The following is a 281,183-nucleotide window of genomic DNA, read 5'->3' on the forward strand; positions in this document are numbered from 1 at the left end:
GCGCTTCTGTCAGCGCACTTTAGGGCTAATTAGTCGCTCATTCGTCGCGCGGTTTTGTCACCACGCTTTAGTCACCGCGGTTTAGTCAGGCGCGCTTTTGTTGTGCACGCATTTGTGGTGGAACCAGTTACGTTTGCCTCTAGGATGGCATATTTTACACCTCTGTTTTATGAGCTGCATTGATTGCTACTTGGCTTCCAGGTGCAATTCAAAATGCTAATTTTGACTTTTATAGCCTTACATGGCATGGGATCAAGTTGTTTGAAGGACTGTCTCTTCCTGGTTATATCTGCCCATTCCACCAAGTCCAGCAGAAGAGGTATGCTCCAAATCTCATCTGGAGTTCCATCTGGCTGGATCCAGGAGAGGCATCTTTTCTGATGTAGCCTCCGCCCTCTGGAACATCATTTCCCCTGAGGTGAGGTTAGCCCTATTTCTTTTAGCCTTCTGGAAAGCCTTGGAAATGTAATTCTTTCATCAAGACTAGTGAGTCTGTAGAATGGTTGAAAGAAGCTAAATGATGCTTGTCCTGTTACTCTCTTGGGGTTCCTTTTGTTTTTATTTATTATTTTTGCAGTTATTTATGTCTGCTTTTTTAAAATATTGTGATATGGTTATTTTGCTTGTAAATTGACTTTTTGTGAGATAGCAATAGCAATAGCAGTTAGACTTATATACCGCTTCATAGGGCTTTCAGCCGTCTCTAAGCGGTTTACAGAGTCAGCATATTGCCCCCAACAACAATCCGGGTCCTCATTTCACCCACCTCGGAAGGCTGAGTCAACCCTGAGCCAGTGAGATTTGAACAGCCGAACTGCTGAACTGCAGTCAGCTGAAGTAGCCTGCAGTGCTGCATTTAACCACTGCACCACCTTGGCTAGATAGATGGCCATATCAATTTGCTAATAGAAAAAACATGATATTGAAAATTATTAGAGAATGTTATCAATGCTATAATAATAGAATGACTTAGAATAGGATATAAAAATTCTTTATTATTGGATATATTGAAGATGATACAATGAAATTATAATATAAATGGATACATATTTAGAATACCTTGCTTAAAATGAAGAAACAATAGTGATAATCAAACAAATGAAGTATAATAATAATCTATACAAAGATATTTGATTGACAATATGTGAATTTTGATAAAGCTCAAGTGATGACTATGGAAAGGACGCAGAAAGACCTTGTAACCAATCGACACACTGTATGCAGTTGAAGAGGTTTTTTTTTTTTTTTTTTTTTTTTTATAGCAATAGCAGTAGACTTATATACCGCTTCATAGGCCTTTCAGGCCTCTCTAAGCGGTTTACAGAGAGTCAGCATATTGCCCCCAACAATCTGGGTCCTCATTTTACCCACCTCGGAAGGATGGAAGGCTGAGTCAACCCTGAGCCGGTGAGATTTGAACCGCTGACCTGCTGATCTAGCAGTAGCCTGCAGTGCTGCATTTAACCACTGCGCCACCTTGGCTCTGGTTTTTATGTTATATGTTTTGTGTGTTTGTCTGTTTGAAAAAAAAATTAAAAAAAGAATATTGAACTTGTTAAGAGGACAAATGCAAGTAGTGTGGAAAGTTATCATACAGCCCTCTCCCAGGAAAATGAAATATCCTAGGAAATATTGAAAAGGCAGAATATTTCTCTGGATGTGAAAAGAAAGAAACATGCTTTAAAAGACAGAATAGTTGCCTGTAGCTTCCTGCTCACCCCCACTTTGTCAATAGGCCATTGAGAAGGCCAGGCTAGCCCACTTTACATAATAAAGACTTCTCCACTGCAACTGCAGGGGGAAGGGATATTACTCAACTCTCCACATGGCATCTGAGAACTCATCTATACCTGGATTCAAAACAGCCTAGAGAGTAGCCCCCTGCATGGCCCCATGGGAGTCTGACAACCAATCAGAATACATTTCTTACACAGGAACAGGAAACAGAGAGGTGGGACTGAACAGGTTATAAAAAGCCTAGCAAGCCCCTCCTTCAGCCCTTCTCTTCTTCTCCACCAACATTGAAGCATGTGATCACCTTTTCTGTTCAGGGCTCAAGCCATATGGCCCTGTCCAACAATAAACCATCTTTCCAAGCAGCCTCCATGTCTCCAGTGTCTTTTCCCCCACTTGAAGCTGAACCCAGAAGGACATTTTTTCAACAGTAGCATAAAGAGGTTGAGGAACAACATTGCCTAAGAGAATCTTACAGGCTACAGGGATACAATGAGCCCCCTTTTAAATGAAAAGATATCATAATAGCTGTCCCGTTAGATTAATCAATACCTGCTTAATAGGAAAGAAGTGCCCTACAAGATAAAGAGATCTGGAACAGCACACCAGGGCTGCACAGTTGAAGTGCTATTAATTGATCACTTCTGAAAATTACCATAGTATTGAATAAATAACTAGAACTTTGTTTTTTCTATGACATTTAATTAATAATCTTTCTTTTAAACCAAAAAGGCCAAAGACCTTCTCATTTCTAGTTGGGAAATGGACATAATAATTACATTAACTGCATGTAAAGTGTCTTATTATTGAATTTGTATAGAAATTAAAAATTAAGGAAATTAATTTCAACAGTACAAAATAAATAAATTGACATGTTTGACATCAGGACTCAAAAAAGGACAAGGCATGTCAGGGGATTTTAACCTCTCAAAACGATCCATTACAGATTTTAAAGTGGTTACTTTGAAAAAAAAACTTTTTAACAGGACAATTGAGCAAGATATCGATGAACTCATATACATCAAAAGGCTTCAGGCTACCTCAGCAATATGATGGAATTTTAACACATTACAATTGTTGTTTGACCTAGTGCTTGTTATCTATTTCACATTTTACTTGCACTTTTTCTCCCCCTCCATGGATTGCTATTATCTAGGTTATGTGTTCTTGATTTTGATCAGGAAAATGCTATGCAGAAAAGTAAACACTTTCGTGATATTCATTTTGCAGTTGCCTTTTTTTGTATAGCTTTTACATATTGTTATTGGTTACTTAGGTTCTATATATGGAGAGATGGTAAATACATCAATTAAAAATACGGTAAATAGCATTCTTTCATTACTGCTGAAAATGTATTTATAGCCTTATTAAAAACAGTGCACCTGGTTTAACATTCTTCTCCAGATGCTTTTATTTTACAGTCTTTTGAATGAAGTTTAATATTTTCAAAAGAAATGTTTGGAGAAGTTTTCATAAATTACTTGCCATGGAGTGTATATTTTGGTTCTGAAGGTTTAGAATATATTAATTATAAGCAAAGAAACTCAAAGCAAATTGTTCTAAGATTTAATGTTGCCTGCTTAACCTTCAAACATTTATTTGTGTGCATCCCATTCTGGAAAATATTTGATTTACTGGTCTTGAATAAACTTTTTCCAAAGAGCTGGAAATGTTTAGTTGGTGTTACCTTTCAATAGAATCTGCCTTTCTTTTTCAGCCTGCTTTTATCTCTTATCATTTGTTCAGCTGTCACCAAAGACTTTAGGCATTGATAAAAGGAATTGGAAACTTAGGGCCCATAAGAAAGATAGTTCCTAGAAGCTATTTAGTGAGGACACTTTTGTATTACTAGGAATTAACTGGTGCTATAGTTCCACTGCTCTTTGCGGCCTTTCAGTGATCCACTTATTGCCTGGAAGTTACTAATTTTATACACCCACATTGAAATTTAGGTCAGCTCAACTCAAGGATCATCCTAGTTTTGCTGGGGGAAAAGGAAACAAATAAACTGAATTCCTTATTTTTAGAAATATAATATCTAGTTCTTATACTCACGCCTCTTTCCAGACATAGATAAGAATATTGTTTCCTCAAACTTTGCAATATTAGTACTACCATTAATAACACTAATTATGTCAAGGGAGGTGAAATAAAAATGCCACTTATTTATTTATTTATTAGAGTTATATACCGCTTCATAGGGCTTTCAGCCCTCTCTAAGCGGTTTACAAATTTTTTAGCAAATTGAGTCAGCAACTTGCCCCCACAGTCCGGGTCCTCATTTCACCCACCTCGGAAGGATGGAAGGCTGAGTCGACCTTGAGCCGGTGAGATTTGAACCTCTGAACTGCAAATCACAGTCAGCTAAAGTGGCCTGCAGTACTGCACCCTAACCACTGCGCCACCTTTTAATCATTTTTGTCTATACTTCCAATCAAACAATGGTAGAAGTTTCAAACTTTATACATTAAAACCGTGTTCTTTAGAATCCAACATATTTAATGGGGGAAAAGGATCCGTTTGCTTCCTGTTGCATAATTTCTGAAAACTGATCGTGAGATATTCACTCTCATTTGATTTTCCTCTCTTGTTCATTCAAAGACCCAGACAAAACAGAATGTAATTGGTGAGTAGTATCCCTATGCTACAGAAGTAATGTATTTAAGTGGTAGTTAAAAGTAACTCAGCACAGAGAAGCCTATACATTTTCCAGATAGATAAATGCACAGGTACAATATAGGTGGTACCTTGCTCAATAGTAGTAACTGTGAGAGGGATCTTGGAATCCTAGTGGACAACCATTTAAATATGAGCCAGCAGTGTGTAGCAAAAAAGCCAACACAGTTCTAGGCTACATAAACAGAGGGATAGACTCAAGATCACGTGAAGTGTTAATACCACTTTATAATGCTTTGGTAAGGCCACACTTGGAATATTGCATTCAGTTTTGGTCGCCACAATGTAAATAAGATGTGGAGACTCTAGAAAGAGTAAATAAGATGTGGAGAAGAGCAACAAAGATGATTAGGGGATTGGAGGCTAAAACATATGAAGAACGGTTGCAGGAACTGGGTATGTCTAGTTTAATGAAAAGAAGGACTAGGGGAGACATGATAGCAGTGTTCCAATATCTCAGGAGTTGCCACAAAGAAGAGGGAGTCAAACTATTCTCCAAATTACCTGAGGGTAGAACAAGATGGGTGGAAATTAATCAAGGAGAGAAGCAATTTAGAACTGAGAAAAAATTTCCTGACAGTTAAAACAATTAATCAGTGGAACAGAAGTTGCCTCCAGAAGTTGTTAATGCTCCAACAATGGAAGTCTTTAAGAAGATGTTGGATAGCCATTTGTCTGAAACGATCTAAGGTTTCCTGCCTAGGCAGAAGGTTGGACTAGAACAGTGGTTCCCAAACTTGGCAACTTTAAGACTTGTGGACTTCAACTCCCAGAATTCTGGAAGTTGAAGTCCACAAGTCTTAAAGTTGCCAAGTTTGGGAACCACTGGACTAGAAGACCTCCAAGGTCCCTTCCAACTCTGCTATTGTATTGTATTGTAAATGTAGACATTATTTCCTATGATTAATTATGTTTTGCTATCATTTATACACATGCCAAGGAAAGCTTCACTGTTTTTAAACTTTTGAATATGGTCTGCTGTCAGTCATGGAAATAATCTCAGAGCAGGCACAATGGTAACCTATCATTGTGTGGTATATACATATTTTCACATAAAAAAGCATCCTTTTAAGAAAATGTAAATGTTGCATCTAAGCTTCTGCTGGCATTTGCAAAAAGGCCATGATTTCTCCATACAGTCTTCAAATCTGTGTCATGAGATCAATGGCTTTTATGATGCTTTGCTTGCAGTGCAACTGAACCGAATGGTGTTTCAGATTGGAAGGATTATTCCTTCATACAAATGAAAGGTTTGCTATAGGGCTTGGGGTGCTGCATGGCTTACATGCCATTACTTTAATTTTTCCATCTCAAATTCTTAGCAATCCAAGTTGAATTACCTCTCAATTTGCATATGTAAATATTTTCCATTTACTATTTTCTCCAGTATTGGAATATGATCTATTGAAGCATTTTTCTTCAATAAATATTAAACATCCAGATTAATGTTAATTTTGCACATTCAACTTTTATGCAACTGACATCTTAAAAGCCTTGAAATACAGACTGCACCACTATTCAGACTGTATTTGGAATAAAAATAATAAGTACTATCATTTATGGATACTATCAAATATAATTGTGTTAAAGATGCAATTTAGTCAATAGTTGGCAAGTTTAGGCATGTGGGTTATGGTGCCACTTTTTTAAAATCACAGACAGTAACTGTAACGTTCCCGTGGTTCGTCCATGAGGCCAATGTTGAGAAAAGACAGGAGACAACCTTTCTCGGGATGGAGCGACCCAGATTGGGGGTCTGAGAGCCCCTTTTATTGAGATAGGACAAAGGCAGGAGGAGCAATAGCATGTGCTTAAAAACAGCCTGTAAAAGTACAATGTCTAATCTACTGCTCAGGGAAGTTCTGTCTATATATGGTCAAATCCTGGACGTCATTGCTAGGGCACATCTCAGAATGTTATGTTATGCACTATCAGGATGTTATGGCGTTTTAGGAGTTTGTTTTCTCCTGTGTGATTCAGCGTGGCTCTGCAACTATATTACAACAAGTAACTATTCTATATGTGGGACAAAGAATAAATTGTGCACATCAGAACTAGAATGAATGAAAGTAGAATGAATGAATGAAGCTAGGTTTAGTAAATTGAATGGAGCTAGGTTTAGTAAATTGTAATGGCAATTTGGAAGTAAAAATAAAACCCCAAAGCATCCATAGCAGAGGCATATTTGAGTTCAACCATTGTGCTAAACCATGGCTTGATCAACCATGGCTTAATGAATTGACTACAAATAATTTACTGAGTACAGTACACTAAATCAAAAATCAAGCTAACCACATTATAGTTTAGCTCAGACTTCAGGCAGAAAGAGTAGGAAGGAGATATCACTGAAATATCAGTGTTTCCAAAGCCTTGACACTGTCACTAAAGATACAAGCCCTTTTTATTATGGTTAAGTTAATCACAATGTAGGTATCCCATTCACTATTCTGCAATATATCTTCTCATGTCCATTATTTTTTCAGAAATACACGCTGAATACAACTTAACCAAACTTTAAAAAAATAAAGTATTAAACATCTTTGAACAATCATTCCGTGCTTTTGCTGATCTTTAATAGGATCGGTGAACTTTATTTTTTACAGTAGAGCCTTCGTTTTATTCTAATTTATGTATTACATTATTTATATTCTATCTTTCTGCTTATTTTGCAGCCAAGGCAAACTTACAATAAAAAAATATAGACCACTGTATAAAATGCAAAATGAATGAAATTAAAATCAAAGGTAAAATTCAAGCCAATAATTAACAGCTTGGCAGGAGAGATACTTTTTTCCATTTTCCTAAATACTAGGGGTCTGGGAGTCAAACCCACCTCCTTATATTCCATAGCCAGATAACTAGAGAAGAACGCCCCTTGCTGTGTGTAACCATTGTTGGGTTGGGAATGAAGCAACTCTTGCTTGTCATTGCAGCCATATTATTTTGTTCTGCTCCAACTTGATTGCTTAGAAAGATTTAATAAAGTCATTGCCAGACTCCCCATTTAATAACATTACATTAAGCTGGGGGGGCAAATGCCCGATTTCAGGAAAGAGCAAGCAAAACTTACTCAACAGCTTACGCGTGCAATTTGCAAGCTGCAGATGGAATATAAATAGCTTATTCAGATAAGGTTGTAAAATATTCAACTTTAGCTTCTAAAAAATCTCATTCCATTCTTAATAGCACTTGTAAGACTTAGGCAGAGAGAGAGAGAGAGAACAATGAGGGTTGCATTTTGCATTAACTAATAATGTGGTTTGTTTTTTACTTCGTATGTGAACTTAACCATTGGGATATATAAAGCTGAATTCCTATCTTAGCATATTGTTTGAACCTAGCAAACTATCTCGGCAGTAGGGAGAGGAATCACTGCAATTTCACACCAGCAAAATCTTGCAAAAAAAGTGGCCAATTTGTGGCAGTGCCATTTTGCCCCATTTGTCAGGTTCTGGAAGAAGCGATGACAAAGACATATCCATGAGATCATCAGGACTTTTCTTTTGTGCCTTTCAGTCAGTGTTGACACCTGGGGACTACCTGGACAAGTCCTTGGACTTTTCTTAGCAGTGTTTGCCTGTACCTGCTTCCTAGGGCTGAGAAAGTGACTGTCTTAAAGTCACCCAAGTGAGTTTGTGCATAAGGCAGAACTAGAATTCGTGTCTTTGTTTCTACCCTAGTGCCTTGATCACTACACCAAAATGGCTCTCAAGCTTTATGGTGACTTTATTATCTTCAATGTAACAGAAATTCTGCTTTTATACATAGAATTCCTTACTTGAAGGGTGGATGGAGTTGGCTGGTTGCAGAACATATCCTAGTGGAAAGATTATTTTTATTACTTACATACAGTAACACTCCAGATACAGGTAGCTGAAACAGTCTGTTCATGTTATACTGTTGATTAGTTGAACATCAGATGCGTCTATGAGACATAGGAACCACATTGCAGACTTGGAAATAACGTCTGAATCAGTATGTTCTTTACCATTGAATTATCTATCAGACTACATCGGTTCTCTTACAGAACAGATGGCAGTATCTTATTTGAATGTATTTGTGTAATCCGTATTTGGTTCGCTGAAAGAATTCACACACAAGCACACACATCAATTAAAAACAGCTTAAGAGATTTAATCCAGGAAGCTTAACTTTCTGGCAATACCATTTTCATATGGATTCCAGGATAGAAGGGAAGGGAATCTGCTTTGCAACAAAAATAGGTTATTCTTTTGCACTTTCACCCCATTAGCAGAAAATATTGAAGAACTGTGTCCCCCCCCCTTGTGCGTTAGCTTCTTTTTATACTGAAGTTCCATCCTTAATGTCCAGGCATAAGGTTGTCCTATCTTGATTTGAATTCTTTAATTTAACCATATTATGCTTCTTGTGAGTCACCCAGAATTTTTTAAGATGTACAGCCATTTAAATAAAATATTTCAACATAGACAAAATAGCATACATGGATCCTGTCAAGGATAATATATGTTGTTTATATTCTAAAGTTTTTATTCAGAACATGGATTGATAAATGCAGTCCAGATAGAAGTGGTCTGTTTATACAGACACAAAAACATTGACATCTGATTAGTATTAATATATTTCTGTGGGGATTTTAGTCTTATAATATTGAGGTGCATGTATACTTAAAACTATGTTTATGTCTTTTAGATATGCTCAGAAGTGTATTAAAAGGCACTGGAGAAACCACTCCTCTTATACACAATATTCCTACTTGCCTTATAACAATTCTTACCATGCAAATGAAGTGGCTTTATAGCACATAGGTTCAAGTGTCTACAACAAACCATGATGGTGTCAAAATAACAAGCATGTCATTACATAAAAGCTGTGATTATTGATCCCTATGTCTGAGAGAAGAAAGCTGTGGCTTTTGTGCAATATCATCATACATTTTATCACTTGCCCCTTTTGCCTTCTGCTCCCCCCCTCCCCCAAAGCACCTTCATTTTCTGGAATTAAACAATGCAGTAATATGGCAGTTTGAAAAGACAGACAGTGATTAAAGCCCTACATGGCCTAGACCCGGATATCTACGAGACCGTCTTCTGCCACATACCTCCTTAAGATTGATAAGATCACACAGGGTGGGCCTTCTCCAGGTGCCAGCAGCCGGGCAATGTCGGTTGGCGACGCCTCGGAGTAGGGCCTTCTCTGTTGCCGCTCCGGCCCTATGGAATGAGCTACCCACCCACCCCCCCCGAGATCCGGACCCTACCCACCCCCATGGCCTTCCAAAAAGCTATTAAGACCTGGCTATTCCGGCAGGCCTGGGGCTGTTGACCTCTTGATTAAGGTCCAGCCCCGCTTAGACTGGGTGCATGATGTGTTTCTTTTAATCTGCCTTTTCTCTGTTTGCTTTTAATCTCTTTCTAATATTTTTATTTCTGTAAGCCGCCCGGAGTCCTTCGGGATTGGCGGACTACAAATTTAATAAATAGAATAGAATAGAATATGGCTTACTCTGTGTTTCTCAATGTGGTTTTTATTCTACAAGTGGAACAAAGTATTCTGGAGGTCCTGCCATTGACTGGATTCATATATAGTGCATTTGATCTTGGTTTATGAAATGCGCCACTGTTTAATTAAGTTGAGCCACAGCGCACCACACTGTGGAAAAAGATCCTCAATCTTTCTAGGCTGGTGGGCACATTTGGAAAGGTTGAGAACATCGGCTGCTGGAATTGCTAGGTCATTAATAAAATGACTGCTGTGGGGGGAACAGAAGCTATTACAGTGCAATGAATTTAGCAGAACCTGCTTGACATCCTCTCTAAGAGATAAGGCGGCTGTACCTCCCTGGGGAGTTTTGCAGAGATATCTAGGAGCGAATGCTGGAGGGCAAAGAGGGCAACTAAAGGCTCTAGTCACCCTCCTTGCCCCCCAGCACTTACTCCTAGATACCTTTGCAGAAATCAAGACAATGTTGGAAGTTCATGTTTTACTTGGCAAAGTGCTAGCTAGGAAACCTGGTGGGGCAGGAGAGTGGGCACCCGTGGAAATGCCCGCGGGTACAACTGGCCCTTTTGCGCTATCACATTCAGCACCCCAGCCTTAACCTCTTAAAGAGCCGAGGTGGCGCAGTGGTTAGGGTGCAGTACTGCAGGCCACTTCAGCTGACTGTTATCTACAGTTCAGCGGTTCTAATCTCACCGGCTCAAGGTTGACTCAGCCTTCCATCCTTCTGAGGTGGGTGAAATGAGGACCCGGATTGTTGGGGGCAATACGCTGACTCTGTAAACCGCTTAGAGAGGGCTGAAAGCCCTATGAAGCGGTATATAAGTCTAACTGCTATTGCTATTGCTATAACCTTCATTTTACAAGTCGCAACCCCGTGCTAAATTACAAACCACCAATCCCCCCCCCCCCAACCCTTTCCGGTTGAACGTGGGCTCGATGAGTCCAGCTACCAGCGCCTTTTATTTCAGGAGGCTCGGCAGCAAAACACGCGCGGAAGAGGGAAGGGCGGAAGAGTCCGACTCCGCCGACAGAGAAGCAGCGAGCGGGTTCTTCGATGCCCGGGAAGGTTTTCCGAAGAGGGGCGCGGCTCGGGCGCTCGCGAGGTTGGGCCGGGGAAGGAAGGGTCCCGCGGCTAGGGAGGCGCAGCTGGTATTACCCACAATTCTGTCTCCAGCCCCTGCAAAGAGGTGGAGGTTAGGGTTAGTTTTACACACGCACACACACACGCACAAACCTGCAAGCGGGGGGAGAGGGAAAAAGAGGAGGGAGAGGAGGCGCGGGTGGAAAACGCACGCGCGCTTTATCGCCGCCCAAAGGGAACCCGTCCCCTTTCCCATTTGAACCCCACGCTCCGTGCAACGTCGCCCGTCGTTTTGACAGTCAAGCGACCCTCTTGCTCTCCGCGCTGCAAAGACCGCCCTTAAGCTCTCCCTCCCCCCGTCGCCCCCGAGAGAAAACGCCGCGCGGCGCCGCCTTCTCCTCCTCCTCCTCCTCCATTGCCCCCGCCTCCTTTTTCCCGGGCGCTGGCTTTGACTCCGCGATGGCAACTCCCCGCGTTTGCCTTTCCCTGCTGACTCGAGCCCGCGAGAGACACGGGAGCAGGAGGCGTCGAGGAGGATTGAAGGGACGCCGTCCCTCCGCCTCTTGAGCAGGCTTCCTTCCCTCCTTCCCTCCCCTCCCTCTCTCTCCCTCCGGGGGGAAGAAAAAGTGCCCGCGCCCAGCAGCCGCAGCGAGCCAAGTGGGCGCTTTGCGAGGAGCGGGTCGAAACGGAAGGGGGTCGCGGGCGGATGAAGCAGCCCCCCGCCGCTTAGGAGCAGCCGGATTCTGCAAGGACTCGAGCCAGCGGCTCCGCCTCTCCCTCTCTCGCCAACTCCGGTCCTCCTCCAGCATCCTCCAGAGGCGCCGCTGGAGGGAGGGAGGTGCTGCAGAGGCAGCGTGGTGCATGGAGGAGCGCGCCGAGGCCAGGAAGCCTCGCCTACCCGGAGCGCGGACCCTGGAGGAAAAAACCCCTCCCGCACCTGTGCTTTTTCCCCCCTTTTTCCCCTGCTGCTTTCAAGCCTCCCGGGGCAGCCGCGGACTGCGTGGCTTCTGGTAAGTCGGAGGGGAGTCGACGCCTTTTAGGGCTGGGGGGGAACGGGAGAGGCTCTTGTTATGCTGGCATTTTGCGCCGCGGGTGGGTAGGTGGGTGGGTGGAAAACAGGGAGGGAGACGTTGCTTTGTTTGCGTGGGCTGATGGGTGGTTGGGGGTGGCGGGGGCGGTCGCTCCCGTCCTTTCTCCCTCTACATCCCAGCATCTTGGGGGGGGGGGGGGCGAGAAGCAGCAGAAGCGAATGAGTCAGTCGTTATGCGTGCGTGCGGCTCTCCTGGCTATGGGAACGTTTATTATGTCATTTCCTAGGCTTAGCATCCTTTTCGTGTCAAAACCTTTTGGGGGGCCGAGGTCGTTTGCGATCCGAGAAGGCTGCAGCCTTATCTGTTTACATTTCCCCTGCGGGGGTGTTCATGGCAGATGTATCAAGAGACCTCGGCTCGGCTGTAGCTCTGCTGACCAATTCATTTGGGGTGCTGATGATGTGTCGATGTACGCACGACAGAGGGCATTGCGAAAGGATTTCCGTATGAAAGGCTGGTCATTTTCCCCAAATTCCCTCAGGGTTTATAACGACCATGCAACAAACTAATACGATTATTCTTTGGACGTGAAGTTTCAGTAATCAGGCGGAGTCAGTGGAAACCTTGGCTTGAAAGATTTCCTTTGGCAAAGAATTAGATTGGGGTGGGGGGGAATTGTAAGAAAAGCCAGAAACTGTTTAAGTAAATGTGGTGCCAACAGTTCTCAGAAAGTATTTGAACATTATATTGGATAGGAATTGTCACATATAATCATTTGTTTATAGCAATTTAGTTCAGTGGTGGTTTACCTGACATCAGTCTTTGTTATTGATTATATTGATCATTCATTATGAGGGCTAGATTTTTAAATAGCTTGCATTGTAAACAGGGAAGGGTTCCTTTTTGGTTAATTTAAACTGCCAATGATGCTAGTAATATTTGATGGCTAATTTGATATTGTGGATCATTGTTATTCATATTAGGATATTTTTCCTGTGCTGTATAAACCTCTTTTTAAGAAACTGCAACGTTTAATTCTTGTGAAGAAATTGCATTAAAACCAGGAGATATAGGAGTCTTTGATTAAAATAAATAATTTTTCCTATGCTTTAAAAAGTAGGAATGTCGCTGCTTAGTTTTGAATATATCACATGCAGATGTGCACACACACACACATGCATGCACATGGACACACACTCACTGAATACCATACTTATTGTTTTGGTTGATTTAAAAAAAACCTTTTTTTTTACATTTATCAACCTTTTAACTAATTTCAGGGGATTTTGAGTGTTTTATATAGTTGGCTGTTGTCTTCAAATGCTTATAAAATCTGTAATACAGTAAATGCTTTTGCTACTTGTTTTTAAAGATGATAATTACCAATTAAATTTTGGGAAATAAAATGTTAACCGAAAAGTTTCAGATTTGCTTCGTTTATTCAATATTTTATTTTTAAAAAAAACAAAAAACAAAAATAAAATGCCAAGTTTAGGGGTGATTCTTATATCCTACTAAACTCTTAAGCTAAATGGAAGAACACGACTTAAATGTACATTTGTTTAGAATTTATGTGATTCATTTTTCATGATAATTATGTTACGTTTTTTATTCAGTGCAGTTTTGTCCCAGATTGTCTTAGGTTTGCCTTACTTGTATTATTAATGGGAAAAAGATTTTCCTTGCTGGCCTAGCAATGTGATTCAGGCTTTTTAATATCAGTAACAAAATTGTGTACCATGTATGGTTCTCCCAAGAATGTAGTTTTTTTTAAAAAGTGTAATGATTTTGTCTGAGAAAAGAAAATCAATATTGAGTCAATACTTTTATTAAGTTAACTCAAGCTTTTCCAAATAGAATACAAGCTTCTGAGTTTCCAAGAATGTTTTATCTGGCAAGTTGATATGATATTGTAGATACTATAATACTAAATTCTTAAGTGTAGTTAAAAACGATGAAATAGTTTATGTAACATGTCAGTTTCACCATTGCTGTTGGGTCAAATATAGTCCAAGGTCATTGGCATACATGGATTTACAATGGGAAAGGAAGTTCTGAGATATACAGTTGAATTGTGTCATAAAAGCTTCATTGGTGAGGATAAATATGAAATACATGCAGTAGAGCATCTACCTTAAATAGAAGAATGTAATCATCAAAGGAAAATTGAAGGGATGGAAGCAATGAGTAAAGAAGCAGCTGTATTCAAGAAACTACTGTTACTATTGAGAATAAAATCCACATAGCAAAACAACAATACATTTTCCCCCAAATGGCCATACAGGACAAAAATTGTATCTCTTGTAATACGTACTGTTTAGTATAGGTAGCTTTATCAGATATCAAGACTTGAAATCCTCTGATAAGATATTCATGTTCAACCAATAGTTTATTGACCAATTTCAGTGGTATCAATTTGTGTGTGAACTTTGCTCAGAAACCTTTTAAATAGTAGGACAAAAATGCAATCTTGCATTGTATGTAAAAGATTGTAAGCAAAATTTCCTCAAAAGGATTAAATAACCTTTCAATATAGTGAAACTTAACTAAGCCAAAATTGAGCTTCGAATTTGCTACGATTGATGGTGTCTCACCTTGTAAAACATAAATTTCTATATATTTGTTCAAAAACATGGAATAGTTATGGCCTATTAAATAGATTTGTTAAGGTACTGAACTATTAATTGTTATTGCAACTCACTAACAATAAATCATATACATACATTTGGAAATAAACCCTACTAAATTCAGTCAGATTTTTAGTCAGGTATGTGTATATAAGGCAACAGCTTTTGTTACACTCAAAACATATACTTTAAAAACATTAGAATTATTAGTTTGCATTATATTCTGCAAGTATAGTAGAAGCATTTAGATATTACTTGGGTAAATAATAATGTACCTGAGTGAGTGAACAGTGATGACTTTAGAAATAAACATTTCTTAACTTATTTTTTAATGGAAATTAGTCAGAAGGCTAAGTATTACAGATACATTTTCTTAATACAATATTATGCCCTATATGTACTGGTACGTAGAGAGTCTTTCTGGATTGGGCTGTACAACAGTTTTGGAGCTAAATGTTGCATTTAGCCTTTGAGAGGCTTTGCTTCAAAAAGTCACTATTCTAAAGAAATAAATAGTGGATTAAATATATTTTATATTTAAACTTAATTGACATTTCATCAGTCAAATAGATACAATTAACATGGCTATTCTCTATGGATTCCCTATTTTTCCTTTGGTCATATTAAAACTTAGAATTTGGTAGCTAAAATTGAAAGGTTTCTGGAGGTTGAAATAAAATATTTTGGGTGCCATATATGCCCTTCACCCCTACGTTAAATACCAAGCCTGTTCCAAATGGGCTTCTGAAAATGTGTAATAAGGCTAAGGTGGGATTTGCGGAGAATTTAGGAAATTTCTGCAGTAAAGATTCATGGCATCTCCATTGCATTGCCTGGGTATTATTGTAGTGATATAAAATTCGTCTGTGCCACTTTTCTTTTGGCACAACAACGATTGGGAGGATCCTGGAAGTTATTATAGCAATAGCAATAGCAATAGCAGTTAGACTTATATACCGCTTCATAGGGCTTTCAGCCCTCTCTAAGTGGTTTACAGAGTCAGCATATTGCCCCCACAGTCTGAGTCCTCATTTTACCCACCTCGGAAGGATGGAAGCCTGAGTCAACCTTGAGCCGGTGAGATTAGAACCGCTGAACTGCAGATAACAGTCAGCTGAAGTGGCCTGCAGTACTGCACCCTAACCACTGCGCCACCTCGGCTCTTATAAATTGCTAGTGTGGAAACAGCCTTTGTGAAAGGGCTTGTTGTTCTTGGTTTTGGTGCCACTCTAAAAACACCTTACGTCTTCAACATCAACAGTATTGAAGATCTGAAATCGGATGGAAGTGCTCTGAAGCAATTTTGGGGGCTTTTTTGAGATGCTGTGACTTCATTTCATTTTTGGATGGAATTCTTCCTCAAACCTTCCCACTGCTTCGGACCCTTCAACGGACGTCCTAGTGAAACCTTTGTACTTAGGTTTTGGCAGAGTCCAGGGAAAAGCAAGAGGCACGAATCTGACAAGTATTTTGTCGCTCTCTTCTTTCTGTCAGCACTGAATCTTTTATTTTGTTTGCCTTTCCTGTGAGTGGAAGATGAAGGTATTTTTCTCTTTGCAGCACCCACAGGGGGTCAGTGACTTTCAAATCTTGTCAGATTGGCAGAAGAAGAGACTGTAATGGGGCTGATGTCCCCTCTGGAGAAATAAGACGATGAAAACAGCTGAAATGCATCCTTTAAGGGAGGTTATGTTAAAATATGCTGTCTTGTCTTGGATAACAAAAAAATTAAGATTCAAAGGAGTGTATTCTAGAATCTGTTACCACTGTATCATTAAAAAAATAATGCCGGATATGATACAAATAGCCATGTGTGATAATTGCCCCAGTTTCTAGAATTGTGCAAAATATTTTAAGAGCTACTTTGTAAAGTATGTTGACAAGAGTGAAGCACCCTCTGGGAAGCCCTAAGACACACCTGGACTCTGGAAAGCTCGGCCCAGTTGGTCTGAGATCTTTCCCAGGTGATCTTCACTTGGACATATTGATGCTTCTCTTTGCTGGTAACCCCAGTGCAGTGGTGGGTTTCAAAAATTGTTCGAACCTACTCTGTGGGTGTGGCCTCCTTTGTGGGAGTGGCTTGCTGCCCATGTGACCGGATGGGAGTTGCTTGCCGCCCATGTGACCGGATATGAAGATGCCGACGACACTTGTCAGAACCACCTTAAATTACCTCACACACAGCACTGGCATGCATAAGAATATGATGTAAACTTGTTTTTTAAAAGGCATCTTTGGTTTGCGTTAAAACAACTTCAACACATGCAATGTTCTGATTGCACCACAAACGCAGTAGTCATCCTTACCTTTCACAGAAGCACTGAGTTTTATAAATATGAGCATGATAGTGTAGAATAATCATATCCAAGGACCAGTGGTGGGTTTCAAAAAAGTTTGGAACCTCTTCTGTAGGTGTGGCCTGTTTTCCGGGTCCACTGGTGGAACCTCTTCTAACCGGTTCGGTAGATTTGACGAACCGGTTCTACCGAATAGATGCAAACTGGTAGGAACCCACCTCTGACCCAGTGGAAGCATTGCCTGTGCATGCACATGCAGAGAATCTAGAAATCTCCTATGGCAGCGGTGGCAAACCTTCCAGAAGATACAGCCACTTCAGTGTTTAAAGAAACTATGTTCTACTCCTGCTAGTTCCCTTTGCAAAGCACTTAATTGTGTAGATCCTATGATTTACCTTACTTTGTAAGATAAAACTAGGACCCCTTGGAGAAAGTACAGTAAAGCATCCAAACCATGGATGCTATAGAATACTTCCCTATTTTTATATGGTGATTTTAATTTCTGAACACATCCAGTTTCAAATTAATCCCATTTGTTTACTTGGAACCTTTACAATATTCCTGTATGGAATCTCTGCCACCATCAATACAAGGTTTTCTCTGACATTATTGATTTCTTATCCAAAAAATAGGCACTCTGGATCAGTGGTCAATTGGCAAAAGACAGGAAATCTAAAACACTTAGATATATTTCCTCAATTGCTTTGATGAGCCATAATGTGCTTTTAATTTCTCCATTTGATTTATCCTTATAATATAAGTTGGATTTATCATTCGCTTTCTGTGTAGTTTTTCTTGACAAGATATTGGAAATTGTTTGTCTTTGTCTACTTCCAGGACTGAGAGTGACAGCTCCAAGGTGACCCAACTGGCTTCATGCCTAAAATGGAACTAGCATTCACAGTCTGGTCCCTTAACCACTACACCATACTGTCTTTCTAGGATGCTGCATAGCATATAGGTTGCAGCTGACCATTTTCCTGGATCCCTGTTTCATGCTAAGCCATAATTTAGCTTGTTTTGTCATAGCGTATCAGTAAAATGTATTAATCTAGCTACTGGGAATTGGAAACGAGTTATTACTTAGCTTGTATGATAAATAGTGATTTATTTAATGAACTATAGTTAAGCATACTTAGTGCAATACAGAAATTAAATTGATAGGGGTTTAATAATGAATACATACGAAAAATATGTATAGAATCTAAGTATCTGATGCAAGAAGTAATGAATGGAAACTTATCAAGAAGAGATCTAGAATTAAAGATAAATTCCGTGACAGTGAGGACGATTAATCAGAGGAACGGCTTCCCTCCAGAAGTTGTGGATGCTTCATCACTAGAGGGCTTCTTTTTTTTCCTCTGTAAATGTGTTTTTTATTTTCCATTTTCATTTTCGTACAGTCACATATATACTGTGCATAACCGGGGTCATATAACATTAAACAATAAACACAGCCATTCCTCTTGTCAACAGAACCCCCCCAAATAAAGACCCAATGTACCTCTTCGACCCTCCATACACCCTTTCTTTCGCCCCCCTCCAACTTTCCATCTTCCCTCCATCCTTCCCCTCTATCCTACTTCCCCTCCCCCTCTACGACTCCCCTCTCCCGGTACACTCCCTCCCTTCCTTCTCACCCTCCCTCCAGTCCTCTCTCCCACCCTCTCTAGCCCTCTTTCTTCTATCCCTCTACTCCTCCCTTCGGTGTATTTCTACTATCTATTAATATATTCAGCTTATCCTATTTTTACAGTGAAATTATAGACCAACAGTATACAAGTGCAGTCACGTTACTTTAAAATCTAACACATACTATATATCCCCCCTCCCCCCCTAACACCTCACCTCCCTCCCCCCCCGACTTCCCAGAGCCCGTACATGGTATAGATTTTTAACAAACACAGTATAAAATATATTAAGACAAAGGAAATTTAAAAAAAAAGGAAATTAATAACATCTCTGCATTGAACTCAGCTTCTTCCTTCACTAGAGGGTTTTAAGAAGAGAATGGACAGCCTTTTTCTGGAATGGTATAGGGTCTATTGCTTGAGCAGAGGGCTGGACTAGAAGATCTCCAAGGTACCTTACAACTCTGTTATTCCGTATTCTGCAAGTTAACCATTTTTTTTAACCTGGTTATGGTTTGGAGCCTGCTAAATGGTTATACTGATGATGACTTGCACTTGCCTGCTTTACATTATTCTGGTTTTAATTTTGATTTTAATTAGGTTTTTTTCCCCATTTGGTTTTAATGGTTATTGCATTTTTATTATTTTCCTGCAGTTTATTGTTTGTGTTGTTTCTTTGTTTTAACTATGTGAGCTACCCAGAATCACAAATGAGTTACTTTACAAGGCGGATAAATAAATACCGTACATATATTTTTCAATAGGAATATGTGAGAGAAAAGGCAAGTGTTAAAACATTTGTTTGAGTGCAGAGTGTGCGTCCTTACTCATGCTGATGAATTCAGATGAACAGCTATGATAGCATAACTGCTGAAACATGTACTATGTGTATGTGACTTTGTAGAAGCAGCTGTATACATATCCTCTGGATTATGCATCCCTCCGTCTTCCTGTCTCTATCACTATCTCTATCTCTGTAGGTGGCCACACTATTTTTGTGATTTAATGTACTTACATAAGTGATCAAGCAATACTACGTATAAAATGACAATTGTGTAGCTCTGAGCAATAATCCATAGTGAAATTGCAAACTCTGTGACTCTTATCTGAGGTATCCTTTGCTTGGTTTCAGCATCTTTTAAATACTGTGATTTAGCTATTTGAGAAGTATCTATTCTATAACATTCAATAGTATTGTTGCATTAGGGGTCTTTCCCCTGCTGCTTAATAATACATTTCTTAGAGATGCTATAGAAACACATTTTAGTTTCCTTGAAATGAATTGCATGTATGTATGTATGTATGTATGTATGTATGTATGCATGTATTTAAGGTCCTATATAACAAAGAGGAGAGCCTTCTCTATGGCTGCTCCGACCCTGTGGAACAGCTACTCCCAGAGGTCCGGACCTCACCCACCTTCATGGCCTTCAGAAAAGCTGTTAAGACCTTGCTGTTCCAGCAGGCCTGGGGCTGTTGACCATATCATGTAGGGTCCAGCCCCAATCAGCACGTATGTGTGTTGGAGAATTTTTAAATTCTCAGCTACTGAGCTTTATTATTGCAAGAAAACCCTTGGTATCTTCCCTGAATCTCAGACACTCATATCTGCTCCTGGATTTTAGTAAGGGTATCTTACATTATTCAAAGCTGAGAAATGACATAAATCTTAATTGGCATGTGCTTGGAGATCATTTCAAAGAAACTGTAGTTAAAATGAACAGTGGATTGTCAGCTGTGATGACATAGCAAGCTGTGGTTAATCAAAAATTAAGTATAATTCTTGCAAGGTCTTTTTCACAAATTAGACGCAGAAGGGAGAAAGAGAGTAAGGAGCCAGCTAGAATGATTCTCATCAGAATATCCATGACACAGTCCCTGTGAGTTGGGTTTTTAAAAGGGCTGTTTTGACATCTCTATAAATAGCATTTTTTTTTTTCATAAGCAAATAAAAGAAGCAGAAGTAGGTCTGGACTTTTGCCTACTTTGTATTGAAGTTTGCGTAGACCAATGTGATCTTTGGAACGCCAAGATATTTTTATCTTCACAAAGATAAGCCATCTTAATTGTGTTTAGCATAGTGGAAGATGATTTTAAGCCACTTAAAAATAGGTTTGGATGAACTAAGCTGTGAGGAATTTGCTGGAGAAGGAAACTCTTGAAAGAAATGAGGATTACAACTCTCAGATTCCATCTAAGAGTTTCCCTAGTTGTTCTCCGTCCATTCAGTGTGATGGAGGATCTTATCTATGTTGGCTGAAAGAATTAGTCCCCAAAGATATTTGATTCCTTCTGAGCCCAGTGGCTTCTGCAGATCCAGAGCTGGCTTATTCGTATTCTTTGTGGCATCTGAGGTATTCCTTGGTGGCAAGAAAGTGCATGTGCAACTCCCACCCAATCCAGTTCCTAGGTGAAGAGGTGTTATTCCTGTATATGTTCATGGCAAGAGTAGAGGGTTTCATTTTAATCACTTGTAGATAATCGTTCCTATATTGCTTTCCCTTCATATATCTACGTGAGAAATTCAAGCTACAGGGCAGACTCAAACTTTTCGAAGAGGTAAGTAACATACAAAGCAGTGGTGGGTTCTTACCGGTTCGGACCAGTATAACCAAACTGGTAGTGGTTTGGTGGCCTGAGTTACCAGAACCAGACTTCTGTGCATGCGCAGAACCATTTTTATAGTACTGCGCATGTGTGTGCATCAAGCACACATGCGTGTATGACAGTGGTGGGATTCAAATAATTTAACAACCGGTTCTCTGCCATAATGACCAGCAGGGTAAGTGGGGCTTGGTGGTTATGTGACTGGGTGGAGCCGAGGTGGCACAATGGTTAAATGCAGCACTACAGGCTACTTCAGCTGACTGCAGTTCTGCAGTTCGGCTGTTCAAATCTCACCGACTCAGGGTTGACTCAGCCTTCCATCCTTCCGAGGTTGGTAAAATGAGAACCCAGATTGTTGTTGGGGGCAATATGCTGACTCTGTAAACCGCTTAGAGAGGGCTGAAAGCCCTATGAAGCGGTATGTAAGTTTTAACTGCTATTGATATTGCTAACTCAACATCACTCACGTGTATGGGCGCTTCACCTTAGCTGTTACAATGTAATAAGGGTTAACCAGAGGGGCAGTTTCTGTAAGCAGGGCAATAAAGATTAGGCTAGAAACAACACCAGAATGTTTCCTTCCTGCCTTCCTCATAGGATTAGCCCTGTAAAGTGGAAAAAAACAAAATGAGATTTCTTCCAACAACCGGTTCTCTGAGCTGCTTGGAAAGTTACCAACCGGTTCTCCCGAATAGGTGCGAACTGGCTGAATCCCACCACTGGCGTATGACCACGAATGAACCGGCAATAGCAGCTACTGGAACCCACCCCTGAAACACAGTAATATTATATTGCATAGCCTCCTGTTAACAGAACATTTACCCTGTTCCATTTTTTCTTTTGATTTTTCCCCCCCAACCAAGTGGAATGTTGGAAAGAAATTATGTGAAGGGGATCAGGGTTCTTTCTGTCTTTCTATCCATTAGTCTGCTTCTCTGTCAAGAGGATAATTCTTCAAAAGCGGAACAGAATGAGTGTGGGGGCAGACCCGTCAGATCTCACAGGGTCGGCCTCCTCCGGGTTCCATCCACCAGCCAATGCCATCTGGCTACTACCCGGGGGAGGGCCTTCTCTGTAGCAGCTCCGGCCCTTTGGAATGAACTCCCCGCGGAGATCCGGACCCTCACCTCTCTCCAGGCCTTCCGGAAAGCCGTCAAAACCTGGCTGTGCCGGCAGGCCTGGGGTTGATGAGTTCCCCTCCCCTCTCGACTGGTATGGCTGTATGATTTTCATGTATTTTAATTATGTGTACTGTTGTTTATGTTCCCTTTCCCCCCTGACTTGTTCGCCGCCCTGAGTCCCTCCTGGAGAAGGGCGGCATACAAATAAACCAAATACAATACAATACAATACAGAAGCAGACAGACAGTGAGCTCTAGTCTCATTTTTAGCCACGAAAATCAGATGACTGACTTTGAGCCGGTCATTTTCTCTCAGCCCAATTCACCTCACAGGGTTGTTGTTGTTGGGGGGAAAATAGGAAGAGGAAGACCTATTGGCTGTGTTCACTGTCTTGAGTTATTTGTAAAAAGAATAATGGCGGGATACAAATAAATAAATGAAAAACGAAAGTGGTCTACTAATAAATGTTTAACCACAGGTTTTGCTGTCTGGATTGCCACCACTGTGCTGTGCTGTTAGCCTCTGAACAAGTGATTGATGCCCTAGATGACATGGCTCAGCTGTGCTTTCAACTGGCTCACCAATTTCCAGAAAATGTAACAATAGAGTCTCATGAACCACTTATAAGCTGGTTGCAGCACACCACTGGGCACATCCAATTAAAGGCTGTGGAGGGGGGGGGGGAGGAATGGAAAATGTCCAAGGTGCATCACTAATAGGAGAGGCAAGCGGCAATGGCTTGGACTGATACCATCTATTCCATTCTAAGTCACTTCCTTCCTCGTCACATGAACTAGATTGGAAAGTATGCAGTCCACTTTATAGTTCCAGGGCACACGTACACATAAACACAGACAGAGGTAAAGCAGGGGAGAGCAGAGTACAAACACGCACATATGCACACTTGAGAGACCGCCTGCTGCCAATTACCTCCTACAGACCCATTAGATCTCACAGGGTTGGCCTCCTCCGGGTACCAGCCAATGCCACCTGGCTATTACCCGGGGGAGGGCCTTCTCTGTGGCAGCTCCGGCCCTCTGGAATGAACTCCCCGCAGGGATTCGGACCCTCACCTCTCTCCAGGCCTTCCAAAAAGCTGTCAAAACCTGGCTTTGCTGGCAGGCCTGGGGGTGATGAGTTCCCTCCCCTCTCGACATGTATGGCTGTGCGACTGTTGTCTACTTTTATTATTTGTATTTTGTCTTTTTATGTTTCCCTTTCCCCCCCTTGAATTGTTCGCCGCCCTGAGTCCTCCCGGAGAAGGGCAGCATACAAATAATAAAATACAAATACAAATACAAACTCAACACATTCACATCTATCCTGAATTGTGACCCGACAAATGCGCGCACGACAAAAGTGCGCCGACAAAACTGTGGGGAGAAAACTGAGACATCATAAACATGCCCACAACAGCGCGCCGACAAAACCGCGCCCACAAAAGCGCAATTTAAGTTAAGGTAAGGGTTAGGTTCAGGGTTAGGTTTAGGGTTGGGTTTAGGGTTAGGGTTAGGATTATTAGGTTGTTATTACTTGTTTGTGGTCGGCGCGTTGTCGGCGCGCTTCTGCGCTCATTCATCAGCGCGATTTCAAACTCGTGGTTTTCTCGCCGCTGTTTCGTCGCTCGCGCTTTTGTCGAGCGCACATTTGTCGGTGAACCACCCTGAATGAAGGAATGGTTTCTATAGGCCAGCATAAGCAGATTCCAAATAGAAATACAATTATTGAATCCAAATAGGTTAATAAAAATAAATGCAATGCATGATACATAAACATAGTCAACTGAATAAACAACTACAATTAAGATGGGTAATCAGCAAAACCAAAGAAGAAATATCTAAGAGCTATTTACACAAAGACTGTGGCACAGTGTACAGTTAGCAACATTTGGCAAAGAAGAGTCAGATTGTTTTGAGACTTAACAACTGGAGGTGAAAAGCATCAGAATGACCAGGATGCTTGACTAAAAATGGAGATAACAACTGCCATGTGTTAGGATAAAATGAGCAATATGATACAACGTGATCCAGCATTTCAATTCCTCCTACACCACCAGAGCACAATCTCCACTCAAATGAGATATTCCCATATCTCCCCTTAGTAACAGTTGTTGGGAAGGCTTTAAATCTAGCCAGAAATAACACCCTTCTGAATTTGGGGACTTCTGTACAGCTAAAGTACTTAGCAGAATGGAATAGATGAATAGTACAACTCAAAAACATAGTTCCTGGTAAAACTAACAGATCCATTTGGATCTCCATTCCATAGCCTATTGCTTAAGGGTGGCTAATACATGTTTATAGTCTATTTGGAAGATTGTGGCCCATGAAAAGCCAAGAGATTTTAATTTCTCATGAAGTGCCTGGACCCAGGAAGAATTAAAATTGTTAATCAAGATCAGAACAGCCAAATCATTTGGGAGAAATAATAGCTTAAATCAGTAGGAAAATATATGAATCCGGTCAGGCACAATACTGCATTAGAAAATTGGTGGGGCGCTTGGAAGATGGATCCCCAAAATTGGGATTGTACTTTTACAAAGAGAAGGAATCCACCCACCCATCCAAATTCAATTCCAAACATCAAGTGCTTCAGGTACAAACTGCACTCTTTTAGAGGAATGGAATAATTGTAGAACTGAGTTTAATTTTCATAGTATTTAGGATACCGCACTCAGCATGTGCTTTACGATTAACATTGATGTGACAGTAAAATGCTTGTAAAATTGGGTCATGTGATGACTTGCTTAATGACTGCATCACTTAATGATTGAAATTGTGTCATAAGTTGAGGACATATACATTGAGGACATATAAGTAGAGGTCATACACAGAAGTCAATATTGGTGACTCCTATGGTTAGTGCTCGTAAACAAAATTTGAAACAATTCCAGAAACCATTCTCTGCATTCTTTCTTAACTTCCTTTTCTTTTCCAACTTTTTCACTCCTGACTGCTGAGAATGCTGGGTCCATTAGTCAATGTTTGTTTCTTTAAATTTTTGTTCAAAACAGTGGGGAAATTTCTGTCAATGTTGGGGTAGCCCTAATTATGCAGTTGGCTACATTCCTACGAATATGTCAATAGGATTTGCTTTTAGAAAGGATTTAATGAAATTCCGTGCTTCAGATACATCAATGCAGTAGGGTGGAATTAGAGATCAGGGGGAGGGGGAAATTGTGCCATCCCCTTCATGTATAAAAGAAGCAGAGCTTCTGGCACAAAACTGATTTTGTAATTTCTAGATCCTGCAGGGGTTTCTGGTTTGCTTATTTACTAAAAACCAGAGTCTCAAGTAAACAATAGCCTCTTCCAGTCTGATATGTGATGGAATAATGAGATTTGTCTTTTTTATCATGCCTATTTAATATGTCAAGAATATCTAGCATAACCTAAAGATGCATGGTTTTAAATGAAACCATACATACATAAAATTCCACATGCATAGTTTTAGAAAGGAAAACTACCATCCCATTAAGAGCCGAGGTGGCGCAGTGGTTAGAGTGCAGCACTGCAGGCTACTTCAGCTGACTGCAGTTCTGCAGTTTCGGCTGTTCAAATCTCACCGGCTCAAGGTTGACTCAGCCTTCCATCCTTCCGAGGTGGGTAAAATGAGGACCCGGATTGTTGGGGGCAATATGCTGACTCTGTAAACCGCTTAGAGAGTGCTGAAAGCCCTATAAAGCAGTATATAAGTCTAACTGCTATTGCTATTGCTATAAAGCTTAGGTTAGCTGAAAAAGTTATAGATTCTGGCAGGAGAGGCAGATGAAGGTATATGCAGGTAGCCTAAGGACTTTTTGCTGAATAGATTCCTTGTGGAATATTTAAACCTCCTTTACAGGTACCAGACTACTGGAAATAAGTCTTTTGCTGTGCTTGCTTGCTTTGACATAGTTATGGTATTCCTGTTGATTAATGGTCTATTGTTTGATTGTGTTTCTGAACTTCCCCACTAGTTTGATCTTTAGGGTCATCTTGCTGTGATTTCTGCTGCAGTGTATGATTGCCTAATGTATATAAAAACTATCACTGTGTTTTCAGTTGCTTACTGCTGCTTGATCTTGGAATCTCGGCTTCTGACCTTACACGTTATCCAAGAACAGATAGATGGGATGACAAAATGGGATCTGCAGCTTTCCGCCATACTAGTTGGGTAACTTGTTGGCTTAATTTTTGTTAGAAAAATTCTAACGCTTTTCCATGAACAGTAAATTTGAATAATACTTTCATAATTCTAACATTAAATACAGTAGAAACTTAATTTAATAGGCCCTCCCGTTTATTGGATTTCCAGATTCAATATATCACATTTCTTGCTAGCGAAATCGTGGGTGATACCACTTGCATGAGCATTTAAAATTTTGCAGTCAAACTCTATTTTCTCTGAAACACAAACATAATCAAATGGATAATTCTGGTTGATTCTAACAGGGTGACAGTAAATTTGCATATTTTCATGAGTTATCTAATAATGACAACAGGGTGATTTGTGGATAGTATGCTATTGCAAAGCATTTCAATAACTATTACTCTCTTCACATGGCCCATTCTGTTTTATAGCTGCTACAATATTATGGTTGAAGAAATGCAATGGTTAACAATGGTATTTTATATGTAGGCTTGGCAGAATTGGAAGATGGTTTTTAAAGAGTGTTCATTTCAGAGGCTAATTTTAGCTGTCATGCTCTGTGAATGAAGTACGGACACTTAAACTGACTCATGAACCAGGAAATATTAAGGTTCGAGAATGCATAAAGAATACCCAATCATCTCCAGTTTTTCCTACTGAAGCTAAAAATAAAAACATCACTTCATTGCTAACCTTAAAATATCCATATGTATCTTATTGAATGCATAGGCAACACTTAAGTTACCGCTCTCTCCTAAATAAAGTTTGGGAGGCTGTTTCCATTGCAAAACTTTTAAGGTTCTGTAAGAACCAAGTTAAAAATATGCTGTTTATGGTAGAACTCATGCTGATGATGGAGACTAAGATAAAAATAATTGGCATCCATTTTCTGGTTGAGTTATTAAATGCTTAATTATATTTGGAAGTAGAATATTAGTTCTTGGATTTTATCCAAAAACACTTCCTTAAAAGACTTAATTTGTTCACTTTGTTTATCGTTTATGCAGCTCGGTAAACATGAATGAGAAGCCTGTGTTCGATACCCTTTTCTTTTCAGTTATACTTTTCTTGGAAAAAAAATATTACGTAATCTTGCAGTCATTTTTTCTCTCCTTCATATAGTTTTTAAAAATATAATATATTATAATTTTAGACTGCTTAATGCGTTCTGGAACACGATTGAACAAACATTTAATTTTAGATAAACTTTATTTCCTTCTTTTTAAAATTTTCAAACAATAAAAGTTTTCAAAAGAGAAAAACTAGTTTTATTAGGAGACAAATATTTTTGCGCTAAGCGATAAATGATTGGATAATTATTTTAGGCAAGTTCTATGGATGCATAGAAAATTCCAGTTTGAGGGATTGATTAATGTGTCACACTAGAAACTAAGAGTTCTAGTTCTGCCTTAGGCATGAAACCAGCTGGAAGACTTTAAGCCAATCATTTCTCTGTCAGCCCCAGGAAAAAATCTTGCAAGAAAACTGCAGGATTAGTCCAGGGAGTCATGAGGAGTCAAACACTGACTGGAAGGCATAAATAAATGATCATATACTGTATAGAAGATTAACCTTTCACAATTTTTTGAGGAAAATAATACTTAATTAGCTTAAACAGTAAAAAAAAACATTGTCCAGTTTAGTTATCCTAGAATGTGTTGTCTGAATTGCTATAGACATTCTATCCTTAGTATTTATTCTGAATTAAAATACTGCATTAGCAAATCTTTGAAGCAAATTTTGAAAGGAGAACTTACCATGTTTCCCTGATAATAAGACAGGGTCTTATTTTCTTTTGATCTCTGAAATAAGTGCTTGGCCTTTTCAGGGAGGTCTTATCATTTTTGAGGTGCAGGAGGCAGTGAGTGTGGTCACCTCATGGCTGCTGCTGTGTTGCAATATTTTGGGGGAGGGCTTATTTTCAGGGGAGGGCTTATTTTAGCGCATGCTCTCAAAAGCCCAATTGGTCTTATTATCCAGGGAGCTCTTATTTTCGGGGAAACAGGGTAGAAGTGTTGTGCAATAGTCATTCATCGTATGTATGTATGTATGTATGTATGTATGTATGTATGCATGTATGTATGGTTACATGCCATCCCAAATCATTCCATAGACATTCCACAGACATATCATCACAAATCATTCCAGACAACATCTTTTGGAAGATTATGCACCTTCCAGCATGCCTTAGGTCTACCATGATGTCCCAGAGAGATGTTTTTTCGACTTCCCAGTGTAGGACTGGAATGCATAACTAGTTCAAAATCATCAAGCCAGCTTCTCCGTTTATGGGAAGACTGGAATCCTGGCTCTTCCCACTTCTAGTCCCACATCTTAACCACTGCACCACAATAGCTTTTATGCACCTGCACACATTATAAGTGATTATACATTTTTTTGTACAATACATATTAAATAAAATCTTCCAAGGGCACGATTAAAAATACGTTTAACAGAGGGCTGTAACCCAAAATAAAATTCTGTATTAATCTTTCCACGTGTCTTTTAGGTATTATTATATTTCTTCTTTTCATCTTGTAGTGATTATGGAACTAGGTAGCGATATAATAGCATTTTTTACATATAGGATTATTTTTTTCTCCTTTAAATGCAATGCCATTATGCATACAAAGATTAACTTCTTTGTATTTCCTTAGTAGAAGAAGATATTAAAAGAATCAAGTTAAAATATTAGATGTTAGAAAATATTTTAATATTCAAAGTATTAACAGATAAATTTAAGAGATGTGAAACTTTTAAATAGAAAATAATATAGTTATTTCAGAGTCCTTTTTCATGTTTTTCATTTTATCTTTTGAATTTCATTCTCTTATGTGATCATTTCTCTGGTTAAGAATACTTTGGCACAAGAGGCAATTTTTACATTTTAATCCTCTGAAAAAAGAATGTTGTCAGTAATAGGGAGGTATGAACAGCAAAGAGCAGGAGAGCTAGAGAAGATCTGAATCCTGGATCTGAAATAAAAGATCCCAACTTGAATATAATTAACTATCCATCCAATACTATCCAGATTCAAATAAGGCAGACCAATCAGACTGGAACTAGCACCATTCCCAGACACCAATCAATGGATATTTCCCAAGAAGCATCCAATCACTGATCAACCCCAGAGAATTCAAATTCCTTATAGACTATAAATACCATAAGGCAATCCCTATTTCTGGACTATCATGCTGGGGAAATCCCTACCAAGATGCAGAGTAAAACATATGAAGAAAATGTGATCTGCACATCACTACTTTCGAACCTGGAGAACCCCATTTATTTTTTTAAAGCAAGTATTTGAAGTGGCATAGGAAAGGTGGTTCCACCACAAAACCGCGCTCGACTAAACCGCGCTCGACTAAACCGCGCCGCTGACGTCATCAACAGGGCAACAACAGCGCGGAGACAGAAGCACGCTGTAAACCCTAAACCTAAAATTAACCCCTAAACCTAAACCTAACCCCCCTAAACCTAACCCTAAACCTAACCCTAAACCTAACCCTAAACCTAACCCTAAACCTAACCCTAAACCTAACCCTAAACCTAACCCTAACCCTAAACCTAACCCTAAACCTAACCCTAAACCTAACCCTAACCCTAACCCTAAACCTAACCCTAAACCTAACCCTAAACCTAATCCTAACCCTTAATAGCAATAGCAATAGCAGATTTTTATATACCGCTTCATAGGGCTTTCAGCCCTCTCTAAGCGGTTTACAGAGTCAGCATATCGCCCCCAACAACAATCCGGGTCCTCATTTTACCCACCTCGGAAGGATGGAAGGCTGAGTCAACCCTGAGCCGGTGAGATTTGAACCGCTGAACTGCTGATCTAGCAGTCAGCTGAAGTGGCCTGCAGTACTGCACTCTACCCACTGCGCCACCTCGGCTTAACCTAACCCTAACCCTTAACCTAACCCTAAAGCTAACCCTAAAGTTAACCCTAAACCTAACCTTTACCTTAAGTTGAATCGGCTTGCTTTCAAAGCGCTATTTAAAGCACCCTTCTTTCTCCGCGCTGGCTGTTGTCGCCCTGTTGATGATGTCAGCTACGCGGTTTAATCGGGCACGGTTTAGTCGAGCGCGGTTTTGACAGGTCATGAGAAAAGGTTATGTAGCCTTTTGCAGTACTCATGATTCTGTGCGTTTGATATTTCCAGTTGCATGCTGTTATACTTCTGTTGTTTCACACCCTAAACCTTATTGGTTTATTTGTTATTCTACACAGCAGAGGTGGTATTCAGCAGGTTCTGATCAGTTCTGGAGAACTGGTAGCGGAAATTTTGAGTAGTTTGTAGAACTGGTAAATGCCACCTCTCACTGGCCCCGCCCCCAACTATTCTCTGCCTCCCGAGTCCCAGCTGATCAGGGGGCAATGGGGATTTTGCAGTATCCTTCCCCTGGAATCAGGTGGAAATGGAGATTTTACAGTATCCTTCCCCTGCCACACCCACCAAGCCCTGCCAACAGAACCGGTAGTAAACATTTTTGAATCCCGCCACTGCTACACACCGCTGTACACACAAGATGAATACAAGATGCCACCAAGTTGTACAAAACCCACACTTTATAGTAATAACTGTACAATAGGCTGAGAGCTCACTGGCTTTTAGAAAGTGAACCTTGATTAAATAGCTGTATAAACTTTTCTAAAGAAAATGCACTGAATTTTTGGCAGTCCACAAATGTATCAATACAGTAATTTATGCCCAATTCATAGTCTCTGCATTTATTGGATAATATAAATTAAGAGTCTTGTCTTGTTGTCTTGCTGCCAGTTTGAAGGGTGAGATAACAAAAGATACTGTTGAAAGAAATGTCCTTTTGGGTTCAGCTCCAAGTGGGGGAAAAGACACTGGAGACATGGAGGCTGCTTGGAAATATGGTTTATTGTTGGACAGGGCCACATGGCTTGAGCCCTGTACAGAAAAGGTGATCACATGTTTCAATGTTGATGGAGAAGAAGAGAGAAAAGAAGGGGAAGGGGCTTGCTAGGCTTTTTATACCCTGTTCAGTCCCACCTCTCTGTTTCTTGTTCCTGTGTAAGAAATGTATTCTGACTGGTTGTCAGACTCCCATGGTGCCATGCAGGGGGCTACTCTCTAGGCTGTGATGAGTTCTCAGTTGCCTTGTGGTCAGTTGAGTAATATCCCTTCCCCCTACAGCTGCAGTGAGGAGAAGTCTTTATTATGTAAAGTGGGCTAGCCTGGCCATCTTAATGGCCCATTAGCTGGGGATGGGCAGAAAGCTATAGGCAACTATTCTGTCTTTTGAAACATGTTTCTTTTCACATCCAGAGAAATATTCTGCCTTTTCAATATTTCCTAGGATATTTCATTTTTCTGGGAGAGGGCTGGATGATAACTTCCCACAATACAATACATATAGTCTTATTGCAACAAACTAGTCATGACTGAATATTAAAGTCTGATACTTTGGAAATGCTATTTCATAGATGCTCACTACTTGAATCACAATCTTTCTGTACTGTCTATAACCTAATGTGGGATTTTGAATAGGATTTTTTGGAGGAGGGAATAAATTTCATGGAATAAAATTTTGCCCAATACCAGAAATAGTTGCCCAGTCCTAATGGTTAATAGAATCAGAATCTTTCCACTGGGATTTGTACTAAATACTGAATTTAACACAAGAACATTCGATCATTTTTTTGTTCTTCTGCTTATCCTTCCTTGTGCATTATGTGTTATTGAGCTGTGGTCAGGATATCTTTGCTTTTTCTCCCAGTTATCATTTTAAGAAAACCAGCATTTTTTTTTTCATTTATATGTTATTTATTTGTCTTGTAACTCCCCATAATCTGCCAGGATTCCTGGCAGTTGCCGATTAAATATATGTTGCATAAAATGTCCACCGTAATTCAAATAAGGTACATAAATAAATAATATCCAAAGCTAAATAAAACCATCAAGAGAACAGAAACCCAGATGGCTGCTGCTTATGTCATAAAAGCTTCCAAAATGTGCAGACGGAAGGAGGCAGCCTGATCTCTACCAGAAGGCTATTCCAAAGAGCCAGCCTGCTGCACAAAAGCAGTGCCTCAAATCGCCTTACTTTGCAGAAATGAGACACCTTCAGCACCTTCTCAAGGGGACAACCGAGACAGTTGAGTTAATCCTGGAGAACGCAGTCCTAAATGTTGAATGTTGAATGTTGATTTTATTTATATTTTGCCCTTTTCCCCCCGAAGGGGACTCAGGGCGGCTCACAACTCAAACCAGGGAAGGGGGGATACAGACAAAATTAAAAACGACACAAAACAATACATGGTTTAAAACACACAGCAGTCATACCATTCGAGACGGGGGCAACGGTTCTTTAGCCCCAGGCCTGTCGGAACAGCCAGGTTTTAAGGGCTTTGCGGAAGGCCTGGAGGGTGGTGAGGGTTCGAATCTCCACGGGGAGTTCGTTCCAGAGGGTCGGAGCAGCCACAGAGAAGGCTCTCCTCCGGGTAGTCGCCAGTCGACACTGGCTGGCGGATGGAATTCGGAGGAGGCCTAATCTGTGGGATCTAATTGGTCTAGTGGAGGTAATTGGCAGCAGGCGGTCTCTCAAGTACCCAGGTCCAATATAAAGATATCTAGGTGCCAAGGATTTAATGGCACTATACTGCAGTGGTTCCCAAACTTGGCAACTTTAAGACTTGTGGACTTCAACTCCCAGAATTCTCCAGCCAGCTCTGCTCTGCTGGCTGGAGAATTCTGGGAGTTGAAGTCCACAAGTCTTAAAGTTGCCAAGTTTGGGAACCACTGCACTATAGGATAAAACCAACACTTTGAATTGCATCTGAGAGCTTGTTGGAAGCCAATGCGGCATTCTCAGCACAGAGGTAATGTGCCCTTGGCAACATGTAATATTAGCAGGCTGCTGCATTTTGAACCAACTGCAACTTTCATTATAGTAATCCAGGTGATGAGGTCATTAGCTACTTCTAACTCCAGGCACTGTAAGGATTCAAGTGGTTTACTAACTGAAGGTGGGCTTAAGTTCCTTTGATTTACCAGATGCAATCTGAGTTGGTCACTCTGGTTCTAGTGACCAGTCTAGATTGGATTCTGAACATTATCCTGGGATATGTAATATTTATCTTCATTCGTAACAGCCTTTACCCATCCAATGAGTAAGAACCATGAATGAATCCAGGAGGATCCCCAATTCAGAAACCTGCTCCTACAGAGTTAGTGTTTACCTATCTAGAGGCAACAGAAAGCCCAAACATGCAAACAGCAGGTGCATCTTTCTTGCAACTTTAGCCAATCTCAGTACAGTATCTTGGTGCATTGATGTTAGCACATTTGAAATTAGCAAGAGCAATAGCAATAGCAGTTAGACTTATATACCGCTTCATAGGGCTTTCAGCCCTCTCTAAGCGGTTTACAGAGTCAGCATATCGCCCCCACAGTCTGGGTCCTCACTTCACCCACCTAGGAAGGATGGAAGGCTGAGTCAACCCTGAGCCGGTGAGATTTGAACCGCCGAACTGCAGCTAACAGTCAGCTGAAGTAGCCTGCAGTGCTGCACTCTAACCACTGCGCCACCTGGGCTGATTGATGGCTGATCTTTCCCTCTGACTTCATCTAAACATTAAATAAGGAAGAAGAGCTGTATCCTCAGTTTAATATGCAATTGTTCCTAAAATATTCTAAATTAGGGCTGCTTAACCTTGAACCCTTTGATATATCAAACAGTTAAAACTTGGATGATGCTTTAATTGGTATTACTATAAAGTGAAGCATACTTTTATAGGCTATTTCTGAACTTTACTATGATATCTATTGTAGAAAATGAGTGGGCACTATCACCTCTCAAAGTAGAGTACAATAACTTTCTGTCTCTGAAATAAAAAGAGAACAGGGCTACTAACTAGATCATAAATGTGATCAATCAGGCCTTATGTACAATATGTTAAAATCCACCATTAACCATGTCAGATCCTTAGATTTTAATGTTGACTTTTACTTGTGTTTTAATTGTGTATGTATAGACACATAAGGTGGATGACTAATAAATATTGTAAATAAACAAATAAATAAAATAACAGTGCTTCCACTTTCCATATCCCAAAAAATCTCATCAAGCAATGGCTTAATCCATATTCAAGCATTGCACAGTTGTATATAAGGCTTGCTATCCTCACATTAATGATTACTGCCTGAGGATCTCTTGCCATGCACACTGTAATTATAAATCTATACTTGGTGATCATTTTGTTCTATTCTTATACCAAGGATCAAATATTTTCCATAGGTTAAATCTGGAAAGTAAACATAAAGGTTAAATTGATCACACTGAATGTTGCCTAAAATCTTGCATCTCACACCACAGGGAGGATGTTAACATGTCTATAGGTATCATTAAGAATTTGTCACATCCTGAAACTCTCAAGAGAAATTTCTAAAGGTCAGACAACTCATAGATTCTTTTTGGTCCTTTTTAAAGGATTTGTTTCTTAGCAAAAGGAACTTGACATTTTAACATAATCTCCCCATACCACACTGTGAGGTCTATTTGTTTTGTTCCACATTGTCATCCTGGGAGAATAATTAAACTGATCTCTCAGCTAAATGTAGCCTATATTTACAGTACTGAGCAGTAAATGGTAAGCAATCCAGGCAATATTTTTTAAACTTAAGAAAAACCTGATTAGCATTATGTTGATTAAAACATTGGTCTATTTTCAAGAAAAAAGCGCTGGGTGCGTTAAAAATTGCATGCCTTCTCCTGAAGTTGTTTATATAAATTAATCCGTATAGAAATTTATTTCTTAAACCAACAAATGGGCTGCTCCAAATATTATTTTGTTTGCTGATACTGACTGCCAATTAAGTGTGTGTGTGTGTGTGTGTGCACGTGTGTGCGCGCGCATGTGGGTGTGGATGCGTGGATGGTGGCGGCATCTTTTTCTGCTTTGTTCTGAAATCATGCAGCTTTCACCTGCTGTAGTAAATCATTCATAAGTCTGCATTAGTGAATAAGAAATACATTATTAGTAACAAGCTTTAGTGCAGTGGATATGAAACATTTTGAAGAACGGTGGTTAAAGTCACATATATATTTTTTTCAGATTTAATACTCTATACATAGTGTATAGTAGGAAACAAAATTGCCCTGATTCCTGAAGAAGGAATTTGCATTCAGAGACAGAAAACAGACATAATTAATGACTTCTGAATTAAACATAGGGTCCCCTCCCCCTTTTCCTTCCTAGTGTTTTTCCACAAGTGCAGAATCTCCCCCCCCCCCCCCAGATTAACTGTGTGATCCATTCGTTGCGTAGGAGTTGGCTGATTGGCTTGTCATTCGAGCCTGATGCGGTGGATTGAGAAATAGATTAGTTCAAATCACCCAGTCAGCTTTCATGCTTAACTATAACCTACAACTCACTATCTCACTATGGTTTCTAGCTTGGTGCCTTGATCATTAGACCAAACTGACTCTTCTTCCTAAACATAAAATAAATGTACACACTAAATCTGTTTTAATGCAAAAAGATATTAATTTTGTAATATCTATATCTTAAAACGTGTATAATTTTGTAAGTTATGATGAAAGAAATGTCCTTCTGGGTTGGGGAAAAAGAGACTGGAGACATGGAGGCTGCGTGGAAAGATGGTTTATTGGTGGACAGGACCGCATGGCTTGAGCCCTGAACAGAAAAGGTGATCACATGCTTCAGTGTTGGTGGAGAAGAAGAGAAGGGCTGAGGGAGGGGCTTGCTAGGCTTTTTATAACCTGTTCAGTCCCACCTCTCTGTTTCCTGTTCCTGTGTAAGAAATGTATTCTGATTGGTTGTCAGACTCCCATGGGGCCATGCAAGGGCAACTCTTTAGGCTGTGTTTTGAATCCAGGTTTGGTTGAGTTCTCAGATGCCATGTGATCAGTTGGGGCCAATATTATCATGCTTTAATCCCATCCCCCTGGAGCTGAAGTGGAGAAGCCTTTATTATGTAAAGTGGACTAGCTTGGCCTTCTTAATGGCCCATTGACAAAGTGGGGATGGGCAGGAAGCTTACAGGCAGCTATTCTGTCTTTTAAAACATGTTTCTTTCTTTTCACATCCAGAGAAATATTCTGCCTTTTCAATATTTCCTAGGATAGTTCATTTTTCTGGGAGAGGGCTGGGTGATAACTTCCTACAGTTAAATAATTTTTCTTGCTGAACTTGACCTTGGGATTTTGGTTCAGACGTAACACTAAGATTCAGACAAACAGCCTGAGCTGCTTAGGTGTGACACTACAGGTAGTCCTCAATTTACAACAGTTCATTTAGTAACTGTTCAAAATTACAATAGCACTGGAAAAAAAAGTGACTTATGGCTGTTTTTCACAGTCACAACCTTTGCAGCACCCCCATGATCCCATGATCAAAATTCAGATGGTGGGAAACTGGTTCATACTTATGACCGTTGCAACCAGGGTCATGCGATCCCTTTTTGCAATCTTCTGAGAAGCAGACTCAATGGGGAAGCCAAATTCATTTAACAACCAGATCATTCATTTATCAATTACAGCAGTGTTTCTCAACCTTGGCGACTTTAAGTCCTGTGGACTTCAACTTCCAGAATCCCCCAGCCAGCTCTGCTCTGCTGGCTGGGGGATTCTGGGAGTTGAAGTCCACAGGACTTAAAGTCGCCAAGGTTGATAAACAACACTGAACTACAGTGATTCACTTAACAACTGTGGCAAGCAAGGTCGTAAAATGAGGCAGAACTCACAACAACATAAATTTTGGGCTTAGATGTGGTAAGACGAGGACTATCTGAATAGGAATGAAATGAAACATATAATGAAGAAAATAATATGAAATGGAATGAAACATAACGGAGAAAATAATAAAACGTAGGCTAATGCTCAGCATGCATAGGCTAATTAGAATTTGAGGTTCCTTCTCCAGTTGGCTCCTTATTCACCTTTTTAAAAGAACTCCCATACATGACTGTTCTGACCCCCCCCTTCTCCATCCAGGAACGAAAGCCAAAACCAAACGTAAATAAGAATACTTTCAATCAGTCCAGACTCTCGTTGGCTGCAAGCCCAAAATAAACAAAGAAATAAGCACTCTGGCAGCAAGTCCTAAAAAACTAGGCAGCAAATACAAACAAATTCTCACAGCAAACCACTTCTCCAAGTTGGCTTCTCCTAATCGTGAATGTTGACTTCTGCAAAAGGGCGTGGCACAAGCAGTCTCTTTTATAATCAGGAGAGGATCTTAATAAGCATCAGCTGAGCGTAATCATCTCATATAATTATGCAGTTGTTCAGTAGCCCTTCGATGGCGTGCATCCCGAAACAACTCACAAGTGTTCTTCGGATCACTCCCTCTGATCCAAGGCTCCCGTGCCACCTGGTGGCCAACCAGTCTCTCCTCGCCCTGCTCAGAGTCAGCACCCTGTCCAGAGTCCTCCACCTCCTCCAGGGCCGACTCATAAGACCCCTCGCTGTTGAAGTCTGGCGGCAGCTCCAACGGCTCCTGCCGGGCCACAACACATGACATTCCAGAACTACCTGTTGGGGTTCTCATTGGAAGTGTAACCTGTCTTGAAGTGCAGCTGCTGGAAGGACCCTTTCCCCACTTTCTCTTTGAAACTGAGTGAATGCGTACCAAGTCTGACATTGATTTAAAATTATGATGACATTCCTTTCCCAAGACCATGCTTTAAGGCATTTCATGCCAGCTCTCCTGCCTGAGGGAAGCAGCGCTCCGCGATTCCATTATTTCAATTAACTGTGGAAATGATTTTCTCTCTCTCTTCTTTTTTTTTTTCCCCAGTAGGGAAATTGTAGTTTAATACTCATGCATATGTATCTTTTAAATTTACAGGAATGATATCTTTTGTTTGCTCTGCCATAATAATTGAGACTTAGAAATGGAGGAGGGAGAAGTGAATGGGGTAAATTCAAGGAGGTGAAGGCTGTTTTAATGTTGTCTTTTATTGAGAAGATGGTTTTGAAAATACTATCAAATATACTCCTTCCTTAATGCTTGTTTAAATTTATACAGTGTGCTTTATTTTAGTAAATTAATTCTGAGGCCTTCTAAGGATGCACATTTATGGAACATGAAATATTTCATAGGTCACTATAATCGGTACATAAGCACATTTCATGATCAAAACTTATACACAGGAGAAATGGTGCTTTTGCATAGAAATATGTGAAATGCTGTAAATCACCTGAATTAATGAAGTAATGGAGCAGCAAAGAAGACCAATCGTCCTCCATAGTTCAGATGGGGAAGAATTTTCTAAACTCTTGCAAAGATGCTAAATGCAGAACTGAATTAGTGCTTCATAATATGAAAATGTTTGGGGAAGAAACGAACTGTAGCATAATACTTTTTGTTAAAATGAGAAGGAAATGTCACTGGTAAATTTAGCTGCACTGTAAACCCGGGAAATCCAGTAGCATAACTTGCACATATAAATCTATTATTATTAATGGCTATTTTTTTGTGGGTCAAATCTAGACCTAAATGACAAAATACATTATACTGAATTTCAGTTTTGCTGAGTTCAGTAGCCTATTAGACTGATTTTTTCATCTATAAAATTATATGTTTGTATGAATTATTTCTTGTTTCTAAAAGGAAACTATAATAAGTACAAGGAAAAAAGAGAAGAAAAGTAAAAATATAAAGAAAAATATGCAAATAAGTTACTTCCAAATTTCAATATAATTATAAACAAATTTAGTGACTACAGCACTACAGGCTACTTCAGCTGACTGCAGTTCGGCTGTTCAAATCCCACCAGGCTCAAGGTTGACTCAGCCTTCCATCCTTCCGAGGTGGGTGAAATGAGGACCCAGACTGTGAGGGTGATATGCTGACTCTGTAAACCGCTTAAGAGAGGGCTGAAAGCCCTATGAAGCGGTATATAAGTTTTAACTGCTATTGCTATTGCTACATACAATTGCAAGGGGGCCATGGAAAGAGGGAGTGAGATGTGTGCATAATTCCCTGCTATGATAGATTCTTTGGGCAATCTAAACTTATTAAGATCCTCAGTTTTAAATTTTATGAAGTTGGCCACCTTGGTAGGTGTGCTGAAATTAGCAGAAAACCACATTTCCTTTGAATTATAATTAAAAATAGTAGCAGAAGATGGTGACCTAGGCTAGAATAAGAATTTCATTTCCTCTCTTTAATTGATGTCACATTTCTGGTAAGATACTGATGTGGAAAAGATGCTCTTTTCTTTTGTCCTTGATAATTTAGCAGTGGCAGTGCAATTAGCAAAAGACAAATGATACTTAGTGCCCAAATGCAGTGTTTTTCCTGACCCCTGCAGTGAGCTTGCCTCTAGAGGACGGGAAACCTTATATAAATGTGTAACCATAGACATACTGCCCCTTTTATATTTTCTGCTGTTTAAATTAGAGGAACCTGAAATTTGAGGGTTTAAAGGAATTAGATATTATCATAAGGGCTATCTAATAAACAACATTCTTATAACTGGATTCGGTAATCTATAGACAAATGTGGATCAAAACCTTCAGAAAGTTAATACTTTTGCAGCTGACTAATAAAGGTCTGGCATGGGGGAATTTCATATTTTCTGGCTGTTATAATTTGCCCGTAATATATGCTTTATTGTTGGGATTTTTGGTATACAATGTATAGATTATGTGTACATAATCTATACATTCTATGCCATGTCAATGGGATATATCTTAAAACTGAGTTATAACCACCCACTATTCTTTTAACAAAGCTCTGGGATATTGGGTAGTATTGCAAGCTGATGCTGCATGACAATATTGCAGATAAATACTGTAGATAGATAGATAGATAGATAGATAGATAGATAGATAGATAGATAGATAGATAGATAGATAGATAGATAGATACAGTGGTGGGTTTCAAAAATTGTTGGAACCTACTCTGTGGGTGTTGCCTCCTTTGTGGGAGTGGCTTGCCATCCATGTGACCGGATGGGAGTGGCTTGCCGCCCATGTGACTGGATATGAAATTATGGATTAGTACTTAGGTTGGTCCAAGTAGCTATTCAGAAGTTAGTGGTTAGAAGCAAATCGTAAAGCATGGAATTAAAACCAGAAATATTTTGTTGGCTATTTGAAAGGGAGTATAATATATATTTAATTTTACACATGTTAGCAGCTGCTGGAATTGTGTTTGCACAATGGTGGAAAAACAGAGATGTGTAAATGAATAAATATTACAATGTGCAGGAATAAATAAATCGACAATTAAAATCAAGAAGGCTTTGAATACTTTTTCACATGGGATTGGTTTTAGCAATTGCCAACTAATGGAAACAGAAAATAGAAATCCAAAAGTATGAAAGAAAACACCAATTATGTAAGGAAAGGTCCCTAAAATGTATAAGGAAATATTACTAAATCATTATTAATGCGTAGATAACTGTGGGACATTACACACAGATAGATAGATAGATAGATAGATAGATAGATAGATAGATAGATAGATAGATAGATAGATAGATAGATAGATAGAAAGATAAAGACAGAGAGAGACAGAGAGACATACACAGACACAGACGAGGAAAATTTTTGATGGATACCAAAAGGACTTTCTCTGGAGAGATTCGTGTCCATAGAAACCACAGACTATGAGGATGCAAAATAAAATTAGTACAACATTGCTGAAGTGTTGGTATTACATTTTAAATCTGATTTCCATGACTCTGTCTTCAACTCTGAAAGGATCATATTCTTCATCTGTCCTGGGAGACTCCTCATACTGACAGTTTTGCTACCAGAATATATATATCTGCATTTGTTTTTAAACAATCAGTTTTAAGACTGGATTGGATTTTTTTCCTTCTTCAGAATGGGCCTTTTAGCCTCATGCAATCTCTAAATAACAAGTCATTGCTGAATAATGAGTGCCATGCTTTGATGAATTATTCTGGCTCACCAGTTTGATTCTAGAACAGTGTTACATGCTCCAAGGTATCTATAGTTAGTCCAACTAAGTGCCATAACTACCCTTATGAAAAGGGCTAACTATCATCAAGATGCACAGAGAGCAGGAGAAACTGTCTTCTAAAGAACAATGTAACTAGACTGTAAGTTTGGCAGGTTGGAGAGACTGTTATCTGTGAGTGACATAAATCTTGGCTGGAGGAAAACCATGAGTTCATTATTGCAAAGTGAAATAATTTCTATAGCTCGTTGATACAGATGACACAAAGAATAATTATCTGTCATTTTTATTATTGTGTGGGAACCTGCTAAGAAAAACAACTTTTGAAACCTGAATTTTACTATTTTCTTTGGAGACTTTGACCTATTTTACTATTTTCTTTGGAGAAACAGATACAACAATGCTTAGAAGTTTTCAAGCCTTTTAAATTTTCAATATTGACCTAAAATTTGACCTAAAATATGGTTTGTTCGCCACACGTCCTAACTAGATAAAGAGAAACTATTAAGCAAATAAGTCAAAACCATGATAAGTGTTCATTGATTTTTTTTAAAGAAAATGATCCAGAACTGCATATTTGTGTGTGGCAATGTTTGTGAACCTCTAGGATTATCAGTTCATTTGAAGGGAAATTAAAGTCAGGTGTTTCAATCAATGGAATGATGATCAAGTATGAGTGTGGGTGGTCTTGCCTTATTTAAAAGATAAAGGTAAAGATTCCGCTCGCACATATGTGCTAGTCGTTCCCGACTCTAGGGGGTAGTGCTCATCTCCATTTCAAAGCCGAAGAGCCAGCTCTCTCCGAAGAAGTCTCCGTGGTCATGTGGCTGGCAAGACTAAACACCGAAGGTGCACGGAACGCTGTTACCTTCCCACCAAAGGTGATTCCTATTTTGCTTCTTGCATTTTTATATGCTTTCAAATTGCTTGGTTGTCAGAAGCTGGGACAAGTAACGGGGGCTCACTCCATTACGCGGCGCTAGGGATTTGAACCGCTGATTTGCCAACCTTTCTGATCGACAAGCTCAGCGTCTTAGCCACTGAGCCACCGTGTCCCTTTTATTTAAAAGAATTCTGCATATTCATTATCTAAGTCTGAAACAGATGTGTGGAAGTGTGCCATGGCTTCAAATAAAGGAGATTTCTGAGGACATCCCAAAACAGTTATTGATGCTCACCAGGCTGAAAAGGGTTTCAAAACTATTTCCAAAGAGTTTGGACTCCACTAGTTAGGTAATTCTCGTGAATCGGGGAGGTGTCTGCCCGAGCTGCTTCACAATATTAACTTGTTTCTCAGAGCTTAAAAATACATCAGCCCTTTTGCCTTAGGCTTAGGCAACAGTTCTTGTAAATTTCCATCAAGGTTATCCTCCTTGCTCTCTAGATATGGGTGTCTTCTGAACCAACCTTGTCCAATTTATCGGTGTTTTTTTCCCCCTCATGGATCTATTATTTGCAGTTTTCAGGATTCAAAACCCATGTGTAATTTTGGGTATATCTGAAGTCTATTAGAAAGCCCACCAGTATCTTCAGTTCTCAAAGGTAAAATTAATATGCTTGAATAGTTGGTTATTGAGTCCCACACTATATCTCAAGAGCCATTTACCAAAGCATTTTATCCTTCAGTGGGAATTTGGTATGTCTGTGCAGGCCAGTGGTGGGTTTCCAAAATTGTTCGAACCTACTCTGTGGGTTTGGCCTCCTTTGTGGGAGTGGCTTGCCGCCCATGTGACCTGATGGGAGTGGCTTGCCGCCCATGTGACCGGATATGAAGATGCCGACGACACTTGTCAGAACCCCCTTAAATTGCCTCACACACAGCACTGGCATGTATAAGAATATGATGTAAACTTGTTTTTTAAAAGGCATCTTTGGTTTGCGTTAAAACAACTGCAACACACGCAATGTTCTGATTGCACCACAAACGCAGTAGTCATCCTTGCCTTTCACAGAGGCGCTGAGTTTTATAAATAGGAGCATGATAGCGTAGAATAATCATATCCAAGGACCAGTGGTGGGTTTCAAAAAATTTGGAACCTCTTCTGTAGGTGTGGCCTGCTTTCCGGGTCCACTGGTGGAACCTCTTCTAACCGGTTCGGTAGATTTGACGAACCGGTTCTACCGAATAGGTGCGAACTGGTAGGAACCCATCTCTGGTGCAGGCAGTAGTAGATCTGAGGTTTGATAGATAAAATGGGCCAGCTAATCGTGCAAATAGTATTGCACTCACTACCTAAATGAAACATAACCAAATTCACCGGATTGTTCAAGAAGGTTAATCAGGCAGTGTAAGATAAAGAAAACGAATACATGAGCTATTAACTGTCTTACTGGCAAATGTGATATTCATTCCAAGATAAAATTGGCAGGGGTTTCTTTCCGATGCTTACAGTATGAAAGGTAATATTAAAGTTACCTTTGCAATCTTTAATGGATTATTAGACAGTTTAGAAGACAGCCAGTAAATCTTATTAGGAGACTCTTAATTAGGATGTGCTGGGAAACTTAAATTATTGAGTTACCAGATATTACATATGTAATTTAGACTTTAAAATCTGTGATAATACTTGTAAATCACATTTTAACCAGCCTGTTTTTATTGTGTCATACTTCTCCATCTAAAGGCTTTAAAACATTGTGTCTAATCTTCTTGAAGAAAAAAGACATCAGCATCAACCCAGACAATTTTTGCATGCATATTCTCATTATCTACTATGTTGTTCTTGAATGTAAATTAGGTTGCCATGCATAGCAAACTAATGCAAAGATTCTACGAAGCAGGTCTGGAATGTATTAAGTTAAAAATAGGACTCCTGTATCTGGGCTACAAAAATTCAGATTGGCAGAGATAGCAAAACATGAAAATTAAATCTTTGCTCCCATCAACTGGCTCTCTGGAGTTTTGCCACTGTACTATAGTAGCCTTGGAAAAAAACAAGTTTGATTTGCAGGAAAAACAAAATATGCCAAATGCTAATATAAAACATACTGGAAAACAGCAACTGTTCGATCTGAACAACATGTATTGTGCATGATAATCTGTCTCGATTCCTTAACTTTGAGGGAGGAAAGACAGGGGCAATGTTTAATCACAAGTACTCAAATCCAGTTCTGTATGAGTAGATCATCTGTTTTCCTCTCTTTTCCTCCTCAGTTTTTTTGTGAATGCGATTAACTACTGAAACCAAATGCTCAAATAAAGATTCAAGTCATTCTTCAGAAGTATATTTTATTGACGCAAGGAGAATGTACTTTCAAGTTAAAAAAAAAAGGATGACAATCCAACTTCAATTTTTCGTTTGATTTCATTTGTTTGGCTTGGGGGGAAAGTGCTTTCAGCTCCTTAAAATCCTTAAAAAGGGATTCAAATAACTGACAGCGGTTTTTTTTTAAAAAAAAAAGTCTAGGCCAATATCATGCCATGAACATTTGAAAGAAATTTGAGATGGGAAATGCTTTTCATTCCCAGCAACTAATTGCATATATTGGGTGAGTCAGAACGTCTGGGATGTTAAAACATTGATTATATCCAACATATGATTTAAAAAAGTTTTTTCCGTGTGAGTCTCAGAAGCCCTTGTGCTTGGTTCAGTTTATGCTGTTATTGCAAATGGATCTTATCTAGAATAAGTGTTCATTTCCACAATGCCATAATGGATTGATGACATTTACAAAGGATTCAAATTGCTTCTCTTATTTGCCTTTGCTTTCTTCAGTTTTGTTTGTATGTATTTTATGGGACCACAGATGGTGTGGTGTGCGTGCGTATGAGTGTGAGTGTGTGTGTGTGTGTGTGTATCTCCAAATAATAAGTCAGTCAGCTTCATAGTCTGGCTTGTTCTAAAGTTGTTACACATAACTTCCCAATTCGGATAGTCCTTGACTTACAACTAGTCCCACAGCAACTGTTCAAAGTTAAAAAAGAGCCTGCCCAAAAGCTTCTTATGATCCAGTTCCAAATTCTGATGGTTCTGTCCTCCCCCCGCCCCCCGCCGCCTGCAGTTACATGATTCTACCCACATCTACATTTAAAAACAGATCAATAACACTTGGCAAAATATTTATAAGATAAAAGTCTCATTTGTGCTGAGCTACGCTACCCATTAACCCAGTGGTAGGTTTCAAAAATTGTTCGAACCTACTCTGTGGGTGTGGCCTCCTTTGTGGGAGTGGCTTGCCACCCATGTGACCGGATGGGAGTGGCTTGCTGCCCATGTGACCGGATATGAAGATGCCGACGACACTTGTCAGAACCACCTTAAATTACCTCACACACAGCCCTGGCATGCATAAGAATATGATGTAAACTTGTTTTTTTAAAAGGCATCCTTGGTTTGCGTTAAAACAACTTCAACACACGCAATGTTCTGATTGCACCACAAACGCAGTAGTCATCCTTACCTTTCACAGAGGCACTGAGTTTTATAAATATGAGCATGATACTGTAGAATAATCATATCCCAGGACCAGTGGTGGGTTTCAAAAACTTTGGAACCTCTTCTGTAGGTGTGGCCTGCTTTCCGGGTCCACTGGTGGAACCTCTTCTAACCGGTTCGGTAGATTTGACGGAGCGGTTCTACCGAATAGGTGCGAACTGGTAGGAACCCACTTCTGCATTGACCACATCTTAGATACTCTATGTAGTGTTTTGGCATCAGCGTGGAAATAGTCTGCCACTTCCTTCTTCTATGATGTTTTTTTTTTTCATTCTCCCTGTCCAGCTTACAGCCCTGGCATTGCCAAGTGGTCTCCCATTGAAGCTTAGCTTCTGAGCCCAAAGAAGGCTTCTCAGGTGATGCACTGCTGAGGTACTTTGCTTTGTTGTATGAAAGTGAAAACTGAAGGTAAGCAAGATGATTGTGTTCATCATTTGCCTAATAAAACTGAGGATGCCGTTATCTGAATATGGCCAGTGAGTTGTGGGCAAATGATGTGTGGGAAAAGGTTGGCATTTCTGACTTTTAAAAACCTATTTATGGTGACATTTATTACATCGTAAGAAAGTTTAGTTGCCTCATAAATAGAGCCATTATGTTCAGCTCTCAGGTTGTGGGATCATTAAGGGTTTTCTCTGAGTTGCTAAATTTGAGACACACATACAGAACTGTATCCTCAGTGTACAGCTTTTCCAAATACTAGAATTACCAAGTTTAACCATCTGATCTAGTAAATGGAGTGGAATAATATAATTGTGCAGGCTCTGAGCTATAAGGCGCCGTGGTGAATTTTCTAAGTATTTACCAGCATTTCAAAGCAAGACTTTTAATACAGTTGAATACAGTTGAAACTCATTTCTGAGCAAAATATTTATCATTTGGGCAAAATCGAGGAGGTGTTCAATACCACCAAAAATCTTAGTTTTAATGCAAGTTTAATGAAAACTTAATTAAGATTTAAATGTATGGTGATTCTCTTATGTGAGAGAATGAACAACAGTGGAAATATTAATAGCCAGTTATCTGTCTTTTACATTTTTATATGTTAACCTAGACCTACATACTGCTTATGTTGACAAACTTTTGGTGTTTACTGTGGATGGAATAATGAGAAGGAAACTGGCTTCAGACTGGCAAGTTGTGGGACAAGGTTTTATATTCCCTCTTTATTTATTCAACTAATATACTGAATAGATATTGAGGGAAGCTGTATTGGAAGATGATGAACATGATTTTGAAACCAATGACCTGTGTGCTATGCTGATGGTGCTACTCTGATAAATGATTAGCAATGAAAATCAAGGAGCATATGAAAATACAAGATTGCAACTAAATATAAAGAAGATCAGATTAATGACTAATGAGATTGAGTTTGGTGTAGTGGTTATGGTGCTGGCTGGGATAGAAACTAGGAGGCTGTGACTTCTAGTCCTCTTAGGTATGAAAGCTGGCTGCGTGACTTTAGGCTAGCTGCTCTCTCTTAACCCAATCTACCTTACAGTGTTGTTGTTGTTGTTGTTGTTGTTGTGGAGAAAACAGGAGGTGAAAGGTGTACTAGATATGTTTGCTGCCTTGAGTTACTTATAAAGCAAAAAGCAGGGTGAAACTCTAATCAAACAATCATCAAATGCAGTGTAGTAACCAGCCTTAGAATGAACATATTCTGAAGTGATAGATAGCTTCTGCTTTTTAAGATTAATGTTTAACAACAAAGAAACAAGCAGTAAAAATACACCACTGACTGACTGTCACTTAGTAAAATAGCAACAAAGTATTTGGAAAATAATTCAGTATCTGAGATGTGTCTAGGCATACAAAAATCAGAGCCGAGGTGGCGCAGTGGTTAGGGTGCAGCACTGCAGGCCACTTCAGCTGACTGTTATCTGCAGTTCAGCGGTTCTAATCTCACCGGCTCAAGGTTGACTCAGCCTTCCATCCTTCCGAGGTGGGTGAAATGAGGACCCAGACTGTGGGGGCAATATGCTGACTCTGTAAACCGCTTAGAGAGGGCTGAAAGCCCTATGAAGCGGTATATAAGTCTAACTGCTATTGCTATTGCTATTGCTAATCAGAACCGTGCATGTAGTGATTTTTTTATGTGGCACTCTTATCGAAGCGAAAGTTAGATTTTGAAAAAGGATAGGAAGAGTATTGACACTCTTAAACTTTGTTATTGGAGAAGACCCATGAGAATGACATTAATAATAACCAAAAAACCCCCCACAAATAAATGGATCTTCAGCTCAACCTAGAGTGCTCACTGGAGGCACAAATCACCTGGCTCAAATCATTGTATTTTAGACACATTAGGCAAACCTCTAACTCACTGGAGAAGCCTCTGATGCTTCTTGCTGGGAAAAATGGAAGGAAAGAGAAGAAAAGGACCATTAGTGAGTGGACTGGATTATGACTTCAATGCACACATGTTGACAGAAGACCTGAAGGGTCAAGTTGGGGATATTCCCTCCCAGAGAAGGTGTGGTTGCTAAGATCTGGCAAGGAATTTTCATCAGTCAGATGTGCTAATTAGGATTTATCAGGATTTTACTTGATTTCTAAATTGTGAAAATTTGGCTAAAGAAATAAAAGTGCACTTTAAAATGTATGCATATTACAGGGAAAAAATAGAAATGTATTATTAAGGATAAAATATGCTTTAGGGATATATGAATATTTATGCATATTCATGCAGATGTCTATGTGAAAACAGAGCAGAAAACATTATAGAAAAATATTCAACAGTAGTAGATTGAAAATAGTCTGATTCATCCTCACCAAATTGAATTACATTATAGAATTAGTTGTTAATGATCATTTTAAGTGGGACAAAGTTCAGTTTGTTGGGCAGTTCTGTTGGCATTTTATTTTGGGCTGCCTTAAGAATAAAAAGTTTGTACAGTGATTTATAGTATTCATTTAAATATTAATATGTGGAGCTGGAAGCAGATCCTACCCATTCTGTAATGGGCATAAAAAGATGTACTTTGGCCAATTGTTATGATCAGAGCAACAGCAATGCTTATCTTTTAATGTTTTATAACAGCAATGGGAATAATAAAATATTCTGAAATTTTTAGATATGATATTCTTAAACTGTATAAATGAGCGGTTTTCAGTTGCTACATTTGGTACTTTTTAATTCATGCAGCATTTTAAAAGCATTTATTAAAAAAAACAATTCTAAATAATGGAATCTGACTTTTTACCAGTATGATTGTTAATTCTCAGGACTTGTAATTGTCTGGGGAAAACAAATGGGGGATATTGTATAATTGAGGGCAACTTAGGGTGGCGGAAGGGCAGAATTGGCAATTTAAGTTTTTGCAAAATAGTTGCTTCTCATTTATATTATTTAGTAAGTATCTTTGCTTGGGGGGGGGATAAAATAATATATTTATGTTTTTGGGCTAAATTAATTCCTATTGCTATTAATATTTTATAGTTTCAATCCCATTGCATAATTTTATTTTGGAATATTTTACAGCAACAGTGATGTTCCTGAAATGAATGTTGCATATTTTTTTCTGATTTTATAATCAGTATAAAAAAACTCAGTCTTTTTTTTTTTTAAAGCTTGACCTAGTTCCTTTCTTGAAACCAGAAATAAAGTAGTAAGCAAGATCTGTTGCAGAATGGAGATGGGTGACTTTCCTCTTGCTCTTCTCTATTCTCTAGAGTCTGAGATGATTTGACAATCATAAACAGTGGTGCTGGCAAGATTGAGTATAAACCTATCTGTACGTCCTTCTGGCCCACATCACCATGTATCCATCCCACTCACTGTTCTGTCTTAGAGATGTAAACATGGCATCTGTGTTCTCTTCCCTCCTCAGCTGTTTCCCATCAGATTCTCTCTCTCTTTCCTCCAGTGAAGAAACACAATCCTGTTTTTCTCACTTGTAGCCACTCTGTGTTATTTTATTTTCATAAAAGGCCTGGGGGTGATGAGTTCCCTCCCCTCTCGACATGGATGGTTGTGCGACTGTTGTTTACTTTTATTATTTGTATTTTGTTTTTTATGTTCCCCTTTCCCCCCCTTGAATTGTTTGCCGCTCTGAGTCCTCCCGGAGAAGGGCGGCATACAAATAATAAAAATTCTATTCTATTCTATTCTATTCTATTCTATTCTATTCTATTCTATTCTATTCTATTCTATTCTATTCATTTGTCCGATTGCAAAGCTGAGGCTGAAAAATAAGATATAGGATATGGGAGTACTGCATGGATTAGCATGCTATGCAACTTTAAGCAATGAGGCTACGTTTATTACTATGGTTTTTTTTTCCTTATCAAATTCTAAGGTTTAGTTTTTAATATCAAAAATGTATTATAGACAAACATTTTCTAAGCATGGCTCCTAAATTGCCAAGCATTATTCTGGCTTGATGCATTTTAATCAGAATGGTTAGGGGGGGCTACAACTCCTTAATTCTTGGGTGAAATTATCCAAGGAAAAAAAATCAGTGTCTTGCTCCTGATGGATGATTAACCAGTGTTTTCAAAACGACTGTTCTCTAGGCAATCGCTCCTCACACTAGTGGCAATAGAAGGGGTTCCTCCAATGCACTGCCACCCTGCTCCTCTCTTGCTAGGCCCAGTGAGCTCCCGTTAGTGGACTCACTAAGCTTTCCCCAGGACTGTGCTCTCGCCCAGTGTGTAACTCCCAGGCCAGGAGTGTGTGGAAAATGATTGTGAAGATCAGCTGGGGTTGATGGTGGAGAGTGGCAGGAATAGGTGGTGTAGTTGCTGTATTAGATTCATAGGTGGTGTATTCTAAAGGGCAGAGATGGGGGAGACAGGCAGGTGGGAGAAATGGATGCAGAGGGAGTTCGTGCAGGGCAGGAGAAGGTGACCATGGGATGTTGCCCCAGTCATAAATGTGGGCCAATTGCCAAGTGCCTAAATTTTGATTACCGTATATACTCGAGTATAGGCCGGCCCAAATATAAGCCGAGGCACCTAATTTTACCACAAAAAACTGGAAAAGTTATTGACTCGAGTATAAGCCTAGGATGGGAAATGCAGCAGCTACCGGTAAATTTCAAAAATAAAAATAGATACCAATAATGTTTTTGAATATTTATTTCAAAGGAAAACAGTAAACTAGCTCTGGGACATCGTTATGTGGCTGCTTGCCATAACAAGGAGGAGGTGGGACATCATTGCAGAACGGCAGGAGGGGGAGGAAGGGGAATCGTAAGACAGCCCTGCATTACATTAGAACGTGAGGAAGGGGGATGGTGCGGTGCGCGCTGCGCGGCAAACTGACACAGAGTGAGGGGAAACTCACAGGGGCGCCGGGCCATTCACGAGCGTCACCCAGCAGCATGGCCCCGCCCCTTTTTCTCCTCCATTTCGGGCAAATTTTTCACTGACTCGAGTATAAGCCGAGGCGGCTTTTTTCAGCCCAAAAAGTGGGCTGAAAAACTCGGCTTATACTTGAGTATATACGGTATGTAACTTACAGGACTCCTCAACAATGAGAAAGTCTAAGAATGGTCATAATCGCCATTCATTCAGTGCAGTTGTTATTTTTGAATGGTTCCTGAATGAATGGTAGCAATGGGGTAGTAGGCTACCTGTAAAATGTAAATTGAATTCACTAGAGATGAGTTTTTTTAAAGAAATATATATATGATACAAGAAGTAATAGAGTCAAGAATGAAGGGATGATGATTGAATAGGGATGATTGAATGAGTGGTCATATATGGACCACTATTGGAAGAGCCGAGGTGGCACAGTGGTTAGGGTGCAGTACTGCAGGCCACTTCAGCTGACTGTTATCTGCAGTTCAGCGGTTCTAATCTCACCGGCTCAAGGTTGACTCAGCCTTCCATCCTTCCGAGGTGGGTGAAATGAGGACCCAGACTGTGGGGGGCGATATGCTGACTCTGTAAACCGCTTAGAGAGGGCTGAAAGCCTTATGAAGCGGTATATAAGTCTAACTGCTATTGCTATTGCTATATACAGGAAATGGATATGAATTAAATCACAACAAAAATACATGAAGAACTAGTGAATTTGGGAAAAACGGTAAGACTGGTTGTATGAAATTGATAACCAATATGAAGTTTCAGTTCAGTTTCAGTTTAATAAATTTATATGCCGCCCAATCCCGAAGGACTCCGGGCGGCTTACATAAAAAACAATTTAAAAAACACTAAAAAGTTTAAAAAGTAGAAGACAAGCAAGTTAAAAAGACACAACATGCGCTCAACCTCAGTGGGGGCTGGACCTCATTCAAGAGGTCAACAGCCCCAGGCCTGCTGGAAAAGCCAGGTCTTAATAGACTTTTGGAAGGCCGCGAGAGTGGGGAGGGTCCGGATCTCTGGGGGTAGATCGTTCCATAGGGCCGGGGCAGCTACAGAGAAGGCCCTCCCCCGAGGAGCCGCCAAATGACATTGTCTAGTTGACGGCACCCGGAGAAGGCCCATCCTGTGAGATCTTATTGGACGCTGGGAGGTATGTGGCAGGAGACGGGGTGTACAAATATGATAGGACTGCAAGGATAGAAAAATATGGAGAAGTACCATGAATATTGCTAATACACAGAACATTTCCTTAGATTTTCTTTTGTCTCCTGCCTTTTATTTCTTTTGCTCATTACATGTCACTGTTTTCTGTGTTTTGTATAATTTATGCCAGAAGTGCATAGAATGATGGATAACCTGCCCCTTGCCTGGGTGTTGCTGGATTGCAGTTTCCACTTTCCTAGCATGACTAAATTGAAATATAGTCAAGTAACACAATAGCTGTCATAAAGGTGTAAGGTGAAAATAGTTTCAGATGACATGTAAGACAACAAGAGCTGTCCCCTTCCCATTTGACAAGATGCTTCCTTTTATACAGATTAATATACTCTTTGTAATCAGCTGGGAAGACTTCCAAACCAAACAAACTGCAGTAGGCACTTAATACTTTCATTTTCCAAGTTTTTGTAGCCCAGGGGCAATTTCTGGAAATATAGATGAGGGAAATTTGCTCCTTGTTTCCTATTAAAATAACTTTTGACTTCCCAGTTAGAACCTGATGCACCAGCAAATTCTCAAATCTTAAACTATATTATTTGGAAGTTGTTTAAAAAATTTCTTAACCCAGTCTTTTATTTTTACAGATACTTGAAGATATGATATTTGCCCTTGTAATTTGGAATAAAAAGTTAGAATACACTATTTAACAAATTAATGGTCATTTCTAAATAATGTTAAATAGGTTTCTTATGAATGTGAAATAACACTAATTCATCGAAGAATTATTTTCAAGTTTATGAATTTTAGTGCATTTTAAGAAGATTTGAATGTCAAATTCTTTATGCTGCAAATATAATATATTTGAAGAAAGTTTCTCCCATGCGATTTGATCATATGATTGTTCCATAGTTATCCTTTTTTGGTTGAACGCAGATATTCACATTATTATGAATTTGATCTTGGATAGAGAAATATGGTTAAAATATGTTATTGCTATATTGAATTATATATTAAAAACTTGTGATTTATTAAAATGAAGAAATTTGGACTTACTGAGTATGGAAAGTAGGTCAAAATTATTTGCTGGGAAAATACTCCTATTTCAACCTCTTCTCTTTGAATGAATACACACACTCACATATAAACATAGTTTTCTATATTGTGATTGCTCTCCTCTAATTTTAATAAAAAAGAGCATGCCAGATTCAATTTCTAAAAAAAAGAAAATAATACATTAAAAATGTAAAATATCAGGTGGGAGAGAGAGATCGTGTAGGATAGAAGAAAGTTTTTTATGGATGCATTTTATAGGCACATCACATTTACAGAATGTCCTTTTTTTCATCTTGAGGCATATCTCTTCATTTTAATCCTTAAAAATACACTTGCATTCTCCAGCATTATGCATTAGCCATCACAAGTATCTCTGTTAGGATAAACACACAATTCCAATGCAATAGTGGCAGGCCAAGGGTGAATCAAATTTAAAATCTGGGGAAATTCTACAAATTATTTTACCCTAGAAAACAAAAATATATTCTCTGGCATTAAATATAAAATAATAATGAATTAAATACCTAACAATTACATGCCTTTTATGTCATCTTAAGATAATTTGTTCTATCTAATAGCATGGCCAGCCTTGTCTGTTAATGACTTCAATTCAAACCAGTGGACTTGCTGCTGTCCATAACAATAGAATCTCACCCCATTGTTTAGATAATTAACTAGTTAAGGAAACAAAAGCTTCCCAGTGAGAGTTTTATAAATTAGCTAAATCTGTATTGTGAACATGGTTTCTTTATGAAAGGAAGATTTTAGATATTTTAAGATGAAAATAGATTTTCAATTTTTTCTTTAAAAAAATTCTTCTTTCTCTTTGAACATTCTTAACCAAGTTTCAACATTTAGTCTGATGTGAGAATTTGTTCCTAATGTTTACATTTTGTTCTTTACAGATTTGTAAGTGAAACGGTTTCTCTATAAACAAAGATCAGGATGACCAGCTCTACCCGAGAACATCTGCTTTTTGCCCGAAGGCGTAATCCACAATTGCGTTACACTTTGAGTCCAGAGAACCTCCAAAACCTTACATCTCAGGGCACCGTGGCTGAGAACGTGAACTTGCAGCGCGCCAACAGTGACACGGATCTGGTGACTTTCGAAAGCCGCTCTAGTTTGACTGCAAGCATGTATGAATACACTCTAGGACAATCTCAGAACCTCATCATTTTCTGGGATATTAAAGAAGAAGTGGATCCCACAGACTGGATTGGGCTATACCATATTGGTAAGTAATGGGTTTTTTTTACTTTCTTTATAAATAGAAAAATTCAGCATCCCAAGAATTACAAATCAGTCTGGTAAAATTAGTTCAGCACTTAGGAAACAAATATTAACACTAAAGGAGCAATATATAGACTATAAGAGAGACTTGGCTAGGATTGAATGCATATACAGTAGATCTGTAGCAGGGGTGGGTTTCAACCGGTTCGCGGCGGTCCCTGCGAACCGGTTGGTCGGCGAACCCGGAAGTAAGTAACTTCCGGGAACGGCGAAGGGCCCACCCGCGCACCTGCGCTCCTTACCCGGTTTTGACGAGTTCTGCGCTTCCACGCATGCGCAGGACGCATACAGGGCCTGCACGATCCTCCAGGAGCAGCTGGAGCATCGCACAGACGCTAGTACGCATGCGTGCGCTGCGCATGTGCATGTGCATTGCACACGCGCGCCGCATGCGTATGCGAGGACGCCGCCAGCCCCGTTCCAACCGAACCGGTTGGAACGGGGCGAGAAACCCACCCCTGATCTGTAGTAATTTAAATCAGGTGTTAAACTGGAGATATCAGTTAAATAAGGGCAGGGTAGACTAACCAGATCCCACATTAATTCTTTAACTGCCTTCCAAAGGCCATCTACTAGCATCTTAGCTGTTACATCAGTAAATGGGCAGGAAGTCAGCTGATCTACAATGAGGAAGTGTAAGATTTTCTTGAACTGTTCTCAGTAATTTTCATTAACAATGAATGTGTTTGTTTTGATCGTCTCTTTTTATACTATATAAAACAAGACGTCCTGTTTTAACTATCTTGCACAATCTTTAATTTGATAGCATTTGGAGAAGGAGTACTGAATAAATTTCAAAACCACAGGAATGCTTTTTTTAATCATGGTTGTTTATACTATAATATTACATATGAAAGTCGGGCCATGTGCTTACGGACAAGTCCTTTCAGTTTTCTTGCAAGGTTTTCCAGCAGTGGTTGGCCAATTGCTTCCTTCCTAGGACTGACAAAGTCATTGGTCTAAGGCAGTGTTTCTGAACCTTGGCAACTTGAAGATGTCCGGACTTCAACTCCCAGAATTCCCCAGCCAGCATTCGTTGGCTGGGGAATTCTGGGAGTTGAAGTCCGGACATCTTCAAGTTGCCAAGGTTGAGAAACACTGGTCTAAGATCTTCTGGCTGACTTTGTGTTTAAGAAAAGATTCACCTTTTCCCAGTTTCTAGCTTGAAGCTTTAAATCACTATACCAAATCGATTCTCCGTTTGTTGATACAGTAGCACAAAGAACTTGGATGATAATTTTTCTATATGAACTATTTTTTTTTACCGTATTTAATTGTATAACTTCGCATCATTATGATGTTTTTCCTTGACGTCTATTTCCTCCTGTTTTCAAGCTTGCTTAAAATTGGATGTATTATTCACAGGGTTTAGAAAATAAATCCCACAGCTGAGTGATCCTTTGATAGAAGTAATGCGTTTTATATTCTAGGTTATTTCTAGCTTAACGTAATAGGTAACGCATGTGAGTTGAGCTGTCTCTAGTTTGAAATGAACTGATATACAGTTATAATAACCAACAGTTTTATTAAGGTGGTATAAAAGTACAATAAGAAACCACATTGCACAACAGATGGAAATTCTTTAAATTCTTTCTGCTATCAAATTAAGTCATTCTTTTCTTTCTGCAAGTGGCATAGATTACATGCACTTTAGGTTTTATGCAGTTTGTCTTACGCATAAAAAGGATCTCTGGACTGTTGCCAGAGTAATGCAGCACTTCACTATTTGGATTTGGATTTGGATTTGGATTTAGTTTATTTGTATGCCGCCCTTCTCCGGGAGGGACTCAGGGCGGCGAACAACTCGAAAGGGGGAAAAGGGGATACAAACACAATACACATAATTAAAATACACAAGAGTCATACAGCCATACAAGTCGAGAGGGGAGGGGAACTCATCAACCCCAGGCCTGCCGGCACAGCCAGGTTTCAACGGCTTTCCGGAAGGCCTGGAGAGAGGTGAGGGTCCGAGTCTCTGCGGGGAGTTCATTCCAAAGGGCCGGAGCTGCTACAGAGAAGGCCCTCCCCCGGGTGGTAGCCAGATGGCATTGGCTGGTAGACGGAACCCGGAGGAGGCCGACCCTGTGCGATCTAACGGGTCTGTGGGAGGTAATTTCCCTTCAAATACTGGAGATCTGTTTGAAGGAGGATCATTTAGATCAGAGATGTCAAACTCGATTTCATTGAGGGCCGCATCAGGGTTATGTTTGACCTCCAGGGGGGAGGCGTGGCCAGGATGGGTGTGGCCAGCATGATGTCACTTGTGTTGGGGGGTACCTGTGGTTGCCTGAGTACACTGCCAATGAAAACGGGCTCCCAAGCTTTCCTATAGAATGGAAAGCTGCTCATGTTAACAATTGTACTGTATTTGTAATTAATATTAAGTATTTGGTTAGTCATGCAGAGTATAAAATAGTTTGGACATAAGTTTGCTTAGACTACTTTAAAGCTGGAAGTGAAATTCTTATACCTCATATGACTGATAAAATAGTAAAAACTCTAGATCTAGAAAACTACCTATTTAGGAAAATATTTCCTCCCTCCCTCCCTTCTCAAAAGCAAAAATTTTAACTACCATGCTATTTTAGCAGTTCTGGCAAAGGGATTGGAAAGATTTGAGTGCTGGCTGCATTTTTTAAAAAGGTGTTTGTTGTGCTTGGATATATCTGTATTTTGATAACTTTGTGTACCTCTATTTAACAACTTTTTTATATATAGCTATTTGTTTGTAATTTAACAACTTTTTGTGTATGCACAGATTATGTGTATAAACACACACTTAACACACTTATAAAAGTATATCTGTCCAGGAAGATCTTCCCATCGGAAGAAAAACAATTGTTTTCCTGAAACAGAAATATGGGAGCTATTGTAGGTGGATAATTGTTCAATGGAAGAATGTAGTAATCTGTAGTCCAGATCGAATACCTTCAAACTAAACCATCTTAGAGTGAAGCTGTCATGTGCATAGGACAGGAACATCTTAAATGTAAGTTGCTTAAATGTAACTTAAATCTAGGTCAGAGGTGGGTTCCTACCAGTTCGCACCAGTTCGGTAGAACCGGTTCGTCAAATCTACCGAACCGATTAGAAGAGGTTCCACCAGTGGACCCGGAAAGTAGGCCACACCTACAGAGGAGGTTCCAGAATTTTTTGAAACCCACCACTGACACACACACACACACACACACACACACACACACACACACAGACACAGACACACACAGACACACTGACTCACACAGAGAGAGAAAGAGAAAGAGAAAGAAAGGAAGAAATAAATAAAGAAAAAAGAAAGAAAAAGTGAGAGATGAAAGAAAAAAAGGAAAAAGGGACAGAGAGACAAAAGGAAGGAAAGAGAGAGAGAGAGAGAGAGAGAGAGAAAACACATGGCCGGCAAGCCACTCCCACCAGGTCACATGGCCGGCAAGCCACTCCCACAAAGGAGGCCACACCCACAGAGTCGGTTCCAAATTTTTTTGAAACCCACCACTGACCTAGGTACATAATCTGAAGGGCAAGCAGGGGACTGATATAATTTGCATATTCAGGATAGTAATGTTTGAAAAGGAACTCTTCCAACAGAATAAACATTAAGTCAAGCAGCAAATGCAATTCAGTTTAAATGTCTAAATTGTGGTGCATTTGGAGCAAGCAAACAACCTGGCTTCCTTTCTGCACAGATGGGTTTTATAACAAGGAAAATGTTCTGGATTTTTATTGGGCAGCTCAGTGTCGAAGATTAGTAAGCAATGCAGCAGCTCTCTTTAAAAAACAAAAACAACTAGGGAATCATTAAGAAAAGACCGAAAAATACCATATACAAAGCATTGTATATCTGGTACATTGTACAGTTCTGGTCATTATATTTGACAAAGGATAAAGCAGATTAAAAAAGGGCATAGGAGAGAAATTAAAATGACCAGGAGCATCTAACTTCTTTCTTATGAGAAAAAGAAACAAAGGGAGAAATAAGGTGTCTACAATCTTGTTTAGAGAAAGGACTCTCTTGTAATACTGTGATGGCCAGTAAGTTAGGAAGGTGTTAAAAAGAGATTGGGTACATTCACGGAGGACAGGTCAATTGAGGATCATTTGTTTTGAGATTCAGTGTTATTTTCAGGGTGGGAGTAGCAGTGTAGGAGAATAACAGTGAGAGAGGAGTATCTCTTTGTCTCCTGCTTGTGAGGACATCTGAGGCATCTATGATCAACAAATCACTCAGAGGTGGGTTCCTACCAGTTCGCACCTATTCGGTAGAACCGGTTCGTCAAATCTACCGAACCGGTTAGAAGAGGTTCCACCAGTGGACCCGGAAAGCAGGCCACACCTACAGAAGAGGTTCCAAAAATTTTTGAAACCCACCACTGGTCCTTAGATATGATTATTCTACACTATCATGCTCATATTTATAAAACTCAGTGCCTCTGTGAAAGGTAAGGATGACTACTGCGTTTGTGGTGCAATCAGAACATTGCGTGTGTTGAAGTTGTTTTAACGCAAACCAAAGACGCCTTTTAAAAAACAAGTTTACATCCTATTCTTATGCATGCCAGTGCTGTGTGTGAGGTAATTTAAGGTGGTTCTGACAAGTGTCGTCAGCATCTTCATATCCGGTCACATGGGCGGCAAGCCACTCCCATCCGGTCACATGGGCAGCAAGCCACTCCCACAAAGGAGGCCACACCCACAGAATAGGTTCGAACAATTTTTGAAACCCACCACTGAAATCATTGGACTAACATAGACCTTGGTCAGATCAGGGCTATTTCTATATTTTTATGTTCAGGTTTATTTATGGATTACTCAGTCCTCTTATATCATTGTGGATTAAAGCTGGAAAGAACTGTAGGTTTAGCAGCACATCTTATCAGCAGTCAGTTCTATTTTTAAAAAAAATTCAGACATGACGGCATACCCAAAATTTGCAAAAAAAGGCTGGAAAGCAATGAGATCTTCTTAACCAATGTTGTATGGTGCATCCGATGCTCTTCCAGAAAGGTTTTATGATTGAGTTATTTCTAACCTGGTACAATTTGATGTTTGCAGGTGTGAGACACTTTTTAATGAAGTGATGCTTCCATCTTCTTTTCTTCCAGTGGGAACAATTCCTTAATTGGGTTTGCTGAGAACTCTCTGAAATAGGAAGAGATGAAAGTTATTTTTTCTTCTTCTTCCTTGCTCCTCCTTCCATGTTGAATTGAAGGAGTATAGAGGATTCGGAGGGTCAAGGTAGCCAGAAATTGATGATGATTGCCCCTTCATAACACAATCCACGGTTTTGGTATCTCATTGGGGATGGGAAGTAATCCTTGACACATTGGGTCCATTTTGCATTCTCATTTGTTCATTATATTGGATGCATTTTGAGAGAACGTTCTGGACATGCTGACAAAACATTCAATAATACCAGTAGTAGGAGTTTTAGGTATTAAAATGTTACACATCTAGCCATTTTGTGAAACTGCCTAGCAATATTATATTTTAACGTTTTCTATGTTTTTAAATTTCTCACTGTAGGGTTTTGACTTCATTTGTTCCCTTGTGTGTTTTTTTTAAATTATATATTTTGTATGTTCCTTTAAACAACTTGTATGCCATTAAATAACAGAATAATGGAGTTTGAAGGGGCCTTGAAGATCTTCTAGTCCAACCCCCTGCTCAAGGAGGAAACCCTATATCATTTCAGACAAATGGTTGTTCAGTCTCTTCTTAAAAACCTCCAGTGTCGGAGCACCAACAAATCTAGAGGCAAGCTGTTCCACTGATTAATTGTTCTAGTTGTCAGGAAATTTCTCCTTAGTTCTAGGTTGCTTCTCTCCTTGATTAGTTTCCATCCATTGCTTCTTGTCCTGCCCTCAGGTGCCTTGGAGAATAATTTGACTCCCTCTTCTTTGTGGCAGCACAACCTCAAATATTGGAGCACTGCTATCATGTCATCCCAAGTCGTCCTTTTCATTAAACGAGACATACTCAGTTCCTGCAACCATCCTTCATATGTTTTATTTTTCATTAGGCAAGCTTTCTTACCAAACAACAACCAACCCTGAACTGTAGCCCCATTATATTCTGGCAGTTACTCCCAATACAGGTAGTCCTCGAGTTCATTTAGTGACCATTTGAAGTTACAACAGCACTGAAAAAAGTGACTTATGACCAGTGGTGGGTTTCAAAATTTTTTGGAACCTACTCTGTGGGTGTGGCCTTCTTTGTGGGAGTGGCTTGCCGGCCATGTGACCTGGTGGGAGTGGCTTGCCGGCCATGTGTTTTCTTTCTCTCTCTCTCTCTCTCTCTCTCTCTCTCTCTCTCTCTCTCTCTCTCTCTTCTTCCTTTTGTCTCTCTGTCCCTTTTTTCTTTTTTTCTTTCATCTCTCTCTCACTGTTTTTCTTTCTTTCTTTTTTCTTTCTTTCTTTCTTTCTTCCTTTCTTTCTCTTTCTCTCTCTGTGTCAGTCTGTCTGTCTCTGTCTCTCTCTCTCTCTCTCTCTCTCTCTCTCTGTGTGGCAGTGGTGGGTTTCAAAAAATTTTGGAACCTCTTCTGTAGGTGTGGCCTGCTTTCCGGGTCCACTGGTGGAACCTCTTCTAACCGGTTTGGTAGATTTGACGAACCGGTTCTACCGAACTGGTGCGAACTAGTAGGAACCCACCTCTGCTTATGACCATGTTTCAGACTTATGATCACTGCAGCATTCCCATGGTCATGTGATCAAAATTAAGATGCTTAACAACTAACTCATATTTATGATGGTCTCATTGTCCTGGGATCAAGTCAATCCCTTAAGTCAATGAGCAAATCAGATTCACTTAACAACTATGTTGCTAACTTAACAACTGCAGTGATTCACTTAACAGAAAAAATGGCCACAAATGGGGCAAAACTCATTTAACAAATGTTTCACTTGACAACAGAAAGGTTTGGCTCAATTGCGGTCATAAGTTGAGGACTATCTATATATGCAGTGAATGAAAGATTTGCCTGCTGTAGAGATTGGCTGCGTCTTGTGACGTTTTTAGCATTTTTCTTCTGTAACATATCACAAAAATAATAACTGAGTTTGGAGGAAAATATTTTTATTGAGTGTCCCAGAACATCTTTCCGGCTGTCCTTTTCTTTACATGGGAAAATTCAGAAACCTGGTGGCCTCTAAATGTGTGGGAACTATAATTCCCAGATTGCCTAGTCAGTGTGGCAAAGTAAAAAAAGAAAAGAAACATACAAGGTAAAAATTTCAATTCTGGCCAAAAATAAAGTGCTTTGCAATTAGTCAGAATTTTATCGGTGACGTGGTTTCTTTTTTAAATTTGATGAGGCCAATTAAACTTCAGAAAAGTAGACATGTACTCTATTTCTTTATTTAATGAAAAAAATACATCCGAGTTAGCACATTTCATTTTACACCTTTCTGTGTTGTAGGTAATTTTTTTTTTATGGTTGGGGAAAGTTAAACATGAGAATGTAGTAGTGCTTTTTTCTGCTTCTTTAATATCTGTTGTTTTGAATGTTTCTACATGCCTTCTCCCCTGAAACTGACAAATGTTACCTTGGCAATGAGAGCTATTATAGAAATGCTTACTTTCTGCTATGTATTGTGTCATTATATTTCTAATATAATTTTAGGGTAAAGTGCATTTTACTAAGACTAAGAAACACTTCTGGAATGAGCTGCCCCCGGAGCTTCGTATAATCCCCGACCTCCGGTCCTTCCGACGCGCCCTAAAAAGTTGGCTTTTCCAGCAAGCCAGCCTGGCCTGAACAAAACAAAATAAATTATTGATCACTGTTAATTTTAATTCGATTTTTTTTTAAAAAAATGTCATTGCCAATTTTAATTGGGTTTGGGATATTCTATTTATTTTTTTAAAAAACTTTTGTATGATGTGTTTCTTTTAATGTTGTACGCCGCCCTGAGTCCTTGGGAGAAGGGCGGCATATAAATCTAATAAACCTAAACCTATACCTAATAGCAATAGCAGTTATATACCGCTTCATAGGGCTTTCAGCCCTCTCTAAGCGGTTTACAGAGTCAGCATATTGCCCCCAACAATTTGAGTGCTCATTTTACCCACCTCGGAAGGATGGAAGGCTGAGTCAACCTTGAGCCGGTGAGATTTGAACCGCCGAACTGCAGCTAGCAGTCAGCTGAAGTAGCCTGCAGTACTGCACTCTACCCACTGCGCCACCTCGGCTCCCTTCCCCTAAAAAACAAAACCAAGAGAGGAGGGGGGGAGGGCTGAAACTGCAGTGCCATTAGTAGGAGGAAAACTAAATCAAGTCAAATAGTAAACCATGTTTTAGGATATTTATGGGAACTCCTTTTTCTGTAACTAGGGGCACCGATCTGTTGTTCAGATCTTGCCAGAGTCTTCTGAGTAGAACATACACTCTGCAGTTGCAGGCCAAAACTTCTCTACTCTAGAGGGAGTTTACTAACTTATTTAACTGTATTGTCATCTGTGATTGGAAAACATATTGAAACAGGAAGTTTCTAGTACTTATATAGGAAGAGACTGAATTTTAACATTGTTCCCTCTGAAACAAAGGGGGGTGCAATCCCATTGGAGTTTTCTTTGTAGAGTTTACTCTTTGTATCAGTGCTTTGTAACTTTAACTATTTCCTTCCGAATTCCATAATATTACACAGTGCTTGGCTGCTGTCCAGTGATGCTTGTGGTTATTATTATATTTTTCTATTTATGGCCTTTCTAGAAAAACCAGTTAAAAACTCATTTTATTAAAATCACTAAATTTTAAAGATCCTACAACAAGCAGTTTGCACGAAGAGGCGCCCACTTAATGGATAACAAAAAGGTAAAATGAATACCGTCGGAAGATGCTATAATTAAAAAGGTCTATGAATGTGCAGAAATGGACAGAATGACGGGTTGGCTGAGGGGCAAAGGAGAAACGGAACATTTCTCTTAGCTGGAACTTATGGTATATGTGGGCGACAAGGAGAACAGCAGGGACTTAAAACGGGGAAAGTTAAAAGTGAACATGGGTATTGTGATAGATCCCTGAATTTTGTAATGAGAAGATGTGGCTTAGAGACCTAACAATGAGGAAGGAAAAAAAAGTTGGGCTGTGAATGACTGTCACCGCGGGGGGTGGTGGTGGTTGTATGTTTAAAATCGTATTTGTATTTGTATGTTTTACTCTTAAAAAGATGTATAACTAATAAAGATTACAAAAAAAAAAGGTAAAATGAAATTGGAGATACATTTTGAACAATTTTATGATATTTAGGGTAAGGACAGTTTTATGAGATTGCCTACTGGTGGGAAAGACTTTCAGATAGATTGCACAGTAAAATATTTCAGGTGCTGCTGTTTGGAGTAGAAACTAGAGCAGAAAAGTGACAGCTCACGTCAAGTAGAATCTTGCTTTAGTTCAAATTGGAGCCTTGACACAATGCTGCTGGCAGGTTTTGAGTTCTGTTGTCTCTGTTGTTTTTCATTTTCTTATTTCTTTCAGTGCTTATTTAAGGGAAGTGAATGAGAAACAATAATAAGGTAAGCATAGGATCAGGAGGATCTGGTGATTAGGAAGTGTCTCCACACCACTTTAGTGGTCTCCAGCATTTTGGGCCTGTGATACATAAATGTTCTGTGCTACTGGTTAAGTTAGACACAAACAAGCCAGCTTGTGATAACAAACTCAAGATACTTAGTGCAATCATAAGCATTTCACCACAGTAGCACAAAACATGCTGCAGAATCAAAGCTTTCTGCACAGAAATTGTGCACAAATGTTATTTTAGGAAAAGGAATCCAGAAAGGGGAAACAAAATGCCATGTTCAGGAAGATCCAAGTTCAAGGTTTCAAATGATCCAACAACAACAAATGAATGTTAATTGCCACAGAAAACCAGTCACAAAAGCCATCGTTTATATAACCCTGATTGTCAGCTGGAGTAATTTGCTGAATCACGTTTCTTTCCTTCAAGTAGGTTTCTTGACTTCCTTTGCTCTTCCCTTTGCAATTTATGATAGGTTGTTGGTTTTACGACCTTACCTAGTTCACAAGTTCTGAATCAGTGATTTAACCTGTACCTGTGCATCTCCAGCTGTGCTGTCCTTGGGTAATTGTTTGGTTCACCAACAAATGCGTGATAGATATATGCGCGCCGACAAAACCGTGACAGACAAATGAGCGCCGTCAAAATCGCTAATCGATTTTCAATAATAGCGCAACGACAAATGCGCGATGACAAAATCGCGTCATCAACAAACGATAGACAGCCCAGTGAGTGTGCTGGGCCTTTAACATAGTGGGATGTGTATACGTACGTTATAACCCTAACCCTAACCCTAATTTTTTTTGATGTTATTGTGCTTGTCATCGCGCTTTTGTCGTCGTGCTTTTATCGGCGGGAATTTGTCAGCACGATTTTGACGTCGTGTTTTAATCGGTGCTATGTCTATCGCTCAATTGTCGGGTCACGAACTGTTTTAGTGCATGTTGAAGCTCAGACTGGTCAACTCTTTCAGCTTTTACATCTAAAAATCAAGTTCATCCCTAACAATAAGGAATTTTGGGGATATGTTACTGCTGCTTTGCAAAATGACTGCTGGTAGGATCACAAGGTGGCTTCTATAGATAGAAATCAAGATTAGTCAAAATTTTGCATTTTTCCCTCTTAGGTAAATAATAAAAAAAACATCTTTTCCATGTACCTGACCAACCCTTGCCCCATTGTCTAAGGAAATATTTCTCCTTACCTTTGTTAATACAGTAAGCAACATAAAAAATGTAGCCTTGTAACATTTGTAAAATGTTAATTTCAGAGGTTTTCTACACAGGAGCTAATCCAGAAATAAATTGCAATAAGTAGGTCACAATTCAGTGTTTAAGATGAATGTATAAGTTCTAATTGAATTGCAAATATTGTGGCTTAAATATAAATGCATGCTTTTTCTATAGACAGAACAAATCATTTTGAAGTCCATATAACACTCACTATCTTCGCTCATTATATTTTAATGTATTTATGATACTTAGTGCTTTTGGAGCAAGGGTGAAAAATGAATCTCCTTATTTAGATGTCTGGATTGTGATGTGAATTACTAATGAAAGTGAACTGTGCATATTGAACCCATGTGCAACTGACCAGCTTAATCATTAATGTATAAGATATTATTAAAGTATAAAATATTTAAGGTTAAAGTGCCTTACAGGAAAAATACAATGGCAAAACCAATGATGCAGTTTTGAGTACCTGTAGTCTTGTAAAAGAGTTCAGTGTATGGGATGCAATCTAAATGAAGTAAACACATTTAACCCGTTAAGATCAAAAGGGATCAAAGCTGGCACTTAAATATTTAAGCGGTGTTTGAATATAAACAGTGAGGGTTGTACTGGGTTCTTATGAGACCATATGCCTATGATGTTTAAAAATATTCCTACAATAAAATATACTAACATGAAAATCAGAATCATTGAGAAGAGGATGATATGGAGGATTGTATGAGAAATCAGAGTTATTATTTCAACAACCATGTGTTGATGAAGTACTAGCAGTGGTGGGATTCAGCCAGCTATTCGGGAGAACCGGTTGGTAACTTTCTAAGCAGTTTGGAGAACCGGTTGTTGGAAGAAATCTCCTTTTATTTTTCCCCCCACTTTACAGGGCTAATCCTGTAAGGAAGGCAGGAAGGAAACATTCTGGTGTTGTTTCTAGCCTAATCTTTATTGCCCTGCTTACAGAAACTGCCTCTTCGGTTAACCCTTATTACATTGGAACAGCTAAGGCAAAGTGCCCATTGACCTGAGTGACATTGAGTTGGCCACACCCACCCAGTCACAAGACCACCAAGCCACGCCTACCCAGCTGGTCATTAGGGCAGAGGACTGGTTGTTAAATTATTTGAATCCCACCACTGAGTACTAGTGTAGGCACATTTTCAAACTTGATGTTTATTGGTTCTTCATTGATTGATGATGCCTGCATTGTATACGTTTTCAGATTGTTCACAGTTTCAGAATTATGTGCTATACTGAACTTTTGAGGGTTTGGAGACCATTTATCCTCCTAACAATCTGGAGGACCACCAGTATATAGTTGCATTTCTTTATTCCATTTTTTTTGGGTAAATTTAAATGCAGGGCTGGGATAAGAGGTTGATGAGAGACTTCTGCTGGCTTTTAAAGAGCTGGTGATCTTTCTCCTCAAGAAACTGTTTTTTTGTCCTTCAACCTTTTCAACCTTCCCTTTGGGTGGCAAAGTTGTTGGGTCAGGTTGCTACTTCAGAGGATCCTAGAAGAAGTGGATTACCTGGATCCTTTTCAGTCAGGTTTCAGGCTGGGCTATAGTACTGAATTGGTATTAATTGACTTGTTGATCATTTTTGGCAGCACTGAGATGGGTGTAGTTCAACCACCCTGGCCCATGATCTCTATGCAGCCTTCAATACTGTCAATCATAGTAACCTTCTGGATCAGTTTAGGGTGTGTGGGAATTGGGAGTTTTGTGTTATAAAGATTCTCCTCTTCTCCATTGAGGTGGAGATAGCATCCAGAATGGGTTGATCTCATTTGCTAGCTGATTGGACTGAGTCTGTCAGAGCTGTTAGTTCACTCCCCTGTTGCTAGGTCTTCCCAGCTTTTCTACTCAGTCTCAGCTGTGTTTTCTCCCTACTCCTGTTTAACATTACATGAATTCTCTAGGTGAGATTCTTCATTGCAGAACCTTCTGTAGGATGTTATAACTAACTTTTCCCCTTGACCATTGGGCTAACACATTAGATGAGCTCATGCTATAAGGGTGGGGAGAGTGATTATGATTGACTTTGGGTGTCTTTATTTCTCTTCTTATTTTTTTATTTTAGAATATTTTGTTGCCTGTTTTTTATTCAGTATTAGCCACTCGGAGTCCCAACTGCCAGTTGGGCAGTCATGTAAATTAATTAGTCAAACAAACGTAGAAAACTCCTTGTTTAGGTTTAGGTTTAGGTTTAGGTTTATTTGATTTATATGCTGCCCTTCTCCCAAGGACTCAGGGCGGCGTACAACATTAAAATACAAAAGTACATTACAAAAGTAATACAAAAGTTAAAAAGAAATTAAATAGGATATCCCCAAACCCAATTAAAATTGACAATGACACATTTTTAAAAAAAGAATTCAAATTAAAATTAACAGTAATCAATAATTTGATTTGTTTTGTTCAGGCCAGGCTGGCTTGCTGGAAAAGCCAACTTTTTAGGGCGCGTCGGAAGGACCGGAGGTCGGGGATTATACGAAGCTCCGGGGGCAGCTCATTCCAGAGGGAAGGCGCTCCCACAGAGAAGGCTCTCCCCCTGGGGGTCACTAGCCGACACTGTCTGGCCGACGGCACCCTGAGGAGGCCAACTCTATGGGATCGCACTGGACGATGGGAGGCTACCGGTGGCAGTAGGTGGTCTCGCAGGTACCCTGGGCCTAAGCCATGGAGCGCTTTAAAGGTCATAATTAGTACCTTAATAGGAGATCCATTCATTTTTTTCTGAATTATAATTAGCAAGCTTTCCTTTAATGCTTAGGAGTTTTTGAGAAATGACAATGGGAACTACTGCCTACTGAGACATATTGTTTTGCAAGCTTCACTACTATGTATGCAAGTTTAGTTGGATGCTTAGAAAGAGTCCTATACTATTTGTTGTGTGGGAAATTCACTGGAATGTGTGTGGGGTCATGTTTATTTGCTAATACCAGTCATCCCTCCCCCAATTATGGATCCTTATATAATCCCCACAAAATTTCAGAGCCTTCAACAACAGTTTGGAAACTGTTGTTATAAGCCAGTTTCTAATTGATTAACAAGGACCACCTGATTTTACTTTATTTTTTGTTATTTTGATTCATTTCATTTCTATTGTTTTATTTCTATAAACAGATAACTAATATGCCAAGGTAACGTTGCATTGTTTATATTCCATCTGGATTGATTTGTCTGAGCATTTCTGTATGCCAGAGAATTCTTTTTGAATCATCGAAATACATAGGCTTTTCCAAATAACTTTGGAGTTAGTTTTCCCACCATTCTATTGTCTCTTCACAAGGTGTCTGATAAACATGAGCTTCTGTTTATTGGCAACGTCTGGACTAAATCCTAGAAAGTCTCGATCACCCACTGAGCCCTCTGTTTCTTGTTAATGTTTGATGTGCTGTTGGATGTAGTAAAAAGAATCTCATTATAGTTTACAGATGGCAGTTATCTTATTACCTAATAGTCATCTTTGTTTCTAAGAAAGTACGAGAAGCAACGTTGTTGTTTTTAGATTGCTCATAGGACAGTTTTAATGCTTAATTCGCATATGAATCATATGCAGGTAACATTCCAAGACTTGGACTAGAAGCTCTGCATATATCAGAACTGCAGTATACAGTAGATCAGAGGTGGGTTCCTACCAGTTCGCACCTATTCGGTAGAACCGGTTCGTCAAATCTACCGAACCGGTTAGAAGAGGTTCCACCAGTGGACCCGGAAAGCAGGCCACACCTACAGAAGAGGTTCCAACATCTTTTGAAACCCACCACTGGTCCTTGGATATGATTATTCTACACTATCATGCTCATGTTTATAAAACTCAGTGCCTCTGTGAAAGGTAAGGATGACTACTGCGTTTGTGGTGCAATCAGAACATTGCGTATGTTGAAGTTATTTTAACGCAAACCAAAGATGCCTTTTAAAAAACAAGTTTACATCATATTCTTATGCATGCCAGTGCTGTGTGTGAGGTCATTTAAGGTGGTTCTGACAAGTGTCATCGGCATCTTCATATCCGGTCACATGGGCGGCAAGCCACTCCCATCCGGTCACATGGGTGGCAAGCCACTCCCACAAAGGAGGCCACACCCACAGAGTAGGTTTGAACAATTTTTGAAACCCACCACTGCAGTAGATGTTATCTGAGATTATTCTAATCTCTAATCAAATATTGGTTAGGCAAGATAAAATTAATAAGGTTAGTATATAAAATGATCTGATTTAGTAAATACCAGCAGACTATCTATATTGTTACTGCTTCTTAAGCATGCCATTTTAAAGAAAAACAATTTCGTTACGGAAATAACTGTTAAAGCAAAGTGACGGTGCTTGTGTACTGGTGATAATATCTCAACCAGTTGACAGAAATATTTTATACAGTAGTAATAATGTAAACCTAGTTGGGAAAGATACAACTTAGTGGCAGAACATATGCTCCTCTTTCTGGTACTGCCTTAATACGGCTGGAAAAGATATTGACCTAAGATATCTTTCCAATACTGTGGGTAGATGGGTAGACTATTATTCCAATTATCCATGGAGGTCCACAGCTATGCTGGAGAAGGCTAGCCACAGAGGACCATTTTATTGGCTAAAGCCACTTAAACTATATATAAGTACTTACTGAAGTACTTTAAATAATGTATAAATATATAATGGATAAACATACTGCGGCAATGTCTAGTTTAATGAAAAGAAAGACTAGGGGAGACATGATAGCAGTGTTCCAATATCTCAGGGGTTACCACAAAGAAGAGGGAGTCAAACTATTCTCCAAAGCACCTGAGGGTAGAACAAGAAGCAATGGGTGGAAACTAATCAAGGAGAGAAGCAACTTAGAACTGAGGTGAAATTTCCTGACAGTTAGAACAATTAATCAGTGGAACAGCTTGCCTCCAGAAGTTGCGAATGCCCCAACACTGGAAGTCTTTAAGAAGATGTTGGATAGCCATTTGTCTGAAACGGTATAGGGTTTCCTGCCTAGGCAGGGGGTTGGACTAGAAGACCTCCAAGATCCCTTCCAACTCTGCTATTGTATTGTATTGTATTGTATTGTATTGCATTGCATTGCATTGCATTGCATTGCATTGCGTTGCATTGCATTGCGTTGCATTGCATTGTAATGTTATTGGAAAACAAACTAAACTCTGATTAGAACTAACCCGAATTCTAATCTAAAAGAGTTTAAATGTGATCTCCAGGATGAAATTAACCCATGAAACATAAAAGATACATTCTTTTTATTATATCTTTCTTTGTTTTGCCCCTCTTCTATTATTAAAGTGTCTGTAATAAATTCAGGGGGTGGGAAGAGAAAGTGCTGCCATATTAAACTTGGGAAAGGAGGAGAAATGGAGAGAATGAGCAACAGGGGATTTGTGTGTATTTTCTGCTCGGGGATTTCAGTTTTCGTATCAGTATGAGTTTGTTGGACATCAGCAAGTGAGAGCAATCATCCTGAAACGATAGGTTCACATGAATGGTTTTGTGCTTATGGGTTTTTTTTCCCCCTCCCAGAAGAATTAGGACCAAATTATCTTCCATGGCCCCTGCCTGATTTTCCTTCAGGATGTGTGGAGTTATTTCCTTGAATACTTTTTAAATATATATACACCCATGATAGATAACAAAGGAAGTGAGTCTTGAAATAAATCATTTGGTGGCAGACTAGAGATTAGGTTAGGTTAAAGCACAACATATATTTGGACTGATCTCTTGAAACCTTAGGTTTACTTGGACAATTACTGTATTTCAGAAGATCAAACCACTTCTGTATTTTTTTAAAATCCTATATAGTCCTATACATTAAACTCTAAATAATTCCATACCTTTCCTGAGATAGTGAATGAAGTGGGAAACAACAGCCAAAGAAGAATCCAGAGTGTTAGGAATGAATTGAGTGTTGTTGCATTGAATTTAGGATATTAGATTTTTATACTACAGATTAATATCATTATTTCTCCTGATCTCTGGCATTTTTGTTCTTATAATGCATTCAGTATATAATACAAAATATTAAAGCTTCTTAATAACTTCACAGAATTAGAAGAATAATACCAATTCTGGTTTATTAAAAAAAAAAGTAATATCCAGTTTCTACTCAAAGGCCAACAAGGATAGAATTTTAATATCTTAGTAATTCTTAGAACCTGCAAGTTAACATAATTAGTAAAGCTACCTGGGTTATTGCTACATAGAATATGGTCAAATCAATTTTTAAAAACTTTGTCTCTTATTAGCTTTTAGCATAAATTGTTCATGTTTTTCTCACTTTGTTGAATTAAAAATATTTTTCCTAAATAAACTCAAATCTTAAACAAAATTCACAGAAGAATACCAGAGTTTATTCATATATATCGTTATTTTTTCAGGTAATATGTTTGTACCTTGCTGGGAGTTTAGAAAAAAAAATCATGCAATCTGTCAAATAGGATTTTTGAATATTTAAAATGAGAAATTATAGTGTATAAAAAACCCCTATAAGCACAAATACCATTTTTGGTTGTTTCTTTTTACCCCTAAATAATCTGTTCCAAGTCATTGGGTATTGTATGAAATGATGTTTTAAATGAGTAGTAGACTTGTAAAAAAGTAGCTTAATAAATTTTTGTTCAGTTACATCATTGTAACTGATATTATGCTATGTTGACTGTAAAGCAGAGGTGAGTTTCGACCAATATGCCCCAGTACACGCATACTGAAGGGGAAATTGGGTGTCCATTTGCGTACCGGGGTCCCTGGAGGCCCCGTACTGGTACGGTCCTTCCCCTGGCCTGCCCCCTACGCTCGCTCCCCCGCCTGCCCGGTCGCCGCTCGCTCTCTCGCCTTGTTTGTCTGCACCATGCTTGCCCCGCCTACCCACTTCCTTTGTTGGAGTGGAGGACTCAGCTGTTGGAAGAAACCCAGGTGCACTTCTTTCTCTTTCGTTTCCAATGGGGTGCGGAGAAATCCATGTGTTAGAGAGGGAGGAAAGGCAGTCCCTAGCAGAAGCTTGGCCTTCTCTTCCCTCTAATGCATGGATTTCTCCACACCCCTTTGGAAATGAGGTGGCTGTCAAAGAGAAGGAAACATGTGTGGGCTTCTTCCAACAGCCGAGGAAGGAACAGGAGCGGAGGATTAGGCTGTTAGAAGAAGCCCATGCACACTTCCTTCTCTTTGACAAGCGACTTTGCAAACCTCTTCTCAAAGAGAAGGAAGCTGGGGGGGGGAGGGGGACAGACTTCTTCAGATGAGCCCAGAAAAACCGCTTTGCCTCTGCTATCCTCCTTCCCGCACTGCAGGAGGGGCCTCGAGGGGAAGATGTCCTACCAAGGCAAGAACATCCCTCGGATCAAAATGAGGTGAAGCACCCACAGGCATATTCTGCCGACCTTGGGTAGCCGAGGCGGAGCAAGCTGGTGGGTGGGAATCTCCTAAAGTCCAGCAAGAAGGGGAGGGGGCTCTATGGGTGGGGGACACAGCTTCCCTTTCAGCATTCAAAGCCACACTCGGCCTGCTCAGCTCCTGGGGATGTTTTCCTGGCCTGTGGCCGGTTTATAAACAGGAATTAACCATCTTCTTTTAATCTTTCCATTAAAGAGAATTTAAGAAGTTTTAGAAAAAGTCTCATTGAAATGGAAAGTTTAAAAGAAGTTGGTTAATTTCTGTTTATAAAGGTCACATGGCGGTGGTGCATGGGCTGCTGACTGACCCAGCACCTGGCCAGGGTGGCAGGGCTGACCTGAAGTGTCTCCCAACCCGGGAAGGGGCACCAGGAGAAAGCGGGCTGCCAAAGGCCCAACTGCAGCTGCAACGGGGCACAAAGGAGCGGCCGCCCAGCAGAACTGGGAGTGTCCCCAGGTTAGTGGGGGTAGCGGGGAGGTTGTGTGGGCCTGGAGGTGGTGGGGAGGCAGGGGTCAAGGCTACCCTTGGCTTTACTGCATTGTATCTTAATCTTTTCATCCTCTCCCGCCGAGAGGGGCTGTGGGTGTGGCTGCTCTCTGCTCCCCGTGCTTTGCAACCTGGCTGGAAACTACCGCTGCTGAAGTGGCACTTCGCTTGCTGCCGCTCGGACACTGAGGAGGGAGGTGGGAGTAGCACTATCTGAGTTTGGGAGAAGGCGGCCAGGGCTGGGCTGCCACAGCCGAGCCTCCACTGACCTCTAAAGAAGAAGTGGTGGCGGATAATTGCTTGTACGAGCATTTTTCAAATTCTGATATTTCTCTGAAAAATATGGTAATTGGTTCCTGTATGATGAAAATAGGCAATGAAAAATGTTAAGCATAATTTTACAAATGTGTATTAATGAAACATTACAGTAAAAAGATAAAAGCATGCAGGCATTCCAACATCTCGTCCTATATTTGTGTTACCGTGACCATATTCATGTCAGTCAATTACAGCTAATTTTTGCTCTATTGCAGTAATGAGCCTTTTTAAAAACTTGTATTACTTTTCTATGACAGAATTTCCCTTTCTGCTAAAGTATCTGTTTATTACTGGGGTTTTCAGACTAAGATTTTTTGTATTGTAGCTATGCTGTGTATGACTGTAATAGTGACTTGATGTGATATTTTTAGTCTCTAGGATAACTAGATCTAGTTATTCTTTAGGACAGTGGTTCCCAAACTTGGCAACTTTAAGACTTCTGGACTCTGCTGGCTGGAGAATTCTGAGAGTTGAAGTCCACAAGTCTTAAAGTTGCCAAGTTTGGGAACCACTGCTTTAGGAGATAATGGAGTTTTCTTGAATGATTACTTCAAACAGTGATTACAAGATGGAGAATAGAGGATGCTGTAGAACAATACGGATTTAAGGAGATTTCAAGATGGAGAATAGAGGATGCTGCAGAAGAATACAGATTTGAGGAGATTCCCAATAAGGGATATTAGAAAGGAGCAGAAGACCTCTTTTAAACTGTGCCTTGTCTGCTCTCCGTGTACCTTAAAACTCTGGACAATCACCTGAGGCTAACAAAGAGATACAGAACTCTAATCTGCTGCTTGTAATCTAGTGTTCATCCAAGTATGTATAGCAATAGCACTTAGACTTATATACCGCTTCACAGTGATTTACAGCCCACTCTAAGTCGTTTACAGGGTCAGCATATTGCCCTCAACAGTCTGGATCCTCATTTTACCAGCCTTGGAAGGATGGAAGGCTGAGTCAGTCTTGAGCTGGTTAGGATCAAACTGCTGGCAGTCAGCAGAATTAGCCTGCAATACTGCATTCTAACCACTGTGTCACCGCTGATCTTTACTAATTCTTATAGTTAGAAATAGTAGCCTCTAACCATTGCCTTGCAGGTAGATTTAAAAGCCCCTCAGACTAAAGGTTCCATACCCTTGAAAGATAAAAAAAAAATGGAGTTGCCATCTATTAAAAACACAGACTTAAGTTTGGGGATTGAATAATTTCTCTTAGTCCCTAAGTAATAATAGTAAGAAGGGCATATTTCTCTTGGGGAGATATAGCACCAGCGCTTTGCATATACAAAATAAATTTATGAATAACAGCTACAATGGTTATCAATTCAACAGTTGGGATCTAGTCTTAGTGTGTACCAGGGGTGGGTTTCTCGCTCTGTTCCAACCGGTTCGGTTAGAACGGGGCTGGCGGCGTCCTCGTGCACGCGCGCAGCACACGCATGCGTACTAGCGTCTGTGCGATGCTCCAGCTGCTCCTGGAGGATCGCGCAGGCGCTGTATGCGTCCTGCGCATGCGTGGAAGTGCAGAACTTGTCAAAACCGGGTAAGGAACGCGGGCGGGCGGGCGGGCGGGCCCTTTGCCGTTCCCGGAAGTTACTTACTTCCGGGTTCACCGACCAACCGGTTCGCGGGGACCGCCGCGAACCGGTTGAAACCCACCCCTGGTGTGTACCTACTTCTCTAATCTAAGGTCAGAACATTACACTGAAGTTACATTGATCTTTGGCTTGGATCCTCGCCATTGCAACACAACCACTTCAAGAACGACTGCTAATATTGGTAGGAAGTTTTTCATGCCAGAATAATTTATGACCATGGAGGTCTTAGTCTTCCAGGAAGCCTATTGTCCTTTTTAGCTTCATAATAGGTATTTCGGCTCTCAGAGACATCTGTGCAATTCCTTTGAACATGGTTTTTTTTAAAACTCAGGATAATTTATGTGGAGTCACGTATAACTTCTAGGGACAAATTTAGAGTTACTGTATAGTCTAATCTGATTTCATCTGATATGTTTCTACTGCATTTTATGACTGAATATATTGATAGAATATAGTTCTTTATATTTTGGCCACTACACAAGTAGATTTCATGCTTCTTTTAGTTAGAATTCCTACATTAAAGTAACCCTAAAGAAATGCATGCCGCATTGTTATTATAGTACATTTTTCTTTAATCTGAAAATAAATCCATTAATTTTACAAAAAAATATTTTGAAGTTGTGCTTATGTTTTGAATTCAAAGGCAGCCATTATCCTTTAAGTAAAAATGATATTCTAATACCTAGTAATGTCTTATTTAAAATAAGTATCTGGCAATAATCCCTAAACAAATTATTTGTCAGTTATTTCAGTTGCCAGTTTTCAGCAGTCGGTTTAAAAGATAACATAATTTTATTGAAACCACCTTTGCTGCTAATATTTACCTGTTTTTGGAACTTTAGCGTGTGTCTGTTTGCTTTTGAGTCGATGTTGATTCCTAGCTGTTGTTGGGACAATTATTTTGTTCCTACTATGCTGCCTTTAACTCCTACATCAAACTATTTGTCTGTCTCTCTTTTTAAATTCAGCTAATCACTGAAAGGAGACAAGAAAAGAAAGATGGAGGAGGAAAGAATAACAAAGTCAACATATTATGTCACAATGCAGATTGAAAACTGCATAGAGGCAGGAAATAGAATTAACTGGATATAGATTTGCCCTAGCTTTTTAGGTAGCTAAGAACGATGTGAAATATAAACCCATGGAAATGCTGAGGAAGGTAGGAGGTATAATTACTTTGTGGTGTCCCGTTGCAGCATTTTAGTGAATTGGTGTAAAGAATGGCATATATTGTCTACCAGCATATTTTAAAATGTAATGTTAACACAGGTATAACCTTTCATGGAGTGCAGCTATTTAGTTGGAAGGAGGAAAAGTATTGTCCTCAAAAATGCCAGAATTTGCTTATCCAGTCTCTGCCAGGTTTTAACAAAAACATAAATCATCAGGATAAGTTTTATTATTTCTGAAGTAAATTTGTGAAATAATATAACTTACACTTTAATAGCCATTCTTAATTCAGGATATCCCCTACCCCTGCTAAGAAGTGATGCTGCTCTTGGTTTGTTCTCCTGGTGAGTCCCCAGATTTTCCGAGAATAAATTTCCTAGGCTGCATCGAATATCAGAGGAAAAACAAAAATAAAACCCACATTCAGAAGGGTAAATAGTTAAGGAATAAGTTACAGGCTGATCTACGTTACAATGAGACATTTCTCAGTTCAAATAGTAAACAGAAATGATAACAAGACAGTATGTTATCTTTTAATAATATGATTAAAAATAAGATTATTTCCTCCAGAGTGCTTCCAGCAGAGAGCTTCTAGTATTACCAATACAAATGCATTACACAATTACTTTGTGATTATTATTATTTTTTGGTCAATACAGTTTAAAAAAAAGATGGAAGAAGCAATAGGAAAAGATATGAGGGTCATAGAAGCAGGATGGGTGGGAATGTTAATCCATATAGCTTTTTCGGGATGATGCAAGATCAATGCATACTTCAAGACACCCAAAATCAATGTTGAAATGCCAACGTTTTAACGCTATGAACTTATTCCCTTTCGATAGTTTTCTGGAAGCCCAGGAGAGTGGGTACTCCCTGTATCTTTGGGAGGATGTGTTCCAGAGGCGGGAGCCATGACAGAGAATGCACACTTCCCAGATCCCACCAGAGCGCAACATTTAATAGAAGGGACCTGGGGCATGCCTACTCTGCCCAAATCTGCTTGGCAGGCAGAAACAAGATTGGATGTTATCAAAATTATTAAAAAATAAATCCTGGTTGGTGGGCATCTATATTACTCTCCCCATCTATTGCAATTAAAAATTCTTATTGCTTACCAAATAGTGGCTTAATTCTATCACTCTCCCAATATATAAAGAGCCAAGGTGGCGCAGTGGTTAGGGTGCAGTACTGCAGGCCACTTCAGCTGACTGTTATCTGCAGTTCAGCGGTTCTAATCTCACCGGCCCAAGGTTGACTCAGCCTTCCATCCTTCCGAGGTGGGTGAAATGAGGACCCAGACTGTGGGGGCAATATGCTGACTCTGTAAACCGCTTAGAGAGGGCTGAAAGCCCTATGAAGCGGTATATAAGTCTAAGTGTTATTGCTATTGCTATATAAAAAAGGAGAAAGGCAAAAATTCTGACAAACTACCATGTTTCCCCAAAAATAAGACAGGGTCTTATTTTCTTTTGACCCCCGAAATAAGCGCTTGGCCTTATTTTTGGGGAGGTTTTATTATTTTTGAGGTGCAGGAGGCAGCAAATGTGGTCACCTCATGGCTGCTGTTGCATTGCAATATTTTTGGGGAGGGCTTATTTTAGCGCATGCATTCAAAAGCCCGATTGGGCTTATTATCCGGGAAGGTCTTATTTTCAGGGAAACAGGATACTACTCAGCTTATAATCAATAATTAGCAAAATCTATGGCCAATTTCTGTACCATTAATTTTTAGATCGGATGTATTCAGAGAATATTTTGACTAGGACAAGCAGGTCTTAGATCAGAGTATCCCACCATAGATCAACATACAGTTTTATACATTTACATTTTTACACTCTTCTGGTAGCCCTCTCTATGTTCCCTTATTGATTTAAGCCCTTTATTAACTTACTGTGAGAGACAGTGGAGAAAATCAGTCATAATATCCATTGATCATTGTTTTTTCAGGTTTATCATTTTGTTACATCAAAACTCTGCCAGGCAGATTAGAACCAATTTTAATGATGTTCTTACCATCCCCATTCCTATACTCATACAGAATAGGGACTATATTCCAGTCCTATGATTAGGTTTAGGTTTATTAGATTTATATGCCGCCCTTCTCCCAAGGACTCGGGGCGGCGTACAACATTAAAAGAAACACATAATACAAAAGTTTTAAAAAAACTAAATAGAATATTCCAAACCCAATTAAAATTGACAATGACATTTTTTTAAAAAAAGAATTAAAATTAAAATTAACAGTAATCAATAATTTGTTTTGTTTTGTTCAGGATTGTTTAATTTTTATTTAAATGACATTATTGTGGTTCTTTTGTAATCCAGAATTTCTCCTTTCCATACTCATCTATAGTCCTATTTCAATTCTTTCATACGTGGATGATGCAATCATTTTATCATGTAATCCAAGTGGGCCTTCCTAAATGCCTAGGTTTTTTAAACCTTCATTTACATATAATGAAGGTTATAGGCAGGGGTGGGTTTCAACCGGTTCGCGGCGGTCCCTGCGAACCGGTTGGTCAGCGAACCTGGAAGTAAGTAACTTCCGGGAACGGCGAAGGGCCCATCTGCCCGCCCGCGCTCCTTACCCGGTTTTGACGAGTTCTGCGCTTCCACGCATGCGCAGGACGCATGCAGCGCCTGCGCGATCCTCCAGGAGCAGCTGGAGCATCGCACAGACACTAGTACGCATGCGTGCACCGCACGCGTGCACGAGGACGCCGCCGGCCCCGTTCCAACCGAACCGGTTGGAACGGGGCAAGAAACCCACCCCTGGTTATAGGCAAATATATTATTCTCCTGCACACTGCTCAGAGAGTCCAAGAATGGGTTATTATCACAGTCTGCTTGCCCTGGACTGAGAAGTCTTTTCCCTGGCCACGCCTCCTTGCGTGGCCACGTCTCTCCAGAAAAAATTCTCAGTCAGCCCGATCGGATTGTTTCTATGTGAGCTCCAGGTTTTTTGAATTATTTTTTACCTAACTTGGACTCTCTGTCTTTTCCTTCCCTTTTTTTCTCCTCTCCTTTCATTTCTCTTATAATAGCAGCCTGATTGCTGCTTGAAGCCTTGCGAGGAGGCAGACGGCTGGTGGGGGGTGTTTCCAAGCCGGGCTCCTGTAGCCGGCTCGGAGAAACGCTGATTGTTATTTAAAGTGCACAGCGGGTGGCAAAGCCTTCAGGGAATGCAGCAGGGCTGCGTTTGGTCACCTTTATTGTTTTCTCGAGGTTTTTTCGCCCTTGGCCCTAAAAAACTTGGGAGGCTGCCGCGGAGATGATCGGGGCCTGCTGAGCAGACGCACGTGCTCACGATCATTCTCCTCTTTCCCCTCACGCTGTGCGGAGGCCCTTTTAAGGCTGGGAGTTTCGCGCCCTTTTAAGGCCTTGGCCTCCGCTTCAGCCCCGTCTCACTAGGCTGCCGCTGGATGGTTGTGGGATCAGCGGGGGTTCTTCCCATCCCTCAACTGCCCCCAGGCCATCCTCTTCATTGTTCTAGCGGCCCTGGCTCTTGGGCTCCAGGCCTGAGCCTCAGTGCAGGTAGGCCCCCGGCCTGCAAATTGGCAATATTTTTAAAAGAAGTAGGAGAGGCCCCTTTTTTCCCTCCTCATTGCTGGCTGTGGGTGGCCCCTGCTCGAGCCTAGTTGAATGTTAGCTTCTTAAGCTAAACATTCTGTATCCTCCTTACTCTCTGCTCTGCTGTTCCATTATTTCCCTTGTCATTGTGCATTCATCTGTATTGTGATGTGCCTCACTCATGGATTCTTTTATTCTTTCCTTTTGCAGAGCAGTCTATCAGAGTGGCCTGTATATTTTCTGCCAATTGCCTGATCAACCTGTGTGTTTCCTCATGGATTCTTCTGTCTCAGGTTCCCTTGATGGTAGACAGGGTTCCCCGCAGGTTCCGAGCATGGGTTCTTCCCAAGCTATGGAGGCTGGTTCAGGCAGGGCGCGGGTGGTCAGTCAGGGTGAACCCTTAAGACCCACTCTATGGTCAAGGCCAGGGATGCTGAGGGCGCCAGAGGGCCCTTGACAAACAATTTGTGTAAGCCAGGCGCTTGGCGGAGAGAGATGCTCTCTCCTCTACCCCTGGGGTTCCCTTGGCTCCTCCCCCCCCAGAAGGGATTCCGCAGCTATGTTGGCCGAGGAGGTTGAGTCGCAGGATCTATCCCCCGGCAGATCCTTGCCCTTCCTCACCCTCTCCTTCCTGGTCCTATGACCAAGAGCAGGAATCAGTGGCTCATCCTATCACCCTCCCTCAGGATATTCCCTTCCCATTCAGGGAGATCAAGCGGATCCGGACATGGGTTCGGATCCTGACTCTGAGGCTGAGTTTTCTCCTAGCATGCAGAGGATGATGGACAGGGCCATTGCTAGGGCTGTGGAGGCTGCCATGCGTAAGCGTGAACGCCCAGTATCAGGTCTCCTTAGGTCCACCCTTACCGAGCCGCCTCCGCCAAAGCGGGTGCGCCATTCCTCTCTTGAATCCTCTGGCGTCAGTGGGACCTCGGCTCCTGAGGATCCGACTCTGGATCTCTTTCAATCGTCAGATGACGATGACGATCTCACATCTGACGCCCCATCTTTCTCAGGGCTTTTTCAAGCCTTCACCTTTTAAATCTATATTACAGAAGGTGGAAGTGGCCACTGGTGAAGGGATAAACCCACCCCAGCTCCTCCTCCCACTGGGGCCGCCCTGGCGGACCCCAATGCGGCAATGCTTAAACTCCCTCCTTCTCACCAACAGCTGGTTCTGGTCCCTGAACTATTCCTTGATTTGATTTCAGCGCCAATGGGATCAGCCTGCCACTTCTTCCTCCCCCAGTGGGGTGGACAAACAGTTTTATACCATGGAGCCGGCTCTGGAGAACCTTCTGGTACTCCCGGAAGTAGACCCCCTCCATCACTGCTCTCACTTCCAACACGCCCCTTCCCGCAGATCTCCTTGAGGGTCTCAGGCGGAAGACAAAAGGCGGAAGAGGCCGGTCACAAGATTCACCTAGCGACGGCCTGGGCCTTAGTGCGGCTTCATCTGCCTCCTTCAATAGGGCAGTCATGATCTGACTGAGGGAGCTCCTGCGTAAACTTCCTCTGGAAGACAGACGTCTTTATCAGGACGTGTCCAAGACCATTGCGACCGCCCAGTACGCCGCGGACGCCTCTCTTAACGCCACCAGGTTTGCGTCCAGGGCCTTGGCTGCGAACGTAACCTCCCGTAGACTTATTTGGCTCCACCATTGGCAGGCGGACCAAAAACATAAGTGGAAGTTGGCCGCAGCGCCCTTCAAGGGTGCCAAATTATTTGGGGAGTGCTGGATAAATTCCTTATTGAATCCAGGGATAAGAAGAGGGTCCTACCCTCTACTACTAAGAAGCAGGATTGCAGGCCCTTTCGCTTTCGAAGGAGGCAGTCCTTTTGTGCCTCAGAGCCCTCCACCTCCACCGTCTTCAACCCCGCTAACCGGTCCTCGGGTCAATCAGGGGAGAGGGCGCAGGAGAGGCCCTCCTTCGCGACGGGGGGGGCAGCAATTCTGGTTCCGCAAGTTTAACTGCGGCGGGGCCTCTAACAGGCCTTTTCACAAGTCAAAGTGACTTCCCAATATCATCTCCCATAGGGGGGCGCCTCCAGCTGTTTGCATCTCTTTGGGCCCGGACAGCAGAGAATGCATGGGTACTTCAGACCATCAGGGAGGGGCTCTCTCTGGATTTCCCTTCCCCCCTCCCAGGAATTTCATCAGGTGCCCAACCCCTTCCTGTCTCGTAAATAGGGAGCGGATGGACTGGGGGGTCCTTCACTCCTGGAGATAACGCCATAGAGCGGGTGCCCCCTCGGCAGTAGGGGAGGGGTTCTTACTCCATTCTCTTTCTCGCCCCCAAGAGCTCGGGGTGGTGGAGGAGGGCCATCTTGGACCTCAAGAACCTCAACCGGTTCATCGCCAATCGGAGGTTCAGGATGCAGCCCCTCCAATCCATCCTGGCGGGGATCTGCCAGGGGGACTTCCTGACCTCAATAGATTTGGAGGAGGCTTACCTTCATTTTTCCGTTCGCCTGCAGCACAGGAGATTCCTGTGCCTTTCTACGCCGGCCGACACTTCCTACCGGGCCCTTCCATTTGGCCTGTCGTCGGCCCCCAGGACCTTCATAAAGGTTCTGGCGGTGGTGGCTGCGCACCTCCGGTGCAGACCCATACGGCTCCAATGCTACCTAGAATCGTCCAGGCTGCAGGTCTTGCGGGACCTGCGCATAACCATGAGAGCCCTCAGAAACTACGGGTTCTCCCTAAATCTGGAAAAGAGCCATTTTCCCCCCCTACACCAGATTCAACCACCTGGGGGCGGTGATAGATTCTTCCTGTTGCAGGGTCTTCCTCTCCCCAGACAGGGTGTGGCCCCCCGTTCCGTAACACATCAGGTGCTCCGTGCAGGCAGACTCAGGTGATTATTCTATCTCAGCTATTGGGGAGGATGATCTGCCTGTCGATCGTGCCTTGGGCCGGGCTGCACTCAGGAACTCTGCAGTGGCTCCTTCTACCCCACCAGAGGGCCAACAAGAGCAACTCGAGCTTGTTGATCACCGTTCCTCCACCCGTAAAGAGGTCTCTCCGATGGTGGGCATCACCGGCACTACGCAAGGGCCTCCCCTTCAAGGAACCCGACCAGGTGGTCGTCACCACCGACGCCAGTCTTCTGGCTGGGGAGCGCACCTGGGCCATCTCGTGGTTCAGGGGAAGTGGTCCGCATCGGAATCCCGCTGCAGCATCAATCTACTGGAGCTGAGAGCAGCGAGGTTAGCTCTCCGTCACTTCCACCGGGGGGGTTCGTCGGCGGCACGTCTTGCTCATGACGGCCAACGGGCCACCAGGGCACACATCGACCGCCAGGGTGGCACCAGGTCAAAACGCCTGATGACGGAAGTGGAAGCCCTGGGCCGCTGGACAGAGCGCCATCTGGAGTCCACCCGCTCAGGCCACATCTCGGGCATAGACAACACCGCGCGGACTGACTCAGCAGGAAAACCATTGACCCTGCCGAGTGGCAACTCGACCCGCCCTCTTCCGTCGTCTGTCCATCAAGTTCGGCCTACCCCAGATGGACCGGTTTGCCTCAAAGGAGAACGCTCAGCAGTCAAGGTTTCTCTCCCACCTCCAGTCTCGGGGCAGAAGGGACGGACGCTTTGCGGTGCCACTGGGCCCAGGGCCCATTACATGCCTTCCCTCCGCTTCCGCTTCTACCTCAGGTAATCTCCAAGGTCATGGAGGAGAAAGCGGAGGTGATTCTCGTGGCCTCTCATTGGCCCCGGAGATTGTGGTTCGCCGACCTGGTCAGCCTATCGGTGTTTCCTCTGTAGCGATTTCCTCCGGATCGGGTCTCCCTTCGCCAGGGGGCAGTCGTACTTCCCGTCTCCCATTGGTTGCAGTTGGCCGCCTGGCACCTGAAGGGGACCTGTTGAGGAGCGAGGGTTTTTCGGACGAGGTACTACGTACCATTCAAGCTGCTCGTCGTCCTTCCACGACGAGGATTTATGTCGCCACGTGGGTCTCCTTTGCCAGGTGGTGCCTTTGGACCCGGTCACTGTGCCCGTGAAGCGCGTTTTGGATTTTCTGCAGGGGAGACTGGACAGAGTTTTGTCTCCCAACACTCTGCGTCGCCGGGTGGCTGCCTTGGCTACAGTTTGGGCTGAGGACTCTTCGCTGACCTTCGGCAAGGTCCCCAAGGTGCGCATCCTTTGAAAGGTGCCTCAAGTCCACACCCATCCACCGTTATCCTTCCTGGCAGCTGTCCGTAGTGCTCCAGGCACTCACCGCACCACCCTTCGAGCCTCTCAGCTCTATTTCTCTTCGCCACCTGACGCTGAAGATAGCCTTTTTGATCGCTATCACCTCGGCACGTCGCATCTCTGAGCTGGCAGCCCTGTCGATGCGTCAGGACCTCTACATCGTCCATCCCGACTGGGTCGTTTTTACGACTTGTCCACTTCTTTCTTCCCGAAGGACAATTCACTCTTTCATAGAGCTCAAAGGGCCATCCTCCCTAGTTTCTGTCCCCGTCCTTCCCATCCTCGGAAGCGCTCGTGGCATACCTTGGACATTAGGTGGGTCCTCAAGGCCTGCCTTCATCGATCGTCAGAGTTTCGACAGTAAGAGGCCTTGGTTCATTTCCTTTCTTCCTGGCTCTCTGGACAAGAAGGTCTCCTCGTTCACTGTGGAGCGCTGGCTCAGAGCATGCATCGCCTCCGCTTATGAAAGTCTGGCCAAGACGGTCCCTCGAAACATCATGGCCCACTCAACAAGAAGTGCCGCCACCTCCGCAGCCTGGGCTGCCCAGGCCTCAATCGAAGAGACCTGTCGGGGGGCGGCATGGTCTTCACTTTCCCCGTTCATCGGGCACTGCAAGCTGGATGCCTTCGCCTCTGCTGAGGCGGCCTTTGGCGGGAGGGTGTTACAGGCGGTGGTTCAGACGGATGAGACCCGGGACAGTTCCTTTACCCGCCCTGATGGACAGTAACTTGGGTATGTCCCATTCTTGGACTCTCTGAGCAGTGTGCAGGAGAAAGACCATTGGTTCTTACCTGAAGGGTCCTTCTCTGCACACTGCGGGAGAGTCCAACCCACCCAGCTGTCCCGGGGGTGTTAGTACCATCATCTTGTGTCTCAGAATTGTGACTTGTGTGTCCTCTGGACTTGATCTTGTCTCCTAGCAGGACATCTTCACGGACTTGTACTCTACCTTACTGTGACATCCTCACGGACTTGGCTACTTCCATTTTTTCTGGAGAGACGTGGCCACGCAAGGAGGCGTGGCCAGGGAAAAGACTTCTCAGTCCAGGGCAAGCAGACTGTGATAATAACCCATTCTTGGACTCTCCCGCAGTGTGCAGAGAAGGACCCTTCAGGTAAGAACCAATGGTCTGTCTCTGGAATAGAGCATAAACCTAAGTGTCAGAAAATTTAGCTATCATATCTGTTTGATCAAGAAATTATGATGTTCCCTTAATAAGATCTAACTTGGAAAGAAGCTGCAAAGTTTCTAGCAATAGTTAAGGCTTGTAGAATCCAATTGATACCCTTTTCTCATTATTGCTTTTTTCATATATTTTTTTGCACTTTTAAATTTTATACTTTTTATTTACGTTTTATTGGTCTGAGACTGTTTAATTTCAGAGGCACTTGATCTGAGTTTTGATGGCAATCTGTAGCATGTTGGCTGGGGAATTCTGGTAGTTAAAGATCACACATCTTAAAGTTGCTTAGGTTGAGAAACACTGCTCTATCCTATTCGTTTCTTGGTATATTAAGAGCTTATGGAATGCTAGGCCAAGCCTGACAAACACATTATGAGATAAAATATAGTTTATACTGTAATAAAATGTGGGATAGGAGAAGCACAAGATGATGTGCATTTTCTGTGTGTCAAAATCACATTGCACATATTGTGTTTGGCAGATCCCTGCAATTATACATTGTGTTACGAGTATTATCTGCCAAAGTATCCTTGAACATCTTGTGAGCTGGTAGTTTTCTTAAGGAGCAAGGCTCAAGTCTTTGCAACTTGAGAATTATTTACAGCATTCATTAAAGCTAGTTCCATGCCACCACACTATGAAAAAAGATTATTGGCTTAACATAGGAAGTGAACTAATTAAAACATCCACAATAACAGAGATAGAAACAACTATACAAAAGTGAAACCATACAAAATAAAAATAAGTGAGGATAAAGATAAAAATAGCAACATTAAATCAGGGGAAGAATGTCTGGAATAGCTCAGTCTTCAAAAATTTCTGAATGATTAACAAAGAGCCAGCCTGAACTTTATTGAGAGGCTTTTCCGCAATGTTGGCACTACTACAGAGAGCAGCAACTCCTTGTCTTAGCTCCATCCCACCAAAGACCTCCCCAAAAGTGTGGGAATTGTGGCGGTTACTCCCTGGTAGATTTAACTGGACAAAATGATGGTTTTTGCCAACTGGTCCACAGCTGTTGATCTCTCAGTTGGTCTACAGAGAAATCTGGCTCGCTGATGGGTTGGGGGAACAGAATATTCAAGCTCTTAGCTGTCTTCTTTAAAATATTTCCAGTGAAATTACTTTGATGGAACATTTGAGCATTTTAGGGACTTTAATGATCACCAGATGTTTCCAATATTACAGATTCATTTCTTTTCTACTGGTGCCAAAATAGATATCTTTGAAACATAAAATGTGTTTGGCTCATAATGTCTTTTGCCTTGACAGTTAGGCAGTGTCAGTGAGAAACCGCGTATAGGCCAAGATCTTGCTTAAAATAGAGATATTCTATTTGCTAATCTATTTACATGTCTGCACACTAAAACTGTTGGGAAATTTAGCAGCCAGCAAGATCAGAATTATATTATTTTTCTAATATCAAAGCCGTGATGCAATAAATATAAACATTGATGGTTCAATTGTTGCTTCCTCTGACTAATGCAGTTATCATTTACGTTTGGTTTTTTTTTAAAAATCCTGTTTATTAATTCCCCCGAACTCTTCCATGGAAAACAGTAAAGGAAGGAAGTTGAGGGAGGCTGGAGACTTCGTATCCTGTGTCCTTCAAATGGGAGTGGCTACAGATAAACTAATCTTAAGGACAAACTACTTCATCTATGTTTTAGAGCACCAAAAGCAGTTAGCTCTGTAGTTACAGTTGCTATCAAAAGCAACCACATTTCTTTAGTATTCAAAAAAAACCATATTTAAGAACTCTGAATCTAAAAGCCAAAGGAAGATGACAAATGCAGAAGTACTTCTCCAGTGAACTCATCATGATGCCAGTGATGGCTCAGCACAGTACCGAGTTTCCTTTTTCAAGAAGTCAGGTGTATTTAAAGTGGAGAAAAGTACTGTCATATGGATAACAGAAACCATAAAGAAGAGACTTCCTTGCCAGATAATTAACCTGACATTAATTGAACAAAGGTGTTGGTTGCAGGATAAATCAGGTAACAGTGAAGAATGCTGTTAAAAGAAACTTAACAGCATGGTTCTAGGCATGCCAATTCAGAGATCTTTTTTTAGTTTCTGGAATTTATTTACACATAAAGCAGGGCTGGGAAGAAGATTTGAAAGGAAAAAAAGTGATTCTGGGTATGTATTCATAGTCCTTTCTTATGACCACCCAACAACTTTGGAAGACAACAACTCAGAAAACAAAATTCAGCTGCTTTAAGACATTGTAGGTAGTGCTATGGGTTCCACCACAAAAGCGCGTAGGACAAAATCGCGCTCGACAAAAGCGCGCTGTGACGTCATCACAGCGCGACGAAAAAGATTGAAAAATGTAAAAATAAAGCGAAAACCTTACCCTAAGCCCCCCAAACCTAACCCTAAACCTAACTCTTAACCTAACCCTAAACCTAACCCTAAACCTAACCGTTGAAGTAACGAAAAACCTAACGCTAACCCTTATCCTAACCCTAACGCTAACGCTAACGCTCTAAAGCTAACCCTTAACCTAACCCTAACCCTAACCCTAACCCTAACCCTTACCTTTATGTGAATCGGCTTGCTTTAATTTAATTTTTATTAATTTTTATTTGAATTTTTCGATCTTTTTCGTCGCGCTGTGATGACGTCAAAGGCGCGATTTTGTCGATCGCGCTTTTGCCGTCCGCGCTTTTGACGGGTCACGCGTGCTATGTGCATATCCCCATGTACTTTACTCACTCTTTGATCTTAAGAGTTATGAAACTATGGACTTAAAATTGATTTTCCTTAGAAAGCATAGGAAAAATGTATTTACTCTTAAGAATGGAGGGATTTTTTAAATGAAAGGCTGACATGATATCATAATAGCTGGACTTCCAATAAGAACCTGATAATTCAATAATGTGAATTGTTTTTTAAAAAAATGACTATAATCGCATTTTAGCAACATGTTCAGCAGTAGTTACCATACAGATTTGTTTTTCAGTTTAATATTGCATTATGATTTTGTAGTGGTATATATAACATGTATGCTACAAGATGTTCTGAACTGTAATAAGTTGATTTTGACAATCATTTAGAGAGAAAATATAGTACAACTGATGTTCTGCTGTTTCTTTAAAATTCTTTTTTTTTGTGAACTGAAAGATGAAAAAAATCTAGGAAAAATACAGAATAGCCGCTGCTGGAGGATGGAGTCCTGTGGCTCTCCCAATAGAAAGTAATAAATATTTCATGGTGAAAATGAGAATCAGAACTCTAACATCTCACAGCTCCATTCCAAGACCAATTTTATTTATTTGTAATTATTATTTTTATTCGTTTGTCTTGATGTGGCTTTAACAGGTTCATGTATGTATGTGTGTGTGTGTGTGTGTGTGTGTGTGTGTGTGTTTTTAATTTGTGCTGATAAATAAATAAAGGGAGACTAGTTAGCTTCCTCCCATAATTGGGGCTTACCAGGGGTTGTAAAAAATCATATATATATATATATATATATATGTATGTATGTATGTATGTATGTATGTATGTATGTATGTATGTATGTATATATGTAATTATTTTTGTTTGTTTTGATGTTGCTTTAACAGGTTCATGTATGTATGTATGTATGTATGTATGTATATGTATGTATGTGTGTGTGGGTGTGTGTATTCATAGATTTTCACGGGTGTAGGTGCTGGTCTTGTTGTATTAGGGTCTTTTCCGGTGTAAGATTGAGATTGTCTTGGCAACGTTTCAGTGAGGTCTCACTCACCATCCTCAGACTGGGTGCCAAGGCAATCTCAAACTTACATGGGAAAAGACCCGAATGAAACAAGACCAGCATATATTATATTATAGGTCTTGGCATATTCGGGTCTTTTCCCATGTAAGATTGACAGTATCTTGGTGACGTTTTGATGAGGTCACACTCATCACCTTCAGGCTGGTGCATTTGGCTTCGTGCTTGTGCGAGCAAAGCATGATCGGAGCTGCCGTTTTTCTATGAATATAGGTGTGTGTGTGTGAAATGTTGGCTTTGTTGCTTTAAACAGATTGGTTGGCTGTGTTGTCACATCTTGATTCGTTGATGGAATTGATGTTTGGTGAGGGTGATTGGTGATGGTGTCCTGTGTTGTTCTGGGTCCTGTGTCGGTTTTTGTGGCTGGGATTCGTTTGTTGACTAGGGCTGGTTTCCAGATGTCTGGTAGGCGGGAGGAATCATCACGTTTAGTCATGGTGTGGGGGTGTTTCTCTATTTCGATGGCTTCCATAATTATTCTCTTATTGAAGTGTTCAGCTTTGGAAACCCCCACAAGACAGACATACACACCAACAAACCCCACAGACTAGAAAAACGCCAGAAGCCCAATCCCCCTCCACAGCAACTCATGAAACAAACAGTACATAATGTATCATTACATATTAAGCAGTTGTGTTAACCACTAAGCCACAAGGTTCTCCTCCTTTATCAGCTGAGCCAGGGAAATAGGTATGTAATTAGTGTTACAATATATATATATATATATATATATATATATATATATATATATATATATGTGTGTGTGTGTGTGTGTGTGTGTGTGTGTGTGTGTGTGTGTGTGTGTGTGTGTGTGTGTGTGTGTGTGTGTATACAGACACACACACACACACACACACACACTATCTTTCTGTGGCTCTTTCTTAGGTTCTGTGATTCTTACTTTCTGAATATGTGATGATGTTATGAAAGTATTTATTTTGAATGTTCACTTAAAGATGATAGAAAATGTAAAAGTCCAAATGTAAAAATAATGAAGTTTCAGTTAATGAAATTATGGTTCAATTAATATGGTAGGGTGATGTTAGCATCTGCCTTGAAGAAGAAGTAAGAATCTGTATGGAAAATGCTTTTCAAGAAGAGTGGAACACTTTTCTCTTAGGAATTGATTAATTATGCATTCATTCATTTTACAGCCATAATCTAGTGGCTACATAACTAAAAAGCACAGTGGAACTGTTGTACAACAGCTATTGTTTCCTTTTCCTATTCTTAATGCTTTTGTATGTTAAAGTTTAAAAAGTCTTGTTCCTAATTATTTTTTTCTATAGCAAATTAAATGAAGTTCTCTCTCCCAGATTCATTTTATTCTATTGGGAACAGAAATGGTCCTTTGCTATCCGTCTTATTCACAGCATTAGTCTTAATAGCAATGAAGGCAATGACTGAAAGAAGGAAATTAGTGTTTAATCCTACTTGGATTACATAAATTGCAAAAAGCTGTTTATGTTGGAGCCAAAATGTTATAAGGAAGTTCTTACCACTGTGAAAAATAATAGTCTATATGGACTGAACCAGAGTTTAATTCTTGGAGGATGCTTGGATAAATTGGCCTATCCAATTATAACTGCTTATTGAACATGTTTTTTTCCCCTCACTTTATTGGATGATTTCACAGAAGCTACAAAACTATTGATTATAATTCAGAGATTACACATTCTACAGTTATAATCTCACATTTCAAGTGGCTTTTATTTGATAGACAAACAATTCTTAACTATAAGAAAAGCTCGTCAAATAGATCTCTTATGATAAGACATTGAAAACATGATTAATGTGATGAAAGAAATGTCCTTCTGGGTTCAGCTCCAAGTGGGGGAAAAGACACTGGAAACATGGAGGCTGCTTGGAAAGATGGTTTATTGTGGACAGGGCCACATGGCTTGAGCCCTGAACAGAAAAGGTGATCACATGCTTCAATGTTGCTGGAGAAGAAGAGAAGGAGGTGAAGGAGGGGCTTGCTAGGCTTTTTATACCCTGTTTAGTCCCACCTCTTTGTTTCCAGTTCCTGTGTAAGAAATGTATTCTGATTGGTTGTCAGACTCCCATGGGTCCGTGCAGGGGCTACTCTTTAGGCTGTGATGAGTTCTCAGATTCCATGTGGTCAGTTGAGTAAAGTTCCAACATTATCATGCCTTTACTCCCATCCCCCCTGGGGCTGCAGTGGAGAAGTCTTTATTATGTAAAGTGACTAGCTTGGCCCATTAACAGTGGGGATGGGCAGGAAGCTACAGGCAACTATTCTCTCTTTTAAAACATGTTTCTTTCTCCTCACATCCAGAGAAATATTCTGCCTTTTCAATATTTCCTAGGATATTTCATTTTTCTGGGAGAGGGCTGGATGATAACTTCCCACAAATGCATACCAATAAAAGAAAACAAATATAGTCAATTCAGTTTAAAAGACAAATATTTCCTTTAGCAAGATAATCTTTACAGGGAAGACAGCAGAGAAGAGATTAATCTAACCCAGTAGGCAACAACTTCCAGTTTCAAAGGAGATTTTTCCTTTTTGCGTCCTATTTCTAATTATTACAGATTTGTTATAGATTTCTTTCTTTTTTCATTTTTAGTCGTCATTTGAAATGTGAATGCTTTTAGAGAATATCTTTCCCATCAATTGTAAGCCACCCAGAGTTATTGACTGAGATGGATGGCCCCAGAAATTGAACAAACAAACAAATCAAATTGAACCTGCTATGTTAATAAAATCTGTGGTTCCTTGCAACACTCCCAGAAGCTTCAGCTACCCCAGCCTGCTCCAGCAAGTGCAAGCAAGCATCCGTTTACCCAGCTGCCTTCTCTCCCCAACTCCACATGACTCCCCAGCACCAGTTAGCAAGCATTCATTTCCTCCCCAGCCCAGCCCAGCACCCAGCCCAGCAAACATTCATTTGCCCATCTGCCTTCTCTCCCAGTTCCCCGCACAGACCTTTCATATTTTGCTGCCTGCTTTTTGGACCCAGCTTCTCCAGCAAATGTTTCATACTTTCCTAATTTTATTCCTTCTTTCTGAAGACAGTGCTATCTTTGCAAAGCTGTGCTGTCTTTTGGAAGAAGAGGTTCTAAAGACAGTGCATCTCTGCGTAGATAGCACAGCCTTCAGAAAGCTGCACTGTCTTCAGAAAGAATGAAAAACATAGGAATTTTTTCGCCGGAGAAACTGGATCCAAAAAGGAGACAACAAAAGCTGTGATGTGCTTCTGCTTTGGCCATGGCAGCTGGGTGTAAATAGCAAAAGGTTGGTGCAGGGGAACCGGAAGAGAAGAACCACATATTCTGTGATTTCTATCTCTCTGGAATCACAAGGGCAGAAAATTTCAGCCAATGGGACATTTAAATATTTCAATACTATCCAATACTGCAGAGTATCATAACTCTCAGTTATCTAAAAAAACACTTTATGTGCCTGCAATAGGTACAAATGTTAAAATTCAGTAAATATCAATCTAACACCTTCAGAACTCAAGTGCAACGTTTGGTTTTAAAGTAAATATTAAAAAGCCTTCATATTTATACTCAACAATGAAGGAACCACAAGGAGTCTCTGCTGTGTTACTTTCTCTATTCTCTGACTTCTTGAATGTCAAATCTGTGACAATAATAGAAAAACTTAAAAGGCTCACCTCATCCACTTTCTGGAACTCAATCCACTATCAAGCATCTTGGCAGATGATGATAACATTATTCCTGCTCTGATAAAACCCATGTATTGAAATCTCCTTTAGTGCAGCTCATACTATGACAGATATAATAGAGATCTGGGACAGATAGATATGGTTTCCAAGCATATTCTGTAAACAATCTCTTCCCTAAGTCTTCCTTAGGGAAAACCAGTAGAAAAGAATTTTTTCTCCAACTATTCAAAGATTGGAACAATTTAATCTTTTCATCAACACATTTATATTATGATTTAGAAATGATTATGGATTAGCAGGGAGCTCCCTTCTTGAAAGGTACATTTAATAGTGACCTTCCAATGACCAAGCATGCATTCTGTTACTAGTTTAGTTTAGTTTAGTTTAGTTTAGTTTAGTTTAGTTTATTTGTCTTGTATGCCGCCCACTCCCGAAGGACTCCGGGCGGCTCACAATAGACAAGGGAAGGGGGATAAATAGACAAAGACAAGACTTTAAAAAAACGCAACATTCACAGTTTCCGTGGGGCTGGATGTTTCACAAGCCCCCCGGCCTGCTGGAGCAGCCAGGACTTGGTGGCTTTGCGGAAGGCCAGGAGGGTAGTAAGGGTCCGGATCTCCACGGGGAGGTCATTCCAGAGGGCTGGAGCGGCAACAGAGAAGGCTCTCCCCCGGGGAGTCGCCAGCCGACATTGGCTGGCAGATGGAATCCGGAGGAGACCTAACCTGTGAGATCTAATCGGTCTATACTATTTTTGATGTCTTTTTCTGGAGCTTCAGCCGAGAAGTCTGCTGCTGTTGCTGGCTCTTGTGCCAGGACAGTGGGATTTACCATCTAATACTGAAGTGCAATTATGCCTTTAGTGAAAAATTCCACAAGCTGCTGCTTTGTCATATCTAAGAAGGAGGCTTTAGCGTTTGGACATTTAAGGGTCTTCTTGGCTCTTGTTGAGGTGCAGGTGGCAGCTGTGGCCAGGAAGATGTAGATGTAGATAGATAGATGTAGATAAATTTATTTATAGGCCGCCCTTTTCCCTGAGGGGACTCAGGGCGGCTTACAACGTATAGGGAAGGGAGTACACACAATGACATATAAAGACAGTACGTAATTAAAAATAGAAGCAACATTCATTCATCATTCGGGAGGGGATGGATTATAATCTTTAACCCCAGGCCTGACGGGATAGCCAGATCTTGAGGGCTGTGCGGAAGGTCTGGAGGGTGGTGAGGGTACGAATCTCCACGGGGAGATCGTTCCAAAGGGTCGGAGCTACTACTGAAAAGGCTCTCCTCCGCGTAGTTGCCAGTCGACACTGACTGGCGGATGGAACTCGGAGGAGGCCTAATCTGTGTGATCTAATAGGTCGCAAGGAGGTAATTGGCAGGAGGCGGTCTCTCAAGTACCCATTTGAAGATGGGTCTTTGCACATCTTCAAATGGTTTGCTAATTGTGCCTGTTCATAAACCAGAAGGCTCTGCTTGTTATCACTGATGCCTCATTCACCTCCCAGATGGATTACAGCAATATGTGCTTTATGTGGTGACCTTAAAGGCCACTCATGGGTAGTTATGGACATACTATGGCATGCCCATGAAACATTATTGTTTTGTGACCTATATATCTCCCAATAGACTACAGCATGCAATTCAGGGTGCTGATAATCATTTATAAAGCCTTACATGACACAAGACAGGATTATTTGCTGGACTGCCTACCTCCAATTATATAGTCCCTTCCACAGGCTGGGCATGCATCAGTCTCTTTGTTGTGTCAAGATCAGTGGTGGGTTTCAAAAATTGTTCGAACCTACTCTGTGGGTGTGGCCTCCTTTGTGGGAGTGGCTTGCCACCCATGTGACCGGATATGAAGATGCCGACGACACTTATCAGAACCACCTTAAATTACCTCACACACAGCACTGGCATGCATAAGAATATGATGTAAACTTGTTTTTTAAAAGGCACTTTTGGTTTGTGTTAAAACAACTTCAACACACGCAATGTTCTGATTGCACCACAAACGCAGTAGTCATCCTTACCTTTCACAGAGGCACTGAGTTTTATAAATATGAGCATGATAGTGTAGAATAATCATATCCAAGGACCAGTGGTGGGTTTCAAAAAATTTTGGAACCTCTTCTGTAGGTGTGGCCTGCTTTCCAGGTCCACTGGTGGAACATCTTCTAACCGGTTCAGTAGATTTGATGAACCAGTTCTACTGAATAGGTGCGAACTGGTAGGAACCCACCTCTGGTCAAGATTATCTAGTTAGATCTAAGAAGTCTAACTTGGAAAGGTAGCATGCATCCTCTGGAGTGACCCTTACCAAGACTTTATTGGCCCCAAAACCTGCTGGCTTTCAGAAAGCATTAAAACCCGTTTTCATTTGGATTGGAATGTTAGATGTGCTTTTCTTAGGGATGGATGATGAGTCCTCCGGGATTGGGCGGCCTATAAATTTTATAAATCTAAATGAAATGTAGCTGAGCAGAATGCTTTTTATTTTAGTTTTGTTGAATAATGTTTGTAAGGTTTTTGTTAGTCACTCAGAGTCACTATGGCAAGTGGTAAAAATATAAATATTTCCTTCCTCTGTCTAAAAACTGGAGGAATTCTATTATATTTGGTACATTATTCATTTTGAGCTTTGTCAAAGGGAAATCCTTTGTGCAATGATATTTTTAGGGAAAAAAAGAATGATTTCATTTGCCCAAAATACTGAGAATGAACAGATTTGCTCTCAGAGTAATGAGATTAATTAAATCTTAGTTGTGATTTTACTGTTTGTGTGTGTGTGTGTGTGTGTGTGTGTGTGTGTGTGTGTGTCAGGGGTGGGTTTCTCACCCCGTTCCAACTGGTTCGGTTGGAATGAGGCCGGTGGCGTCCTCGTGCATGTGTGCGGCGTCCTCGCGCACGTGTGCGGCGTCCTCGCGCACGTGTGCGGCGTCCTCGCGCACGTGTGCGGCGTCCTCGCGCACGTGTGCGGCGTCCTCGCGCACGTGTGCGGCGTCCTCGCGCACCCACCCCTGGTGTGTGTGTGTGTGTGTGTGTGTGTGTGTGAGAGAGAGAGAGAGAGAGAGAGAGAGAGAGAGAGAGAGAGAGAGAGAGAGAGAGAGAGAGAGAGAGAGAGAGATCATCCTTGAAATGCAGACAATTATATTTATTTATTTATTCATTTATCTTGATACTGATTGTTAACTCTTTAGGTAAGTTTCCATGGGAGATGTTAAGTCATCCACTGAAATCTGTGGCTGAAATAAATGAAGTTTCAGGCTTTCAGTTGTTGTAACATGAATTAATTTCCAAGCACTAAGATATAGAGGTCATATTTTAATACATTTTCCCCCTTTCAGATGAGAACTCACCAGCAAATTTCTGGGATTCTAAAAACCGTGGTGTGACTGGAACACAAAAAGGACAGATCATATGGCGGATTGAACCTGGTCCCTATTTCATGGAACGTAAGTCCTCTGATAACACAGAATGTATATATGTGAATAACACTTCTAGAGGAATTGTTAGCATATTTGCAATGAGTTTTAGTGTTCCCTAGAATGTATATCCTCTCAAAATCTTATCAGGCATAAGACAATGACAATACAAATCTGTTGATTGAGAAATATTGGTAGGTAAGCAGTGAATTGCTACGTATACATATTGCATTATTCAGTTTTGAGGCAAGTAGTGTTATTCAAACTATAGAAAAACAGAAAGAAGTAGTGAGTAAAAGGAAATGAATCAAGCAGATAAGAAAACAGAAAAGGAAATCAAAGTAAGCCTAGTTTATGTTTTGTGCTTCAACTTTGCAAACCTAGATATTCTTGCTAAGTATCCTTCCTTCTGATATGTCTACCTTTCAATTCCAATACGGTAACTTTTGTTCTTTAAATTGCTTCTGTGTCTTGTTTTAGGTTCAGCTGAAAAGTGAAAGTATCAAGAAATCGGTTAACATTTTGTTCATATTTTTATCTTTTTGCTTTACAGTTTTTCTTAACTCTCCTAGAGCTTGAACAAGTGTGAACTGTCACTGCAAATTATTATTATTATTATATAGGGGTAATCTACAATTAGATTCTTTGTAGATTCATCTAGGATGGGTGGAAACGTATTAGCTCAAGTCCTAAATAAGAACATAATAATTATTAAGGTAGCATTAAAATATATAAGCTGTTCCAAGCAGCATGGTTTTGGGTTTCTTTTTTTTACAAAATTAGACTGTTCAAGTCTGAAAAATTCAATACAGGGGTAGCTTGGTACTTAGCTGCTTTGAAACACATCCAACACATACTTAACACATTTTTACACAATTTTTTTTAATCCAGGTACTCGTTTGTTTGGCACTCAACACACAGATTAGAACTTGCCAGTGTCAGCTGTCTTGAGACTCATTGGAGTGATGGGAAAAAATTGTTTAGTACTCATTATTTCTAGTACTTATTGCACCTTCCGGAACCATGCACCAATGAGTACCAAAGTACCATTCTATTATTATCTGTTTACAACAATGTGAAATCACAGCCGTCAGTTCTTTAACTGATATTGGCCTTTATGTGCATCGAATATTTCTCTAGGATGTCATAATGTATTGGCATAGTATATGTGAGGTCGTTCTGTAATTGATAGATGGAAATTTTTATCAATGTACATATTTTCTAAGTGCTGTCCATAATTTTTTGAGTATGGCACTTTGTGCCAATAACCACCAGGACCACCAAGGCTAGTTTATGCCATAATCTTTCTGTTTCAGTTTTCAGATCTTGATACTTTGTGATCTTCTCCAATTCTTTATCTTTTACCATCCTCTGGTATTGTCACATCAATTATCCACATTCTCTTCTTTTCAACTACAGTGAAATGGTGAAAGAACTTTATCAGTTTGTATTCAGAAATCCCATAATATTTCCACCTGGTCATTTTTTAACTACTTTTTTTCAAATCTGTTTCCACCCATTTTTCATTACTGGTACATCATAATTTTTACAGATGTTCCTATGAATCATTTCGGTGACTTTGTTATGTCATTGTTTATAATCAATTTGTCTGATCATCTTGGTGGAGGAGGAAGAATCCAAACACAGGAATGTGGTGCTCAGTTTGAATAACTCAGGAGAGAACAGGAAGGGGAGTTAGAGGAAGAAGGAATGATGCAGCTGTCAAATAGGATCCTTTGATCATCATTGTAATAAGTATTTGCCCTCCAGCTATCATTGGTTTAAAAGACAGGCTGAATTTGTACTACAGCATTAATGCTATTAGAGGAATGGAGAAGTATGGCCATCCCCACACTCTAGAGAAAAGAATAAAATGGGAAATATCCAATTGGAATTCTTGTGGCTTTGGCAGTGAGCAAAGAAAAGCTCTCTTCCCCCATAGAAAAGCTGGAGGAATATTACATACTTGTTGCATAATGATAATGTGGCAAATTGCTCTTTTGCCTACTACTATTGCTACTATTTATTTATGTATTTATTAAATTTATATGCTATCCCTCTCTATCCAAACAACTCTCATCAGCCTACAGTACAACCCGCCCCAATTATAAAAACAATAAAATTAATGAAGATTGTATAAAAAGATTGCTTTTCCTATTATATTTTAGCAGGATGAGCCCATCTTTTCTTCCTAGCTTCAATGGAGGATAAGATGGCATTCTAAAGCTCAGTAATATGGCTTGCTTCCCCATGTGAAGCCGAGGTGGCGCAGTGGTTAAATGCAGCACTGCAGGCTACTTCAGCTGACTGCAGTTCTGCAGTTCGGCTGTTCAAATCTCACCGGCTCAGGGTTGACTCAGCCTTCCATCCTTCCGAGGTGGGTAAAATGAGGACCCGGATTGTTGTTGGGGGCAATATGCTGACTCTGTAAACCGCTTAGAGAGGGCTGAAAGCCCTATGAAGCGGTATATAAGTCTAACTGCTATTGCTGTTGCTATGTGATTAAAAGCTTTGTGCTCTGATTTCTAGAGTACCTGAAATAAATAAGTAAAACATTCAACTTTTATTCTAGATGCATTGTCTACAGTGGAATTAGTAGGCTGTATGTATCCTGCTAAATGTATTTTAAAGCCACTGGATTTCCCTGAGATGGTCTTCATGGCATGGAAATAAAAAAGTTGGCATTGTAATTATCCATCCTTTTTAGGATATACCAGTAATTGTTCCTCTGAAATTGGGGGGGAAGGAAGAGAAATTCTTGATCCTACCTTTTTGCATTGCTCAGCCTTATCCCTTTTATATCACTTAATCCACTCTAGACTGGTGGACTAGGGAGCAAATTCATTCATCATTTTTGGCAACATCTTCGTAGACATATGGGCGTAGCATATACTGCAATTTCAAATGGCTATTGCAACGAATTGCCATAACTCTGACCTATAGTCTTCCTAAGATGTTATTTTTGACAGAACAATACTATTTCAATATTTCCATACTCTTCTAAGAAGTAATCTCTTATTTAGATGATGTCTGATCTGAGATAAAGCCCATCAAAATTCCCGAGCAACAATCAAGATCAGAGAAGAACAGCAAAGGAATAATTCCCTCTGACCTTACATTAATAAAGTTTATTATTTAAAGGGGGATAATATAAGGACCCCAACAAATAAGTTAGTTTTCAGACATGGGACCTATTTATCGGCTTTCTCCTGTGTTTTTGGTGTAACGGAAAAACCGTCTAATATGAGAAAGTGGGCTAGTCACAATATCTTCTCTCCTGTGAGGAGAATCCTTTCCTGCAGAGCCCAGTGAAGAAATGCATACTACTAATCGTTGTCAGAATATCCACACAATACATTCTTCCTTCTCCATGTTTGTGCCATATAAAATAGGATTTGGTTTAATGCTTCTATGCTGGTCATCAAGAAGGGACATAGCAGGAACTGCAATTATGGAGTGTGTATTACTGATGGAGCAGGGATTCTAGATGGCAAGCCTGTTCTGACCCCCCCTTCTCCGCTCATTCAAAGACGACAGGCAGGCAGACTTAAAAGGAAAGAACTTTATCAGCCTCGACTCACGCTGGCTGCGAGCCCAAAAATAAACATAAATAAAGTCTCTGGCAAGAAGATAACAGAATGCAAAAACAAAGATGTCTTACAAAGCAAACCACTTCTCCAAGTGTCTCTTTGAATCAGGGTTACAGAAAGCAAATCACTTATCCAAGTGTCTCTCACAAACAAACCATGACCAATGAACAATGAACAATGAACGTTGACTTCTGCAACCAGAGCGTAGCACCATCCATCCTTTTATCTCCAGAAGACAACACTAACGAGCCCCAGCTGCATTGTTACTCCTGCATCCCGACTCAACTCACAGCAAACTTCTGCTGAGTCACAACACAAGCCTATGGCACACATGCCAGAGGCGGCACGCAGAGCCCTCTCTGTGGGCAAACGTGTCATCAGCAGCTGCTCTTCTGGTTTCTGGAGCACATGGTTTTCAGCTGGTCTTCACAGGTGCCGGAGCACTGGAAAACGGCCGGAAAACAGCCGAAAAACTGCCCCCAAACAGCCTGAAAACAAGCCCAAAAATGGCCAAAAAACAGGCATGTGTGTGCTAGCCAGCTGGTTTTCAGGTATCCAGTGCTCCTGCGTGCTCACATGGACAAATGCACATGCATTTTGGTTTGGATATTTGGTGCCGAAAAAGTTCGCCATCACTCTTCTAGGTGATTATTGAAGAACCTTACTTATAAATGACAGCACATAATTATTTAGTTAGCAGCAATAGCAATAGCAGTTAGACTTATATACCGCTTCATAGGGCTTTCAGCCCGCTCTAAGCGGTTTACAGAGTCAGCATATCGCCCCCACAGTCTGAGTCCTCATTTCACCCACCTCAGAAGGATGGAAAGCTGAGTCAACCTTGAGCCGATGATATTTGAACTGCTGAACTGCAGATAGCAGTCAGCTGAAGTGGCCTGCAGTACTGCACCCTAACCACTGCGCCACCTCGGCTCCCTAAGTTCTCCTTTTACATTTTCTCTTATTCTGATAACGGTTGGGATGACCAAAATGACCTTATGTTTTTACATTGAGGCTGATGTAGTAAACACTTTTTTGTTTAAGAGTTTACAAAGCACCTATTGGTTATAACTAAGGAAGTATATACAGTACAACGTTGACTGTAAAACTAGGCTTTTCAATTTTGTATTCTTCTGATTATATGACCTTATGTAAAAGTTGAGGTAGAATAACATCTCATGCCTTAGAAAGGAAAACAACTTTATTTTATCTTGTGCTGCGACTGTGAATTAATATCTTGGCTAGATGCTTAAGTACAGTTTTCTCTTTCTCCATATCCTTTGTGGTGATTCATTAAAATTGAGTTAATAAAAATGGCAAGATTTTGTCTTCCCCCTGTGGAAAATCAGTTGACAGAATTAATTCTTGCAAGGAAAAAAAGTAATAGTAAAGCTTGTGGGAACTGGCCATAAAGTTGAATGCCTGTATCTCTGGTACTAAGTCATAGATATGTATTTACAGCAGCTCATCATTTATGTTACTGTTTCCTCAGGGAGAATTCATATGAGTTGGGAGAACATTTTGATGCTTGTGTAATGTTAATAAAATTCTTCCTGCCTGCTTGATGTTCTGCCCTGTTCCCTTTCTCTGCCTTGTGTTCTCTTTGTATCATCCAAGTGTAGTTTGGAACCGTAATTGTCTATCCGTTATAGCAGTTGGGGTGAAATTAGTAATTCATGTAGGAAGTGTGGAAGAAAAAGTGAAGTGCTAAAAATATATTCTGCACAGATTCTTGGTTCTCAAGTTATAATTTTGGGTACTAAAATGTATATCTTAAGTAACAAGCATAACAACGATCGTAATACTAATTATATATTCAAATTGCCACACAACTCAACAAGAGCCGAGGTGGCACAGTGGTTAGAGTGCAGTACTGCAGGCTACTTCAACTGACTGCAGTTCTGCAGTTCGGCAGTTCAAATCACACTGGCTCAAGGTTGACTCAGCCTTCCATCCTTCCACGGTGCGTAAAACGACAACCCAGATTGTTGGGGGCAATAGGCTGACTTTGTAAATTGCTTGGAGAGGGTTGTAAAAGCACTGTGAAGCGGTATATAAGTCTAAGTGCTATTGCTAACTCTGAGCACATATTGCAGATAATAATTACTTAGTCTAGAATTTAGTCTTGGATTAGTGAGCACATCTGGATTTTTGAAAGTGTATTATGGTTCCTGTGGTGGCCCAGCAGGAGCCGTCAGAGCTGCAAACAGACTCTGACAGCGAGGGGCCTTATGAGTCGGCTCTGGAAGATGTGGAGGACCCTGGACAGGGTTCTGACTCCGAGCAGGGATCAGAGAGGCTGGTTGGCCACCAGGAGACGCCTGAGGCAAGGAGCAGCGGTGAAAGCCAAAGGGAGTGTGCTCCTGACGTCAGGCCTTGGAGCAGTGGGGAGGAGACAAGGGAGTTGGTTCTGGACGCCCGGCAACGGCGGGCAGATTGACATAGAGAACACCTATGCAGGTACAGAAAATAATTGGACCCAGGTGGTTGTAATTAGGCTCCTCTCAAGATAGTATTTAAGGAGAGACTCTGGGAGGAGTCTGGTTGCAGGATTCAACTTAATTATCAACACTGGAGAAGCTGTTATCTGTATCTGTCAGACTCTGGGTTGCTGCCAAGGTTCTTTATCTGTTGTCGTGCTTGGGCTTTCAGCCACCAAGATTTATGTTTCCTTCTAATAAAGTATTGTGGCATTCCAGCAAAGCTTGTCTCGGCATTCGTTGCTGGATGGAAGAGGGGGTCAGAACAGGTTCCTCACATAAAAGATGTCTATTACTATCTTCCAATTCAGCAGGAAGTATTTTAATACTATAATCCCTTGCATCAGAGTGGAATTGGGGCAACCAAATGGACCTGAGTGTATACTGGCCGGATGCCCTTCCTGTCACCAATGCAGAGGTCGCAGTAGATATTTACACATTGTGCCCAGAGAGAGAGAAATATCTGCCACTACCTAGGATCGAACCAAGGGTGAAATCCAGCAGGTTCTGACAGGTTCTGGAGAACTGGTAGTGGAAATTTTGAATAGTTCGGAGAACTGGCAAACGCCACCTCTGGCTGGCCCCAGAGTGCGGTGGAAATGGAGAATATGGGAATATCCTTCTCCTTCCACACCATGCCACGCCATGACCATCAAGACATGCCCACAGAACTGGTAAAACAATTTGAATTTCACCACTGGATCGAACCCACAGCCTTCTGAATGCCACCTCTAGGCCACTGCATCACTCCCTCTGATTCAGCAAGAAGTGAATGAGTGGAAATATTCCTGTAGCCTCTCAGGATTCTTATTATCAACCTACCAACTTTCCTTTGTTATTTTGAGTGGCAAGTGTCACATTTAAAAATGGCTGGGCTGCCATTTTTATTTGTTAGGTATGGCCTTCCAACTTGTGACTGATCGACTTCTGACTTAACTGGCTCAAAAAGAGATAATGTATTACAGTGAAACAGATGCTGTTATGGATTGTGGGGTCCAGGAAAAATGACAGGTTATTGCAGTTGCTTAAAAAAAAAAAACTTGGGGGAAAAATAGATGTGGAAAGCAAAAGAGGAAAAAGCTGAAATCCTTTCCTTAATTGGGCCGCTTAATTTTAATTTTGGCATCTGTAGACTTTCAACAGCTTAATAATACGTATGTTGCTGCCAAAGGTTTTAAGGGCATCTCTTTTGCAGAAACAATTATTAGATTAATGTTATCATTATTTAATCAAATTGCTACAATTTAAGTAATATGGTCTCAATGAATTGTGGCTTCTGTTGTATCAAGGCAGCTGTTCCATTGACTCCCTTCACTCATTATGAATTGTGCATGAATTCTTATACTTCTTTCCCTTCGTTTTTCCCCCCCTTTTAGCTGAAATAAAAATCTGCTTTAAATACTACCATGGTATAAGCGGAGCCCAGCGTGCAACAACTCCATGTATCACTGTGAAAAACCCTGCTGTGATGGTAAGTATATACATTGCTTACAGTGGATGAATTTATTTAAAAACTAACATTAAATCTGTTAATTTAGTTTGACAAATAGTATTTTCCAATGAATTATCTGATTTAATGAGGATATCAACATGAGGAAGTGATGAGTTATATTTTGCCCCTAAAGGTTACATTTCGTTTATTCTTAAACAGTTTGATTTTAAGGTATCTTGAATGTTATCGTTTTGTTGTGTCAGAAAAATTGTTTGGGTTTACTTAACGGTTTCCCAAAATCTGGACATGGTTTATCATCTCTGTTGCCCTATAGCAAGTGATGGCTAACATTTTTGTTGTTGGGTGCCAAAAATGCAAGTGTGTATGTGTGATAGCACCCGTGCATGCCAGAACCCACAATGTAAAGTCCGCCCCCACATGTGCACCCCTCCCACGGTCCTCCCCACGTGCGCCACACTGCTTGCCTCACCTCCTATCAGAGGTTTGGAAATTATCTCTGTTTCCGTCTTCTGGAGGGTCTCCGGGGACTTGGGGGAGGCTATTTTCACCCTCTCCAGGCTCCAGGAAAGCCTCCAGAGCCTGGGGAGGCCGAAAAATGGGCCCAATGGGCCTAACAAAAGTTCAGAAACGAACTTCCGGTAGGCCCATTGGGGCCTGTTTTTCGCCATCCCCAGGCTCCAGAGGCTTTCCTGAAGTCTGGGAGGATGAAAATGGCCTCCCCCAGCCCTGTGGAAGGCCGAAAACCAGCTGGCTGGCGCACACATGTGGAGCTGACAGCCTAAGTGCCAGCATTTATGGCTCTGCGTGCCAACTGTGGCATGTGCGCCATAGATTCACCATCACGGTCCTATAGAGACTATTGAATGTCATAATTATAAGAGCCGAGGTGGCGCAGTGGTTAGAGTACAGCACTGCAGGCTACTTCAGCTGACTGTTAGCTGCAGTTCGGCGGTTCAAATCTCACCGGCTCAGGGTTGACTCAGCCTTCCATCCTTCCGAGGTGGGTAAAATGAGGACCCAGATTGTTGGGGGCGATATGCTGACTCTGTAAACCGCTTAGAGAGGGCTGAAAGCCCTATGAAGCGGTATATAAGTCTAACTGCTATTGCTATTGCTAATTGTGCATCCTTAATCTTCACTTGCCTGCTTTTGGGGGGGGGGGGCTGAGTAAAAGTATAAATGTGGCTTGGAATAGAATTTGATTCCAGCTGAGGATCTGGAATGATCCCCGAATACCCTTGTAGGCTGCCCATCTAAGTGCTAACCAGAACTAAATCCCCTTAACTTTGGAGCCAAAACAAAGTTGGCCATCTTAGGCTCAGCAAATCACAATAAAACATGTCTCCTTCTCCTTATTTCCCCTTCCTTGCCCGATTCATTTTTATTTATGAAATAATATTGTGATAGCTGAACAACTTTGTGGAACCAATTGCACTGGCTATGGCAGCAAGTGAGGAATTGCAAGACCCTGCTTTGGGCACAGTGCCAACTTGGTGACCTTGTGCCAGTCAATCTCTCTCAACCCTCAGAAACAGGAAATGTTAAGCCACTCAAAAAAAACAAAAACCCCACACCTTGGTGTGGGAATAGCCTTTCCCAACTTGCTGTCACCTCGAGATATTTCTGTATCTGTTGTACACCTTGAACATTAGTGATGCTGAACAGGGCTGTAGATTTTCTGGTGCAACAAATCTGATCAGCTTGAAGAAGGCTGTGTTAGCAAAGCTATCTTTAGTATTTTAGGCATGCACCTGGCCTGAATTTAAAAAAAAATTGGCTTAATGTATATTCATTAGAAAGGTATATGTTTGATTCCTAGATGAGAGCGGGCTAGCAACTTCATCTCAGATTCTGCCTAGCAGAATCTGGCATATCTAAGAGATATTAGTATTACATCAAGTGTTGATGACCCAATTCCTTTTTTTAAAAAAAGGGCTTATAAATGAGTAGGTGAGAGTCAGTTCAACACTGGGTTCACCGACAAATGCGCGCCTGACAAATGCGTGCCGACAAAACGTTATAACCCTAACCCTAATCGCGCTTTTGTGGGCGCGGTTTTGTCAGCACGCATTTGTCGGGCGCCAGTGGTGGGTTTCAAAAATTGTTCGAACCTACTCTGTGGGTGTGGCCTCCTTTGTGGGAGTGGCTTGCCACCCATGTGACCGGATGGGAGTGGCTTGTTGCCCATGTGACCGGATATGAAGATGCCGGCGACACCTGTCAGAACCACCTTAAATTACCTCACACACAGCACTGGCATGCATAAGAATACGATGTAAACTTGTTTTTTAAAAGGCATCTTTGGTTTGCGTTAAAACAACTTCAACACATGCCATGTTCTGATTGCACCACAAACGCAGTGGTCATCCTTACCTTTCACAGAGGCACTGAGTTTTATAAATATGAGCATGATAGTGTAGAATAATCATATCCAAGGGCCAGTGGTGGGTTTCAAAAATTTTGGGAACCTCTTCTGTAGGTGTGGCCTGCTTTCCGGGTCCACTGGTGGAACCTCTTCTAACCGGTTCGGTAGATTTGACGAACTGGTTCTACCGAATAGGTGTGAACTGGTAGGAATCCACCTCTGTCGGGCACACATTTGTCACGTAAGACTGTGGTTAAAAGAACTGAGCTAAGCAGCTGTGAAATCTAGTCCTGCTTTAGGCACAAAGCCAGCTGGGTGACCTGGGGCCGGTCATTCTACCTCTTAGTCCTGGGAAGCAGGAAATGCTTCTGAAAAACCTTGCAAAGAAAACTGCATGGTTTAGACCAGGCAGTAGCCAACCTTAGTAATGAAGAACTAAAAATTTCCTCAAAGTACCTTCCTAAATAAGCAAGATACTTTAATGATTGCACGTGTTGCTTATTCTGTACAATTCATTGAAACAAACATGCGATGCATAGTTAATTAGTTTGTTGTAGAAGACAAAATGCAGATGAAGCCCAATTGCAATTATGTTCAATTTTGGATAATTACACCATGCGTTTTAGAAGTGTAACTGGCTTCTCTACACCTTGCAGTAGGCTACTTATACTCTTCGGAGGCATCAGGAAACTATTTTCTACATTTAGACAAAGTTTAGACCAGTGGTAGTCAACCTGGTCCCTACCGCCCACTAGTGGGCGTTCCAGCTTTCATGGTGGGCAGTAAGGGTTTGCTGTAACTCTGCTTTATAAATTTTATAAAGTAAAGTGACTTCCCTACTTTATAAATCACCATTACTGTGGAACCGATGGGCGTTTAGAAATGTTTACTACTAACAGAGATACAAAAGTGGGCGGTGGGTACAAAAAGGTTGACTACCCCTGGTTTAGACAAAGAAAATATTAAAGTAGACCTTTTTCTCTTTGAAAAGATTGATAAGAAAAAAAAAATCTATTGGAAGCCGTTTAGGCAATATTTGGTGACAGACACAAATAAGAGAATTTGCTATTCTCGACAAAATGTCATATTTTTCGCTCCATAAGATGCTCCTGACCATAAGTCGCACCTAGGGGAGAAAACCAAGAAAAAAAATAATCTCCCTCTGCCTCCCAGTGTCCATGCGGTATTCATCTGCCTAGCATCCTTGCAGCAAACAGCAAACAGCAAAGAACCTGCCTCCTCTATATATGCTGCCTGCGCTGGGGAATGCTGGATCCTTTGCTTCCGAGCAACTGATTAGTTGGAAATATTGCTGACCAGCTGTTCCAGATGGTGGGGATCGCTGCTGCCATTGACCGCTGCTGCCTGTCGCCCATATTTGCTCCATAAGATGCACAGATATTTCCACCAACTTTTGGGAGGAAAAAAAGTGCGTCTTATGGAGCGAAAAATATGACAGGTAAAATGAATGAATCATACCTCTGCCAAACCTGAAACTCAAGATTCCAGTCCTCTTTATTCTGGTGATGTCACCGCTGTCCCTGACAACCCCCTGATCATTGAAAAAGTTGATTTAAAAAGTGCTGCTATTGGCCAGAGAATAATTGTGCACCCTTGAAATAAACAATAGCACAATAGCATGTGGTGTAATAATTACGATGGGCTAGTCATTATTATACAGATTAACTTCATAGGGTTGTTATAAAATAAGAACTATCCTTGCCTAAATCATATTCAGCTCCTTAAGCAAGCTGAGTTAGACATCTGATAAGTAAAGCAAATGATGTATCAATTTCTGATATAATATAAACATGACTCTTAAAATTGATGGCAATATTAAGATAACCTACATATGAGTATACATAATTCAGTAGATAGAAAGCTTCACCATCTTCTCTGTAAATTTATCAGTAACCAGGAAGAACAACAATATGTATACAACAGCTATTTGGAGAAAACAAAACTTACGTATTATGTCTCTTCTATTCTTATTAGACATTCACATCCCTACAATTGTCTTTTCAGCTGTCACTTCCTCAATTATCTGCTCTTTCAAACCTGGATCTTGAGGTTAAATAAAACAGGCTTATTTATATAATAGTTAATCTCTGTATATCAGTAAGGATATAGACAATGGGTGGAATTTGGAACAAGATGTATTGCTGTTCAGAGCTTAACTAGCAAGAAGGCCAAATCACAATTCCCAAGTCATTTCTTTTTCTGTTTTGTTTTTAGTTTGATAATCAAAATTCCATAATCTACAGGAATCATTGAGTATGTTTAGTTGCTGTAAGCCTTTCAATTTTAAGACTTTTTTATTTTCTACATTTCAAATTTAGCACATCTTGGATTTTATTCAACCATTGTTGTCAGGCACGCCTCTCTCAGTAACCAAGAAAGAAACCTCTCACTCCAATGTTTGTGGAATTAAAAGTACTTTTACTGGTTATGAATAGATAGCAGGGAAGTAAAGCAAGGTCTGAGGCAGAAAAGCGCGAAATCATATGTATCAAACTTTTGCCCAGCCCCCTGCCTCCAACAACCCACACCCCTTTGCCCAATCTGCATCTCCCTTAGGTGTCATGTGGGTTGCATCTCCAAATAGCATCATCAGGTTGGTATGCAGGACGGTTGGCCTTGACCAGGTCCAAACATCGGCCATCAGCATGCGTGAGAACAAAACTCCCCGTTTGACAAATCCTCCTGTACTAATTTTTCCCATCCCAAATACCATGCAAGCGAAACAGAGGCTGACAATTGTGACAGTTCCCTCCAGAGGTGGGTTCCTACCAGTTCGCACCTGTTCGGTAGAACCGGTTCGTCAAATCTACCGAACCGGTTAGAAGAGGTTCCACCAGTGGACCCGGAAAGCAGGCCACACCTACAGAAGAGGTTCCAAAAATTTTTGAAACCCACCACTGACACACACATGCACACACAGACAGACAGACTCACAAAGAGAGAGAAAGAGAAAGAAATGAAGAAATAAATAAAGAAAAAAGAAAAAAAGAAAGAAAAAGTGAGAGAGAGATGAAAGAAAAAAAGGAAAAAGGGACAGAGAGACAAAAGGAAGGAAAGAAAGAGAAAGAGAGAGAGAGAGAAAACACATGGCCGGCAAGCCACTCCCACCAGATCACATGGCCGGCAAGCCACTCCCACAAAGGAGGCCACACCCACAGAGTAGGTTTGAAAATTTTTTGAAACCCACCACTGGTTCCCTCATATTTTTCACAATCCTATTTTGATTCTATGCTCAACTGAGTTTGCTGTGAGTGACTGATGTTTCTCTCTCCAACTGTTCGTCCCCTGTTGGACCAGAACAATAACTAAAACTTTAACTTGTAATTTATAACAATAAATCAATATGTATGCTGCAGAAACCAAAATGGTATTTCAAAACAAAAAAAAAGACATACATTGATATTCGACAAAAGCCACCTGTTGTCTCAGTAATTCTATTATAGCAAAGGACATTTTGTTCACCTATTTATTGTGCACTTAATTAACTTGATTCCTATATAGAAAGTATTTTAAGAATTTAATAGATGAATCACTTTGTTTTATATTTAGAAGGGTGGTTTTTTTCAGGTTTTTCTTATATTTTGAACTGCAAAATACAAAATAAAATATTCTTTGTCTTTTAGATGGGGGCAGAAGGCACTGACGGTGCTTCAACAGGTCAGCACTCCCGAAAATTAATTAGTTTTACACTCTCAGGTAAGTTTTGCTTATGTTTTTGTCCCTTTAAATCAGAGCATTATGAATTTTTTTAATAGGGAGTTCTGTGGAGTGAATAAAAATCAAATACATTTGATGGTTCAATTTTAAGTGGAAATTTGAGTGAAATTTAAGAAGAATATCCGATGAAATTAATAGATTGGATCCAGATTGTTTGAGCCAGGAGACTAGAACATTAAAGATAGATGGAAAAAAGGAAAGAAATAAAAGAAACTGGATTGAAAATAGAATGACTGCAGGAAGAAAACCCAAGTCCTGTATGAACAAGTATTAGAAGGTGAACAGAGTAGAGAAGATGCTTGGAAGGAATTGCCACAGAAGGCTGTGAGTGAGATGTTTACAAGGATTATGAAGAGAGAGACCCTTGGTCGAATGATGAAGTGAAAAAGACGGTGGATGAGGAGAAATATAAAAGAACGATTTCTGAAAAAAATAATGAGAATTACGTAGCCCAATTACATAGCCAGATGTTTTAGCTCAAATAACAATTATAGATGCAAGTTGTAGTAACAGCCGGGAAGGAGAGCAAAGGAAATGCCTTTGAAAAGCCTGATGCATCTTTCCAGTGCCTGCTATGGGCAGAGCTAAGGATCTCTCAACTCTCTCTGCCCTCCCCAGACTGCTTTGGGGTTATGGATTCAATTTATTAGTTCTAAAATCTCTCTCTTGTAATTTTGGGTGGTCAAAATGGCTTTCCATTCCTGCTTTAATCTGCAGCAAGATTTTTCATCCTTGAGCAATATATTAGTTGCGAGACCGTCTTCTGCCGCATACCTCCCAACGGCCGATAAGATCACACAGTGTGGGCCTTCTCCAGGTGCCGTCGACCAGACAATGTTGTCTGGCGACCCCCTTGGGGGATGGCCTTCTCTGTAGCCACTCCAACCCTATGGAATGATCTACCCCCAGAGATCCGGATCCTTCCCACTCTCACGGCCTTCCGAAAGGCTACCAAAACCTGGCTATTCCGGCAGGCCTGGGGCTGTTGACCTCATGAATGAGGTCCAGCCCCGCCTAGATTGAGTGTATGAAGTGATCTTTTAATCTGTTTTTTTTTAATTCTCTCTATTTTAATTTTTTATTTTTGGAAATGTATTTCTGTAAGCCGCCCGGAGTCCTTCGGGATTGGGCGGCCTATACATTTATTAAATACTTAAATAGTTATGCTTGCCCCTAGTTTTCTTTTATTAGCTTTTATTAACTTAACAACTCATTAAGTATAATTCATGGAAGCTTCAATGATCTGTGGTTATTATTTAGATGTATATGGCAACGTCCTACCTCTCCATGCACAATGATTCCAACCATTTTTTTTAAAAAAAATACTTGAACACAATGTTTATCTTTGACTGATAGCTGTCGTTATACTTCTGCAAGGTTAGCTGCTTCCCCATTGGGGAAAATGATGCATCAACACAAATTACTAATGGGTACAGATCACTTTGGGGCTTTTTTCGAACTAAGATGTCATAGTGCTAGTTCATCATTTTGAATGGCTTTGGCATATATGTTCAAACAGTAGTATGTCCATGAGAAGGTTCAATTTTGTACTCACCAACTCAGTGGGATAAACAAATTTAACACAAGCAGTGAATTTTCTGTAGCAGCATTACTCAACATGATATCCTTCAGCTATGTGTTCAGCTTTCACAATTCCCTGCTAGTGTGACCAGTAAATCTATATAAAAGCAAAGTGTTATGTTGTTGGAACACTTAATGATAGATTGGAAAAATATTTTTTAAGCAAGTATGCTTGATATACAGGTGGTCCCTGATCTACCACAGTTCGTTTCGTGGCCATCCAAAGTTACAACTGTACTGAAAAAGTGGCTTATGGCCTTATTTCACACTTACGATGGTTACAGCACCCCCCATGATCACGTGATCAAAATTTAGATACTTGGCAACTGACTCATATTTATGACAGTTTCAGTGCTCTGGAGTTATGCGATCCCCTTTTATGACCTTCTGACAAGCAGAAGAAGCCAGATTCACTTAACATGTTACACTAATTTGACAATTACAGTGATTCCAGTGGTGGGTTTCAAAAATTGTTCGAACCTATTCTGTGGGTGTGGCCTCCTTTGTGGGAGTGGCTTGCCGCCCATGTGACCGGATGGGAGTGGCTTGCTGCCCATGTGACCGGATATGAAGATGCCGACGACACTTGTCAGAACCACCTTAAATTACCTCACACACAGCACTGGCATGCATAAGAATATGATGTAAACTTGTTTTTTAAAAGGCATCTTTGGTTTGCGTTAAAACAACTTCAACACACGCAATGTTCTGATTGCACCACAAACGCAGTAGTCATCCTTACCTTTCACAGAGGCACTGAGTTTTATAAATAGGAGCATGATAGTGTAGAATAATCATCTCCAAGGACCAGTGGTGGGTTTCAAAAAAATTTGGAACCTCTTCTGTAGGTGTGGCCTGCTTTCCGGGTCCACTGGTGGAACTTCTTCTAACCGGTTCGGTAGATTTGATGAACCGGTTCTACCGAATAGGTGCGAACTGGTAGGAACCCACCTCTGAGTGATTCCCTTAACAACTGTGGCAAGAAAGGTCATAAAATGGGGCAAAATTCACTTAACAAACATCTCACTTAACAACAGAAATGTTGAGCTCAATTGTGGTCGTAAGTTTAGGACTACCTATATTTCTTGTATTATTATTATTATTCTCTGTTCTTCTTTTTTTCGCTTTTTCTTTCAAAGATATTCGGGCCATTGGACTTAAAAAAGGAATGTTCTTCAATCCTGACCCTTATCTAAAGATGTCCATTCAGCCTGGAAAAAAGAAAACGTTTCCTACATTTGCACACCACGGGCAGGAAAGGCGGTCCAATATCATCAGTAATACAACTAATCCTATTTGGCATAGAGAGGTAATAAATGGTTCTGAAGAAAACTTAAAGCTGTGGTACGATTACTTGGTCACCAGATTATTATGTTCTTGCTTATAGCTATTGGTTCATGTTAGGTACAGAAGCAGAGTGTAATTTTAAATGATATTTACCTGGACATAAAGTGAAAAGAGAAAGTTTGCAACCCTTTAGAGCTGTTTGTAATCCTGCAGTACATTTACAATATGGTCAGAGTTTATTAAGTCCTAATGTTTTTATTGAATATATTGAGGCATCAAATTCACCATCTTTTTTGGTGAAAATATGTGAATATGTGAAGGTCTAAGGGGTTTAATTGAGATGTTCCATTCAGTCAGAAAACAATCAAGTGAGAATTTGAGAGGCCTATTCCCTACTAATCTCCCCTCCACATATACACCTGTTGAGTGGCCACCATAGAATTGGCTCTCGGTGACACTGCAGACCTCAGAAAAAGTGGTCTCTTAGGTTGAAATGCGCTATAAGTCTGTTGCCACCAAAGACTTTGGCTTTTGTAAATTCAAGATAGAGATATAATCTACAAATAGAGAAAATGCAGCATCATTGTCACTTTCCCCAAACTTGTTTATCAAACAAAAATCATTGCAAAAGCAAGATGCTTATGGGAGGTTGTAAAGAACTCTGCCAATTACGGTACCTCCCAAAGATCGATTCGATCGCACAGACTTGGCCTTCTCCGGATTCCATCTGCCAGCCAATGCTGGCTGGCGACCCCCCGGGGGAGGGCCTTCTCTGTTGCAGCTCCGGCCCTCTGGAACGTCCTCCCCGTTGAGATCCGGACCCTTACTACCCTCCCGGCCTTCCGTAAAGCTACTAAGTTCTGGCTGTTCTGGCAGGCCTGGGGCTGTTGAAGTATCCAGCCCCACTTTAATTGTGAATGTTGTTGTATTTTAAATTTTGTATTGTCTTATTTATCCCCCTTCCCTTTTTATTGTAAGCCGCCCGGAGTCCTTCGGGAGTGGGCGGCATACAAGACCAATAAAAACAAACCAAACCAAACTCTAGAGTAATGACAAAAGATCTACAGGCCATTCTTACATTATCTGATGCCAGTGTTCAAGAATCTAACATATGCAAAACATTGAACCAAGAGCCGTAGTTGTAGGATAATATTGAGGAAGAAACCACTGTTTTCCAGAAAACACATTGCCACCTGTCTAAATTTATTAGAGACTGCCCAGATGATCTAGCAGGCTATTGGAACAAGATTTTGCGCACTGATGAGACAAAATTGGAACTGTTTCATAAACTTGTTTATGAAAAATGTTACGTTTGGAGAAAACGAAACACTGCATTCTAACAAGAGTGCCTAATCCTAGTCATGAAACATGGCTGTAAGAGTATTTTATTGGTACCACTTTTTAATATCAGAATCTGATAGCTCCCAGTCATTAAGGGAAGATTGGTGACAAAACATAGAATGTTCTTTCTAATGGAGATGTATTTTTGTAACACACCACTAAATTCATGCTTATGTGAAGTCTTTGTGGCTAAATGTTTTCTAATTTTCCTGTTTAAACAATCGTCTCAAACTGTTGCCAATAGATATTTGTGAAATCTGGATTATGGTAATTGATGCTTGTATAGGAATAAGTATTGCTGAACAATATATATATATATATATATATATATATATATATATATATATATATATATATATATATATATATATATTCATTGCATGTTTTATGAAATATGGATGCATATATATTTTATGTTTGCAGAAATATTCTTTTGTAGCACTTTTGACTGATGTCTTGGAAATCGAAATCAAAGATAAATTTGCCAAAAGTCGTCCTATCATCAAGCGTTTTCTTGGAAAGCTCACTATACCTGTGCAGAGACTATTGGAAAGACATGCAATAGGGTAAATGAATATGTTTTCTTTGTTCATTTTAAACCTATCTGAAGGAAAGGGAAGATTCTTTTCCTTTAAAAGACTTAAATATTTGGTGTCAATTTATTTTATTTACAATTCTTAATTTTTTTACTTATATATTGTTTCATTCTTTCAACACAGCCCCTCATATACCATTTCAACAAGTTTTTTTTTAATTAAAATGTGCTGAATTATAAGTCACAGGTTCGTACAGAAGTGTGCAAATTTATTGACAACATTATTTGTCTGGTTTCAAATATTTTATTGTTGAAAAGATGAGATTAAATTCGGTAAGGTTAGAATGAATATATATATACTCTCTACAGATAACTTTGTGAGTTCAAAATTATTTTTCCCAATCAACAGTTCAATACATTTCTAAAGTTAATTTGCTTCTCAAACAACTGTATAGAGCAAGGTATTAATCAAACATAGCTGATGTTAAAGTTTAATATACATTAAGAATCTGTTTGAAGATGTGTTGCTGTATAGGCAAGGCCGGATTTAGATGAAAAGAGGCCCTAGGCTATTCCACTTATGAGGCCCTTTCACCTCCCATTTTTAAGTTTGTAAATTACATGAGAGACAATAAAATACATCATTACTGTGATATATATCAATATATATATATAGCTGGCCTCCCGACGGAGAGCGGCTCTGCTCTGCTCTGCGGCAAAGGCAGCGAGGCCAGCCGCCTCCCCTGCTGCACTCAGCTGCCCATCTCGGCCCCCTCGGCCTCACCTGCCTGGCTGCTGGTGGGCTCCGCGTCGACGGGGTGGCTACTGGGAGCAGCCGCGCCTCTCGACCGACCGCTGGTGCCGGGAACGTGGGCGGGCTCCCCAATTGCTGCGGCGCTGGAACGATCTTAACCAATACCTTTTTATGTTTGTTTATTAGTCATATGCGTAGAATTTCTCCTTATTTTCGGTTCAGTGTTTTAGTGTTCACTGTTTTTAGAATAGTGTAATTTTAATTTTGCTAACAATTTGAATGTAGGCCCCTCTTGATCTCGAGGCCCTAGGCTGAAGCCTAGTTAGCCTATAGGAAAATCCGGCCCTGTGTATCGGGTGAAAAACTAATGTAAAGCATTGTAAGTCACATTGGGAATGATCATACATTGAAAACTAAAGTGTCAGATAAAATACCTACATAAAAATTCTAGGAAAGGGACGTACTAATTAGTAGGAGGGTTTGTAACAGAGAGCATAAAATGCAATATTTACAGTACTTTAATTACGATAAGATCACAAAGCAAGTCCAGGCTACTCAGTACCTCCATAGATTGTCTATTAAGTGTTCTACTGAGACAGGAAGGACCTCACCCGGATCCTCTCTAGGTTAGGATCCTACTGTGATTTTTTTTCCAGAATTGTTGTTGCTCTGCATTTGTGCTGCTTCTGCTTCTCTTTTTGGATGAGCTGCATTCATTAGAGGGATTGATATAATTCCCATAAGACTTGTGGAATGGCTGCTCCACCACGTTTGGCACACGGACAGTTTTACTTGGGCACACATTTAATGTACCTTAATTAATTGCCGAATTGCATCCTGTAGATTTACCACACAAGAATGTTAACCAGGGATTTATCTAATATCGCACCACTTTTTATTTAGCCATAAGAAAATTCCCAGGGAATATCGTAGGTCCAATGAATATAAAGTTCTCTGTCTTTCTACTAGAAAATTAAGACTGTTTTAACTGTTTAACAAATTTATAGGCCGCCCAATCCCGGAGGACTCCGGGCGGCTTACAGAAACAGAGATTAAAAGAAATTAAAAACAGATAAAACACGACAAATTTAAAAAACACAACATGCACCCAATCTAAGCGGGGTTGGACCTCAATCCAGAGGTCAACAGCCCCAGGCCTGCCGGAATAGCCAGGTCTTAATAGCTTTTCGGAAGGCCATGAGAGTGAGTAGGGTCCGGATCTCTAGGGGTAGCTCATTCCATAGGGCCGGAGCGGCAACAGAGAAGGCCCTACTCCGAGGTGTCGCCAGCCGGCATTGTCCAGCTGATGGCACCTGGAGAAGGCCCATCCTGTGCGATCTTATCGGTCTTAGGGAGGTGTGTGGCAGAAGGCGGTTTCGAAGATATCCAGGTCCTAAGCCACCTGACACAGAACATTCTGAAGTTTGTGGAACACTTCACCTGGTTGTCAGGAGGCATCTAATCAGGCACACACTGCCTTGTACACATACATGTAGATGTGCAACTGTGATTTAACAAGCGCGTTGCTGTTTAGTAAGTGAAATGCCACTGTGGATCTCCTCTCTGAAATTGTGAAACTCTGCAACCACTCAAAAGCTTGGCGCGATTCCTTTGGACTTTTGGGCATGCCTGTCCTCAGTTCTACAAAGTTTCTATTTCATCACAGTGTTGTCACGCTATTGCGTGACTATTAAGAATCAAACCAGCTTGTAAACAAATGGCTCCTTTTCCACAGATTTTCTCAGCAATATAATACGTTGCATATATGGAGAAAGACAAATTCAGTTTGAAAACAATTATCAGCTTTTCCCAAGTGATGTTGTTGACGCAGGTAAGAAAAATACATTGCAGATTTGAAAAGAAAGAACAGGTTACTTAAGCTATGTTGGCCTACAAAATGAGTGTTCCACAGAGCCAGTTAGATGCTGTGGTTTTCTAAAACATTCAGGATTCTTCGTTAAACTTTGGTCAAAGCTTTAGCAGGAAAATACTTCGTGATGCCCTAAAAAGTAAAGTTTCCAAACTTTCAAACTTTTTTTTCATGTTATATTTTTTTTGCTTCAGCAACTGTATTCTAAACTAGAATTCAAAATTGTGCTGTGCTAGTCAAACAGACGTGTTTTTAATAAATTTGCACACTACTGAATGCTACAGTATAATTATTAATTAGGAAGAATTTGGGATATTATTTAATCATTCACAAGATGTTAAGATCTGGAGTGTTCACCTTGGAGATCTTTTTTACTTAGTACTGTTTGCTGGAATATTATTATGATCTGCAAGCTGATGCTGGTGACTTCTTCCAGCACAGTATTTTTAATATTGAAATATTCATTAATAAGACCTGACTGGATTCTAACTAGGTTCATATTTAAAAAAAGAGATTAATGGGAAGAGTTTCTTACATATCCATAAAATGCTTTCTCAGAGATATCAGTGAGTTCCGTTTGGTTTGTGGATTTTGACTGCCATCTTGTGGTCACATGAAATTGCTCCCTGAGGTACTGGCTGTTTCACTTTGAATATACTGCACATTTTGAATATATTGTACACATGCATTGATACATACACACACACACACACACACACACACACCTCTATCTCTAGCTCTATCTTTATCTCTATCTATCATCTATCTATCTATCTATCTATCTATCTATCTATCTATCTATCTATCTATCTATCTATCTATCTATCTATCTATCTATATCAGCCCAAATCACATTCTGTTCAAAGTGTACATTGAACAGCTCATTGCAGTACAGTACAAGCAGGGGTGGGTTCCTGCCAGTTCTAACCTCTTCTATAGAAGAGGTTCCACAAATCTACAATGCCATTTCGAACCGGTTCCAGCTCTCTCCCCCCGCCTGTCCGCACATCATCAAGATGAAGAGCGAGAGGAGGAATTCTGGGAGTTGAAGTCCACAAGTCTTAAAGCTGTCAAGTTTGAACACCCCTGGGGTTTTTTTTCCTAAAGGGTTAGTGGTGCAAGGGTCTTGTAACTTGACAGCTTTAAGACTTGCATGCTTCAAATGCCAGAGTTTCTGAGGCAACATTTTGGTTGCTAAGCAAGAGCGTTGTTAAGTGAGTTTCACCACATTTTACAAGTTGGCCATACCCACCCAGTCACGTGGTTGGCAAGCCACTCCCACCTGGACACAAGCCACTCCCACAAAGCAGGCCACACCTACAGAAGAGGTTCTAAAAAATTTTGAAACCCACCACTGAGTACAAGCGATCTGGAAAAATCAGGAACTGATCAGAAATACTATTATTTATATAATAATAATATATAAACTAAATATATAAATCTTTACCCTGATATCAACATTTATTCAAGGCAAGTTATATTAATGGAATTTGAGAACTTAAGTCATCCAGTAAAAGGTAGTAATGGCTTAGTCTGTCTCCCACAATTTTTAGACTTGATCATAGAGTTGTTACCTTTAGAAGAAGCTCTAATTCAAATGCCTTGGGAGAATTCCTTGTTGGGAATGTGGCAAAATTTCAGAATCAGGAATTGTTAAATGGCTAAGTATCTTGTTAAATATTATGCTTTTCACTAAGATTTAATTAAATAAAATATTGGTATTACCGTTGGTCATATGGACAAGAAAAATATGCATGTTAAATTCTGTATCTAAAATAAAATGTGTAATGTTTAGATGAGGAAATGATAAATATCCTTATTACAGCCGTGGGCAAGGAGATGTTTATACAAGATGGTGAAACATTTAATTATACAACCTAATTTTTTAAAAGTTATTTAAAAAATGTATGATCATTCATTAATTCATTCATCGTGGCATTTTTCTTTTCTATGCTATAAGTACCTACAGTGTTTGAATTAATGCTTCATGAAATTTTCAATGGTTAAATCTGTTTCACATAAGAATGTATTGTGCGTGCTAGATACAAATATCAAATTATTTTGATTGGTTTTATCTTTTTCTATCTGTCATTCTCCTTTATTTTGTGCTTGATCTTTCAACAAAGTTTTTATTGCCAATTATATATCTAACCCAATCAAATGTTACAAAATATATGTAGCAATAGCAGTAGCAATAGCAGTTAGACTTATATACCGCTTTATAGGGCTTTCAGCCCTCTCTAAGGCGTTTACAGAGTCAGCATATCGCCCCCACAGTCTGGGTCCTCATTTCACCCACCTTGGAAGGATGGAAGGCTGAGTCAACCTTGAGCCGGTGAGATTTGAACCACTGAACTGCAGATAACAGTCAGCTGAAGTGGCCTGCAGTACTGCACCCTAACCACTGCGCCACCTCGGCTCTTTAAGTGTAGTATGATCAACAGGTATCAGCCTCAGGTCAAGCCTGTCTTTGTTCAAAAGCTAAGCAGGATCAGGCCTTTAATAGTAGGGTTTGACATCATTGTTAACTGCAACCTGGATTAGGAAACTAAAAACCAGGATAACAACTACAGGAAGGCAAGATACTTCCATAACTGGCACCAAGGGAATGGTATGGATGTGCCCATCTAATTATTGGGTCTTCTCAAGGGCATGTTTTACTTTTTTAGCATAGCATTCAGAGGTGGGTTCCTACCAGTTCGCACCTATTCGGTAGAACCGGTTCGTCAAATCTACCGAACCGGTTAGAAGAGGTTCCACCAGTGGACCCGGAAAGCAGGCCACACCTACAGAAGAGGTTCCAAAAACCTCTTTGAGGTTTTGAAACCCACCACTGCAAGGATCTTGTAACTTGACAGCTTTAAGACTTGCATGCTTCAATGCCAGAGTTCCTGAGCCAACGTGACTGGAGGAGGAATTCTGGGAGTTGAAGTCCACAAGTCTTAAAGCTGTCAGGTTTGAAGACCCCTAGTTTTTTTTCTAAAGGGTTAGGGGTGCAAGGATCTTGTAACCTGACAGCTTTAAGACTTGCATGCTTCAATGCCAGAGTTTCTGAATAGCTACTTGGACCGACCTAAGCACTAATTCATAATTTCATATCCGGTCACATGGGCGGCAAGCCACTCCCATCCGGTCACATGGGTGGCAAGCCACTCCCACAAAGGAGGCCACACCCACAGAGTAGGTTCAAGCAATTTTTGAAACCCACCACTGATAGCATTATACTGTTAAGAGAGCCAGTTTGGTGTGGGGGATTAAAGTACAGGTTAGAAATCAGGGGACTGTAAGTTCTAGGCCTGCTTTAGGCACAAAGCCAGCTGGATGACTTTGAATAGTCACATTCTCTCAGGCCCTGGGAAGGAGGTAGTGGGAAAACACAGGGCCAAATCCAGGCAGTTACTAGGAGACAACAATTACTTGAGGGAAGAAGAGAGGAAGAGATATAGGTACAAGTGTACACACATGAGTGTGTGTGTGTGTGTATGAGAGAGAGAGAGGGTTGTAATGCTCCTTTCTTGTCTCTTACTTTGAATACCCCACCCCAAAAGAAGGAACATGTTGAATTATTGCAAAGATAACCACGTTCCCTGTCTTGCCATGTTTTATTGGTAGGCAGTAAAACCTCCTGTACAACACAGCAGCACAGCCCTAATGGGGTTTTCCATAGTGGGAAAACATATTAACCCTGCGACTATAATGGATCTGGATCAGGGGTGGGTTTCTCGCCCCGTTCCAACCGGCTCGGTTGGAATGGGGCCGGCGGCGTCCTCGTGCACGCGCGCAGTGCACGCATGCGTACTAGTGCCTGTGCGATGCTCCAGCTGCTTCTGGAGGATCGCGCAGGCCCTGTATGCGTTCTGCGCATGCGTGGAAGCGCAGAACTCGTCAAAACTGGGTAAGAAACGCGGGCGGGCGGGTGGATCCTTCGGCGTTCCCGGAAGTTACTTACTTCTGGGTTCGCCGACCAACCGGTTTGCGGGGACCGCCACGAACCGCCTGAAACCCACCCCTGATCTGGATCCAATATAATCCTCCCCCTCCTCCTCCTCCCCCATCATAAAAAGCATCTTGTATGTTTGCTATGCATGAAAATGGAAGCTAGAAAGAATAAGGGAAGCTAGGAATTCTTCAGCTGAAGTTTTATTTGAATTTGAGAAGAACTTGGTGAAAACCATCTTTATTTTCCCGAGGAGCCATTACTGCATGAAATCCTGATGCTTGTTACCGAGTTGCAAGTTCTGAGAATACACAAGTATCTCCAATGACACGTGCATTATCAGTCTGCTTTGGTGACATTATCCTCAGTTGGATCAGTGTAGCTTTTTTGTTTGTGCGGGAATTTTAACACTGAAAAATAAAACTATTGGCCCAGTCAGAAAGTATTCTCTTCGCTATAAGCTTTGGGGGTTCACCGACAAATGCGCGCATGACAAAAGCTCGCTGACAAAACCGCGTGAGAAAACCGTGATGTCAAAATTGCATGCCGACAAAAGCGCGCCTTCAACAAACAACGCTAAAACAACGTAATAAGCCTAAACCTAAACCTAAACCTAACCCTGAACCTAACCCTGAACCTAACCCTAACCCTTACCTTAACCCTAATCGCCCTTTTGTGGGCACGGTTTTGTCGGGGCGCTGTTGTGGGCGCGATTTTGATGTCGCGGTTTTCTCGCCACGGTTTTGTCGGCGCGCTTTTGTCGTGCGCGCATTTGTCGGGTCACGGCTTTGTGTTCTTGTATGCTCCTTTCCTCCCAAATCCAGCCAATGGGGTGATGGAGGTATGTGACACATCTGGGAAACATCCCCATTTCCCTCAGCTAGTTAAAACATATTGAAAGTTACAGAAAGCAGAATAGAAATATTCATACACGGTTCCCTTTTGCAGAGATCAGGTTCTCAGTTATAACCTTGGCAGAAGGCTACCGGCAGACCATGTGAGTGGGTGTCTTCAGTTCAAGGTAGAGATTACATCTTCTCTTCATGAAGGTAAGATCTTGAAGTATCTACAAACATGTTTGTTGTTAGAGTTTTATGACTTGAGTAGTGTTCACAGAATGTTAGGGTGAACTTTGACTAATTTGGATTTTCGTGACCCGTCAAAAGCGCGGACGACAAAAGCGCGATCGACAAAATCGCGCCTTTGACGTCATCACAGCGCGACGAAAAAGATCGAAAAATTCAAATAAAAATTAATAAAAATTAAATTAAAGCAAGCCGATTCACTTAAAGGTAAGGGTTAGGTTTAGGGTTAGGGTTAGGGTTAGGTTAAGGGTTAGGGTTAGCTTTAGAGCATTAGCGTTAGCGTTAGGGTTAGGTTAAGGGTTAGCGTTACGTTTTTTGTTACTTTAACGGTTAGGTTTAGGGTTAGGTTTAGGGTTAGGTTAAGGGTTAGGGTTAGGGTTAGGTTTAGGGTTAGGTTTGGGGGGCTTAGGGTAAGGTTTTCGCTTTATTTTTACATTTTTCGAACTTTTTCGTCGCGCTGTGATGACGTCACAGCGCGCTTTTGTCGAGCGCGATTTTGTCCTACGCGCTTTTGTGGTGGAACCTGGATTTTTAACATTGGAATTTAATGACTATGGCAATGGCGTTTTCTAAGAAGCTTTTAGGTAAGTAAGTAAGATCTTTATTACGGTCAAAGACCAGCAATATACATTTGTTTTTACACTATATTAAAAATACTAACATTAAAATATAATTAAAAGTATTTACATTAAAAGTGGATAATAACATCATGGTCCAAAGATTGTTAAAGGTATGTCCAGATAATTGGTACAAGATGGTACTATACTTCTGTAGCCAATTTTTTTCTTATGGACATCGCAGCAGCACAGAACTTTGCCACTGCATACGTGGTAACCGTGTTAGTGTCCTGGAGGAGAAAGCCTAGATAAAAATTGTCTGCCCTCCCTGGCAATCTCTCTAATAAGGGGAGAATATATACAGACCTACAAGCTCTGTATAGCTCGCAGTGTAATAGTACATGTGAATTATCTTCCACTTCTCCTTTACCACATATACAAACGCTTGCCCATTCAAGATCTGTTTTAATTTCTTCTTTCTTCCTCAATTATTATTTACCTACTAGAAATTTCTGTCTGCATTCAAAAGTGTATGGTTAAGGATGTGCAAACTGATTTTGTAGGTTAAGAAAGTCCCTGTAAAGTGATAAAAAAAAAACCAGGAATCTTAAAACAATTGCATTGCTCCTGCTTCTCCTTAAAATGTTAGAATTGAAAAAAAAAGGAAGTAGGTCAAGTTTGTTTCCTAATCACACTAAAGTAATTTGTTATTTGTGGCCTCTGTTGTCTTTTAGGGAACCATATTTATGTGGATATGCTGGTACTGCATGCAGCTAATTATATAATTGTTATGTATGAGAATACAAGTAGTGCAGTAGCCCAATATAAGCACTTTCTCCATATTCAATTATAGCTACCAGTTTACTTGGAGCTGTGATGGTCCTTCATATACTCTTCACCATTCTCTCATGTCTACTGCTGCCTCTCCACTGTAGCAGACAGGGGCTTTCTAATCATTGTGCTTCGTTGTCTATTACTCTGAAACTTGGCAGCCTGCAATTTTTCTATAAGTAAACCTAATTCTGTTGAAAAAAGAGAATTTACTATTATGTGTCTTTCAAGGTGCTTTTTCAAGAGGCAACTGGAGTTTCTGGTTTTTCTTTGAAGAAGTTTCACTTCTCATCCAAAAAGCTGCTTCTTCAGAGCTGAAGAAGCTTCCTGGATGAGAAACGAAACATCTTCAAAGAAAAAACAGAAACTCCAGTTGCCTCTTGAAAAAGCATCTTTGGGACAACCCTGGATGCCCTGGATGACTAGGAGAATCTCCACAGTTACTATTATGTGTTGCTCCAACATTAATTGATGGAAGGCATGTCTCGTTTTGGATTGGAGTCTGAGATGAAGCACAATGTATTGAATGGAGCTCCACTTGAAATCATGTTCAATGCATAATTGTAGAGTATTTCCTAAAAGGAGATTTAGGGAAATGTTAAATGAAAGTCATCGGTATAGTTCTGTACACAGAACTGTTTCCAGTGCTGCTTCTGTCTTGTGCAACCCACTTGGGTCCTCAAAATCTATTAAAAATAGTGCCAAGAACTGGAGAATGATCTGAAGATTTGCAGTAGATGCAAAGAAAGGAATAACTATCGGCATAGATAGCAGTAAAAATCTATTCGCATGATGTTATATTTCACCCAAAGTACTTCATGTATAACTTCTGTGCTATTTCCTCTTTAAATTCTTCATTCAAGACCGAGAGCTTAGAAATCCTATGCATTCTGTTCTGACAAAGTGCTATACTTGTCAGTTGTCAGTTAGAGAATTAAGTATAAACATGATTATGAATATATGGAATGAATACGAATACAAGGGAATATTAGGACAGGGATGATAGGCATGCTGATGTGCTTATGCATCAGTGGTGGGTTTCAAAAATTGTTCGAACCTACTCTGTGGGTGTGGCCTCCTTTGTGGGAGTGGCTTGCCGCCCATGTGACCGGATGGGAGTGGCTTGCCGCCCATGTGACCGGATATGAAGATGCCGACGACACTTGTCAGAACCACCTTAAATTACCTCACACACAGCACTGGCATGCATAAGAATATGAGGTAAACTTGTTTTTTAAAAGGCATCTTTGGTTTGCGTTAAAACAACTTCAACACACGCAATGTTCTGATTGCACCACAAACGCAGTAGTCATCCTTACCTTTCACAGAGGCACTGAGTTTTATAAATATGAGCATGATAGTGTAGAATAATCATATCCAAGGACCAGTGGTGGGTTTCAAAAAATTTTGGAACCTCTTGTGTAGGTGTGGCCTGATTTCTGGGTCCACTGGTGGAACCTCTTCTAACCGGTTCGGTAGATTTGACGAACCGGTTCTACCGAATAGGTGCGAACTGGTAGGAACCCACCTCTGTTATGCATGCCCCTTAAGGTTCACAGTTAGTTTCACTAATCAATCTTTTGTCTTTTCATTGTAGATGCTTCACCAGAAACTGTAGGAACCCTTCTTGGAGTAAATTCTGTCAATGGGGACTTAGGAAGTCCTTCTGATGATGAGGATATACCTGCAGGGCATCATGATGCACATCCACTTTTTTCAAATGGCCCAATTCTTGAAGAATCATCTGGACACGCCATCTTGCGGCATTCCTTTAGGACTAGTACTACTTCGGAAACAGATCAAGAGGATTCAGCCTCTACAACGTCAAGGTCCTCAGTTCCCAGGGGCCGCCAGGACTCCTTGAATGACTACCTAGATGCAATAGAACAAAATAATCTTCCTAGATCTGGGACCTCTGCTTGTAATGAACGTACTATTGGGGCATCCCCAAAATTGAAGAGTAGCTTCCCTACTGACACACGACTCAATGCTATGCTTCACATTGATTCTGACGAAGAGGAACATGAATTCCATCACAGTTTGGGTTTCCAGTCATCAGTGGATGACGACGGTGGTGGTTTGATCATGCTAAATGGTACTGCTAGAAATGATGAATCAGTTTTCTTAAATGGCTCCTCAAGCCAAGTAACACAAAGCCAAGTCTCTGAAGAAATTGTGACAGCACCCGATGTAGAAATACCTCCGCAATCTTCCTGTTGTCAGGAGGAGATGTCCAATGGGCCTGCTGAATTGGAGATAGCAGGACAAGAAACTGAAACTCCTCAGAATTCTCAGGTTGATTGTCTAGAAGATTCAGCAAGCAATACCATTTCTGTACCTCAGGAGGCAGAACAACCCACGTCTGGTGCGGATCCTGGAACTTCTGAGTCAGTTTCTGGGAGCAAAAGGGAAATCAGGGAAGCTGAATCTGTTGACCAAGGATCAGAACCGTCCCAGATTTCATCAGAGACCGAGCAAAGTGATGCTGCTCATACAGAGAGTGTTAGTGAATCAAGCACCAGGCCAGAGGGAGAAAGTGACATAGAGGGGGCTGACGGCTCTTGCAATGAAGGCACAGCTACCCAACTCTCCTCTGTTGACACTTGCTGCTCTTCCCTTGAAAGCAATCGCTTTCCTGAGACGCCGGCCTTTTCTTCACAGGAGGAAGAAGAAGGTGCCTGTGCAGCAGAGGCTTCCAGGAGTGAGCCAGAAACTCAGGACCCTGTGTGCACTCAGGCCTTTTTACCTGCAGTGCACTTACCAAGCACTCAAGAGGAAGGCCAGTTTGAAGATGGGCTGCCAGATGGTGATGACTCGGAAGAGATATGGCAGAGGAGACAGAACCTGCAGGCAGCAGCTGCACACAACCAGTCTCAAGAGGAAGATGTGAGAGGTGCATCAGCATCATGTGAAGGAGCTGCTTCACAGGAGGCTGGCGCTAGTGGAGGTAATTGTTTTGTTTTTGTTTTTGTTTTTATTTGTCTTGTATGCCGCCCACTCCCGAAGGACTCCGGGCGGCTCACAATAGACAAGGGAAGGGGGAAGACTAGACAAAGACAACACTTTAAAAACAAAACCGCAACATTCACAATTTCCGCGGGGCTGGATGTTTCACAGGCCCCCCCCGGCCTGCTGGAGCAGCCAGGACTTGGTGGCTTTGCGGAAAGCCGGGAATCTCGTAAGGGTCCGGATCTCGACAGGGAGATCATTCCAGAGGGCTGGAGCTGCAATAGAGAAGGCTCTCCCCCGGGGGGGTCGCCAGCCGACATTGGCTGGCGGATGGAATCCGGAGGAGACCTAACCTGTGAGATCTGATCGGTCTATGGGAGGTAATCGGCAGGAGGCGGTCTTGTGCAATCAGCACAAAAGAATGGCAGTAAGATGATTGATAACTTGCCTACCTTCATTCCATGATTGATTCTATTGACCTTGGCGAGCTAGTTTAATTTTTAATTTTTAAAAATATAGTCCAAATATAAAACACTGGTTTGCATAGCAACACCAGTATTTTCCCAATCGGTTTATTCTTAATCTCTGTGCAAGCACTGTAAGAATCTACTTGTAAAAGTGCATGAGTCTTAACAATCCAGGCAGGATTTGCTGCAGATCATTTTAAAGCGTCCTGAAGGATTTTTGTTTACATTATTTAGCGCTGTCTAGTCATTCAGACACTGAATGGCCTTGGTTTTCCATTGAAGAAAGCAGGCAAGCTAAGTTGGTCAAGGAATTGGGCTAGACATCCTTCCTCTGCTTGGTGCCTCAGGGAAGGCTGGTATTACAATTTCCAGATTTTTTCAAACAAGTTGGTTGGGAATTCTGAGAATTATATTCCCAACCAATCTTGAACTCACCAGAGCTCAGGCTTAGGAGGAACTCCCACTTCATCTCTGTGACCAGTCATCTTCTGTTTCTTTAAAAGTTGAATGTGGACTATGGCAGAACCAAGTTTAATTGGTCAGAAGTTCCATAATTACTTCATAGCTTATCCTGAAATAAATAAAAATTAAAATCTTGTCACCCCTCTCCTCAAATGATGACCTTGAGTTCTTGTACTGAGATAATACATTCTTTTTCTTGGCAATGTAACACTACAGACATACCAAGGGACAATTATTATTTTCTTCTCTCATTTACTCAAAGGACCATTTAATTATCCACAATTAAAAACAATAAGGCATAGGATGCAAGTTGTTTCTATTCAGAGATGCATTAGTAAAATCCTCCTTGGGTGCTTAATTACAGAAAGATTATCACAAGAGTTACCAGTGCATTCTCTGACTTCTTTTGACTTCCCCTTTCGACTCATTGCTGATTTTCCCTTATCCTCTTTGTTCACACTCTCCTGTCCATTAAAAGAGGTGTAAAAAATCAAGCTGTTTCCTCAGGGGCTGAGCTAGGACATCGTAGGACACCATTTCTAAATTTGAATCGCTTTGCTAATTTTTCTTTTGCCTCCTTCCAATATGCCTCCTGCTTTTGTGTTCTTTAAAATTATTACTCTGTTATTGTCATCTTTGTAAGCTGCTCAGAATCCTGTGTACAAATAGTAAATATTGTATGTGTTTCGATGGAAAGTTTACACCGTATTTCTTTTGGATTTTAGGTTCTCAGCCTGATGGTCCTCTGAGATCTCTTCCCTCAGTTCGTCAGGATGTTAGTCGTTATCAGAGGGTGGATGAAGCTTTGCCACCAAGTGAGGAACTTTTTTCTGTTTTAATTTAAAATATAGAGAACACAGATTACACGAAGGTGTACTTTTATTTTTTCATAGCAAAGCACACCCAGAAGAATTTGAAGTAGCAGTAATCGGATCCCTATTTAAAAAACAGATTATGTGCTTCACCTTTTTTCTTTTTTTCTCCCTAGAGATGGTGCTGCTGTGAGGTCCTTCTAACTGGGAATGGAACTATATTATAGGTGGTCCTCATTTAATAACCACTCTTTCAACGACTGTTTGAATCTGTGACACTGCTGAATGAATGGTGGTTATGATCACTCTAGAATTTCCAGAGAGTGCAGTGCTGCCTGCAGACATATGATTGCAATCCAGGCACTTAGCAACCAGCCTGGATTTCCAACCATGTCCTGCAGTGACATGATTGTGATTTGCAACTTTCTCTGCTGGCTTCCGCAAGCAAAGTCAATGGTCATATGAGGCCCTTGTTTAACAACTGTAACCGGGGACTACCAGAGCTGCCATTTCTAAGCACTATAGTCACATGACAACATACTTTATGAGTGCATTGCTTTGCGATGTAAGTTTCGTTATTAACTGAGGATCACCTGTGTAGAGAAATATACCTGGCATAAACTAGTCCCTGACTAAGTCATAGTTAACTATTCTGGCAGACAGGCAGTCTTCAAACTTTCAGGCAGTTCCTTTCAAGTTGAAATGCCAGGAATTAAATCCAGGACATTCTACACACAAGATATGTATTTTGCAACTCCTCTGCAATTAACAATTCTAAGTTGTGTGTTAAGGTACAAGATATCTACATTAAATAACCAAAGACTTATATGAACCCAAAATACTGAAAAGGATGCCTCTCACTTTGCATTTTGTTGCTCTGTCTTCACTCTCTATATGTGTCACATGTATGGCACATATCTATGGCCATGATATGCAGAACTGTCAATGTATGTACTTAAAAATAATTGAATGAATAGATAGACAAATAAGTAAGTTTGTAAGTTTACAAACTAGATAGACAAATAAAGTGAGATATTCACTGTCCAATAGAAGACATTGCTTTTAAGTTGTTAAAATCCTTATTTTTCATGATACATCTTCTTGTCTTAGATTGGGAAGCACGTATTGACAGTCATGGGAGAATATTCTATGTGGACCATGTTAACAGAACCACAACATGGCAGAGGCCCACAGGTCCACCCGCCCAGCAAATCCTTCAACGTTCCAACTCCATACAGCAGATGGAGCAATTGAATCGCCGGTGAGAAATTTTCAAATTTTTGTATTATCTGCCACGCAATTGAAATAAAAGTGCAACGCTTCATCCCTACGAATTATACAACTCCCTTGAATTAAACAAACGTAGAAACATTCATCGTATTCCTCATCGCTTGCATCATACCAAATATCAATATTAGCTAAGAAACAATTTCATATTCTGTGGAGAAAAGCATTAATGATATGGCGCGGCCACAGTTGAGTGCAAAAATGGGGTGACTGATGGAGAATTTAATAAACATTATAACATTGAAAAAATATTAGAATAGTTATTGTAATATGGGTTGGCACCTATGTAGATGAAATGTTTCCAGAATTTCAAATAGTTGCTGAATTAAAAGTCATAAGGACAATCTAGCTCGGTGTTTCTCAACCTTGGCCACTTGAAGATGTCCGGACTTCAACTCCCAGAATTCCCCAGCCAGCGAATGCTGGCTGGGGAATTCCGGGAATTGAAGTCCGGACATCTTCATGTGGCCAAGGTTGAGAAACACTGATCTAGCTGTATAGACTGGGGAACAATACATGGCACATATCAGAATGGAAGTGTGGAAAGTAAATAACTGCTCACAGTTCAGAATTGCTATTTTCACAATGACTGTCAACAGTAATAACTATTAGCCATGTTCCTTATAGGATTGGCTAGATATATTATTTTCCATTATTGTTTCTAAATACTAGTGTTTGGAAACGCATACCTAAAATTATGAGAGGAATTATTGTATGGAAACAAACGAACCAAAACTCCCAGATTTTAGGTATAATCATAATGTTTTTGCAGCATTGTACTCAGAACAAAAATCAATAACAAGGCAATGCCTGACCTGATATTTGGAACAAACAGAAAATGTACTATGAAGGAGGGAAAAAAAAAAACAAGCATGGACACAAGTTTGTAGTTAATAAATTTCTAGCTCCAGGCGATTACCAATGCTTCATTGAGAGAGGGGTTCTTTCCCACCGCCTTGAAGGAGGCGGTGGTGAGGCCCCTCCTTAAGAAGCCTTCCCTGGACCTAGCTTCTTTAGCCAACTATCGTCCGGTCTCCAACCTTTGCTTTGTAGTGAAGGTTGTCGAGAGTGTGGTAGCACGTCAGCTTCCCCAGTACCTGGATGAAGCTGCCTACCTGGATTCGTTTCAGTCGGGGTTTAGGTCCGGGTACAGCACGGAGATGGCATTGGTCGCGTTGGTTGATGATCTCTGGTGGGCCCGGGACAGGGACTGTTCCTCTGTCCTGGTCCTATTAGACCTCTCGATGGCTTTCAATACCATCAACCATGGTATCCTACTGCGACGACTCGGGGGGTTGGGAGTGGGGGGCACCGTTTTACGATGGTTCTACCTGTCGGATTGGTCGCAGTTCGTGTTGACTGGAGGACAGGGATTGACCCCGAGGTGCGTCACTTGTGGGGTGCCCCAGGGGTCGGTTCTCTCACTCCTCCTGTTCAACATATATATGAAACCACTGGACAAGATCATCCGTGGTTTTGGGTTACGGTATCATCAATATGCTGATGATACCCAACTTTTCATCTCTACCCCAAACTACCCAAACGATGCCCTCGACATGATGTCCCGATGCCTGGAGGCTGTGCGGATCTGGATGGGGAGGAACAGGCTCAAGCTCAATCCCTCCAAGACTGAGTGGCTGTGGTTTCCGGCATCCCGATTTGTGCATCTTGTTCCATCTTTGATGATAGGGGGAGAAATTTTAGCCCCCTCAGAGAGGGCCCGCAATCTGGGAATCCTCCTGGATATGCAGCTTAGTTTAGAAGAACACCTGATGGCCATGACCAGGGGGGCCTTTTACCAGGTTCGCTCGGTACGTCAGTTGCGCCCCTTTCTGGATCAGGATGCTCTGTGCACAGTGACTCATGCCCTCATTCTTTCTCTCCTGGACTATTGCAACGCTCTCTACATGGGGCTGCCCTTGAAGAGCACCTGGAAGCTTCAGCTCATCCAGAATGCGGCTGCGCGGGCTATCATGGGGGTACCTAGGTGCTCCCATGTTACACCCCTTTTAGGCGGCCTGCACTGGTTGCCGGTTGTTTTCCGGGTGCGATTCAAGGTACCAATTATGACCTTTAAAGCGCTCCATGGCTTAGGCCCAGAATACCTGCGAGACCACCTATTGCCACCAGTAGCCTTCCACCGTCCAGTGCGATCCCACAGAGTTGGCCTCCTCAGGGTGCCATCGGCCAGACAGTGTCGGCTAGCGACTCCCAGAGGGAGAGCCTTCTCTGTGGGAGCGCCTTCCCTCTGGAATGAGCTGCCCCCGGAGCTTCGTATAATCCCCAACCTCCGGTCCTTCCAATGCGCCCTAAAAAATTGGCTTTTCCAGCAAGCCAGCCTGGCCTGAACAGAATAAAATAAATGATTAATTTAATTGTTAATTTTAATCTAATTTTTAAAATTTTATTGCTAATATTAATTGGGTTTGTTTTTGGATACTTTATTTAATTTCCTTTTTAACTTTTGTAATATGTGGGTTTTTTTTTATGTTGTACGGCGCCCTGAGTCCTTTGGGAGAAGGGCGGCAAATAAATCCAATAAACAAACAAAGAATCTTATGATGCGGTGCTTGAAATAGTTTTAAGATGAGGAAGAGTGAAATGTCATTGAAGTGGCTATGGTTTAACTTTTGATTAAACCAACAGCTTTTTAGGTGTACTACAAGAGCGCTTCATTGTATGTGTTGTGTGGTATATATAATGTCTGTCTTGGAACTTTAGGTATCAGAGTATTCGCCGAACCATGACTAACGACAGGCCAGAGGAGCACTCAACTGCTCTTGATGGAGCTGCAGAAGATCCTGACTTCCATAGCCCACCTGCTGGTAAGAAATGCAACCTCAGTTTAAACCGCTTGTCAAACTGTTTCATTTGAGGTTGATCCACTATAGCAATAGCAATAGCAGTTAGACTTATATACCGCTTCATAGGGCTTTCAGCCCTCTCTAAGCGGCTTACAGAGTCAGCATATTGCCCCCAACAACAATCTGGGTCCTCATTTCACCCACCTCGGAAGGATGGAAGGCTGAGTCAACCCTGAGCCGGTGAGATTTGAACAGCCGAACTGCAGAACTGCTGTCAGCTGAAGTAGCCTGCAGTGCTGCATTTAACCACTGCGCCACCTGGACTATATATTGAGGACAAAAATGCGTTGCCATTGAAAAATGAATTTAACACAAATAAGTTGGAGGATCCTCCCTCCGCCCCCTTTCACCTATTTCTAGGCGAAATTCTGAATGGTATTTCCCAATGGATTCTATTGGCCAAGGAGAGCCCATTTCTCTTGTTTGGGGCACTGTCTAAGCAGTGTGGGGGAAACAACACAATGGGGGGGGTGGGAAGATGAGTTGTTTGGACATAGCCTCTGCATTTCATTCTTCAGTGAAGCTGGTCATCTGGGATTATGGTGCTTGTAGGCCCGTAGACACACAATTTTGGTTTACTGAATGTATTGTCATATTTAGATTTCTTGGAACTTGCAATATCTATCCTTTGGTTTCTCAGCTGCTGCTGTTTGAATAAAAAAATCAGTTTTGCAATCGTTTTTATTGGCTTCCTAATAGAAGCAAACACTCTTGTTTTGTATAATTTTTTATATTTTCCCATAATACTTAGAAAATATTTTTGTTTCTCCCACGGTCAGGATTCAATCTCCTTTTCTCTCACTATCTCTTAAATTCCCGATATTTTAAATTTAAACTCAGCAGCATTCCAGCAAGATACCAATGGATGGATTATTTAAAAAAAATAATGAGCAATAATGTAGACATAACTCTCTCAGATGTTAAAAGAGCCGAGGTGGCGCAGTGGTTAGAGTGCAGTACTGCAGGCCACTTCAGCTGACTGTTAGCTGCAGTTCGGCGGTTCAAATCTCACCAGCTCAAGGTTAACCCATCCTTCCGAGGTGGGTGAAATGAGGACCCAGACTGTGGGGGCAATATGCTGACTCTATAAACCGCTTAGAGAGGGCTGAAAGCCCTATGAAGCGGTATATAAGTCTAACTGCTATTGCTATTGCTAAAAATAGAGATTTGAAGGAAGGAAAGTGAAGGAATTATAGCGCTACTGTGATTGTCATTTTTTTTTCCTTATTCACCCAGGGTAGTGATCTAACAGTATTCTTTATTCTTTTATTTCACTTAATCTGTTTTAAAAACTGTTTAAGACTCCATTTTATAGTGGTATTTAATACTAAGGAAAATATAAGTATTCCATGTCACATATAAAGATAAAAATAGTTACGTTTTTACTTATTGATGGCATCGAAGTCCTTGTCTGACTCAATGACTCTTACTACATCTTTGTATTAGATTACCGAAGGGACAATGCGCTGCCTCATTCTACCTCCAGATCAAGGCTTACTCTGCTGCTCCAGTCACCCCCAGTAAAATTCCTAATCAGCCCAGAATTCTTCACCGTGCTGCATTCAAACCCTGTGAGTAGCACCCACAAATCAAGCTTGGTTGTAGACCCTGGAGGAGTAGGATATATTTGAATTTTTAGTACCACAATTTTTTGCTTACAAGAATAATGGCAAGTTGGGCCCCCAATAAAATGTGTGTGCGTGCGCTCATGCACGAGTGAGCATAAATATGTTTAATTTTAAAAATTACACAGCTGTAAAAGGCCACCCAGGATGGTTTACAAAATAAAACCCCATGGTTTGTTGAAATGTGTGGATTGCACTATTAAATGACATTAGAGTTGTAGGAATATGGATCAGGGTTTTTTTTTTTTCTGTGGCCATCTTTTGCTTAGGGAACCATCCTGGCAGAATGTCCAGAGTGGCTTTGGCAAGCAGCTGAAAGAATTATCAATAGTTTGTTGATGGTCTGAAGCAGTGGTGGGTTTCAAAAATTGTTCGAACCTACTCTGTGGGTGTGGCCTCCTTTGTGGGAGTGGCTTGCTGCCCATGTGACCAGATATGAAGATGCTGACAACACTTGTCAGAACCACCTTAAATTGCCTCACACACAGCACTGGCATGCATAAGAATATGATGTAAACTTGTTTTTTAAAAGGCATCTTTGGTTTGCGTTAAAACAACTTCAACACTCGCAATGTTCTGATTGCACCACAAACGCAGTAGTCATCCTTACCTTTCACAGAGGCACTGAGTTTTATAAATATGAGCATGATAGTGTAGAATAATCCTATCCAAGGACCAGTGGTGGGTTTCAAAAAAGTTTGGAACCCCTTCTGTAGGTGTGGCCTGCTTTCCGGGTCCACTGGTGGAACCTCTTCTAACCGGTTCAGTAGATTAGACGAACCTGTTCTACCAAATACGTGCGAACTGGTAGGAACCCACCTCTGGTCTGAAGGTGTAGTATGAGAAATACAAATAGTAATTCTATTATGAGACCTGAAATACTCAGTGTGACACTCTGGGCTTTGGTATGCCTCTAGGGATACTTGATACTTGTTCTTTCTTGCCTTTTTACCTTTTTTTAATTTGTAAGAGTTACTGACTGTTCCATGATTGAGAGCGGGGAATGGAATGAAATAGAGAATTAGTTTTCTGGGGAAAGTGTATAGGCCTAAATGAAATGGTTTTGCACAACATGATATGCTTAACTTCAGAAGCATCCACAGCAGTTAATTGTTTTTACCATAAATTAAGAAAAAAAATATTCTCCACGTTCTTATCATCTTATTACTTTCGTTATATCCAGACTAAGCGAGGAGCTTACAGCTTTTAACTTTGCATTGGTCAAGCATTTAACCAATGCAAACATTTAATTCAGCTCTTGAAAACTGGTTCTCTCACCCTAGTGTTAACACTGCACAACACCAGGAGTAGAGTGAGCAGTTAATTCTGAAGGAATTGGAGTTTATGTTAGGGGGATGGCAAATTCCCTTGGCTTGTAGTATACATTTTTCAAAACTGATGAAGCCCTTAAAATGTTAGTCCGAGAACCCGCAAATAACTTTTGATTTCTTCTCCTTCTGCCAGAGTGCCTACAGAATGTTTACAAATAATACTTGTCTGAAGCACATGATCACCAAAGTTCGGCGAGATACCCATCATTTTGAGCGCTACCAGCATAATCGGGATTTAGTTGGCTTTTTGAACATGTTTGCCAACAAACAGCTAGAATTACCACGGGGCTGGGAAATGAAGCACGATCATCAGGGCAAGGTAATGGATATAAAGAGGCAACTTTTAAAATAAACATATTGGTTTGTCTTCATCCAAATATTGACAAAATCAAAGCATACTCGTTACACTATAAATGAAAAATTCAAAAATGCATTCATCTGAAGGTCTCTTAAGTGCTGTACAAAAACAGTGACATAGTCAATGAAACTTACAACAAATGCAATAAAATGCAATAACTTTAAATAACAACAAAAACACTCATACTTGATGATAGCAATTATGAAATCAGACCATTCATTTATTCAAAACGGAGTACTTAATTTCTACAAAAGTGGGGTTGCAATGGTTCCCGGCAATGTCATGTCTACATTTTCAACCTGACTCAATTTATCATTATACATCATTTTTATTCCAATTTAAGTTTGGCCTCAAGAACAATTATAAATTTTAATGATTAAAATTTAATTTTATGAGCTATAAAAATTCTTGCATATGTGTTAATAGATGATAATATTTTATTTACCAGGTTTATTTTCCATTCCACTCCTAGTGACTCAGAGCTTTTAACTTGCAAACCTAAATGCAGTAATTTTGATGGAATGTGTCTGTGAATGTGTCTGCTGTGATGGACTACAGTGAAATATCAGTTTCCCAGGAGGGAGGGAGCACATTCCAAGGAAGAGGGAGATGAGACAAGAGATGGCATAGTCCAGGGCTGGATCATGAAAAGAGGAAGAAACTTAGGATAACCACTCCCTAGAATTGTAATAGTGGGGAATATCTGTAGCTCAGGTGTAGGATGAGAGTGAAAGTTTGTTCTCTGAACTTTTGGGTTGGTTTCCAAACAATTCGTTACTAGGCTAGGTGTTCTGACCCCCCTTGTTCCACACCAAAGCACACTCCAAGCCAAAGATAAGTTACGGCATTTAATTAACAGACAGACAGGTCCTTGGCAGCAAACCGGCACAGACAAGCTTGGGCAGCAATCCAGCACAGATAAGCCGTGGCAGCAATCCAGCCTGCCAAGTTCACAATAATGTTCTCCAACATTAGTTCCTGCGTTGACTTCTGCAAAGGGGGCATGTGCACAAGCAGTCCTTTTATAGTCTGGAGAGGAGCCTAATGACCACCAGCTGAGTGCAATTACCTCCTGTAACTGCGCAACTGTTCCTGATGCCTAGTAGCTCTTTGATGGCGTGCATCCAGGAACAACTCACTACTGGCAACCGGCTCACTCTCCCTTGTCTCCTCCCCACTGGTCCAAGGCTCAGGTGCCTCCTGGTGGCCAACCAGCCTCTCTGCGCCCTGCTCGGAGTCGGAACCCTGTCCAGGGTCCTCCACATCCTCCAGAGCCGACTCATAGGGCCCCTCGCTGTTGGAGTCTGGTGGCAGCTCCAACGGCTCCTGCTGGGCCACAACAGCTAGGTAACATCTTCAGCAGAGTTTAGGGGATATCAGTATCAGTGTTCTTCCCTGATGGGTCCCTTATCTGATGTAACCTGACCATCACAAGACCTACTGACCAAATGAAGCCATTATAAACAGAAGAACACTGACACTGACATCCCCTAAACTCCACTGAAGATAGCCTGGTAACGAAACGTTCGGAAACCAACCCACAAGCTCAGAGAACGAACCTTCACTCTCACTTCCTAGAATCTCTTAGGGTATATATGTTAGGTTAGGGTAGTAATAGGTTTAGTTTGGCAAGTTTCTGTCTATATGATGTATGCAAATAAACAACTGAATGTTGGCTGAATTGTTTCATGTCATTTTGGGGCTAGGCCTAACAGTAATCAACTATAATATAAATAACAAAACATTGTACCATAAAGAAAAAAGGCCAAGCCCCATGGAACAATACAAATACAGGTAAAAACACTTCCGTGGGACTTATCAGACCCTGAAGCCTTTTTGAAAGAACAAAATAATTGAAGTTGATCTTACATTCAGGGGAATGCGGGGGCAGGAAGTAAGAAAAGTATGTTAAATCTTGAGCAATGCTTCATGATTTTTTCCCCTTTTCTGTAGTTATGCTTGTAAGTTTGTGAACTTTTTTGAATTTTCAAAATTTCTCCATAAATTGTTCTCCACCGAAATCTTACTAGATAAAGAGAACGCAAATAAATAAATGACTCAAAAACATTATAGTCTTTCATTTATTCATGGAAGAAAATGATCCCAAATTACATATTGGTGTGTGACAAAGATATGTCAACCTTTGCTGGAGCAATGCCCCCCCCCCTCAGCAGCAATAACTGGAAGTAAATGTTTATGATAACTCTTGATCAGTCCTACACTTCAGCTTTGAAGAATGTTAACCCAATCTTTCCCACATAAGAACTTCAACTCAGGGATATGGGTGGACTTCCTTGCATGAGCTTCGTATAATCCCCGACCTCCGGTCCTTCCGACGCGCCCTAAAAAGTTGGCTTTTCCAGCAAGCCAGCCTAGCCTGAACAAAACAAAATAAATTATTGATCACTGTTAATTTTAATTTTTTTTAAAAAAATATTGTCAATTTTAATTGGGTTTGGGATATCCTATTTAATTTCTTTTTAACTTTTGTATTATGTGTTTCTTTTAATGTTGTACGCCGCCCTGAGTCCTTGGGAGAAGGGCGGCATATAAATCTAATAAACCTAAACCTAAACTTTGATTCAGGTCCTTCTATAACATTTCTCTAGGATTAAAGTCAAAATTTTGACTTAGCTATTCCAAAACTTTAATTTTCTTCTGCTTTAGCCATTCCTTAGTTATATGATTTATGTGTTTTGGGTCATTTTCTTGCTGCATAACCCACTTTCTCTTGAGCTTCAGTTCATGATCAGATACCTTGACTTTTTCCCAATAGAACAGTGTTTCTCAACCGTGGTAACTTGAAGATGTCCGGACTTCAACTCCCAGAATTCCCCAGCCAGCAAATGCTGGCTGGGGAATTCTGGGAGTTGAAGTCCGGACATCTTCAAGTTGCCAAGGTTGAGAAACACTGCAATAGAGCCTGCTAGTCTGATTCAGAATTCATAGTTCCATCAATGATGGCTTTGCCCATCATTGATCATTATCACCGAAAGTTGCTTTTCAACTTTTTTTAATCAATTATATAGATAGATGAGTTTGAGAGAGTCTGCAGAGAGTACAAAACTGGGATGTTTGGCTAATGATTTTGATGAAGAAGATTCAAAAAGATCTAAAAAGGCTGAAGCAGTGGGTCAAAATGAATAGGGTTGAATTTAATAGGAACACATATATAAGTTTGCCTGTGAGTAGGAGAACTGTACGGCACAAGTATGGGATGGGTTGTGCGATCTGACTTGCAAGTAGCATATGGGAAAGGGATCAGGGTGTTTTTGTCCAATCACAAGTTAAACGTGAGCTAGCTATGTGATGCAGTTGCTAAAAAAGCAACTGTTTACTTGGAGAGCGTTAGGGGCATATAATCCAAGACATGAAAAATAATTATTGCTCCTCTGTCCAAGTCAGACTCCTTTTGGAGTACTAAGTCCAGTTCTGTGTACCACAATTCAAAAATAACAATAGTAACTACTGGAGCAAGTGCAGAAGAAGGCTACAGAAATACTGGGAATCAAATCCTATGAAGGACAGTTGAAGGTTCTGGCTATGTTTAGCCAGAAAAAAGTCTGCTACATGATGTGGTTCTCTTTCGTTAAAGGTCTTGAAACAGAGACTGGATGGTTATCATCTGTCATTGATCCACTAGCGAATATTGCACTGATAGTTGGATTGGATAACCTCTATGACTTCTAAAGCTGCTTCAAATCAATCCGGTTTTACTTCATTTAGCATTGCAATTATTTGTTTTGAGCTATTTTCAGTTTTCTCCAGCATTGATTATCATTCAGGAACCTCCGTTTTTCTTTTCCAACTCTTTTGTATGTTGTGACTGGACAAAGCATGGTCTTGACAATACATACTTTTCAGTATCAATTTAATTTCACTGCACATTACTCTAGTGCCTATAATTTACTTGAAACAGGGCTTCAGTTAGCCAACTTGGATAAACTTGTAGTTTGTCCAAACCAAAATATCGTGTTTGTTTTCCCAGCTACCATAAATATCCAAACTACACCCTTTCTCTGGTAGCCAGTGGAAAATTTAAAATTAGGCCCGTATGCTCTCACTTGTGTTCTCCCTGGTAGTATTCATCTTGGTTCCCAGCTTCAGTATAATGGTTCAGATTAGAACAGAGCTTTGAAGCTCCATTGATATTTTTCCTTTCTCTAATAGTGCTTCAAAACAGGAATTTCATTGCATAACAAAATGCTACTGCTTGGTCTCAAGCCCGTATGCATACTATGATTACATTCATTTGGTGTACCGTATATACTCGAGTATAGGCCGACCCGAATATAAGCCGAGGCACCTAATTTTACCACAAAAAACTGGAAAAGTTATTGACTCGAGTATAAGCCTAGGGTGGGAAATGCAGCAGCTACCGATAAATTTCAAAAATAAAAATAGATACCAATAATGCCATTGCCCATTGAGTAACATATACAGCCTGCCTGTGCCCATTAAATATACAGTAGCCATTGTAAAAATTTGCTCTGCATAACAAATTATTATCACACAATACCGGTGTATTCAATGAAATACTTCACTCACCTCATGATGCTGATGTCCCGCTGTGATGATGATGTCCCGCCTCCTATGACACACGGCACAGTGATTCCTATCATTGGATCACTGTACCAGAGGAGGTGGGACATCGCTATGTGGCTGCTTGCCATAACAAGGAGGAGGTGGGACATCGTTGCAGAGCGGCAGGAGGGGGAGGAAGGGGAATCGTAAGATAGCCCTGCATTACATTAGAACGTGAGGAGGGGGGATGGTGCGGTGCACGCTGCGCGGCAAACTGACACAGAGGGAGGGGAAACTCACAGGGGCGCTGGGCCATTCACGAGCGTCACCCAGCGGCATGGCCCCGCCCCCTTTTCTCCTCCATTTCGGGCAAATTTTTCACTGACTCGAGTATAAGCCGAGGCGGCTTTTTTCAGCCCAAAAAGTGGGCTGAAAAACTAGGCTTATACTTGAGTATATACAGTAATCTATAAGCATCTTTACTGTTTTGCTTAAGTATATGATATAAATAAATGCTGTATAGCTTGTTACATTTCTGTGAAAGAATCAGTGTTTTGCATCAGCAACTCTATTTATTGGGAGCCATTTGTTTCCCTACCTGACAAACATGCTCTCAAATTATGACTATGCTTTCAAATTATGTGTCTAATTTGGGCTTCATCTCATTAAGATTTTAGCCTTTGGGAGATTGCACTCACGCTACCTTATTTTAGATAGAAAAGATACCAAGCAGAGGTTCATAAACCAGTTAGGCCAGAATATTTGAAATGCACAAAACTGAACAGGATTGGAATGGTTTAAAATATCAAGCTTAATTGGGTTGGCGACAAGAACAAGAAGAGAACTCCCAAGCTTTCAGCTAAAATAATTCACACAGTTCACTAAAGCTTGCATCTGAATTGTAAACCTTTTATAGACACGGCTGGGTGCACAGCAGGTCTCTGGTGTGGTTTTCTGAGAGTTACAATTTGTTAAGCAAAAGCTTCATTAAAATATATGGTATTCCATCACAATGTTAAATCACAAGCGCATGGCTTGACAAATAGACAACTAGATGGGTCAAAGCAGTAATATGGAGAAGTATGGTTGGCTTCTGACAGCCAGTTTGGTGTCAGTAGTTAAAAGTGGTGGCAGAAAGTTTCTACTTTCAGAATTACAAGATTGTGTTAATGTAGCCTTATGATCAAATAGAATTAGTTTGTCTAATCATGATTCCTATCTAGTTTATCTGGGAGAGGTGACACCAAGCTTGCAAGTTTGAAAATTCAAAGTTCTTTCCGCCAATTTTAACTGTTTGATCCATTAGGGTGGATCCTTCATAAGTTTATTTCTCTGACAGTTAAGCTACTGGAGCCTCCTACCTCTCTTGTCTGATTGTTACCTAGGCAGCATCTCTTCCCCTGGTTCCCAAGGTCATCCACACATTCCATTACATCCAGGCACTCACCAAGAGTCATCATTCACTCAAAGGCACCCATAAAGGAGAATGTGTTTCTAAGTTTGACTTTCAAACAGATCCCTATGCTTATCTGTTCTTCAACTTGTGATGCTACCATAGCGTTTTCAGCAAATACAGTGTAGTTAAGAACAGCAATATAAATGTGGTATTTTGTTATATTCTATAGTTGTTTTTGTTTCACTTATTTTGCTGTGATGCAAAGACATTTGTTGTTCCTGCACACCTGGTATTTCACAATTATTTATTTACAGAAGCAGCTTATTTAACAAGCTATTGTACTATGGAATCTCTGTAGTCAGCTACTTGAGTTGGGTGATAAGTTTTTGATTAAGCTGTCTTTAAATGTGTGTTATCTTTGATGTGCAAATATTTTAAAGTCCCCACCACCACCATCAGCATGTATGGGATTTTTTTTTGACTGTTTCAAGGGAGATCTGTGGATGTATGCAAGACAGATAATTTGCTAAAGCAGGTAGATTAATAGTTATAAAATAGTACACATTTGACGAAAATTCATACGAGATAATACTTATACCAAAATAAATTGAATTTATTCACACATTCCTCCTTTCCAAATTGCTTTAGAGCAGTGGTGTCAAACTCGCGCCGTCACAGCGGCATCATGTGACATATCGGGACTTTCCCCCTTTGCTAAACCAGGCATGGGCGTGGCCAGCATATAACGGGAGTTTGACAGCCCTGCTTTAGAGCATCTCCAGAGCAGAGCGGATAGTGGGAAAAATCTAATGAGGGTTATCTTTAACTTTTTAAACTTTTAATAGATTTATATGCTGCCCAATCCCGTAGGACTCCGGGCGGCTTGTTTTGTTATTGTTTTGTGACTCGGTCATCATGATTGGATTTAGCATCTTGGAAATAGACAAGAAAAAAACTAAAAAGCACAAGTTAAGGAAGTTCTTTTTATTTAAAGTAGGTTGAAAAACACAGATATTGGTCTTTAGCTATAGGAAGATAACACATTGCTTGTAAAGTCTAGCCATAATTCAGTCTTTCAGGATGTAGAAATGATTGGAGGGAAAAACAGTGAAGAAGAATCAGTAGTTGATCATAGTTAGAAAATTAGATAGATTCAATGGAATATTGTCTCTTCTAAATACCACAGTAGGTAATATAGAAAGTCATCCTACAATATGGGAGGAAACTTGTCACCCAACAAATTCACAATCAATATAAGATGAAAGAATGGCTAACTTGGATGGTTTTGAAAAAGAATTGGTTAAGTCATGAAGGACAGGTTTCTCAAGGGCTAAATGTCTTGAAAACTACCAGATTGGGGAGGAAAACTCTAAAGCTATTGACCTTACATAGTATTTTTAAAATCTGCCTTTGGAACCTGTTAATAAAAGAGGTTGGTAGAGTTGGAATAGCCCTGCTTAAGTTATTCCAGACATCCATCCCTCATTCTATAATAAAACATGCAATATTAATTGGTTTCTTTGTATTTGTATACTTCTGTTCATGGCTTTAATCTTACTATGTATAAGAATTAAAGTGAGAATATAAGAAGATTGTATTATAAATTATTTTTCTAATAGTTTTTTAATTTTTTTAACTTTTAACAAAAGAATAAGAAACTTGTTTGTGAGCTGGGACATGTTGGGAATTTTGGGAGTATGTAATAAATGGCTCACAAAAAGGCAGCCATGATGAGGACCCGGATTGTTGGGGGCAATATACTGACTCTGTAAACCGCTTAGAGAGGGCTGGAAGCCCTATGAAGCAGTATATAAGTCTAACTGCTATTGCTATTGCTATGATCTTTGTTGGTCACAAAATGCTCGTGCTTTAGGAAGCAAACTACCTTCTCGGGAAACTCATGTCATTTCTCTAAAATCATATGATTCTAGAGGACGGTTTATATCACTTCAGCTTCCTTTTGGTTTATATTTGTCAAATGAATCCTAAAAAAAAACGTTAGGCAGCCTAGGAGGATAGCATGGTGATTCTGAGATATAGCTACCCCATCATTCCTTAACAATGAAGCCTATCATTACAACATGTAGTACTTTTTAAAAAAATCTCTCTTTCTCCCTCTCTCTCTCTCCCTCTGCCTCCCAGCCACCTTCAAATGTTAGGCCTTCTCTTAATTCTACAGCGTCTTGAATGTAGTGAATTTATTTATTTATTCAATTTGTGTGAGAACAGAAAGGAGAATCTCTGTTTTCTAGAGCACTAACTGTCTATACCAGTGGTAGTCAACCTGGTCCCTACCGCCCACTAGTGGGCGTTCCAGCTTTCATGGTGGGCGGTAGGCGTTTGCTGTAACTCTGCTTTATAAATTTTATAAAGTAAAGTTACTCCTCTACTTTATAAATCACCATTACTGTGGAACCGGTGGGCGGTCAGAAAATTTTACTACTAACAGAGATACAAAAGTGGGCAGTGGGTATAAAAAGGTTGACTACCCCTGTTCTATACCATATGTATTATGTGTTGTGTCCTGGCCAGAAGATGGCGACCCCATCTGACAGCTATTTATACTTGGAGCTGTCAGACGGGGAACCAATGAGAAACCCAGGTTTCTCCCGCCGGTCAGCAGGCGCGTCCTGGGCAATCAGAGGCGACTTACACAGCGCCATCTGCTGGCCAGGACACAACATTATGTGTTAAGAAAAATAGCAAAAACCTTTGTGACCTATAAGATCACACAGACTAGGCCTCCTCCGGATTCCATCTGCCGGTCAATGTCGGCTGGCGACTCCCCGGGGGAGGGCCTTCTCTGTAGCGGCTCCGACCCTATGGAACGATCTCCCCGTGGAGATCCGGACCCTTACTACTCTTCCAGCCTTCTGCAAAGCGATTAAGACCTGGCTGTTCCGGCAGGCCTGGGGCTGTTGATTTATCCAGCCCCATTCTAAGCTATATGAATGTTGTGAAATTTTAATGTCTGTTTTTTTTTAATTTTTATATGTTCCCCCATCCTGCTTTATCTGTAAGCCGCCCTGAGTCTCTCTCTCGAGTGGGTGGCATACAAATCCTAATAAACTGTAAACTGATTCATAACTTAGCTTTCATTAGACCTGTGATTTCCTGTGTCTGCATTCAGTGATCTAACCGAAACTTAACGCTGAAAGATATGCAGCCTGAAATACCACAGTGAGCAAAGAATTGTGAATAATGCTATTTTTTTCCCTTTTGCTAGGCTTTTTTCGTTGACCACAATTCACGTACCACCACGTTCATTGACCCACGGCTTCCTTTGCAGAGCAGCCGACCAACCAGCGCTTTGGTTCACCGGCAGCACTTAACAAGGCAGCGCAGTCACAGTGCTGGTGAGGTAAGCTTGAATTGGCCCAAGTGTTTTGGTTTTATTAGATGTTTCACCCTTTATTCCGGTCTTTCATTATTGGCATTTTCCATTGTGTTACAAGCATACATTCACCCATCCCCCCACCCCTTTCACAGAATGAATGTCCTCTTATTATAGGAAACACATGCAAGGGATTTTTGAATTTGCCATGATAAAGTATGGATTATGAACATGTGAAAGTATTCGGATCAGTGGTGGGTTTCAAAAAAATTTCAAACCTACTCTGTGGGTGTGGCTTCCTTTGTGGGAGTGGTTTGCCAGCCATGTGACCTGGTGGGAGTGGCTTGCCGGCCATGTGTTCTCTCTCTCTCTCTCCCTCCCTCTCTCTCTCTCTCTCTCTCTCTCTCTCTCTCTCTCCTTCCTTTTATCTCTCTGTCCCTTTTTCCTTTTTTTCTTTCATCTCTCACTTTTTCTTTCTTTTTTTCTTTATTTCTTCCTTTCTTTCTCTTTCTCTCTCTGTGTGAGTCTGTGTGTGTGTGTGTGTGTGTGTGTCAGTGATGGGTTTCAAAATTTTTTGGAACCTCTTCTGTAGGTGTGGCCTGCTTTCCGGGTCCACTGGTGGAACCTCTTCTAACCAGTTCGGTAGATTTGACGAACCGGTTCTACCGAACTGGTGCGAACTGGTAGGAACCCACCTCTGGTTCGGATTATGGAATGAACTGGGATTTGAACCTGGGCTTTCCACTATTTAACTTAATGCCTTGAGCCATTACACAACATTGGTTCTCAAAGAAAACATATTATTTATTTATTGCATCAATTTTTAAATTGCTATTCACACATCTCCTTGCTTTCCTATCTATCAAGCTACCCCTCAATGATGGCAAGCCAGTCAGACAAGGCAACAGCAGTAAGAGTATCGGCTGAATGATTACACCTAGCTTGTAGGTCTGCACATATTCTCCCCTTATTAGAGAGATTGCCAGGGAGGGCAGACCATTTTTATCTAGGCTTTCTCCTCCTCCAGGACACTATAGCAATAGCAATAGCAGTTAGACTTATATACCGCTTCATAGGGCTTTCAGCCCTCTCTAAGCGGTTTACAGAGTCAGCATATTGCCCCCAACAACAATCCGGGTTCTCATTTCACCCACCTCGGAAGGATGGAAGGCTGAGTCAACCTTGAGCCGGTGAGATTTGAACAGCCGAACTGCAGAACTGCAGTCAGCTGAAGTAGCCCGCAGTGCTGCATTTAACCACTGCGCCACCTCGGCACTAACCCGGTTACCACGTCTGCAGTGGCAAAGTTCTGTGCTGCTGCAATGTCCATAAGAAAAAAATTGGCTACAGAAGTATAGTTGTCATCTGGTACCAATTATCTGGACATACCTCTAACAATCTTTGGACCATTATGTTATTATCCACTTTTAATGTCAATGCTTTGAAATTATATTTTAATGTTAGTATTTTTTTTAATATAGTGTAAAAACTATTGTGTATTGCTGGTCTTTGACCGTAATAAAGATTTTACTTACTTACTTACTGAATGATTACACCCGAGATTTAGATTTAGATTTAAAGTTTATTTATATGCCGCCCTTTTCCCTGGGGGGACTCAGGGCGGCTTACAACTTAAAAAGGGGGGGGGGAGACAAACTTTTAACATATAAGACAAATACATAATTAAAACACAACATTCATACTATTCGGGCGGGTTGTAGTCTTAACCCCAGGCCTGACGGGATAGCCAAGTTCTGAGGGCTGTGCGGAAGGTCTGGAGGGTGGTGAGGGTACGAATTTCCACGGGGAGATCGTTCCACAGGGTCGGAGCTGCCACCGAGAAGGCTCTCCTCTGCGTAGTTGCCAGTCGACATTGACCGGCAGATGGGACTAGGAGGAGGCCTAACCGGTGAGATCTAATAGGTCGTGTGGAGGTAATTGGCAGTAGGCGGTCTCTCAAGTAGATAGTGTATGGAGGCATGGAGAGATAGTGTATGGAGGCATTACTCCTTCAATACTGATTACACCTTGGTATGAAGACACCAGGTTTTGATCTCCAATTTATTAGTTGTCTCTTTGCAACCCACAGATCCTGTGGGTTGAATCTAGCATTTTGAAGGCAAAGCTTATTCAAACCATCCCAGATGCTGATAATGTATTTTATTTATTGTCTTGACTTCTGAACACTCCCAATTCTTCCTTGGGCAATTTTCTACTAACTCCCAAGTAATATCAGCTGTGTAGCGATGAACTGTTCTAAGCCTGGTACTAGAACAAAGTACACAAATGTCAGAATTGCAATTATTATCTGTTGCATATGATGGAAGATAAAGAAGACAAGAGCTCCCATTGCTCCTGGGTATATAGCAGGTTGTGTCAGGTTGCGACCTGAGTCAGCTGAATTCAGGTTGTGCCAGGTTGGCAAAGGAGTTTGAACTTTGCAATTATTTTTTTTTACAAAACCTCTTTGCCGTTTTCCTTTTATACCACCAGGAGGCCTTTCCCTGCAAATATATTCAAAGCAACATAAGCAAATAGGCTGTTTGTAGAGAACCTCCGTAAAACAGGTGATAGTAGAAAAGAGGCATACATAGAAATTTGATCCTTGCAATATCAAAAGACAGAATAATCTTAAATGAAAGGTAAAATCTCCCATCCAATTAAGCTTGGCGATTTGTATTATCCTATTTCATGGATTTAATTTACTGGGCAAACCTACGTGTTTGGACTTAACAATTGTCAGGTTGGAATGCAAATGTCCCTCCCCCCCCCCTTTAATGTATTGCAAATCAGAATGCTAAAGACTATTTCTAGTAATCGTGAAACAATAGCTGTGCTTAAAGAGAAATGTATGTAGAAACACAACATTAAACGAAAAGTCAGCAGTGATCTATGAGCTAATTATATTTGCATTGTGTTTCTCTTTCAAACAAAGTATAACGACAATAACTACTTCTCCTTCCTTTAATGAAGTATGGTATGCCCCATTTTGCTAATACTGCATCCAGTTTTGGTCACCACGATGTAAAAAAGATGTGGAGACTCTAGAAAGAGCGCAGAGAAGAGCAACAAAGATGATTAGGGGACTGGAGGCTAAAACATATGAAGAACGGTTGCAGGAACTGGGAATGTCTAGTTTAATGAAAAGAAGGACTAGGAGTGACATGATAGCAGTGTTCCAATATCTCAGGGGCTGCCACAAGGAAGAGGGAGTCAAACTATTCTCCAAAGCACCTGAGGGTAAGACAAGAAGCAATGGGTGGAAAATAATAATGGAGAAAAGCAACTTAGAACTAAGGAGAAATTTCCTGACAGTTGGAACAATTAATCAGTGGAACAACTTGCCTCCAGAAGTTGTGAATGCTCCAACACTGGAAGTTTTTTAGAAGATGTTGGATAACCATTTGTCTGACGTGGCGTAGGGTTTCCTGCCTAAGCAGGGGGTTCGGCTAGAACACCGCCAAAGTCCCTTCCAACTCTGCTATTCTATTCTATTCTATTCTATTCTAATATATCAACAGCAGTTGAAGAAATTGATTCATCTGCTTCTTTATATCTCTGAAATTTCTTGCATCGAGACAGACTTTATGGAAATAAAGACAGCTGCGGGGCATTGAAAGATAAAGAGAAGTTCACGTGCAGATATGGAAAGAAAAATCCATTACACAAGTGGAAACTGTTTTGCAGTTTATTGCTATTAACCATTACATTCAACCATAAGTTTTTCCTTTCTTTATAAGAATTCTTGGTAACAAAGCCTGCAGTTGGACTTATTTTTCAGCGATAGTGATAAAAATCAAGGAATTGGAGTGAACAGATTTCAACTGTTGGATTTCAACTTCTGGGCATCAACTTCAGAAGGAGCTGTTCTTTTCCATTTCCAGGAAAAAGAGGTTCCCACTGAAAAATGGGGAATTTAGAATAGTTCTTCAGTCTATTATAAAACAAATAATCTAATGCGGAGAAGCAAAATTTAATAGCTATACTATCTGTTTGGCAAAGCATTGCTGGCATTTGTGATTCTCACACTGAGAGGAAAGTGAGTGCTGTCAGCATAGAAAACAAATAGTAGTGTGGTAAAAAAAAACCACACACACACACAACTGCGGAACCTCCATCAAAGAGACCGACTAACTGGAGCCAGGAAATTGCAGAAGTTAAGCTTGTGTTCAACAAGGGGAAATTTGGGGTTGTTGCTGCAAAGGGAAGTGACGTTGGTAGATGATTGGCTTAGGCTTTCTATGTGCATCCTAATACTTTTGTTGCATTAACCATTAACCTTCACTCCATTTAGTGAAATTTATACTCGTGAACTATTGGCAATTCCTTACGCATTTTGTAACCTGTGTTATCTGCAACGAAACATTGCGATGTTTCATTAAAACATCCCAAACCTTCAAACACAGCAGTGATGAATTTACCTCCTTACTTAAAGGCAGGTTAAGAGCCTTTAAGTATTTCATATTTTCACAGGGAGCCTTTCATATTTTCACAGGGGTGAAATATGAGATTACATACCAGCTACATGAGATTTGGCAAATAGAATAATACAGTAACCTTGTCTAATTTTATCCAATATTATTCACAGGAAATTGACAATCTTAGAACTCTTGGACAGTCTGAAAGGGAATTCCAAATCTTTCTTTCCATGCCTTAGTCCTTTTCTCTTTTATTCCTTTATATTTGCATCTCAAAGAAAACTCACACTGGTGCTTTTAGAAGCTTTAGATGCTGGAATATTTTAAAGGACTTCTTCCCATCCAGCAGTAGTGCCTCAGCGGTTAAGATGCTGGGCTTGTCAGCTGGACAGCTGACAGCCCAGGCTCGAGACCCAAGCTCTGTGTGACCGAGAGCTTCTCTTCTCCTGCCAGTTTAGCAGTTCAAAAGCATGCATATGTGACTAGATAAATAGGTGTCACCTTGGTGGGAGGTAACAACACTCTGTGACATAGTGCAGGCTACATGACTATAGAAATTTCTTTCGACAGTGCTGGCTCAATAGCCTAGAAATAGAGATGAATACTTCCCCTATAGCTAAGGTGACCAGATTTTAACATTGGTAAAGATGGACACCATTGACTGGGGGGGTGTGTGTGTTCTTGATTAAAAATTTTAAAAAAATTGTGACTTTTTAAAAACGCTGCGGGACACGGGACAAATTGTTCAAAAGCGGGACTGTCCTGCCAAAAGCGGGATGTCTGGTCACCTTACCTATAGCAGGGTCCCCAACCCACAGGCTGGGGCCCACAACCAGGCCCCAGCCTGTTGTGAACTGGGCAGTGGAAGTGGCAGGCACAAATAGAGTTGCACAAGTGTGCTTGCCTGCTGTTCATGTGGAACCATCCCCTCTTGGCAAATCTGGAAAGTTGGAGACCCTGTATTCAGCAATGACTAGTGGAGTAAATCCACAGTGATTCATTTACCTTTATCTCCCCTTTCAGCTCCTGTAGATGTTCCTACAATTGCTAGGATTTCATAAGGATTTTGTTTACATAATATATTTAAAAATACAATTCTTCTTCTTGCTATCATTATATCATGGGAAGTCTAAATCTTTTGGAAAATCTAAAATAGGCTTCCTGATTTGTATTCATTGAATGAACTCATCAGTAACATAAGATAATTTTTATTTTTATTTTTTATTTTTAAATTTTATTGCCCGTCCATCTTACCTGGGCAGTTTACAGTTACATATACAGTTAAAAACATTAAAAGACATTGACAATTAGTAGCATTATAACATGGAAAAGCCACATTGTTCTTCAGAATAGAAATATTAAGACTGCAGATTTACATATTTTGTCTGATTTGTACATCTATTTTTCTCTGGTTGTTTATCTGAAAACTATTTGAATTTTAACCAGTGCCTCCTAGTTTACATGAAAGTCTGTATTATCAGCTTGGGAAAAACAGGGGGGTGGGGGAAAGGTTCGGGTTTCTGTTCTAGGTATGGTGGAAATTCAGTTGAGCAAGGAGAGAATATCTTGTCCGATTGCGAAACCCTTTGCTGCCCAGAAATCATTGGGATTCCTTTTTAATTTTCTGCCATCTAATAAAACCTTTTCTTTTGTCAAACATTCACTTTGCTTAAAAAAAAAAGTTTCTATGCTCAGTAAGATTTTAAGGAAGGACAGGGCAAAAATTCTCAAATAAATAGTATATAAAATGTATAGGATGGCAAGAAGGACTTTTTTAAAAATTATTTTAATTTTATCAATTTCATATATACATTCACAATTATATGATCTCATAACTGTTATTAATAATATGTATTTATAACAATTTTTCCCTACTGTTGACAATATACTTGAAGATTGCTTTTTTAACATCCCATAGATCCATCTTATCTTACAACGGTCCTACTTCTTCTTCCCTTCCTCCCTCTTTCCTTCCCTCGTTTCTTCTCTCCTACTCCCCTTCCTTCCCTTCCTCCTTCCCCTTCCCTCCTTCTCTCCTTCCCTCCTTCCTTCCCTCCTTCCTTCCTTCCCTCCTTTCTTTTCTCCTTCTCTCCTTCCTTTCCCCCTTCCTTTCCTCCTTCCTTCCCCCCTTCCTTCTCTCCTACATTCCCTCCTTCTTTCCCTCCTTTCTTCTATCCTTCTCTCCTTCCTTCCCTCCTTCCTTCCCTCCTTTCTTCTCTCCTTCCTTCCCTCCTTCCTTCCCTCCTTTCTTCTCTCCTTCTCTCCTTCCTTCCCTCCTTCCTTCCCTCCTTGCTTCCCTCCCTCCTTCCCTCCCTCCTTCCTACCTCCCCTTTCTTCTCTTTCTTCTCTCCTTCCTTCCTTCCTCCTCTTCTTTCCCTTCGCTCCTTCCCCTTCCTCCCCTTTACCCTTCTGCTCTTCTTCCCATTCCTCCCCGGCAAGAAGGACTTTTGTACACTAAACTATCTTTTGTTTTATTTTTCAGGTGGGAGAAGACTCACGCCATTCAGGACCTCCAGTCTTGCCAAGGCCATCAAGTACATTCAGTGCAGTCAGCAGGGCTCAATACCAGGACATGATGCCAGTGGGTATGTCTTCATTTGGAGCCTCTTGAAATGCAGTCTTTGCTTTTTATGCTATTGTGTCAAAGCATAAGGTTGTTTCTACAAGTACTCTTGTATTGCTCAAAAAAAAAAAATTAGATGCTTCCTAACAATAAAAAGGGATGAGGTGGCTCAGTGGCTAACAAGCTGAGATTGTCGATCAGAAACGTCGGCTTTTTCGCGGTTCGAATCCCTAGTGCTGCGTAATGGAGTAAGCTCCTGCTACCTGTCCCAGCTTCTGCCAACCTAGCAGTTCGAAAGCATGTAAAAATGCAAGTAGAAAAATAGGAACCATCTTTGGTGGGAAGGTAACAGTGTTCCGTGCGCCTTCGGCGTTTAGTCATGCCGGCCACATGACCACAGAGATGTCTTCGGACAGCCCTGGCTCTTCCGCTTTGAAAGGGAGATGAGCACTGCCCCCTAGAATCAGGAAAGACTAGCACACGTGTGCTAGGGGAACCTTTACCTTAACAATAAAAACAATAACTAAATATAAATATAGACAGTGCCCAGGTTAAGAATCTCTTATTGATGGACACCTTGAACTTCCAAATGGACGGCCTATTAATTTCGTGTTAAAAGCAGATTTAGGAACGATAGTCATTCTTAACCTGGGACTGGCTGTACGTGTTTAACATACATCACTAGTCATAAATAAAGTTTTTTTTAAAGACTTCAGGTGAAATATTTCCAGGTTCATGTTTGCCTGGGGGGAATCCTAGGTATCAAATGTCATAATGTGAATAATAACTCTAAAAAGTTTATTCTTGTAATAAAACTGAAACTTAGGAATCTCTTGCTGATAAACGTAATTGAAGCATTTTATTGGCTTGTTTCCCCATTATTACTTCTTAGTTTGCCAAACAAACCCTATCCCATATGCTTCCCGGTTGCCAGATATCCAGCATTTTGCAGGACATCCAAACACAAACCAGTCTTTTCCATTAGTTGGACATTTTAAAATGAGATAACTAACATTTCCACTTCTTAAACTCAGCCCTTAGACCAATGTTTCTCAACCTTGGCGACTTTGAGTCCTGGGGACTTCAACTCCCAGAATCCCCCAGCCAGCACAGCTGGCTGGGGATTTCTGGGAGTTGAAGTCCCCAGGACTTAAAGTCGCCAAGGTTGAGAAACACTGCCTTAGACAAAGATATGGAGGTTTGGTTAATCAAGGTGATCATCTGGAGCCATACAATGGAGAAGAGATTTCTGAAAGGGGAAAGATCTTTCATAATTATTTTTAATGCATGGATTAAAAAAATGAAATAAGACTCTGATATGAACACACTTATTTTTCACAATGAAAAAAACCTTGTGAGTAGCCTATTTTTTTTAAATCAGGTATTTTGATCAATTCTTTAAGTAGGCAACTCAGGATGCAGTTGCTTGATAAAACAGGAAGCTGGTTATTTAAATACATTGAATATGAAAAACAGTTTAGACTTTTATTTTGAATCCCTTTGAACCATTCACAGGTAGTCCTCAACTTATCACAGTTTATTTAGTTACTGTTCAACGTTACAACACTGAAAAAAGTGACTTATGACTGTTTTTCACCCTTACGAGCCTTGTGGCATCCCCATGGTCATGTGATCAAAATTCAGACAGTTGGCAAATGATTCATATTTATGACGATTGCAGTGTCCCAGGATCATATGTTCACCTTTGGTGACTTTCTGATAAGCAGAGTCAGTGGGGAAGCCAGATTCACTTAACAGCCATGTGACTAACTTAACAACTGCAACGATCGACAACAACTATGTCATAAAATGAAGCAAAACTCACTTAACCAGTGTCTCACTTAGCAACATAAATGTTGGGCTCAATTGTGGCTGTAAGTCAAGGACTACCTGTAGTTGAACATCTAGGAATGCATCCTCTAAGGCACGGGTGTCAAACTCAATCGCAGGCCAGATTGTGACATATTGTGACATTTATGCTTTTGCAAAGCTCGGGTGGGCCATGGCCTGCATGTGACATATCTGGCTCGTGGGCTGTCAGTTTGACAGCCTTGGTCTAAGATGTAAGCTGATACAAATATGGATTTAGTAAACTTGAGCAAAACGTTTCCCTGAGATGTTTTTCTCCTGAGTCCAGAGACCGATAGTGTGTATATTGTGTCTCACTTAAAAGGAAGTAAATCAGTGGTGGGTTTCAAAAATTGTTTGAACCTACTCTATGGGTGTGGCCTCCTTTGTGGGAGTGGCTTGCCGCCCATGTGACCAGATAGGAGTGGCTTGCCGCCCATGTGACTGGATGGGAGTGGCTTGCCGCCCATGTGACCGGATGGGAGTGGCTTGCCGCCCATGTGACCGGATATGAAGATGCCGATGACACTTGTCAGAACCACCTTAAATTATCACACACACAGCACTGGCATGCATAAGAATATGATGTAAACTTGTTTTTTAAAAGGCATCTTTGGTTTGCGTTAAAACAACTTCAACACACGCCATGTTCTGATTGCACCACAAACGCAGTAGTCATCCTTACCTTTCACAGAGGCACTGAGTTTTATAAATATGAGCATGATAGTGTAGACCAGTGGTGGGTTTCAAAAAATTTTGGAACCTCTTCTGTAGGTGTGGCCTGCTTTCCGGGTCCACTGGTGGAACCTCTTCTAACCGGTTCGGTAGATTTGACAAACTGGTTCTACCGAATAGGTGCGAACTGGTAGGAACCCACCTCTGAAGTAAATCTACTCTTCTCTTACACGTAATATTTAGCAAGGCAGGACACTGGATTTACATATCTGAGCTATAAGTTTCTCTACCGCTATACAACTTCATTGGGTTTCGCTTGTGTTAATAGGGAAGTTCATATTGTGATTATGTCATTCTTCCTTTTTACAATATCATGAAAAAAGGGGAACAGGAAAAGAAGTCAGTGCTTTTGACAATAATTTAGCAAGCAGTTATTACTAGTGATTCTTATTTCTGTTCAGAGTTGTCCCATCCTAGCAGCAACTGATCATTATTTGTATGCCACAATACCAGTGGTGGGATTCAGCCGGTTCGCACCTATTCGGGAGAACCGGTTCTTAACTTTCTAAGAGGTTCAGAGAACCGGTTGTTGGAAGAAATCTTCTTTTGTTTTTTTTCCACTTTGCAGGGCTAATCCTGTAAGGAAGGCAGGAAGGAAACATTCTGGTGTTGTTTCTAGCTTAATTTTTATTGCCCTGCTTACAGAAACTGCCTCTCCGGTTAACCCTTATTAATTACACTGTAACAGCTAAGGCAAAGCGCCCATCGACCTGACTAATGTTGAGTTGGCCACGTCCACACGATCACATGACCACTAAGCCCCACCTACCCACCTGGTCATTAGGACAGAGAACCGGTTGGTAAATTATTTCAAACCCACCACTGCACAATACCCACTGTAAAGGAGAGCCAGTTGGTGTAGTGGGTAAAGCACCACAGGCTAGAAACTGGAAGACTGTGAGTTTTAGTTGTGCCTGAAGCACACAGCCAGCTAGGTAACCTTGGGCCAGTCACTCTCTCTCAACCCTGGGAAGCAGGCATTGGCAAGCCACTTTGCTAAGAAGACAGCCGGGATTAATCCAGGCAGTTTCCTGGAGTCAGCAATAACTTGAAGGGACAGAAAAGCCAAGCCAAGCAAATCCCACTGAAGTGATGAATCACACAGTTTTAGAGTATTGGGGCTGCTCCAAGGAATCCTAGAAGGGTACAGTTCTCTTCTCAGTGTAGCAGTACTGTAATCCAAATTAAAGCATCTCCAGCAAAGGCTATCCAATTTCCTTGATGACATCTGGTGGGGGAGAATTCAGCATCTCCGTAAATAACTGATTTCAGTAACAGAATTTTTGGAATAGATACCATGGTTTGCACAAAGTTCTGTGCCTACCTCTTCATTCCAGTGAGTTTAGAGCAGTGTTTCTCAACCTTGGCCACTTGAAGATGTCTGGACTTCAACTCCCAGAATTCCCCAGCCAGCGAATGCTGGCTGGGGAATTCTGGGAGTTGAAGTCCAGACATCTTCAAGTGGCCAAGGTTGAGAAACACTGGTTTAGAGGGTGTCCCTTGCTTTAAAATATGAATGTTAAAAAAAAAATTACAAATAGTGATTGATATTCGCTTGATGTGTTAATTAACAGATGCATATGTTTCATTTCTCAACATTGCTTTAATTTAGCCGTATTGCTAAATTAGAGAATTTTGCAGTAATAATGGAAACTTTGTAAATACGTTATTATATGTTTTATTCGGAAAAAAAAAGCCTACTTAAAATAGGTTTCTTATTTTTTTCATACAGTATCATTTATTTAACTGTCAAATTTGTTTTCAATGAGCTAAGTTACTTTGGCAACTGTTTGGTATATTTGATGGCTCCTTACACATGACAAAACCTATTGGCTTCAGGACTGGTGATTCATGGCTTTAAAGTACAGAAGTTAATTCATTGAGTTCAGCAGCTGTCACATTGTGGGAAGATACCCACAGCTAATTAATCTGATGGAATGGCTAGATGTTTGTTCAGCAGCACTGGTTTCTTGACAATCGCTACTGATTTAAACTTCTGTTGCTGCCCATTTCTTCGGTGCCGCATATGGTAATGCTTGCAATAGGCGACTCTGTTTAAAATCCAAGGACCGTGCCTTTTCACATCAGAATAACATTTAGAACTTGTAATCTAATTCGCAATATTTTTATTATCGGCTTTAATAATGAGGGGAAGAGAATGGGCGGTCACAAGCTGTGATGACTTGCTTAATGACCATGGCTGATTTGCCACAACTGGGATTGCCAGAACCACTGTAACTAAGCAGGGTAGTAATTCACTAAATGTCTTCTTTTCTCAATGACTGTATTATTAAGAGCCGAGGTGGCGCAGTGGTTAGGGTGCAGCACTGCAGGCCACTTCAGTTGACTGTTATCTGCAGTTCAGCGGTTCTAATCTCACCAGCTCAAGGTTGACTCGGCCTTCCATCCTTCCGAGGTGGGTGAAATGAGGACCCAGACTGTGGGGGCGATATGCTGACTCTGTAAACCGCTTAGAGAGGGCTGAAAGCCCTATGAAGCGGTATATAAGTCTAACTGCTATTGCTATTGCTATTGGTCCCAATTAGTGACATTAAGCAAGGACTATCTGTACTATCCTAGAAGATTTAAATTTCAGAATTATATTGATAGGATTAACAAAATGTCTGAAAAATAATAATATAATCTAAGAAACGCAAATATAAACTCTTCACTTAGGAAAAAGAAATCAAATCAAGTACATAAGTATGCAGACCCAATTGATTCTACATTGATTGGACTTGGGCAAATCAGAATGCTGTTTTAATTTGGCTGGCAATAAAAATAATGACACAGATGGAAACTAATTCTACTGTGAGTCAAATTCAGGGAATTGATTATATTTAGTTTTGAGAAGACAAGTTTTATAAAGAATACAATGGCACCCTACAAGTGGTTTAATTTTGTCACACAGAAAAATGTCATAATCTGTTCTCTGTCATTCCAGTTTGTAGGACACTGAATAATGTTTTTAAGTTATATTAAAATATATCCCAGATAAAAATTAAGAACCACAATGACAACAACGACAACAAACCCAAGTAAGATGATAGGTTCTTCTTTTTGAGAAAGGACCAGTACTTGTTACAGATCTTTAAACTAAATCCTGGCATAAAACTAGGTATTAGATTCCATGCTCATGTATTATATTGTCTTCATTTTTCTTTTTAAATTAATTCATAAGATCTTATATTACTGTGATCTGCTTCTTTTTAAATAATAGAGTTTGATTTTCTTTAGCTCCTATGAGGTTAATTTATCTCCCCAGGAATCGAAGGAGGGCTAAACATTATAGCAATGCTATAAGATAAAGATCTTATGAATTAATTTAAAAAGAAAAAAGAAGACAATATAATACATGAGCATGGAATCTAATTTTTATGTTACTTGGCAGGTGATGACACTGTCAAAATTATTTCATTTTTTTCATTTTGATTTTTTAATTGCCAGAAAGGCAGCTCAGGCTGTGAAGGACTATTCTTTCCTTCATAGTGGATTAGAGAAATAAGTGCCATATAAGGTACCTTGTAAAGGCTGGTGGCTCCCCCAAACTGGATAGAAACAGGATAAGTATGAAGACCTAGAGGGCATCTAGGATAGGATTGGGATCTCCAGTGATTTGCAGTATCACTGCAACATAACAGGTGTACAAGCCCAAGAAAAAACACACTAGCTTAACAAGTTTTGATAGGCACAACATAAATAACTATATGCCTTTTGAATCAGAGGTTGGTTTCAAATCCCAGTCTACTGGTTCGCATGTGCTTGCGTGCATGACACTTCTGCGCATGCGCAGGAGCACCCGGGCGGGTGGGCGGAGCCTCCTGCCACCACCACTACTTATTCGCCCAATCCAGGTCAAACTGGGAGCAACCCACCTCTGGTTTGAATGTCTCTTTTCATCCTTAATAAAGATCCCTTCTTCTGGAAAAACATTAATTTCTAAAGGGTAAAACTTGTGTCTACCGGTATGTTTCCTGAAGAAAAATGACTATTGTTTTTAAGCAGAGGTTTTCATCATGTACTCTTCATTGAATTTTCAGCTTACAATGACAAGATAGTTGCATTTCTGCGGCAACCCAATATCTTTGAAATTCTCCAAGAGCGACAGCCAGATCTCACAAGAAATCATTCACTCAGGTGAGCAGAGTAATGCCATTTTTTTTTCTTACCTGAGATGTTTTGATTTTAAGGCATAAGCAAAATATAACAAGTTCACATGCTCCTTAAAAAAAATCAGTGCAGTATAGAGAAAAAAATCCGAAAACCTATAACATTTTCTTTACTTAAAGAAGTGCCACAGCTCTTGGACTAGGTAAAGCATTCAAAATGATACATCTGAAGGTAGTTACTTTTACAGATGAAAACTACTGCTATTTAGTAGACACAGAAACCGGAATAACTAATATGATTTTGCAGAATATATCTTTGTGCCTTAGTTCATACCCTTTTAGGAAACTAATAGGATTCTCTTTGTTGGTAGGAAGAGGAGAATCCATTTATATATTTTTAATGATTCACTTTTAGAACAACAATGCCTTTCTCTAGAACTTGTGCTACTCCTTGGAATTCATTTATTCAGGGAATATTTAGCATTACCACGAATTACTTATTTTCATTGGCAAGATACTTGAAGCAGTTTGAGTGGAAAAATTATACCAAGAGAAAATAACAGTATTTAGAAACTATTAATGAGCCATGGTGGCACAATGGTTAGAATGCAGCACTGCAAGCTACTTCTGCTGACTTGTCAGGAGCAGTTCAATTCTCACCAGCTCAAGGTTGACTCACCCTTCCGAGATGGGTAAAATGAGGACTCAGATTGTTGGGGAAAATTTGCTGACTCTGTAAACTGCTTAGAGAGGGTTGTAAAGCACTGTAAAGCGATATATAAGTCTAAGTGCTATCGCTATTAATGAGGGCCACTGGTGTTAATAGAGGGGAGCTTGCTGAAGAATTCTTCTTTGGGAGGAGGGTGCATGGTGTAATGAATAAAATGTGCCTAAAACAATTTAGAGGCCTGTTTGATATGTCCCGTGAGTTTTATTTACTGCTTTGACATACATTAGTGCTTGATGCAAACAGGGAGAAGATCCAGTTTATTCGGACTGAAGGAACACCAGGTCTAGTGCGGTTATCCAGTGATGCAGATCTTGTTATGTTATTAAGGTAATGGATGCTTACTGCAGACTGAGTATCTGTCATACATTTACTTTAGCAAATTTGTACGCTTTGATAATTGTCATAGGTTCATTTGATCCAATCTTAGTTTTTTCCTTTCATGCATAATTATGGGATTTTGTGATGTGTTTTTTTTAAGAGCATTTCTATATTTGTATGGTTCTCATTATACGTCAGAGGGCTCAGTTAGAATGCACCCCCAAACCCCTAAGAAGTTAGTATTATTTCTGTAGTCCATGCATTTTTCACCGAATGACACTTTACCAGAGCCTCTCCCCCACCCGCCCACTGGGGTATATTACATCTCTGGTCTACATGTTTTCTGCCCTGCAGCTCTTCTATATGTGTTTTAACTTGTAGCGTATTGTTATCATATGTAATTTGTGCTTTTTAAAAAAGGAGAGGAGTGATGTGTAGATGCTGCTTTGAGCAACAGGGATCTTTTCTGCCTTGCGTTTTAATTGGAGCCAAGCTGGAGCATATCCGAGCACACTTGCTCATTCATAACTCTCAGGGTCTTAGACTTAGTCTGCCATGAAAACACACCCACTGTGTAATGTTGCCTCTGATATATTGCGGGGGTGCCCTTACAGAACTTTCATGCCACAACACAGTGTGTTGCTTGTATTCTCAAACTCTTGCATAATACTGTTCTTTAGGTCCCCCCCCCCATGTTCATTTCAAAGAAGACATTTTGCTTTGTTTTGAAAGTTATTTTTTTATAGCAATTCTGGGATTATTCATCTGTCAGGAAACACATTCCTCAATGGACCTGTCATTTTTATGGCTCTGAAGGATGATCATGTCAGAAGCATTAATTGTACTGTTTTTACATGCTATCTTGAAGGCTTATGAATAATATATTATCAAGATAATCCAGGACTGGTTTGATAGATAACTCAAATGTGTTTTGCATCTTTAAAAAAAAAATACTACGATCAACATTTAAAAAAAAATCAATTCTTTTTGGATCTGTGCAGTGTTCCTTTATTTCCATGCCTATTTGCAGATGGAGAAAGTATATTATACCCTACTTTATTAACTTCAGGCTAAATTGTAAAACAATTTGTCTCATGGAAAGAAGGCAATGCCTCTCAGAATCTTTTGTTTACGTTCTGTCATAATAGCCCTTTGTTTTTATTAACATTAAACAAAGTGACAATCTGGGAACCTGTGGGATGTCCATTCACAACACATTTCCACTGGATAAAGAAACCAGCTTGGTGGTTTTCACCGTTTCCTTTCTTTTCTGCAGCCTTATGCTCTCCCATCTGCTCCAAAGTGTTTTGAAATTGCTACTGTAAGATTATAGCTCCAGTTCAGTGCACTCTTGGGGAAAAGTGGACAAAATAGTTTTCTCCCAACAGATGCCTCAGCTGGATCAAAGACTTTCCGTGAATGAGAATGGCCTTCCATTCAAAGCAGGGCAATTTAGCATCCAAGCAACAAAGTCTGAATGCCATATTTCACATTAGAAATGCAGCTGAAGTAAAGCATTTGGAAAATCTTGCAAGATAGAAACAGTTCCATTGGAATGTTCAGTTACATTGCAAAACATTTGCAGTAAGCAATCAAAGGAGCAGTGCTTTACTTAGAAAAAGATGGGGGGGGGACTTGTGCTACATGCTAAATAAGAGAGAGTCTTGCTTTTCAGGACTGGATTATTTTTCCCCACCTTCACCTCCCCTTAAAAGACATATGGAAGACACTTACTGAGCTGAAAGCTACATGCATTTAGCACAGAAGAGGAAAGATACATAAAACATTGCTTGTGGGTTCCATATTTTAAAAAATGGCATAATGTAATTTTGTTTACTTCCTAATGAGTGCGTATACTGCTCATTTTAACAGCTGCAAGGGCCTTATCAGTGTATAAACGTAACATAAAAAATCCTACAAACCTTTAAAATGATAAAACATTAAAACAAAACCTTGAAATAAATTATTAAAAAGCCTAGAAAAAAAGGTAGATTTAAAGAAGTCTCCTTTACCTTTAACTAAAAAATAATGAGGAGGCCTACCACATTGCAATTTATTCTACAATTCTGTGCAAAAAGCAGAATTAGCTGTTGCCATTACATATTTCTGGTGGGACATACCAAAGTATTCTTTGTGTGTGTGGTCTGAGCAGCAAAGCATGAATGAGTTAGGTCAGTCATTCATATTACACATAGCTATATAGACAGTGGCAACCTGATAGCACTTTAGAACAAATAAAGATATTATAAAGATATTTCCAGTGGGTGGCGAGCCGAGGTGGCGCAGTGGTTAGGGTGCAGTACTGCAGGCCACTTCAGCTGACTGTTATCTGCAGTTCAGCGGTTCAAATCTCACCGGCTCAAGGTTGACTCAGCCTTCCATCCTTCCGAGGTGGGTGAAATGAGGACCCAGACTGTGGGGGCAATTTGCTGACTCAATTTGCTAAAAATCTGCAAACCGCTTAGAGAGGGCTGAAAGCCCTATGAAGCGGTATATGTCTAATAAATAAATAAATAAATAAATAAATAAACAAACAAACACTTGGAACAGGGAAGTTACGCTTAAACTTTTTTTTTCACTTGTAGCTTTTGACATTTTCAGATGCAAATGTGCAGTCTTTCAAAGAAATTAACATGGTGTTTGTTTGGTGTATACAGGAATGTATAATATTTCTACAAAATGTCACATGTGGCATCGTCAAATCAATTTGCATACCTGCTTTATTTCTGCTTACTTTCTGCCTAGTTTATTTGAAGAGGAAATTATGTCATATGTACCACCACATGCCTTACTTCATCCCAGTTATTGTCAGTCACCACGTGGGTCCCCCGTGTCCTCCCCTCAGAACTCTCCAGGTGAGCTCTATCGCAACTGCTTTTGGTGTTTTAAGATGGTGGACCAGGTAAGGTTTCTTCTGGCCTGGTTTCATGGCCTTCCTTATGAAATGCAGGAGATGAATGTTTTGATCTTAAGATTAAATGAATTCTTTGCTGTTTACCTCAGACACTTACATAATGTTTCTCAGAAAGATGATTTCGAAGAATGAAGAACATATTCTATATTGTGGAAGTAGCAGTTTTCTGCCACTAATATTTTTAAAAAAAATTAAGGGAGAACTTAACATTAATTATTTTTAGATCTCTTTTGTACAAAGAGGAAGAATTTAAACAATGACTGGGTACCATCTTCCATTGATGATATCTTGGGATAAGAACAGTCCAAAAGAAAACATTGAGGCATAAATTGATTACATTATTAGGCTTTGTAAAATGGATTTTGACATTCCGTCTGATGCATACGTATGTACATATACATGTCTTCCCTTAAGGATGATTTCTTAGGCATCTTTTCCTAAGAATGCTGTATTAGCAAATCTTTATACAATAAGAAAGCACTGAAATATGGAATGGAATTCATTCATTTTTAAATATTTTGTGCCTATGCTTTTTCTGGAAATATCAATAATACTAATTTTAATAAACAGTTTTTGGTCTAACACAATTTCTTGAATAAAGTTATATATTAACCTGATAAGGATCATTTTTATTAAAAATTTGATAATTTATATTGGACTTTTTTGCAGCTAAATAGAGTTTATTTTATTTTTCTGGGTGGAAAAAACCTTCCGCACCTTCTGTTAATTATATATGATTTATTACATAATTGAAATAATTTGTGTGTTTTAATATGAATGATTAATTAATCTCTTGATTCACTTCATAAAGGAAAGAAGTTCATCATCAGAGCTCTTTTCCCAGTCAAACAGTTTGATGCTGCAATTTAGATTACACAAATAAAATTACTTGATTATTTATAAAATACTAAGTTATCAGCATGCAAAAGCATGTGCATGCAGTACGTATAATGAGAGAAAGAGAGACGTACATAATATGGGTAATTTATTTTAATAACAGCTCCATTCTTTTGTTATTGTTACGATGGAAATAATTGCTTTAATTGCCCAGGAAATTCTTGACAGTGCTAGCTGATTTGTCGTAAGAATTTGTCATGTGCTGAAAAGATAATTTAGGAGCATCTCATCTAATGCAAAACGAATCTTCCCAAGTCAGTTCTCAAACTAAGAATTTAAATAGCTCCTGAATAACGCCAATAAAAGTAAACAATTAAAAAAAAAAGATAGTTGCAGTCTTTCTACAAAGCAGCATATATTTGTTATAAATGCACTTCTCAAACGTATTTCAGTTTTACAGAGGTGGAGTTCATGAGAAAAAGGTGTTACCTCTCCTTCTCTACTGGTTTGAAGGAGATGAGAGAGCGGAGTACCTTTGGAATAAAAAGAAAGGGGTTAAAGAGAAAGGGTGAGCTGCTTAGAATAGAATAGAATAGAATAGAATAGAATTTTATTATTTGTATGCTGCCCTTCTCCGGGAGGACTCAGGGCGGCGAACAATTCAAGGGGGAAAAAAAAGAGGGAACATAAAAAGACAAAATACAAATAATAAAAGTAGACAACAGTCGCACAACCATACATGTCGAGAGGGGAGGGAACTCATCACCCCCAGGCCTGCCGGCAAAGCCAGGTTTTGACGGCTTTTCGGAAGGCCTGGAGAGAGGTGAGGGTCCGAATCCCTGCGGGGAGTTCATTCCAGAGGGCCGGAGCTGCCACAGAGAAGGCCCTCCCCCGGGTAATAGCCAGGTGGCATTGGCTGGTAGATGGCACCCGGAGAAGGCCAACCCTGTGAGATCTAATGGGTCTGTGGGAGGTAATTGGCAGCAGGCGGTCTCTCAAGTAGCCAGATCAAGCAGGATTCCTTATTTTTATTTTATTTATTTCTTTAGTTTGTCAAACATGTACGAGATAACACGCATAAGTATAAACATGGATATGAACACAGGAAATGGGTAAAAATAATAGAGGTCAATAGGACGGGGGGGGGGGGCTGGTGTGATTATGCAAGCCCCTTACAGACCTCTCGAGGTCCACGGTAGACAATTTAAGGTTAAATGTGTGGGAGTTTGAGGATATAACAACAAAATCAAGGTAGAGCATTCCAGGCATTGACCACTCTGTTGCTGAAGTCATATTTTCTGCAATCGAGTTTGGAGAGGTTTATTTTTTCGGGGAAAGCCATGTACTTGGGGAAATTAGCAAATTAAAAGGAGAAAAAAAAATCAAGATTTCAGTTTAGGGTTTGGGAAATCATTAATAAAATGTAAAGTGTAAAGAATGAAAGGAGAAATCTGTTTTCTCTTTTCCTTTCTGGATAAAGAAAAGAAAAAAATAGATTTCTTTAGCACAATAATCAATAATAGACAGAATTTCTCTGTTAACATAACCAAAAGGCTTTATTTTAAGTGACTGAATTTGGCAACATCAGCAGGATCTGATCATCTTGTATTATGGATATTCTGATATTGTGTACAAAATAGTCCAGCCCCTTGGCTCAGTGCAGTCTGTTAAGCCATTATCTCCGTCGAAGAAAGAAAGAAAAAAAGAAAGTTAGTTCGGCATAATTTTTTGTGACAAATTCCTCCACAAACAAATAATGTCCCCAAATTCCTTCATATTCAACATCTGAAGGTGATATTTTCTTCAACATAAGACAAATGTAGGAATTTTGTGACTCTGTGTGTTTATGTATACAATTGGGTATCCTTTGTTTCTTTATTCATTTATGAATCACATTTATTAATTACAGCAGTATATAAAAATACAACTATTACAAAATATAAAAATGAGGAACAATCAGATGTTTAAAATATATGAACCACACATAAAGAGTAAAAATATCAGTCACAATGAAGCTATCTAAAAATGTCTCCAGTTTCCTGGGGAAACCCCCCCCCCCGACCTGGGGACATACTTCGGTTCTTAGGGACTTTCAAAATGATACTTTTGGAGCTAATCTGACTTTGTGTGTGTGTGTGTGTGTCTGTATGCGTGTGTGAATGATATCAAGTACAAAAGAAAGTCTTTGGGCAATTTCAACTCCAATCAAGTGATACATTCTAAAATGAATCAATAGCTGTTTCTATGATGGATTCATTACTTGATCAACATGGTCAACTCCAGAGGTGGGTTCCTACCAGTTCGCACCTATTGGGTAGAACCGGTCCGTCAAATCTACCAAACCGGTTAGAAGAGGTTCCACCAGTGGACCCGGAAAGCAGGCCACACCTACAGAAGAGGTTCCAAATTTTTTTGAAACCCACCACTGGTCAACTCCTAATACTGCTGCAGTTCCGAATTCTTCTCTTCTACATAGCTTTTGCTATGGGGAAAAATGAGAAAGAAGCATAAATTAAATCCTTCAGGATATGCATTGTAGAATTCCGTAGCTGACTGGTTAATGACCCTCCTTCTGGCAGGAACAAAGATTGGTAATGAAACTATATTTGCCTACTTCCCTGATTGTCAAAATGACATCACTGAAGTAGATATCATACTGCTAACTCTGTCATTGTTACCAAGATGCAGCAATTAACAGCACAAATGAGGAGGTGCGGAAAGGATGTGTGCACACTTTTGATAGTTATGCAGCTTGTTTGGAAATGTCAGTCTTGGGTCACCTAAATGTTGTTTATTCCCTACTGCTGCCAAAAGGAATCTGGAAGTAACCCGTTTTTTGGTCAACTGGTGTTTCTTGCCAGCTAACCAGACCTATCTGCTCACCTTTTAGTGCATAAGGCTACCAGCTTCACTATAAGAATAAGCTGTGTGCTGCCAACAGTATCTTGGTTCTTTTGGCTTACCCAGAGTATTGAGGTTATGTAAATGTTGAGCCCAGTTAGAGGTACAGCTTAGGGAGTATGGTAGAAAACCAGGTAATTCTGGACATACCATCCTTTGAAACACAATTATAACTGCGCAATAATCACGGGATGTAAATGACTAGAAATGCAGTCTCTCACAGGACTTACAATCATTGCATGTGTACTATCACGTGTCATTAAGTAAGATAAGCAAAATATGTCACCTGGAATACCTTATTATATATATATCATGTGTCAACAGAGCTTCAGTGGCACAGGGGTTAGAATGCAGTACTGCAGGCTGCTTCTGTTGACTGCTGCCTGCCTGCAATTGTGCAGTTTGAACCTCACCAGGCTCAAGGTTGACTCAGCCTTCCATCCTTCCGAGGTTGGTAAAAATGAGGATCCAGATTGTTGGGGCCAATAATGCTGACTCTGTAAACCGCTTAGAGAGGGCTGTAAAAGCACTGTGAAGAGGCATATAAGTTTAAATGCTAATACTATTGCTAAGAGCCAAGGTGGCGCAGTGGTTAAATGCAGCACTGCAGGCTACTGCTAGATCAGCAGGTCAGCGGTTCAAATCTCACCGGCTCAGGGTTAACTCAGCCTTCCATCCTTCCGAGGTGGGTAAAATGAGGACCCAGATTGTTGGGGGCAATATGCTGACTCTCTGTAAACCGCTTAGAGAGGCCTGAAAGGCCTATGAAGCGGTATATAAGTCTACTGCTATTGCTATTGCTATTGCTATTGCTATCGATTCAACTACAGCAGGAGTGTCAAACACAAGGTCTGCGGGCCAGATCTGGCTCATGGGGTGCTTGGATCTGGCTTGCGAGGCTGGCCTGGAAATAGCAAAGGATTGGCCCGTGGTGCCTCTGGTAGAAAAAATAGGGTGCAGAGGGTCCACGTGTGCCCACCCTCCCCATTTTCAGCCTGGGTAGTCTGCTGCAGTATTGTAACTTCAGAAATGAAGACAGAGGCTCGCAGATAACTGAAACACTGTAACCACTTTAATGTAACTATTAACTTTGTAACAGAAGTAAGAGGCAGCCAACAGGCTGGTTACTGAACACAGTAGACAGGGTAGTCTGTGAAGTAGATCGGAAGGTCCGTGAAGTAGACCGGTAGCTTCCGCAGCTCTGAGTAGACTGGTATGTTCGGCTGCTACGAAGTAGATCGGGTGGCGGTTGGAAATAGCCTGCCTTTTATACTCCAGCAGACTCGCGCTTGACAGCTCGGCAACTGACAGGCGCGTCTGATTGGCTAAGACGCGCCTGGCTGCTACCGAGCTGTCATTCGCAAGTGCGAGGACTTGCTTATGCTATATAACATGCAGCACTCTGCCGGTGAAAACGGGGCACAGGGAGGCTGCACACAGTCCTCCCGCACCCCATTTTGCCTGGTAGAGTGCTGCAGGACGCCATCCAGGCTGATAACGGGGTGTGGGGAGCCACCTGCACCCTGTTTTGGCCAGCAGAGTGTTGTAGGAACTGTCCGTCCCATCTCCTGTTCATCCTGTCTCCCCGTTCAGCTCGCGGAGGACAGCTACAATGCTGATCCAGCCCTCAAAGAAATCCAGTTTGACACCCTTGAACTACAGGAATGACCCCTGTCTGCTTGGGGTTGTCCCTATATGTTTAAGCAAGCTGTCTACAACCTAGGGACAGATACACCTAGAATGGTGTTCTCCACCTGATTCCTCCAGGTATATTGGCACTGAAACTACCCAAATTCCTTAGCCAGCCATGGAGAATTGTTATTAGTTACAGTTCCAATCTATTTAGAAAAGTCTTTTAAAGGTCTTTAGGGATGTTTATACCCTTATGGGATGCTTAGACAATACCCATTGTATCTGGGGAAATATAATTGCCCATTTGTTTTTATATTTACTATATGCTACCTATAGAATTGTCTGTTGTGGGGCTTCATGCCCCACAACATGAATAAACGTGACGATACCTCCCGCCTACCAGACATCTGGAAACCTAGTCAACAAACGAACCACACCCACCACCTAGGCCATTACAACACAAAACAACAACGTACACACAGCCAGCACCAATCAGCACCAATCTACCAGTCATGATACAACCACACAACCAATCAATCCACTTACTGAAACAAAGCCAGCATTCTACCGCCCCCCCCCCCCCGATTTATAGAAAGACGACAGCTCCGACCACGCTTTAAGCCGAAAACACCACCTGAAGATGGCGAGTGAGACCTCACTGAAACATTGCCAAGACAATCTCAATCTTACATGGGAAGAGACCCGAATACAACAAGACCAGCATATATATATATATATTGCAAATTTGAATGTGTTGCCTGTAATTTTACATCTTACTTTAGCCTTTAATGAATATAGATAACAACTTTCTTTTCTTGAAAAGATCACAATTTTTAAAGTATCATTGCTTGTAGTGTGCAAATTTTCTCATAACTATCTATGCAGTACATTTTGTTTCTATAGTTTACAATCCTTTTCAGCCTTGAATATAAGATCCTGCTAATTAGGTCAACAGGCCTAATTCTATTTCACACTTCCCAAGCAGATGCTTTAAAGAAGTTCACAATATGGACCATAGCAACTCTTCACTATTGCTCCATAGTAGCAGCTGGTGTTTGCGTGCTGCGTGGGACTTTAGCATTAGCATGCTGTCCTCAGCACTTGTAGACCTTGTTAATTCAAGTCTCTACAAATCAATCCTTTTTGGATAGATGGCCATCAACAGATATAGCATCATTAGATATAAGTTTCACAGTACAAAGAACTTACTTTTATCACTTCAGAATTCAATTTTAGCAGTAGCAAATGATCTCAAGTCATTGGCATATGTGTGTGTGTGTGTGTGTGCGTGCGCGTGCATGCGTGTGTGCATGTGTGCGTGCGCGCACCAATGTACATCATTTTGCATTGGCTTAAAGGGGACTGCTTTGGCTATTTTGAGAACTGTTCACAATTCTCATTAGATTTTAATAAATGAACGGTGTCAAAAATAAAATTAGCCACATAACTAGTTATTCCTAACTAATTTAAGACTACCATTCTCAGTATTGATGCCTTTGAACTTGGCTTTAACCATACCACCAATCCAGAGGTGGTGTTCAGCAGGTTCTGACCAGTTCTCAAGAACCTGTAGTGAAAGTTTTGAGTAGTTCGGAGAACCGGTGAATACCACCTCTGACTGGCTCCGCCCCTGTCTATTCTCTGCCTCCTGAACCCCAGCTGATCAGGAGGGAATGGGGATTTTGCAGTAACCTTCCCGTGGAGTGGGGTGGGAATGGAGATTTTACAGCATCCTTCCCCTGCCACGCCCACCAAGCCACGCCCACAGAACCAGTAGTAAAAAAAAAAATAATCCCACCACTGCACCAATCTGAAAATTGTATCTGATTTCTGTCCTTTAGCCAGTTTCCAATCCAGGAAGTCACCTCTCTTCTTCTCCCATGACTGCTAATCAAGAGCCCTTGGTAGAATAAATTAGAAATGATACCAAGGTTAAAGAAATATATATATCTTGAGAAAAGTGGTGTCTCTTCAAAACCACTTTAAGTTCTCTGAAGAACTATTGTCTAAATTTTTACCGTACTGTCCTATGGATATCTGCTGAGAAGTAAGTCTCATTGATTTCGTTGCATTTCATTGTAAACTAGCTTTTCCAACTATCGACAGACAATTGGGAGTTAAGGTTCAACCTACACGGAGGGCGTCAGCCTGGAAAAAGCTGTTTTAGGAAGCGTGCATAAATGCCTCTTGCTAATATTCCTGTTTCTCCACTCCTCCGCACACAACATTATTACAAGTGTGAAATCACTAATGCTCTTTCCCTTACAGCTATCCTATGCCCTTTTGGCAGTTGATGTATCTTTTCTTTCTATCAGATTAGAAGTAGCTAGGATTATTTAATACCAATAGAGTTACAGAGTTACTCTTTAAAGGCAGTACTGAAAAGTCAGATTTCACGTTATAACATCTTTCTATCCCTTCCTAGTGTGACTTGTGAAAAACAATTGTACGGCTGTTCTCTCTTTCTCTATGTGGTGGTGAAGGAGAAATAATGGGAAAACAAGGGTGGATTATAATTGGATGACAGCATTGTCTGAATATTCTTCCCCATAAATGTCTGTGGATGAAGCATTATCAATCTGATTTTGAAGTGTTTCCCTGTTATGACCTTATAATACAACATAATAAATGTTTCTGCCCAAAATTTGACTTTTCTATTTTGGGTTATAAACAAAGGAGTTTGTTAGCTGTGATATTTCACTTTGACTGTAGAACTATCTCAACTTACGAGGTGTGGGAAACATGCTTCAAAATCTTAGAAAGTCAAGAGGCAAAGGAATTATACAAAGAAGCTGAAATGAAGACATTGAGGAGACTATTTGAAAGTAAAATATATTTGATTTATTCAGATCAGCTTGTTCATCATGTCAGTCATTCCTATGCTTTAAATCAGTGGTTCCCAAACTTGGCAACTTTAAGACTTGTGGACTTCAACTCCCAGAATTCTCCAGCCAGCTCTGCTAAGTCCACAAGTTGCCAAGTTTGGGAACCACTGCTTTAAATCTTTAAGCTGACAAAAGGCTGAAATAGGAAGTGGGTTTACTAAAGTTTTCTCTAAAAATATCTGTTGTGGATTTATTTACCTGCTTTGCTTACAAGTTTCAGTTACTGCAAATGTGGTTGTATACATGATAAATGTAGGGGATATTTTTTGCACTGACATCTCATTTGATGAACGCAAGATTTGAAAGTTAGCTTTCAAAGCTAAACATGAGTTTTGTTATGTACCACTTATATCAAAAGCGAACAGCAGTTTTCTGAGAGGAGAAACAATGAAGTCATTACTCTTTCATTGGAGTTAACTATTTTGATAGTGGACTAGAAATAAATCCAGGTTTGAATTTTTAAAGAAGCAGCCATGCTGTTTTTCGAGCAATGAATTCAAAAGTATGTTCCTGTGGATTTCAAGTTAAGAAGTATGCTATTGAAGCATAATCATTTTATAGCAATTTTTTTGCACGTAGAGGGTACGAATCCTATTCCTACTTGTCTGGTAAACTGGGGCTTTCTTCTCAACAAACCACTTTCAGGTTGCACAGCAAGAGTGTGAAAGATTCTGATGCTCATATGCTTTTTCTCTTTCATTCAGAGACCTGTGTGCTTTTACCTTAAACAGAGATTTTGCTTGTTAATAACAGTGGTTGAATTCAAGATATGTGACTTTCATTTTTCCAGATGATGGTTAAGGGAGAAGTTATTTTCATCTGTTTTTCAGCTAAATTAAATGTTATGGCATGATGGATCTAGGCAAAACAAAAACAATCCCTTCATGTTATTTGTCATTCTGGTTCTTTTAGTAGCTTATAAATATTTAAAATCACCCACACACTAGAATTGCAATGAGTTGAATTAAGTTTTGTGGGGTTTGTTTTCTAGAACTAATTGACAGTAAATGAACAATATTTAAAAGTTATGTGTAATCATATTATACCCCCACCCCCCAATAAAACACGTTTTTAAAAATAAGTCACTATGTAGCTTACCTCTATGCCATGATTTAGCTTTTGTCCTCAGTGTGATATCATAGTGCAGCTTTATATCATTATGTAACATTTATTTATGTTTTAATAAAATCTTGTTTTCTGACTGTGGTGCAGGTACCCAACGTGCTAATGCCCGTGCCCCTGCTCCTTATAAAAGAGACTTTGAAGCAAAGCTGAGGAATTTCTACAGGAAGTTGGAGACTAAAGGATATGGACAAGGCCCAGGGAAATTGAAGTACGTAGATGCTAGATAATTTGTTTTGCTATTTAAAAGTAAAAGAGCTTATACAGCACCTGTTGGAAAGATTTTAAGGCAGCTGGCATTTCCCTAAACTTGCATGGCAGGTTTAAGTTGTTCCTGACAAGTGCTGAATGTGCTATGTTTGCTGCCTATCACAATTTGCTTTTGAGTCCAGATCCCCATGCATCCTTAGTGGCTAACATAAGTATAAGTGGTACATATTGCCATCTAGAATTAAAGGATTCCTATATATGTATGTATGAATGTATATATGTATGTAGGTAGGTAGGTAGGTGGGTAGATAGATAGATAGATGGATGATAGATAGATAGATAGATAGATAGATAGATAGATAGATAGATAGATAGATAGACAGACAGACAGACAGACAGACAGACAGACAGACAGATAGATAGATAGATAGATAGACAGACAGACAGACACACACACACACACACACAGATAGACAGATAGACAGACAGACAGACAGACAGACAGATAGAACATTTGGAGGGAAGAACATAAATGAAACCAGTATACTATAATCAGTGGTGGGTTTCAAAAATTGTTCGAACCTACTCTGTGGGTGTGGCCTCCTTTGTGGGAGTGGCTTGCTGCCCATGTGACCAGATATGAAGATGCCGACGACACTTGTCAGAACCACCTTAAATTACCTCACACACAGCACTGGCATGCATAAGAATATGATGTAAACTTGTTTTTTAAAAGGCATCTTTGGTTTGCGTTAAAACAACTTCAACACACGCAATGTTCTGATTGCGCCACAAACGCAGTAGTCATCCTTACCTTTCACAGAGGCACTGAGTTTTATAAATATGAGCATGATAGTGTAGAATAATCAGTTCCAAGGACCAGTGGTGGGTTTCAAAAATTTTTGGAACCTCTTCTGTAGGTGTGGCCTGCTTTCCGGGTCCACTGGTGGAACCTCTTCTAACCGGTTTGGTAGATTTGACGAACCGGTTCTACCAAATAGGTGCGAATTGGTAGGAACCCACCTCTGAATATAATGGTTAGCATTTGGGACAGAATGTAGGAAAGCTATATGTGCTTCATGTTTGGGATTAATTTAGCTATTAACTCCCAGGCATACTGCTGGACTTTTGATATATCTTCTTTAAAACAAAGATCCACTATGAAAACTGAACTTGGATAGATAAATTGCAGTAACAAAGGATTGCTTCACTTTTCTTCCACCGTTTTATAATCAAAATAATGTTTCATTCTAAGCTGCCCCCCATTAACTCATATTTGCTCCTCACAAGTATGTGCTTTAGCTAAACGGCTAAAGTGAAAAAGTGAGACAAATGTATAAAAACTTGGAACAATTTATATTCTCACTTCTGAGTTTAATCCACATTATATAAACATGTTGACTATATATTGTCCAACTATGTATAAATATGTCAGAATGGAATTTCTAAGAAACATGAATAATATTATAATTGCATTAATGTGTAAATCAGATGATTATTTTTGCTCAAGAAATGACTTACCAAGTACCCAGTCCTCTTTATTGCATCCCTCTTTAATATTGGAATTTAATTTTGCCTTGTCCATTCGTTAATATTTCATTGATGCACTAGAATATGCATATTAAGGATATTTCAAGACATTGAAATTTAATGAATCTTTGTCTGTAGTCTAGTAGTTCTGCCTCTGTCTTGTTGATGCATATACGGTAGCTGAAGGGAGGGTCATTATAAACTGAATATAAATATATAACCAAGCAGGAAAGATAAATATCATTATGAATTTATGTAATTTGATTTGTTTCATTGTAAAGATTAATTATCAGAAGAGACCACTTGCTGGAAGATGCCTTCAATCAAATTATGGGTTATTCAAGAAAGGATCTACAGAGGAATAAACTGTATGTCACATTTGTTGGAGAGGAAGGGTGAGTAGAAGGAAGTGACTACCAACATAAAGTACACTTAATACATGTTTTGTTTTGCAGCTGTGTGCAGATATTTTAGTGCGCTCTTTGTGGTCTAGAGCAGAAATGGGGAAGAATTACTACCAGGAAATGCCTTTTATAAGCCTAGAACCTACAGCTGTTCAGATAGTGCTGATTTTCTGACATCTGAGTTCTTTAGAAAGCATTGCATTGGCACATATTGAGCAGCTACTAAATCTGCTCTGATAAGATTTTAGTCCTGCCTGTTGCACTGCCAACTCTCTCTGCAATTTATAAAAAAATAAAATAAGATGATGGCTTTGAAGAACTGGACTGGATTTACTAGCTATTTTAGACATATGATTGATGAAGATTGATATTAACTCTTTAGGTAATTTGGGTAAAATTGAAGTTGTTCACCATACTGGACTACTGCAATGCGCTCTACATGGGGCAGCCCTTGAAGAGTATTCGGAGACTTCAACTCGTCCAGAACGCAGTCGCGCGAGTGATTGTGGGTGCACCTCGGTACACCCACGTTACACCTATCCTCCGCGAGCTGCACTGGCTACCGATCAGTCTCCGGATACGCTTGAAAGTGCTAGTTGTAACTTATAAAGCCCTTCATGGTATTGGACCTGGGTACTTGAGAGACCGCCTGCTGCCAATTACCTCCCAAAGACCCATTAGATCACACAGGGTCGGCCTCCTCCGGGTTCCGTCTACCAGCCAATGCCACCTGGCTACTACCCGGGGGAGGGCCTTCTCTGTGGCAGCTCCGGCCCTCTGGAACGAACTCCCCGCAGAGATTCGGACCCTCACCTCTCTCCAGGCCTTCCGAAAAGCCGTCAAAACCTGGCTTTGCCGGCAGGCCTGGGGTTGATGAGTTCCCCTCCCCTCTCGACCTGTGTGGTTGTGTGATTCTTGGCTATTTTAACTACTTGTATTGTGTTCTATGTTTCCCTTTTCCCCCTTTGAGTTGTTCGCCGCCCTGAGTCCCTCCCGGAGAAGGGCGGCATATAAATAAACTAAATCTAAATCTAATACAGTCTCACATAATTGCAAACATGTAATGGAGGGATTAAAGTCTGTCCATCACACACCTGTATTTATTGGCATTTCTAATTTTCATGCATTTATGTTTACAAATCATGAAACTTCTAAATTATATTGGCAGCACCTCTTCATAGGTTTTGCCTCTTTTCTTACCACCCTCTCATTATGCAGTGTAAATGTTTTAAGTGAAGGCCTGTTCATGCTTCATCATCCTTCTATACTTAGAAGTGTCAACCTTCCATGCTTAGAGGCAATAGCTTTGCTTTTATGATTTTGTCTGGAGATGATGTTTTATGACTCCAGTCCATGGATGTGATGTTTTGACAACGCTTTTATTTTGTGAGTTGCTTGGAGTCTTACAAAGTGGGAGCATCGAGATAAGGATAAATAAAACCAGTTTGTACGTTACTTTGTTATGTTGCCACCAACTTGTTTTAAACAGAGCTTGCTAGTTCTGTCCAAAATCTTGTTCTTTATAGGAAATAAGAATCGTGCCATTTTGATAGTATTTAATAAAAAGCTTTTACAACAAAATGCCCTTTTAGAATGTACCAATTAGTCTAGGTGTTTATATAGAAAAGAAACACTTAAAAGAAAGTGTTCTTGGAAACACAAAGTAGAAGCTACTGTGACTCATGCCTCCAGTGTTTTATGGACAAGAAAGGCAAGATGAATCCCAAGATAATTTAAAATATGAAACTGTTAGGAAACATCCAGAAATGGCAACACTAAGAGTAAATTGGCTAAACTCTGAAATAGCATATTAACAATTGCCATGAATGTGATGACTGTAGGAGGGGGGATCATATGAATGAAACTGGGAACATGTCTCCCAACTAATACATTTTATTAAAAATCCTAAACTCAGATGCACGGAGTTGCTAATCTGATATAGGATGTAGGACAAGTTGGTCTAATTCCATCCTTCCACTCCCATCTCATCCTAAATTTGTTACCTGGGAAAAGTGCTATCATTCTTATTTTGATTTCAGTAAATGTACTCAAGCAATTACAGAACATTCTTAAGGAAACAGGGCAACAAAACTTACTTTTGCCATTAGCATTTATATAAATTAACTGATGTATACATTTTTCTCCCTGTCTCTATATTTACTATTTTTTCAGAAGAGGTGTTAATGATAAAGCATCTACACATAAAACAGCTCAATTTGTTTAAAATATTAGTCAAACAAATCAGAGAGGTTAAAAGGTTTCCACCACATTTCATCTTTTGTTTGTTTTGATGAACTGTTTGAATATTCAAACAGTGATCACTAATTTCTTCATGACCAAATTTTTTCGAAACAATGTGGATTCAAAGCATGCAGAACATCTCTTTGCTGGAGTGAGATTATTTTTAGGTGACATGTGTATGTTTTAATAACTAAATTGTGTATTCAAGAAGTAATTTGTGAGGTGTGGTATTAGCGTGCTTGAATAGTAAACATATGCCCTTGCAGCTGTTGTTGCAAATGTTGTTTGTAATCATTCCCAATGCAAAGCCTTTGGATATACAAGAAACTTGGGTGTCAGAATCTTTTGTAACCCATAAACAATTCAACAGGCAACTAATTAAACAGTTGTACGAAAGTTGCTGGATGCTAGAATTAAAATGTATGTGTTGAGGGACATGGTGGTGAGGAATACATGTAACCTCTAATAACTATATTAACCTCTAATAACTATAGCTTTGTCTGGATTTTTTTCCCCTTGGTGCAGATGATTTCATTCATCAACCTGTGGTCCTGCTCATCTAGGATATTATTTTGGGTGGTCTTTGGGTGCTGGGCACGGGTGGGTTTCTCGCCCCGTTCCAACTGGTTTGGTTGGAACGGGGCCGGCGGCATCCTCGTGCACGCGCGCAGTGCACACATGCGTACTAGCGTCTGTGCGATGCTCCAGCTGCTCCTGGAGGATCGTGCAGGCGCTGTATGCATCCTGCGCATGTGTGGAAGCGCAGAACTCGTCAAAACCAGGTAAGAAACGCGGGCGGGCGGGTGGACCCTTCGGCGTTCCCGGAAGTTACTTACTTCCGGGTTCGCCGACCAACCGGTGGACCGCCGCGAACCGCCTGAAACCCACCCCTGGTGCTGGGACACTAGAGAGTGCAGGAATTTAACGCTGCCCCTATCTGCACTTTCAATTAGGGCTAAACCGAAAAGGAATTTTAGATGAAACAGATTAGAAAGGTTTTACATCCTCTATACTGTTTGGTTCCTTTTGTGGGGGTCAGAGTCTGCATCACAACCAACTATTGGGCAGGATCTATTTCAGCTGCAGGCAAGCAACCCACTTCGCTAAAAAAAGAGAAGGGATCTTAGTGTGTCTTAACGGTCAGTCCGTCTTCATAGCCCGAGAGACAGGATAATTTGTGACACCATCTCAAGTTGAAAGGTTCAAGATTCATGCCATGTCCTCAGTGTATAGCCAAAAATGCTAGGCATCAGGTGAGCTTCATAATAATTGGATTTGAGGCTCAAGGTCTCGGTGTAAGTTGTCACCAATAAAGGTAATGGTCAATTTAACTCTAAGTATGATTATGCAATGTTCAGATTTCTTCATTACTCTGTTTCATGGCAAGTAACATGAGCATAGTGTGGTTCAGGAAGGGAGGTGACACTATGCTTCCGTGCAGTGACACTAAAATAACTGTACAAAGCAACCAATACTTCCCCCATAAAAATATAATTGTTTTTATGTAATGTTTTTGCCCTAATACTTTTATGCTTGAGGTGGTTGATTACAAGATATATATCCATAAACAAAGCAAAATGTAAAACAGGCTAAATTGCAACAAACCTTCCGAAAACATTGTCAAGAAATTCTTGTAAGAATAGGATTTCCCTCTTCCCTTAAATATTTTTACACAATGTATAGCTGCGATCTAGAAAATATGCAGCTATTTCCACATAAATAGTTTAAAAGAAATTGAGTCAAAATCAGATAAAAACATAGAAAATCTCAATTACAAACAAAATACATATAAATCATTAACTGGGTTTAAGCATGTCTATCATCCAACATAAATAAATAATAAAATAAAACTTAAATAAACAATAAATAAATTTAATAAATAAGAAAACAAAAACAAAAAAGTTAAATGATAGACTTGCTGGACCACTGAATCTTTTTCTGCTGTCAGTTTTTTATGTTCTATGTTTTCTATAAATAATATAAGGTAAAAAAAATGATAAAGGCTTCCCTGCCAGTCATATCCAACTCTAGGGCACGTAGCTCATCTCCGATTCTTGGCTGTGGGAGCCAGCATTAACCGAAGACAATTCCCATGGTCATGTGACCAGCATAGCTATATGCCAAAGACATATGCAATGCTATTGCCTTCCCAGTGAAGTGGTACCTATTAATCTACTTGCTTTCAAACTGCTAGGTGGGAAAGAGCTGGGGCAAGTAATGGGATGCAGTCGGATCTCAAACCTGGGCTGTCAGCTCTTCAGCTGACAAACACAGCGTCTTTAACCGCTGAGCCATCGTGCCCTGAAAAATACTACGTAGCATTATATAATACCATTTTGAATTCTATAATAAAAATAGGAAGAAACACTGTAAACTCCTGTCCAAAAAGTGGGATGTAAATTAAACAAACAAATAAATATACCAATATAAAATTAACTCCACAAAAATTCCTTTCTGTCACAAACTTTATAAATTTTATCAATTAGCAGCTATTTAATATAGCATTTAACAGATTGTTTTGGGCAAGAAGGAAAACAGGATAATAAGAAAGGTTTTTTTCCTTCAGGAGGAGTACACCGTCCAGAGGAAAAATAAATATAGGAGTCCAACAATGCAAAGAGTCTGCAATAAATCCCAGAGAGAGGAAAAGCGATCGATATATACTAGTAATAGTATAGAGCACATTACATGGACAATTGTAATATTAATAATATATAATATAGATATAGTATAGAGAAAACATTTTAATAGTAATAGTTTAGGAAACATATATGTCTCTGTGTGACTCTGTGTATAACATAAAGCAGGAGTCCCCAAACTCTTCAGCTCATTGACCTCTTCATGAAATTTCAAATTGTTCATCAACTGTAGAGTTGACCAGGCTGAGCACGAGGGAGGGATCAAGTAAACCATCAGTTTGGAATTCCTTTGTGCACATAAGAGATCTAAGCCAAGCCCTCCTTGAATTCCATTGACTTTTATCTACTGCCAATTTGGCTTAGCAATAGCAATAGCAGTTAGACTTATATACCGCTTCATAGGGCTTTCAGCCCTCTCTAAGCGGTTTATAGAGTCAGCATATCGCCCCCACAGTCTGGGTTTATTATATGAAAATAATGTAATAATTATATCTTTAAATAATAGTACTACAAATAATAACGGCAACATCAAAACTCCACTGATAGTTCTGTCGATCCTTGAGGGGAGTCAATACTGTCCACATAGGGGAACCCTAATATAAAGCAGTGGTGGGTGTGGCCTCCTTTGTGGGAGTGGCTTGCCGGCCATGTGACCTGGTGGGAGTGGCTTGATGGCCATGTGTTCTCTCTCTCTCTCTCTCTCTCTCTTTCCTTCCTTTTGTCTCTCTGTCCCTTTTAACTTTTTTTCTTTCATCTCTCTCACTTTTTCTTTCTTTTTTTCTTTTTTTCTTTCTTCCTTTCTCTTCCTCTTTCTCTCTCTGTGTGAGTCTGTGTGTGTGTGTGTGTGTGTGTGTGTGTGTGTGTGTGTGTGTGGTGGGTTTCAAAAATTTTTGGAACCTCTTCTGTAGGTGTGGCCTGCTTTCCGAGTCCACTGGTGAAACCTCTTCTAACCGGTTCGGTAGATTTGACGAACTGGTTCTACCGAACTGGTGCGAACTGGTAGGAACCCACCTCTGATATAAAGGAACTATCTGGTCTAGGTTCCAGTGATTTTGTGTGTCTCTCAAGTCTGGGTCAATCTAATTGCACATGGTTTTAAAAAAGAAACAGTGCAGGGGAGAAATTAGGGGGGAAAAAAGAAATAATTCTGTTGCAAAAATTGTGTCTTCTTTCCTGAATAGTTTTAATCAATAATAAATAAGGTTGTTTTGATTTTGAACATACAAAATAAGAAAGAAAATAGCTATTTTAAGGTAATTGTTGCAACAGTAAATCAGTTATACTTATATTGTACATAGAAAAATATTAATGAATGCAAAATGTAAAGTATTTTGTTAAATGTGTTAATTATTTTGGCAATGTATAATTTTGTGTAGTGTAGAAGCGACCTTAGTAAAATTTGGACTTTAAATATTATTGTATGTTTTTCTAACTAGAAATACAGTGAGTATAAATCATGGATATTATGAACTATTGTGTTTTTTTTTGGATCCAGTAATTCCTGCTGTCACAGCCTTTTCGTTACTAATAGAATTGCTATGTGGGATTTCCATTCTTCAGCTTCTGAAGGCCAGTAATTCTCTTTTGACAGGGGGAGAAAATAGCATCATATTTACATGAATTGGGGCTTTCCTTGATGATTGCAGTAAAAAAAACAAAGCCAGGACCAAACTATGTGCAGAGTGTGGCTTATTTGAAAGTATTCATTGAATCTTGTTTAAATGCAAGTCCACAAAGAACGGCTTCATTCCCTGCTGCTCAAACAATGACAGATAATTTCTTCACTATATATCTTGTGTCCCCGAAAATAAGACAGGGTCTTATTTTCTTTTGACTCCTGAAATAAGCGCTTGGCCTTATTTTTGGGGAGGTCTTAGTATTTTTAAAGTGCAGGAGGCGGCGAGAATGGTGCTGCTGTGTTGCAATATTTTCGGGGAGGGCTTATTTTCGAGGGAGGGCTTACTTTAGCCCATGTGCTCAAAAGCCCAATTGGGGTTATTATCCTGGGAGGTCTTATTTTCAGACAAACAGGGTATCCACTTAACTCCCATCTGGGAAATGAGTTTCATTTAATTTCTAGCTATTCACAATGATTGGCCATTATAAACAAACATACTAAATCAGTGTTTCTCAACCTTGGCGACTTTTAGTCCTGTGGACTTCAACTCCCAGAATCCCCCAGCTGGCTGGGGAATTCTAGGAGTTGAAGTCCACAGGACTTAAAGTCACCAAGGTTGAGAAACACTGTACTAAATGAACTGTAATTCTTTTAATTAAATTCAACACTAAAAAACAACAACAACAGAAAACAGAAAAGTAAGAGCTCAAAGTAAAATTTTAATCACCACTTCTAGTCAGAGTGCATCACTCTTTCTTCGTAAAAGATGATCAAGAATTTTATTTTTCAAATTAAAAAGTACTTAAGAAATATTGGTAAATATCTCTACTTAAAACATTATATCCCGAGCATCATCTCACCCACAATATGTCCCTGTCATAAGAGCAATACACATCAAATATGTTGTCATACATATTTGTCCAATCACTTGCTCTCTATGGTAATGGCTTCCTTATAGATTACACATTGGGCAAGAACAAATCTAGAAGGAGATTGAACAGCTAAAGATCAGATAGATATTTATTACAATGAATTTCTTATCTGACTGGCAGATTTGGCTTTTATAAAAGATTTCTTATATTACATAATAATTTAAACAGTTGTTGGGTGTGCGTGAGAAAGCTAAAGCAAAACAGAGAAATATTTTCTCCAGAAAAACAAATGAGCTTTAATTTGCTCACTGTTTTCCTATCATCTGTCTTGCCTATATTTACTACATTGAAGATACTAGCTACAACAGCACCTGAACTAAAGGAAACTAAGCTTCTATGGAGAATAAATGTAGAATAAAGATTCATTCACTTCAGGATTGGAATGAAGTACAGTTAACCTAAACCTATATATTGCAAACTATTTAATAGGAAATTTTGCATAATCTGTGCCTTTAAATCAGAGATACAATTATGTCGGGTGGATGGAAAATAATAAATCTACATTTTCATACATTCTGAAATAGAAATCAGTGCTTTGAATGATGCTATCGTAGTGTACTACTAACTTACCTTTGTAACATTCAAAGCCGTATAAGTGGTCATTAACTTAAATGTTCAGAAGCTACACGGAGATAATTGAAAGGATTCGAAATTATTGAATGTGTGTGTGGGAGGGAGTAAATCAATAATTCTCTGAGGAAAATATTTCTGTGTTTTTAATTTTCTTTTTAAAAAACACATTTGTATAGTATCCCTTTATGTTTTGTTGTTTTTAAGACTGGACTACAGTGGACCATCAAGGGAGTTTTTTTTCCTGGTATCAAGAGAACTCTTCAACCCATACTATGGTTTATTTGAATATTCAGCCAACGACACATACACTGTACAAATTAGTCCAATGTCTGCTTTTGTCGACAATCACCATGAATGGTAAGAATGCTGGATCACAGAAATACTGTTATTTTGATAAAGTATAGGTTGGGCTCTACTTTCTCATTTACTATGAAAGATCCAAGTAAGGTAAATCACACATATTTTCAAATAATAGATTGCAAGGTGTTGGAATAGAATCCTTGAATCTTCCATGGTATACCCAATGAATCTTCCAACCTACGCAGCTAACACTGGAGCTAGGCATGAGTGAACTCTTTCAGAGCTCTGAGGGTTTCCTAAGTATCAAAAGTTCACTTTGTCAAGGCATAAAATCAATTACACTTCTAGTCTTTGTTTTGGAGTCTGCTTTTAAAAAAAAAAATCTGCCTAATTCAGTAAGACGTGCAATAATCTTTTCCCCACTTCTCTCATATTAAGACTTCTCACATAGTAAAACTACTTTGTGGCTCTGTGTTTTGTACCATCTCTTGGGCTATCCATGTTTCTATAAAGGAAAGGAAAACAGTTACCTAGTCTTGTCAATTCTTGGAGGATAAAATGCAAAATAACATTAAAGGCAGAGTGAAGTCAGCCAGAAAGAGATTGAAAACAGTGTTTACTGCATCTCATTAGTCTGAGTTCTTTATGTGAATACAAAAAAAAAAAAAAAAGTGAATGAAAGGGGGCACAAAACGCTGGCCCAATTTCTTATGTGAAACATTGCTGTTCTCAAGGACTGCACAACATAATATATGTCAAGAAAATTTACCATTGATGTATTTTTCACCATATACTTCATGTCTGTAGGTTGTTGTCTTTGTGGAGCCATTGGAGGGAATGAAGTTTCTGATTGGTTTTCATCAGTTCACAAACACACTCAGCTCTAGCTCTCCGAATCAGGAGAGATGATGAATCTCTTGTCTGGATGCTGTAATGAGCTGGATGAGAGCCAGTAAACAGTAACTGAATCCTAATAATATGGAAGGTCTGTGATTAGGACAATTTCCTTGTCTGGGAATTAGGCAGGTTGCCTGTTCTGAAGAATGGGTCTTGCATACCCTCTGAAGGAACATCTGGTTAATTTGGGTATGTTCTTCCTGTCCTATTATGAATGGAACACAGGTGGCCTCTATAACAAGGATTTCCATATTATTATTATTATTACCTTTGCTTGTACTCCAGTAAGACTATTCTTTATAGGGATAGCCTCAGTAGTGGGTTTCAAAAATTGTTCGAACCTACTCTGTGGGTGTGGCCTCCTTTGTGGGAGTGGCTTCCTGCCCATGTGATTGGATGGGAGTGGCTTGCCGCCCATGTGACCGGATATGAAGATGCCAACGACACTTGTCAGAACCACCTTAAATTACCTCACACACAGCACTGGCATGCATAAGAATATGATGTAAACTTGTTTTTTAAAAGGCATCTTTGGTTTGCGTTAAAACAACTTCAACACATGCAATGTTCTGATTGCACCACAAACGCAGTAGTCATCCTCACCTTTCACAGAGGCACTACGTTTTATAAATATGAGCATGATAGTGTAGAATAATCATATCCAAGGACCAGGGGTGGGTTTCAAAAATTTTTGGAACCTCTTCTGTAGGTGTGGCCTGCTGTCCGTGTCCACTGGTGGAACCTCTTCTAACCGGTTCGGTAGATTTGACGAACTGGTTCTACCGAATAGGTGCGTACTAGTAGGAACCCACCTCTGGATAGCCTTCATAATAGTATATATCCTGGTAAAATCAGGTTTTATTATTGCAACATATTTTACATGGGACTATCCTTGAGATTCACTCTCAAGTTGTGTCTGGGGCAAAATACTGCTAGTAGGTTGTTGATGGGGGCAGCTTACTTACAAATAAATTATACATCAGTTTTCCTCAATCTAGTGTTCTCCAGATAAGTTGGGATTGCAACTGCCTTGCAGCCTAGGAATTCTGGGAGTTACACTTCCAACACATAGGTTATTCATGTTCTGAAAGACTTGCATTGATTCCCAATTTGTTACTGTGTTGATTTTATGTTTCCTATAATTTTTATTGACTCACAGAAATTAAGGAAACAAGAAAAACATTTACCAGAAAAAATATAGCATTTGCCTTCCACATGAAATGATAACCATAGCATCTTCAATTGTATTTATATCTCAAAGGGCAAATATTCTTGACAATTTTGTTTAATGTTAAATCCTTTAAATTTGAACTATTGACAATATCTTTTTAAAATGATGATCTTGTGAAAAGATAACGCGAAAGTTACCTTTTGGACATGGATAATAGTGTCAAAGCTACTTACTGAACTAGCATATATAACAAATTTAAATAGATAAATAATAAATCTAAACTGTACTCTTAATTTCTTTGTAGGTTCAGATTTAGTGGTCGAATCCTTGGTCTTGCTCTGATTCATCAATACTTGTTAGATGCCTTCTTTACTCGACCATTTTATAAAGCCCTTCTCAGAATGTAAGTAGAGAAATTTGACAGGATTATTTTTATATGGAAAGAAATGTATTTTTACATATCTGAATGCAAGTCATATTTGTAATTAACTGCTTTATGTATATTAAATAATATTATAATTTTTGTTAAAAATCACAGACCGCATTTATACTTAATGTACTGATCAAGAAAACTATTTTGGAGGCAGAAATAAAATATCTTTCTATTTTCCTATATATGATAAATTTGTCCTTTTTACTTCAGGAGTCATTTATTAGGGGATAAACTAAATTCAAAAATACATGTTGTTCTGATGTAGTATGAATATTGAGCAGATAGTTTGCAAGGTATCCACATTTAGCATCATGTAGTTCTAGGATATTCCAATTGCTGATTAATTATTGATTTGAAAGGTATTTCCCTTTAATTGGTGCTGAAAGGTGAAAAAAAATCAAAATAATACTTTCCTAGTAAAATGGAAACGAAGTTTTTTGTTGGTAAGTTTAGGATTTTTATTTAGGGTTTTAAGATGTGCCAATGAATGAATGAACATGTATGAATATGTATGAAAGACTTAGCATAGAAAACTCCAGCGGTAATAATTGTACCGATTTCCTTCTTTGTTCTCCTTATTATTGAATGAATAACCTATCTACCTTGCTGTAGCCCTGCTATGCTGCCTCTAAGGTGGTGTGAGGTTGTTCCTAGGAGGGTTGAATAAACAATGCTGGGTGTATGCAAAGAATATGCAGTCCCAACATAGTCATTCAAGGTATGAATCATCTCAACCTGTCTAGCCAAAAAGAAGGTTCCAATATTGGCAGAAGTAACATAGGAAGATGTTGGAGGCAGAAGATCTCTTTAATGGTAAAGGCAAAGGTTTCATTTCATATTGCACAGGAGAAAGCAGTGGTAAACAACTCCTATATTTCACCAAAAAACCCACCATGGATTGACCATCTTGAAGAAATCCATATGTGGTTATTAAGAGTTGAAACAGACGGTAGCACATATTCATCTTCTCTTCATTTGTACACCTCACCATAATCTGGGTCATTTTTAATCCTCTAATTACTTCTTTATTATAGATTGTGTGACCTAAGTGATCTGGAATATCTTGATGAAGAATTTCACCAAAGTCTACAATGGATGAAAGACAATGATATACACGATATCTTAGATCTCACATTCACTGTAAATGAAGAAGTCTTTGGACAGGTGTGGGCAATCTTTTTTTCTTTCTTTCAAGGGCAGTTGTGTGGTACTTATTTTTACAATGCTTCTAATTCTCTTCTTGGATCATCTTGCTTCAAGATAATGTTCCAATAGAAGAGAATATAAATAGCTTAGGGTTGAACTGTATTGTTCCCGGTGTCCTCCAAGCTTGTTTGCTTACAAACATCTTCAAGGATGCAACTAAGCTCAAAACCTCCAGATAAGGTGTCATTTACATATTGCTTTGGTACATTGCTTATTTTGCCTAAAAGCCACTATTTAAAACTGTAAGAATAAAGGCAGTCCTCAATATATGACTATAATTGGTTCCTAAACAAAACCCAAATCTAAGTGTGTCCTGCTGTATGTATGGAATCAAACAGTAATTGGGATAAATAATCCTGAACTGCTCCTGACTGGGCCAATTCAGTATAGATCCAGAAGTCCTCCAGGATAAGAAGCCTTCAGTGTTGTAATTGAGGTTCTTCTAAAACAGAGACAATTTGGAGTATGGAGGTGGGCAGTGGTGGGTTTCAAAAATTTTTGGAACCTCTTCTGTAGGTGTGGCCTGCTTTCCGGGTCCACTGGTGGAACCTCTTCTAACCGGTTCGGTAGATTTGACGAACCGGTTCTACCGAACCGGTGCGAACCGATAGGAACTCACCTCTGGAGGTGGGGTGGGGTGGGTAGAAGCTGTTTCCTACAGATAGCAATGCTGGTAAGCATCCAGTATCCAGAAGTTATACTATGTTTTAAAACTCCTGGGATAAGAATTCTTCATTTTACACGAATTCTTGTTCTAATATGTACATTAAGAAGTGCTGCTAACATCCCTTTTCTAGAATGCTTTCTTTGTATTCCCCCTTTTGATGCTTTCAGGTTTTGTACTTGGTGCCATTAGCTCCAAAGATTAATTTTTCTTTTAGCTCTTTCTCTATTGACCAAATTTGACCGCTTCAGAAGGATTTTTATCAGTCATTTGGGGGAATTAGTACCACTTTGATAGATTAAAATTTCTCTTTGCAATAGATCCTGCTTTATAATATATTGGTGGTCATTTGCTTTTAAGATTACTGAAAGGGAATTGAAACCTGGAGGTGCCAACATCCCTGTGACAGAAAAGAACAAGAAGGAATATATAGAAAGAATGGTGAAATGGAGAATTGAGAGAGGTGTGGTACAGCAGACAGAAAGTTTAGTACGTGGTTTTTATGAGGTAAAAAATAAATCTGTTTTCATATATTGCATGCATTAAGTGCCTAGAGCATTTGGCACGTTTTAGGATTATCTATGATTCATAATTATTTCCTATCCTGCAACTGTTTAAATCATGTTGGAAACCACTGCATTGCCTTTGAAGTTGTTCCACTCAGAATATGACATTAATGTCACCAAAGTGAGGCAACTAGAGTTGCTTGTGATAATGTATTAATTCCTACACATGAAGATGGTAACCAGTTAGTGTTGCCAGCACAATTATGCTGCATTTTGAAGTTGCTTATTTTTACCTAGACAGTTTCAGTTGTTTTCAAGTTCATTCATTTGGGGCACAAGCTGCATGATGGGAGAACCTATTTCTTAAGTGCAGAGCAAATGCTTTTCATGCAACAGGTTCCCATCATTCAATCTGGCATTTCCAAATAGGGCTTGAAAAATGTCTGGCTCAAGCCTGAAGAACTACCACAAGTCAAGTGGAGCTAATTATACCCTTGGCCTGACTTTCTAGATCAGGGGTGTCAAACTGGCAGCCAGCGGGCTGGATGCGTCATGGGAAGGCCAAGCCCACCCCAGTTCCGCGAAGGGAAAGAACGTCATGAGATGACAACGAGTTTGACACGTGTTCTAGATGTCATCACAGGGGATGTTAAAAGAAAAAGCTATTGAATATTCCTGGCAGTAAATCAGCCTTCGGTTCAAGAATCACAATTCCTGCTAGTATACAGTATACTTCAGTGGAACAAATTCAGTGGAACAAATTCTGCTGAACATCTAAAATTTGATCTTGAGAATGCACTGCTTGGAGATATTTCCACACATTATTTGTGGTATGAATATGCCTTCTAATGCTCTGCTTACATTTTAAAAATACACTAGAGAATGAGAGAAATACTTTTCTTTCAAATTTAGTGGCTAGATCTAAACGTTGCACCAAAAATTATAGTATTATGAATTATGGACCGTATATAATAATAATTGGTGGAAAGAAAAACAGCAAAGGATACGTATTGAATATATATATATTCTCTCCTAGGTGGTTGATGCTAGACTGGTGTCTGTATTTGATGCAAGAGAACTAGAATTGGTTATTGCTGGCACTGCAGAAATTGACTTAAGTGACTGGAGAAATAACACTGAATACAGAGGAGGTGACATCTTCTAAAACACACATACATATATTGTTGGCTGTAGTTATCCTGAGTGATCATAAATAGAATTAAATAAAAGTGTGATTGTTTTTTATTTTATTTTAGAGGAATCCCAAAAAACTATTTTAATTTGCAGTATAATTTCACAAACATATGGTGTTACGTTGAGTTTTCAGCTGTCTTTAGATTTTCCCATTTTGGAACGGGCAATCCTTTCATTTGATAAAAGAGGTAAAAAAAATCCAAAACAGCATGACTGCCAATATGTGAGATCAAGTAAGTTAGTCTAGGACAGGGCTGTCAAACTCGCGGCCCATGGGCCGGATGTGTCATGTGCTGGCCATGCTCACGCCCAATTTAGCAAAGGGGAAAAAAGTCCCGATACATCATGTGATGTTGCCATGATGACATGGGTTTGACACTCCTGTTCTAAGATATGAAGATACCCTGGTTTTTAATTTATAGCAGATAGTAAAGATGGCAAAAGTTGGGGGAAAAGAGACTTTTCAATGAAATGAGACTCTGACAGTTAAGAATTGAATTAAGTGGTACTTGGACTTTATTTCTGGAAGCAAATTGAAACATGCTTACATCTTTTGTAAAAAGTCTGTTGCTGGTGCAGACACAGACAATATTTTAAAGAAAATCAATGGAAATAAAGTAATTAAAACGTGAATACATCCATGTTTTAAAATAAATGTAAATAGATTTGGGATTCAAATAAATTGCTTGGGTTCAATAGAATTTTAGATATATTTTACTTTAAAAATGATTTCATATGGTATATTTTATTTTATTTTAGATGTTCCCTTGCACCACTATTACAAAAATGTCTTCTCATGCAGCATTTAAATATTTGTATTTGTGATTTAGATTGACATTCAAAAAACATAAGTCCAAAATATCTTTTTGTGGGAAAGAAGAGTATGTTGAATATAATTATTTGAATGTTCACCTATGTATTTATATATTTATATGTTTGGAAAGACTAAATCATAAACCATAGAGTTTGAAAGTACTGTAGATGTCAGCGTTCCAAATATGATCCAAAATTAAATCAGAGTCCAAGGCAAAGTATTCCTCAAAGTTCCAATTTATTAAGAGAGACATGTTGGCACTTCTGGGAAAACCCGAATCTAAAAGCTTCCCAGGTTTTCCCACCCAGTTGAAAGTTCATGATCTTGCCCCTATACCCACAAGTCCATCACATGGTCCAATCTTCCATTGCCACGCTGGCAGTTCCACCCTTCCAGTTCCGGTCAGGCTCAGAGGTGTAGAGAACAAAAGATGACCTTGGTTTCTAGAAAGGAATTTTATTTTGACAACAACACATTCTACTCCTTACTATTCCCTCTCCCAATTCCCCACTAATGAAACAGCATAGTAAAATAATAGAGAGTGTGGCTGGCCAAAGATGCAGCAAGGAATATGACTGCAGGCCTGACAGGCGGCCTCTCCTCAAAAGGGATAAGATTAGATGACAGTAGAAGTCATCTGATTCAACCTAGAGGTTCCCCTAGAGCAGTGATCTCCAACCTTTCCAGCTTGGCGGCTGGATCCAGTGGGGGCATGTGACTGGTAGGTGCACATGCATGTCTGTGCATAGCTCCATTTGTGTGAGTGGCAGATGCACATACCCTCCATCCACATGAATGGAGCTTTGCACATGAATACAAGTGTCCTCCGCTCATGAGAGTGGAGTTTCACATGCACATGCTTGCCCATCTCTCCCGTGGCCCAGTTTTGAACAGGCCTTGGCCTGGTCGTGGGCTCCAGCCTGGGGGTTGGAGACCCCTGCTCTAGAGTATTTTTAAATAGATTTATTATTCAATTTATTTGCTACCCATCTCGCTATGAAGTGACTCAGGACACCTTACAGCATAAAAAAACATTAAAATCATCAACAATAAATATTCCTAACCCAGTGGTTATCTATCACAGGATCTCTGATAAATAACAATCCAGACTATATTTGAGAACTTGTAGCAGAGGAAAACTTATCATTTCATGTTCTACAGTACTAGCTGAAAACTCATATACTCAAGAGATTCCTTCTGATGTGAGGGTTCTTTCAGTAATCTCCCTTGTTCTATTCAATTTATATTACAGACTTTCAAATATTTTGGTTAATAAAAAACAGATTTGATACATACTACGATAGGAATTATCCCAAACTATTTTGCCATACTTTTATCTTAGGTAGTTTAAAACCTTGCATTCAGTTCCCCATTATTTCCTGAGGCTGTTTTTCTGTCACTTTATCTTATTCTCCTTAGATAATATATCCATCATTCCTCCAACTTTTCTATCATCAGTAATTTTTAACTCATGTTTTAACCCGTGTACATTTTTGTGAAGTTTCATGTCCAAACATGACAGTACATTCTGAAAGTCTCCCAGGGGAACGAGAATTAATCTCATATATAGATTCTATAGGTTAACTTAGGAAATGTTAGGGCCTGCATCTGTAATATTTCTCACTTCTTAACATTTTCTCATTATTTTTTAAAAGTAAGATTGCCCTCAATAATATATTCTTAATTGTAATTAAACAGGATACCATGATAATCATATTGTAATTCGATGGTTTTGGGCTGCCGTGGAAAGATTCAACAATGAGCAACGGTTACGGCTTTTACAAGTAAGGTTGCAGTTAGCATAATTTTAGTTGTCATCAACATAATAAAAAGCTAATTAAAAACTATGAAAAGTTGGAATCTCAAAATTGTTGAATGGCTTGATAAGTAATTCTCACTCCTTTCCTGATGCATTCATATGAAAACAGCAATTATAGTTTTTTTGGGGGGGGCATGGATTTGTGTTTGAAATATTTAATAATAGGTTTCAGTAGTGGGAATAAGTCAGTGGTACATTCATTGTTACATTTTTTTCCATTTATAATTCCTGGGATGAAACATGCTTTATCTTGCTGTCTTTTCTCATAAAAATTAAGGAAAACTCTTTCACTACTTCAGAACCTGCCCAAAAGATTTAAGTTTGCATAACATTTTCTGCGTGATTATAGATTTTTTAAAATTAGTAAGAAAACTAAAACAAAGGCAAAAATGTCTGAAAATAGAATTCCAAACAACCCCCCCCCCTCACTATCAGAACAAAATGGAATGAAAGAGACATATTCTTCTATTTTCTGTATTTTATGCTGCGGCTGAAAATCTGTTGGGGCCAGGAAAGGAGGATGAAACCTGCTATTATTTTTTCCTTCCTCTTCCTCTTCCATTTTTTTAGACTGAAAAAATAAGAAGTGGTCATTAAGATGTTTTTTTTAAAGAAAGCTTTGTATTAAATACAGATTATTGGCTAATATTGTGACCTCAAAGTCTAATGTATTACTACATTCAATTGCAAGAAACCTATATAGTATTCTATAGTATAATATTTGCAGTGACGTGCGATGAGGTTTATGGCTGGTGAGGCAGTCTTCTCCTCCGACATCCCACTGTCTAAAGCGCTTTCTTTTTTTTGCCCGCCTGAGTTCTGACAGGCGGGCGAAAGAAAGCGGCAGCCCACCTCTGGCTTTCTTTTGCCCGCCGCTAAGTCCAACATAGAGGCGGACAAAAGAAAGCCAGTGGCGGGCTGCCGCTTTCTTTCTTTTGCCCAGTGGATGACTCTGCTTAACTGTTTAAAAAAGCCTCTAAAAAATGCCCTCTACAGGAGGAGGCAAGGGAACCACGTGCCTCATCTACATAAGGAATTTTTTGGCTTTTAACCCTTGCTTAACTCTGCTTGAGTGATCATAAAGTCAGACTAAATGAGGCACGTGGTTCTCCCGCCTCCTCCTGTAGAGGGCACTTTGTTAGAGGCTTTTTTAAACAGTTAAGCATTAAGCAGAGTCATCCACTGTGACTCTGGCAGCAACTAGCTCAGCCTTTTTCCTTTTACATTGTTTTTCTTTTCATGATGACAGTGGTGAGGCCCTGCCTCCCCTGACTGCACGTCACTGAATATTTGTCTTCTTCTCCTACTCATTCAATTGCTTAAATAAGGACATTATCCCACTACTCACTGGTCATGTAGATTGCTTTAATTGGGAATAAATTTTTACCATTGCTGCTAATAATGTAGGACAGTGGTTCCCAACCATTTTTTGGCTATGCCCCACCTAAGCATCTCTAAAATCCTGATGCCCTCCCTGTGACATATAATTCTTACTTTACTCAAAAAGTGAACTCTACTTACACAGAGGAAGCCTAAAAGGCCATTAATTTGGTTTAAACAAGGTTCAAATTGCCCCCATTAAAAATCAAATTGCCCCCCCCCCCTGTGGGGCATGGGCAACCACTGACGTAGGGGAAACTTATGAGACCAGGACAATCCCATTTGTTAATGATTCCATACATTTTGAGTGTAATATAATGAAGCAGTTTTGGGTAAAATATGCTAGATGGTTCCACCACAAAACCGCGGACGACAAAATCGCGGTCGACGAAAGCGCGCATTTGACGTCATTACAGCGCGATGAAAACATCGCGCTGTGATCGAAAAATGTAAAAATAAAGCGAAAACCTTACCCTAACCCCCCCAAACCTAACCCTAAACCTAAACCTTAACCTAAGCCTAAATCTAACCCTAAACCTAACCCTTAACCTAACGCTAAACCTAACGCTAACCTTTAACGTAATGCTAAACGTAACCCTAACGCTCTAAACCTAACCCTAACCCTTAACTTAACCCTAACCCTAACCCTTACCTTTATGTGAATCGGCTTGCTTTAATTTTATTGTTATTTCAATTTTTAATTTTTTTCGTCGCGCTGTGATGACGTCAAATGCGCGCTTTCGGCGATCGCGCTTTTGTGGACCGCGGTTTTGACGGGTCACGATGCTAGATCTTGTCCTTTAATGGCAGATTGCTGCTGTCCGAAGAGCAAGACGCAAAGAAGGAGATTGGGAATACTGGTGATGTCCGTATAGACGGGAATGCCTCCCACCACGTGACCCAGCCCATCTCACCAGCCAAGTGCAGATACTCTTTATTTTCCCTGTTCCTATCTGTTTACAGGGAAGCCAAACAATCTGTGCTTGGTGGGATAGGCGAGACAAGGCAGTCACAAAGAAAAGGAATGAGACAGAGATTGCAAGGGAAGTTACCAGTGGGAAAATCATTATGTATTGGAGGCAGTTGACTTTACAGGATTACCAATGGGAGTAGTGACCTCATAAAAGTTGGTTCACAAGGCTGATATTCCTCTTTTTTTAAAAAAATCCTTGAATTGCCAGGAAGACCCTGGCTTTTCTGGCCGTGACCCGTCAAAAGCGCATTCCACAAAAGCGCGGTCGACGAAATCGCGTATGTGATGTCATCACAACGCGACGAAAAAGATCGAAAAATTGAAATAAAAATTAAATTACAGCAAGCCGATTCACATAAAGGTAAGGGTTAGGTTAAGGGTTAGGGTTAGGGTTAGGTTAAGGGTTATGGTTAGGGTTAGAGCGTTAGCGTTACGTTTAGCGTTAGGTTAAGGGTTAGCGTTAGGTTTTTCGTTACGTTAAGGGTTAGGTTTAGGGTTAGCTTTAGGGTTAGGTTAAGGGTTAGGTTTAGGGTTAGGTTTAGGGTTAGGTTTGGGGGGGTTAGGGGAAGGTTTTAGCTTTATTTTTACATTTTTTGATCTTTTTCGATCTTTTTCGTCGCGCTGTGATGACGTCACATACACGCTTTCGTCGACCGCGATTTTGTCGTCCGCGGTTTTGTGGTAGAACCTTTCTGGGAGCCAAATGGGAAGAGGAGGAGGCCAGTTGAGGCTCTATTGATCACAAATCTATCCTAGGCCCCTACTCCATTTGACCTCAAAATGTTTGCATAGCAAAGAACTAATTACATGCTCTAACGGAAAAGACTAATTTCCCACGGCATCACCTTGATCTGCCTTCATCTTACCTCACTGAAATATCTTTAGAAAGCAGTAAGTGGACTGTCCCTGCAGCAAGACAAGGCAGTTGTAGTTATAATCCCAAAAGCTCTCATAGCCAGATCCATACAGCATAATCAGTAGCCTCGTTCAGAAGTACTCTATGTTCCACCAACATACGTCTTCCATAGGGTTCAATAAAGTCTTGAAAAGATTGCAGCTTGTGGTATTTAGCATATTATACTGTATCTCCTTTCAAAAGCTGGATCCGTGTTTGTTTCCTGTATGCATTGTCTCAATTGCCCTTTCTACAAACACAATCGAGAAACCAATTTTTATCATTTTCCAGATAAATGCATGTAAGAGGTCATCTATGTATTTAAAAATAGAAAATAAAAAATAGAACTATGCATTAGATCAGTGTTTCTCAACGTTGGCAACTTGAAGATGTCCGGACTTCAACTCCCAGAATTCCCCAGCCAGCATTTGCTGGCTGGGGAATTCTGGGAGTTGAAGTCCGGACATCTTCAAGTTGCCAACGTTGAGAAACACTGCATTAGATCACCCTTTTCAATAATAAATAGTTACAGCGTTTTATGTTATTTTCCAGTTTGTTACAGGCACATCGAGTATACCTTATGAAGGTTTTGCTTCTTTGAGAGGAAGCAATGGACCAAGAAGATTCTGTGTAGAAAAATGGGGCAAAATCACTGCTCTGCCCAGGTAAAGTAACTCTAAGAATGTTTAAAATAAATCCACTGGTAGCAGAAGATTTGGGGTTTCTTTCAATAAAAGAAAATCGAGGGATTCAGCATAATTTTGTTCCCTGTTCCTTAGATTTGCTTACTGTGAAGCTTAAAACCACTCTTATTTTATTTTTGTCTCCAAAAAACACTCTTGCTTTTCAGCAAATTTCTACATGAAATACAAACATACTGTAGTAACAGTGTTTTGAAACAATTCCTTTCTGCCCTGTTTTTTCCCTCTATCTTTGTCTTTTCCCATTGATGTATACGGTAATATCTGACTGTAGTCCCAGTGCTTGTCCTGATTATGGTCCTGGGTAGAATATAGCATTATATGTCTGTGTCAAGGAATGAATGTTTCAGTGGTGGGTTTCAAAATTTTTTGGAACCTCTTCTGTAGGTGTGGCCTGCTTTCCGAGTCCACTGGTGGAACCTCTTCTAACCGGTTCGGTAGATTTGACGCACCGGTTCTACCGAATAGGTGCGAACTGGTAGGAACCCACCTCTGGAATGTTTGTTAAAAGAAGTGGAAAGCAGACTCTTTGAGCAAGTATTGAAAACCTAATGATGTGGGGAAAAAATCCATAAGACTAGTAGTAACAGAAGATGCTGCTTTTAGTGAGAGCTAGAAGCACCAAAGTCAGAAGCAGGAACATCTCTTACTAGGAGTGTCCACAGTGATGGCACATGTTGAAGAGGGGTGGAGCTTCAATTGCCCAGTCATACCCATGATTATGATGGCCTTATAATTACAATATGAGTGCAGAGTATCAGCTGCCCCTTCCTCAGAGAAGTAACGGACTGTCACTCTGTCAGGACGCACAAGCAAAGAGAAAGAAACCGAAGATTTGGAAGAGAACGAGATGGCTGCATTCTTACATTTATAGTTGCTGCTCTTCTGCTCTAGTTACTGCTTTTCTGATAACTGTAAAAAACTAGTTTATCAAGAGTTGTGTCCTTGTATCTCTGCTACCTCTAAGTTATTAATTTGAATATCTGTCAGAGTATAGCCAAAAAGATCCTATTGTTCTGCTCTGCAGAATACTGTAATGTGTTGAGCAGGGTTCCACCACAAAACCGCGTTCGACTAAAGCGCGCTCGACGAAACCGCGTAGCTGACGTCATCACAGGGCGACAACAGCGCGGAGACAGAAGCACGCTGTAAACGCTAAACCTAAAATTAACCCCTAAACCTAAACCTAACCCCCCTAAACCTAATCCTAACCCTAACCCTTAACCCAACCCTAACCCTAACCCTAACCCTTAACCTAACCCTAAACCTAACCCTAAACCTAACCCTTACCTTAAGTTGAATTGGCTTGCTTTCAAAGCGCTATTTAAAGCACCCTTCTTTCTCCGTGCTCGCTGTTGTCGCCCTGTTGATGACATCAGCGACGCGGTTTAATTGGGTGCGCTTTAGTCGAGCGTGGTTTTGTCGTGCCACGGTTGAGCAGACAGCAACAGTGAGCTTCTTAGGCAGCACTGGATTTTTTTTTTCTTTTAACCAATTAGCAGCAAGCCTTTGGCTGATTCTTTCTCTCATCCCCATTCCCGTGGCATGCCTCTAAACGTTTGCTTCTATTTTTCCTTAACTACAGCTTGTCATATCCTGGCATATAAATTGTGGTTAATTTAAAGTGTGCTGGAAAATCTCTTGTGTTTATACCCATTACCTCTCAGATTGAGAAATAATAATACCTCTGAGAATAGGTGAAATAAAACAGCCTGATGTTCCCCCCCCCCCGCCACCATGTAGATCATAATAAATGTTAACACATTGAAAGCCTGAAAATAGATTTAATTAATTTTTAATTCTGACATGTCCTTTCTTTGCTGCTGACCTGGACTCATAATTTTAGCATGACTTAACAACATTTAAAAGCATGTAAGCACTTTTAAGTGTAGGTATGGATGTAAACATATTTAAATAAAACATAAGATTAATCATAAACATTTAAGGAATCGTACTTTGATCCTGTCTCAACTTTGGATGAAAAGAAAGTTTTCTTCAATTCCATAGTACTTGTGTACAGAATTCTTCAAGCACTCAATAGTACAAGTTCCAGATGCTGCCTAGTATTAACTGACTGGCTACCCGTTTTTTTTGGAGGCAGGGAGATTTCCCTCCAGGAATCTGCTGCTGTGTTACTGGAGACTGATTTAAAATACTGCCTAACCTGTCTTGAGTTTTCAGCTGCAAATACATTCTTAGTTTATGTTCTGCTGAGACACATTAAGATTATAGTCTTCCCTGAACATTTCTCAGGTCAATTAAGCTGAAGCTTTACTGTCATGGGGAACCAGTTTTGCTCCTATGTGCACGATTCACTTTCAACTTATTGTAGTTGAGATATAAAGGAAAACAGAATTGCGGTAGATCCTTCTCCTTATCTTCCTGCACTTTGAGCTCACTGGAGCCATGAGGGTAAAGGTTCCATCCATGTTGAAATATGTAGGGTGATAAAATAAGGGAGGGCATATAGCAATAGCAATAGCAGTTAGACTTATATACCGCTTCATAGGGCTTTCAGCCCTCTCTAAGCGGTTTACAGAGTCAGCATATATATAGGTGAATGAGTATTACTCATAAGGATGAAGATGGACAGGTGTGAGACCAAGCAGTGATGCTGCTTTATGTCATCCAATTTAGTCCCTTCTTCTTTGTGGGTAATCAATTTGAACCTCCATGAATGAAACTTCTTGTCAAGTTATATTGGGTTTTGGATCCATAGTAATTTCATTTTATGATGAAACTAAAAATGAATGAATAATTTTAAAAGGAAAGTTAATGGACATGGTCATAAAAAAAACCTATTATCTAAGGAAGTATGTTACCATATTAGAAAATGAGAATTATCAATAAATATAATGTAACCCAGGAGAATTCTTACTCTAGTCTTCCTTCCTGAGAACTCAAGTACTTTACCAAAGTTGCAATAGAGACAATTTATTTGCAGATTTGGTGTCCTGAAATATATGAGAGTAATGAACTGGCTAGAACAATATTGCCTCTTTTTTAAGATCCACCAAATGAATAATTTACAACGTATTTTAATAAAGTAATAGCAACTCTATTAAATTAAGTCTAATTTTATTTTTTGTTCTGATAACTTCCACTCTTTGCAAATGGCTTTTGGCATGCTGCTGAAAAGCTCTGATTTGTAATCTTGAAAATATTGCAAAGTTCTTATTTTGACTGGGACGTGTTGGCTCAGCGGGTTAAGATCCTTGGTTTGTCGGCTGGAAAGCAGACAGCCCAGATTTGAGACCCAAGTGCCATATGATGGGGGTGAGTTTGAAAGCATGCAAATGCGAGTAGATAAATAGGAATCACTTTGGTGGGAAGGTAACAGCCCTCCAGGACACCTTGCTGGCCACATGACTGTGGACAAGTCTTCGGACAGTGCTGGCACAATGACAGTACTCTCTCAAAGGCAAATGGAGATGAGCACCACCCCCTATAGTCAGCAACGATTAGCAAATAAAATTTGCAGGGACTGCACTATCTTTTTAATCTTATTTTAATTTCTTTAAAGATCTATCTCCTTTCCCCCTCCCCCCATCCCAGTAGTTTTCAAAAGCAAAAACATTGTAGAAGATTTCTAAAAATCTAAATTAAAAATACACTACACATTGGCTACTACTTTGGCGCAAACAACTAGAAACCAAGTATATAGTGCTTTTAGACAGAGGCATAGAAAAATAACAATAAATGTTTTTACAGTTCATCTAGGAATAAATTAATTTCTAAATTAGGAGAGAAGGGAAAGGAGAGGAGGAAGGAAGGAGAGAAGAAAGGAGGGAAAGGAAGGAGGAAAGGAAGGAGGGAGGGAAGCAAGGAAGGAAGGAGGGAAGGAAGGAGAGAAGGAGAGAAGAAAGGAGAGAAGGAAGGAGGGAAGGAGAGAAGGAAGGAGGGAAGGAGAGAAGAAAGGGGAAAGGAAGGAGGAAAGGAAGGAGGGAGGGAAGCAAGGAAGGAAGGAAGGAAGGAAGGAGAGAAGGAGAGAAGAAAGGAGAGAAGGAAGGAGGGAAGGAGAGAAGGAAGGAGGGAAGGAGAGAAGAAAGGAGGGAAAGGAAGGAGGAAAGGAAGGAGGGAGGGAAGGAGGGAAGGAAGGAGGGAAGGAAGGAGGGAAGAAAGGAGAGGAGAGAAGGAAGGAGGGAAGGAAGGAGAGAAGGAGGGAAGGAAGGAGGGAAGGAAGGAAAGAAGAAAGGAGGGAAGGAAGGAGGAATGGAAGGAGAGAAGGAGAGAAGGAAGGAGGGAAGGAAGGAGGGAGGGAAGGAGAGAAGAAAGGAGGGAAGGAAGGGCGAAGGAAGGAGGGAAGGAAGGAGAGAAGGAGAGAAGAAAGGAGGGAAGGAGGGAAGGAAGGAAGAAGAAGTAGGATTGTTGTAAAATAAGATGGGTGTATGGGATGGTAAGAAAGCAATCTCAATTATATTGTCAATTGTAGGGGAGAAAAATTGTTATAAATACATATTATTAACAACAGTTATGAGATTATATAATTGTGAATGTATATATGAGAAATAAAAAATAATAATTTCTAAATTAGAGTATGTTTGGGAAGAAGTTCTTGTTCTTAGTTTTTCCACATTTGATTTTTGGTGTCCTAAAAACTTTCTCTCCATTTTTCCCCAGAGCTCACACTTGTTTCAATCGTCTTGACCTTCCTCCTTACCCATCGTTCTCCATGCTCTATGAGAAGCTGTTGACAGCTGTTGAAGAGACAAGCACATTTGGTCTTGAATAAGACAGAAATTGTCTAACCCAGTATCTGGGACTTTTGTGGATCACTCCCCCAAAATACACAAATGCTTACAGCAAGTGGCAAAGATTTAAAAAAAAAACCTATTGTACAGTGCAATTGGAAGAATGGGACTTTATGAATGAGAAAAACTGTAACAGCTGCATGAGTACTCTAGAGCGAGGATTGTGGCCTTGTTCCCCTGAGCACCAAATGTTTAAAACTTAGTTGGATTTTTTTAAAAAAATGACGAGAGATTAGCAACAATTAGACCGCTGCAAAATCTAATACATCTCAAAAATGGATTTCATGAAAATTCAGAGTTCAGTGAAATACAAAGGTTGTTAGCTTGCTGCTAAATTGTAAGAGGATAAGTAAAAATGCTTTCTAAAAATCAAATAGGAGTTATTTCCCAATGGTACACTACTATATGTCTTACACAATACAAGAATATGCTATATATGCTATACCTAAATCTATGTGTGCCTGCATGACATCTATTGCATTTCAAAGATACAGCACAAGGAACAGTTATTTTCTGCAGCTTAACGAGGGTATGAAGAAAACTTGGCAGCAAAAGATGGTGTGAACAGAAAGACTTTTAATTAGGAAAACCTGTACAATTGTATATGCAAATCATGTTTAACAGAAGGGGAACTATTGTAAGAGATTAATGGTTAATTTTATTCTTTATACTGCATGAAGGCTTTTTAAAAAAATAATGTGAGTTTATCACAGCATATCAGGAAGAAGAAAGCCTCTTACACAGTGACTTTTGTTTATTTTTATAAGTTCATAATATTGATTTTCTTAGGGTGTAAATAAGAAAATAGACCTTTTTTGTTCTTTTCACTTTTCCATGGTTAAATAGTTCTTGTGTTCAATTCTTTACACACTTAAGGTGTGTGTGTGTGTGTACACACACACAAACACACACCTTTATTTTTATAAAGGTAAGGTATTCCTGAAACTATTTTTTGCACCGAATGTACCAAAGGGATATTGTGAATTAAATAACAAAAAATATGTATCACTTCATCCAAAATCTATAGGAGGTAGCTACTTTAAAGTACCTGATTTTTATTTCCCAGTTACATTCTAGTTAATGTCGGCATTCTGCACAGTTAAATAATAATTTTTAAAGCTCGCTACATGTAATAATGTGTAATATGCATTTTATTTCAAATGCACTTATTTTCCTCCATTAACTAATTTCATTAGAGCTGAATACAGATGCAGCTGAGTACACGTTTCATATTTTGCTGCTTTTTTTACTTTTGTACAGCACTATTATAAGCATTTCAATGGATCTGGAAAAACAAGAGGACTAGCACCTAAATGGATGAACCACTTTGTGTCACTCTCACATTTAGCAGCAAACTGTCTCCAAGATGTAAATTGTTTGAAGTGTCTTTCTAAACCCACATTTTCACTGATTAGTTTTCTTATAAATGTTTCTTAAAATGAAGTACTTTTCTATGGTTTATCTGAAAGCATGAATTCGCCATGTCAAATAAGCTTTTAATTTTAGAAACATTAAAAGGGATTGAACTTGTTTATAAAAATCTCCTGTGCTGAAAGACCAGTTTCCTAAATGGCAGAGGAGAAAGGGGTGTCTAGTTTTTTACTCTAGTTCCGGTGATCACCAAGAATGAATACACGGCATGTAATTTACTTCTTTACTCTTGATGGACATGGATGATGTTCAGGCCATTGCCATTCCTGTCTCTTAGAAACAGACTGGGATAAATGCATTTTAAATTAGTCATTGCTATGAAAAAGCTAGATTTCATTCACCTGAAATCTAGCTTAGCTACAGTGATGTCAAATGGAGGCTATTTCTATATCTTTCCTAAGTAAGATTTTGGTTTTGTTTGAGCCAATACAATGAGAGGAAATCATGGTCAGCCTCAAAACCAAGATAAAATGTCTGTTCTTAAATACAATTGTATATACCTCACTTTCTGCTTTTTCTAAATTGGTAAAAAACAACAACACACAAATAATTCAGTATTTCACCATCAGATAGGCACTTTCTCTACAGTTGGCAAACAATTGAACAAATCTCAGAATGATTCATGTTTCAAGAATTTAGTGCATGACTCACGTCATTTTAGATTTTAAAAAGTATAAAAATGCCCACAGATTTTGTGTTAAGTTAGTTTGCTAATTTATAATCCAGAAGACTATATGTACAAGGGATCCTGTTGTCCTGTGAGGAGGAAAATTCTGCTTTTTCAAGCTGGTATCCTAGTTCTACTCAGATTCACTTTGTGTACTCATAATCTATAATCTATATTCTTTTATTTGTTACTTCAGAAAAAAATTGAACAAGTTACTTATTTGACATGGAAAAAATGGTATGTCCAAGGTCTGGTTTTATTAAGACTAAAAATAATTTTATGTTAATTAAACAGGCATTGCACACACAATTTCGTCCATATCAAATATGTAACTGTATTAACTGCAGAGTTACATGAAATGTTGACTTCCTATGGCTGAGAGAGGAATTGGCCCAAGGTTACTGAGCTGGCTTTGAACCTAAGGTGAAACTAGAACTTGTGAACTCTCAGTTTTTAGCCTGATACATTAACCACTACACAAATCTGGATGTTGTAAGATGTGATATCTTACATTATCCATTTTTGGGTTGCTTTTTTTTTACCAGCTCTATTATTTTGAACAAAGTGATTCTATTCTACACAAATCCAGGGTGTAATATGAACAATCCTATCACTTCTGATTAGATTAGGAAAACATTTAAAGTGAAATTCAATTCTGATCAAAAGACCAGCCTATGTACAGCCTAAGATAAAGCCTTTGTTCACTGAATACATAAATAGGCTCAACATATTATCTCCAAGGGAAGTTGGAAATCCAGCAATAGCATCTGGCAGAGCTTCTGAAGAAAAGCTTTCTGGCAGGTCATAAAGTTGGCAGAGAATATTAGGTTGGCATTTTGCTCGCTTTTTTAAGCTGTGGGAATAAATTCTGTGATTCCTCTCGGGCTTCCAGAAATTCACTTTTTAACATTGAGAATTGTATCTTTTTGTTTATGCTCTGACATCTCCAAACAACTATAGCTGTTTGTAAAGCAACTATAAATAACGGTAGGTTATTTATTGCAGATGTCATCCAGATCATCTTAATGTTGCAACAGATGTTACCATGGTTTCTGAGATTCTCTTTTTGGACTTAGGGAAATCCAGTGGAAAAATGTTGACTTCCTGAAACTTTTTACTAATGTTAGAGTTACTGTGGTTTATTATGAAGAAATACTAGCTTTTTGAAAATCTGGTTTTATTGAATTACCCAGTTCTAGTCTAATACAGTATCTTAACCACTATATCAAGCGATACTTTACAGCAGTGTTTCTCAACCTTGGCAACTTGAAGATGTCCGGACTTCAACTCCCAGAATTCCCCAGCCAGCGAATGCTGGCTGGGGGATTCTGGGAGTTGAAGTCCGGACATCTTCAAGTTGCCAAGGTTGAGAAACACTGCTTTACAGCGACGTAATTACTTTGGAGGAGCAAAAATAGATTTAGGTTAATACAGTCTCTACTTACTGCTCAAAAGCTTTTTCAGACATGAGGTTGAACCTTCACCAATGTCCCAAGGCAGCCAATTATCTACTTGGCTATATTCTTTTTTATATGCGTATCAAAAGAGGATTAAAGCTGGAGGTGGGGACTAATCTGGAGTCTTAACAGCAGCAGCTCTATAATTAATAGCGTGGAATACTTGTAATCATAGTATTTTTATGTTTTAATAGTTTATATCCTAACTCCACTATATTTGATGACTGACAAACATGCAAATTGAGATTTAAGCCCTATTTATGGCTTCTTCCCAAATGTGCTACCGGTAGTTTCCAAGTAAAGTTGTGGCACTGCTTTGTTGTAGAGGTGATCATATAATTACTATCCTAAATTTAAATTTCCTTTTTGTATGGTGAAACCAGTTCTAGTGTCCAAACATAGCTTCAGACTTGCAGCTCACAAATTCTAGGTTCCTCCAGATATTATAGTTCAGTAAAATCGTATGCGTTTGTTTTGCATCCTTATCTGGAGAGGAAAAATGTGCCCTTTGAAATTATTTCTGCTGGGAAACAAATGGAGAGATTTGAATCCAACGCTAATTGAATTTGTTTTGGGGCTTTCAATTCCAGTGATAATATTTTTTTTTCTGATGGGGGCAGCTAGGCTCGAGAAAGAATGTAGTTTTATTGTGGACCCAATCCTTCACCAAAGCTACAACTCTGAAAGGTGATGCAGAGCACTCTTTTTTAAATTCAGTCTTTGGCTTTTGAAATGTCTTATTGTTTTCTCTTGTTAATTATTTTCAACCCAATAGAATCACTTTCCAAAACCAGAGCAGAAAAGGACTATATTTTGTGAGGCAGAAGCCACCAAAACGAAGCTTGAATTTTAAAAAATGAACACCTATGTAGCTTTGTGATGAATTTGTTTTTGAAGAAAGGGGTAATCCTATCACTGCTTAAAGAAGCTATGGTTTTCCCCACTCCTCAAGAAGCCATACTGGATCTGATGTTTTTGATAGCTTTTGTTCTATCTCCAATTCTTTCTTAAGATCATTTGAATCCTTTCAACTGGGATTTAGACTTGGGTATAGGACTGCAATGGCATCAATCACACTTCTTAATTATTTTTAGCAAAAATGGAATGGGTTGGTGTATTCATCCTGACTTTCCTTGACCTGTTAGTGGCTTTCGATCATATTATCTTTCTAGGGGGACTAGGAATAAGAGACACACTTCTGCTTTGGTCCTTGTCCTTTGTCCAGGACCAGTTGCAATCAGTGCTGAGAGGAGAAATCTAGTCCATGACCTCTTTTCTGTGGGATTCCTTGGGTGCTCAATCTTTCTCCCAGTTTTAACATGTACATCAGAGGTGGGTTCCTACCAGTTCGCACCTATTCGGTAGAACCGGTTCGTCAAATCTACCGAACCGGTTAGAAGAGTTTCCACCAGTGGACCCAGAAAGCAGGCCACATCTACAGAAGAGGTTCCAAATTTTTTTGAAACCCACCACTGATGAACATGAAGCTGCTGGGTGAGGTAATCCATTGGCACCAGTGAGGATATCGTCAATATGCTGATTACACCAAGATCTACACCTCTATCCCAGGCCAATCAAAGGGTGCCAGTAGAATTCTGTCTCAATGTTTGGAGGCTGTGGGAGTCTGGATGGGGAAGACCAGTCTTCAGCTCAACCATAGCAAGATTGGCTGTGAGTTTTTGGTCCCACAATATCTAGTATTTTTCCATCTTTAGTTCTGGATGGGGCTGCTTACTCAAAACTGGTGTGCAATCAAGGGATCCTCCTGAACTCCTGGGTTTTCTTTGGAGGTAGCAGCTGTAGCCAGGAGGACTTTCACACATTTTCATCCTGTGCGCCAGTTGCACCTTCTATGCCTGTGTTCCATTAACTGTACTGGCTCCTAGTGTAATTCCAGGTAGAATTCAAGGTGTTGGTTGACACCCAAAGCCTTTTATGCCATGAAGCTGGGTTATTTGTTTCGGTTCCACCACAAAACTGCAGAGGACAAAATCGCGCTCGACGAAAGCGCGCATTTGACGTCATCACAGCGCGACGAAAACATCGCGCTGTGATCGAAAAATGTAAAAATAAAGCGAAAACCTTACCCTAACCCCCCCAAACCTAACCCTAAACCTAACCCTAAACCTAACCCTAAACCTAACCCTTAACCTAACCCTAAATCTAACCCTAAACCTAACCGTTAACGTAACGCTAAACCTAACGCTAACCCTTAACCTAACGCTAAACGTAACCCTAACGCTCTATACCTAACCCTAACCCTTAACCTAACCCTAACCCTAACCCTTACCTTTATGTGAATCGGCTTGCTTTAATTTTAATTTTATTTCAATTTTTAATTTTTTCCGTCGCGCTGTGATGACGTCACATGCACGCTTTCGTCGATCGCGATTTTGTCCTCCGCGGTTTTGACGGGTCACGATTTGTTTCTTTCTTAACTCTCCAGGTCTCAAAGAAGAAGAATGCTCTGGATTCCATCAAGAAGGTCCCTAGGAAATGGTTGTTTTGTGTTATAGGGTCTGCTGTCTGGAACAAGATTAGATCCCAAGATTAGATCCCTGCTGGTTTTTCCAAAGCTTTAAAGACTTGGATATGCTCCAAGGTTTGGGGATCGGGAGGTTTTAGATGGCGTGTGAGATAAAGCTTAATTGTACTGTGTGGAGTGTTGTATTGTTGGGCTTTTCATGTAATCACTGTATGCTTTTATATTTTGTGGCATTGTTCTTAATGTGTTATCAACTGCCCATAGTTACATCTACAAAATGGGCATCCATACATCTGTTTTATAAATTCCCCAATTCATTCTTAAGAGAGATACAACGGAGTAGCAGCTAAATTAATTCCCCTCCTTTTTCCTTCCCTGTCATTCAACCCATAGGGAAAGGGCGAGAAAATTAGATTTGTTTAACCTTCAAAGGACTAGATGGCACTTCAAAGTTAATACTAAAATGGCATGAATATATACATGACTTAGAGTTTGACCTTGATATTTCTAGCTATAAAAGTTAAAGGGGAGCTGTGGAATTCTGAATAGACATTTGCAAATAATTCTAATCTGAAAGAGAACTAAGAAATTAAGGAAAGGTAGAGATTTTAATTTTAGTGTTTTTAATGAAGCAACATGTGGCACTATGACCAGCTTAAATTAATGCCTTAGTTACAGGACAGCAGTTACATGTAGAGAAAGTAGTACTAGCCAAGTATGTACAATGCATACTTGGCCATTAACATTTGCAGGAGTAGCTTCTCCAACATAAGAAATTGGTTTTGAAAGTCCAGCTTTCTGATCTATTGTACAAAAACAGTCCCATTATTGCCAAAATCCCTACCTTTTGAAATGTGTGGCACCAACAGTTTTTTTTTTTTAATATTCAAAATTACTTGTTTTTTATAAATTCATCTGAAATTGATTTCAAACTTTTAAAGTGTATTTTTAAGTTGTCCCTTTTGGTGTCATGTTTAGTTTTTAGATTATTTACACTGATTTTATAGTTTTATTATAATACGGTTTCATTGTGAATGATGCTAGTATTGAGAGAGCTGTATAACTTTGGAACATATTATATTAAATGTTTACAATAAATATATAGGAACCTCCATGTGTGGAGGAAGAGGATATTTCAAATGCCTATTTCCTGAAAAGTTCATCAATGGGCATGTCATGAGGGAATGAAGGGATCTTAAAGTTGATTGATCATATATTATATCGCATGAGTAACATTATAGATTACTGAAATGTGAAGGCACTGTCTTTGTCTAGGACAGTGTTTTTCAACCTTTTTGTGCAAAGGCACACTTTTTTCATGAAAAAAATCACGAGGCACACCACCATTAGAAAATGTTAAAAAAATTTAACTCTGTGCCTATATTGACTATATATAAAGTGTTTTTCCCATGGCACACCTTACACTATGTCACGGCACACTAGTGTGCCGCGGCACAGTGGTTGAAAAACACTGGTCTAGGACACAATGTAAAAGAAGTGTTGAATCATGTTTATTTTTATTTATTTTTATGTTTATTAGCATATGTTTATTATTATACAGTTAAAGCTAATGTATTTTCTTCTAAAGAGAAATCAATTTGTCTACACAATACTTACAAGGACAGGGTGGAATTCTCTCACTCCTCCCTGCTTCCTGCTTTGGATTCTTAATTGCCTATTAGCGCTGTCTGACTCAGCTGTTAAGTTCTTAACTTCGCATATAGAATATGCATCACACATTGTTAGTTCTACAGTGCTGCTGTGCTCTGCAATTATCACGTAACTGGTGCAGTCTGAAGATTATTACCTTAGCCTTGTTTCCTATAGCTATTTTTTTTCTGGTGAGGAAATAAGAACAGCTATTTTGAAGGAAAATGATTTAAACAAATTACTTTTCCCCCAAGTTTTTTATTTTTTTATAAATGTATCAAATCAATGCGTGAACAGTGTGGCACTTGGGTGTCACACATTCGAATACAAATAAAACTAATCATAATTATTACATTCAATCAATTTATGTATTTCTAACAATAATACACACTTAAGTTGCAATCTATCATTGTTCAGTTGTTCCACATTTTCTCTTATTACTATTTTTTTCTTGTGAGGAAATAAGAACAGCTATTCTGAAGGAAAATGATTTAAGCAAATTCTGCAGAGTACAGTGAATTTAATAAAATAAGAGGAATGACTATTTTTTGAAAATGATAGGTGCACTCAGTGATGATGTAGGCCTTAAAAGAGCCTTGTGAGTTCTTGTCCAGTATTGTAATTACAATAAACTGGACATAAATTACCAGAAAACCAAGGTTATGGCCTTTGCAAAAATGCCCAAACTCTGCTCATGGTATCTTAATGCTCATAATGTAGAGCAAATAACGCCCTTTAAGTACTTAGGGGCAGTGACGTGCGGTGAGGTTTATGGCTGGTGAGGCAGCAATTTTTTTAGACTTGTGGACTTCAGCTCCCAGAATTCCACAGCCAGGCATGCTCAGTTCCGATTTAAAACGACAGCATTTGTTTTTCTCCTTTGCTAAATAAGTTTTCTTCTTTCTTTTTCTTCTCCCTTCCCCTCCTTCCTCCCTCCCTCTCCCCTCTCTCAAACACACACACACACACAAAGTTGCACCAGGATTCAGAAAATTTAGGTTTTCCTCCTCAGCCCATGTTAACAATACCACTAGCAGCATTTTGGCTGGCAGGTGTAAGTAGACGTGGAAATTAATTCTACTGAAAACATTGTTTTTGCTTATGATTGGATAATTAAAATTTCAGAAGACCCAAAGGCATAGTATTAGAGTGTTACATAGTGCATAAACTAAAGAACTGTCTCAATATGCTCCCTCCCCCCTCTCTCAAACACACACACACACACACACACAAAGTTGCACCAGGAGGATGAAGTTTGAATTCCTCCCCCTCCCTCTGACCCACATGTACCTTTTCCAGCTGTTTCAGAGAGGATTTCAACTCTGCTCTTGCCTGCCATCATGAAAAGAAAAAAAAATGTAAAAGGAAAAAGGCAAGAGCTGAGGTCAGGCTGAGCTAGTTGCTGCCAGAGTCACCATGGATGACTCTGCTTAGTGCTTAACTGTTTAAAAAAGCCTCTAAAAAAGCACCCTCTACAGGAGGAGGCAAGAGAACGACGTGCCTCATCTACGTCAGGAATTTTTCGGCTTTTAACCCTTGCTTAACTCTGCTCGAGTGATCATAAAAAGTCAGACTAGATGAGACACGTCGTTCTCCTGCCGCCTCCTGTAGAGGGCACTTTTTAGAGGCTTTTTTAAACAGTTAAGCACTAAGCAGAGTCATCCATGGTGACTCTGGCAGCAACTAGCTCAGCCTGACCTCAATTCTTGCCTTTTTCCTTTTACATTTTCTTTTCTTTTCATGATGACAGTGGTGAGGCTCTGCCTCCCCTGCCTCCCCTGACTGCATGTCCCTGCTTAGGGGTGGTCATCCATGCCACTGGCTCAAGAGAAGCACACAGTGAATATGCAGCTGCCTCTGGTCAAAGATCAGCAAACACCATTCTCAATTTTTTGTTCCTGCCACAATTAAGCCAAGTCGTTAGCACAGCTTCAATATAGGGTCTTGCTCGGACTCTCAGCTTCACGTTTCACACCACTGGAAAGAATTCAATCCAAATTTATTAGAGCAACTCTCCAGATGCCACGCTGTGTCTCAAATGCACTTCTGTGCCTGGAGACAGGATTGATAAAAATTGAAGCAAGAATTTGTATAGTTTCTTTAAATCTTTGGCTAAAGCTTAATTTCTTCCTTGCAAGGCCTTGCTCCATTAATCCTCCGAGACAAATTCTCCTCTTCATGGATCAAGGCCATCAAGGCCAACCTTGCCAAATTAGGCTTCTCTCTCAAGCCGCAATATTCAAGTTGGACTAGGACCAAACAAAACAAACCTTGCGACAAAGGGTGGAGGACATTGAGAGGCAAGTAGACTTAGAGAAAGCTCCATTGTTTCTGGTTTCAGACTCTATATATTGTTACTCCTGCCAGTTATCTTAGCCAGTTGGAAACAGCAAACCACCAGAAAGCATTTTCACTTGCATGGTCTTATGCGCTTCCATTGTCCATCCTGTACAGCAAATATAAAAAGATACCATTGATTGAAAGACTGCTCCTGTGGCTTGGGAGAGTGGAGACCATTGGGCACCATGACCCGTCAAAACCGCGGAGGACAAAATTGCGCTCGACGAAAGCGCGCATGTGACGTCATCACAGCGCGACAAAAAAAAATTAAAAATTGAAATAAAATTAAAATTAAAGCAAGCCGATTCACATAAAGGTAAGGGTTAGGGTTAGGTTAAGGGTTAGGGTTAGGTTTAGAGCGTTAGGGTTACGTTTAGCGTTAGGTTAAGGGTTAGCGTTAGGTTTAGCGTTACGTTAACGGTTAGGTTTAGGGTTAGATTTAGGGTTAGGTTAAGGGTTAGGTTTAGGGTTAGGTTTAGGGCTAGGTTTGGGGGGGTTAGGGTAAGGTTTTCGCTTTATTTTTACATTTTTCGATCACAGCACGATGTTTTCGTCGCGCTGTGATGACGTCAAATGCGCACTTTCGTCGAACGCGATTTTGTCCTCTGCGGTTTTGTGGTGGAACCATTGGGCACATACTCTTTCGATGTTCTTCCTATAGAGTTATTCAGAAAAAACATATCCTCCAATAATTGATAGGTATCCTAGCCATTCCAACACTGCTTATCTCCAATGGCTGCTTAAGGATGAACAGACTTTGATTACAGTGCAGGTGGCTAGATTCTGTGCAGTAGCACTGAGAATTCATCGGAAACACTTTATTAATCCACCATAGCTAACCTCTTTGCATTACTACTCTTCTGTATTTTAATATTTAATGACTTAATGTATTTAATGTTTAAGGATTAATATTATAAAGTTAGGCCAGGAGTGGGTTCTGGCTTCTGTTGCTGCCAGTTCACTCAGGGATGTGCTTCGCACACACATGCTCTTGATGCGCGCTATGCGCGTATGCACAGTTAAAAATTGCTTCTGCGCATGCAGAGAAGCAAAAAACAAGATGGCGTCGATATAACTGGTTTGGGGCGTGGCTGAACGAATTACTACCTACTTGGCTGAACCGGTGCGAAGCCACTTCTGAGTTAGGCCATGCAACGACAAAAAGGCTAGTCATCACCGTACCATGTCAGACAAATGGTTGTTCAATCTCTTCTTTAAAACCTCCTGTGATGGAGCACCCATAATCCATTCTACTGATTAATTGTTCTCATGCCAGGAAATTCGAGGTGGCGCAGTGGTTAGAGTGCAGTACTGCAGGCCACTTCAGCTGACTGCTATCTGCAGTTCAGCGGTTCAAATCTCACCGGCTCAAGGTTGACTCAGCCTTCCATCCTTCCGAGGTGGATGAAATGAAGACCCAGACTGTGGGGGCGATATGCTGACTCTGTAAACCGCTTAGAGAGGGCTGAAAGCCCTATGAAGCGGTATATAAGTCTAACTGCTATTGCTATTGCTATTGCTAAATTTCTCCTTATTTCTAGGTTGGATCTGTCTTTGATAAGTTTCTATTTGTTGCTTCTGGTTCTCCCTTCAGAGAATAAAACACTGCTATCATGTCGTACCTAGTACTTCTGTTCATTCGACTAGACAAACCTGCAACCATTCTTTGTATGTTTTACCCTCCAGTCCCCTAATCATCTTTGTTGATGTTCTTTGCACCCTTTCTAGAGGCTCAATATCTTTTTGTATCGTGGCAACCACCGAAGCTGGATGCTGTATTTCAAGTGTAGTCTTACCAAGGCATTATAAAGTGGCATTAACACTTCACATGATCTTGATTCTATCTCTACGTTAATGCAATCGAAGACTGCATTGCACCACCCTTTTGTGTGCATGTGTGGCTGCAACACACTGTTGACTCAAATTTACTGTATTTTTTGGAGTATAAGACGCACCAAGGTTTTGAAGAGGCAAATTTTAAAAAAAGGTTTTGCACTCTGTAGACCTCTCAAAAATGGCCCATTTTTCACGAAAATGGTCCTGTTTTTTTAAAGGGGCATGAATAGCCTTTAGGAGGCTTTTAGAGTGCTCCTGGGGGGGTGCCCACAAATGAGCAAAAAATGGCCCATTTTTCACAAAAATGGGCTCGTTTTTTGTCCAAAAAAAAAAAGGGCATGCATAGTCTTTATGAGGCTTATAGAGTGCTCTTGGGGGCGGGGGCAAAATTGAGCAAAAATGGCCCATTTTTCACTCATTTCTGCCCTCCCCAGCCCCCAGGAGCACTCTTCTAAAGACTATGCACAGCCATTTTGGTGCAGGGGAGGGGTTTCAGGAGGCAAAAAATACTGTATTCAGTGTATAAGACGCACCCAGATTTTCAGCCTCTTTTTTGAGGGAAAAAGGTGCATCTTACATTCTGAAAAATACGGTAACTGTGGTGTCCTAGATTTCCCTCACAGTTACTACTATTGAGCCAGATACCACGTATTCCATACCTGTGCATTTGATTTTTCTTGCCTAAGTGTAAAGTCTTACTTTTCTCACCATCACATCTCATTTTGCTGGATAAGACCAGTGTGATATGACAATGACAGTTTTTCCCCATTGCTTCCTTAGCACTCTAAATAGAGTATCCATTTAATTATTTAAGGTACCCAAGAAATTAGTGCTAATATACTTAATTAGTTGAATTATTTTTCCAGAAATGGGCAAACTGATGTTTTTTTTAGGGGAGGGGGATTTTTCTGAACAGTTCTCTTGATTGAATTGCAATGTCTTTGTAAATAACCAAAGATTTCTTTTTAAAAAAAATGTCAGATATGGATCTTGTTACACTTAGTATAAGTATAATCTTTATTGTCATTGTACTTAAATACAATGAAATTGGTTAGTAGAAAACGTTTTGAAGAAATAGTTCTATCAATATTATTTTTCTACATGTAAATGTATTTATACGCTCATATAATTCCACTGTAATAAACTTACACTTAAATACAGGATCATTTGTAGGAGAAGAGCAGAGGTGGGTTCCTACTAGTTCGCACCTATTCGGTAGAACCGGTTCGTCAAATCTACTGAACCGGTTAGAAGAGGTTCCACCAGTGGACCCGGAAAGCAGGCCACACCTACAGAAGAGGTTCCAACATTTTTTTTTGAAACCCACCACTGGTCCTTGGAGATGATTATTCTACACTATCATGCTCATATTTATAAAACTCAGTGCCTCTGTGAAAGGCAAGGATGACTACTGCGTTTGTGGTGCAATCAGAACATTCCGTGTGTTGAAGTTGTTTTAACGCAAACCAAAGATGCCTTTTACAAAACAAGTTTACATCATATTCTTATGCATGCCAGTGCTGTGTGTGAGGTAATTTAAGGTGGTTCTGACAAGTGTCGTCAGCATCTTCATATCCAGTCACATGGGCAGCAAGCCACTCCCATCCATCACATGGGCAGCAAGCCACTCCCACAAAGGAGGCCACACCCACAGAGTAGGTTCGAACAATTTTTGAAACCCACCCCTGGAGAAGAGGTATGTGTGTGCTCTAAACAGGTAAAAGCAATAAAGTATTTTTTTACAGTAGATAATCCTCTACAAAAAAGGATCAATAGAGAGCAGATTTTGAATTCCCAGTCAACGATTAGCTCCTGGTTGGCAGACTAGTTGCCTGCTTTTCTTCTTGTCTTCTTCTCAATGACAGTGTGTGTGTGTGTGTGTGTGTGTGTGTGTGTGTGTGTGTTTGAATATATATGTATAAAAATAATAATAATGTATTTTTTGGCAAGATATAAGTGTGGCCATTGGATTGAATTGAATTGAACTTTTCTTGGCAAAGTATGTTTACACACACAAGGAAATTGTTTCCGGTATAGAAGCACTCTGTGTACCTGCAAAGCAACACAATCGTCATCATCATCATCCCAATAAAAAGGGGAGGAGGGAGTAAGAAAAATAAGGATAAATAATAACAATATAGCCACAGTACATGGGTAAATATATAGACACATTGGACAGCACTGTGAGAGAGCCGAGGTGACGCAGTGGTTAAATGCAGCACTGCAGGCTACTTCAGCTGACTGCAGTTCTGCAGTTCGGCTGTTCAAATCTCACCGGCTCAAGGTTGACTCAGCCTTCCATCCTTCCGAGGTGGGTGAAATGAGGACCCAGACTGTGGGGGCGATATGCTGACTCTGTAAACCGCTTACAGAGGGCTGAAAGCCCTATGAAGCGGCATATAAGTCTAACTGCTATTGCTATTGCTAATTAGGTGTAATGGCACGAGAGAAAAAAATATCTCCCTATGTCTAATTGTTTTGGCATGCAATGCCCCAGAGCAGTGATCGCGAATGTGCATGTCGTCATCTGGGCCGCGATCCGGACAAGGAGCCGGGGGGCATGTGCGTGCTGGAAAATGAACTTTCAGTTTCCGGAGTGCGCCTGTGTGCCAACCAGCAAGGCTTCAGGTTTCTGCCGGGCATGCACACATGCCAATCAGCTGCCCAGCGTGCATGCTCACTCCGGAAAGTGGAAGACCGGTTCTTCTGGTTTCCGGCACTGCAGCATGCACAAACGCCTGCGGATTGTCGCATGTGCATGCGCACCAAGAAGAGGAACGAGCGATTTCGCATGTGCCTGTCATAGGTTCGCCATCCCGTCCCTATAGTGCTGTTCTGAGATGATGAATTGAAACAGTTTATGTCCAGGATGTGAGGGGGTCTGTGGATATCTTTTCAACATTCCTTCTGACCTACCCCATATACAGGTCCTCTATGGAAGGCAGGATGGTTGCAATTGTTTTTTCTGCAGTCCTAACTGTTGTCGCTCAGTAGGAGCCTTTGGAGCTGCTATCAGACTCTGACACAGAAACCTCCTGTGAGTGGTTTCAGGATGCTCACAGGAGAGGATAACAAGCAGCTGTGGCTCGTTAAGGATATCCTCCTGCGGATAAAAGACTGATGGTGCCACGCCCTAGTTGCAGAAGTCAATGTTCGTTCTGTTCTATTCCGTTTCTGTTCTAGTCAAGGTTCCCAGTTCGTGTTCGTGATTCAAAGAAACCAACTTGGAGAATTGGGTTTGCTGTAAGAGTTTGTTTTTGCATTTGCTGTTTAACTTTTTGCCAGAGAATTTATCTATGTTTATTTTGGGCTCACAGCCAGCAAAAGCCGGGACTGATAAAAACATTCCTTTGCAAGCTGTGTGTGACTGTCGTTTTTGAACGGGCAAGGTGGGGTTCTAACTATCTGTTAGAATCTGTGCCTGTCCTGTTTGGTTGCTGTACCAAACCAGGCAGCCATAGAAGCACAAATGACAGACTCAGTAATTCCTCTGTAAAACTTTGTCAACAGCTCCTGAGGCATTCTGAACTTCCTGAGTTGACGCAGGAAGAAGATTCTTTGTTGTGCCTTTTAATGACAGTTCTAGTGTTAAGTGTCCATTTCAAGTCCTGGGAGATTATAGAAAACTCGAAGGACTCTGCTGCTGATAGTGTGCTATTAAATATAGTAAGAGGTGGTAAAATAGAAGGGCTCCTCCTAAAATCCCCTTTCATCTCTACGGTATTAAGCATGTTCAGCTCCAGGTTGTGACAAATGTACCACAGGGCCAACAATTTCATGTAGTTGTTAAAAAGGAGCAGAGAGACTATTGAACCCTGCAGCACCCACAAAGGAGCGGCCATGGACTGAACCTCTTAAAACAGAGCCGAGGTGGCAGAATGGTTAGGGTGCAGTACTGCAGGCCACTTCAGCTGACTGTTATCTGCAGTTCAGCGGTTCTAATCTCACCGGCTCAAGGTTGACTCAGCCTTCCATCCTTCCGAGGTGGGTGAAATGAGGACCCAGACTGTGGGGGCGATATGCTGACTCTGTAAACCGCTTAGAGAGGGCTGAAAGCCCTATGAAGCGGTATATAAGTCTAATTGCTATTGCTATTGCTATTGCCTCCTGTTAACACCAATTAGAACCAGCTAAGGAGAAAGGAAAGGAACTACCCAGTCCCAAATTCCACAGCTGGTCCAAAATGATACCATGATTAATGATATTGAAAGTCACCAAGAAGTAAGGAGAACATAGATAATGGCACTTTCCTTAGATAATTGAAGACCCGAGGTGGCGCAGTGGTTAAATGCAGCACTGCAGGCTATTTCAGCTGACTGCAGTTCTGCAGTTCGGCTGTTCAAATCTCACCGGCTCAGGGTTGACTCAGCCTTCCATCCTTCTGAGGTGGGTAAAATGAGGACCCGGATTGTTGTTGGGGGCAATATGCTGACTCTGTAAACCGCTTAGAGAGGGCTGAAAGCCCTATGAAGCGGTATATAAGTCTAATAAATAAATAAATATCCATATCTAAAGAAAACTTTCTATATATTTTATTTTTATTACATGATGTAACTGGGTTTATATCTTTCAGTTTATATTAAATATTTTAGTATGTGCATGCTGAAAGATATAACTCAGTAAAAAGGGAGCTTTAAAATAAGTTCTCAATATTTGGATCTATTTGAAGATTCCAAGAAATGGAATTCTGTCTAGTGTAGTGACAATAACATGAATATGAAATATACAGAGATTGTAATTGGTCTTAAACTACAACAATAACATTTTATAATGTACAATAATCTGATAGCATTTTAATGAAAATTAACTATATTACAAGTATGTAATGAGTCATTGCATACTCAGTATGAGCCTTGGTGGCATAGTGGTTAGAGTGCAGTGCTGTACTTCTGTATTTCTGCTGCAGTGATGGGATTCAGCCAGTTCGCACCTATTCGGGAGAACCGGTTAGTAACTTTCTAAGCAGTTCGGAGAACTGATTGTTGGAAGAAATCTCCTTTTGTTTTTCCCCACTTTACAGGGCTAATCCTGTAAGGAAGGCAGGAAGGAAACATTCTGGTGTTGTTTCTAGCCTAATCTTTATTGACCTGCTTACAGAAACTGCCTCTCCGGTTAACCCTTATTACATTGTAACAGCTAAGGTGAAGCGCCCATCGACCTGAGTGACCTTGAGTTGGCCAAGCCCACCCAGTCACATGACCACCAAGCCCCACCTACACAGATAGTCATTAGAGCAGAGAACCCGTTGTTAAATTATTTGAATCCCACCACTGTTCTGCTGACTGCCGGCAGCCTGCAATTTGGCAGTTCAAATCCCAGCAGGCTCAAGGTTGACTCAGCCTTCCATCCTTCTGAGGTAATAAAATGAGGACCTAAATTGTTGGTGGCAATAAGCTGACTCTGTAAACCACTTAGAGAGGGGCTGTAAAGCACTGTAAAGCGATATATAAGTCTTATTGCTATTGCTATCAGGTTTTCAAATAAGAACTTCGACTCTGATACTTTGCAATGGATATTCCAGAAGAAAACATCAATTCCCCAAGTGTAGAAACCAGGTGTAAATTAGCATAATGTGTGACTTATCAAACCTAAAGTGGTTCATGGTACACAGAGGCTTGGTAAACAGGTGGATTATTTTAGGTCTGATAGACCACAAATTACCCAGGTCTATTTATAGTATTTTTTTTATAAATATTATAAACAGCAAGTGCATAAGACAGTCCTTCAAACATGCAGGAAACAGCCATTGTAAAAAAAAGCCAAACCTAATGAAGTGATTTAAATAGGTGGAAAAGGGCTTGTTTTTCCTTTGTTAGGAAGATGTGGGAAAGATCCTTATCGGGATTATAACATGTTGGACCCATTGGGCTAAAACAGAGACTTTTTCCATCTATTATGCATGATAGTAGGAAATAGCTCATTGCTGCTAATGGGAGATGTTTTAAAAGCAGTGGGAAAAACTGCAGAAAGGGGCTAACTAGGACCCTGAGTAGCTATTAAAGGAAAAAACTAACAGTGGATGCTAGTGGATGCAATCATTACCTTGCCCCAGAGGTGGGTTCCTACCAGTTTGCACCTATTCGGTAGAACCGGTTCGTCAAATCTACCGAACCGGTTAGAAGAGGTTCCACCAGTGGACCCGGAAAGCAGGCCACACCTACAGAAGAGGTTCCAAAAATTTTTGAAACCCACCACTGGTCCTTGGATATGATTATTCTACACTATCATGCTCCTATTTATAAAACTCAGTGCCTCTGTGAAAAGTAAGGATGACTACTGCGTTTGTGGTGCAATCAGAACATTGCGTGTGTTGAAGTTGTTTTAAGGCAAACCAAAGATGCCTTTTAAAAAACAAGTTTACATCATCTTCTTATGCATGCCAGTGCTGTGTGTGAGGTAATTTAAGGTGGTTCTGACAAGTGTCGTCGGCATCTTCATATCCGGTCACATGGGTGGCAAGCCACTCCCATCTGGTCACATGGGCAGCAAGCCACTCCCACTTAGGAGGCCACACCCACAGAATAGGTTCGAACAATTTTTGAAACCCACCACTGCCTTGCCCACTACCAGGCCGTGGTCTGTTCGGAACTGGGCCGTGTGAGTGGTGAGCCAGCACGTGTGTGTGTGTGTGTGTGTGTGTGTGTGTGTGTGTGTGTGTGTGTGCAGTTCAACTTGCATGAGAATCAGGCTGGTGTGCTCATGTGCAGTTCAACTTGTGAGAGGAGAGCCCATTTGTGCAGGCCAGTTCCCCTCCCCTCCCTGCTGAGCTGTCAAGCCGTAAAAGTTGGGGAACGTTGTACTATGCAATCCGCAGTGTAATGGGCTGTCTCCATAGAGAAAAGAACAAAGATATGAATCTGGTCCTTCCGATGTTTGTTTGTTTACATATCAAATAAAAATTACAAATTCGAATGAACAAAATGAAAACCTAAAATGTGACAGGGGTAATAGGCAACATGGTTCACCGACAAATGCACGCTCGACAAAAGCGCGCTGATGAAACCGCGGCGAGAAAACCACGAGGTCGAAATCGCGCCAATGAATGAGCGCAGAAGCGCGCCGACAACAGCGCACTGACAAAAGCGCGCCTTCAACAAACAACTAATAGCAACCTAATAACCCTAACCCTAACCCTCAACCTAACCCTGAACTTAACCCTTACCTTAACTTAAATCGCGCTTTTGTGGGCCTGGTTTTGTCGCCACATTGTTGTGGGCGCGTTTATGACGTTGCGGTTTTCTCACCGCGGTTTTGTCAGCGCGCTTTTGTTGTGCGTGCATTTGTCGGGTCACGTAGGCACATTAGTGCACTTATGCACTCTCTCTTAGGAGCCTCTTAAATATAGGATTCCACAGAAGTTAAGTTAGAATTAAAAGTTAGAAAGTTAGAGCTGAAACAATTGAATCAGGTAAGATGTTCCAGACTTCAACAAAACTCTGTTGCAAAAATTGAATTTTTTGACAATCAATTTAAACTTGTTGCTGATTAAGTCTCCCAGCATTTCAGACCATTATTCATGCTGGCCGTTAATTCCCAAGTAATTCTCTACAGAATCACAGGTCACAGGTTCCACATTCTACATGCCCCACAAAAGCAGTGCAACAACTATCTCTTCTGTTTCTAGCAACTGCTATATACAAAAGAAAAATATCTCTCCGAACCTTGTTTCTAAAAGCTTTGTTGATAGACCTACCCTTCATTAATTTATCTAACCGTCATTTAATATAATCACTGCAGGCTGTGCTTCACTTAACCGTTTTTCATAATAGTTAAAATATTATGGATATTTATGATATTCATAATATTTACAAAATGGAAATAAAGTGGATAAAGTGTTCGGAACTGTGGCATGAGCATTATGACAAACAGATTACACAGAGATATATATATCATCTGCACACTCATAATCGGAGCAGGTAATGGACTTCTAAAGGTGACAGTAGAGCAAAGGAATGTATTATTGCCTGTTCACACACTTGGGCTGAAATGAAACACCATTTATTTTACTGTATGATAGAAAGAGAAGGCAGTCTGAAAGAAATTGCCCTACTCTGTGATGCCTTTGAGCCTTTTCCCCAGTGTAACCTCTCCCAAGGCAGAGTTGTCAATAAAGATGCAACCTTGGCACAAGTGTGTTTAACAGATACTAACAATAATTCCTCACAGTGGCCCTGCGTGTGATCTCCCAGCTTCTCCACACCCAGAAGAGACTTGGTTACCTAAAACAGGACTATTAGCCAGTCTTTGCAGACATCATAAGAGAGGTAGGTTTCCAACAGCCACAAGTCGAATAATGAAGATTGTGAAATGGTCGCTAAGTGTGAAAAATGGTCATCAATCACTTTTTTCAATGCCATTGCAACTTTGGTCACTAAATGAACTGTTTGAAAGCTAAGGCTAGCTTGCATTATAATGCCTTAGGGTAGCTTACATTTTCAAGAGAGAGAAGCTAAACTCCTAAACACACAAGGAATTTGTCTTTGGTGAATATGCTCTCAGTGTACATAAAGAAAAATAAAATAGAATACATTCATCAAGAATCATAAGCTACAACACTTAGTGATGGTCACTAAAGCCTGGAGGATTGTTCCCTCTGTGCTTCTTTAAAACAATATATGTTAGAATAGAATAACAGAGTTGGAAGGCACCTTGGAGATCTTCTAGTCCAACCCCCTGCTTAGGAAGGAAACCCTACACCATTTCAGACAAATGGTTATCCAACATTTTTTTAAAAACTTCCAGTGTTGGAACATTCACAACTTCTCTCCCTTGATTAGTTTCCACCCATTGCTTCTTGTTCTACCCTCACGTACCTTGAAAAATAGTTTGACTCCCTCTTCTTTGTGGCAACTCCTGAGATATTGAAACACTGCTATCATGTCTCTCCTAGTCCTTCTTTTCATTAGTGGTTCAGGCACCAGACAAGAAATCAGGAGTTTCTAGTCCCATTTTGGGCATGAAAACCTGCTTGGATGAAATGAGGCCAGTCACTCTTTTTTTCCCTTCTTTCCTTCCTTCCTCCTTTCCTTCCTTCCTTCCTTCCTTCCTTCCTTCCTTCCTTCCTTCCTTCCTTCCTCCTTTCCTTCCTTCTTTTCCTTCCTTCCTTGTTTCCTTCCCTCTTTCTTTCCTTTCCTTCCTTCCCTAACTTTCTCCTCCCCCCTCCCTTTCTCTGTTGTGGAGAGTTGGAAGGAGCATTGGATCTGATCACCGCCTTAAAAGTGGGATTTTTTTAAAAGGGCTTTTTTTAAAGTGATTTCAGCCGGGATGGCTTTAGTACTCGGCCCATCCGTCCTCCCATCCTCCTTCCAAAAAGTTGATTTAAAAAGCCAGCGATCTGCGCCCGCTTCTCCAGCGTTCCTGATTCAGGGGCAGAGGTGCCTGGGTGCGTCCTGTTCCCCCCTCAAGGCTTTGCATTAAAGCCAAAAAGGACCTCCACAGAGATGGCTCTGGGTCTGGGAAGGCAGGGACGGGACGGGACGCTGGAGAGCAGCTTTCGCCTACAGCCTTGGGGGGAGGGGGGTGTTTGCAACCCTGCCCTGCTTGGTGTTTTTTTTTTTTCTTGAGTCCATCAAAATCTGCCTTAAGAATTAGACAGGAGCCTAAGCAGAAATAGTAGAAGCTGATACTGTCATTATGATATTTCAACATTTTTTCTTATTAAAAATGTAGCAGATGCCTCTCTCTCTCTCCCCCTCCCTCCCTCCCTCCCTCAATCTCTCTCATAAATCTACTTACCAGATCTAAGCAATCACAACTCAGTTTAAACAGCTGTGTGTCGTATTTCAACAATTTGATTGCATGAATTTCCCCACTTGAGTGGCACTTAAGATGTTCTGAATGGAGTTAAAGAGTGGAGTTAAACAGTATTCTTCATTGTTGCAAAAATTTTATTGGCATCCAGCAAATCAAACCTGCGAAACATTCTGCTTGCTGTCAAGGCTTCAACCGAAGATCCAATTGTACACTTTCCATCAATGCTGGGGTATCTGCCAATATATTGCCATGGTTATGTATTAATAAATTTTATATCATTTAGGGGATGGCAATGATTGATCTTTTATAAATGGAGCCCTCGAAAAAGGCCTCTTAATCTTGGCAAGTAATCTAAATGCATAGACCAGGGGTGTCAAACTTAATTTCATTGAGGGCCGCATCAGGGTTGTGTTTGATTTCCAGGGGGTGGGGTGGGCATGGCCAGCTTGATATCACTTGTTTCAGGGGCTCCGGTAGTGGCCCGAGCGCTCTGCCAGCGAAAACAAGGCTCACACGGCCCTCCTGAGTAAGGTGACCAGACGTCCCGCTTTCGGCGGGACAGTCACAATTATTAATAATTTGTCCCGTGTCCCGCAGCGTGTTCAAGAAGTCCTGATTTTCCAAAAGAAAGAAAACGATTTTAAAAAGGATGCCATTAAAAAAAAGTTTTTATTTCTCTGAAGTGTCGTTCCCGATGTGGCCTTTAGAGGGCAATGGTTTCCCTCTCTCCGCTCGGCTCCCTCCCCTCCTGCGCATGCGCGCACTGACGCATACTGTTTTTCTGCAGGCAGCGCGGCGAGGAAGAGGCTCCGTCCCGGGCCAAGAGGCTCAGCCATCGGAAGGTTTTTCTTTTTTTTTTTTTTACCCGCTTCTCTCGGGTGCCGCTCTCCCTGCAGCCATTTCTCCCTCTTTCTCCTTTTTGTCCTTTCTCCTCCTTCCCCCCAAAAAGAGAACGAGAGGGAGAAAGAGGAGATGTGGGAGATAGTGGGATCGCTGGTTTCTGAGCTTGGTGGGCAAGGATCCCCCACCCCACCTCCTCTTAAGGAAAGAGGAGGTGTGGGGCAGATTGTGGGATCGCTGGTTTCTGAGCTTGGTGGGCAAGGATCCCCCACCCCACGTCCTCTTAAGGAAAGAGGAGGTGTGGGGCAGATCGTGGGATCGCTGGTTTCTGAGCTTGGTGGGCAAGGATCCCCCACCCCACCTCCTCTTAAGGGAAGAGGAGGTGTGGGGCAGATTGTGGGATCGCTGGTTTCTGAGCTTGGTGGGCAAGGATCCCCCACCCCACGTCCTCTTAAGGAAAGAGGAGGTGTGGGGCAGATTGTGGGATCGCTGGTTTCTGAGCTTGGTGGGCAAGGATCCCCCACCCCACCTCCTCTTAAGGAAAGAGGAGGTGTGGGGCAGATTGTGGGATCGCTGGTTTCTGAGCTTGGTGGGCAAGGATCCCCCACCCCACCTCCTCTTAAGGAAAGAGGAGGTGTGGGGCAGATCGTGGGATCGCTGGTTTCTGAGCTTGGTGGGCAAGGATCCCCCACCCCACGTCCTCTTAAGGAAAGAGGAGGTGTGGGGCAGATCATGGGATCGCTGGTTTCTGAGCTTAGTGCAGCAAGGATCCCACTATTTTATTTTTCTTTATGTACACTTAGAGCATATTCATCAAAGACAAATTCCTTGTGTGTCCAATCACACTTGGCTAATAAACTATTCTATTCTATTTTACTCTACTCTATTCATTTCTATTTCAATTCTAACAAGGAGTTTAGCTTCTCTCTCTTGAAAATTTAAGCCAGCATAAGGCATTATAATGCAAGCTAGCCTTGCATTATAGCCTAGTGTCTGATGACCATTTTCACACTTAGCGACCATTTTCACACTTAGTGACCGTTGCAGCATCCTCATGGTCACGTGATCAAAATTTTGATGTTTGGCAACAGATTCGTATTTATGATGGTTTCAGTGTCCTGGGGTCATGTTTGACAAAATATAAAATTTTTAATCAAGCTCCCCCCCCCCCCCGGTCAATGGTGTCCCTCTTTACCAATCTGAAAATCTGGTCACCTTACTCCTGAGCTCCGTTTTCCCTGGTAGGAGCACTGCAGGCCAGTCCTTCACTATTTCCAGGGTGGCCCACGGGCCAGATCTAAGTACCCCGTGGGACAGATCCGGGTCCCAGGCCTTGAGTTTGACACCCCTGGCATAGATTGATAAATTGTGACTTGATAGGAAGAAGTCAAGTAAAAATATAGAAGAGCAGCAGTCTGAAATCAGAAACCCCATTAATGTGGTGACAAAAATTATTTGCACTCACAGAGAGAAAAGATGGTGCCACAAATTAACGAGGGGTGACAGCATTGATTTGATACAAGATGGATGGCTAAGCTTGCAAATGCACCCAAAAAAGAACTGACAAAATAAATCTGCAAAAAGATGAAAAGTGGAAACGAGATCTTTGGGGAATAGCACAGCTGCAAAGATGGAGACCACAGTTATGCATGGTAACCAATGGACACACATTTCAATTATGAAAGCACTATCAAGCATAAACATCTCATATTTTTTTTAATTTTTTAAATTTTTATTTCTCATATATACATTCACAATTATATTATCTCATAACTGTTATTAATAATATGTATTTGTAACAATTTCCCCCCCTACAGTTGACAATATACCTGAAATTGCTTTCTTACCATCCCATAAACCCATCTTATCTTACAACAATCCTACTTCTTCTTCCTTCCTTCCCTTTCTTCTCTCCTTCCTTCCTTCCCTCCTTCCTTCCCTCCCTCCTTTCTTCTCTCCTTCCCTCCTTCCTTCCCTCTTTCCTTCCCTCCTTCCTTCCCTCCTTTCTTCTCTCCTTCTCTCCTTCCTTTCCTCCTTCCTTCCCTCCTTTCTTCTCTCCTTCCTTCCCTCCTTTCTTCTCTCCTTCTCTCCTTCCTTCCCTCCTTCCTTCCCTTCTAAGCAAAGACATCTCAATAGGACCATCCATCACTGTATCATGGCAAATTGCTAAAATGACAGTGGAGTGTTACAATGCGGGAAACAGGACTTTATTCTACATTTAAATTGTGAGCCATCCACAGTACTGGATCAACACTAGATGTCCCAGTGTGACCCTTCCAGATTGCTTCAGTTGTTAAACAACCTAAAAATAGCTGCACAACGTGATCAAATTATGATGGAGATATTTAAGACAGAAGGCCCTGTAGTGGTGCAAAAATGATCAAGGCTATGTCTGATGGAACACAAATTAACCTGATCCTTAATAAGTCAATTAAGTAGCTGGATGAATTAAATACCCATCCTCCTTGATCTTTGCATCAAGATCTTACATACAATGCAGTATGGATATTATGCGGACATGTATTCATACTATTGAACAAACTGGCAGGTATTAGGTAGCCTTTACCAGCTGAAGGGGTAGCATGTCTTAAAAAGAAAAACATCAGTCCAAAAATGAAGCTCTGAGTATTCATTGCAGTGGATCATATCATGGACACTACTTGCTCAGGACCTACAAAAACTGGCCGTCAGGTGAGATGTCTGAGGACAATTTTGGGTGATTCCTTGTGTAATCAATGGTGGTGATGAAAGAAATGTCCTTCTGGGTTCGGCTCCAAGTGGGGAAAAAGACACTGGAGACATGGAGGCTGCTTGGAAAGATGGTTTATTGGTGGACAGGACCACGTGGCTTGAGCCCTGAACAGAAAAGGTGATCACATGCTTCAATGTTGGTAGAGAAGAAGAGAAGGGCTGAGGGAGGGGCTTGCTAGGCTTTTTATAACCTGTTCAGTCCCACCTCTCTCTTTCCTGTTCCTGTGTAAGAAATGTATTCTGATTGGTTGTCAGACTCCCATGGGGCCATGCAGGGGCAACTCTCTAGGCTGTGTTTTGAATCCAGGTTTGGTTGAGTTGTCAGATGCCATGTGGTCAGTTGAGTAAAGGGCCAATATTATCATGTTTTTAATCCCATCCCCCTGGAGCTGAAGTGGAGAAGTCTTTATTATGTAAAGTGGACTAGCTTGGCCTTCTCAATGGCCCATTGACAAAGTGGGGATGGGCAGGAAGCTACAGGCAACTATTCTGTCTTTTAAAACATGTTTCTTTCTTTTCACATCCAGAGAAATATTCTGCCTTTTCAATATTTCCTAGGATGTTTCATTTTTTCTGGGAGAGGGCTGGGTGATAACTTTCCTACAGTGGAATGAAGATATTTGATAGATATGCAGTCAACAACCCATATATATATATCAATCATGCTTTTGTTAGTTCAGGTCTATCTGCAGAATGGGTACAGCATCCCTGGCTGGAAAACAAAATGTCCCCAAATGAAGAAATGGATCAGGCACTTCTAGCCCTCCAGCAGCTGGGATCTAATGTTAAAGAACTTGCAGCATTCGCTTAGGACAAAAACACTGGATGGGTATTTGCAGAGACTCATTAGCCATGGCTGCCTCTGTTCCAGTAGTGAGACTCCGTGGAGCTTTCCTGCTGCTGCTCCAGCATGTAAATGAAGGAATGCATATCCCGTTGCATGTCTGGATGGTCACTATGGGAACCAAATGCTGGACTGGATGGTCTTTTTCTTTGAATCAGTATGGCTGTTCTTAGACTTTTTAAAGAGAATGAGTGTGGCTCTTAGATTAGCTTGATATGCAAACTAGGCATATTTAAGTTTAAAGATGGCAAAACAACTAGATAGAAAAAAACGATCAGCTGCCACTCTGGTATATATCTTTTCTAAAAGTACTGATGAACATATGAACATATTTAGTTTGTACTTCGTGTGCTTCATAATTTATGCAAATTTATTGTAAACAAGAACAGTGTCTTTTTACTATTTCAGTCTATTGTTGCTGTGTATGTATATGTGTGTGTATTAAACCACTGTCAAATTACAGAGAGCTCTTATTATGTAATTTTGTGGTTTTATCAGCAGATTTGGAGATTCATGGAAGCGGGAGCCCACAAAATATCTATACTGTATCTCATGTAAGATCTTGAAGGCACTCTCCAATGGTTTTACTTATTTTTATGTTCTAATTGTTTAATAATTATGCTTAGATTGCTTAATCTAAACTTTTATTTTTAATTGTTCTGTGTTTATTGTGTGTTTAGTGAGATGGGCAGCTATATAAATTTGATAAACAAATGTTAAGACCATAAACAAAATGGGAAAAAAATCCTATAAACATGCTATGGGATAACAGAAAAGTTCAGGACATTTTTTTCATGCATACGGAGGGCAATCTTTCACTATTTAAATATGAATTTATTTTAAAACTTCCCCAAGCCTACCTCTATATGGAAGATCAAAATACCTACCAATCAACCAGTCAACACATGATAAAGAACAAATCAAAGTTTAGCAAACAGGACTTCAGAAAGCACCTCTGGGAATAAAGTAGTGATGTTTATGGGAAGAAATTGTTAAAAAGTCACGTACAGCATTTACTGTGAGTGAATTTTTCATTTCAGTTATCAAAATATCCTGGCTTGGCTCTGTATATATGAATTCACATATGTATACCGCAAAGAATAAATGCTGGAGGCTTAATTTGGACCTCTTTGTCTACCAACCATCATTTTCACACAGAGCTATACTCCTTTCCTGCTGAACTAACTGAAATCCTATTTACATCATGTGGATAGGTATAACAGAAATGCCATCATATGCTATGTGAAAATAATATAGAATTATACTTTTCTATCAATCACAGGGAAGGCTGTTTTTGGTTCAAAATATTACAATATTATACTCCAGTTTGAATTTAAAAACTATGTAATTTCAATGATTGTAATATTGATATCCTAAATTGTATATCATTTTAATAAGAGTATCTTCTTATCTTTTCTATTTTCAATACTTAAAGTTATGTAAATACCACTGTCCTGAATTAATACAGTGTATGAAGACTTAAAATAGAATAAAAAGGAAAGATTATTATAATAAATATTCAACAATTATGTGAAATGGCATAATGGTACTAGCATATATCACATGAAGATTTATGATCTTGGCTAGCCATAACCCTTATCTTTCTATTGTAGCAGTTCCATCTTCCTCTTATTTTAATTTTGAAGTGTTTGAGATTCCAATTAAAATTGCCTGGGGTCTCAACTTCTTGGTATATTTGGCTTTTAGAAGATCAAACAAGCAATATTTCTGGCTCCAAAAGGCTCTATAGAGGAGACATAGTATACCAAGGAGGTACATAGCTGCTGTCTTCCTGCATTCTGAAACTATATCTCAAAAGAACGCAAAGCATCTTAATTGCAGCCATCTTTTAATTTTCATCTTGTATATTTGGTATGCGAAGAACGCTTTTCTTTTCACTCTGTGCCGAACATATTCCGAACCCTAATCTGGTGAAGCTCTTATAGGTGTTGAAGTTCTTTTGCTTTGTTTGGCAAAATGACATGGAATTATAATTACAATTAAACAGGTGCGTAGGCTCACCTTGTCAGAAATGTGTAACTAACTCAGTGGGTGGATCCAAACGAAGATTCTAGACAGAGATAGTGAAAAACATATTTGCCATCAAGAGAATTTAAAGTGAAGGTCATTTAAGATAGAATTGCAGTGTACAATATGATGGTTTCTGTAATCATAAACATGCCACAAATACTGCTTCCTATGTGCTTATTACATAATGCTGAATCAAGATCTGCTAAAGATTTAATATGCATAAAACATATTAAAAACTGATATGTCAACCAATAACAATTTCCTCTGGACAGTTAATAAAGAAAGAAAACATAGAACATGTTATATAAACAAGTTGAAAATCTTAAGTGATATTTGAACAGCTGCCTAAATAATTTTATCTGATACTGCAAAAAGAATAAGTACCAGCTAAGGTTTTCAGAGCATCACTACTATAGGAAGTTGCGGTTAAAGTTCCTTTGAAAGATGCTACTCTAAAAAAGGCTTCGGAAAATGTTAAGGTACATCAAGCAAGTGGAGATACAACCAATTTTTTAGTTACAGCTTTAAAGATAAAAATGAATGGGCTGAATAGGTCCTGTATCCAGACCAGATGCTAAAATAGTGTTTATAGAGCCTTGGAATACAGAATCCAATTAATAATTTTACTGACCTATTTTTGAACAGCTAAAATGTCAAGCTATGTAGAGGTGTATAAAATGCAAGGGTGGATATGGTCTTAATTATGGTACACTTAAAATAATTTAAATAAAATAACTAGGCCTCTGGGAGTTTGGCCTATTAATTATCTAGATTAATTGATTTAAACTTTTTAAAGAATTGAAATGTACTTCTAATTTTATTTTAAATGTAAATGTGGCCGATTCTATCCTAGAGGATGTGCTTCCATTTTTATTTCATATAAACATGTGAACATTCTGAATAAAAACACATCATTCAAAACTATTTACATGTAAATGTTACAAATCAAGCCAGTAATTCTATGAGTTATTTCCTGGAAATAAACCTTAGTGAACAAGATAAGTTTTATTTTTAACTAATCATGTCATTAATTGCACTGTAAAATTTGTACTTTTCAATGTTAATTGGCAATCCTAAAATATTAAATTCAGGCACATGCAATCTGTCAATTATTTTTCTAATGCAGAAATATTTTAAAGTTAACACGTTTAGTAAAAAGTACAAATAATTTGCTTGTTTCTGTATTGGGTGTGTGAGCCTATGAAAGTGCTGTTATATGACTGAATCTTCATGCAACTGGCAATAATCTTCTGAGGTCTTCTGATGACCAGTATTGGGCTTTCTGATATTTTTCTGGCCATATTCTCACCAAGGTGAAACTGATTGCTGTGCTATTTTCTGTGCTGTTCCATTCTAAAGAGATTATTTTGGAGACAGGAATGATGGACTCCCTGATTTAAGATTTGGGACTTAAAGGAACAGACTAATGTAACAAATGTCCCTGGACACTCTGGTCCCATTACTAGAATCCTTATCTAAGACTAGCTACTACTTGGCCACTGGCACTGACTTCTCAGTCAACTCTGAACTCTTCTGAAGAATTTGTGAAGCTGACGAATTTCAAAACATTGCAGCTGGATAATGACTTAACCATAGTGCTACGTATCTAGCCATGGGTGGTACTGATGTATAAGCATTCGTCTGTAAGCAATGGACAAAAGTTCTTCACTTCACAAAGTGTAGTGAAGTGGTTTTGGAAGTAGCCTTTGGGTACCACACTAAGTTTGTTGCCAGGCATGGACAGAAGCCTGAGATTCTACAGCCTGTAGCTTGTTTCTAGGCTGTGAAGAAGGTTGATTCTAGTCTTTTGCTGTAATGAAGATATATAAATATGGAGCGTTGAGTGGGTGGAATGATGGAAAATAGGGCACATTATAGCTTTTTATGCCAGTTTTCTGCAGTTATGTCAGTTTTCTGTCCTTTCTTCTCTGAATCTATTTAAATCAGGACAGCATTTTCCATAGTTGGCAATATAAACAATTTTTATAGTAATATATCAAAAAGGATAAAAGTTCAAAGTAGCTCAAAGAGAGATGGAAAAGAAGTAACAGAATTTGACTCACAGAGAAGTAATAGAATTGGACTTACAGAATCAAAGTTAACATCAGGCTTTGTGAAGTCAACTGTTTTTGGTATTGAATTTTCTCCAAATATAATCTAAAAGCGCTTGGGCTATTTACAAGTATTTGTAGTCTTCAGAATTGGTTTTGGGATATTTTTACTTTATTTTTGGTCTAAGCCTGATGATAGACGTCTCTTTTGCTGTTGTTATTTATCTGTCAGCCATACTAGGAGCCTTTTTGACTGAAAGGTATGAGATGTTTTATATAAAGAAACTCATAAACCATAAGGTACAACATTAGGATAAGTTTGAAAATTGTATTTGGATAACTGTTCATTAGTTTAGAAGCAAAACTAGACTACTGAAAGTTAACAAGGTAGCCTCTACAAACTTTAAACAAAACACAGGTAGAGATATTTTTCAATTTTAAAACAAATCCTTTTTTTTAGAGCTGCTTGATTTTCAGAGATGGTGGGTGCTGTTAAACTAGTTCTACTGGAGTATTTTTCTTCTTTCAAAACACAGATGAACATCCTGTTTGATTAGCAGGTAGAATGGGGGCATAGGATTTTGTCTGTATACTTTTCACGAGGTCTATCTGCGCATCGCAGGATGCAACCCTGTATGTAAAATCACTTAACATCTGTAGAACTCGTCGCAGCCCTTCTATGAACCTGGATTACAGGGTGAATGTAGAAAAAAAAGAACAAAATGGCTAAAAAGAGATGTGGATGGTTTAAGAGTGCGCGTCATATCCAGACCACAGCCACATCCGCCTTAACACGCAGGTTTCCTTTAGCTGCAGATTTCCTACTGTCCCATCTCATTTCTTCAAAGATCACTTTAAAAAAATGATTACTCATAATTGATTACTTTAAATTTATTTTTTTTAAAAATAAGTTACTCTTATATTCTTATAAGCTCTCCCCTGTCCTTGCATATGGCAGAATGGGTAATTCAGTCCCATGGAGTGTTGTAGAAAGGTCAAGAGGGACAATGTTTGCTCTTTCTTGCGATTTTCTCACTCGGGTCTTCTCATCTATTTTATTCATTCCTTTTGTCCTCCGTTCCTCTTCAGGAAGGTCCCCTTCGTCGGCTAAACAAGTGAAATGGCGGCGAGGCGGCTTACGGTTCCTTTATATTCAACTTCCCATCTTGCTTCCTTCATTACCTATTACTTTAATTGGCTGTTCGAGGCCTTTCACAAGCGGCCTTTGCCTGCCCAGGGGATGCCATCTCCACAGCGGGCGCCATGAGGATAATAGCTGTCAAGGATGATTTATGGGAGGCAAGAATTGCCTTGTGCTACTAGTTTTATAGCTGTCAAGGGTGTCGTTTTTATTTTTCTCCCAGGACATGCCGTATGTATTCGACACTGCCCCTGAACTTAGTTTCAATCTCAAGTGTGTGCCCGACTCGGAGGATGGCAGGCGTGCCTCCGAGCACGGAGGACAAAAAGCCGACGTCTCGTTTAGATCTGAACAACAAGGCCGCCTATTACCTCAGCGACCTCGCCTAGCCAAGACTAACCGACTTCGCTCGAGAAAACCATCGCGTCCCTCCCGTCTCCGCCCCGCCCCTTATTTCCGCCCCGCCCATTCGCGGCATCCGGGCAACCGATTCGCACGCCCTTTTGCCACTCAAAGGAAGAAGCGACCTCAGAACAGGCGGGAGCGGGGGGGAGCCGGCTGAGTCGAATAACCCGGTTTTCATTGGTTCGGGAGCGATCCGGAGGCGGCGCCGCCGTTGGAACTGCCCCCTTTCCCCCCCCCCGCCACTCTCCTCAGAAACCGGCTTTGCGCTTTTCAAACGCCAACCGTGGACGTGACGGGAGCGAGCGCGGGGCCGGGCGAGAGCGAGCGAGCGAGCGAGCTGAGGGCCGCCGTTGCCGAGAAAGAGGGACCTGCGGAGCGCCTCGTGTGCGCCGAGTCGGGAGGCTGTCTCGCGGATGAGGGTTGCGCGCGGGTGCTGCGCGGGGAAACCTGAGGCTGTGGAAGGGAGCGGAGACAGCACGCTGGCCGGATTTGCAAGCGAAGACAAGCCCTGAATGCTGACTCGAGCGCGGTACGGTGTACTTTCTCGGGAGGTTCTCGGGTCGTGCCTTGAACGGGGCGGGTGGGGGGGGGGTGTCCCCTTCTTCCCCTTGTTTCAAGGGGGTCTCGTGTCTTGGGTCTCACGCCATAGAAGCCCACAAAATGATTTCTCTCACGAAGTCAATTATGGCGTGCGAGCGACCTCGATGAATAATATATATATATTTAAAATGGTGTGTACGGATGTGTCACTCGCCCAAAGAGAAGCGGTGACTTAGTGGTGACTGGTTCTTGGGGTGGGAAGCAGCCGCATCTCTGCTTTATGAGGAGCCCCAGACGGGCAAGTTGCTTTTAAGGACGTCGTTGGTTTGGCGACGTCTTCTGTTAAAAGTGCCAGTTGGTGTTTCTTTTTCCATTTGTCTAAAAAACTCTTGGGGAGTTTTGCTTGCACGTGTTGCAACACAACCTTGGAGTTGATCTGCCCCCCCCCCCGTCTCTTGCAGTCGTCAAGATGAGAGTGGCAACACCGGCCGGAGATGATCATAATTGTGGTCCAACACCTTTGGCTTCCTGTCTTCCCCTTCTCTCTGCACTGTGCTGTTAGCTCGGTCCCCACAGGACGGATGTGAAACGTTTCTTCCCATAATTCAAAATTCGCTTAAGAAGTTACTTTAAAGATTGATGTAGTCCTATTCATTTAAATATAGTTTTCTTTAGTTTAGACCAGTGTTTCTCAACCTTGGCCACTTGAAGATGTCTGGACTTCAACTCCTAGAATTCCCCAGCCAGCGAATGCTGGCTGGGGGATTCTGGGAGTTGAAGTCCAGACATCTTCAAGTGGCCAAGGTTGAGAAACACTGCTCTAGATCAGTGTTTCCCAACCTTGGCCACTTGAAGATGTCCGGACTTCAACTCCCAGAATCCCCCAGCCAGCCAATGCCGGCTGGGGAATTCTGGGAGTTGAAGTCCAGACATCTTCAAGTGGCCAAGGTTGAGAAACACTGGTTTAGACAACAACTGCATTAGTCTGGAATAGCATTTCAAGGAGATTCTCCACAGCACACACAGTCTTTGGGATTTTATAGTATATTCAAGGGTGCTTTTATATTTCCCTGCTCCGTATAATTTATACTGAGAAGCTCAACCTTGTCTGAATTAGAGAAATCTCCATGTAGCCACCGCACTTTGAGGCACCTCTTTCAGGGAGGGCTATTGTTTGGGAGCACCTGTTGAACCAGCATTCCTTCATTGTCAGTTCTTTTCTTGTTATTACAAGAAAAAGATAAACCAACATTTCTCACTAGACGGGGAGGGCAAATGATAGAAGGTGGGAAAAAGTAGCAAGTATTAAGAGGATCTTTGTTAAGGACCCCACAACAGCTTGAAGCAGTGTTGATGAGAAAGTTTAGTGGCAGACTTCTATGAAGACTGTTGCCTTTTAAATAGTTATTTATGATGCTTCAATTTTTTTTTAAACAGGTGCTTGTAAAATTATTCACAGAATGTATAGTTAACATTACAAAAATAAATTTTAGATTTATTTTTGCCATTTCTTAACTCTGTTTCATGCTGAAGTTATATTTTTAATCTTGAATAAATGATCTTATGTCCTAACAAAGCTCAATACAAAGCCTGTATGAACTTTTTACAATGAAAGTCAAACCATATAGCTTCCATGCTCTTCTTCAACTGTTTAAAAAAATGAATTCCCGGTTCTCAAACATTTAATGAGTTGAAATGTTCACTTTGGCATTTTGTTAAATGTAATATGTTTCTGTGCATGTCACTGGAAAGCAATGGGTGTTTTATGTGTTCCAATCACAATTTCATTTTTTTAAAATTGTGGAAAAGTTAGTTTGTAGGTAATACTTCAACATATGGGAAAATATTTGTAAATTCACCAGATTTGAATTATTAAGAATCTGTGTCATTCCAAGCAAGCTAACTGGAGAACATTGCCTTTTGAAATTAGTGGAGCTTGATTGTGACTTAATATGTTTTGGCTCAGCTTGAAAATTAGTTGTCTCTAAAAATTAAATTTGGGCTGAGAGTTTTAGGGCTCACCTTTTGAAAGAAGTAATTAAATGGAATTCTGAGAAGTTTGGGGAACATTTACCTCCGAATGACCTCAACCCCTTTTCAGTTGTTTGGCATTAAGTGTTATCTTGATCAAAGTATGTGATTTCCAAAAGATGATTTACTGCATAAAACATGCAAGTCTTTTAAGCTATACATGTAAAATGGGAATAAATACTCCATATCTGTTCAACATGTTTCTTTAAAACTAGCTGTTAGTAAATTACATTTTCATCTCTGTGCAATTGACTTTTAAACACAAGCTCTAATTTTGTTATTATGGAATTATTTTAGCTAAATAAACTCTCCTCATTTGAATGTTTAGATTCCTAAATGATTATTTTTCATTTAAAATGTATACCTGAGAATGCAACTGAGGCTACGTCATAAAGTATGAATCATAAGGTGCAAGGTTTAAAAAAAGGCAATGCTTTTCTCTGGAAGTCCTTATGATTACTTTATTGTTCTGCTAAACTATTATAGTTAAGGTAACATTTCCTATAAGTGAAGTTCTGGTGAGTTTATGGCCATGTCCATGTAGTTTTCTTGACTGTAAGTAACAGTAAGGAAGTGGTTTGCTACTTGATAGTGGAAGTGGTTTTTCATCGCTGTTGAAGCTTTTTTTTTATTTCCCAGTCTAGCCTAAAGTCCTGGGCTTATCTGATAGACATCCATATAACTATGGCATAGGCCCTGACTAGTTTTTTGAGATCAATAAAATTTGACTGACTGCTGCCACCTATCTAGGCCTAGTTATTATCTTGGTAGAATGCATGAACAGCAAATTTACAAGGCTGGCTCTGTAAGATGTGCCTCAGGTTTGCTATAAGACTATGATTATCTGTAATGATAGAAAACGTGCAATGTGTACAGAAATGCTTTGTAAGAGAGCAGACGCTTATTTATTCTTGAATTAGAGTAGCTCATGATAATTTGAGAGATCCATTTTAAACTTCCTAGTCTATTAGGATTACAAATTTTAAATAATTTGATGTTACTCCTATTGTCTACTGTGTTATATAATTATGAATTAATGAAATAATATTGCTAATAACTAGTAGTGCTAATTGTAAGACCTAACTATCTTGGCAATTATACCTCCTCAGAATTGTTTCAGCAGGTTTTTTTTTTTCTTGGAGAAAAATGATACACATATTTTGGTCCCATCTATCTTAAAGATAATGAGAACTTACCGAAGCAACACTTCAGTATGGAAGCCATAATAGATTGTGATGTTGCAAATAATTTGGCTGGTGATTTATATGATTTGTCATATTTAACTAGAAAAACACACAGTTTTAACATGCTGTATTACTTTTTCAATGACTTTTTTCCCCTAATGGCCAAAATTCTTTGAAGTATCTATGACAGAGATATGGAAAAGTTCATTATAATTTTATAAAGCTTCCAAGTTTAATGTTCTTGTAAATTTGGTGTTCTTGAGCCTGAAGGATGAAGGTCTTCCATCTCAGCTTCCATGGGCCTCTGGAATTACCTATTCTAGCTCCACCTCCTGCCTTGGTCTGCACCTAACTGCTGCCTCCACCTAGCCTTCAGGGGTGTGACACACTTCCCCCTAACTCTGGTGTGTGTCTGAGTGAAAAGGACTTTCATAGCCCTTTTGCTTTGTTGAGATGTAAATGAGGAAAAATGATAAAATGAAAATAAATACTGCTGTGCCCCTTTCTGGCCCTGTAACACTTAGAGGTGTTACTGGGGAAATTGGCCCTTTTACCTTTGTGAGAAGATTGACCAACTTGACAAAATAAATATAATAACATTTAGTTTATTTTAAAAGGGAAGGGGAGAAAATGGAATGTAACAAATCCTTTTTAAGTAGCTATATGCAAAGCATTCAGGTCAAAAGGAGTTGAAATATAGAATTGTTAAAATGACAGTATGAAAAATAATCATGCAATTCAGTAGGTCCACATTGAATAGATCACACGATGATAGATCCACCAATATAAAAGTAACTGATGTAAATTTGAATAAAATACTTGAGAATTGAGCTTGTAGAGACAGTAATAACCAGAGACAGTAAATCACGTTTAAACACACACCCTGTTAAAATAAAAAAAGTAACCTTATGCAATATTTCTAGCTCAACTAGTTTCCTATTCCTTAGGATGACCTGATGCCTGAAGCTAAAGTCCCCTTGCTTTTTCTGGCTCTTTTTCTGGCCTTTTTCCCAGCTTCTTGTAGATGTTTTCCTTTTTCTCAGTGATTGAAGAGATTCCAACCTTCTTCCAACCTTGGCACAAAACTTTTTGCTCTTTTTCTCTGGCAGCCTTTTTAAAGATAAACGTTTTTCCTCCATAGCAGATTTGCAGGATTTGGAGGGACAACTGCTTTTGTTGATGCTAAAACTCATATAATTTTGGTTGAGACAAAGAAGATATTCTCTGTTTGGAAAACAGTTTTCGATCTTGTGAAATCCAAGTGTCATAAATGCATTCATGAAATAATTGTAAAAATAACAGAAAAGGTTTGTTTTTTTATCACATCACATTCTGGGTCCGTTTTTCTTTGTTTTATAGCCACTTTGTTTGCTTTAGATCAATTATTCAAATTTTATTAATTATTTAAAAATGAATTATTATTTATATCCTTTAAAAATCAGCTTGATGTATATAAATCTGTTGGAATTTTTATACTAAAACAGTTTCTTCTAAGATCTGAAAAACTCTTAAAAGGCAAGAGCTTATTTCAAGTGAGTCAATAGGAGTTTTAACTAATTAAATAAAAACTAATGGCAGAATGGAAACATATGAGAACTGTGGAATACTTTTATTTAAATACAACTTTCTTTAAACAGGTGAAAATCAGTACGGACCTTGGAGAGACCCCATGCATTAAGTATGTCTAGGAGAAAATCAGAAAACAAAAACATCCCAGGCTTGTTGCTTATATCTCCTCAGACACAGATAAAGGCAGATAATTTCAACCATTTCTATGAAGTTGAACCCAAGGAATTGGGAAGGTAAGAATATATCTCAGGTTTTTTTTTTCCAAATTGATCTTGCTTTAACTTCTGTTGTATTAGTGCATTATGTACTGTAATAACGAGCTTGTTATTGCACCTTTTTCAGATGATTTAAACTAGTTAATAAAGAAAAGAGTAAATTCAGTCCTGTTCATATCAAGAGGGTCTAGATCAGCTCTCCATTGAAACCACCTACAACAGTTTGGCCTCCTGTCTTAGAACAGGCTAACCACTATGTGTGTGCTTAGCTTCAGTTTCAGCTTTTTCCAAAACTACAGTTTTTCTGTAACTTGGATATAACATTGATCTTGCTCTGGTAAAGTAAGTTGCAGGTGGGGCCCCGTAGAAAAACAGTTTGTGGAACATTTTAATATACGAAGTATGACATGAGAAATATTTTTTTTCTGCGATCAGATTAAAAATAATTACATTTGCCTACATTACAGAGAATTCTTAAGTGTGGAAAGTGTTTCCCACAATATTGGGAAGGAAAATGGGCCACCTTATTTCTTCAGTATGCTTAAGGATTTGGGGAGAAGATAAAGATCACTGTTTTAGTTTATGTTGGTCTTCGGAGATTTTTGGAAGCAATAGAGAAAAGTCTGAAGAGTTTGTCGTAAGCTAGAAAGCTACCCTTCTTTATTCCTAGGTTCCCATGAACATTGAATAGCTAGTGAATCCACCTATGAACTTTAAAACTCTTAAGAGTAGTCATATGCTTTCTTCCAGTTAGAATTACTAGATAATTTTAAAACTAGAACTAATGAAAGAAAAATCATGTTCTGTGTCTGGGACAGCCTATTCTGTTGCCAAGAAGAAAAATGAGAAGAGGAAATCATTATTGCAAGAACTTTGTTCCTTCCTCATAGAAATGATCAACACATTAATTCTATTGTGAGAATTTCTTCATATTAGTAATAGCCATATTCATGAAAAATACAAAGCCTGTATAGTTTTCAGTGATGTTAGAACCTAACTAATAGCTTAATTTTTATATTTTAGGAAATAGAGGTAGTCCTCGACTTACAACCGCAATTGGGACTGGAAGTTCTTTTGCTAAGTGAGGTGGTAGTTAAGTGAGTTGCTCCTGGTTTTCATATGTTGGCCATGCTTTTAAGTGATTCACACAGTCATTAACTGAATCCGGTCTCCCCCATTGGTTTTGCTTGACAGAGGCAAGCTAAAAAAGTTGCAAATGGCAATCACATGACACCCCCCCCAGGGCCATTGCAAACATCTTAAATATGTGCCAATTGACAAGTGCTCAAATTTTGATAACATGACCACAGGGAAACTGACAGTTGTAATTGTGAGAACTGGTCATAAGTCACTTTTTTCAGCACTGTCATAATTTCAAATAGTTGCTAAACAGATGGTTATAAATCAAGTATCTGTACGCTAAATCAGGGATCCCCAACCTCTGGGCCATGGTCTGTTTGCAACCACACTGAGTGAGGGGTGGGCCAGCGTGCCCGTGTGTAGCTCAACTTACCCAAATTGAGCTACTCATGCATGCACACTGGCCTACCTCTCACACAAGTCGAGCTACATGCACACATGTGTGCTGGCTCGCCACTCAGGCATCCCAGTTCCTCTCTTTTTCCCCCCTCCCCAGCTAGGCCACCAAGCTGCAAGGGTTGGGGACCGCTATTCTAAATTTATTCAAAAAGTTTTTACCATTCACAGATTCCTTCTTTACTATCTATAAAAATGTATTTACCATATTTTTCAGAGTATAAAACGCACCTTTTTCCCTCAAAAAAGAGGCTGAAAATCTGGGTGCGTGTTATACACTGAATACAGCATTTTTTGCCTCCCAAACCCTGCCCCTTCACCAAAATGGCTGTAAATAGCCTTTAGGAGTTTAAAGAGTGCTCCTGGGGGCTAGGGAGGGTAGAAATGAGCAAAAAACTACCCTTTTTTGCTCAATTTTGCCCCCCCCCCTCCAGCCCCCAGGAGCACTCTAAGCCTCCTAAAGACTATGCATGCCCTTTTTTGACAAAAAACGGGCCCGTTTTCGGGAGGTCTGCAGAGTGCAAAAACTTTTTTTAAAAAAACTTGCCTCTTCAAAATCTTGGTGCCTCTTATACTCCGGTTCATCTTATACTCTGAAAAATATGGTAAGTTGAATGGAACTCCTGTAAACTACAGTACAGCAACACAGCTATGGGATATTTTTAAAGTCAACCTAGTATTCCAGGTCAATTACTGCAAAATAAATAATTAGCATGGGCTTTCTATTCTGGGAATGTGTGTTAATGAACATTCATAAAACAATGTGTTCTTATAATTATTTTAATTAGCACTGTAGATATAGCAAAAAATAATCCTATTGTTTTTAATAGGAAAAACGTAGGCAGGTTTGGCCTAGTCTTTGGTGGTACATATTTCATTTTGAGAAAAATGATTTTGGAAAAAAAAAAAATTGAACATGTTTAATTTGTGATCAAAATACACACTGAGGTTGAAAGTTCATTCTCCAAGCTTGTGAGTTGGTTCCCAAATGTTTTGTTACCAGGCTAGGAAACATCTTCAGTGGCGTTTAGGGAATGTCAGTAAGGGCTTCAGGTGTGAGTGTGTCAAGTGAGGGTCTTGTGATGGGTCAGATGTGAGTTATCAGTGAGAGTCTTGTGATAGGGAGGTTACATAAGGTCAGGGTCATTGGGAGGTGAATGGTGGGGGGTGTTGCATGGGTTGATTGAAGCTAGGTGCTGTCTCTGGTTGGCTGTGCAGTTGATTTGGATTCTGAGGGGTTCGTAGGCTGATTGTAAGTCAATGTGTTGATGGAATTGCTTGTAGAGTGCGAAGCTTTGATGAACTCACAAGTGTGGCAAGTGTAGCATGGCCGATGATTTTTGTTGCTCCAATGAAACTGATGCTGGTTGGTGTCAGTGTGGGTAGAGATTAAGGATTTGGGATCGTGGCATTTGACTGCCAGCCAGTGTTTTTAATTGACATATTTGTCCCACATAGAATTGGTTGCAATGGTTACAGTTGATTTTGTAGATTACATTGTTTCTTTCATTCTTCCTATTCTTTCCTTCTGGATAATTCCTGGCAGAGTGTGACTGTCGTTTTGTCGACTATTGCTATTCCTAGAGGTTGAAGGATTCTGGCTGTCATTTCCAACACCCCTTTTCTGTATTAGTTTTTGTGTGGTGGTTGGCTGGATGGTATGTTGTGGTTTGGGTGCTGTGTGTTGGAATATGAAAGTTTTTGGATATCCATTATGGAGAAGGATGTCAAGCAGCCATTTCTGTTCTGCTTATCTTAGTGTTGTGGTGCTGCAGTGTATCCTGGCCCTTCTGAAGAGGTTCTGGACACAGCTTTTTTTGCATGCAATGGGGTGGTTGATATTCGTCAGTATTGCAAAATATACGTGCTTGGGGCTGTTGAATTGACTAATATAGACTTGCTAAGGTGGGGCAAGATTATAGAGTGTGTGTTACTTTATCAAAATGTTTGCAGAACAGCTTTTGAACAAGAAAAGGTTGTTGGTGTGCCTGAACATTAGGTGAGAAACTTTAAAATGTCTAGCTATAAGAGGTATAATCAATGCCAAGAAAGTTAGAATGTTCTGGATTTTAAGTTAGTCAATAGTTAATAATTTTATTACAATAAATTTCTACAAATTTATTGTAATAAAATTATTAACTATTGACTAACTTAAAATCCAGCACACACGCGCGCGCACACACACACAGACATGTTATACCTAGCTAAATTTCTTATACTGAACTGAATTATATTTAGTTTCTTGTGTGTATATGCCAAGTCTTTTTGTTTTGCTAATTGCTTCTATGAAGAATTGTTTAAATCCACTTAAAAGTGATGTGCCCTGAATCACATATCAAAATTATACTTCCTACTGAGGTTTCACAGGAACAGTGGTGATTGTGACAGTAAATACAAATGTGAGCTATACAAACATTTTGGGGGAAAAGGTGCAGGAAAACAGATTACAAGGCACTAGTTTTTAAATAGTTAAAATAGTTAAAGGTTCATATACTTTAGTTGCTCCAGAAGCTAATCTTTTTTGGTCCCTAAATGCATTATGTACACAAATAAATAAATAGCCACTCAGCTTTGTTTGGAGACTCTAAAGGAAAATAGTCAGATAGGAAAACCGTGGAACTAAGCTAGTAAACCATGTCTAAATTTGTTGACTTCTGCTACCGCCTCCCTAGTCCTGTTGCTATCTCCTCTTCCTCCTGCTTCTTTTTATTTGTAGATAATTGGATCCTGAAGCTCCTCTCTCCCCTCATCTCACTAAAATGATGCATACTAAATAGTCTCAGGATCCAATCTGGGTTGGTCATCAGGACCAGAGGTTTGGCCTTCCAGATTTTCAGACTCGTGCTGGAGCCCATCTTCAGGGATCTTCTCTCTAGCAGAGTGTGTGCTGTTCTGTGTGTGGTATTTAATTTCACTAATAGTTTCACCTATTCACTAATAGCTTCTCCTAGGTAGCTGAAATGATTCTAATGGGATAATAGAATCCTGCAGATGAGTAGTTGCCAAAGTAAGGCCTTACAATATAGATTAGTATCTGCACTTTAAATCTGGAAGTCTATTGATAACCAGTGCAGGGCCTTCAGCACTGGTATAATGTGCTCCTATTAATGAACATCAGTCAGAATTGCAACGTTTGATGCTCAGAGGCATCCCCATACACAGAACACTGAGGTAATCTAAGCAGGAGGCCATGAGTGCTTGAACCAGTATAAGCAGAGGTTGCAGCTGGCACACCAGCTGAGGCTGGCAAAAAACTTCATAGCTACAGTTTCTACCTCTTCTAGTAGGACCTGTAAGTCCAGAAGAACTGCTGGGTCAAAAGATTGCTTCTTTAGGAGTAGTCCCATTCTGTCTAAAGACACCTGATGGACAAATAATAACTCCATGTTACTAGTATTCAGTTTAAGACTAAGAAAACTTAAAGATTTCTAACTAGCCTATGTGTCACTTTCATTTGTATTGAGCAATCTTGTGGAATATTAATGTGCAAACTGTCAACTAAAATGAATGAGTGCTATATCTCCATGTGACTTGAAGATACATCTGGCAATCCTGATAGATATGTATATTTATAAACCAAATCTTTGTCTGAAATATCATAAATTTGAAGGTAGCCAAAATGAAAAAAAAAAGAGATGTCTGCAGATGGGTGTCATATCAAAGGGAGAGAAATCAGGAGTGGGTAGATGAGGCAAAAAAAGAACAATATACTTACGCCTCATGAACGGGTATGAAAAATGTGGAATGTTTCTGGTTATAACTTCCATGCAAAATTCCTAAAATATGCTCACAATTTTTGTGTGACCTTCAGCGCTTTAGCATATATGTACCAAAACTCCTCTTCTGCCTTAGATGGAATAGGAGCTGATGGCAAATTGAATGCATACTTGCTGACATATATGTACTTTCTTCTATGTTCTTCAAAGCACTTTTACCTAATCAAATGACAAGCATTGCACAACACTAATGCATAGGTTATGTTTGGTTGACTTCAGGAGAATGAAGTAGTTCCTTCTTTTTGTAATAGTGCCAGCAAATTTATTGAGCTAATTTCACCTAATGTATAATGAAGCAATAATAATAGTTACTGAAAGAAAATTCAAGCTTTATTACATTACTGAATTTCACTGGCTCACGTTGCATTTGTAAAAAAAACAGTCACCTTGAAATAATAGGTGAGATTTTATAGTTATGTTTCCTTATGGTAACTATTCTGTTTGTACTTCAGTACACAAATCAGTTGCTGACCTCAGAATGAGGCATCTTTTGTTTCTTTTGGGTGTTTACTTGGAAAATTCTTCTTTTGATCGTTTTATAATAGAGTCCTATGAGAACTGTTGCATTTTTTTGAAAGAAACAAACATGAACTTCCAAATTTGTGCATTTTATTAGAGCATTTCATTTGTTAATTGAAATACGATAGCTCAAAATGGATGTGTATTTATATCAGGAGGAAACTTCAGAGAACACAAATAACTTCTTTTTAAGGTCATATATTTTACATATACAAAATTTATAAATTCTACCATTTCCACATTCCAGTCCAACTAATGGGATGTTTTAAAATTATGTCAGTTTGTCAGACCCTAAATTTAAAATCTTTAATATTTAAAAGTTTGTCAGACCCTGATTTAAAATCAGTGATTGCTTTTGGAGTAGTCTCAGTAACTGTCCTTGAAATGTGGACATTTTCCCAAGCTAATTCACAACTGTAGAGCTTACCCAGTAAAAGTTAATTTCAAGAATTTTAGTTATATATTTTAAGTTTTCTGGTGGCATTATATTGTCTTAAGCTTTATGAATATAGGTGGAGTAAGGTTTTAAAAATATTTTAAAGTATGGGTGGGTTAGCTAGAAAGATTTTGGTGCCCACAGCATATACTTTTCATTTAATTATCTTCCAAAATTTTTAACTTCCTGATTCTGTTCCCTGTCTAATCTTAGTATTATATTTCTGAGCATTCCTATAAACTTCTGTGCTAAAATAAAAATGCTGGTTTTCAGGCATTCTTAACTTGGCTGAGGGAATACATTTTTCTTTGCTTATGAAAGGTCAACTTGGTTTTTAAACAGTATGTGGTTTTCTTCTAAAAACACAAGCTTACCAGCATACATTTTTTTATTCTACAGTGAAATGAGTGGTAAGGAAAAAAATGGCATGATTTTTTTCACTAGCAATTTTTTTTGTATGGAGACTTTGAGATGTACTTTTATATTGTATCAGGAAAGTTATTGTTTGAACTTGCCCAGTTCATTAATTTTGCTTTACCTTTTTATCTATCAAGATGTGCTTAGCACTATTTGGGCTCCTTAGTCTCCACCAAAGATGGAATTTGTCTTTGACACTTCTATTTCAAATCTTTCCTGATTTTAATTGTTTACTCCTCTTATGGCCAATTGTGGGCCATAATAATAATAATAATTCCTCAGGAGTCATTTTAGTTCCTCTGCATTTACTTTTTGACAAAGGGTAATTAAGAAAAGATAAAACAAGAGCATCAGTGATGTAATCTGTTTTGGGCTAAGTTTCATTATTGATAGAAAGCCTATATACATATACACATACACACACATACACACACACATACATATATACAATCTATCTATCTATCTATCTATCTATCTATCTATCTATCTATCTATCTATCTATCTATCTATCTTATCTATCTATCTATCCATCCATCCATCCATCCATCCATCCATCCATCCATCCATCCAATAAATATATATATATATATATATATATCCATCCTATATAATTTGCTCAAGGATTTGGCTACCCTGATAGTAAAAAAAATCACAGGATCTGCAAACTCATATCATAAAAGTACACAGTGAAAAACGGGAATGAAATTAAATATAAAGAATACCAAACTAATAATAGAGGGTGGAGAAACCAGCCTTAGAACTGACAATGAAGATGTCAAAGTATTGGATAGCTTCAGCTGTTTAGGATAAACCATCAACACCAAAGGAACAAGCAATCTTGAAATATGCCACAGATTAGCCATGAACCCTTTGGAACATCCTATGATATGCCTATGTCTACAAAGATCAGAGTTGTGTAAGCAGTTGTATTCCCTGTAACACTCTATGGAAGCAAAAGTTGGATCTTGAAGAAAGATGATAGAAAGAGTACTGATGCTTTTGAAAAGTGGTATTGGGAAAAATTGTTAAGAAAAACATAGACAGCCAAGAAAACAAAGAAATGGATCATCAAATAAATCAACCCAGGGATATTGTTTGAGGCACAAATGATCAGGCTCAGATTACCTCACTTTGGATACTAGTTTATACAAAGACCCAGCTCTCTGGAGAAAGCTTTCTAAAATTTGAACTTTATAATTCTGGGAATGGTGGAAAGAAAGAGAAATGACCAGCAGCACTTATAGTGGCAATGGATACACCACTGGTAGACCTTAAACACCAGGTTACAGAAGGGTCATCGTGGAGAAAATCTATGTGGTTGGTTAAGAGTCAACAACAGCTTGATGGAATATGATCAGAATTTTAAAACTCTGTTCATGTTCAGTTCAAAAGTCATGCCAGTTTATTGTTGCACAGCTATCACAAATTTAGTCTAGAGGTTTTTTTGTTTTGAAAAGAAAATATAAGACCCCTTCAAACTCAAAATCTGAGGAGAATTTAAGCAAATTATATGTTTTAAAAGCTTGGGAAAGAATTCTAAATGAATTTGGGTGAAAGTAGCATTTCTCATAGATGTCAAAAAAATCTCTGTTTTTATTCTGGTTACTGACTGAAGTTAAGATTTGATCGGTTTAGTTTAATATTATTTTCATAGAGGTGTAAAGTGCTCAATGACTGTATATTTATACTTGCCAATATAAAACTGACATAGGGTAAAGCATTAATATTTGAAGTGCTATAAAATCATTTCATGTTTTTGTCCCGAATATCATTTTGCACTCTATATTCAGTGTTCAGAAAATTAGTTCTAACACTCAATATGTTTTAGCATAATTTTAAGGTCTAATGTTCAATAATGTCATTACAAACATTGGTTTAATTGTTAAAATCTTAAAGGGGTTACTGAAATCTGTTTTAATAATAGAGAACTCATTAAGATTATTTTGTATAAAAGTGGTGTTATGGTTCTAAAGTAATAATCTTTATACCCCATTTTATACCTCAGTTAAATTGAGCACATTCTTTATAAGATGTAGTTTATTTCTAGGATCTAAATTTTGGAAGGAATTGAGATAAGAGAAATGATGAATTAGAAGCAAAGAGATAGGAAATTGAACCTATGGTAGCAGCTGCATATAGATCACGGCTAAACATTTTGTTGAAAGAGCTTTTGGCTTTGCATCAAGGATGAATGATGACCTGTGATCCTCCAGATGTTGGAATACCAGCTCCATTCAGTTTCAGCCACTACAGGAAATGTGGGGAGGCTGGGACTGTATTGCAAGACTATCTGGAAGGCCACACATATAGCACACATATTCTAAAATAAATATTTACAGAAGATAAAGTTATGGATGCAAAACATAGCATATTCCTATCTGTAAAGAACAAAGGGTGAAATATTACAAAATATTGTTGTCCTTCTGATTTGGGCTGGGGAGATAAGTACTTCACAGTTGTTTCTTCTGTTGTTTTTTTTTTCAGAGGAAAATTTGGTGTGGTTAGAAAATGTATTGCGAAAGCTACAGGCCAGGAATATGCAGCTAAATTTCTGAAAAAGAGGAGAAGAGGCCAAGACTGCAAAGCAGACATTTTGCATGAAATTGCTGTTCTCGAACTAACAAAACCAAGTCCTCGGGTCGTAAATCTCCATGAAGTCTATGAAACAACAAACGAAATCATCTTAGTTTTGGAATAGTAAGTATACATTCTGTGTCTGTCAGTGTGCATAATCAGAGAAGCAATATTTGAGGATCCCTTGTATTTTCCAGGTTTTGGTCCTTTGTTGAAATGACTTACTTGCCTATCTATGGGACTCTTATCCTTGATTTCTTTCTTGTTCTTCATTTGAAGTTTCAGTTGAAATTTACAAATTAATTTGTGGTGCATGTTCTCTTGCTTCAGTATACAATTTTACGAAAAACATGAATTAACTGTTTTATAATGATAGGAACTCTGTGTTAAAAGAATAAGGCAAATTCAAAAGTTATTTGTTAGGCAGTTCTGGTGTTTGTTTTATGCCCGTTTGTCCTTTCCTGCAAGAGATTAAGAGATATCAGTTGGCTGAGTTTACCAGTTTCAGTCATAATAACTTGACTTTGGTATCCATGTTAATCCATAATGAATGGTTCATACATTCTCCTCAGCTAAAGTATAAAACAGTACATTGTAGTTCAGCATTGCGTGTGAACTTGATTTTTGGAGATTCTAAACCAACAGTTTACAAGGAAACAATTGGAGAAACATTAAAAGAAATCCTACTTTCTTAACCTTTTTTTTTCTTTTCAACTGAATAAAATATTGGAAAGAAATTGTATAAAAGGGCTTGTGACTGTCTGTAAAACAATTCTTGGAGAACTGAGCAGAATGGGACCAAACTATGCATGACAGGTAAAGTCAACAGCAACAAAAAGAGAGATCAAATGTGAATACGGGCCAGATCCCATCCAGCAGCTTCAGGGGGAAAATAAATCCAGGAAAAAGTCTCCCAGTGCATCCTCAAGGGAGACGAAGTTGGGCAGTGGCTTGGAATGCTAGTGACTCCTCTGGTCTCAACTCCCATCCCTTTTCCTTCTTGTTCATGTGACCCAGAACAGCACCATTTGAAATAATTGATTTCAAATACTATACATGTGTTCCTAATCTTAATTTCACTGTATTTATTTGTATATTTATTTGTTTATTTGGCAAATTTTTATTGCCATTCAACTAACCAGAAGTATGGATGGTGAACAGAGATAAAAACAATGCAATTATCCAAGCCATTTAAAAGAAAAATCACCCCCATAATCAATACATTGCCAACATATAATTCTTACATATATCAAAGTTCTATTAACATCCTGATCCCTGTGTCCAGGAAGCCAAATCTTTATGACTTTCTTGAAGGTCAGAAAGATCAGGACCATCCACGTCTCTGGAGGTGAGCTATTCCATAGGGTCACTGAGGAGAAGAGATGCTTCCTGGCACCCATCAGATAACATAGCTTCACTAAGGGAACTCACAGCAGAAACCAGTAAGAATAAGTGATCCCACAAGTAACTTGGCTTATACCATGTAGGACTTTAAAGATGACAACCAGCACCTTCTCATTGTACCTGAAATCCCACTGGGAATCATGAAGCAGCACTATTTCATGGGCATAAGGCGTTTCAGAGTCGCTTTATGAAGGAGATAGGTGGTCTCTAAATTTCCTTCCTTCCTTCCTTCCTTCCTTCCTTCCTTCCTTCCTTCCTTCCTTCCTTCCTTCCTTCCTTCCTTCCTTCCTTCCCTCCCTCCCTCCCTCCTTCCTTCCTTCCTTCCTTCCCACCTCCCTCCTCTAGGATCTACATACACACAGAGTACATATAGTCAGATTCTAAACAGCAACTAAGGCCATGCATCAGAGTTTTAGGAACTACTTTAGTTCCTTCTTGAACCCCACTATGTTCATTGGGGAATCTTTCCTCTTTGCAATAGAAGGCAACCATAGGAAATTCCAAGGCTTCCATCTTCCCATCTACGGGTCCAGGCGCCTCATCACGCAGCCAAGCAACAAGCAAGTCAGCTGTTAGCTTTTGAGGGCTTGTGATAATAGTACAGCTATGAGAAAATAAGATAGTTGTATTTAAGACCAAGTGGATTGAATTTATTTGTTTAGGAATATTTGAAGTAAATTGTTTTAATTGCACAAATTAAAAAATTCATGTCTCCCACTCCAGCTCTGCCCCCAGAACTAGGTTGCAGAGGGCAAGTTTGCTCTAGCGGTTAAAGCATGAGGTTAGAAACTTGGGGGCTGTGAGTTGTAATCCTGCCTTAGGCAACAAGCCAGCTGGGTAGCCTTAGGTCAGTCATCCTCAGAAGGCAAGGGCAAACCACTTCTGCAACGTGCTCTACATGGGGCAGCCCTTGAAGAGCATTCGGAGACTTCAGCTTGTCCAGAATGCAGCCGCGCGAGTGATCGTGGGTGCACCTCGGTACACCCACGTTACACCTATCCTCCGCGAGCTGCACTGGCTGCCTATTGGTCTTCGGATACGCTTCAAGGTGCTAGTCGTCACTTATAAAGCCCTTCATGGTATTGGACCTGGGTACTTGAGAGACCGCCTGCTGCCAATTACCTCCAACAGACTGATTAGATCCCACAGATTAGGCCTCCTCCGAATTCCATCCACTGGCCAATGCCGATTGGCTACCACCCGGAGGAGGGCCTTCTCTGTGGCTGCTCTGGCCCTCTGGAACGAGCTCCCCGTGGAGATTCGGACCCTCACCACCCTCCAGGCTTTCCGCAAAGCCTTAAAAACCTGGCTGTTCTGACAGGCCTGGGGCTGATGAGTTCCTGTCCCCGCTTGAATGGTGTAGCTGTTGATTGTTTTTAAAATTGTGGTGTTGTGTTGTCCATTGTCTTTCTTTTTTTTCCCTGTTTGTTTCCCCCCCCCCCCCCCGACTTGGTTTGTGAGCCGCCCTGAGTCCCTCTGGGAATAGGGCGGCATAGAAATACAATAAAATCGTAAATCGTAAATTCTGAGGAGGCCACTGCAGAGACTTGCTGAAGCAGTCACTAGGAATCAAGACTGACTTACACAAAGCTTCCTGCAATCCTAAAAGAAGTAGCAGGCTACAAATATATCACTAAGGAACTTTATATTTCTTCCATGTGTTGATGTGCTTCTATTTATTTTGACTTTAAAAAACAATTTGTGATTGACATATATAACCTGTTTGGCTCACCAAGCTGCTGCTGCTGTCTTCTGACCGGCATTTGCTACTGCCTCCTAGTAAGGGAATTATGTCCTCAGGTAACAGATGGTGCAAACAGGAACTTAGCTAGTAAAATCTGCTTTTCAGACTAATTACTTATAAATCTGAGAGGATGCTTACACACTCTGATAAGACTAGAAGCAACTGTTTAAAACCCAGGAATGGTTGGAAGTATAAGTAATTTACAAGCATCAATCCTGAAAAAGCCTGGATCCTTTTGAAGATTATACTTAATATTAGTGAAGGTTTCCTTATATGGCCAATTGAATCCTGTTTTTGTTAGGCCTCTTTATCCTTTCTTTTCCAATTGTCTAATTCGTTTTTGTTCATCTATTCACAGTGAATCTGCTGTTTTCTACCTTCATCCTGGTTTTTTTCTTGTTCTTTTGAAAGAGGGGAGAATATATGCATTTTATTTTGTTTATTCTATGGCCAGATTGGTTTCAAAGTGGTGGAAAGAATGGTTGATATATTTAGAGAGGGATCTGCTTATGAATGGAAAATCTTATTTTACAGGCAGTTTATTTTAATCAGTACTTTCATTATTCTTGTTCTTGTCTCAGACCTTACCTCCTTTTTTTTAGAGGGTAAATGTCTGTGTGATTGTGTCCATGCACACACACAGGCACATACAAGTGGTTCTATATGTGTATGTTTATTGGAAGGGGGAAGTCGGATGGGTTTCAGTTGCAGTTAACCATTTTAGATTAATAAGGTAGGGAAAGTGGGTGGTAGTACATGGGATTTTTGTCTGTGTTGTTGCTTTTTCTGCCTAATTTTTGGAATTAATCTTTCAGGTAAATGGTATATGAAGTTTTTTCTTTGGCTTTATAAATGATATTCTTTCTTTTTTTTTGAAGTCATCTATAATGTATCCTGTAGTTTTTATAACATGGATTTTTTTGTGTCACCTTTTTAATTGATACAGTTCAATTATTTTGTTCAGTGCTAAATAGCCATTCTTTTCTAGTGTGAAATTGTGCTGTGTGACAATTTCACATTTGTACAATTTGGCTTTCTATATTGTCAGTGTAGGCCATATCCACACTAATCTTATTTCCGTCTTTCTAGCTCTTTTAAAATCTCTGCACTATATGTTCATTTGTCAGATTTGCTGAAATAAATATATAGCTTATGAGTGAATCTTTTTAGCAGGATGCAGATGAAATATATATATATATATATATATATATATATATATATATATATATATATATATATATATATATATATATATATACACACATACACACACACACACACACACACACACACACACACACACACACACACACACACACAAATACAAATATATATTGTCCAAAATAAGTAACTTTCACTGAATGCAAAGAACTCACATAATTATTATACTGATAAAATATTAAGGGTGATCCCCATATAAGCTGTCTTGTTTCATGGAAGAAAACTGGGGGATAAAGACAAATAAATTCATGATGTGATATTAACAAAATCAACTGCTACTCTTTTGAAGTGAAAGTGTCTATTTGGGCCAAGTTTTCCTTGAGCACAAATGATGCAAAAATTATATGGGTTGTGGAATTTGTATATGAAACAATACCATGTTTATTGCATCACATATTCCAATGCAAAGGATATGCAGTTAGTTGAAAAAGTATGTTGCATGTGTGCAAAAATTATTTGGGTGTGCGCACAGGAATCTTAGAATGCAATGGAAGAAAATTCATTGATGTGTGGCTGTGGTTCTGGCATACATTTTGTTTTCATCTTCTTTCTTAAATTATGTGTGTATTAAATATAAATAAACATGATTGCTTCGGGGAAGGTATGTGACCAGAGTGCCAAATCAAAATGTATTCCAAAAAATAGAAGGCTACATTTTTTGCATTTCTTAAGAGGTTGTGGTGAATTAAAAATGTATACCAGTCGAACTATTTTTTGTTTACTTTCAGATTCTTAGATGAAAAGTGGTTCAGGATAAAATGTTTTAATTCTTTTTTAGAGAATTAAAAAGAGTGTTAGAAACTCTAAAGAAGACAAAACAAGCTTCATGTGTTCTGGATCATAGTCGTTGATTGTTACTTACTTGACTAGGAAAGCAACTGCCATATTTTAGAAATAAAAGATTCCTTTGGCACCAGTAACAGGCTTTGTTGAGAGTCCAGTATCCAATCTGTTTTTTTGTTGTTATTTATTAACATTATAGAAAGTGATGCCATTTCTTTGAGCTCACAGTTGTGATGCTTGCATTCAGTTCTGCTTTTTTCCATATAATTTCTTTACTGCAATTTTATCTTTGAAAGGACTGGTTCTTCTAAAGGTATAAAAGAAGAACAATTCACTTTTGTTTATCTTCACCAATATCATTTTAAATAAGCTGTTTGAAACTGTTTGAAATTATAAGCCAACAGCTGACTTCAATGTTCTGACAGTAAGATACTGACAATTACATGTGTTTGCATATAATTTTTTCAGTGCAGCTGGAGGAGAAATCTTTAATCTATGTCTCCCTGACCTAGAAGAAACCATAGAGGAAATTGCTATCATTAGGCTTATACGACAAATACTCGAAGGTGTTTTCCATTTGCATCAAAATAATATTGTGCATCTAGATTTAAAGGTAATATGCATAGTAACCTTCATTGATAGTGTTTTAAAAATTGTAAAGTAATAACTGTATGAAAATGGGGGGTAAATAAATGTTATTCCACACGTATCTTCAGAGTTTTAGCTGTTACTGACATGTAAAATCTTACATGTTAAAGATTACAACTGTTAGGCAATACAAATTATGGGCAATATGCTATTACATAGTTGGAAATATTTCAGAGTAAGCGATAGAATCTAAATACATCAAATGTTTATTTAATAGGCTTTTTCATAATATTTATTAAAACTTTTTATATCATTAGATATACAACAAGCCAAATAATCATGTAAAGAATTGTAAAAATTTCAAATGGATAAAAATTCATAATGCTTATTTTTTAAAAACCAAATATTTAAATAAGTACTTGGAGCAAGCATACTTAGCTTTCTACCCAGTACTTTAGTTTTTCCATTTGTTTTTCCTTCTCTTTGATTTTGTCTAAAAACGGATTTTTCACTTTGTCATTTGCTTTTCTTTTTAGTTGGAAGTAATTCTAACTAGGAAAGCTAAAGATAAAAGCTGCAGGCTGCTTTTGAAAGAGTTGTGTTTCTACTTGCAATTTTACAACTTATTTATGCTGATAATGAGATTAATAGCAAAGTGTCAAAACTGTGTGAGCTTTATCTTTATAGTCTGATTTACTTTAGAATTAAAAGAGGCAAATTAAAAAAAAAGTTGTTTTCCATCCCACCATTTCTTCCCATTGAACACGTGGGATATTAATTAAAAATAAGGTTTTGAATTTTTGATCTTTTTTTAACATTTCTAAAAGGCTGGGATGTATCTTTAGGTTTATTATGAAAATAAATAATCTATTACTAAGGAGCTATTTGACAGCCACCTACATTTAGAGTTCCATTGATTCCACTGGGATTATCCCAGTATAGGTAGCCTTGTTCATGCATTGATGTATACATTTTCAAATATAATATAAATAATTAATTCATTTATATATCAATAACGTTTGTTTGTTTATTGTAGCCCCAGAATATTTTGTTGAGTAGTGTATGTCCCCTTGGTGACATAAAAATAGTTGACTTTGGTTTGTCTCGGAATATTGGAAATTTTGGTGAACTACGAGAAATTGTTGGAACACCTGAATATCAAGGTAATTTGCACATATTATTTGAATGCATTTTCCCTGACATTGCACTAGCCAGACTTTTAGAAGAATGTTTGCTCTCAAGACTAAAACAAAATTTCATCTTCAAACGTTCTTCAAGTAACCATAAAGCACATTTTTTTCCAAATGCAAAAAGTATAACTTCAAAATAAGCTGGAGAAATTGTGGCCCAGGTGCATAACCATTTTTAATTGGGAGATGAATGCCCCATAATAAAAACACAAAATAACCCAAAAATTATGTTTATATTGGACTTCGATTATTTTTGTAATTACTGTATTTTTCAGACTATAAGACAAACTTCTCCACTCCCCCCCCCCAAATGTGGGTGGAAATGTCTGTGCATTGTATAGAGCGAAAATTGCAGTGGGGGATTGGTGCGCACTGATCAGCTCTTCTAGGCAGTGGCGATCAGTGGCAAACCGGCCATAGCGAATGGGTGGCGGTGAAAGGCTGCGGTGAATGGGCAGTGGCAAATGGGTTGCGGCTGCAGCGAACAAGCTTATTTTTCCCCTTGTTTTCCTCCTCTACAGCTATTGTGCGTCTTATGGTCCAGAGCGTCTTATAGTCCGAAAAATACAGTAATTATGTGTTTGTTGGAAGGTTTCCCTGTTGTATTATAAAGTCTTCAGTTACTTGAAGAAGGGGGCTACAGTCTCCTTACACATAAAAAAAGAGTTGCATATAGAAATGGTGTATAAATATAAGACTAAATATAAGATCTATATTATCACAATTATATACTATACACAAACTATTATAAAGAAATAATTTTCCTGTAACAGGTCATTATATTCTATTAAGAAATGAATGTTTATTTTTTTCTCTTTCCCTGTGGTCCCTTTCCAAGCGCCCCATAGGCAACCAAACACTTTTCACCCAGACAGAGAAATGACGGGGACTCAAAGATTTGTGTGCTTGCAAAGGGGATGGTTTGAAATGGAGTGATTAGCTCCGTTTCAGAGTGTCCCCTTTCAAAGCAGACAAAACTTCGTCTCCCTCCCTCCCTGGGCAAAAAATGTTTGGGCAGCTACCACTAGCTTTGCCCTTTCTGCCCACTGTCTGCTTGCCTGCAGCCTCAATCGGGATCGAGCTCTCGGCACACCCTGGCCTCCACCTGCCCTGCCAGGAAGGCAAAGAGCCCCCATGAGACCAGTAACAGCATGGGCAGCTGCTTGGTGGCCAGCATAGTGCCCACCACAGCCAAGAAGTGTCTCAGCAGCAGCTGGGCCAGCACGCAAGGCGGTTGGAGACAGGGGCATGCTGAAAGCTTCGCCCATTACAGCCACGGGCAAGCAGACAGTGGGACAAAGAGGGCGGAGCCAGCGGTAGTTGTGCTCCCATTCCTGTTGGTCCCCATGCTCGCCATCTCCTGCACTTCAAGAAAATAAGACCTCCCCGAAAATAAGCACCCCGAGTGCTTATTTTCATGCCCAAAAGAAAATACAACTGGGTCTTATTTTTGAGAAAATACGGTAGGCACCGTATACCAATACCGAAAAGAGGTCTTTCAGGTAGTGCACATGCCCAGGTCACCTCACAACTGAATTATTGAAATGCATCTTTGTGGTGCTGCCCTTGAAGACCATCAGGAAGCTACAGCTGGTTGAAAATATAGTGGTGCAAGCAGTAATATGAGCTAGCATGCTGATGTGCCACCCAGCCTCCAAATTCAGTTAAGATACTTATGATCACATATAGTTCTGTGTGTTATGAGGGCTGGATAGGTGCATTATGAGAAACAAATTAAAAGACCATTTCTGGTTTGTACAAATGAACTTAAATTAGCGAAGGCAAGATTCCTAGAAATAAATGGGAAAAATCAGAATACTGAAATTTTTTTTGGTTTACATGGCATACTAAGCTATAGTTTACAAAACATAGTGGGTAAGTTTACACTAAGCTAAACTCAGTTAAATAACATTATGGTTTAGTGTATTGAGTGAATCAAGTCAATGTGGGGTATATACCGTTAGTTTCTACAGTCACTCTTGTCGATAAATAATATCTTTAGTGAGCTGTATGTCACTCTCAGTGTATTGTAAAATAGTGTGGCAGATCAGCGATTATCTTGAATGTATGATAACATTATTTTAATACTGTATTTAATGGTATCTTTTCCTTCCAGCACCAGAAGTCTTAAATTATGATCCCATTACTACAGCAACAGACATATGGTAAGGTAATTTCTTAAAAGATTAAAGCAACTTTAAATACCTTGATTGTATAGTTTCATCTTAAAAGCTTATTGATTGTCTCATTAGTCTTTGAAAATCCTTTTTGAACACTTATGGCCTTTGGGAACAAGTTATGATCTTCCTGAACTAGAAAGTGCATTTGGGGCAGACAGTTATTTCCTGTGAGTTTTTTTTCCAGGTGGAAACAGCCTAAAACAGATTTCCATGGACTTTTGCTTCAGTATATTTAAGCATCACCTGTTGGTGATTAATTTAAAGGAGAACTGTCATCTATGAGTATTATTAATTAAAATCTGTTAAATAAGTTACTGTTTTCTATGAAACCGGTGGTGGTTTGTTATCTTTGTTTTTCTGACTTTTCCTCAATGATCAGAAATACCATCATACTGTCTTATATTTATTTGGATTCTTTATACCAGTGTTTCCCAACCTTGTCAACTTGAAGATGTCCGGACTTCAACTCCCAGAATTCCCCAGCCAGCGAATGCTGGCTGGGGAATTATGGGAGTTGAAGTCCAGACATCTTCAAGTTAACAAGGTTGGGAAACACTGCTTTATACAATGTAATATGAATTCCAGGTGAAACAAGTTTACCGTATAAACCAGCGGTCCCCATACTTTCCAGCTTGGTGGCCCAGCCTGGCATAGGGGAAGGGGACATCGGAATGGCAGGTGCAGGCACAGAGCTTCACCCTAACCCTAACCCTGGTGCCATTAACCCCTATACAAAACTGGCTTTCATGAGTTTGGATATGGATAAGGAAAACAGTTGCTTACTTTCAGAAGCAATCCTCCTCTCATTCTTGCTCCAATAACCCAATCCCACTTCAAATAAATCACTTTTTAGTGATTTTAGAACTCAACCAGAACAGATCCTTAAGTTCTGTTCCTGAAAAATACGCTTGAATTGCAGAACTTGGGCCGTCAAACTCTGCTCATGTCTTCACTAATTTCAAGTTTGATGTCTGGAAGTTTTGTGTGTGATTCACATTATCTCTACAAGTACAATGGAATGTGTATGGCACTTGCTTCTATTCACTGTAACAATTATCTTTTGGATTGAGTATCAGGCAGGTGACTTCCCTGGTTTATTGCAGAATTAGATTGTGTCTTAGCATGGGACATGCTTGCCAGGATTTTTAAAGTCTTTATGAAAAGCCTTTTGTTTCTTATATAATCAAGTTAACATTTGTTATAAGACACTGATGAGACAAATATCCTGGTGCTTGATCCCCTATGTGGAAAATATAAACAAAACATTGCATGTTTCAGGAACTTATTTTATCAAAACCGTAATCCAAGTATATGAAAACTTTAATATAATTGGAATGACTTTCTCTGATAGGTAAATGAAAAAGCAATAAAAAGATAATGTTTTAGCATCTGTTACTTATCGGCAAGAAATATTTTCATTTCTAACATACATGAAAAACATATACCTTCTCTAATTTCAGGAGTGTAGGTGTAATCTCATACATGCTGCTTATACATGAATCTCCATTTATGGGAGCAGATAAACAAGAAACATACCTCAACGTTTCTCAAGTCAATGTGGATTATTCAGAAGAAACATTTGCTTCCGTTTCATCATTGGCCAGGGATTTCATCCAAAAACTTCTTGTTAAAAATCCTGAGTAAGTTTATGGGGATGGAGAAAGAGGTATAGAGAAAATATTTTAACATTAATATACCATTAGAAAGAAAGGCAGGATAAGAAAAATATTTTGATTCATAATGGGCAAGAGGGCTTTGGATCTATCATGGGTTCCGTATTTCTATCTGTTGATTAGCAATAGCAATAGCAGTTAGGCTTATATACCGCTTCATAGGGCTTTCAGCCCTCTCTAAGCGGTTTACAGAGTCAGCATATCGCCCCCACAGTCTGGGTCCTCATTTCACCCACCTCGGAAGGATGGAAGGCTGAGTCAACCTTGAGCCGGTGAGATTAGAACCGCTGAGCTGCAAATAACAGTCAGCTGAAGTGGCCTGCAGTACTGCACCCTAACCACTGCGCCACCTCGGCTCAGGAGGGTAAATGTTTGAGTTAGGGGGCATTATAGAGGTAGTAATAACTGGTCAATTTGGTTGACATCCCCTGATTCAAATACTACATTAGAAAAGCGATAGGGACTTTTCATCTTGTTTTCCCTCACTTCTGTCAGTATTTTTTCCTGGCTGCTAAGTTTCTGAAATCTAGGATAAAAGAGCTGATTTAGGGTAACTAGCTTTTGTTTAGGATTACATAGCTCACTGAGGAATCTGGTAGCAAGGTGTTGAAATTGTTATGGAGGAGAATGGAATAAACCCTCTTTCTTTTCCATTTGTATCCTGTCAAATCTAGTGGACAGATTTGATAGTCTGTGCCAGGGCTAAATGGTAGTGAACTATCAATTTTTTGGCTCAATTGCAACCTAAGTCCCAGATCTTAAATCTACATATCTCTTATTTTATTTTGTAGAGAGCGACCAACAGCAGAGGCCTGCCTGTCCCACTCTTGGCTTAGGCAAGGAGAATTCCTATTGTGGTATAGCCCCGAAGAAAACCCCAGTTCTTCTCCAGCATATGATAATATGAATAAGAGCATAGAAGAGAGAATTAATAACAGGCCCATGTCTAATGGAGCATGCATTGAGCAAGAAGATAAAGAGAATATTCCAGAAGACAGCAGTACAGTCTCCAAACGATTCCGGTTTGATGATTCTTTGCAATATCCTCAAGAACTCCCAACAGACTTAGTATGTTAACAAATGCACTCCTGCAGGTTATCTTGAATTGTATTTATGATTCTAAATTAATCTGGTGGCAAGTGGTTTGAGATGATAGCTTGGCCACAACTGCATTTTTGTTATTCTGGAAATGCACTTTCAGTTGATCTTGTTTGGACCCTTCTTTGTGCTGCCATTGCTGGCAATGGGCATGACCCCCTGAGAGACTGGAGTCTTGGCACCTGAAGTGGCTTGTTTTTGGAGGCAAACAGGTAACTGGGTATATTTGCACTTTCTACATTCAAAACATGGCATTTTGGTCTGATCATTGATAAAGTAGGTAAGAGTATTTTTAAAGTTAGCAATAGAGCCAAGTTCTAAGCCAAAGAGTGATGTGATAATACATACGCATTTGTATTGTAATTGAAACTACATGAACTTGGCAGTGTGAAGAAATGAGTCCTTTTGTTCATTCCTAGAAGAACATTCTCATCCTGTCATTGTTTGTTGAAAAAAGTCAAATTGTTAACAGTATATAGTATAGTCCAGTAAGCCTTTTTTCGTGTCTATGTTTTTACTTGGACTAATCACTAAAGTGCTAGGACTGGATTTCTGTTTAGCCACCTTTTTTTTTTACATGTTTACTCAGAAGGGGCCTTATTGCCTCATTTATGGGAAAATGAGTTTTCAGTTGTGGATCAGTTCCACATGGAACATAAATTGTTGTTCACGTTCATTTTTTTTGTTTGTTATAGAGATAATTTTTGGATTGAATTGAATGCAAACTTTGAAATCTTCAATTTCTTGTTTATATAAATAAGATGGAAGAGATTGAAAATACTTCTGGTGCCAAAAGAAAAATATATACCCTGCATTTTTTCTTTAGGAAGTAATGTTTTTTCCATGCCCAATACCAAGCTATTTAGAGACAATAACCTTGTAATATTATGAATTCAACAAATTAAATATTCTGAGGTTTAAATTTGAAAATAAGATCTTCCAGAAAAATGTACAGGGTCAGGTAATGGTATTAAATTATCTCCTCCCAAATTAAAAATACAATTATTTCTGTGCTATGTAAATTGAAACTGCTTATCTTGTCCAACAAAGATGGTAGTAATAGCACAATCCTATTTCTGTGAACGGAGAAGGAAATCCCAGTTTGTTAATGGATTTTACTTCCAAGGAAGGTGGTACAAAAAAATTGCTAACTGAAATAATGTAATGGCAATACGAATATTTCATTAATATTCATTAGAATAAATAAAGCAAAGAAAAATAGAGAAAACAGAATCAGTCTTTGTGACATTAAGTATCTAATTAATTCAGATGCACATTAATGTCCAGTCCTGAAATGTGCCATGTTAGGGATTAGATTAGGGTTTGCTCTCGGTTTACTAGCCTCATCTCACAAATAACAAGACGAACTGCATCCATAAGGGGTAATGCAGAAAGGAGAAAAAAATGGTGCAATTTCAAGACCAGAGTCTAAAATTAGTACAAAATTTCAATACTGAAAGCCATATTTTCCTCTGATTTTCAGTTAAAAAGCCAATATGCAATGCATGGGTTCCCCTACCCATAGATACATTAATCTAATTTAATTTTTAGAATTGGTACTTTAAGGAAGTCTTTAAAAAAAGATCATAATACATTAATATATTTTACTAAGAAAGAAAGATAAGTGAAAGAGTATGCCACAATAACAATTATTATAGCACTTTATAAAAAATGTATATGATACAATAAATATTTCTGTTGTGGTTTTTTTTTTAAGTTTACATTTCTCACTCTTTCCTTCCAGTCTTAAATCTTTTTTAATGTTTTGAGTACATGAGTAATTTTTGCCTTCAGTTGAGAGAATTTTTGAGATTTTATAAATACTTGTATATGTATGTAAATTTGGGATACGACTTGAATCTGACAGTTCTAAATTTTGAATATATCTAATTTTGTAAGTTTTCCTAGTTAATGCGTACATTTGTATATAATTTTATTGGAATTATAATTGTTCTCTGACTTCTTTTTTTGTGTTCAATATCAATGGGACTTTGTAAGTGGTTACTGGCACAGAGAGAATGAATTTTAAAAGGGTTATTTCTCAACTAGATAAAAAAAATGATTCCTAAAAAAGAATAATTAAAATTAGGAAAGGGTCAAATCTTAATTCTTGCCAATTTTTAGTGAATTTAGGCTCAAAGCTTCATCTAGAAAGCCTCATTATCTGAATTATTTCTCCCCTTCAAAAAAAGTTGTTTGGATTGAAGCCATAGTACAAAAGATATTTTAGATTTATGACATAATCCAGCTAATTTTTCTGTTGGGTGGGATCACTGCCCAAAAATAAATTAGCAAATATGGAGCTTTTTATCTATGACAATTGATTAAATATCAATTTACTTGCTGAACTAATGCCTAACGATAAATATTTTATATCAGATGCTCTAGATATAGTGAAAATTCATTTTAACTGATTTAATTGCACAGAGGTGATGGATTATTGTTCATGAATGTCTGATAAATTAGAAATGAATGGAATGGAATAAACAGAGTTGGAAGGAATTTTGGAGGTCTTCTAATCCAACCCCCTGCTCAGACAGGAAACCCTATACCATTTCAGACAAATGGTTGTCCAACCTCTTCTTAAAAACTCCCAATGTTGGAACATTCACAACTTCTGGACGCAAGTTATTCCACTAATTAATTGTCCTAACTGTCAGGAAATTCCTTCTTAGTTCTAGTTTGCTTCTCTCCTTGATTACTTTCCATCCATTGCTTATTTATCCTGCCCTCAGATGCTTTGGAGAATAGCTTGACTTCCTCTTCTTTGTGATAGCCCCTGAGGTATTGGAACACTGCTATCATGTCTCCCCTAGTACTTTTCATTAAACTAGACACACTCAATTCCAGCAACTTAGCCTCCAGTCCCCTAATCATCTTGGTTGCTTTTCTCTGCACTCTTTCTAGAGTCTCAACATCTTTTTTACATTGCGGCAATCAAAACTGGATGCAGTATTCCAAGTGCAGTCATACCAAGGCATTATAAAGTGGCATTAACACTTCATGTGATCTTGATTCTATCCCTCTCTTAAATGCAGCCTAGAACTGTTGGCTTTGGAAGCTGCAGCACACTGCTGGCTCATATTTAAATGATTGTCCACTAGAAAGCCAAGATCCCTCTCACAGTTACTACTATTGAGCAAGGTACCACATATATTGTACCTGTGCATTTGATTTTTCTTGCCTAAATGTAGAACCTTACTTTTTTAATGATTGAATTTCATTTTGTTAGATAGTACCCAATGTTCAAATCTGTCAAGATTCTTCTATATCTTAAGCCTATCTTCTGGAATGTTGGCTATTCCTGCCAGCTTGTTGTTGTATGCAAATTTGATAAGTTCCCCATCTATCCCCTAATCCAAATCATTGATGAAGATGTTGAGTACTGGGCCTAAAACAGAGCCTTGGGGTACTCCTCTGCATACTCCCCTCCATGTATATGCAGTTCCATTGAGAAGTACACATCGAGTGCGGCTGGTCAGGCAGAATCCATCTGGTGTTGATGCTGTGTAACACACATTTTTCTATCTTTATCAAGTAATAGGTTGTGGTCTACTTTATCAAATCACTTATTGAAGTCCAAGTAAATTATATCTACAGCATTCCTCTGGTCCACTAATTTTGTCACTTTGTCAAAGAATGCAATAAGTTTTGTCTGCTGTGATCTATTTTTGACAAACCCATGTTAGCTTTTGGTTATGATTTTGTTTGCCTCTAAATCAGGGGTGTCAAACTCAAGGCCCGGGGACCGGATCTGGCCCGCATGTGCTTAGATCTGACCCATGGGGACCCCCTGGAAACTGAAAAGGAGTAGCCCACATTGCCTCTGCCAGAGAAAACGGAGCTCTGTTTTCACTGGCAGAGAGTTACAGGAGGCCGTCGCAACCGAAAACAGAGCTCAGGAACCCACTTTCTCTGGCAGAGTGCTTGGACCACCACAGGTGCCCCCGACACGAGTGATGTTGAGCTGGCCACGCCCACCCTGGCCCTCAGAGGTGAAACACAACCCTGATGCGGCCCTCAATGAAATCGAGTTTGACACCCCTGCTCTAGATTTTCCACTGATTTGTTGCTTGATTATTTTTTTTCAGAATCTTCCCAAGTATTGAGGTCAGGCTGATCCAGGACTGTAGTTTCATGAATCTATTCCCTCCCCCGCCCCCAAGTTTTTTTATTTTTTATAAATATATCAAATCAGTGTGTGAACAGTGTGACATCTGGGTGTCATACATTCTAATGCAAATAAAACTAACAAAGTTAATTATTTCCTCCCCTTTTTTGAAGATGGGAACTACATCAGTTCCTTTCCAGTTCTCTGGCAGTTTTCTGGTGCTCCAGGGTATTTGAAAGATATAGTTCAGTGGTTCTGAGATCATGTCTGTCAGTTTCTTCAGAACCTTGGGATGTAATCCATCTGGTCCTGGTGATTTGAACGTGTCTAGGGTGGACAGGTGATTTTTTTGCCAATTTTAACTTGTCTTCCTAATCTGTTTTTATGGTGCTGTTTTTGATAGGTTGGACTGTTTTTTTCCCTTTGTTTTTTTCTCTTTGCATTCCCTTTGATACAAAAAAAACGATCTAAGTAGTTCTGCTTTCTCCCTGTTGCTTGTCACTTTCTTGCCACTTTCTCCCACTAATGAACCAATCATTTCCTTGAACTTTTTTCTTATTTTTTTTACAAGTTTTTACAAATTAACAAGTAGGTCATTATAATGGTATAAAATGAAAAGCAAATGGCATAAATTAAACGTTGTTCAGAATATAAGTAGCCCTTCATGATGACTACACTTGAGATCAGAATCTCTGTTGAGGAAACCGTCTTTAAGGGAGATACCTTTGCTCAATGACTACAATCCCGTAAACAGCTGTGTGGGTTATGAGGCAGACAGGAGCTTGCTGAAGCTCCTCTCCGTGCACAGAAGGCACATTGGGTTGGAGGAATGAAGCCTGGATCTTTGCAATCCATGCTTCATTTCTTCAGCCCAGTGCAGAAGTTCCCTTTCTTGCATGGAGGGATGGGGAACTCACTGGGTGTGCATGTGTGTGTACGCGCACACGAACACACATACAGATGAAGAAGAGGAAAAATCCTTTACTTGCATTCTTTACTGCCAGCGTCCTCACTGATTTCTGGGGAAGCTGTCAGAGAAGATAGCAAATGACGATCACATGAGTGCAGGGCATTGATGGGGTGGGGACGGTACAGTGTTTTACAAAGGCTGTTAGGCCCTTTCTGAACCGTCATAACTTCGAACACTTATTAAATTCAAGAGCCGAGGTGGCGCAGTGGTTAGAGTGCAGTACTGCAGGCCACTTCAGCTGACTGCTATCTGCAGTTCGGCGATTCAAATCTCACCGGCTCAAGGTTAACTCAGCCTTCCATCCTTCCGAGGTGGGTGAAATGAGGACCCAGACTGTGGGGGCAATATGCTGACTCTGTAAACCGCCTAGAGAGGGCTGAAAGCCCTATGAAGCAGTATATAAGTCTAACTGCTATTGCTATTGCTATTGCTAAATGACTGGTCGGACTATCTGTAGGAAGATAGATATGGCTGCCCCAAGCATCTCAATAGGGCAATTGGTTGGGAGAACTATTCTTTCATTAGGCTATGTGGCCGAAGGCTATGATAGTAGGCTACCAGTGTCCAAGAAAAAGAGGGGAGAGATAAGGATTCCTCCCTTCATTCACTTCCATGGATGCTTGCACTCTTGGCACTCCTTGGAATTGGTGTCTCACAGTAGCCCTTCCCTTCTTCCCAACCTTGACAAAGTCATTACAAGACTGTTAAGCTTCATTCGCAGCTGTCACCCACAATTTTTCCTTGAACGTCATCTCTTTAAGCTTCTATTCAGCCTCTGTCAGTTGAGCAGTTTGTTTGGTAATTTATCAAGTCTATGCATCACCAATTCCAATCAGACTGTTCCTAGATTCCTTGGAATTGATGTCTCACAGTGGCCCTTCCCTTCTTCCCCAGTCCTGGCAAAGTCATTACAAGACTGCTATACCTCCTTTGCAACTGTCACACACAATTTTTCCTTGAACATCGTCTCTTCAGGCTTCCAATTCAGCCTGTCAGTTTGCTAATTTATCAAGCCTGCGCATCACCCATTCCAATATAAACTGTTGCTAGATTTCATGCAGGCAAACAACACATCCACCGAATAATAAGATAAGACATCCTCAATTACAGAATTCCTAGGAGCTGACTCTTAGCTGCAGTGGGTTTGTCTCGCTGATGAAGGTGTCCAGTTGGGCGCCTCAGAAAAACTGGGCAATCCTTGAAAATAATTGGCCATGGAGGCATCAAGGCGAAAATGGCAGATATGGCAAGGAATGAGACAATAGATCTGAAGCCTAGAGGCCAAGGAGGAATAGTAATAATATTCCCAATAATCCCAGTAACCCAGTGGGATTTGGTCCATTTCATTCAAGTCTATTTTATTGATAGTTAATAAACCAATATTTTATTGTATTTGCATTTTGTTTCCTTACACAGCTAATATTTCATGAAATAATGCATCAACTGGTCTATCTTTATGTTCCTGATTTCTCTGAAGGAACCCTCATGCCATCAGGAGGGGACGAACAGTTTATACCCTTTGGTTGATGGATGCAGCTATGGGTGACTCCTAATCATATGTATTCATGAAGCTAACAAACTTTGAAGGTGGGGTATCAAAAAGTCCATTTTAAACCTTTAAGCCTTAATACAGCAAACTGTACCAGTTCAGTTTATTTGTTTGAAATTTCACTCATAATCTTCTTTCACATAAAAATATTAGCATTGAAAATATAAAAAATAGAAGCCTGTTGCTATTGTTTATCTGTGATTTGTTTCATAACAATTGCATTTCATTTTCAAAAAGGTTTTAGAGAACTTCCTTTGAACATCTGGATTATCTTAAACCAGTAGTTAAAATGGAAAGCCGCTTTCATTTTAGAATCTTTATTCCTGGCAACAAATGATGCTGAAGTGTTTCTGAAGCACCTGAGATAATCCCATCTTTGAATTATGACTTCCCTGTTTAGAACAATATTCAGATGATCTTCTTGTCTCTCTTATTCCTCCAACAGTTAGATCTTAGTCATTTATCTTCAGTCTACAAAATAGAAATAAAACAGCCTTTATTGTGTTCAGGTGTACATAAGCAATATGTACTTGTGGTACCTTCAAATGTGATTAGCTAGTTTATGGTTCAATATGTTACTGAATATAGCCTTAGATTAATACTTCTCTTTGTATTTTTAGCTCCAGTTTTACTTCTAATCTCTTAATCAGGAAAACCAATTTTTCCTAACAGTAGACTTAGACTGAGAATGGACAAAACTGAAATTAAAATAAAAAAAAATCTATATACAGGTAGTCGTCAACTTATGACCACAATGGAATCCAGAATTTATGTTGCTGAGTGAGCAATTTGTTAAGTGAGTTTTGCCCCATTTTACGACTTTTCATGCCACACTTGTTAAGTGAATCACTGCAGTTATTAAGTTAGTAACCTTGTTGTTAAGTGAATCTGGCTTCCCAAATTGACTTTGCTCATCAGAATGTTGTAAAAGATGATCACGTGACCTTAGGACACTACAACCATCATGAATATGAACCAGTTGCCAAGCATCTGAATTTTGATCACATGATCATGGGGATGCTGGAACTGAACTGTAACTGAAAAACGGTCATAAGTCACTTTATTCAGTGCCATTATAACTCGAACGGTCACTTAAATGAACCGTTGTAGGTCAAGGACTACCTGTATAAGCTTAAAAGAGATATTAGTATGCTCAGAAATACAAAGAAAATCTTGAAGCATGTAAGTGGTGCCTTAGGATGAACTCCCGCTGTATGCTCAGCAGTTACAGAAAGCCACATGTCCGCTGGGGGAGAAAAAAAATGGGATGATGCATAGTAGCTTAAAAGGAGGGTAGTTAATCTGCACTTCGTGTTGTGTGAACGCAGCCTCCACAGTTAGTTTATTTTGTGTATTGTCAACCTAATCAGGTTAATTCAGTAAAACATGAGTAAGCGCAGCATAGATTAGTACATTGGGGCTTTAATTGTAGCCATGTATTCTGCCCTGCCCTGTTTTGCTTTCTGCAGATGAAGCTGAAAGGTCACCCTAAACTTCACAGCTATCAAGTAAAAGGCACCTGGGAGATTTGCTTATATTTCTATTCCTAAAGTCAACAATTGTCACATCTACCGAAAATTAAATAAACAGGCGCATAAAATGATACGGTTGAAATACAGAAACTAAAGATCAGAAAATCCACAGTTGTTTGCTATTCAAAAAGCATGTGGGTGACTTTAAAAAAGAAATCATTCTGGCCTTTCCTAGCTTTCATCACCTTATTTGTTTCCTGTGATTGGGAATACAGTAAATTGTTTTGACGGGATAATGCAGTAACTTTTCAGCATTACTGACTTGGATTGGCTTGACTTGTCAAAACATGCTCCTGGAATCGAGAAACCAGATCTTGGGTTTGCACATTACAAACATCATGGTTTGCCCTAAGTATAGTTGCTTGGAGACCACACATGTTGTTCTGAAAATAACTGACTTTCCCCTGACATTTCAAAGGAAAACTTCCTTAACTTCTTAAGTAATGGACTGGGTGGGTGGGAGTTGATTCACTTTTGCAGTTACAATTATGCATTCCACGATTGTAGCTCTCCCAAATGAATTTTCATACATTCATTCTCAAGGGAATAAGAATTAAAATAAGTGATAAATGTTCCAAATTGGATTCCTGGACTGTTAACTTTTACAGTATTTAAGAGAAAAATATACTCTTGTCTTTGTACTAAAAACAAAATGCTCAGACTACTTTGCAGTGATCTAAAAGAATGTACCTATATAGCTAGCTGGATATTAATTCAATAAAAATTTCATCCAAAACAGTACAGTAGATATAGTAGGTTCCACCACAAAACCGCGTTCGACTAAACCGCGCTCGACGAAACCGCATAGCTGACGTCATCAACAGCGTGGAGACAGAAGCACACTGTAAACGCTAAACCTAAAATTAACCCCTAAACCTAAACCTAACCCCCCTAAACCTAATCCTAAACCTAACCCTAAACCTAATCCTAACCCTTAACCTAACCCTAAACCTAACCCTTACCTTAAGTTGAATCGGCTTGCTTTCAAAGCGCTATTTAAAGCGCCCTTCTTTCTCCGCGCCCCCTGTTGTCCCCCTGTTGATGACGTCAGCGACGCGGTTTAATCGGGCGCGACTTAGTCGAGCGCGGTTTTGTCGTGCCACGGATATAGTAAATACAGGTTATATATAAAAGGTTTAGTGATGATTTAGTTAGATCCTTAAACCAACATGAGATACCATATTTTTCGGAGTATAAAACGCACTTCCCCTCCCTAAAAAGGGTGAAAATTTGGGTGCATCTTATACACTGAATGTAGGACCCCGCCCACCCGCCGGCCCCCACCCTTTGGCCTCTGCCTCCCGGCAATTTGCCTCCTTGCAGCAAATGGGGAAAATGGGGCTTGCAGAGGCAGCAATGGCTATGGCAATCCCTGCAGCCTGAAACAGCTGATCATTGGGAGGCCTGTGCTGAAACTCAAGTTGAAAGGGGCTGTTTGCTGCAAAGAGGTAAGTCAATAACTAAATGCCTATAGAATGTTCAAATTATTAGACTTATTTTTTCAAGACTGCTTTATTATTGTTCTAGGCAACTTAACAAAATGGAGAATAAATGCTTGACTTGAAGTGCTATTGTACCTTCTTTTAAATAGCAGAGAATAACATATACTTCCAGAAAGCCACATCAATTTTAACAGCATCTGTACAAGTATATTCTGATATACACAAACAGTGTATATCGTCTGTACTGTTCGTTGTTGATTGCTGGGAGGCAGAGGCCGATTTTTTCCCCCTTGTTTTCCTCCCCAAAAGCTGGGTGCGTCTTATACTTCAGAGCATCTTATATTCTGAAAAATATGCTATATTGACTATAGTTCTTTTGTATATTACTCTTTCCCAAATAGGTGCCCTGCAAATTTATGAGAACTATATCTCCCAGAATTTCCAGCTGCCTTGCGGTTGTATTTCTGTAACATTTGTCATGAATACTTCAAACATGAATTGGCATATGGTATATATGAAAGAAGCATAACTGAACTGACGCAGGAAATTAAAACCACTGCACATCGATCATAAATACACCAAATGCAACTAAAACTTCATTTTGATTAATAGCTCTCAGAAGTTAACTAGATATCTACAGCGTCAAATGCATAGGCTACTTGAAACATACAAAGCAGTGGAATGTTCTTGATATAGCAAATGGTATAACCTGAAATTGAGAATTTGACAGGCTGTGTGATCTTAAAGTAAAGATGAATGAGAAACTTGCCATGTTTATCTTTCAACTGCTACATGTACACAAAAATTCAACTAACCTTAGAAGTTTGAGTTCGAAGTGTGGGGGGGGGAAATGCATGACTAAATCCTTGTGTCTTTATGGAGAGAATAATATCTGTGTTTCCATTATGTAGCTTTCCATTTTCTCAGACCTGCTTCAATATTTTATATTTATGACATGTAAAGGCTCTTCTCAAAAAAAAGAAATTCCACACCAAATCCTACAGCAGCATTCTAAAATAGATACATGTAATAAATACTAATTTCTTGCTTTCCATTTTTTGGGGCCAATGTAATCCCATTTCTTTGTGCAGCTAACAGCCAGTAATCCAAATAATAGAAAACTGCTGCATAAAATCTACTTGACGTTTTCAAACTTCTGAACTCAGTAATATTGGCAACAATTACAAGTCCACAAGAAATATTTTGACAAGGCTTTTTTCCGCTTTTATCAGTCAGAAATTTACATACTGAAATAACAGTGCGCCTCAAGTCAACTTTTGAGGTTTCCCCTTCGTTTTTCCTTACAAATATCTGAAACAAAAAAATGTATATATCACTTCTTCCAGCTTCTGCTGATTTTATGGTCATTTTTAGGAGACTCCAATCACATAACTCAAAGTGTGCTACAAATTGGATATATTTACTCTTCTGTCATTTTTGCCCTTATTTGCTTTTGAAATCAAACAGTATGCCACTCTGGTCAATGGTGAAAGGACTGGTCCATCATGAAGTCAATAAATCCCAAGCTCTTCAGATCTTTTAAGGATAGTAAATATCACTTTGAATTGGACTTAATAAGCAGCCCCTGGCGATGAATGGCTGAAAAGCTCACCACACTATTCAGAATTCTAATACCAATATAATGCAATCAAAGTTTATGAACAATTATAGAGCACTCTCATATAGAAGACACCTCAATGAGTCAAAACAGAGATAATATATAGGGGGCTATGGATACCCCCCCCCCCCAAATCAATGCAACTAGCTATAGCAGCAAAATTTCCTGGCAACAGCTACTGCTGAGCAACTCAAGATCATCTCCAGAATTTCCAAATACCACCAGTCTGGTCTTCTAAGAGGAGTTGAACCTCATCCAGAACAGGCCAACATCTTACATACATACCCATCATAGACTTTGTCATCATTGTTGCTATAGCTGCCTTTAATTCATTGGTTTTTATCCAACCCATCACTAGTTCCTAGTTTTTCTATGGCTTGCCTAGAATATGACAAAAAAATTTGGCACTACAAATGCTGATTTATCTGGGCAACTTTTTTCTAGACTTGGAAATTAAGCAGGATTGGTCCTGGTGAGTATTTGGATGGGAATCTTCCAGATAATGAAAACTCCAGAAATAAAAATCTCATCCTGGAAGAAGACAATGCTAAACTATTTCCATATTCTTTCCAGTAAAAGATCTTCATGAATTGGCCAAGAGTTGATGAACTCAACTTGAGGAAAATTTTAGATTTACTATTTATACTAGCCAGAGAATATCTGAGAGACCTGGTTTGCTCTTGCTACTAAAACTAGTCTTGGTCTTGATATGATTTTTCTGCCATATGAAATGTTGTTGCCCAGAATTCTACCACATCCGGCTGACTAACACCTAGTATGATTCACAAGATTGCAATGTATGGCTTTCTTTAGGCATAGCTTCCAAATGTGCTGGTATTTCCTGCCTCTACTCAACGGCTCCCCGCGCTATTACTTAAGGCAGTTGGACTTTGGAGCCTTTTACCATAAGAGCGATGTGATCTATGAAGATGTCATTCAGCCGGCAAGGACAGGTTTCTGCTTTCTTTAAACAGGCCTCCTTTAGTTTATGGCTTTTTAAAACAGGTTGATGGGAATAAGGCAAATGATATGTTCACCTTTGCTGAAGGTGAACGTATCTGGTCTTGTCGGTACCTGGGTGGGAGGTGATCAGAGAAGAGTAATCCTGAATTACAGAATTGAAGGAAAGTATGACTGGTGTACAATAAATAGAGTACAGGTGTTAGTTTATAGAGCCGAGGTGGCGCAGTGGTTAAATGCAGCACTGCAGGCTACTTCAGCTGACTGCAGTTCTGCAGTTCGGCTGTTCAAATCCCACCGGCTCAGGGTTGACTCAGCCTTCCATCCTTCCGAGGTGGGTAAAATGAGGACCCGGATTGTTGTTGGGGGCGATATGCTGACTCTGTAAACTGCTTAGAGAGGGCTGAAAGCCCTATGAAGCGGTATATAAGTCTAACTGCTATTGCTATTGCTACTGTAAGGGAGACTTTTCCGGTCAATTCTCTTGCATCTTGTAGGCTAAGGATTTTGGGTGTGGTTGAAATTGATTTGGTTTATAATGCAACTGTGGGGAACATGCCTATCACAATATAACTATAGAGAGCTTCAGTGTTTACTCACCACTTATATTTCACTTTTCTACCAGGAACTCAAGGTAGCCTCCCTAACATTCCAACCTCTAATTTTATCCTCATACAAAGGTAAGGTTTAGGTGAGATTTTCTGACCTAGAATTAACTGGCGAGCTTCTGTGGCTGAGGATGGACTTGAATCTGTGTCAACGTGCTCCTACTCTTACACCTTAATCACTGTACCACTGTACTAGGCTTTCTTTTCTGGCTTGTTGGTTTCTTTCTCAAATCCTGTTGAAGTACTAGTTCCCCTTTCTCATAACTTCTTCTGAATTTGAGCTGCTATCTTCACAGAATCACAGCCTGTTTTGAGTCATAAACACACATACCCATCAATTGTGTTGAAAATGCCAATTTCTTAAAAGAGATGTTGCTACAGTAATAATTTACTTTGGAATGGATTGCAGCTGGGGGAATTGACCAAATCGAGTGTGAAACAATTTTTTTTTAAAAAAACAACACAAATAGAAGAAAGGGAAGGTGATGATTAATTGGTGCACCACCCTTAGTATTAGGGAAGCAGGCTGTCCCCATATTTTTCTAATAGCAACAGAGCAAGATAAGAGAGGTGGGAAAATCTAATTTCCTAGATAAGGAATAGGAGAAAAGCTAAGGTAATCACAAGATGTTTTGGAGGTATGATGGGGGAATCATGGTCATCTGACAAACAGGAAAGAATGACATAGGTAGAAAAGGGAAAAATGGTCAGAAATAATTGGATTTGCATGGTCTCTGACTCAGACCAGCCAATCAAGTGTTGTTTGTTTGCTTAATATATAACCATGATTATATATGATCACGTGAACTCCCTGCTGTTTACGTGTCCATAAAACAATGAAACATTCACTAATAAGTTTAATGACATGCTTCTTTGCTCCCTTCCCTGCTACCCTTGGTATATCCTCCTGACAATATCAAAACTTAAATGCTCCACAGAATAGTTCTATTTTTACTCCCTCTCTGAAGGCCAAGAGAGGGATATCCAGATTTCTTGGGGCAAGCTGTTCCATAGGAATGGAGCAAAACATGGAAAACAAGCTTTAGAGCAGTGGTTCCCAATCTTTTTTTTTCCCATGCCCCACCTAAGCATCTCTAAAATTCTGACCCCCCTCCTGACATATAATTCTTACTTTACTCAAAAAATGAACTCATGCAGAGGAAGCCTAAAAGGCCATTAACTTGATTTAAACAAGGTTCAAATTGCCTCCATTAAAAATCAAATTGAGTTTGAGTTTGAGTTTATTAGGATTTATAGGCCGCCCTTTTCCCTGAGGGGACTCAGGGCGGCTTACAATCATTAGGAAGGGGGTGCAATTCAAAAATAAACAGTATGTGAACAAAGTAAAATAATAAAAACACAACTTGCATTCAACACTCAACACTCGGGTGGGGCAAATTAGGAGCTTATCTCCAGGCCTGTTGGGATAGCCAGGTCTTGAGGGCTGCGCGGAAGGCCTGGACGGTGGTGAGGGTGCGTATCTCGATGGGGAGGTCGTTCCACAGGGTCGGAGCTGCAACAGAAAAGGCTCTCCTCCGTGTAATCGCCAGTCGGCATTGACTGGCGGATGGGATTCGGAGGAGGCCCAGTCTGTGCGATCTTACCGGTCGGAGGGAGGTAATCGGCAGAAGGCGGTCTCTCAAATTGCCCCCTTGTGGGCCGCAAGTTCGGAACCACTGCTTTAGAGAAACCAATCAGTATTTTGAATTGTACTCAGAAATCTGTTGGCGGTAACACCTACAACCGCTATTAATAATTCTTGTTGCTTTCACCCACAAAAGGGTGGTGCTTCATTCTGTTCAGGGGAGCAATCATTTGGTTGGCTTCATCCACCGAATTCCCCTCCCAAAGGAAGGCTTAACTATTGAAAAATCGTACTCACAACTCACAACCTTCACTGCTGGATTGAAAAAGTCATCGAGAGGTCCAAAAGAATCAAGATATTCTTACTACTTGAGTCCCAGTTATGGTCATCGTTAGATCCATCAAGACTGTTTCTGTTTCATGTTTAGATCATAATCCTGAACAAAACGAATCCCAATAAGACACTTAACAGAGTGTTCTTCATTTAAGGCATTTTATGTGAACTTAGGTTGGCTTTGACGTTTATGATCAGGAAAGAATGGAAGAATCCACATGCCTTTGTGAGCAGCACTGGTTTAGCAATAGCAATAGCAGTTAGACTTCTATACCGCTTCATAGGGCTTTCAGCCCTCTCTAAGCGGTTTACAGAGTCAGCATACCGCCCCCCACAGTCTGGGTCCTCATTTCACCCACCTCGGAAGGATGGAAGGCTGAGTCAACCTTGAGCCGGTGAGATTAGAACCGCTGAACTGCAGATAACAGTCAGCTGAAGTGGCCTGTAGTACTGCACCCTAACCACTGCGCCACCTCGGCTCAGTGGTTTCCAGTTTGACCAGCTTCAGAGTGTGATTCAAGATACTGGTTGCTACTTATAAAGCCCTATATGGCCTAGGACCTGGCTACTTGGTTCTACCACAAAACCGCGGACGACAAAATCGCGGTCGACGAAAGCGCGTATGTGACGTCATCACAGCGCGACGAAAAAGATAGAAGATCGAAAAATGTAAAAATAAAGCTAAAACCTTCCCCTAACCCCCCCAAACCTAACCCTAAACCTAACCCTAAACCTAACCCTAAACCTAACCCTTAACGTAACAAAAAACCTAACGCTAACCCTTAACCTAACGCTAAACGTAACGCTAACGCTGTAACCCTAACCCTAACCCTTAACCTAACCCTAACCCTTAACTTAACCCTTACCTTTATGTGAATCGGCTTGCTGTAATTTAATTTTTATTTCAATTTTTCGATCTTTTTCGTTGCGTTGTGATGACGTCACATACGCGATTTTGTCGACCGCGCTTTTGTGGAACGCGCTTTTGACGGGTCACGGGCTACTTATGGTATTTGCCCCGCTGGTTCTAAGTGGCAGGATTGGCCCGCTCTGTTGATTAATTAAACAATGCCACTTGTATGAACCCTGAGAATAACAGCACCTGCCTTCTGGAAAGAGATCCCCCCCACCCCAAATCCAAATGACCCCAGCTTGCCATTTAGCAAGGTCTTGTTTCAAAGAATCCTCAGGCCTTTGGTGAGGGTGATTGAAGCCCTACTTTTCCTTTGTTCCCATCATTTATCTCACGTCTGCCATTTTTATTCTTTTGTTTGTTGTTTTCCTTGCGTTTAAATAACAATTTGTAAACTGCCCAGAGCAGTGTTTCTCAACCTTGGCAACTTGAAGATGTCTGGACTTCAACTCCCAGAATTCCCCAGCCAGCATTCCAGGAGTAAAAATACACAAACACACACACACAAAAAAATGACTCAAAGGTCCCCACCCAAAAAATAATTGTTGCAATGATATAAAGAAAAAGTTGCCTTGATGATTGCTGAGGCTCACTTGGATCACAACATGCTCATTTCAGCCCAAGGATTGAAAATGGATCTTTTTGTGCTGAGACTTGTACCGGCTGTTTTGGTGGAGATCTGGAGTTTTCTGGGTAATAACATGGAAATCGTTTTAAATGGGGAGCCCCCTTTTGCCTTTCTCGCTCTCTTTGTCTAAAGCAGTGTTTCTCAAACTTGTCAACATGAAGATGTCTGGACTTCAACTCCCAGAATTCCCCAGCCAGCGAATGCATTCGCTGGCTGGGGAATTCTGGGAGTTGAAGTCCAGACATCTTCAAGTTGCCAAGCTTGAGAAACACTGGCCCAGAGATTATGAGAATTGGGAGGCATATGAATTTAACATATCAGCTGCACCTTCACCATTTCTTTTGTATGCTTTTCTTCCAAAATGTGGAAATCATGTTCGTCAAATGCCTTCCCAGCTTGTCAGGAATCTTCTCTTCTTACCTCTCCTCTCATGTGATTGGCAAACTATGGTAACCTACAGTTTGCCACTTGGTTTATTTTGAACTGTTGTCATGAGCAATACTGAAAACATCATACCATTGCAATGAGGTCAAGGTCTCAAACAACACGATAAAATGTTTTATTGGACGCACTAAAATAATGGAATATGAACCTAGCAGGGACAGTATTGTGTTTATCTTAAAAAATATTGGGATGGAGGGGACGGGCAGGGCATACAATCAAAAAAATTAGAACTAAGGTTAATGGCCTAATTGTGAGACAGCGAGGGAGTGTTAAGCACAGCCCTGTTCGACAGCAAGATGTCAAACAAGGAAATAGTGTCGCGACCAAAAGAGTAATAATAATTGCAAAACTATACCGTAATTTAGAAAGGCAGCAAATTTCCAGGCAATTAAAAAAAACAAAACCCTGACCCTGAATAACATCCCCTTCCCCTCTTATGTCTTATGACACATCAAACTGTATGACGTTAGCCAACTGAGAAAGGCTGCTAAGTTCTTCATTTCCTCTCCTTTGCAGCTACGGGTATTCTTAAGATGAGGCTTTTATGCAATTATTCTGTCCTAGACCCAGAACTTCCTGTGAGACGGAAAAAATGCTGCTTTCAGATGTAGTTTTCTCAGGTTTTTCTATCCCTTCTTTCATCTGTTTTGTTTCTGCAGTTTAAGGGGGAAAGATTAAAAATTGCTGCATAGTGCTTTCACTGGGGGTAACACTCTCTCTAGAAGCATCTCCTGGGCATTGTCTGCAAGAAACATTTGTCACCTGGGTTGGGGAATGACTGTGTGTGTGTGTGTGTGTGCACTGCCACTATTCTGTCCCACGCAGCTTCCTAACCACAGTCATGGGTTTCCTGAGACAAAAGCATCAAGTTTTGCACTCACCATAATTTGAAAGTATAAGTGGTTGATTCTGGTTAATTTAGTATCCGTGAGAAATGGCAGAAATGCTCCAGAATTGGATGACATGCTTAACCGCAAGGAAACCACCAACCATGATTAAGGAGCCTCAAGACACAGGGTAAGAAGGCAACAAGCATCTTCTCAGTAACCAAGCAGAGCCAGTTCCACAACTGACCTTGGACATAAGGATCATGCTGGGGAAATCTTTATGTATTAAATACTTAGAATCAGCGCTATTCGTGATGGAAAAGAGTGGTTTGTATTTGAAATAAAAACGATACATTTAATATGAAAATATGAGAAGAGCCGAGGTGGCGCAGTGGTTAGGGTGCAGTACTGCAGGCCACTTTAGCTGACTGTGATCTGCAGTTCAGCGGTTCAAATCTCACCGGCTCAAGGTCGACTCAGCCTTCCATCCTTCCGAGGTAGGTGAAATGAGGACCGGACTGTGGGGACAAGTTGCTGACTCAATTTGCTAAAAAAATATATTTGTAAACCGCTTAGAGAGGGCTGAAAGCCCTATGAAGTGGTATATAAGTCTAATAAATAAATAAATATAATATATTTTTAAGAATAACATTTTGATTGGGAGCTAGTTTGGTGTAGTGCAGGGCTGCCAAACTTCCGGACCGCGGGGCCGATGTGTCACACGCTGGCCACACCCACGCCCCGTTTAGCGAAGGCGGGGAAAATGTCCTGATATGTCACGTGACAACATGAGTTTGATACCCCTGGTGTAGTGGGTTAAGGCACCAGTCTAGAACCAGGTGACTCTGAGTTTTAGCCCTGCCTAAAACCAGCTAGGTGACTTTCGGCAGTAACTCTCTCGGCCCATGGAAGAAGGCAATGGCAAAGCACTTATGAAAAATCTTGCCAAGAAAACTGTAGGGACTTGTCCCAGCAATTACCAAGAGTAAAAACACACACACACACACAAATGACTCAAAGGTCCCCACCAAAAAAATAATTGTTGCAATGATATAAAGAAAAAGTTGCTTTGATGATTGCTGAGGCTCACTTGGATCACAACATGCCCATTTCAGCCCAAGGATTGAAAATGGATCTTTTTGTGCTGAGACTTGTACCGGCTGTTTTGGTGGAGATCTGGAGTTTTCTGGGTAATAACGTGGAAATCGTTTTAAATTGGGGAGCCCTGCCCTTTTGCCTTTCTCGCTCTCTTTGTCTAAAGCAGTGTTTCTCAACCTTGTCAACATGAAGATGTCTGGACTTCAACTCCCAGAATTCCCCAGCCAGCATTCGCTGGCTGGGGAATTCTGAGAGTTGACGTCCAGACATCTTCAAGTTGACAAGCTTGAGAAACACTGGTCTAAAGCAATGGTAGTCAACCTGGTCCCTACCGCCCACTAGTGGGCGTTCCAGCTTTCATGATGGGCGGTAGGGGTTTGCTGTAACTCTGCTAAAGTAAAGTTACTTCCCTATTTTATAAATCACCATTTACTGTGGAACCGGTGGGCGGTTAGAAAACTTTACTACTAACAGAGACACAAAAGTGGGCGGTAGGTATAAAAAGGTTGACTACCCCTGGTCTAAAGTACTTCTGCAACTGGTGCAAGTGTGCGTGAAATTTTGAACCTTTTGCTTTTGCATTTTGGGATGTGTTTTTGAGCAAACATACATTTAGGTTTGGTAGTAAAATTAGGCCGCCCAGTCACACCTACACGTTGGCTAGGATTACACATCGTGCCAAGTGGTGTTTTTTTGGTCATAGCTGTTGAACAACTGGAGTGGCCTGATTTAAAGCTCATGCAAAATCTTAATAATGGCTTAGGCACCGTAATAATGTGAGTCCCAACTCTTGTCTTCATGAGCAAAGTTCACAATGATATTTTTGTTAAAATGTCTATTCTGCCCTGCAGCTATCGGCCATGACAAAGAGCCTTTCACGGGGCCTCTCTTTACAGCTCATGCCTGGCACCACTCCATCATCCTCCAGGTTGTCCAAGAAAAGCAGTGCTGGGAAGCCCATATTGGTAACGCAATTACATTCATATTGTTCTTGAGAGGCTTGTTCACCTTCTCTCTCTTTCCCAGGTGAGATAAGGCTACATGACAAGGCCTTTTACCAGCTGCTTCTCTCTACGACAACAACAGCCATCTCCTCTTAGTATTCAAATGAAGAATGTTGTAATCCCATTGAATGCAGGGCCGGATTTTCCTATAGGCTAACTAGGCTTCAGCCTAGGGCCTCAAGATCAAGAGGGGCCTACATTCAAATTGATAGCAAAATTAAAATTACACTATTCTAAAAACAGTGAACACTAAAACACTGAACCGAAAATAAGGAGAAATTCTACGCATATGACTAATAAACAAACATAAAAATGTATTGGTTAAGATCGTTCCAGTGCCGCGGCAGTTGGGGAGCCTGCCCACGTTCCCGGCACCGGCGGTCGGGCGAGAGGCGCGGCCATTCCCAGTAGCCGCCCTGTCGATGCAGAGCCCATCAGCGGCCAGGCAGGTGATGGCGAGGGGGGCCGAGCCAGGCAGCTGAGCGCAGCAGGGGAGGTGGCTGGCCTTGCTGCCTTTGCCGCAGAGCAGAGCCGCCCTCCGTCGGGAGGCCAGCTATATATATTGATATATATTGATATATATCACAGTAATGATGTATTTTATTGTCTCATGTAATTTACAAACTTAAAAATGGGAGGTGAAAGGGCCTCATAAGTGGAATAGCCTAGGCCCTCTTTTCATCTAAATCCGGCACTGATTGAATGACAAAAAATTATACAATAGAAGTACATTTCCTTCAGTCTGCCTGCTTTCTGCATGTCACGTGGACTAAAAATGGAGTCAGAAACTTAAAAGAACTATTATTATAACTATTAGGTTACTAATGCTTTCGTAGAGGGAAAACCTTTCAAAGAATGCTTTTGTTTATAAGAAGAGATTAATTTTTTAAACGAATATTAATGGATGAAAACAATAATGTGATTAATTACATGAAGTTGACTTGAACACCAATAATACTCTGGAAACTCCCCTATGCTGAATATCCCTGTACACAGTGAAATTTGTTTAATGGGGATTATTTATAAAGGGAACAGACGCCTCTTAGTGGCCAAAGGAATTATTACCTTAGTTAACAATGAGTTCAAACTCCAAGCAAAAGGTTTTCTTTTAATTTGCAAAATCTTCCATGTTTTGATAAAAACAATTTTAATCCATCGGTAACTCCTGTTTTAACACAGTGCAATAGCTGCTCCTGATCCCTTCACTTGCTGTGTGATCCACTTTAAGGCCATTCTGCTAAGTCTCCCACCAGTGTATTTCTGAGGTGGCTGGTAGTGGTGGAAAATGGCTTCTTCCACAGAGACAAGAAGAAAAATATAAAATGCTACTTATGAACAGACATAAACAGCTTTATTTTATTTCTTGCATTAAGAAACTAAAACAGCACTCTACAAGGAAAAATGTAACCCATGGTGGATAATTGAACTTAATGGGCAATGACTTCTAATCTTGAGTGGTTTGGTCAGAGACAGTAATTCTTACACAACGAACTGAGCAATTTCCTTAAAGACACTGTATATTACAAAAGCACAATGCATATTAAGTCAGACCAAATGTCTTTGCTCCCTTGCAAAATGCTTAAGGTCTCTGCACAGAGAACAACATAGCTGTGTTCCCCCGCACATACCACACCACACTTCTCTTTCTGGCATATTGATCTTCCTTCAAGGATTGGACCTTTTAAAATCCTAGTCCATCTGAATGCAGTCCAGCTCTATTCTCTTGGCCCTGTAAACCACAGTTCTCACCTAACCAAATCTATTGAGTGATCCCGTTGTTGAGGATTCTTGCCAGCCCCTCTTTCTGCCCATTGGCTGAGGATGCCAGATGATCTGTCCTTTTGCATTCTTGTAGCTGCAGGGAGTGGAATCGTAGTGGATTAGCTAAGAAAGATCCATGCTTTCTTCCTTTTATGACTTATTTATGAGGAGTCTTCTTCTTTAACTTGAAACTTTTGTCCCATATTTCCTTTAACTCCTTAAATTGTCTTTTCCAGGGCTAATCTTTTTCCCCCTACATCTGTGTATATATCTCTTTGTGTGCAAAATCTGAGACTTCCACTTTCACCTCATTTGTAATACTTTTTTCAAACTCCGAACTTTATTTCTTCCTTCTATACTCCTTGCTGGACCAACACTGTCTACAAAGTAATCCCCATTTCTTCCTTTGATCTCTACTAAAAGTATCTTATACCTTTGTTAATTTTAGCACCTCAAAGATCCTATTTCTATTGCTTCTGAGTTCTTGCGGTTACAAAACTTTGCAACTAGATCCATGCCCACAAGTTCTGCCTTGCTTCTTGTGGCAAACTTTGCTAGTTGTAACAGTCACACGAGGTCATTATTCCTTTCTACTTGATTCTGGCAAGAACACATTTGTAGGACCATTCTGGGCACCACATTTCCAAAAGATATTGCCAGGTTGAAAGACGTCATCAGAAATCATACAGATACCTGAAGAGATGCCTAATGCCCAATAGGCAAAACTAATCTGGGATGTTCAGTCAAGAACAAACACGGTTGAAGAGAAAATGGTTTTTCCAAGTTTTCAAGAAAAATCTACAGGGAAGATGGCCAACAACTATTTTCTATAGACAGAAAAACTTAAGACTAATAATATTGGGCATTATTTGCAGCTATTTAGATGTTTAATACATCTCCTGATCATACGATTTGCATAAAGTGGAACAGTTTCCCTGTAGAAGTTGTGGGTTATCTTTATCTATCTTTAAATATACTAGAAAGCTGCCTTATGGATGGACTGATTTGTTTCCTGAACATTGCAGAGGTTAGAATAGATGGTTTTTATGGTGTTTCCAGTTGCATGGTTCTATAATTGCTATTTTTGTGCAGATAACCATTTCTTTCTTTAAGCTGCAATCAGGGCCGGATTTTCCTATAGGCTAACTAGGCTTCAGCCTAGGGCCTCAAGATCAAGAGGGGCTTACATTCAAATTGTTAGCAAAATTAAAATTACACTATTCTAAAAACAGTGAACACTAAAACACTGAACCGAAAATAAGGAGAAATTCTACGCATATGACTAATAAACAAACATAAAAATGTATTGGTTAAGATCGTTCCAGCGCCGCGGCAGTTGGGGAGCCCGCCCACGTTCCCGGCACCGGCGGTCGGGCGAGAGGCACGGCCATTCCCAGTAGCCGCCCTGTCGATGCAGAGCCCATCAGCGGCCAGGCAGGTGAGGGTGAGGGGGCCAAGCCGGGCAGCTGAGCGCAGCAGGGGAGGCGGCTGGCCTCGCTGCCTTTGCCGCAGAGCAGAGCCGCCCTCCGTCGGGAGGCCAGCTATATATATTGATATATATTGATATATATCCCAGTAATGATGTATTTTATTGTCTCTCATGTAATTTACAAACTTAAAAATGGGAGGTGAAAGGGCCTCATAAGTGGAATA

The 281,183-nt window shown here is 39.9% G+C and overlaps 2 protein-coding genes across 5 annotated transcripts; both read left to right on the forward strand.

Moving 5' to 3' along the window:
- Window positions 1–11,701: 11,701 nt before the first annotated feature.
- Window positions 11,702–201,530, forward strand: HECW2 (HECT, C2 and WW domain containing E3 ubiquitin protein ligase 2). Its single transcript, XM_087707644.1, has 29 exons — window positions 11,702–11,982; window positions 54,219–54,550; window positions 96,033–96,140; window positions 103,557–103,651; window positions 109,643–109,715; window positions 112,457–112,626; window positions 114,369–114,511; window positions 121,990–122,090; window positions 125,112–126,461; window positions 128,118–128,207; window positions 129,315–129,465; window positions 132,213–132,316; window positions 133,802–133,926; window positions 135,445–135,630; window positions 144,816–144,950; window positions 151,824–151,926; window positions 158,528–158,624; window positions 159,570–159,653; window positions 162,390–162,499; window positions 172,026–172,146; window positions 173,957–174,070; window positions 182,287–182,439; window positions 184,755–184,853; window positions 185,918–186,047; window positions 187,114–187,260; window positions 188,296–188,410; window positions 190,966–191,051; window positions 194,887–194,999; window positions 199,656–201,530. The coding sequence occupies exons 2-29, from the start codon at window positions 54,259–54,261 to the stop codon at window positions 199,765–199,767; spliced, it is 4,707 nt and encodes a 1,568-aa protein (XP_087563770.1). The 5' UTR covers window positions 11,702–11,982; window positions 54,219–54,258; the 3' UTR covers window positions 199,768–201,530.
- A 30,230-nt stretch (window positions 201,531–231,760) lies between these two features.
- Window positions 231,761–268,805, forward strand: STK17B (serine/threonine kinase 17b). Of its 4 annotated transcripts, none has more exons than XR_015695702.1 (10): window positions 231,761–231,997; window positions 236,861–237,025; window positions 246,177–246,389; window positions 251,887–252,031; window positions 253,043–253,169; window positions 255,313–255,361; window positions 256,837–257,016; window positions 257,841–258,117; window positions 264,645–264,815; window positions 268,153–268,805. XR_015695702.1 is itself a non-coding variant. In XM_087707654.1 (10 exons), the coding sequence occupies exons 2-9, from the start codon at window positions 236,904–236,906 to the stop codon at window positions 264,772–264,774; spliced, it is 1,182 nt and encodes a 393-aa protein (XP_087563780.1). In that variant the 5' UTR covers window positions 231,762–231,997; window positions 236,861–236,903; the 3' UTR covers window positions 264,775–264,815; window positions 268,153–268,805. The 4 variants fall into 4 exon arrangements, 2 of the variants coding, with proteins under 2 accessions (XP_087563780.1, XP_087563786.1); XM_087707654.1 differs by having other exon boundaries at window positions 231,762–231,997; window positions 264,706–264,815; XR_015695707.1 differs by lacking the exon at window positions 264,645–264,815 and having other exon boundaries at window positions 231,762–231,997; window positions 257,841–258,359.
- Window positions 268,806–281,183: the final 12,378 nt, after the last annotated feature.

Source organism: Thamnophis sirtalis, unplaced genomic scaffold, assembly GCF_051295495.1.
Source record: "Thamnophis sirtalis isolate CommonGarterSnake01/CBP01778 unplaced genomic scaffold, rThaSir2_p1.2 scaffold_1, whole genome shotgun sequence".
NCBI lineage: Eukaryota > Metazoa > Chordata > Lepidosauria > Squamata > Natricidae > Thamnophis > Thamnophis sirtalis.

Coding starts and splice junctions, on each gene's coding strand:
- HECW2 (XM_087707644.1), top strand. CDS start 54,259: ATGACCAGCTCTACCCGAGAACATCTGCTTTTTGCCCGAAGGCGTAAT. Junction 128,208..129,314: donor GGATGAAGCTTTGCCACCAA/GTGAGGAACTTT, acceptor TTCTTGTCTTAG/ATTGGGAAGCACGTATTGAC. Junction 184,854..185,917: donor TATAAAGCCCTTCTCAGAAT/GTAAGTAGAGAA, acceptor TCTTTATTATAG/ATTGTGTGACCTAAGTGATC.
- STK17B (XM_087707654.1), top strand. CDS start 236,904: ATGTCTAGGAGAAAATCAGAAAACAAAAACATCCCAGGCTTGTTGCTT. Junction 237,026..246,176: donor GAACCCAAGGAATTGGGAAG/GTAAGAATATAT, acceptor TTTTTTTTTCAG/AGGAAAATTTGGTGTGGTTA. Junction 255,362..256,836: donor ACTACAGCAACAGACATATG/GTAAGGTAATTT, acceptor CTCTAATTTCAG/GAGTGTAGGTGTAATCTCAT.